Source organism: Fringilla coelebs (genome assembly GCF_963513975.1).
Source record: "Fringilla coelebs genome assembly, chromosome: 2".
In the NCBI taxonomy this organism is placed as follows: Eukaryota; Metazoa; Chordata; class Aves; order Passeriformes; family Fringillidae; genus Fringilla; species Fringilla coelebs.
The window spans coordinates 112,597,760-112,849,799 of NC_140029.1; the positions used below are offsets into that span (position 1 = coordinate 112,597,760).

Here is a 252,040-nt window from a genome sequence, read left to right on the forward strand (position 1 = left end):
CTGGGATTCTTTCTTTCTTTTTAAAGAGACAGCATGTTCTTTTGTTTTCCCCACTGACCTGAGGTTCTTTCTCAGTGCAAAGGGGGTTTCACTGTTTTTAAGGGGTGGGCCAAAGAGGAAGTAGCTTAAATTTTGTTTTAAGAACGTATTTACAGTGTTAGTTTGAAAACTACCCTTTTGTATGAAGAATTGGGAGTAGAAAACCAAGCCCTTTCTTCTAATTCTGATCATAATTTTCAAAGAAATGAGGATTTGTGAATGTCTGTAGTGTCTGGGCAGTCCCCTTTTGCTTTCTTTTCTAAATAAGACAAGTTTTTGGTCCTAATGGTTTCACTGCTCTGTGCAACTGCCTGCTTACACTGGCTGGGAGGTTTTTTTTTCCCTTGGCCTTCCTCATACACTGCATTTATACACTTGAGGTCAGCAGAACACTTGAAATCAAGGGCCATTGTGGGAGTACCCTACCCAAACGCAACCCAAGCTTTTCTGGAGACTGAAATGTGAGAGTCCCACACATTTCAAAACCTTGCTGATCACACTAAGGGTGAGGAGGAAGGCGAAATGCTGTCTCTTTAAAGATGTTCTTTATTATTATTATTATATTATTATTATTATTTTCCCAGTGGTTGCCTACAGATAGCTGTAGGCATTGAGAGATTGTGTAGATTACAGTAAATCAGAATGAAAAGGTAGATTTTGTGTAGATGCATTTGTCTGCTGTAATTTTTTATATATATTAAACTTACTGTAATTGTACAGTTCATTTCTGTTGTAAACATCATTAAACCATTTTCCAAGTGTTTTAACATGTATGCACTTGTTTGTAGTTTTTAAATGTGTCAGGGGAGGCTGATTCCCCTTTCCCTGTGCATCAAACTGGGCCAGAAGATTGATCTGGTGCCCTTTGTCTTGTCAAACTGGAGGAGAGCCCAGGTTTTATGCACTCTGCTTGAAGCTTTTGTTGTAATTCTGTATTTATCAGCTCCTCTCCCCAAAGCAGAAACAGCTTCAGTCACTTCCTGAAGGCAAAGAGGAGACTCAGCTCAACCCCACTGTGAGTGGCCCCAAAACCAGCGTTGGATGCTTTTTGAAATCAAGGTATCCATTGATATATAAAGAGCATAAAGGTGTTTCCTCCCCCCCAAAGAATTTAATTTCTGTTGTTTGGTGGTTGGTATTTCACGCTGCCAAAGCTTGTGATTTCTACATCTTGCAGATACAGTTATGGGGATTTAAAAAGATAAAGCTGTTTTCAGCACTCTTTGTTCTTGCATCAAGTGCTTTGCAGCATAACTTTACTGTAATTTTCAGCTCAGCTGTCTCAGTTATCACCCAGTTCTCTCAATTTTTCTTGTCATTGCAGAGAACAGTAAAGGATCTAGGAATTTTTTTTTTTTTGTGAGAAGCATTCATTACTATGTCTCAGTTTTCTTTTTTTTTTTTGCTTTAATTTATTGCAAATATTCTTTAAAAGCTACAAGCACCTACTGCAGGTACAGTTTTACTGCTTAAAGAAGTAAAACTGCCTTGGAACTTGCATAGCACCCATTTCAGCAAGTTTTTCTGCTGCTAACCCACCCAGTCCCTGGAAAAAAGACATAACCTCATTTGGCCAGCACCCAGAGCAGCAGCTCTTGTTTCCACAGCCTTGCTTTAGCTCTGCTTCTTCTGTGAGGACTGGTGAGATGGCTTGGTCAGCTCCTGAGTCGAGGTGAAACACCCCTGATGTTGCTGGGCTGGATTTGTCCTTGCTGAATTCCTGCAGGCTTCCCTGTGCAGCCTTGCGAGGCACGGGCAAAACTGAGGCTGCAGCAGCAGGAGGTGAGTGTCCCTTTGATACCTGGGTTTGGGGCATTTTCCCAACAGCCCATCCCAGCTTCTGGGATGTGTGTAGGAGCTCCTGTTGAATCCTGTCCTCCTCAGCTTCTCTGGGAGATGGTGCTGCAGGGTGTAGGCTGGTGCAGACAGGCTGAATGCCTCAGGTAAGGAGCTCGTGCCATTCCCACTGCTGCTCCCTACACGCACACGGGACTGTGGCACACATGACATTATTGAGCTGGTACCTCCTTGGAATGATACCTGCACCTTTTAGAGGCAGCCTCATGAGAGACTGGGTTGGAAACTGCATTTATGTTAGCTTTTGTACGGTTTGTTGTCTGGAAGTGATAATAAGGGAACCCATCTCCTTGTTTTCTTTGTTTTTCTGCCTTCAGAGAAGTCTCTCACTCAGCTTACCTGGCTCATATTTATGGATGAGTGGCAGTGCCATTGCTTGATCTTTTTTTGGATATTGGTGCTCATTTTCTCCCTGCTGGAAAGTTGGCATTCAGCCTCTCTGCTTCACTACTGTAACATCATGTCACTCTTTATAATTAAAGAAAAAAAGTTGCCCTCCACTGAAGCAGTTTTTTAAAGGCAAATTCAAAGCAAAAAGGGTGGACTAGTCTTAAGATAAATACTACAGGAAGTAAATACAGTAAATACTGTACATCTTAGCAAATTGTTTAAATGCAATAAAAGCATAATTCCGTGTCTTAATACACTGGAAGACAAAGAAGACCTATGGAAATAGCTGTGTTTGTTAGAAGGTGTGGTCTGGTCCCCACAACACAAACCTGACCAAAAAGAAAAAAAATCAGCCTAATACCCACTATAATTGGAAACAACTTTACAGATATGTACATTCTAATAGCAGAAGCAGTTACTTAATTCAGGAGGAGAGAGAGAAGGAAAAAGCCAGGTCCAGGAGGTTCTTGCACACAGAAAACACACGGTGCTTGTGTTGGATGAAAAAGGCTTTCCCCCCTCTCCTCCCCAAAGCAGGTGGGCATCTCTCACTGTTGCCCATCCCCTCTGAGACTCCCACTTAGCGAGGGGGCAAAGGCTGCATTTGGAGAGCATCATAAGTGTCCTTGGTTGCTGCACTGAGCCCCTGAAAAATAGAAAACCAGAAAAAGGTGAGGGTGAGGGATGAGTGTGAATGCTTACTTCTGGCTGACTGGCAGCAGCAGGATGGCAGGGGCTCAGTCAGGAGCGTGAGTCTGATTTTTTTCCCCCTACAGAGGTTTTTACTCCTGAGTGATTCTTTGGTGTTTGTGTGGTGCAAATAGCTATTACTTGAAGGCAAGGTACTTTCTGAATAATGATTATGAAAATATGACTACAGCAAATCATCCTAACTAGTTCTGCAGATCTACATTTTATTTGTGTATTATTAAGAGCTAACTGATGCTAGAATGAGCATCCATAATTAAAGGAACAGACATAAAATCATGAACTCTGTTCTCTGGACTTCTATTTGGAAGGGAGGTCAGGTGCAGCTCTGTGTAAGTAAGTTGGCAGTGGGACCTGAGGTGGTTTTGAATCCTGAGAAGCGTCCCCTGAGAGCCCTTCCAGTGATGCCCAGTCCTTTCCCTGACAGCCTGCTCGGTAAGGCAGCTGTGCCCTGTGTTGGGGATCCCAGAGCAGGGGTAGCTGAGGCATCCAACAATGAGGAGTTAGTGAGACACCTGGTACCTGCTTGGGAAACTTCCAGCTGCCTTTCACTTCTCTGTGCCTCCCTGACAGTGCCATTGGATATCCAACCACATGTGAGGGGAGCAGCTGTGGGAGATGCTTACCTGGTAGAGACCTTCATTGCCTTTGCCTCGCCGCCTCTGCTGCTTTGGGAAAATAAAACAAGCGTAGACTGATTAATGGGTGCTTTCCTGATTATGCAAAAAGAAAGAAGCCCCTGAGTTCCCTCCCCCATGCTGTGCTGAGGGTGTACAGGATGTACCAGCTGTGCATGGGCTGGACTCTGCTCTGCACAGGAAAGCACCTGGTAAGTCTGGACCAGCCCAGACATGCTACAAGGGCTGTTAAGGAGAAAATAGAGAGGATAGGAAGTAAAACCAAATTGGTTTCATTTGCTGACCTATTTTTCCTGTCATACTGTTAGAATGTTGCTATTTCTTTGATTCACTGTATGTATAGAGATTTGGCAGCATTTCAGTAGACACTGATTATTTAGTATTAGATTGTATCACAAATGTGTCAAGGAGTAGTGCTTGTTACAGTTAGAATTGCAGCAAGCTATTAAATGATCATATATTTGGAATGGGACAAGGGCTTTGGTGTTTGTTCTGGTCCCTCCAGAAACATTCAAAAAACATGGTGCAACTTTATAACCCCATAGCTCATAGACACAGCTTAACTCTGGCAGAGGAGCATTAGAATAAAAAAGGGGAAGATATTAAATGTTGGTGTTGCTTCAGCATTTCTCGACACTAAACTTTGTTTTGAAATGCCCCTTTTTTCATGTGTCAGAAGGAAATGAAAGGTTATATATATATATGACACTTTGACATAAAATAGAACCTGTGTAGGTCAGAGCAATTTTTCATTTTGCCATAAACAAGTGTCCCCAGATGGTTTGTTTTTGACACAAGCCCTCATCCCCCAGCAGTTTGTGCACAGAGCTAAAAACTCTCTCTCAGCTGTGACTGATGTGTGCCTTCTTAAACATTTGAGAGCAGAGCCGTGGGAAGGAGGATGTTTCCCCTATTCCTTGTCTGAAGTCAGGCACAAGGAGGGGCTGGCACTTGCTCTCCTGATCCTGGAACACCAGCCAGCCTCAGCAGCCTGTGGAGGGGAAACCATAAACCTGCAGCTCTGAACTGCTCTGTAGAAACATGCCCCAAAATCTTCCAGTGCTGCTGGACCATTGCAGCACTTGACACCAGACCTTCCTTCAGCTGTTCCTCACCCATCTCACACCCTCAGCACCCCCAGCCAGGGCAGTCATCAGGGGTTTTCTGGCCAAAAGCTGAAATGTTTTCTGTTGCCATGTTTTCACTAGGAAGGAAAATAAGACTCACCTCTCCCTTCATTCCGATCTCACTGTATGCCTCACCCATCTTGTCCTTCTGCAGCGACTGCGGGCAGAGAGGGGGAAAGAGTCAGTGTGACAATAGAAAAGCCAAGGCACCCCTTGGGTAGGCACATGTAAGACCAGCTGAATTCAGACTGTCTCATTCAATAGCAGTAAAGGTCTTGGAAACAAGCTCATTCCTCAAGTACCAAAGACCCAGCAAGACCCAAGTTAAGACATGAGAATCAACATTCCTTTATCTGCTTTGGAGCACAGGCCACCACGTTTAGCCAGAGTCAGATCAATTCCATCAAGAGGTTCCTAAGCAGCCTCACTTAAATGCACTGGTATTTGGCCTTTGCCAGAGAGCAGGCACAGAGGCCATGCACAGGAAATACTGCAGCAGCAATCACATGGGATCAAGGTTTGTTAGTCACTAGCATTAGGCATTAGCAGGTATCTTGCTCCACATTTTTTTCCACATCTCCCCAATGTGCAGCTGTTAAGTTTTGAACCAGAGCTGAAATTGGGTAGAAGGGGGGAAAGTCTCCTATGAAACAGAACCTCCTCTTCCCAGCCATCCCTCCTTCTCTGCTCCCTCCAGAGTGCTCTACTCACAGTGTAGACAGTGTCCTGAGGGTTCTTTCTCCTCTGCTGTAAAACAGAATAAAAAAGTTGCCCATACATTGCATTACCAGCATTTCCCACCACCTTGTATGTGCTTATGCCTTTGCTCCATGGCACAGCTGTGGCTCTATGGACTTTCCCTGCCCATTCCAGTCCATCCTGCCTCCACCCCTAAGGCTCTGTTCAGACAACTTGTTCTGGGGAAAATTAATTTCACTTTAGCAGTTGGTAAAACTTAGTTCTTCTCTGCTCACCCCCTACAGCTGTCACCTGCTGATGCAGGAGGTTTTCCCTCTCTTTTCTTTTGAAAGTGATGGGCTGTGCAGCACAAAGAGTTGTTTTGGCTGCTGCTCTGCTTTGTGGGTGCTTGTTTGATGGCATCAGACGCAGCGAGCTCTGTGAAACACCCACCGCTGCCGGGCCTCCTCCGCATCCGCCCCGAGCCTGGGTGTCACTTCCCACCCCGAGTGGCTGCGAGCTCCCAGCCCAGCGAGGGGGGCAGAGATCAAAGGGGAGGGGGAGCTTTGCTCCTGCCCCCTGCGCCGCCCGGGTTACGACACAAATCGCGTCGTTCCCTCCCCAGGAAGGCGCTGGGGTGGCTGCCTGTGTGAGCAGCGCTGTGACACGGCGTGGGAGGCACCAGATCAAAGGACAGAGGTGCACATGTGCCTGGAGGTTACCTGGTGTCTCCCGCCCAGCTCGGGGTCTGCTCCTCGCTTTCCTCCCAGAACATCGTAATCGTCTCTGTGCCCGCGGGAGAGTTTCTGAAACGGGAGAGCAAAAGCACTGGATGGACACCATGATAATGAGATTAGAAGAGATCTTAGAAAAGAAAGGGAACCCAGCTCAACTCACAAGGACTATCACTGAACTAGAAATTCTTTTTATGCCCTAATGCAACTGTCAACAAAAATGTCTACATTTAAGCCATGGAAATGACACAAAGCTGCAAACTGTTGCATCAAGAACCTTTCTTAACTGGAAATGAGTTGAAAACTAGAGAGCATGAGGGGGAGGGACTCTGACTTTCATGCTTTCTCTCCCACTGGAGAGCAAAGAGCCAAGAGCTTCATTTTTCTTGCAGAGCTGCTCATCTAAATTTGCATCAAGGAGTTACAGAAATTCTATGCCCAGTACAATTCTTAGCTGGAAAAGGTTACCTTGGACAAAGGCAAAGGAGAGATTACAGGTCAAAATAACACAGCTGACAGAGTGCTGCTTGAAAGGTGATGGGCTACACTTACGCTGAAAAGAAATTGCATTAGTGTTCAGGTATTACAGAGTTAAACAGAACTCATCACAGGATGTGGCTATGGTCAAAAGCGTGAGAAAAAAAAATTAAAAGACAGCTAGACATAGCAAAAATAGCTAGAGTTTAATGCTGCCATGAGTGAGCAATTTAGTGAGGATCTTGTCTCTGTCCTCTTTCACCGCCTAAAGATGGTCAGGGCCCAGGACAAGGCACTTCTCTGGTATGATCTGGTACAAGAGGGCTTGCTGTGGAGCAACAGGAAAGCTTGGGAATGGAGGCACAGGGGCTGTGGTGGCTCAGGCTCCACACACTTGAGAGTGGACGAGCTGCAGGTGCAAAGGCAGCTCCACAGCATTCCTTGGCATTTGCCCTTTGCCCAGCTCGCATCAAACAGCAGCAGCAATAGGGGCAGTGCCTGCACACACACCCAGAGCTCTCACAAACCTATTAGTTCCATGGGGCAGCACAGCAAACAGCCTGAGCTCCTGCCAACCTAGGGCTCAGTGGGCCAAATCAGGAACCAACAGCCCAAAGAGCTCTCCAGCATCTGGCCAGAGTGGTGATGCCAGTAGCTGTCCCTGTGAGGTTTTATCTTTCCTCCTTCCAGCTGCCATGCTGCACACATGTATGGCCTTACTCATTAGCTGGCTCATCCAAAGCTTTTCTGACCAGCAGCCAGTTCACTGTCTCTGTGCCCCAAAAGGTCTGTCTGGATGATGGATTAGAGAACAAAGACCAGCAGTTACTCACGTTGTACACATCATCCTGGCCTGCCCGCAGCTGTGGTCCAGAGGCCTGGCTGAGCTGGAAGAGAGACCATAGAGACCATTCCATGAGCAGAGACACAGTGGCTCCCTCAGTCCTTTCATTCCCTCTCTCCTACCCTCATCAGAAACAGAGCAACCCAGAAGCAGCTCCCTGTGTGGCTACAGGCAATCAAACCCCTGCTGCAGCAGCACTTTTATCCACACAGCAGCCTGCCCTCAGCAGCCAAGTCATTTTATTTCACATAACATCAGTTCACAAACATCTGATTTTGTTCCCTACACACCTGGCCTCCTCAGATTTTGTCTTTCCATTCTCTTCCTGTCATAATCTTGTGCCTCCCTGGGACTTTGGTTCTCCAGCTGCCTGCAAAGTGGTTTGGCTTCCTGCAGGGAATCCCTGCACCCCTCAGGAGCAGCACTTGGCTTGCAGTGCTCTGGTACCGCCCCAATAAGTTAATGTGAGTGGCAGATAACAAAGAGGTAAAGGATTATCCCTTCTGTAGCTGCTCTTTGGCTCAGCTGCTCACAATACTTATGAGAAATCAATTGCTAAGCCAAAATTTTGGGTAAAGAGGGGCAGCTTTGGATCAATGAGAGCAGCTGCTTTGTGTTGTAGTGTTTAAACAAAAACCTGTCAAACTACAGTCTGTATTGATTTACTCTTTTTGAGTTATTATCACATTCAATTCTTTATTAAAAGTAACCTTCTAGCTCAGTCTATATTTAGGCATAGAATCACCTTTGTAGCAATTACACAAGTCCTCTCTTGTGGTTGTTTGGGTTGTTGCATCATCACACTCACAGTATCAAAGATGTCTGAATTGTGGAGACATTTTAATACATCCTTCATAACCTTGCCATTTTCCCTGTATTTTCTGTGTATCCCCCCCTCTCTTTCCAATGACAAAGCAGGAGAAAAAAATCCACATTACTCTTGATCATTTTCTTCCCATCTACAAAATCCAGAATCTCTGATGTATCCATAAGTGTAACATCAAAACACTCTTATATACTCTTCCCCCCTCCATTCATGAACCTTTGGAAAGAACTGCTATAGGTTGCTCAAGTGGACACCAGAAACAGAGGGGGAGAAAAGAAAAAGAGAGAGAGAGAAAGAAAGCAAAAGAATAGAAAAGTCTCATTCTAAGAGATGGTTCCCCTCCACTCCCACTTTCCAGCCCAGGCCAACTACCTTACACCACTAAATCCAAATGGATCTGTGTTGGGTTTGACTGACCTTTGCCTTCACAAAAAGGGCTGTCATGACCACTGCATAAATGAAGAGGAATCCATCCAGCACGTAGCAGAGCCTGGGATCTGTGAGGCCAAGAACTGATGCAGCATCTGCATAAAAATATCAGATACATCAGCAAAGTCATTTTTGTCACTGGGTGCTTGGTAGCATAAATGTGGCAGTGCTGCATAGCACTTCATGGAAAAATAATAGCCAGTGTGAGGGAAACACTGCCCCTTGGCAAAGGAGATGAAATTCTGAATAGAAGAATCATAGGATTAATCTGGTCAAAGAGGACCATGGCAGTCCTTCCCTCTAAACAGGTACAGTTAAACCAGACTGTCCAGGACATCAGCTAGCTGAGAGTACCTCCATGGACAGAAATGTTTGCAAGCTTCCCCAACCAACAGGACCAGTTTATTTTCTGGGAAAACCCAGCAGCATCTCCTGGAGGGATTCATGACTGGGCCTGGTTAAGGCTTCCTTCATCAAGTGTGCGTGAGAAAATAAATTGTTTGGGCAAAATTTTAGGGGAGGTGTTCTCAATTCTGCACTAAAGAAAAAGAAAGATTGACACCATCACATTCAATCCTCCAAGAATAACTTGAACCCATTGCCCCTCATGTTTTCTATGTGGAGTCTCCATTTTTCAGACACCATTTAAATATTTATACCCTGACCACATCCAGCAGGACATGTTAATATTGTTGGGTTTCAGCAGATAAACTTTATAAAACTGCCCCTGTAGCAGTTAAAAAAGATGTAGAAAGTTCACAAAGTATAGCTAAAAAAATCAAAGGCTAAGTAACTATAGATCCAATATACAGCTCCATGTCCATCCCCCAAGGAAAAGCTGTATTGCACAGTTATATAAAAAACCAAACAAATGCCTTAATATTAATCTGAGTTGTGCTTTGTGCAGATTTGGAGGGAGTTCAAAAGAGAAAGACAAAAATTATCAATAACCTGAAAAGCCCTTTGATGAAGATAAACAATCACTGTTCCCTCTGACAGCCTCACACACCCAGAAAAAATACCACAGAGTAGATTTGTTTGTTTGTCTGAACTAGGAGCTTGCATTCATTTTTCCCTAAATCATGCATTTAGAAACAAATCCATTGAAATAAATTGAGATCTTAGATGGTTTTCCTTCTTCCCTCTCTTTTTCTGTCATTTAAAAAATATGGTTCAAGCACTTTATGAAAAATACCCTTCACCACATTTCCTCAGGACTATAAAATTTCATATATATGGGGTAAACAGAGACAGAGAGATTACATTATTTTCCTAACATTGTATATAAAACCAACAAACGAGCTGAGATTACCTTCCTAGAGATTTTCTTCTAAACAGTTCACAGCACAATATTTTACACCAGCCTGGAGGCATCTGAGATGCTGCTGAAGGCAGCATTTTTGGGTCCACTTTGGGTGTCCTGGCCCTGAATTCTCTCTTCTTGTACCAAAGCCAGGCACATTCATAAAATCATCTCAAGTCCAATATTTCTCCAGCGCTAATAAAATCCCCAGACCAGGAGGGGACAAAGCAGGAGACATAGAGGACTGTGGAGATGTCATGAGTGCAGGGGATTTAGCTGTGGCTCTGTGCCAACCACTGTCAACCTTGACTGACTCCGCAGAGCCAACCAAGTGCCCACATGGTGCTTGTGTGGGGCAGCCTGGCCTCCAGCATCCCAGGTAATGCATTAAAGCTGTTCAGTGGGGGAAGACCTGCTGCTCTGGCTGTGACTGTCCCTGGAAAAGCATATTTTGAGACTATGACAGAGTCCAATGTTTAGGGAAAAAACCCAATAAAATGAATAGAATTATTAGAGTGGGAAAAGACGTCAGATATCATCATGTTGAACCTTCAGCCAAATACCACCATGCACACTAAACCATATTGTGAAGTGTCACATCTATTGATTTTTTGAACACTTCCAGGGATGGTGACTCCACCATTTCCCTGGGGAACCTGTTGCAATGCTTAACCACTTTTTCAGTGCAGAAAATTTTCCTCATATCCAACCTTCAAGCTGGTGCAGCTTGAAGCTACTTCCCCTTGTTCTATCTGTTAGTTCGTGTTATTTCCTTTCTTTATACGTTCGATTTCTGTATTCTTAAACAAAGCAAAATGTACAGAGCACTTTCTAAAAAATAACCTTTGAAACGGGGTTCTGGATTAGAAAGTGAGAGAGAAAACAAGACAGAAGGTACAAAACCCATTGAAAGAAAGGTCAAAGAGATAGGAAGCACAATGAACAAGTGGCAGTTGAAACAGTTACCATCCATTCAGGTGAACAGGACCCGTTTGGGTTTTTAAATCGCCAGAGGAGGGGTTACTGCCTCTTCAAAACAGAAGGCCTGTCCCTTAGGCGTCACCAAAATGTGCTTTCTGGCCCTCATCAGCCATGGTCTTGGGGCTGAGGCCCAGGTCGCAGCAGATGAGCTGCTGATGGGAGTTGGGCAGAGCAAAGTGTGCCAGGCCTGAGGGAGCAGCCACACTGAGCTGCCTCACACAGAGCAAAGCACAAACAGTAAACAAATAGCAAAGCACAAATAGCAAATATTTCACTGATGATTCCCACTCTGTTAACCTCACAGGTCACCCAGTGCCTACTGGGAATTGCACAGTGCCTTTCCAATATTCACATACCAGAACTGAGAGGAGACAGTCACTGAGTGGAGCACTGCTCAGGTTTCCAGCCCTCCTCAATCCTAATTGCCTACACCTGGAGCTCTGCCAACAGCTGTGCTTCTGCTCCTGAGACGTTTCTTCCCAGCACCTCCTCCTTCCAAAGCCTGGACTTTTGTCCCCCCTTTCCTCTGCTCCCACCCAGCAATGCAGCCCTGCTCTCCTCTGTGCCCGGGCACTCTCTCCTGCTGCTGCAGGTCCCTGTACTCCACTCCCTGAACACGAGGCTGGCATCTCCCCAAAGCAGCTCTGCCAGCACCTCTGTAACAACCCCCGTGGCCTTTTACTTTCTGAAGCATGGGTGAAGAAAAAAAAAAAAGAAAGAAAGAAAGAAAAAAAGCAATTCAGAAGTGCTGCGGACAAGCAAGTGAGAAAAAGACAGTGGTGAGAGGCTGAGAGCAGCCCCAGGAGCCAGGTAGAGGAAGCCTGGGGCCGGGAGGGAGGCTGCACTGCAGGCGCCCGCCTCAAGAGCCCTGCGTGGTTTCACAGGTTCAAGCCCCTGGCTCAGGCCCAGCACCAGCTCTCCTGCACAGGGCAGCAAACTCAGCTTCAGGCTCCTGCCCACACTGCCTGCTGCTCCAGCCCTGGAGAGACACAGGGAGTCCCAGAACCCACATCCAGTCACCCTGCTCCAAAACATGACATGAGGGGGGATGCTGCACCCCAAAGCTGGCTGGGGTCCAATCCACAGGGCTGGCCCAATCCAGCCAGTACCAATGGGGACCAGCTGAACTGAATCACTGGAACATGGCCTGGACCCTTGAAGCATGCCAGAACATTTCTTTCTAATAGGATTTTCCTCCTCCAATGCTTTTAGTGTGCATCTGGATTGGGTTAGACCATGATTCCTGATAATAGTTTGAGAAATACAGACCGTAAAAGCTGAATTACTTGTAAATCCAGATCACATCTGTCTACCATAAATTTTTTTCTCTCCCATGGGCCTTATTAAGTGATTCATTTAAGGGTTTTACTTTTAGGGGTTACCAAAATTCAGTAACGCAGCTATAAATGAAGCGTTTTATCTTCCTGGAAACAGAGTTTTTCAGTGGAGCCCTGAAAAACCAATCCCATCACAAGAGATTTATTGATGCAACTGTGGTTAAATACAAAGGTGTTTAAAGGCAGATCCTGCAGGGCCTTCTCCCAACAGCCCAGAGCTGCCAGAGCTGCTTGCTGGGCAGCTTTTTTCAGGCACCACCACCTTCTACCAGCAGTGATCCCTGTGACTGGATCGTGGTAGGTGTGATGGGTCTTGCCTCACGGCTGCTGTCTGAGAGCAAAATTCTGAACCCAAGGGAGCTCCCTGGGCTCAGGGAAGAATGAGGGGAGAGCTGAGTACCCTGCACGGTGCTTCACTTCAAGTGTACACAGGCTTGCAGCTGAAAGGACAGCCCAGACTAAATACCTACAAGTTAGCCAGCTAAAATTATTACAGATAATCCTGTTCATAAAGAATGTGTCTATCATGGTGCTTGTTTATATTTATATTTTTCTATGGGTTTTACTCATAGATAGAAACAACAAACAAACCTGTGACCCTTCAGGGATGAAGAAGCAGAGGCCAAATTCTCCTTCACTTGCAGAAGGCAGAGGCTCAAATAATTTGTCATCAATATTCCATCACATATTTGTGAAACACAGCATGGCCCAAAGCAAAGCTGTGCCCTTGAAGTTCAGCATTAGAGTTCATTGTTGTCAGAGGAAACTGCTGATACAATTGAGATTCAGGTTACAAGACCAAATGTTGGGCAGCCCAAATAATTACATTTTAAAAAGGAAAGTATTTTAGGCCATTAGCTTCCAATTTTTTACACCAATGAATGTTAGTCCTATGAAAAGTCAAGGTAAAGTGCTTTAGGATTCCTGTGAGCCCTTCATACTCCTTTTAGGATCCCTTTCAGGGAGGCACTAACACAAAGTTCAAATAATTCAAGTTTCCCTCCGATTTATTTGGAAGAAATAGAGTCAAAAGAAGGAAAATATTATAATGCCACAAGGGATTAAACATTGGTGTTCCTGCCCATGGCAAGGGGTTTGGAACTAGATGATCTTTAAGGCCCTTTGCAAGCCCATTTTTTCTATGATTTTATGATCTTCTAGCACATCACGGAATAAAGACTCTAATAAAAAAGTCCAGGGTACCGTAACAGGAGCAAGACAAGTAGATCTCCAGCTGCTGTTTGATATGTGGGAAGAGGAAATATATCTTCCTTTTCAGTCTGAAGGTGGAGAAGATTAACTTTGAATATATAATTAAATAAGGCAGCCTTTCACCCTCCAAATCCTTCCAGAGCCTCGTCAGAAACAGAAAGGAGGGGAGTGCCTTGCTCATCTCTGGAAGGGGACTCCTTGCTTCATCAAAACAGTCAGTCATTCTCAGAAAAAGCAACTGCTTTCACTTCTCAGTTTAGCAAGGACTCGGTGCAAAGGGCTTTCCTGAAGCAAGCCTGGTGTTGCCTCCTAGAGACAGCAAACCATGCACAGGGCAACTGCAGATGTGGATATCCAACAAGCTGGGCTGACAGCTGCAAGCTGCGCAGCTCTTTCACTTTTGTAGGGGGTTTAGATTAGGCACAAGTGCTTTTACTAGACCCATCTTCATCAGGGACAGCAAAAGTTTAATCCAGTTAATGCAAACGGTGTTCCCCACTGTAAATTTTCTAGTGTCTAATTCAATCTGGTGTTAAGTGTACAAAGAGGCAAGAATTATTATTCAAATGCTTCTAGGTCACTTAGCCTTTTCCTTGCCCTACCAACTCTGCCCCACAGCAGTAACTCACCCCAGAGTGATTTACTATCAGGTGGCCTTTTCATTCCAGCTCCTACAACCCCGTGCACATGACGGAGGACCACATAAAAGAATTGAGCCTCCTTGTCTCCCTGGGAATCCCAAAGAGACTTCACAGCTGCAAGGCTGAAGGAAGAGACACCGAGTCAGGCACAAGATGCTGCTGATCACAATCAGATGTGTTTCTCTGATCAGTGACCGCTTCTCAGAGTGGCAGACATTTCCCTAAGTACTTTAAATTAGCATTTTTAAGTTACACTTTACAGCTAGCTCATGGGTTTTGTAATCAAATCTACTGATAACGAGTAGAACAATTCCCAACCAGAAGATTTATAACGCATTCCCACTCGCTTTTATCCTATTTCAAACTTCCAAAAGTCATTAAGCCCAGGTGGGCTGTCCCACTTGGTGGGAAATGGTGGGATCTGAACGCAGAGATGCACAGGCCCAGCAAGAGCCTCACCAGGGCTGGTGTCCCAGCCTGAGCTTGACTGCAACTGCCTTGATTTGCTGCAAGCAGAGCAGTAAAAAATCTCTCACAAGAACACAAGCTAAGGGTGGAGGTGCTGGAGGGAGAATTGCAGCGATAAGGCCATTTACAGAGAGCAGTCAGCCCATGAGCAATTCCTTCCCCTGCAGCCAACATGCACCAAAGTTAGGAAAGTGACAGGAGCCATCCCTGATGTATGCTCAAAACCATGCCTGGACACTCAACATTGCTAATCCTACTGGAGTCGAATCAGGGGGTTTTTATTTCCTTTTTCTGGGATCAATTTCCACCTGAACTCACCAATAGCACCAGGTCTAACCAGTGCCAAAAGAGCCAGAGTAAGGAAGGACAGCAAACTCCCAGCAATGAAAACAATCCACTTTCCTAGGTTAAGTTCATAGCAGCACTTTTTAAAACCCAGGTAGCTGTCACTCAAGACTTTCAAAACATTTCTCATACAACGTTTTTCAGCAGATAAATGAACCACAGGGAAGGCAGACATACGAGATAGAAGAGTGGTGGGAAGGCTGCAAGATTTACTTTAGCAGGACAACTAGGAGCAGACTGTTTTAAGGCTAGCAAAGCCTCAAGATATTTTCAGTGCAACATCCACTTGCAACGAGGCTTCTGAGGGTGAAGAAATTCCTAGTGAAGCTTGGTGTCAAGGAGGGAAATAGTTAAATCATCTGCAGATGCAGTGGGCAGGAAGGAGGTTACACCAACGGCTGCGGCTCTAAACCCTGCAGTAGCTGCACACACCGGGAGGGAGAGGTTTCAGAGCAGTGCCCTGCCGCTGACCCACTTAGTGGGGAGATGTGTGTGTCATGTCCTGCCCCTACCAGAGGATGCACAGGGCAATAAAACCTCTCCTGTGCAACAGCAAGTTATGTACAGAGTAGAGAGAAAGGGTGATTAAGGATATGGTTAATATTAATTCCCTGCATATTTTTCCTGCAGCATTGCTCAACAAAACTTAGCAATAATAAGACTGAGACCACTGAGGAATATTCCACTCTGAAAGGAGCACATGAAGCATTTCACAGGCCTCATATAAAAAGAGCCAATGGATGAGCTCTCACAAAATGGAAATATCACAACAAACTTTGCCTGGGTCCTCGACGGACTCCTTCAGCAAAGGGTCTCAGAACAAACCCTAATTCCTTGGAATCACACATTCCACTGGAAAAAAAAAAAAAAAAGGAATTGCTTCTTCCACCTCTGAAATGCCCTTCCTCTGATTTGGGAGCATCCACATTTCCATAGCATCTGGCAACTATGCAGCTAAGATTTTATGGCAGAGCAAAGCACTGCTGAGGAGAAAGGGCTTTGTCATGCATCTGCAAGTGGGACAGGGATTTATTTATCCCTGTTAACACCTCACTGCTGAGGCTGTGCTCCTCTGTCCAGTGACAAACTATGGCTGGTACATCTCCATTGCTGCATTTTGTTAAGAGCCACCTGAGGAACTACACCCAACTTTAGAAAACCTTATCTCAGAGGGCATTACAGGATAAGGGGAGAAAAAAAAGCTGTATTTTGAAACACACCTTCTCACACATAGGTAGGAAATGGCAAGAATGAAGAGCTTATATATAAATTTTGACTGGAATAAAGACAGTTAGAAAGCAATACATTCTGGTGCGGGGTGGGAGAAATAGGAAGAAAGAATTTCCTTATCATTAATGACTTTATGTAATACCTTTATTTCACCAACTATAAGATAAAACCAATACATTAACTGTCAAAAATACTGAAGTGCTCTCAAAAGCTCAGGCACTGGAAGCTGGTATCTTCTTAATTGCTTCTCTATGGAAACACACTTGTAGGAAAAAAAATCCAAAAACCCAAGGAAAAGGACCCCAATCTCTCATCACAAAGAAAATTTCCTGTTTATTTACACTATGAGTTCAAACCATTCTATGGCAGTATTTGGAACTCAGATGAAGTAATTGTGATTTACCCATTGCGTGCAACTAATATTAAAATTTGTAAAGTTAATTCCAATAATCACTTGGGAATACATTGAAAATCTGGAAAGATTAGCTACCATGAATAATTTAAATTAATTTTGTCCACATCACTAAATTTACCCAACTGGTTTTTCTTCAAGATTTTTTGTTAAAAGATTTTCCAGAAATTTAGCCAAGAGAAATCCTATTCTGTTGCTTATGACTAGATTTAGTTTAGTTTTGTTTTCCTGGAGGAGTGGCACAGCTGTTTCAGAGGATTTAGATCCCTTGTGTTTATTTTTTCCATCTTAACATAGACAAGCAGCTCTCAGCCACTTACCAGATATATTTTACAGAACAATTCTGTTCATACCTTCAAGTTTCAGAGCACCTATTTGAAGCAGCCACTTGAGATGGGATATTATGTTGTCTCTGATTTTTCTCACTCCAACTAATTTTGTAAGTGTAGAATCACGCACTTGTACTGCCACTGCATTCATCTAATTGCTTGTCAGCCTCATAAAACATGTTCCTTTTAAGATCTTTAATGCTGCTTCAAAAATGGATGAAAATTTTGAAATTATGTTTACTTTAAACCGCCCCTCTCTCCCACAAAAAGCCAGATTGGGAAGCCTCTGGGATGTGGAGAGAGATAAAAAGGCTGTGTAGATACTGTATTTGTTTGCTTTCTGTGTGCAGCTGAGATGGATTTAGAATGCAAAGGAAATTTATATGAGCACCATTTTTCATAGCACTGGGAGCTTAGGTCAGCTTTATTGAAAGCACAGTTTGGGAAAGTGCAGTCACAGAACTGCTGGATGGAGTGAAAAATTGCTAAGTGATCAAATGCCCACAGAAAATAAATTTTCTTCTAAAAGGATCCTTAGTGTTTAATTTACTTTTTGTACTCTGTGAGAAAAATCTTTCTTCTACTTCTATCCATTACAAGTTTTTCTTGCCATGGAACCCTTTATTGTCTATCGTACTATCTAAAGTACCTAACAAAAAACTGGGTAGCCAGAAAATGCATGGGCTTGTACAGGACAAAACACTCTCCTCCCTTAATACAAATGCTTTTCTGAGATTAGTTGTGATGAATCCATTATTCATTCACATCTGGACTTGGTGTGTATTCCTAATAGGGCAGAGGGGAAGAGGGAAGGTACCAGGGACCCTATTCAAGGTGCTTTGCAGTGGCCTCATCTGTGCTGCCAGGAGTTTCTGGCAAGCCTGGAATTAAACCCATTAAGCAAAGTGTTATCCCACAGAATTAGCCATTAGATGTGCATTAATTATTTCAACCTATCCCCTGAAATCCATTTGGAGAAGCTGCCCTGTTCTTCAGACAAAAAAAGTGAAGCTGTGGGAGCTGATAGCACTCACGAGGATTGTGCTGGGGTTTATCGCATCCAAACGGAGGAAGAAACTCAAGTGAATGTAAAATGTCCTGGTTTTCTTCCCAGTAAAGAGCAAATTCCAAAATGGGTGTATTCATTCCCCACACTATTGATTTGAGATTAGCAAAGGCCATTTAATTCAATGAGAACAGGTTTAGCCACAGAGCAGACATGCACACCTTCAAAGATACACAAGAAACGGGAGTGTGCATACATAATTCAAATATAAATGCAAATGTTTTTTCTAACACACTACATTTCATTATACAAAAAATATTTACTCAATCTAACATTTAAATTTGGAGAGTATACTCTACACATTTTTTTTCTGGAAAATTAATTTTTTAAATACTCTTTAAATTTGCTGTATTCTACCCTGCTTACAGAGCAACCTGACACCTGTTCTTCTGCAATTCATTTTCACATGCCTACACATTAGAAGTTGGAGGAAAAGAAAAGAAAAAAAAATTGTGTCTGAATCCTTTAATTTAAAAAGTATTCTTTCTATAGAAATATATCCTAAAGCTGTATTTCTGTTTTCTCAACAAAAATTATCAGTGGTTTGCTCCAAGTCCATTGCAAGAGCTACATTAGAATTATTTACTACAAGGCACAAGAGCAGGAAGGACTGAATGGTTCAGCTCATTGCACAGCACCAAATATATATATTTAACTCTCCAAACATTTCTGCATTTCCACTGAAAAAGAGCGCAGCACATGCACAAAATACAAAGTCCGTGCACACAAAGCAAAAGAAGTCTGGCTTTGTAACCTGCTCTACCTAATACTGTTTAGGATATCAAACTGGTTCACCAAAAATGATGGAAAATAAAATCACTATGTATTTCTGCTCTCAGTCGATTTTCTGCTTGGACAGGACAAAAAAAGTAATTTCCTAACAGATTCCATGCACCTGAAATTTATTGAACACGACGGCATCCACTGTCATATAGCGAGTTTTTATCTAAATTAAATTATATAGGGATGTAGATACAGCTACAGAGCAAACATTATCTTAATTAATTCATTTCATAAAGACGCATTTAATTACATACGCTGGGAAAAAAGAATGAAACCCAAACAGCGAAATCATAAGCAATTCTGCATAGATCTTAGACAATATTACTTTACCAAACTAGTGCCACAAGCCCCCTGAAGACAAGTTTCCCTGCTAGCAACACCCATCCTCCTCCAGTGTCCCACTGTTAAATATCTCACTCTTGTAAGTTTATGACCAGAAAAACATCCCTAAAAGAGAAGTCTGACCAGCTGGGACAGAGAAAATCTGTTCAGTTATTTTATTATCATGCTAACAATTGGTGATCCAAACAACAATTTTCAGATATAGCTTACAACAATAAAAACAATTTCTTCTCTTTTCCCTGTAACATTTCTAAACACTGTCAAAATGGTGGCAGCATAAAAAGTGAAAAAATACTTGTAAAATCCTATGCAAAATTATTACGTACTCTTTAGAAGCAGCAATTGAGTTGCAGTTTTATGCCGCTATTTATAATCTAGGTAAGGCTAAATAAAGGATAACACTGAACATAATGCTTCACTTAAAATTCTCAGCTGACTATGACACAGAAATACCCTCCTGGTGGGCTGTTCAGAGATTAGAATTTCTGCAGCTTTTAAGAGATTAAATTCTGCAGCTGGTTATGCTGTCTGCAGAATAACCCCATATCAGATATTGGGCATAGTTAGAATTAATGCACAACCAATTTGGAATTCAAGACACACCTGTATAATTAAGATTTTAAAAAAATCATATTTCAAAATTAGTTGTACTTTCAGTTTTTTGGGAAGTGTCAGTAAATCATGTTTTAAAAACAAAAACTCTGCCATTTGAATTTCTCTTAGCAGAATACTGCAATTGGAGTGAAGAGGGTACATTTGTCTGTTTGCATACAGACTTGCTTCCAGTCAGAAACTTCAATCTTTTGCAATCTCAGAAAGATCAAGCTCTACTGGCAGATGGACAGCTTAAATTTTACCGTCCAGAAAGGTACCCAGCAGTGCTGAAATCAATCATAAAAACTCTCAATAATGTTATTAACACATGTGGATCAACTTGTGAACTCTTGACTCCCAGAAACCCTGACTGACTACTGATTTCCACAGAAATGTTTTGTGTTTATTCTGTTGTGGTGGAGTCTGATGGCACCAGCATTTTCATGGAAATAAGGCATAGTCATTTTGCTCAATGACTACTCACTTTACAACTGAAGAAGCAAAATTGATATCCTTTTCTTCAGTGAAGAATTGTATTTTATTTTCATTACTGACCAGAAGTGTAAAAGTGAAAAAGCCAGTTCCACATACTGCTTGTAATATTACAGAGAATTTAGCATTACACTCCCAGTTGTTTTTGTTCAAGTTCCTCAATTCACAAATGCATCACTAGGTCAAAAGAGAACCCGAACGGTTTCTGCAAAACTATGTCTGGCTTTATTTTAAAATATCCTTTTTAACCTTATTAGGTCACGTAGGAATCAAATCTAGAGCACAAGCATGGAGATAATTATAAGGTGTTGAATTCGAATGATCCCACTCAAACAACTGCTGCACAAACTTCCTGAGTACTTGTCAAAAGGCCAAGAAAGTGCATTTTATGCAGGCAATCTTAATGGTGGGAAATGACAGAAAACAAAGTGATGTCATCAAATTATTTTCTATAGTTACCAGAGTGTTCCATGCTGTCTTATTTGTAAAATCACTCTGTGCTGTAAAAAGTTAGACAAAATAGGACTTAGAGCACGAACAAGTACTTGCAGTGTAATGGTGTTCTCAATGCTTGTCAGGAAAGCTCAGGGAGGAACAGAAAACCCAGAACCATGACATCAGCCAAGGACACTCTTTCATGTTTGCTGCCCCCCTGGGCATTGCACACCAGACACTCTCCAGGCTGGTTTTAATAATAGCTTTATAGCCATAGTTAAGAAGAGAATGACTGCTTTATTATCCTTCACAGACAGATAAATCACATTTCTTACACCTACCCAACTGGCTCACCTCTGTGTTACAGCTTTCCATCCTGACCGCTAATTGTCCTTTAATCAGGTTTTGTTAATGATGCATTCCTCTGGGTACAGACCATACCAGAGATACCGTATGACTTACCTTTGCCTTTCTTTTACATTCTGGATGTGCAGTACTTTGGTCAGAAGAGATCAGGTCTGTGTTTCAGCATGGACCATACAAATTAGGGTTTGATCCCACGCTCTCAGAAAAACAAATCCATTTTCTTGCTCCAACACCTTGCTGCTGCATCCTGGTGCAGCCCCAGAAAATCCCCCATCATTTACCACAGAGCAGCTGCACAAAACCAGCCAGGCCATTTCAGGAACTGTTCAGGAGCTGTTTGCCCAGCAGATCACCTGTGATTTTTCTGGTTTATTCTGGCCTGCCAAGGGGCAGGACATGAGCTCAGTGGTGGAGGAAGCCTTCTCCCTGTATGCTTCCCTCCAGCACTGCACAAGCTGGCTCTGGGCCCCATTGCCACAACACAAGGTAGGTTCTTCTGTCAGAAATCTCCATCCTTTTTGTTTCTTCGGTCAGGTTAACATCACTAATTGTGTTTATTTTTTTCCTATTCCTTTCCTTCAACCTTTCTTCCTTGTTCAAAATACCTGATTTCTGGGAAGACCTTTGAGTATTTTGAAGATCTGGCTACGAAGCTGATTATGAAATGGCTTGAACACTTCACACAGGTTTTTCCCCTGCTGAGACACTCTTGGGGGCCATGCTCGCCTGCCTGACAGCAACCACAAGATCCATGCCCACGGAGTCCCTTTCACTTATAAACTGTGACAACAAAGCCAAGCTCCTGGTCCCTCACTCATGCACACCCTGGCCCCCTCAAACCTCAAAGCGCAGCGTGACGCTTCCCTTCGACAGATACAGATCTACCCCCCACACACCGCCCTGGCAAAAACACATCTGAGACTCTCCTGAGCTCAGACAGCCAACGCCAGGTGTGTCTGGGAAAGCACTTGCTAAGAGCAGCTGAAAACTCCTCTAACTGAGATAGAAATTGTTACCTCAAAATAAAGTAAGTGTAGGAGCAGGCTTTATAATTTCAGGGCTCTTCAACCTCTCTTTTTTTTGCAGCAGGAATAAAAAAAGCCAACAATACGAACAAAAAAATGGCAGCACCTTAAGTCTGGGTCACAGGTATTGTTTTCCCAAACTTGGGACCTTAAGCAAGCAATCCTCTGAGAAACACATGAGCAGCCCTGGAGATGGGTGACCCCACAGAGGCAAGAAGCAGCAGCAACATCTGGGATCAGTGTCCCAGCTCTGCTCCGTGGCAGGCCCTGCAGAAAGACTGCACAGGCTTTCAGCCCACCAAAGAGGCGTCACACCTACCCCACTACACAGCATGAGCAGGGACTGCTTTTCCTTTGAAGTACCTGGCTCCAAAGAAAGCCCTTTTGACACCCTCCAGGCAATATGTGTATGACACCATCTTACACAGCAACACTTTTTTTTTTTTAAGTTAAAGGGTGGTGGAAAAGATTGTTTGTTTGTTTTCAAAACATGACTGTCTTTGTGGGAGTTACTGCATTCATCCATGAAATAGGACATGTCTGCAGAGCTCAGCAGAGAGGACCTAATGCCTCGACACAGAATGTCCTGCATCTCTGCTGCCTGAGCTGGGAAATTTGGCTCTCAGCATGTCCTGGGAGCTTGGAGAAAAAAGAAAAAGACAACATTAAATGATCTTGTGTTGTAGTGCCAGACTAAGGCTGCAGTAAGGCAGTGTGAGTCCAAACGCTGCCAGACAGGCTCAGGCAGAAAGAGAAGGTGGCAAGTTGTTTTTCCTTCTTCTGTTTTTTCTTCTTCCATTTTTTTAAAAGGCAAAAGAATTTTTTTTTTTTTCCAGAAGACAACTTTGACTCTGAATTCAAAATTGCCAGACACAAAACTAAATTCACATCCATATGGAATAGCCACTGATACATAAACTCTTCTTGTTTATGCACAGGACCATGAATTGCAGCATGAATTTTCTGAATATTTCTTGACAACTCCCACTCCTTCATAATGAGCAATTGGAAAGTTTCAATCTGAATAATTGACTTTATAGATTTAGGGAAAAACAAGTCAGTTTACTATGACAAAGAGCAAAAAAAGCCCTGTTTGTGCTCTCTGGAGTATGCTATATTGGTTTCTGTGAGCAGGCAACAAAACAGTTTGTCATTCAGAAGTTTAAACCCAAATCTTATGATGTTAGACTATATCCTTCTCACAAGAAATAGAAATTTTAGGTAATCACAAAATACAGTGCTGCTCAGAGGTATGGTATTTTAGAACTCCTGATATTAGCTGCTGCCAGAGATGCAAAAGCATCAAAAAAATCTGTATTTGAAGGTTTACTTCTTATTCAAGAACATTTCGCCCCTTCATTCCAAACACGTGCTGAAGTTGAAATAATCAAAATAAAAATCTATACTGAACTTTCGATAAACATCTTCAATTTGACAACACTGGTATTGCCTTTGCCCCATTATTTTGCATTTATGTAGCCTCAGAGCATTCTCCTCCTGAAGTGACTATTCATAAGCCAGTGACAGATACACTGAAAGAAATACAGAGATATAAGAGGATTCCCTTCCTGCCACCTTCCAGAGCTGCAGGACTTGGCTAAATCAGTGATGCTCTTCAGTTTAAGTGAGCACCTCAAACATTTGGGTTCACCCATTGCCATTTTCTCTCACTTAGGTGCAACGTGTTCACTGCCTTTCCCTTCCACATAAACATAGGTGCAATACCATAGACCAAGGGTTTGTGTACATATATTCATGGATACACCACATAACCCTCACACATATTTTTATATGTGTGTCTATATCTACATACACTCACCCAAGCCATTTCTTCTGTCTGTGGAAAAGAAGAGTAAGCAGCTTCGAATGGATTCATAAAAACAGACAATAACATATTTTCCACTTGAGCAGAGAGGAACTACAGATTCATTTATAATTTAACTCCTCTATTTAAAGGAAGAGACCTAAACAATACAGACAAAACAGTGGAAAATTAAAGCATTTTGTCTGTTCAGCATTTTCTGTCCTGTTCTTGCTCGTGGTAAACAGTCCTACCAGTGGGCAAGCCCCGCTTCAGCTCATCCCTGAACACACTGGTATAGCCAGGGAACATCTGATGCCCGAGGCAGACAGCAAGGAAATGTCTTGCCAAGAGAGCCAGGCCTGTTCTCCCTGGCCAAAATCTGTTGTTCTGGATGGGAGTGTGATGTTTTCCTGCATACAGTCTGGGCTTTGCCAGCACTAATAAGGTGCCAACTCACCTACATCGGGGACGGTGCTGAAGCTCAAAACAACATGCACTTGTTAGTACTCACATCCACATGCTAGCTCTGCCTAAGTCACTATCATCTATTTCAACAACCTGAGACATCTGTTATCACAGGCAATCAAAAAGGCTGTAGACTACATTCATTCACACCTCACATATCCCAAGATCATGACAAAAGAGCTGCATCCTCTGTTTTCTTTCTAATCAGTTTCTTTGCCATAAGCACTTCCACATTTTTCTATCATTGAGAAGTTAAAAAAGGGGTATATTTTTGAAGAAAAATCCCTAAAGACCTGGTCAAACACATGAATCCCAGCAGCTAAAGTTTGAAGAAAAATTATCACTTTTTTGAGACAGATGAGAAATTAAGGACAGGTCAGAGATGTGATCTTTGGAGGATAAAAAAATCAGGGTAATAAATGAATGCAGCACATGGTATCTTAGGTTATTGGGGAGTTTGTGTGGCACTATACAGTGCGTCCTTAACTGCATGGACAAAAGAGCCATGAAATCAGATGTTTGCTTCTTTCTCTGTTTATATACAGTGTTCCTAGCTACTGAGTACTTGTCACAGCCCAGCCACCAGTCACAGAAGCTAAACAGTTAATCAGTAAGCTGAAAGAAAAGAAAAGTCTGTGGGAGAGCATGCTGCATCTCTCCTTCAAAATACTGCACTAGTAAAGCCTAAAAGATAGCAGAGCCTCAAATACCAGAAGTTACAGGGCACCAGAAAGCAAGATGATAAAGTACACAAACTACATTAAGTAGAGCCTGCTAATGTTTGTAATAAAAAGGACTAAATTGTTAATTGTTAGAGAGAGAAAAGACTTCAAAATAATAGTATTTTTTAAAAATTAACACATTATTTCTCGCCTGCTTTTGACCATAAAGTCTTCTATTGTGAGCACATATGTTGCATTTGGTATTTAGACCATGTTACAAGAACATTTTTCTTTGCAAAGGAAGAACACATTAAATTTCATGCTCGATGTGTTCATTTGTGCTAAAGGAGAAGTAACTGCCCAGGGCCCAGATTACATCCGCCTCAAAGCAGCAAACCAAAGCTTCAAGTTAAACTGGTAGGTTAATTGCCTGCTTGAACATCCTTTTCAACCTTGAGATGAACATGATAACTCACCCAAAAAAGCTGAAAAGCTCAATTAATTTTTGTCCCAGTGCAGAAATTGGTATGTGTGCTCTAAGACACTCCAGTGATGGAAATTCATATCTTCTGGTGCCCCAGACTGTTAGCTGAGTTTGCATGCTAAAAAGTTCAAGTTACGTCTATCAATTTGCTATAAATAAAAATGGTGTTTTCATTGCAAACACTCCTGTTGTTTTTCTTCTAAAAAAACCGAGATCTTTTCACAGTAAAGAGTGGCAAAAATGCAGTTTTTAATACTTTGTGCTGCTGGCTTGCATCCATCGTAATATTAAAAAAGAATGAACGCTCTGTCTTTGCTGAAAGGCCCATAATGGAGCACAATGGCTCAGAGCACCTCTTTGGAGGAAATTATAATTTGCAAGCATTTTCTTTCTGAAAATTGGCACTCTGAATTTTTGGGGTTGTTTTTCTAAAATATCAAAGGAAAGATAAAACCATGTACACTTCCATGCAATACTTCATTTTTAATTCTCATGAAGTCTCATTTTTAAATATCAAACAATACATCTTTTCTAAATCAAAGAATCTTCTGGTTGTTATGAGAAAACTCTTAAAAAACCCCACAATTATACAGATAAAAGGTTTCCACTTGGCTCTGGAAAAGTGTTTTTAAGTCTCTCTATTTTGGGATCTAAGTTCTGGTATGATTTAGTAACATTCCTTTGTTATGCTGGTATTGGAAGATCATAACTTATCTATTTAACTTACTACAATTATACAAGAAACCTTGTAGCATTCCAAATTTAATTTAGTCTACACCATTTCAGATGGAGAAAATTCAACAACTGAATGGCAGAAACCCATTTATTTAAAACATTCCCTTTTTTCGTGCCCCAGGATCTCCTCTGGGATATTTCCCACCTTCATCTCTAGTGCACAGACCTATATCCCCAGCCTGCAACCCAAAGGGCAGGTGGCACAGGCCCCCCAGAGTGCAATTTGACCCGGCTGGTTCAGCACAAAGTCGGCAGAGAGCTGCGTGGCTCAGCTCTGCCGGGCAAGCCCCAGCCCAGCTGCTCGCTGCTGTTTACGATAAAAGGTGACCCCACGGGAGGCAGCCTCACCCACAGAAACACCCCAGTTCACAGAAGTCATCCCTTTCTCACTCTCCGTGGGGTTTTCTGCTGCTTGTTTCAGTCCCCACAGGGCAAGGACGATTTTCCAGCTGTGCCTCAGAGTCACAGCTGGGGATGCTCTGGCTCTTGGGGGAATTTACAGAACCTTCTCCCACCCAAGTCCACCTCCTTGCCACTACACCCCTTCCCACTGCAGAAACCTTTCCAGTTCATCTCCACACCTGCAAATTTCAGACCGATATCCACGAGGTACAGTGAGGTCAAAAATTTGAGATAGACCACTGAGAAGCATCCAGCAGCTCCCAAAGCTACAAACACAGCAAGGGCTCCTGAGCCAACCACAGAAGGACAGCGAAAAATGCGTAGAGGCAGGCAAGCACATTACTACTGAAAAGGTAACAGCAAATTTAGATAGGATGTGGTGGAAACAGCAGAGGCACTGAACTGCCAACCCTACACGCTTTAAAAAAAAAACCCAGAAAAAAAAAAGGCCAGGGTTCTATAAATAATTAGTTTGCATTCAAAAGTAAATGAAAACCAAAGCACATGATACTTGAGAAAACTATGACATGTTGGCAGCTCTGTAACAGACAGAGCCAAACAAATATTTCATGGGGCTGTTTAGTTATGCAGCAAGTTAGGGATTAATGCCCATTTTGATACTTTCAAAAAAGCCAAGCCACCATCTTGGATCTACCACCTTCCTCTCAAGAGCCACATTTCCCTGCAAACTTGGTATGCTTTCAGCATTGACTAAAAATACAGAAAAAAAAATTGAATTAGACTAAGTTTCTCATCCTGCTCCCTCTAGATTTCACAGTACACTCAAGGAACAGGGTCCAATGTTGATATATTAATGACCATTAAGTATTTAATATTTGATACTGAGTTTCTTTTGATAGGCACTGAAACACTTTAAAGGTAAATGCATGTGTGATACACCCAATAAAAATCACTAGAGGGAACACTGAGCAGGGCACGGAAATCCAGGTTAAACTGGCAACTGGCTTGAAGCGGGGGAAACACTACAAGACACTTCTTTGTTTTTCTTTTAAAGAGGAAACAGTTTACTGTTTCCTCTTGTTTACTGAGGCAGAAGGCAGCACAGAAGCAAACATGAAATCTCTGACATATCTGAATTATACTGACGCCTTGTTATTGAGTAAAACATAGCTAAGGATACAAAGCACTGCAATACCTGTATTCAATTTTTTTAAAAAGTTAAAGAACTATGTAATTCACACAGCAGTCAGTGAATTCTAACATCATTAAAGCTGGGGCAAACTTTGGCTGAACTTCAGATACAAACTTACATCTAATTTTTTTCTTGTGTTTCTGACAGGAGGGAAGGGAACCCATGTGCTAAGCAGTTTACCACTTTCTGCACATCATACTGGACCAATATTACAATATTACAGGACCAATATTCCATCAGGTACAATACCTCCCTCCTCTCTGTTCTGTGTAGCACCAGGAAAAATTATTCAGATAAATCCATCATCCATTCCTTTGTGGAGATAATTAATAACAATTTACCAAGTAATCAGTTTAGTTATCCTCATAATCTTTGGAAAGCCACTTTGCATTTTATCTTTCTTTCTACATTCCTCTCTTGTGTATTTCCCAAAGAATTTCTCCTGAAACATTTCAGCCCATTGAGGTGCAGCGTGAACAGATTTGTAACTGATGCCTGCTCTTCTTGTTCCTGGGAAATTAGCAGCACATTTCTGGTTTTGTGTCATGCACAGAACTGACCCTTCATTGGTCCAATCCCAATCTTACCAGCCAGTGAAGGAACAGTAAGGATTACTTATGTGCAAACATTGAATAACTGAAATACCTGAGGACACAAAGTGTTAAAAGGTAGGAAAACAAACTCTGGTGTGCACAGTTCTGATGGACAACTTATATGCTTATCCAAACCTATGTACTCACCTGCAAGGAAGGTACCACTATCACAGCTTCATGCTGTATGAGATTCAACCCCACAACCCTCATGAGATGAATCCAGAGCTCTCTCTGGGATTCTGTGCTCGTCCTCATCTGTGTAAGCAAAACTTTAGGAAGGTCATCTCTACCTTTGCCTTAGGGGTCACCATCAAAGCAGTGTTTGAATCTCATCTTGCCTCTGAACCACAGCTTGGCTTCCTAGGATCATTTCTAACATGAAAAGGGTGATATAAAGGTAAGTTACTGGGCTATCATCCCTACAATTCTCCCCTTAACCCTATGCTTTGCTGCTTACCCTCTGATGCTTCCCCTTTTGTTCTCACCTTGGCTGTCTCTGCAAGAAGCCTAACCCTGACAGAACATTTGCCTCATTCTCTCCTCCCCTCCTTTTAATCTTACCCTTTCTCCCCACTCCACATACATCCCACAGCTCCAATTTTAAATCACCCAGTAAAAAATTCCAACCAAGCTCAAACCATCTGCAGCCACATAATCCCAGGTAACAGCAGAGGGCCTGACTCTGTGCAAGCTTTGAGGTCCCACTTATCCATCCCAAAGGGAAGGTCTAGGACCGTTTCCCTCAATGTGTCAGGCCAAAAGATTCACCTGCTCTGCCTTATAAACAAAGGACTGAATAAATCAGGTACTTGACTGAAAAATTTTAGGAAGTTCTTAAAAACTACCCCGGTCTACTTTTGCAGCATTTTAGCCAGCAGAGAGAAACTTTGCTGATAAAAATCCCTTTTGTTCAGAGTGCTGAGGGAAAGATGCAGGTCAGATGACTGATGCTGCTTTTCTGTATGAAAAAAACTCCCTATTTTAATGGCCATACTAATAAAATCTTGCCCCAGAGCCCAACTTGGGACACAAGTTGTATATTCTCTTGGACAGCCTCAGCATTATTAGAATACACTTATTTTTAGCATGGAGCATATTGAGGTACTTTGTATATCAATGCTGTATTAAAAATTAGGTAAAATAGATGTAACACATAATTATATGTATTTATCTTAAATGCTTCTTTATCTATATTGAGTTGATCAAGCCAGGAGGATATAAGAAAACAGACTGTAATAGGTTACATTGGTTTAAAGCTTGAGTTACTGAAATTGCTTAGGATATTCGGGTCAGTTATCCAGTAGCAATGAATAGTTGTAGTATTGCCAGAATTCAGGTAGTTTAAGTTATTAAAAAAATACACACGCACTATTCCAAGTAGTAGAACATACTGTGAAAATTAAATCAAAGTTTTAATGCACCTGTAAATGTTATCATATAAAAAGTCTATCATAGAATATTTACTCAAAATAACTCAAATGCAGACATTTTCTTTCCTGGGACAAAAATAAATCCAAAAAATTTTCCTGGCTGGGAGAAAAATAAATCTAAATCTAATTATTCTATTTTCCCTCAGCTATTCAGGGAGTAGCTGTCTCCCAGGAGTCCAGGTTGGCTTTTTACAAATAATAGTACAGTACATAATGAAAAATTTAAAAATATTCTTTATTTCCACTTAGCTGTAGTAAGTGGTAGGCAAAGCCTGCCAATATCAGACTTGAAGCAAGATTCCCACTTGTGAGAGATAAGGCACTGAACCGTATCGCCCTAACACTGCAGGGCCAAGATGAAGAAAAAGAAGTTTATCATCCAGAGACATAACATGACAAAAACAAAACCAAACCTACTTGGACTTATACTGTTCCAGTGTGAAATAGGTTACAGTAGCTGAGTCCATATCACCTCTTCTTATATATTTACCTTTTTTAACCAAAAGTCTGGAATACGAATTCGTAACAAATTTTGTTGAATATATACGCCAATTAAAACATCAAGGACTCTTAACAAAAACAAACAAACAAAAATAGAAAATAAAACAAAACCCCAGCAATACTAAAAAGCAGTTTCATGTGAGAGAAGGATACACAAAAGAAAACCAAAGTTTCCAGACAAGTCCAAAATTAGGGTATACAGGAAGCAGAAGGAGATAACTGCTGTATAATTTCATTTAAACAAACACTTAGTTTGACAAAATACATTATTCCCTGTGAACTGCAGACCTACTAATTTGTGTCCCCATTTGTTTTCTCTTTCAGCTGAGTCTGCAGCTCCCAGAATAAAGCTGTCACTTGAGCCAGCAGGTGCCTCCATCCCCGCCTCCAACCTACAGCAGTTATGACACGAGATTAAGAAAAACAGCCACCCTTGGCAGCCGGGCTGGCACGTAATGAACAGTTTAACCCTGGATAAACCTAATGACAAGTGTGGGTGGCTTTGATTGAAATGACAAGGCAGTTTGTCACCCGTTGCTCTGTCACAGAGATCAGCAGTGCTAGCTGAGTTTTCTGCTGAGTTGAGGGGAAAGCAGCCCGGCACTTGCACATTTCAGAAGGAGTGCGCAAAAACATTGAAAACAAAAAGGAGTCATGGTCTTGGTGTTGAAGCAACTCTCTGACCCTAAAGAAGTCAGCAGTGGAAGAGATGCAGCCTTTAAGACGCTCTTGTGAGAAAACAGCACTGTCTCTGGAGACTGATGGAAAATTTTAACAAAAAACCCAAACCAAACCCACAAAGCTCTTAGTTTAAATTACCCAGAGGCTTTTGACAGAGGTACTCAGCTATCCAGTTGACCTCCACGTGAAACTCCCGACAGCAACCTGCTTTGCTGTAAGGCTTGTATTTCTCATTGATGAATGTTCAGTGCCCATAAAACGATAACAGCAAGAGTTGATTGCCTTTGTAAATCATTAAATAGTCTTGAGGCCCAGCCATCAATCTCTGCAGTTTTAGATGATACTATTTATGGTGTTACACATACACCTGCTTAAATACAGCAGCTGTCCTCAAAAGACTGCATGTGCCTCAGCCCTGCAAAGACTTGTGTTTCCGGTTAACCCTAGCTTCAATTAGTGCATTAATAAATACACTACAAGGTACAACACAATCAGAACCCAAGTGAACAAGTAGCAAAGGGATATGGCACAGAAACAGGCAATGGCCATTTGACGTTCATGTGGCAGATCAGTGACAGTCCTGGATCGAAAAGGACCACAAATGGGAAAGGCATGTGCCAGCATCAAGTGACAACCAGCACTGTGAGAGGCACCATGGTTTTCCTGTACAAGAGGAAAATGAATATCACAACCTCAGACCCTGTGACATTATTGAACTTATTCTCTGTATTAATTTGAAGACCGTAGCCTTACCATGCTTTCATTTTCTACACCCACACATGGCTTTCCTGAAAGCCCTTCTGATTCTGGTCCTCAACTTAAGGCAAGTCCGAAGGGGAAGAATTCAAAACATTTTCAGCCTCTGTATCTGAAGAAAATTTATGATGGCTCTTCCGCCACCTACTCTCCCCATTCCTTTTCAACACCTTAGAAAACCCCTGCTGTTTTAAATTTAGAAACCTTTCCAGTTACAGATGCCAGCATTTTGAGGCAGTCAAATGTTCGTCATCCTGCTGCTCTGCTAAGAGCAGTAGCAGCCCACCTGAGGGTTGGCTACCCAGCAGTAATCCTAGGACAGACGTCTGGGTTGATGCAGACACACAATCCAGTCTCACAGCGATCCCCTGGGAACTCAAGATTTTATTCCTGCTTTCCATGCATATTTTGCTTGGAAACAACAAAGTACTTCTCTATTTACATGTTGCTAGAAATAAGAAACAAATCAAGAAGGTTGATGGATGCACTTTCTCCACTGAAGCCTCTAATTTAATGCAGCAGTTGCAGTATTGCCTTTTCAAGAGAAAAACACTCATAGCAAGATTTCCCTCCTGGCCATAACACCCTTCTGTCAGTTCACTGCAGAACAACACATCCATGGTGGTTTTTTTGGAGGTTGTTTTCATCTTGATCCCCTTCAAATGTCAGCTGTTGACGTCCAGCTCCTTCAAGGTAAAGCCAACTTCACTGTTTCCATCCAACAGATGGTTGCTTAAGCTAAATCCTCCTGCCTTGTGGTTTTCAGCACATCTTTAGCATTGCCAGTAACAAGGATAGTATCAGAGAGAGTACCACTTTAACAACCACACTCAAACCTTGTATCTAATACCAGTTACGGCTTTTCCAATGCCCTTTCTATCTTAACCTAAATCCTCACTGAAGTATCTCATTTACTCCTTATCTTCTTTGCACATGTCCTTTTGGACTCTACTATTTAGTAAAATTTCAGCATTCCCAGCATCCTGTTATGAGTCACCAAATGGATTTTAATCATATTCTGTAGCATACTGCTATTTCTGGGCTTTTCCATGCTGGACATGACACTTAGATATATCTAAGTGCTGTCAATCAGGTTGGCTTTGATGATGATTTTAAAATTTCTTTCAATTTGGTGGTTGTAAAGGTATGCAGAGTATCTTCCAACTCACCTACTACATCTTCCAGCACCGCATTTATCTTCCATTCCTTTTCATTCTTGCTGCAACAGCTTGTGTGGAGATACTTTTCTTATCTTAATATGCATTTCTACTTTTATAGCAGTTTTTGTGCAAAACCAGTAACATGAAACAACTTCCCCTTGCTTTAGCTGAAAGCTCACGAGCAAAGATCCTGAGATATACTTTTATAAAAAAAGTTTCTTTCCTGCTTAGTCTAGTTTTCCAGTCTATTAGTTCATCATAAATTCAAGCATGTAAAGATTAAATATGGTTATTTAATGGATAAAGCAATTGGGAGTTCTGTTGCTGACTTTGACAGAGACTTTCTGAAAAACAATTAACCGTTCTGCAGTTTGATTTACCCATTAGAATAAAAATTACAAGACCATACTACTTCAGGAGAGGAAGGTGAGGACCTATTATGGGTTATGAAGTACTTCCAATTCCTAAGAAATCCTTAGATTAATGAAAGCAATGAGATGAGTAGCAAGTGCTGATTCATTAAAAGATTAAAAATAGTCTTCAGTGCAGGAGGATAAGGTACTCATCAGATAATTGCTCAGACATGCTGGGATCATCATTTATTCTGCAGCGTAGATGGTGTCAAGCCACATTCCCAAATCACGTTACAGCCCAGCCAAGACCAAAGGCTATCACATAATTCAGGGATGAGGTAAAGACACAAATCATAGTCCTGTCTGCCTTGCAAGACCAAAACGTGTTAGACTCACTGTAATGCCAACTACCAAGAAGCTAATTTTAGCATAGCTTGACTAATTTGCACCATGGCTTCTCCCTGTCTGCTTTCACAAGAGTCCATTTGTGGTGATGCTTTTAAAAGACGTTCCATTTATACTGCAACACTGATACCTGCTGAGGTGCTGATAAAGGCCAAAAGTCTGCTGTAGCCAACCTAGACTACCTTCAGCACTTGCACAGCTACTTTTTGATGCACAATGCTGGGCATGGAGGTGACATCTGACATATTGAACAGGGCACTGAGGCCTCTGTCCTTCCATGAGTCCACACACCCCACCCACCAGCAGTGGCTCTCTTGGAGAAGAAGGAATACAACCATGACAATGACCTACATCTTGGGATAAACAACATGAGCAGGCCTCTCTCACCAAAAAAGACACAGCAAAGGTGTATTTCCTTATAGCAGAGCATCACCCCTACCCTTCCCTTATGAGTGGGCACAGACACCTAGACTTGTTTGCTCCTTACACTCCAGTATGTCTCACTCTCATACACACAGCCACCTAGATGTATGATGCTGGTTTAGTGGTTTGCTCTCTTGACTTATTTCTCCCCTAACAGAACAAGCCATCAATACCTTTCTGGAGCTGACAGAACTGCCATGGCTATGATCAGCTCTCTAGGTATCTGCTGTCATGAACTCAGACATTTGATTGAAGAAGAATCTAAATAAAACATTATGTTATTTCTTAAATTTCGAGTTCAACAGGCAAGCTGTCTGTATTTAATGGTAACTGCACAGGCAGTTACTGCCACGCCAGAAGCTTCAGACCCGTTGTTCAGAAAACTGGGGCTTGATGTAAATTTTAGAACCTGCATGTCACAGAACTGCATTATGTTCATACCTGTAAGCTGGCTATGAAGGTCATCAGCAACAAAAATTCAGGAATTAAACATATTCATGTCCATCATTTTTTGATGAACCCAAGCAAGAGGGCTGCTGAAAAGTCCTTTCTTTAAACTTAGTTGCAACAACCATTGCTCTTCCCGCACTGCTGACAGTTCAGAGACCCTCTACATGAAAGGATTATACAGGGGGAAAAAAAACCAACTTGCATCTCATAATTCCATTAAAAGGATCTCTACTATTCCTTTTTCCACTCACAGTTTTAAATTCTCTTGAAGCAGCAGGAGTTTTAACCAAATCTTTCTTGCAGCAGGGAGGTTATACATCTCTCAAATAATATCAAAGGTGTTACTCCTGTCATTCAACAAATTCAGTCTTTTAAAGACAGGAAATTTGCCAGCCCTAAAGTTCCAATAATGTAATTCTAAAAGATGACAGGCACACACACAGAGCTTTTTTTTCTTATACAGGGAATGTGTGTGTAGGAGAACATCGAGGGATATACATGTAATATGGTCAGAGAAAGACAGAGAATAAAAGTTAAAAAGATATTAATGAATTCCCATTTCTGGATTTCTCAAGTTCTGTTTGCATTTTTCCAACCATTTACTATTACAGAAATGATAATAAATTTCAGATGGTGGGGAGGTAAATAACTAGGAAGACATACCCACACCATTTGACTACAGAACACAAAATCCAAGTAGTAAAAAGGAAAGAATTAGGAGAAAAACAGAGGAGGTTCCAGCAGCAATAGCCCTCACTGCCTTTGAAACAGTAATGCAAAGCTTAAAAAAAAAGAACTATTCCATTATTCCTGGCACCTGCTGAGAAAACATTATTCCCTCCACCTTGGGCTGCATGTATCTAATAGAAGAACTTCACTTACTCACAGAAATCTGCTGTTTATCTGATAAAAGATGAAAGGTAATCAATAGATTTTGTAATTTTAATACGTCTGCAGGCTGCAGTAAACAAACGCTAAAGATCATCTTTGATCCTTGTGAAATCTACATTTAAAAATGGTTTAGACACGAACACATTTTCAGGCTGATATGCCAAAGAGCACATGTGAATTTAACCATTTAATTAACATAAATGTCTTTAATGGGATTGATCAAACATTGCTCTTCTTATGCACCTCTCAAATGCGTAAATTAGAACAAATTAGGACTGAGGAAGGTCTCTCTGGTAAACTTTGGCTCCTACAGCCAGCCTGAAAGTCCATTCCATAAACTCAGCCAATGGTTCCCAAGTAAGGATTTGAGTTCTTATCCCCTTTGCCCTATGCCAAAGCTATTTGGATAGTGTCAATCCTTCTTCTGGCCCTCCTGAAGTAATTCAGCAATCAGTTTATAGCTTATTTTTTTTTAATAACACATATTCTCATTTCCATTTCATCTTCTCTCCCCCAGTGTATTCTAGGCAGCAATCATCCCTTGCATGAATACTTAAGTGGATATTCTTTTACATGCTACATACAGATATGTTGAAGAGGCAATGTTTTGACTAATTATATGTCAATCCACTCAAAATGCCACTTGGCTTAAGGGCTCTATCACCCAATATTTCACACTTTTTCTTCTCAGCTCAAGACACCAAGTCTTGGGGAAAAAAAAAAAGCCTGAAGTAGCTTTCAGTCAAACTTGTGCCTGTCTGGTTCACACACATGAGACAGAAAACAGGGAAAAGCCAAGTGCAGAGCATTTTCCCAGCCCCGTTACAGGTATTACCCTGGATAAGCCAAAGCAGGCAGAACAAGAGCTCTGCTGAAATACAGCTCCCCTCAGGCGACTTCACTCCTCAGCAGCCCCAGACCAGCGAGTTCAAGACCAAGGTGCTCTGTTTGGTGCCTGAGGCAACAGAGCTCTACACACTGAGCAAATAAACTGCGGCCAATCCCCAAAGGAGGGCCTTGCCTTGATGCCTGGTTAATAGTTAATGCATAGGGCAAAGCCTCGGCAGCCAGGGGCTACCTGGGGAGAAAGCAGCATGCAGGGGGAGGCAGGCAGACAGCTGAGAGCCAAGCTTCAACATCCACTGCAACAGCAAGAACTACTCCCATCCAACAGATCACATTTTAATCATCCTAAATGAGATATTTAGGCATTACAATCGTCTGATTTCAGCACAGATGCTCCTGCAGGAGTAAGCAGTAGGTAGCTAGAATAATTGGTTTTGTATTTCTGTGATCCCAGAAAGGCTGTCTCTAAACAACAACACTTGGTTGCCAACCAGGCTAAACACCATCACTTTAAGAGCTGTGACAGATGCATGTGTTGTGTGGAGAGCAATAAACGTTCTTCAGCTCTCAAGCACATTTCCTAAAGAGCTCCAGCTTCTTTGAATCTGTGAAACAAGACACAGACATTATTTTTTCCTCTCTATGCCCACTTGAGGAAGACTAACAGCACAATAACTAATCTTTACTTCATCTTTATTTTACTTTTTACTCTCATCAGTTCAATTGAGTTTTAACTTACAAAGGCTTCTTAAAGAGTGGGAAGGGAAGAAGTTGGCTGTTTTCCCAAGGCAACTAAAGGCTGTCCTGTAAGCAGGACATGTCATTCTGTGTGTGAATGAAGCAGCAAATTAGATGCAGGTACTATTTAAATTTCCTATATAAAATGTTCTTATTTCATTTCCTATATATATAGCACATTGCTCTGGAGGATCCAAAGGCTGATTGACAGATCTCAGCTTTCATAACACCATCATGAAATAGAAAAATAAACCTCTGTGTTGATTAATCAAATTCTAAAGTACCATATAGTCTTCAGGACCACATGTGTTAACACTTTCTAAGTGTTCTTTGTGTATTGTCAACCAGATAAGTAACGTATAGTTAACAAAAAAAGCCAACAGTGTGGCCCATTTTGATTAGGCTGGAATTTATTGTTCCAGTTTATTGGAAAGCCTACACACATTCCAGTGGATTTCTAAAGTTTGCAGAGTAAATCATCAACCACAAGTACAAAACCTGCAATCCCATTATTCTATTTTGTTGCCTTATCTAAAAACCAGCGCTGTTTCTTTAAGGGGAGAAAGACCATTGGGCATGATTGGAATTGACAGAGTTATCTACAAATCCTTCAAAAAAGATTTCAAAGTTCAAACTGCTCGATTTAAAAATGTTACATTTCATTCATATTGATTTTTCTTAGTATCTTAATAGATATCTTCCTAATCAGATGGATTAAAAAGAACCAGAAGATACTTTCAAAAGAATCAGAACTACAACAAAACAAGATAATGAGGAGTTAAAGATGAAAACCTCAAAACAAAACTGCTTCAGGAATTATACCTTTTTTTAACTGCAGATCTCATTAAACTGCTTTGTATCATTTATACATGCAAATTGACAATAAATGCTAGATAATATAACTACTTATAGGCACTCATTTCCTTGTGCATAAGATACCTTCTAACTCTGGATGAGGCTGAGCACTATCCTGTTTTTATTGTAGTGTGACCCTAAAGCTTCAAAACAGGTGAAGACCCCACTGAAGCCAAGGGCACAGAATGAGAAACTTTCTCCTTTCCAAGTGGTTGGCATATACTTCAGTCTTTATGGAGGTGGCAGCAGCTCACAAAAACACCACTAAATTGGTTTCCAGCTATCTGATAACAGCACCTTTCCTTCAGCACAGATCGTTGTGTGAGCTGCAAAAGTCTGGCTGAGCAGCTGGGTAAATGCCCAAGCAGTTTGTCTGAAGTAAAACTCCTGTTAACAGCATTGGGCAGCTGCCTAAGCAAGATAGCCAAATTAGTTTTAAATTAGCTATGCTTAAATAAGTGGCACTTACTAAAACACTGACATGAACTAATTAGAAGGGGAAAGTTTGACAGAAATTAATTACCATCCCCACATTACAGTCACAGCACATCTAGAGGTGATACTACTTGCCAGATCTTTTTAAATACCTGAAGCCCTCCAGATAATCCTTCTGTTCAGGAAAGGTCAGCACATGTGCTGAGCTTTCTCAGACTGCCTCTGCTGATCAAATTTCATGTTGCTGAATCCCTGAGATCCCTACATGTCTTTAAGATTTGCTAGCCACCTTCTAAATCTTTCAGTCCTGTATCATTTCATGCGGTTTCAGCAGTGGCAGAACCATCCATATATAAGCATATACTATCAGTCCTCATAATAATGCTATTTTTATATAACCAGGCATGAGGAACAGCCCTACCTCTGCGCACCATTTTGCAGAGTCTCTCACAAAGGAACCTGCTCAGTGATCCTCGTTGTGCTGCAATACAGATGCCACTAAAGAGAGCACGACAGTTTTTGCCAGTGTGGATGGGAAAACTCTTAGAGACACATACCCCGTTCATCAAACTGATTCTGTAAAATACTACAGCTGAGGTTGAGATTGTTTTAGTAGGTTTGTCAATTTCTTCAGGAGCAAAAAATGACCCATTAACTAAGAAATTTTTCTGGACTCCGTTAGAGTTTCTCACCAAAATCAGCAAGAGTCTCTCAAATGGCTTAGCATGTGGGAGCCCCATTCAAGCTCCTGCTCCAAATCATTCACAATAAAGACCTGAATCTGCATCTCCCTCTTCCCAATGCAGAACACAAATTTCTCACTGACTTTTTGGTGTCTGACAAAAATACTTTGGAAGGGTTCTAATTAACCTAATAGAAAATGGGGGGGGGGGGGGGGTGTTAAGGTATTTTGAAGTTTTGCAGAAATTGCTTCCCTTTAAGCTCTGTTTTAAATCTGATATTTGTTCTACTACAACCATTATGTCTAACAAATAAACATTTGGCTCAGGATGTAAAAAGAAGAGCAGGAGAGAAACGGGGCAAACTTGTTAGCTACTTCTTTGCAGCTGAGGAAGATAAAATCAGAGAAAAACACTTTGGAAAAGATGTTACCACAAGATAGGGCTGAAGGTTCGTATCTGTAACTTCTTTAAGAGAGTTATAAGAAAAAAAGTTGTCTCAAACCAGAAAATAAGCAGTTCTCCTTTTCCATCAGGAGAGACATAACTAACAGCAGAAACAAATGCAACGTAGTGCAGCTGGGTTTTGAGTCAAGCAGTGAAATAACATCTGAGTTATTAGGAAAAACTAGATTAATTTAATTGCATGAATAGGAGAGGGAAAATAATACTTCTGCCTAGTTCACATTAATACTAGAGACACCTGAAATTTAGGAGAGAATTCAAAACAAGATAAATTAAAACTGCTTCTTCTAGAAAGAAGTAATTTTGTGGGAGAATTTTGGGGTTTTTAAACATTTGAGTCAAGGAGAAACCCTTGGAGATGTGATCAGAATGGATCACATTGTGGAAATTTTGTAAAAAGTCAATTAATTACTCCAGTTGGCACAACATTGAATATTTCGTTATGTTTTAGGTAAACCACTTTGGAAAAAGAAAAGTAAAACTCTTGAAGATTTGTAGTTCTTTCCAAACTTTTGGGAGCAGACCATAATTCTGAAGTTACAAACATTCTTCATCAGAATTTTAGATCACATCAAGACAGACTCAAAAAAATTACTCTCTCTTGCAAACTAGCTGTATTAAAAAGAACGCAAAAAAAAAAAAAACCAACGGACAATGTTTTGCTACTTCCAATTAAATTAGGAATACTTTTCTGGAGAAAAAGAAATATAGACTGTCAACAAACTGTACTGAGCCTGATGCAGAAAACAAGAGCCATCTGCCAAAACTGGGGGTGGTTTGGGTTTTCAGATGAGGGCATTTTACAGCTCATCGGCAGTGAACAGCCACCCATCTGTGCCTGACCCAGATGGAGCAGGATGCAGCTCTGTGCCATGGGAATCAGCACTCCCTGCACCACTCTGCTCATCTGGAACACGGGGTGTGGGTAGGCAAAGCTTCCACCACCTCCTTGCTCCAATAAAAATGAGAATGGGTCCAACTGAAAGCATAATTAAAACTAATTTTATCCAAGAGATTTTAGAGATTTTTTTTTTTTCCTTTTTAGATGGATATTTGGAGAGGGTAAATTTTAGAAAACCTTTCTGGCATATATTAGAAGCTCGTTTTTTAAAGTAACTGGAATGGTGTTTGACCTTCTGCTTGAAATCCAGATGGGTTAACCTTGTTTATCTTCTCTGGCTTGCTGGCTGTAGTTATGCTCATAATACATGAATGCTCAGCTTTACATTTAAAAGATCAATAGTTTCAAGAAGTTAAAAATTAGGCAACAAGTGATGGGGTATAGAGATTCCTGTTCCCTTCTCTGAAAGGTTTTCTTATTTGCTTTCACTAATTCTCTTTGAGATTACCACCTGAAAATATTTCATTCTTCCACATCACTCATCAGAGAAACCCCTCAGAAAAATTCAGGTAGGGAATTTATATGTCCTGAAAGAGACTGAAAGAACCAGGAGCCCCTTAGTAATGAATATGTGACTGATAAATAAGCAGGAAAAAAATGCAGGTAACAAACAAGGATGAAGTCAAATCCTTCCCTAGCATAAGCCTCCAGTTAATTATCACATGGATAACTTTGAAGAGATACAAATGCAACACAACCAAACATTCCAACAGACTATTAAGTGCTGAACCAATATTAATAGCAAGAATTTTTTCATTTCCTGAAAAATATGAAAATTAAAAGTCGCAACAAAAAAATCAAACAGAAAAATGTACACTTACATTACTTCATACAGCACTGCCTCCACATACTTTTCTTGAAAAAATTTTTATTACCAATTTCCTTAAGAGTTTCTAGCCTATAATAATTTAGACTTTCAGAATGAGTTCCCCTCTGGACACTAACTCAGGTATTTTACCTCTAGGCAACAAATCATAAAATAACATAAAACAACAAATGAATCATAAACATTAGCAGCAAGTTGTTAGAAAGAAAAACATAGAATTTAAACAGCATTCTTTCAAAAATTACCCAAAGATACTAATTTGCTACATGGATGACATTTTATGAACAGAGCAACTATTCTCATAGTAATTCATAAGAATTATTTGCTTGTCTCTTAGAAACTGTCTTTAGGTAGAGGTTTTTTACAAGATACCAACAATATAGTACTCCTCTCAGTCTGTATCCCATCTTCTTTCCCTTAGAGGATGATTATTAAACCAACTTGTAAGACTTATTCTATTTTTGCCATCTCCAGAAATGCACCTACACACGTGCACAAAGTGCTGCTGAAATTACTTTACTTACATTAAAGCCCAAAGTTATGACGTTGTGCAAATCTGCATCATGGAGAGAAAAAGGTCCATGAGAGAGAGAAAGAGAGAGAGAGGACTCCAAATTCCAGTAACAGTTTCTTTCCTGGAGCTGGCTTCACATGGCTGGATGGAAAACTATATAAATGGCAACAACCCAGAGTGGATAAAAAGAGGAATAATTTTTGCTCCCAAAGACTTGATGTGGTATTCCCTGACTGAAGCTTGTTGGTATGCAACTGAAGAAATGACCAAATGTTGTAGCAATCTTATTTTACAACTCAATATAATACGATACGCACTACAATTTTTCTTTGCAAAGAAAGGTTTAAAATTCTGCTATATTAATTGCGAGCTGCAAGATCCCAGCTTGGGAATCCAATTTATAGATATATTTTTTTAAGGAATAATTAAAATTTTCAGCTATTTCTGAGTGACAAAATGAACATTTGATACCTAGAAATGCACAATATCCACCATTAGGAAGTTGAGTTTGCTGAGAGTATTTAAAAAGTAACATTGTCAGCTTATACCAAACTCTTCCTTCAGATTGATTGGCTCAGAAGTAAAACACTGGATGTTCAATTTTAGTTTGAGCTGGATTTTTACATTAACTAATTCAAAATAAAGGTTTTGAAAACAAAGTACCTCATTAGTTTGAGTCCTGCTCCAAAATCCACATGCTCACACAAGGAGCCTTGATTTGCTCCCACCCATCCAGTGGACATCACCTGGAGATTTTTCTGTTCTGTTTCCCCCAAGCCTCAGTTTGCTTCGGAGAAGATGCACACCATGGCGAATTGGAATGAATTTACAACACACACTGATGTGTTAAATATCTGGGAAGTGTTTTTATAAATATTTGGTTCTGTTTATTTCATGTTTGGCTGTCACACAGATGACAGCAACACTTTAAGTGAAATGAATGCAAAACACCCATGCTCTTGTCTGGAACGAACTCATTCTGAAATTTGGATGAACAACCAGGAAAAGGGGTTTTTAGTTACATAGGTCTTTGTTCAATGGCCAGCGTACACTTACTTGAAGTAAAACGCCACCCAAATTAGTATTCCCTCATTAATTTCCTGGTTAGAAAAGTGTTTCAGACCATTACTCTGATGTAAATAATAAAATCTATGAATATATTTTTATTATACAAACTTGGAGAAGTCTTAGGAAAGCTTCTCTAAGTGTTCTCTGGGTCAAAATGGTTCATGTACTTTTCTTTTTGACGAGGAAACTGTTTTTAGTGTTTGCAGCCATGAGCATTGCAGCATGCTCTTGGCTTCAAACCCCCCCAAAAACAGCAATTACCTAAAAACAAACTTATAAGTGACAAGTTCTATAGCTAGTTTTCTCTTTTATTTTTTCTGGAGTCATGCAGGCTTGCATTTCAAGGTTAACTTACAAGCTAGAAAACATTACCAGGAAACTAGAAAAGTTTATTTGTGGTGAAAGTTAAGATTTTCACCTAAGACAGCAGCTTGAACTGTAGATAAATTATATACTGTGAGATTTCCTAAGAAAACCAAACAAAACAAAATAGCCCACAAGTATTGACAACTGGCCACCCTCTAGACTTATTCAGTATGTTCAGCTGCTGTTTATTCTATCATTTGTTGAAAATTTTCCAATCTTTTTCCCCTATCAGCTTCCATTGAATTCTAATTCAATATTGATTTCACCTCCACATTAGCTGAGTTTTCAGAGAGTTGTGTTATCATTATGGCCTCTCTTTCACTTAAAAAATGCAACAAACTGAAAAGAATGGTCTGCTACTCAGAAAGAGTCACCATAGAGGTGAAGTTTTCACTACAGATACATCTCACAAAAGAAATAGGCCTGATAGTAGAAGCATTTCATCAGGCTCCGCAAGAACACATTTAGCATACTGCCACATACCAAAAGCACAGAATGATGCAAAACTCCAGAGCTGCTGTTCTTGTAAGACTTAACAGATATATAACAAAGGATTAAAAACAAAATACACAATGGGCTTCCAAAGGTTGATGGTTTATTCCTAGGAAACTTGTAGGACTTAAAATATTTCCAACCTACATGGCTCAAAAATTGACTTAGCTTCTATCACTTAAGCAGAACTTGAACATACCAGTGCTAGTGACCTCTGAGGCTGAGGAACTAGTTGGTTTCTATTTTTATTTTTTATAGTTATATTGGCAAAGGACTGAAAAAAGTCTAACTTCCACAAAGATGGATGCACCCGCTGTTTGGGGCTGAATACAAGCATTTTGCTGTTTTCCAAGGCTTGTGTGTTTGGGTGAATGGATCGAAGAACTGCAAACCAAGATTTTCATTTGCCTGCACATTTTATCTGTTATATTTGAAGTTATAAATCAAAGGACAGAATGGAGATAAATGTTTTCATTGCTTTCCTGAAAAAAACCCCTGCTTTGGACTCTTATACTTTAAAAGCTAAAAAGACTATATTCTTCCTAAAGGACCAGCACTTAAGTTAATTAAGAAAACAACATTCAGTCCCAGTCTCAAAATATTACCTTAGACAACATCACCAATCAGAAAAATCTGCAAAATTTCATCTTCTCACAGACTCTAGAATAGCATAAATTGCTCTCTTAACACTAAAAAAAAAAAAAAAAACCAGCAGTGAAACTTGAATTTATCTGTTGACCAAAGTCAGCAGAAGAGTGAAAAGTCAACAATACGCTTACAAGTTTAACACGCACACAGAGAAAGTAAGTACTTTTAGAAGAATAAACATTTTAAGTATCTTTAAAAAGCTGCATCTTCCATTCATGCCATCTAAAAATATCCTGTTTGCTTGCCAGAATAGCTGATGCATCTTACATTTCTGCGTAAAATATAGACACTCAAATAGATGATTAGTTGGAAAAGGGGAGGAGGAGTCGATGGTTGTCTGCAATTGTGCAAACAAAGTATTTTTTTTTTTTTTTTTGAAAGGGAGTTTAGTTAGAATTTGGAAGGAGTTAGGAAATAACAATATTTCCTAATGGAAATATGCAAGGAAAAAAAAATGTAAAAATTTATTTCTCATGCTAGTCACCATTCAAAGTCTGTGTGAACAAAATTCCACTTCAGCTTTTTATCCACATGGTCTTACTTAAGAAGTACACACAGAGGAAAAATATAAATATTTTTTGCAGATACACTTCTGTATTTTGCATATCCTTCCCATCTAGTGCACAAAAAAAACCAAAAGGAATGTGATCATTAATTTGTTACTTCACTGATTAGGAATTCTGATTGGAAGGGTTAAGCTAGAAAGCACTTGCTCTGTAACAAGCATTACAGAATTGAACGTAGCACTGCAAGGGCTCAACAAATGTCTCTTTACAAAGAAAGGCTACATTGCCTACATTTTGTTCCATTCTGCCAGTTCATAGGGTTTTTTCCATGAATTATTAATGAATCATTGTGAACAGGCAGGAGAAATGAAAGAAATAAAACAAGTAAAATTAAGCCTTTAAATTTTTTTCCCCCTAGGTGTAACAAGAACGCAGCTCAGAGAACTTAAGACAGCGCATTAGGACACGGGGACGGTATTAAAAAAAAAATATGAATTTACTTGTTTGTCCTCAGACAAGCTTGTAAACCACTCCTAGTTTACAAATCTTATCATTTGCAGAGCAACTAAATAATCTGATGAGAGGGAAGAAAAGAAGGAATGGTAAGACCTATTACCTGTCCCTGAACTGACTAAAAAAAGGCTGATGGCATCATGGGCAACCCAATAGGCCAGAGATAGATCTATGCAGAGCAGAAAAACAGTGTGGAAATGAGTCGTGCAAGTAACATCTGGTAAAGACCAACATTGCTGTAGTTTCCACAGAGTTAGCTGAAAACAGGGCACTGTCCAGTTCCATTTAACAGACAATTCTGAGAAAAGTGGCTCTGTAAAGAAGTGCAGAACAGGGGAGAGCTGTTCTTAAATTCTTGCACGTACATTTATATACACGTATGTGGCGTGCGTTTGTATAAATCAAATCACCATCTCATCAGCCTTAAAAAAAATAGGGGGGCAACTCTACAGTATTGCTCTCAGGATTATTTTATTGCTGTCAAAGCCTATCATACTTCAGAACAAAAGTTGTGCCAACTGTATGAAAGTTTTTGCCATTTTAGTTGTGATATTCAGGTACAAATCTTCTAATATTCTTGTCTCAACAAACAACATGACTAACAAAGTCAACTGCTCTTAATTAAAATTATTACTTTTCATGGAATTTTTAACAGAGGGGTTATAGGAGGACCTCAGCTAGATTTCCAGATGTACACTTCTGTGCCTTTGAAGAAAGAAAATAAAGAAAATTAAACCTATATATATAAAAATATGCATTTGAAAATGCAAGATGCCTTCCCTTTGTAATTGCTCAAAGGACAAATTTGAGCATTCTGAAATTTATAGTCTGGTGTCAATAAAGTCAAAGTTGGCATCAGAATTCACGGCCCATCTCTAGAATTATTTAAAAACATTTTTTTCCATATGCCTGATGTATTTACTTCAGAACTCAAAGATCAAAAAGAAAAGCTTTGCAAGTTCCTCAATGCTAATCTTGGGGGCATCTTTCAGCTGCCCTTGTAAAGATTAAGCACAAACACTTTATAGTGAAGTGGAATTAACTCACTGTGAGGGGGTATGCAGCTTACTGAATCTGTACTGAATCCATCTGAGCTTGTTTCATGAAAAAATTAAAAGTTCATTTCCCTAGAAGTCCTTCTAGAAGTGAATTCTGAGAAGCTTGAAAACACTCCAGGCAGCAGAAAATCTTTCTGCTCACAGCTCTGAGCTGAAAACCCAACTGCTTGGTCTCATCATTGAACTAAATTCATGACAGATCTTACATTTTCATTTTTGCCTATTCTGTATCCATAATGTGGCAACAAAAGTTTTGATCTATATTTCTTCTATTTTACCTACACTCTTTGGCTAAATGCTGCTACACTTCAAACTATTATAAGTATCCAATAAAAAATACTTCCCCTGAAATCAACAGGCAGACACCTCCAAATCAGTGACAACAGTATCCCGTTCAAAACTTGAACCATTTATTCTTTGTGAGTGTGAATACCCCAAGAGCTTTGCACCAGAGACCTCTGCAAGATGCATTACGTATTTTTCAAAGTTTTCTGCTGAAAATGCACAAATAGGAGCCTGAACCACAGACACTATGTGACAGGTTAAAAGGCAGGAAATGTAAAAAGATGGCTTTGCAGACGGATTTTGACCTAAAAGTAACTTCCATACTTTTGTAGCCTTATGCACATCTGTGGATACAGAGCAGGGCACAAAATCTGAGAAGTATACAAAGGCACAGGATCATATTTGGGCATCAGAAAGGGACAGAGGCCCCTGAGGTTGAAGGGAGGACAAACACAAATCATGGCCTGCCACAGAGTGTAAAACCCCCTCAAAACCCTCCTGAAAGGAAAACCCCACAAATCACCAGGGCTGGTTCCACAGCATTAGAAAGCAGCTGCAAAACCCTCCTCTCATCCCCAGAAAACTTTCCAATAAAATACCTGTGGCAGTCACCCAAGCCCCTGAGGATGCTGGGTTTAAGTACAGCCAGTGTGTACATTGAGGGGGGAAATCTTCCAGAGGATTTGGCTCTAATGCATGCTCAGATGCGGCCTATGGCACATTCAGACCTCACCTGAAGCCTTCTCCAGATGTAAATTTTGTTGCCCTGTTCATCTACTGTGCTCCTAAAAAGTAAATCCCTCTTTCTCAGGTGACTTTGGAAGATCTGTGCACACCGGAGCTGCTCTGCTCGGTGCCCAGGCGGGGCCAGCCTGGGCCCCACACGAATAAACAACACCAAGGAAGAAATGGCTTCATTTTGTGCTGTGTCTGGCGGAGAGGAGCAGGAGGCAGGGACGTGAGGGGAAGGGCCCTCCCTTTTGCCACCACCATTTCCCTCCTGCCGGCTCTGCTGGGGCCACAGACCCGCAGCCCAGCTCCACGAGAAGCCTCTCCATGCAGCTTCCTTCGAGTGACAGCTTCTCCATCCCTGCCTCAAACCTCCCCTTTGGAATCGCAGGGAAAGCAGCCCAGGTGAGGCCTGGCAGCTTTGTTTAGTTCCTGTCCAGCTGTGGCGTCGCTCCAGCAGGCAAAGGGCCCCTCATCCCGGCCTTCCAGAGGGGCTCTTTATCCCAGGCCATTTCAACAGAGCAGATCCCTCTCCTCCTTCACAAGGGAGCAGACGTGGCTGAGGCGCTCACACTGACACCTCCTGCTACCAAAATGGTGGTGAATCCACCACAGAAACCTCGCACCCTTTCCTCAAAAGAGCTTTACGGGATCCCCTGGCAAACCCAAACCCGCCTTTACCTGTGGCCGGGAGCTGGGCCTGCAGGGTGGCAAGGATGGCGATCCTCCTCCACTTCTTCATCTTGTCAGGCTGGACAGTCCTGGCGATGGGAGAGAAGAGGAAGAAGAAGAGGCTCCTCCACGGGCTGTGCTGGCGTGTGGCTGCCACAGGAAGAGGCTCACCTCCTATGAGGGCGTTCGGAGTCCACCTGCCGGCTTCCTCTGCCTTCACAGCCTCCGAGTGAGGGCTGGGGTTTGCCTTCTTGGTACTGATGTTTGGGGTTTCCTTTGTTATTCATCCTTTTCCTCACTGCAAGAGGGTTTTTTCTGTGAGTTGGGGTTTTTTCCACTTTGTCTGATGGTTCCTAGATCATCCCCACTCAGCGGCTGCTGGTCTCTGTTTCTGGTATCGAATTTGACCTGACTTCAAAAAGGGGTTTATGCAACTATTCCCAGTGGACTATTGCAATTAATGCAACTATTTCCATTTATGCACAGGGCAAAAATAGAAATTTAAAACTAAGTTATAGTCACTTTTGAACAATGTAGTTGTCTAAACTCACAATGACATAAAACTAATTTCTAAACTCCCACTTTGTAAGACATCTCAGATTATTGTGCTCTTTTAGAATGCGGGCAAATAAAAATTGCCACTTTTTCATTAATAAAGGAAAGTTCATTTTAGACAACTGTGAATTAGAAAAGCTTGAAAACATAGCTTAGATAAACCTAATGGCTTAAAGCTCAGCCTCACTCCCATCAAAATACATATGGCTCAGCAGATTACTGATTGTTTAATGTTTACAACAGTAATACTAATAATGCACTTGAGGATCAGAGCTTAGGCTAGGAGGAAGTACAAGCATCTCAATGCATATTTTTTTTTCTCCTGTCCCTAATTCCTAGAAAAGAAAGAGGAATGTGCATCCCCAGGAGGTTCAGAAACTGGTGATAAAAATTTCCCTAAAGTATGGTGGGATGAGAGTTATTGTGCACACAAAAAGTAAGGCTTTTGAAGGCAAAGTAAATTGAAGTTCTTGGAAGAAATTCATCACCTTCCTGTCTGGAGTAATAAAGGCTAATACATGGATAAAGCAGTCTCTTCCTTTAATTGAATAATTATATATTGTGCCAGTCAATACCAAAAGTACAAGACCCTAGCAGTAGTCTAGCACCAGGTGTAACAGTGCAGCATATCCTTCTGTGATGCAGAGTCTCTGCTCTCTCCCAGCCCTGGGGAAGGTTTTCTCTGTGGCTCTTCTACCCCAAAAGCTCCAGCAAAAGGCTGGAGATGGGCTCTGGCACCACCAGGCAGAAAGCAGAGCACAGCCCAGGAGAGCTGCCGTGCACTGAACCTGAACGAGGTGTCATTAGCCCCAGAAATGACTGTGCTCAGGTACATGTTCTATATTCCAGTGCAAGCTGGATAAAGCCCTTTCTGTCCACATCTCTGTGTGACAGAAGATTGGCTGAAACAAGGAATTAGTGAGCAGAAAAAAGACCCCTGCTCTCACTGCTGGCTGCCTCAATCTCACTGATGCCTTATCCAAAAGCTGAAATATCATCCTAGTTATTGATATTTTTGGGTAACGGTGTTTCCAGAGAAGCAGATGGCACTGCTCATCACTATTCCACTGACCTCTGTCTCCTCCTGTTATTGATCATAGCTTCTCCCTCCGGCAGAAAGCCAGCAAATTATCACTTTGAATAAAGAGCTGAGGCCAAAGGTAAGGAAAAGAAATGAAGAGCTGTGTAAGAAAGAGAGATTAATAGCAACAGTAGGCACACTGGGAGAACAGCAGTTGGGCCAGTGTGTTTTGATGTCTAGATAGGGAAAGGTCAGAGAAATTGAGTATATGGACTTCACTTGGAAGTGTGGATAGAGTCGGAATAAGGCTTTGCATGACAGTGCCCCTAGAAATTTCCACCTCCCCATCCCTCAGCTTTTGAACTAAGGCAAGCTTATCATTATCCAAATATAATCCAAGCATACAGAAGAGCACTCATGCTTGTATTATGAATTATTCTCACAACAAGCATGGTGTGGGAAAGATGCAAATCGCATGCAGACAAGCAGTAGAGGAAAAGATAAAGGGGAAGTGGTCTCCTCTCTAGGAAAAAGTTTTTCAGTGTTCATAAGGCTTGCAATTCTGCCATGAGGAATGGTTTGCTTAGAGTGACACCTTCTTTTCAGCCTTTCTAGTCTTTGCATCTCCAGGAGCTACACAGCGCTGCAAAAACTTCAGCACCTCCTGCCCACATTGTGCATTGGCCAGTCTTGCAAATGCACTTCTACCAACAGTTTAAACCATACTGATGTTTCAGTTTACTCACTTCAGTCAGATTGTAAGGACTTTGTTAACCCTGGACTAGAAATGAATGCCAACCCTCATTCAGCTGAACCAGCAGCAATTTTTCTCAATACAGACAAGGCCACAGCAGAAATATAAAACCCTTCCTGCTGTGTTAAGAAAAGCTCTCAGCTAAACTTGACTCTTCATCTAAACATATGGGTGGAGGGAAGTACATTTTTAAGAATTACCTGCACTGGGAAGACTGCAATATTTGATCTGTGGTTCCTGAAACAGAATGGGTCAGGGAACTGAAGTGGTCCCCAAGTACAACTCAGTGTGTTTAATGCTGGTTAAGGTGCAGCTCATTATCCGTAAGGATAAGATCTTTCATAAAGTAGTCAAGGCATACATTCAACTGGTTCTGTGCATCCATATGCCATCCTTTCTCTGGACACAAAAAATCCTGGAACAGCTGTAATGCAAGGGGCTGATTCATTCCCAGAAGCATTCCCTTTTCACGCTTACTGGTTATGCTTTGACTGTACTATAAAAAAAAGCAGCAGGGTTTGCAGTTTGAACAGGAAATAAATGAAAACTCAAAAAAACAAACCCACACCACAGTCAAGCTGAGGATTTAAAAAATATATATAACTACACACTGCCCTCTGGCTCCTGTATTGCTACCACAGAGATACGCCTGTAATCATCACTGCAGACTGCTGGGATTGAGAACAGGTCGGTTATCAGGAGCTCTCCTAAGCCTATTTGATACAGCTAACACTTGCAGGCAAAATTAATTCCTACATCACCTGATGGAGGAGCTGGCCGACTTCAGAGGTGTGAGAATCCAGACAGACTGCAGCGCCTTGCCCCTGGTCCAGCAGGGAGTGATACTCGCAGTGCCATAATTAACTCAACAAGTATTAAAAACGTTTCTGAGACGTTCACACAAAGACAATGGGTGTTAAAAAAAGCAACAATTTTCACTGGTGAGCAGGCTGTAGCTTCCAGCCAGGCATGCCACTCAGACTAAGACAGTGAAAAGAAATGGTCTGCTGTTTATAGTGTATAAGCCCACAATTTTTATTGATAAAATGTTGGAGACTGACAGTCCTACACTGCTTCACTGCATCTCAATGCACTGTAGTGCCTTACAGTGCAGCTTCGATTTGCTATAATTGGGTTCAACTGTGCTAATCCCCTTGGAATGCAGCAATTAATACTTATTTAGTAGTAATGGCTGCATTCCAAGAGGATTAGTCCCTGCCCTGCACTTTTGCCAGCAAATGGAGAGCTGGAAAGAAGACAGTGTCTAACTACAGGTCTTCCTTTGCAGCTCCCAACAGGAAGACAGAAGGAGTTGCTCTTGTTACAACTGCTCCCCTTTTTGTATGAAAATACTGCTTTTCCAAGGAAAACCCACCTGACTGTCACTACTCCTTGCAGCTGCATCGAGCAAATAGAAACCCTGACACGTGCAACAAGAAAAAGAAAAAAAACAAACCCCTCCAAACATAAAAAGGAACACCTGTGCAGGACCACAAAGACAAATATGGCCAGGAGTGCATGTTTCCTATGGGAGATTATAAACAGGCCCTGTTGCAATGCAAAAACATATCTCTATTTATTATTTCAAGGATTTTTGTGACTGGCAGTTTCCTTTTTCCTGCTATGGTCTTAAAATCTTCAGTGCAAAAGGGTTTGTGAAACCTATAAAGGAGTTGTTAGGAGAAACTTAAAATGCACCCTCTTTGAATGCTCAATTTTGAGACTACTGAATCTGTAATATCCAATTTTTCCCTCCCCAGTGACACCTTTATGATCTGCTCTGGATTTTGTTGTTGTTAATGCACTCAAGAGACCACTGCTTATGTCATATTTTAAGGAGGAGGAACAGTGCTTCTTTTCTTTTCAGTTACCCAAGCTACTCTCTCTGGCATCATCAACAACCCTGTTAATTGCAGGTGAATTTCCCCAATAACATTGCAACATATGTAGAAAAATTTGGTGACTTTATCACTACACACATTCTCAAAACACTCTTTTTAATTATAGAATATCTTCAGTATTTCCTTGCACGGCTGTACAGAATATGACTTATCAGGCTATGCCTTTTATAAAAATATTGTGAAGCCAAATTTTAAGGTCTGTGGCAAGTATCTCCTTCTTTATTCTCTTCCCCTCTTTACCCCTAACACACACCTCTCCTGCACGTTTCAAATGCTTACCTGAGGAAAAACTTAATTAAATCAATTGAAATTCATTTAAGCTTTTAAAACTAATAAAAAATCCAATTCATGCTTGATTAGGCAACTGTTTTTTGGCTAAAAGACAACAGGAAATTAGCGTGCATTGTTCCTATAATCATACAATGCAGGGTTTGTGCAACTATTTCTCTGTCTTATCTCTAAAAAATCGCCATCTTTCAATCTAGGAACAGTTACTTGTTAACACTTGAAGATGTTTAACAGGTTCCATTGGCAAAACAGTGTAGAAACAAATTATCTTCAATGTTTTCACATAAATATACATGCTTAGATATGCAATTGCACACTATTTCTTGACACTGTCTCTTTCTCCCCCTTTGTACACACACCCCCTCTGTTTGGTTTTGTCAAGTTACTCTGTGCTTGTAGAAATCACAGGTTTATTTTAAAAAGCCTTAAAATTAATTATTCACAGATCAAAACCAAGTCATCTTATTCTTCAAATAAAGCATTCCTGTCATCTAAAGGTACCAAGATGGTTACAAATATTTTACACGAGTGCTACAAACTGGTATCTACATTTTTATAGATAAGGGGAAGGGAAAAGTAATCATGCAAAGTAAATTTACAATCTGAGTCAGTGACAGTAGCAAAAATAACATGAAGTGGTTCTAGACCTGTGTGGATACACTGACAATACTACTAAGGTCAAGGGAGAGACTCTCCTCTTTTCACAAGACTCACAGCAGCTGTTGGGCCCACCACCAGAAATGTGGCATCTCTTTTGTTTAAACTGGAAAAATGCTATGCAAAACTAAGTCTATCAGCTGCAGGAATCAGAAGCAAATAGTAATGGGGAATTTTTGAGGCTTTTTAATGTAGGACATTAAGAGCTAGAGGAAGAAAATAACTCAGAGTCATCATCACAGCTATCAGGTTCTTTGATTAAAGCCTAATTTCCCCTGAACAATACAGAATTGCACCCTTTTTGGTACTAACTTCATACCCAGTCACACTCAATCCAGCTCTACAATTAGCACAATTAATGAAACTCAAATTTTCAAAATATGACTTTTTAACCTTTAACATATGTGAACTAGGGTTTGTTTCCTCTCCCCAGCTCACAGTTGCCATGATATTTATAGGAGCTTGCTAGCTTTGAGGTCAGACTTCCCATTTCAAATCTGAATCCAACAAAGTCAAAACAAATCTGACAAGGACAAGTACCCAGAAATGTCACCTAAGCTTTGTTTCCACAGAAAACCAATCTGTGAAGAACATTAACCCCTACACCCAGAATTAATACAGCCTAATCTTTTTACACACCAATTGAAACTCTGCGGAAGCCTCTAGACTAAGAAGTTCTTAAGTCAAAAAGCCCTGAGAGTAACTGCAAGAGGCTTGCATGAAAAACTCAAGGGCTGAGCTCCCCAGCAGAGAAAATACAATTATTAGAGAGAGCCAAGAATGCTCCACCCAGGCAGAGGAGCTGGCAAGGAGGGCACGGCAGTGATCTCAACCCCAAAAGAAGCAGTCCCACAGTACCTGGAGAAGAGCAGAAGTTGGATGACAGCAACCAGGGTCAGCCACACTCAAGTCAGACTTAAGGCCAAGACAGCAGGACTCAGCAAACAACAAGAGCCTGAGCTCTAACACGACCCTCATGGAGAAAGGGGAAGCTTCGGGCTTTTCCCAGCTCTGCCTCATCACCCAAACACCTGCACATCATCAGGGCAGCCCAAAGCACCTGAGAGCAGCCTGGGGGCACTTGAAGAACCCAAGATTAATTAGCTGTTGGAAATTACAAATCAGAGTCAAGTGGTTTAATTCAGCTCATAATAAGCCTAAGCCAAAGCACGGTCACACTAATGAACCCCCTCTCTCTGGATTTGACAGAAATAAACATTGTAGAGTCTGGAGCCGGCTGCTCCCAGTCGATGTTCCGAGGCATTCTATACCTGCCTCCATTTCCTTTACTAGAGTTACTTAATTTAAAAACCTTTAAATCATTTTCATGGATATTACTTCTGAGCTCTCCGTAGCACAAAATGATTACAAAACACAAAAAAATGATGAATGCTCCTTTTTTTTTTGCAGCCAGCAGGCTGCTGTGTTTATGGAGGGAAGCATTCATAATGTAAAGCACTGTAGAAAAAGAATTTGTTCATATTATGCCCCTGCCGTTTGCTTTTCCAGCATCTTTGAGTTATGATGAATTCAATAACCACTTTTAAGTATTAAACATTTAACACTCCAGCCGAATGTAAGTCTGTGGCACCCTCTTGTGTTCAACAACAATATATCACTTTATTGGATTTTAATTCAATGTTTTTCCTCAGGAAAAACCTTTGGCGAACAAACTAATCCATTAAGTCACGAGTAACACTTTTTGTGTAGTCTGATACTCTGCTTGACCTATCTCTATTTAATTGTGAAGATCACAGGCACAATATTAAACAGCTAAGAAATTAATTCCAGAGAGAACTGAATAAAGGATTAAATGAATGCTTGATATATTTACGATCTATTGTGTAATGGTGTTGCATGTTGCAAGAGCCTACTGGGCACAAGTCCTCCATTTAAAATACAAGAAACAAATTGAAAATCAAGAAGTAGAAACATAAACATGTCAATAAGCAGGATCAATAGAAGGAAGAACATGTAGTAGGAAGTAGAACATGACAGGTTGTGATTAGCCTTATTAGATTCCCAGCTAAAAAACATCCTGTGGCTTAGTGAGGCACCTGCAGTTATCCTGTGTCAGATTCCCGTGAGTGCAGGTGCCTCCCAGGTGGGGAGGCTGACTTCATTGCTGTTGAAGATATGCTCAGGTACTCCAAGCATGCCCTGGCAGAGGATACACACAGAAATCAAAACACTGATTCATTTCTTACAGCTGTATCAATTGATTATACTCAGCCTCTTCTGTTCTAAGCCACAGTATTACTCTTGGATGGCAGGAAAAAAGGAAACATGCTCACAAACAAATTCCTGAATGAGCTGAACAGAATGAAGGTGAGCACAGGGAAAAAAGGTGAGGGAAAACAGGACCAGCTGATGACTTTCTTGAGCTGGTGATATAAACATTTACACACCTATTACTAAGGGAGGAGATTGATAACCTGAACTGCTTTATATTCCACTACTACATATAAAACACACCAAAAAGTATCCAGTGACATGCACAGATACAGCTCCAGAGTTCTTCGCTAATTGACCCTCAAATCCAGGTCTGTACATGTAGCTTAACCAGTCTGCTGTTCACCATTTTCCCAAAGAAATATCTGTTTGAGGTCTTCCCAGATTTCAAAGGTGAAGAGATTTGGACGATCTACAGTGGTTGCAGTAGCATTACAAAACTGTTTTAAGATCTTACTGTTACCAAAAAGGCCCTTCCACTTCCAAAGAGAAAATACTTGGGAATTGATCGTAAAAGGAGAAGAAAACCACAAACAAAGCCAGCCTCATTCTACACCAAACCCTCAAGTGAAAGCAATACTTTTGAAAGTGGTGTACTGGTTTTGGCTGGGATGGAGATTTGGGTTTTGTGGTTGGGGTTTTTTTTTCTTAGTATGCTTGGGGCTATGTTTTGAATTTGTGCTTAAAACAACCTTGATAACACACCAATGTTTTATTGTTTATGCAATGTCAGGACCTTTCCTGCTTCTCACCCTGCCTTACCAGCCATGGAATCTGGGGGTGCAGAAGCAGCTGGTGGAAGAATGAAGTTGAGGATGTGTGGAATGATGGCATTTGCCTTTGCAATTTTTCATTTCACAGCATTAAGTGCAGGAAAGCATGTGAAGTACAAAGACACAGATTTAATCCAAGGAGAGGAAAGCAGGCCTAAGTAGGGACATTCCCCATTAATCCTGGCAAGAATGAAAGACATCAGAGAAACAGTAAAACAAGAACACTGAAAAGAGAATGCATGTATGAAAGAGAGCAGGAGGGAGAGAATAATTCTGGGACATGCAATAAATAAAGCTTGACACCAAATGTCAAAAAAATATTTTAATTTTAACAAAAGCCCAGCATCATCAGTCTCACACATCAGAAATTACAGGGTTACACGTAATGCATTAATGTGTCCTCACAGAAAGTATTGAGTCCATGACAGAGATTCATTTGAGTTTTCACAACTGTCATACCTTATGTAAGTTTTTTTTTCAATTCACATCAAATATCAGTGTTACCTATTCAACAGAAATGGTTTCTATATTGTAAGTTTTTTTATCCTAAATTAGTTTTAAAATAGTAGAACAGACCAGTAGAACAGTACCAAGTAGCTTCCTTTCCTCTGTGAAGAAAGAAGTCTTAATAAGTTACATAAAAAATACTTTCACAAATCATCCCAGTATCTGAGAAAAGGAGTGATATAACAACAACATTAAGATACAGGGATCTTAAATGACAAATCCCACTGTTCTATATATCAGCCTCCTCGAAGGAGTCTAAATTCATTACTCTAGGTCAACTAGGTAATTGTTTGTTCATAAATATTTGTTTGTTCATAAGTACTTTTTAGTGCTGGTGAACTCGGCACACGGCAAATTGGAGAGGATGTTAAAAAGATGGTTTTTGTGGGTGGGTGTAACTTACTTTAACACAGAATTAATTAAGCACACCTTTCATTAATTTTCATTCTCTACAAATCATGAATCATGAATCATTTGTGTCAAACTGTATTGCTTCTTTTTCATTTCTGAGTTACTAATCCAAAATTGCTGTCTAAGGCTTCCAGACCCCAAAATCTGCTCAGTTCTGCTGTTGAGAGGAACAAAAGCTGATGAATTGCCATTTGATCAAATTAACAAAGCTGAGTATTTCAGAATCTCAATCAGAAAACATTTATCCTTCACAACATTCTCACTGAATTTACAAGACACTACTCTTCTTGAGTCAGATATTTCAGGTACTACTGGTCTGCTTCTATTACAGAGTCAGGGCACATAATCAGCTGAGGAATTACCAAGAACTCATCCTGAGGTATAAGTACAGCTGGCATGAACACAACTGCATTATACAGCACATTCAATAAAACAGAAAAATGGCTCAAAAAAGTGAGTTTATCAGCGTGCAGAGAAAATTCTTAACAGGATTTGGAAACTCAGCACGTAATTTGCCACTGTAATACAGACAATGCTTTCCATTCTATCAGCTGAGCCATCCTGTAGAACTTCACCATAAAATTCTAAACTAAACTGGTATTAAAAATAAAATAATATTGGAAAGTGCTCAGAAATATTACTTAACTAAGGCACTTTAGAACTGGACTAATCCTTTAGATTACAGTAAACACAACATTTCTGAATGCACACTGTCAGACACCTTTCCAAATTCACATCCAATGAATAAAATTCAGTTATTGCTTATGCACAAAAGTTTTTCATTGTGACATGATTCAAGTTAGTGAGAATTTAAATCTGCTTCATAAGGGTAATACATGCTCATTAACAATGCAAGGTGTTTGATTTATTATATTATTAATTCAGCTCTAAACTACATAGAAAAAATAAATCTTTCATGAAACAGCCAAAGTCATTCATTTCCATATCAGCATCACCAAGGATCTTCTTCCACCTACAAGGAGTAAGAATAAGAGTTAAATGAATGCATAATTCATGTTGACTGTGCTAAAATATATTTAAAGTTTTGAAGACTTGGTTTTATGTAGACAATAGAAGACAATTTCTCTATACTTCAAAATCATAAGGATAGATTCAACAGCAATTTTCTTTTGGAAGTATCAGCAATATTACTGCAATCCCATTAATAAAGCTTCAGAAATACTGAAGAGTCTCACTACTATTAATTATTAAACCAAAACATCATCAGTCTTGCAATTGATTCAAACAGAGGACAGTGACTGTGACAATTCTACAGGAGTCACTCCTCCCTGTAAACAAGAGGAAGTTACACAGGTGTGAAATATTATGAGACTTAGCCATGAAAAACTTCAGTACTTACTAAGGCTTGACACTGTAGTACTCTTCTGGTGTCACTATTTTCAATCCACCAAAGTAGTCCAGGACCCAAATATTGGTGATGTTGAATTTGGCAAAGAACCAATTGTGATCCTTGGGCCAACTTTCCATTTCAGGGTGGCGAGTGAATAATGCTTTTTTGGCTAAGTCTGCTTCTGAATCATTCACCTAAACAAAAGCCAGGATAATAGCACAATAAGATAGTCACGTAAAGATGAATTTTAGCTAAAAACCACTGCTGACTGCAGTGTGCTTTTTTTACTCCAGCCTTGTCTTGTCCCAAGGGGCTCATTACTGTGGCTGAGTCTGCTCATCTTCAGTGTGGTGTGCAACTGTGTGAGACAGACAACACTTAAAAATCCAAGTAGTGGATTTCAACATTAAATCAAAATGCTGCTTTTAGAGTTAGCATGAGCAAGAGAGTATTTCATCAACATAAGAATAAATCTTTAAACAAACCACAAAACAGAGAAGTATGGATGCTAGGTGAATTATTATAATGTGATGTTTTAGGTGTAATTTCACCTCCTCTGCACCAGCTCATTCAAACTGACAGAAACAGATACAACTGTGCTCAGACATCTGCAAACACACAAACACAAATGGGATGGCATAACAGAATCTACAGAGAGGGGAAGCTAAAAAGTGTGATGGCACTTAACATCTACACAATGTGCAGATATTTAAAGGGTGAAATCAACAATTTAGAGCTCTGGGTATAGTACAAGAAAAAACACCTAAATCAAATCAACTCCATTATTAATGAGAAACTCAGGAAAGCAACTACAAGACTGCTGAGTGCAATGTGCAAATATGAGAGGTGTAAAAACACCAAATAAGAATAGAGACAAGTAATAGAGAGCAGTGATGACTAGTTCTCATCCTCAATCCTCACCCCAATAACAGGATTAGGATCCTCAATAAATAACACATGCAGTTCTCAATTCCTCCTACAAGACACCAAAGTACTGGTGCACAAAAGAACACTGCCCTGGCAGCAATGCCACCAGATCACACAACGCACACTTTTTGTCTATATCATCTGCTACTGTGTAGCTGAGGTTAGTATTTACTTCAACAGAGTTTCAGAAGAAGGCATGTCACACTGCTTGAACCCAATAATTTAACTGAGCAAGAGAGATGTGAATGAAATAGAAAGGTTTTTCCAAAATAATGGCCTCAGACTTAGTTTCAGAACACATTGACAGGAATGAGGGAGATTTCCTGCATTATTGTCTCCCCAAATTCCTTGCTAAAGGCATGTCAACAGCACTCCTGCAATAATCAAGGGTTAACTTTTTTTTCCTCCCACAAACTACAAGCTTTGGGTATCACAGCAAAGAACAACTCAGCATATGCTTCTGCACAAAATTTCTCACCTTTCTCCTCTCCCTGCACTAAACAAATCTATATTTGATGCACACAACCCTGCCCAGCGTCAGCTTTCAGCTGCTTACCTTTACAATGCTCCCAACGAAGATGATGTGGGCACAGAGGGGGTTCTGGGGATCATATCTGTGCTTCCTGCAGTAAGGAGTCTGTGCCAAAGACACAGTCAAGGAAGCATTTGAATTGACCTGAAATGCAAGAAGTAAGACAAAAGGTTTATGCTTACTTTTCTTGTGTGAAAAAAATGTCATACCCACCACATTTTCAGCTCTTGGCTTTTTATTCAGCTCTTGGTACTTTATTCAGCTCAATAATACTGGCAAAAAGAGCAGAGCTGTCACCACCTTTTCCTAACTACATCTGAAAGGCTCCTTGGGCGAGCTCTGAATCTGAAATAAAGCCCAGTTCAGAGGTGTGCTGAAGCTTGTTAACATAAAATGCACAGAACAAGACTCCTTAAAACTCTGAATTCAGCCCACCTATTTCACATGCAAATGATGATATATTACAATTTACATACACAAAGGACAGTACAAAAGACAAGGAATTTCATCAGGTAAATTCTGGTGGAAGGGCAAAGTGTTACTGAGAAGGCAACCAACTGAGCTTCACAACTGTTGGTAAAATTACTTAGAACAAAAACAAACATCTCTTCATACCAGCCTCCTGGCTCTCCCAAACAGCTCTTTTGGCATTTAAAGCAAAATTTAGAAGTCAGGTTTAAAAATAAAATTCAGAGTATTTAAGTGAAACACCCAACTTGAAGGATTAAAGAACCCATATCTGATTGTTTTTCTAAAAACTGATTTGGTGACCATGGCTTGAAAAGCACTGGGGCCAAACAGGATTGCAGAATGCCATGTACTAAGGGTCATTATCTCCCAGTAAGGGAAGCTCCCCTGCTTTGAGAAGTTTCATTAGAAGGGCTCATGTCCAAGGAAACCCTCCACAGTCACTTGAACACTATGGAGAGCACCGGTGACCTCATGAAACAGAAGCAGCCACTTGAGAGATAGGAAGTTGCTTAACTCCCAAAAAGCTGAGTCATGATTACTCGGCACCTTCTCCTTGCCTGTGACTATCACGTGTTGAGAGTTTCTGCCCTGAAGCAGCAAAATAAGGACCTCTTGAGGAGCCTTCTGAAGGAAATATTCATTCCTAGTTTATACCGTGGGTTTTATGTTATTCTGAAAGCAAACAGCTGTATTTGGGATGGAAAGAAAGGTATTGGGCAAAATGAATTAGACTCTCTACAGCACTCAGACATATAATTAAACTATTTTAAGGTAACAAACTAAAACCTGACAGGGAACAAACAAAAAATGATAAAACAGTCCAAAAAATTACCACTCTTTTGTGTTGACTAATATTGTAAGTCATGAAAACAAACAAACAAACCCAATAAAGGAGGCGTACAACTGCTATTTCATTAAGTTTTTAGCAAACTCTTGGCCACAAAAAATCTGGGACAAGGCCAATTACACACTCAGAGTCTCAGCATGCCAAAGCTGCCTTTCCATGTGTGCTTCCCTTTACGGTAAGCACCAGAGATTTAATAACTATTCCTTCAGCTGGCTCTATAAGAATTCTCTTTGCTTAGGTCCCACACTGACAAGTTCCAATCCTTTTCACTTTGTTGTGCGTGAAATTTTCTCTGTTCATATATTCCGTGGTGCCTCATTTCTTTGCTCAGTGCTTCTGGCAGCTGCAGACACTTCCTCTGCCTGGCGCTGCCTTTTGTTTCTCAAGACCACGATCAGCAGGAACTTCTCAGGAGCCCTCCTGGCTGTCACCACAGTCAGCACTGCTCAAGGGCTAATAATTGTCCCCAGGGCTGACAAACGGGGCGACATCCGTGGAAGAGCCATAAACAAAAACACAGATGGGGAAGAATTTTATGCTGAGGGTGGCATAGCACTGGAACAGCTGCCCACGGAGGTGGCGGAGTCTCCCTCTCTGGAGATCCCTACCTGGACACGTTCCTGTGTCACCTGCCCGAGGTCACCCTGCCGTGGCAGGGGGTTGGGCTGAAGGATTTCCAGAGGTCCCTTCCAGCCCCAGCAGTTCCGTGGCTCTGTGAACCAGCACTGTCACAGTGCCTTGCAATCACCACCTGCTGCTGAGCGCCGGCCTGAATACCCTGGGTGCTTCTCCGAGCGTCCTCCCCGGGGTCACTTCGCACCCGCGGCGTCACCGCCCTCCCAGGCCCCGCTCACCTCCAGGTCCTGCACGGAGATCTCCATGTCGGTCAGGTACAGGTAGGGGACGCCGCTGCCGCCGCAGGGCCCGGGCGGGCCGTCGCTGAGGGAGAAGATGTTGGCGAAGGGGCGGCCGCGCAGCCCCTCCTGCGCCGACAGCGTGGCCAACGCGCCCCAGTCGCAGCTGTGCAGGACGTAGCGTGCCATGCGCGCCGCCTCCTCGGGCGGCGGGATGGCCGCCACGGCCGCCAGCAGCAATCCCGATGCGGCGCACAGGAGCAGCAGCCGCGCCATCGCTGAGGACACGGACATCGCTCCCCGTACAGCCGCGGACCGAGACATCCCAGCCCGCACGGTGCCGGCCACCGACTGCCGGGCCCGCCCGTACCGCCCACCCACCCGCCGGGAGGGGCGGAGCCTCCCCCTGTCTCACCAATGGGAGCAGCGCTGCCCGCCCGCTCGAGCCAATGAGCGAAAACCTCGGGAGCGAAGAGCCACCACCCCCGCTGCGAGCCAATAGACTTGCGAGGTCGGCGGTCCTCAGCCAATGAGAGCCGCTGGAGGCGGGTCAATGCGCGCGGACGAGGTAAACAAACGCGGGCGCGCGGCCCGGGAGGAGGCGGAGTCACCGGCAGCTAATGGATGGAAAAGGCTCCAAAATTGCCGAGTCCAGGCTGGGACCTAACACCGCCGAGTACCCCGGAGCATGGCACCGAGCCCTTCCCTGAACACCTCCGGGGCGGTGACTCCAACGCCTCCCCGGGCAGCCCATTCCAATCTCCAATCACCCTTTCTGTGAAGAAATTCTTCCTGGTGTCCAGCCTGAACCTCCCCGGCGCAGCTGGAGGCCGTGTCCTCCCATCCTGTCCCTCGTTCCCTGGGAGCAGAGGCCAGGCCCCACCTGGGCACACCGTCCTCTCGGGTGCTTGTAGAGCAGTAAGGTCCGCCCTGAGCCTCCTTCTCTCCACACTCAGCACCCCCGGCCCCCTCACTGCCTTCTCACAACACTCGCGCTCCAGACCCTTCCCCTGACTCGCTCCAGCCCCTCAAGGCCCTTTCCGAAGTGAGAGGCCAGAACTGGACACAGCGTTCGAGGTGTGGCCGGGTACAGAGGGACAATCCCTGCCCTGCTCCTGCTGGCCACGCTATTCCTGCTCCAGGCCAGGATGCCACTGTTGGCCAGCTCGGATCTCACCGCGCTGGCGCCGTCCCACAGAATTCCCGGACAACCCCGTTTCCCTGGAGCACCAGCGCGGCAAGAAGGGAAGGTGGTGGCAGCGCTCCCGCTGGCCTGTGGGGGGCGCTGGCGGGACGCGGCTCCCGGCGATGTCCCGGGGATGTCACGGAGATGTCCCGGCGGCTCCCGCCTGTGCCGAGCCAGTTCACCGCCGCCCCCTCAGGCTCGGAGCCGGCCCGTTCTGCGGGGTCAGAGTGATCCGGGATAGGCCATGGCAGCAGCCGACCTCTGGCATCGCCCCTGCTTTGTGTGCCTGGGGAAGTCTGTCACATCCTGGAAGTGTCCAGAAACCGCGTGGATATGGCGCTTGAGGACATGCTTTAATGGTGAGCACGGGGCGCTGGGTTAACAGGCGGACTCGGGGATCCTGAAGTTCTTTCCCAACAACAATGATTCTGTCATTCCACAATCCAAGGGGTGGCACCATCGGCCCCACTATCCCTGCCCACTGCTAAATCAGCCTCAAAGGCCGGTTCTGTGCCACCACAGGCCCAGCCTTCCCTTGGGAAAACCTTATCCTTTAATCAGAGAAGCAGGGACTAGCTGTTTTGGGCCACAAAGCCCACAGAATGATTTGCCGCTAGGCAGAGTTCTGGCATTACCTCTTGCACAGTGCAGGGTGTATGTCAGAGCCCTTGCCTCTGCAAGGCTTGGTTTTGTCAATTGAACACCATTCCACCTTCCACTGAAGGCTCCTCCAAGCATTACTTACCCAAATAAACAGCTTATTTTATCCATCACTTTGTGCTCAGTAACCTTATAAAGGTTTGTATAAAAAGATGCTTTAAACTGGGGTAATACTGAGACTTGATTCAACTTATTCTAAAAGATGGTGATTTTTCCACCTGGATCCAAGTATGTCCACACTATGCAAACAGCAATGTAGCACTGAGAAAGCCAAATTAACTTGCCCTGTGACCACCATCTGCCCCAGGTGCCCCACAGCACCCACAGCTCCTAGCAGGCCAGATGGATCATCCTGTTGGGCTGAACTCAGCAAGGAAAATACACCTCCCATCCATTCTCTACTATTTATCTGCTGTCCTGTACAAGTAGAACAAAGTAATTTTTCCTCCAGTATGCTCCTTGCCTGCAGAGCATGGTTAGAGATCCCTGTCTCCTCTCCAGGACACATGGTGCCTCCTGCTGCTGCCTTTTCCTGGAGATGCTCAGGAGAAACCGAAATTTTCATAGGAAAAAAAAAAAAAAGAAAAAAAGGATGCTCTAAACCCCTGATGTGCTCTCTCACTTCCTCAGTTAGATCTCAGAGAAAGGAGAAGGATTCTCTCTGTTGTGCTGCAATATTGTCTAGGGGCTCTCAGCATCCTTGCATAACAGGGTCAAGAAAGTATTGGTAGGCACTACTAGTTCTCCTTTCCAAATCATGTGCTTACTGCATTTAAAAGCCAGTAAATAGACAGTAATATCTCACCATAAATGGAGCCAAGCTTACTTCCTCCAGGTTGAGTTCACGGAATTATCTTAATTTCAGTGTGTTTTAGATGTGATGGGCTTCAGGCTGTGTCCCTGGAGAAGATGTATTTTAGTCAGAAAGTGGGCAAGGTTTCCCTCCTGGCTTGTGCCGTGTTTTGTCTGCCCTCTTCAGAGCTGGTTTTCCCTGAGCCAGCTCTCTCTGCAGCCAGCCTGGTTGCTGCATGGGCTGGGCACGGTTTCTCCTCAGACACAACCTAGCTGTGCTCTGGTCCAGGCTTCCTGTCTAGGTCATGCAGTCTGTCCGTGAACAGAAACCTTTCTGTGTCCAGATAACACTCGGGGGCTGTGCAGTCTCACTGTGTGCAGCGCTTGATTCCTGAGCCAGGGCGGCTCTCCGCATCCAAGTGACAGCCAGGGTGATTAAAATCACTTGCTGCTGCCTGTGACAGAAGAGACTGACCTGTGAGTCAGCTCTGGCAAAAGCTGAAGTGCTCAGTGCTTTGAAGTGCCAATGCTTGCTGCCACATGAGATCCACCATGCAAATTGTTTCTAAAAATGTTGGTTAAATTCTCTCCTGAGGAGGCATCAGCTCTGCTGCTGCTACAAGTGGCACACAGTGCAGACCTTTGCTGATCAGAGAGGTGTTGCATGCTCGTGCACAAGACATATATTTGTTCTTGCCCTCAAACTTCCTGAATTACCTTGGTTGGGAATTTAGCTTGTGACTCTTTCTTTGGTGTATTTTTTAGAAGATAGGCAAAGTTATTATAGCGCTGGCCTGGTGTTCAGCCAGAAGTCCTTTTCCTTTTTGACAGCCACCACACAGGCAGTGGCAAGGCAAGCTTCCTCTGTGCACAACCTGTTAAGGACAGAAATATTGTTCCATTTTCAGTCAGAAAATCCTGTTCAGTCAGAGCTTGGGCTGCATGCTGAAGAAGCTGCTGGTGAGGGCCACTGCTTGTGATGCTGCTTTCTAGGACACTGAGAGATGGGCAGTAGGACTGGCCTGAGAACAGTGTCATGAAAACCAGCACATATACCCAGAATTGTGTCAGCAGCCATGTTCTGGCTGGTTTTGTTGGTTTATATTAAGTCTGGTGTACTAAAACTAGTAACCATAGAGGAATTGCTAAGTCTGGAAGCAAGCTGTCAGTGGCTCATGGTGATAATATTTGTCCAACCACTACATGAGTACAATAGGATGCAGCCATGCCTCTTAACACCCCAGCTCAGTTTGTTCTCTGAGGTTAAGCAGAGAAAAAAGAGCTCTCCAAAAACATTCAGGTGCTGCAAGAGATGACACCAGTTATCTGAACACCACCCACCAGCCCCTGGTGGGACCAAGGTGATCCACCTTGCTGTGATCTCATTATTACGAGGTGAAATGCTCCTTGTGCCACAAAACATTTTTTAACTTTACTCTGCTTAGGGACAGGCTTTTGCCCAGAACCTGGCAATTAGGAAGCCCTAATTAAGAAGCCTGGTTAATCTGAACCACGATGTTAGTACTCAGGCACCAGCTGACAGTCAGGAACATGTCAAATTATTCCGTTTTTCAGTTAGTCTCTACTCACCTACTTTTTTAGGTGACCAGCATGAAAAACACACAAACTCACATTCCAATTCAGCTTAGTGAGTGCCACTTTAAACCACATCCTTCCACTTAACTCCCTTTGGTAAGGGGACTTTCCCACTGACATTAGTTCACAGAGGTGCAGAGAGCCTGGCACACGTGTGTCCGTGTGTCCGTGTGTCCGTTGGCACGTGTTTTGTCTGTGCTCTCAGAAGTGCTCTGCTGCAGCTGCAGGACCCGAGCACAAAAATGTCAATGGTACGAAGCGTTCCAGCTGAGTTCATTTCCTGCTGATAAGTCCCCAAAGAAGAGGGTGAGGCTCAGTGTCCACGGCGTTGGTTTTGTGCTGAGGGCCACGGGCAGGCAGCTCAGGGCAGGCTTAGCAAAGGGTGGGCTCAAAAACTGAGTTTCCCATAGAAAAATGCTGCTCACGTTCGCTTCCTGTTGGGCTGCCAAGTGACAGACTGATGTGTAAAGGCAACCAGAAACAGGATGTCGTATTTTCGAGTTGATTGATCTTTTAAATGCAAATGTTGTTTCTTTGGAGGTTACCTTATCCCCTCCTTTTTTTTTAAGTTGAGAATTGAGCTGCTTGAGCGGGAACAGAAAGGGTTGAAACCCCATTTTCAGGAGGTCAAAAGCCCAATATAGTAACAGCTGATGGTTAGTGGTGTGAATTCCAGGAAAGGATGTGGGTAACAGCAGCCAAGGCCAGGCAGAGAGGTGGACAGAACGACCTCAGATACTGGCACTGACAGGTGAGCTGTACTAAAACCCTCAACAAATGTCTTAACAAAGCACAGAATTGCAATCTGTCTTGCAGGAACCCACAGCTACCTCCACCCTTCGCTCTCCCACCACGATGACAAACATACCTTCCCAGATTTGGCAGCTAAGCAGACACGCCCAAACTGCACGGACACAAACACCAGAGACAAAATTTCAGATGCCCTCCAATGCACTTTTAACTAACTGGTTTTTAAGTAAAGCATAGCTGTGTCTCTGCATTTCCTTTTTGTTGCTCCCTCTGAGCACCCTGCAGAGGCTCCATTCCCCATCCTTCATAATGCAAGGAGCCAGCAAATGTTGCCCATGGTGTTTCCAAGCATGGCAGAACCCCTTACACCACCTGTTTTGAAGGAATGCCAGGATGAAGGAGTTCCTTGCACCTCTCCCCCACGTGCTGCCTGTAGCAGGAGTGCCAGTCATTTCTTCTGAAGCAAACTTGCTGTGTTGGCCTCACATATCCTGAAAAGAATCAGACAGGAAGCTGCAAAATCCAGGGGGCCACAACTGAAGCATTTTCTCAGTCAAATGAAATTTCCCCCCAGAGCCTGTTTTAATGGCACTAGTGATGACTATATTTTTTTTTCCTGCAGAGCACAACAGATGTAGAACTTTTTTTTTGATGTAAGACAAGTTAGTCTCATAGACACTGCTACATCCCAGCTTTGTAAGCAGGGATATACAGAAGGATGCAAAGAGTCATCCTCAAAGATACCTCCAAATACTTGCAAATGCACATCATGTGAAACACCCAGTTTCTCTGTAGAACCTCCCTTAATAAGGTTTGTTTCAGAGGTCTTGCAGCTAAAGCATGTGGGTTATTTGTTTAGAGTTTCTAGTGGTTTTCAATCCAGAAACAAGAGAGAGAAGAACAAATCCACACCTCATGTCTTCCTGTCTGGAGAAAAACAGACACCATATTTCTTTTTGCCTCTTGCTCCTTTAGGAAGGAAGATTTAGCATTGAAAAGTGTCAAAATTACAGACAAAATGATAAAAATGCTCCGAGTACTGCGTACCATGCCCAGAGCAATGGCATTTCTGAATCCAGCAGGCAGAAAAGGTTTGCTTTGTGGCAAGATACTTGGAGGCAGAAATAAATGGAGTGAAGAATTGTGGTGGGGCAGCTGCAACAGCTTTTGCTTTACTAATATGGGAGAAGTAATACTGCCTCTCCCTAGCAGTTTCCTTTTCTGTATACCTAAGCAAATGGTTTCCTCTGCACAGCAGAAAGAAAATACTGAAACAGTCCCTGAGCAGCAGGAAACAGTTATGGGAGGTGTGACTTTGACGGTGTGTTACATGGCAGATATCTAGAAAACAACACTTGCAACCCATGTCCAGTGAAATCCCTCAGCTTGAAATCCTCCTGCTGTCCCCACAGCAGGCAAAGCATGAGCAGTAGAAGAATCCTGCCCCCCCTGCCTCAACCCTATTTCTCAGTTCAGTTTCTATTCCCTGTCCTAATGTACCATTGTCAGGACTTGAAGAAATCACTAGGATTTCCAAACAAGTGGTAGTTCCATTTTCATATTTATTTGAGATTTTATTTTCTTATATCTACAGTTGCAGCATCTTTTGGTTGCTTACAGCTGAGGGGTTTCATCTAATCCATCTAATCCAGTGTTTCAACAACAGAAGATTAATTAGTCCTCTTGCCCAATCTCCAGATTGCAGCAACTCAGCCTATCATTCTTTTGGTTAAGGACAGAGTGACTATTGTATATTGAATCTGGGAGATAATTGGATCACTATTTAAATCTGCAAATTCCACAGAAGTCCTGCAGCATGCAGGACAGCAACAGTTAACTACACTGGAAGAGCCACTATCAGTAACAGGGAGCTGGGATATCATGATGCTCACATTTAAATCCATGCTGGAGCGTTTTCAGCCACAGCCAGCAGGGACTTGTGAAACGCTGCAAAGGAGAAATATGCATCCCTTCTAGAAAACATGCTTTAACTCTCTTCTGCCCCCAAGGTATCGAGCCAAAATGACGATATGACATTGTGTCACTTTGCAGCTGCACTCAAAGCGAGGAAGCCAGCACAAGACAAAGGGAGCGTTTCCAAATTCCTCTGCACCACCCTGCTCTCGAGAGGTGGGGACTGAAATGCTTTGGGAAGGAGCATATGCAAACAGTTGCTAAAAGAGACGTCCGGTTTACAACACTGTGATCGGCGTGGAAAGGGAAACTGAAGCAAAAACATTCCGGAAAAACATTCAGATGTTTTTCCCCATCTGAATTTCTCTACCACCACGGAAGCTTCTCACTTCAGTGCACAAGTCTGTCCATCCCTGCGAAGGGAGGGGAGAACAACCCGCACCTTCTGACCCGACGGTGTGAGACACAAATTCAAGGTGGAAAGAGCTGGTCCTGCTTTACGGCTGGACAGTGACAACCTTGCATGGGGACTCTGTGCTAGTGCCCACAATTAAGCCCCGTCTTCTCCCTGCGGGATCACCCAGTAGATATTTGTCCTTCCTGGCAGTCCCAGCCGCGCACCAGGACAACGCCTTAAATTCTGCTCAAGCCAAATAATCACCCTCGCTCTCCTCCTATTCTGCCTTTCTAAAGACAGTTCATTGCCGAGTGAAATTACCGAAACGAAGGAAGAGAAAGGAAAGCTGCAGTTAGAAGGAAAGGGATTCTCTCCTCACAAACAAACAAGCAAGAGACCCTGCAGCTTGGGAGAGGGAAGTGTGGACAGCGGAGAGAGATCGAAGCAGAGATAGCAAGGCAGGAACTGCCAGAATTGGAGAGAAGTAGAGACTAAACGGAGGGGTGGGAGGGGAATAAAGATAAGGTGATAGAAAATAGGAAGGAGGAGAGAGAAAAAGGGAGAGGAAATGCACATGCGGTGTCCCCAAGTTTGGGCGCAGAGGCAGAGCTTGTTGCTTGTTGTCTCACGAGCTCAGCGCTCCGGGAAGGACAGTATCTGTTTAGATTTGTGTCTAAATTTAAACCCTGATTGCCTTGCCTCCCCCTCCTCTCCCCTCCCTCCCTCCCTTCCTCTCACCCACCCGCCCTTCTTCCTTGTTCGTAGCGAAGGGCCACTCTCCGGGCTCTGTCAGCTCGGGCTGAACAGCAGCTGGGATCTCCCAGCCCTCCACGGCGGCACGGCTCTGCTCTGGCTCGGCTGAACTTTTCCCACAGATAACAGGGAAAGGGGTGGGGAAGAAAGATTGCCCCGAGGACACCTCTCTTCTTGCAGGACATGGAGGTAAAGAAAACTTTTTTATTTCCACTAGCTTGTGACTGGCTCCGCGATCTGTTTTAGCTCCACCTTGCAAAGCAATTTCTCCCTGAAGGCAGCTTCAAAATATCTTTTAGCTGGGGTTCAGATAAAGGTCTCTTTCCTCCCACCCCAACTCCTGTCGTGCACCTCAGACTCTTTTGCAGGTTTTAGTCCAGATTTGGAAAGCAGGGGGATGGTTTGGGAAGAAATTACCTCTGTGAAAGGGGAACGAGGAAGAACTGCCATTTACTTATTAGTCTCCGAGGTGTGGTTTGTGTGTTAGATTTTAAAAGGTATCATTTCGAAAGGAGGTTTTAAGGAGTCATTAAGAGTGGCGACATAAGAGAACAAGCCTTCCAAGCTCCTTGGGGTTGGTTCCTTCCCAACCCGTGCGGCAGCTCTTGTGATTCACACCCGCAACTGTGTGTAGCTCCTGTCCCATGTGGATTGGGAGGTCTCATTTTCCTTATCAATAGAACATTTTGGGTCAGGGAAGGGGACCTGAGAACCTGTGTTTGAGCGAGGTAGAAGAGTAGCACATCCCCCGAGGGTTTTCTGTCTCTTTTTCTCTGTGTACCCTGTGCTCCAGGAGAGTTGGATCTCATGTCTCAGGGTGGGCACATGGCTGGTGGACAGGAGTCTGGCTTCCCTGGACTTTATGTTCAAGCCTTCTCCTGTGTAACACTCTATTGGGCAAGGCATTTCACCTCCCTCTGCCTCCTGTCCCATTCATTTAAAATGGGGATGGTGGTGTTTACTTTGGTCATGTCAGGCTGGATTTGTGAGCTTTTCAGTTTTTTAAAGTGGCAAGGGAAAAGGAATATTTATTTTTAGGAGGGGCACAGGAAATAGAAAGGTGATTACAACATTGGCAAAACATCAAATTATGAAAGAGGACATTTGGTATTTCTCTCTGCTAAACAGAGACCTTACTAAACACTTTATATTATCTTCCCAGATAAGCCTTTTTCTGCGTGGATGCAGCCCCAGTAGCAGGGGACACTCAGCAGAGCCAGGGAACAGTGCTTCAAGCACCACTTCAGTTTTCTTTGAAGAATTCCAGTGCATAACTCAGCTGGGCAATTGTGATAACACCCAGGGGCTAACATCACCATCCTTGTTATCTGTGCTGACCTGCCCCACAGACAAGGGTTAAAGATTTGGCCTGTTCAGGTGCGTTTGTTACAAAAAATGTCCTTAACTGAATTATCTAAATAGATTTTGGGGTGGAGAAGGATCAAGCAGTGGTGGAACCAGCTCAGCACAGACTACTTACGTGACATGAAAAATGTTTGGCTTTACAAGGGTTTTCAGGTTTGACAGAGCCTAGGTCAGTCACTGTTAACATTTATTTTATTCTTTTTCACTGTAGTATCCTCTAATGTTTCAGAGGGGAGGGGGAATTGAGCTCCTAATTTGTTATAATTTAGGGCTGAAACAGGTATTTTGGCATGTTGAAGACACTCTCCCTCATCCCCTCTCCTCTCTACACACAAAGGATTGTGCCCCTCGAGTATTTTCTGTTGTCTCTGTAGAGTAGAAAGGAACACACCTGCCATTTCCTTTTTGGAGACACATGTGGAAGGTCAGGTGGCCAGGAAGCTTCTCTGAAGTATCTGACCTAAGAGCTCCCTGCTCTTGTTTCTGTTCCTTTACCTCTATTTCCCACCTTTTCCTGGGTGTGTTACCTGGTTTTTTTTTTTTTGGTCATCTTAAATTGCTGAATCCATTCTTATTTTTAAAACATCTCAATGTCCAAAATATTTTATAAGTAGTGTGCTTGGTCTTTCCCCAAGCCTCAAAAAAAGTGCTTAATGTCCCAAAGTTAAGAAGATATTAGACTAAAATAGAGCCAAGAGCAAGAGCTTGATTTCTCACGAGCTGATTCTCTTCTCTGTTTCTTCCCAAGGGCTTTTCACAGGCAGGACACAAAGGGTCACCAGAGACTTTTTTCTTTAAAACCAGGTTTAATGATCCTGTGCAGCAGGAACGAGAGGAGTCCTGTCATTCCCCTGTTTGCTTCATCAGTGGCAGGCAGAGCTGCTCCCTGCTTTCCTGCTGGCATAACTGGCAAGCTCTTTGCTCTAATGGGACACATGAGGATTACCAGCATTAGGAGGAAAAGGGCAGAGGGCTGACCTAGCCAGCTGATTTCCATCACGTCCCTGGCAGGAAGACCCTAGTTTTGAAAAACCCACAGAAGAAAGATAGTTGGGATCTCTTTCTTAAAGGGGTTAGTTTCAGTTGCTGCTACTTAGGGACTAGTACCTATGGTGTTAGCCATCCTGCTGTCAGGAATGTGCCACATTAAAAGCAGTAACGAAAACTATTTAAGATCCTAAAGAGGGAGAAAAAGGCAGCAACACCCCGCCCTTGCAGTTGACATGATTTTGTGATCTTCAGTGTTTTGTTTTGTTGTTTGAGGGGTTTTTTTGGCCCATCTTCTTGATGCAAAATAGATTTGACAATCAGTTTGCTTTCCGGAGTTACGGCAAATTAAAAGAAATAATGAAGTTTATACCACAGATTGTTAACATGAGTTCATATCAAAAATGTAAAAAACTGCACTGGGTAAAGCTAAGCCACTTGTAAAGAAAAGCAGCCACTAAACATTCTTTGCACTTATGGTACAGAAAGTATTAGAAATTTTTGTGTTGGTTTGTTAGTTTACATCTTCAGATTTGGCCCAAGCTGTCTAATTCCCATGGCTTGTGGGTTCCCAAACCTTGCTGCAGATGTTGTGAGTTAAGGCATCCACTGAAAGTGCTTGTGGCTTTCTGCAGCCTATATTCCACAGCAGTCATGGCATTCCTCTTCCCAGCCTCTCTGTAGGGGCTTGGGAGCATAGAGACACTTGAACTTTACTTGCAGAGCAAAGGGAAACAATCCAAGACTGAATTTTACTTGAGTGGCTCCCTATAGTGTAATGGGTTCTGTAAGCTGCAGGCGTGCAGAGGTGCAGCAGCCAGGTGTATTTTGGGAAGGCTCCCCCCTTCTTTGTGCCTGCCAACAGATGTCATTTAATTTGTGACATCTCCATTGCCATGTCGCTTTTCTGCAACTACTCCTGCTAGATCTCCATTTTTCCTGTTGGTGCACTGACCCAGCAGAGGCAAAGCTTTCCCAGGGCTGAGGGCAGTTCTCTGCTCACTTCACCCTTCTGGGCAACCTCCTGGGCAGCACTCACCCTGTCCTTAGGAAAACTGCACTGAGGAGACAACACCCAAGGGGACTGCATTGGAGGTGATATAGGAATGGGTACTTTGCAGATGAGGGGGGCTGAAATCTGTGACCATCCTGATCCTCAGAGCAGCAGGACAGGAGGTGAGCTGGGCTGAGAGAGGACTCTGCCCACCCTGGCAGCTGTGGAGATTACGAACGTGCATTATACCATGGTTAGCTCTGCCAGGAAGCAGAGCTTTCTCAGGAAGCTCTGATGATTGGTTTTCATTCTAAAAGTTAGCGTTGTTTTTCCCCTATTCTTTTTTTCTTTTTGCTTAGCAGAGTGGTTCAATGTCAAGTACACTTGTTTTTGGTATTTCCTCTCAAACCCATCAAAATTACACATTCATGCAGTGTGTCCGTGAAAAAAAAGGGAAGAGTATTTAAGTAAACTGGGAGAGGTACTATATGACCCCATTTTACCCCTCAGGTCTGGGCGGTTTTGGGACCTGCTTGAGAGTAAATAGCATGTCTGCAGCAAAGAGTCCTGGAAAGGATCTGGCTTGCCAGACTTCCACATCCCTGTGACTGGAGGCCTCCCTCTCGAAGGACAGGAAACAGCAAAACCAAGCCCCATGGCTGTGCCGCAGCCCTTTCTTCCACCTAGCAGAGACCTCAGAATAAATGGAATTAAGGCTTTTTCTGTGTCACCAGAGAGGGAGAATTCTTCTGAACCTCTCCTTACTCCCCAGTTTGGTTGTCTGAGTTTCCCAAGCCGTGGTGACAGCATTTTGGAAACGCCTTTTGTCCTATGCTCCACAGTCTAATTGGCAGGATGCTTTGCAGTTGGGCAGCATATCATGCATACCTTCTCATACATTCCCAGGAGCTGCTTATCTGAAGAACAGGGGAAAACATCAGCACTGCTTTATCAATAGATGCTGCTTGGAAACTTGCTGGTTTTTATCATGGAAATGAACCAGCCCACACAAACTGGGGTTGGTTTTCCATTCTGTTTCCACTTTGGTCTGTTAACAGAGGTGTTTTAGAGACGCAGATGCTCCTTTTCTAAAACAACAGCTCTGCAGCCCGAATTTGTGAATCCGGGGCCTGAGCTGGCAGCTGAACCCAGCTGCAAGGAAACCACTTTGGAGGACCTTGTTTGGTGCTTTGCAAACAGCGGCCTTGAGTGTGGTCTAGGGAGGGCAGAGCTGTTGTGCAAGGAGAAGTTGTTATTACACACTCACTGCAGAGTTGCTTCACGCCTTGTTGTGACAGAGGCTCAGGGCACCTTTTCCCTACAGAATCTCACCTAGGGATGGATTTAAGTCACACTTAATGCAGGTCACAATGTATCCAGCTATGTAGTGTCATGCCAGAAATGCTTTTACATAAAATCTGAGTTGTATCTTTGTATCTTACCACCAGTATCTGGGTCCCGGTAATGTACTGGTGAGGATAAGCCTTATCTGCCCCATTAGTGCCACTTTTCAGAAAGACAAGAAAAGAGGCTGCACCCAATTTTTGTCAGATTCAAGCACATCACTTGCTGAAGGTGTTTCTGGAAGTCTTCTGCAAACAATGTCCCACACCTCCCTTGCGAGATTTACAGCATATTTACATGTATGGCTTTTTCTTCATTATTCATCACCAGATTTTAAAAGAGCTCAAACACTATATGTAGTAGTTTGCCCTAAGTTCCCACACCTATAGAACAGGTAGCAAACTTGTAAGCTGGTTTTTTTGCATATGCAAATACACCTGCTTACCCTTTCTAATGAGATGCACACAGAGTTTTGGTCAGTGTGGATGACTGGTGGCTAATCTGCAGAGGATATTGGTTTACCACTGCCAGCTTCAACAAAGCTCTTGTTCATCCCAGGCTTCTCAAATGCACAGAGAATTAACGTGTGTGGTTTGGAAAGCCTGGATATCTAAAGAGTCCAGACCAGTGACTTCTTGTGCACAGAAAGGCACAAAAATGCGAAGGAGAGGGAATTCTGCCTCCCTCAGAAGATTGGAGTTTAACAAGTCAGTGTGGCTTTGCAGGGAGTCTGAGGACAGTACTGTAAAACTGTTTTAGAAAAAAGAGGAAACAGAATTTGTTAGTGCATGGGAAAAAGCAGTATGCCTGGGAATAATGGGATCCAATTAAAGGAAAGATTTATATCTCACCAAATAGCGGGAAAGATTTCTACCAGTGAGGTCTGGCATGGTTTGGAGTAGTGTAGTGGAAACCAAATGTAGTAGAAAATCTTTTTCCCATGAATGATTCAAAAATAGACTGGACTGAGTGGTAGAAAGATAAGAAGCAGTCTTCAGTTGTATTCAGGTTAGTGGTACTGATAGGGCCACCAGAGAGGCAGCACCATGCTGCTTCTGCAGTTCTTCCACATGTGGGCTGCTAGGAGAAACCAGTGGCTATTCAGCATCAGGCCCAAAAAGTGTTTATGATTCCTCCCTGCTGCAGTGCATTGTTCAAGCACAGCAAACTTCTGCCTGTGGGAAGCTCAGGTCAAAATAAATTGACATCACATCTGCAAGAGTCTGGGAATGGTAATTTTATAGCATGTGTAAAACACAAAACCAATTTATTTTTATTCTTTCTTCCTGTTTTTAGAATGGATTTCTTTATCCTTTAAAACTGCATACTGCAGCAGCAGTCATGGCTTACTCAAGTCAATCATCTTGAAATACCTTTCTGCTGAGTGCCATGTTCCTCCTGATGTAAGTTCAGATGAAACATGCCCTGTTTTCATAGACACACACTTGAGCTGGTGTGCCAGGCTTCCCTTGGGCCTTGCAGAGAGGGCATGTTAAATTTGTGAAATGTGTACAGTCTAATTTGGTTTCCCATTTAGTCTTTACAAGGTGCATGGAGTTGTCAACCCTGTCCCTCCATGAGAACCCAGGGTTGCCATTCCCAGTTTGAAGGTGTTCATTCCCAGTTAGAGGCAGAGAGGCTCTGTGCAAACAAACATGGTGCTCCAGACAGCAGTGGCCTGTGAAGAGCACAGAGTGGAAGAAAAGGGATGTATTCCTGGACACACTGATTACTCCTACAAAAAAGAAACAATCTTAGCACTGTGTCTTTCCTCTCCCAGCTCAATGCAAAGTTGCCTTTTCCACTCGCATCAGGACTTCATTCTCACATTTTACATCACCCTGTCATAGCCAACTAAGGTACTGAAAAATCACTGGATCGTTCCAGTGATTCCAGAGATCAAAAGTTGAATTTAATTTTTCTTCTCAGCACCTGTGAATTCAGGGCCTTGCTGGCCAGAGCTTCCTAGTGCTGATTCACTCACTGAGCTAGTGTTGTGCAGGCACTGAGCCCACACTTCCTGGACACCTGGTTCCGGTGGCCCAGCTTGAACCTGGGGAAACTGTGCCTGAGGCTGAAGGAACTTTAGTTCCTCTTCTTGCCAGAGAAAAAGAATATGTAAATGAGGTCCAATCAGCCAGCAGGTAAAAGAAATGAAGCTCTGAAGTAGAGGTAGAGTGTTTCAAAGCACTTACGAACACTGGGTTTCTCTGTTAAAGCATTTTGGGAGAATTTTATGAGCAGTTTTACTCAGAAACAGAGATCATTATCTTTTTCACTTCACCAAAAAATAATCTATGTCAAAGGCCAAGCTGCAGCTCAGGAGTTGCTTGTGTGCATTTTCCTTAGGGTATATAGGTGAGTTGTTTACCTGTGGAAAAGACTAAATTTCCAATGCATCATTATGGCCGATCCAGACTGGGCTGAAAACTCAGGCATTTTCAAACATAACAGCAAATTACAGCTGCCTGGCTACATTTTCCCAGTGTTTGGCCCAGTTTTCAGGAGTCTTGCAGGCTGGAGACTCTGGATGAAGCCAAAGGGCGGGAAAACAGCTTTGCAGACCCAGGTCCTGAGTGCTACTGGGGCCACTGAGCCCTCCAGGGTCCAGCTAACAAGACATCTCTGTGGGTATAGCTCAGCATTCACACCTCAAGCTGACTGCCAGCAGAGTGCTTGCTATCACTTTTCTCCACTCCATATCTGTGTACCTTTTTAGACTAAATTCCTAGCTTAGATAAATATGAACCTCCTTCTCTGTCCTGCCTGTATCCAGTGTAGACCTAATTTAATAGCAATGTGTTACAAAGATAGCGCAGTTCTAACTGATGAGTCTGGAAGCCTCTGTAGTTGGAAGCTCTGTGGAGGCTCATTTACCCTTCTGATTTTCTGTTCCCAGCCTGATAAATTAAGAGGAGTTTGAATCCCTGTGCTGCTCCAACTAGGCTGTTTCTGAGTTTAAATGGGGAGGTACCACAGTCTACTTACAGCATTTATCAGAAGTATTTTGAGCTGTCCCTGCATCTTGCATTCTCTGTTCACTTTCTTTGACAGTTCAATGATTTCAGTTTCTAATTTAACCTTCTGAATAGCTTCAGATTAGATAATTTATGCCTTTTGTATATGCACTTGCCTAAAGTTTTTCCTCTTTAACCACTCATTAGGCCAAGAGCAATCCCTTCCTCATCCCACCTGAAGCATCTTGAGTCTGAGCCTCCTCATGTTGAAATTCATCTTTTTTTTTTCAGGCTCTGCTAAAAGCAGGGCTTTTTTCCTGAACCACTGTGAGGCAACCAAGGGAGAAGATCCATTGGGTTGTGACCTTTTCTGCTGCAGGGGCTGTTCCATTGGCTCAGCTCATTTCTTACAGAGCAACTTCCCAAGGGTCTCCAAAAGGTCTGCAGGTGAGAGCAGGGTAGAGCCTCCCATCGTGTCTGAAGCTACAGCAAGTGGCTTAAAGGAGCACTGTGGCTGAGATGGCATAAAATAATGATTTATTTCAAGACACAATATGATAAACATGGTTTATACCTTTCTTTCCCCACTGAAGTAATACACATGCAGGTCCAGCCTTCCTGGCCATCTCTCCACTCTGTGTCTTAGTCTTGAATTCCTTGCTCATGTGAGAGCAGAGCACTTGCCCTACAGACTGCACTATTTCCTGTCTCCTGTCCTGTGGGCAGCCTGGGAGGTTTTGCTGGTTGTTCCTCCATTAGCTCACCGCTTACTCTCCTAGAGCAGCAAGAGCTCCCCAGAAGAAGGCCTGGAAGTACACACAGAGAGGCACCAATTAATTTGGGGGAGCTTGACAAGCTGTGTACAGTTCCCAGACCATTAAGAAAAACAGATGTCTGGAAGGGAAACACTGGGAAGCTGAGAAGGATACTGAGGGAAGCCCTGGCCAGGAGCAGAGCTCTATACAAGCAGCTGATGGAGGCAGCTCACCAGGAAAGCAGCTACATCTTACAGTGGCCATCACTGCTCTTCATCAGAGCTGCCACCACACCCCTCCAGCCGTGGAGCCTTTGGAAGCAGCCTTTGGAAGTCTCGAGGGCACATCCCAGAGGCTGCCTGGACAAGCTGCTGAAGACACACGGGAAGCAATGCTCTCCAGGCCAGCCAGACCAACATCTTGCTAACAGCTGTTGTCAGCTGTAAATCAGGACATCAGCATCACCCTGCCAGGGTACAGATCAGCCCTTGGCTCCAACGGAGCAATTCCACATTGGGAGTGTCTGTGGATTCTTAAAACAACACAACCTCATCAACTTATTTATTCAATGGATAATTTCTGAGAAATAACCCATTCCCGCCCCTTCAAGCATATTATCTGCAGTTTAGATATCTGCTATAGCTCATGTCTGTTGTATCACCAGGCTTTCAGACAGTATTTATTGCTACAGGGCTCCCATCAGATGGAGAGAAGGAGTTCATGACAGGACTTTATATCCATATCCTGCCTGACATACCAGAAAACCCAGATGTCTTCCTGAACTAAGCTGAAAACTGTGTAGGTGTCTTCCTAATTTAATTTTGGAGAAATGAAAAGTAGTGCTGCTTGAAGGAGAGTGGGGATCTTCAATTACTTAAGAAAGTGGTGCATTAGCTCTCAGATGACCCTGAAATCCTGCTGCCAAGTTAATCACAGAATCATCTATATTGGAAAAGACCTGTAAGATCATCAAGTCTGACCATTAACCTAGCCCTGCCAAGCCCACCACTAAAACAACCCCCTAAGTGCTACATATCCATGTCCTTAGGGATGGTGGCTCCATCACTTCCCTGGGAACCTTTTCCAGTGCTTGAACAACTTTTTCAGTGAAGAAATTTTTCATAATATCCTATCTAAACCTCTCCTGGGGGGCAACTTGAGGCCATTTTCTCTTGTTGTATTCCCACTGGCCTCTTTCATTGTGACCTTCTTTAAATGAGGAGCTGAGGGCTGTATTTGACAGTCCATTCCAGAGCAAGGGACTTTATTTTCAGCATCCCAATCTGAATTTTCATAACCTTCAATAATAGGAATGCTCAGTGTATCTGCTGCAAGGTTCTGGCTTACTGATAGCACTCCCATTTAAGCAGCACAAACTATTTCCCCCAAGAGACTTAGAGATATGGTAAACTTGATGGACAGTTGCTTCAAATGTGTCCCTGGTGTTCACTTGGAGCAAGGGAAGAGCTCTGCAGCATCAACACCATTCTTTTAAGGCCAAATGAGAAAAAAAAACCCACCTCTTTTTTTTAGAAATTTTGTTCCAGATAAATACAGCCAGTATTTTTAAAACAAGTGTGTTAAATTAAAGGAAATAGCAAGACACTAAGTTTCCAGGACTTCATAAAGGGAAGAGGTGTATTAATTTGGTCTCCTAGTGTAGTCAGACTTAGTAGTTGTAGAGGTCTGTGTTCAACTGCTTGGTTTTTGTGTGTCAGTGCTTAAGGTTGTTGATGGCTGAGCTCCAGTTTGCAGTGGTAGGGCTGTAGTCAGATGGTTTGCAATACACTTCCACCTACAGAAGCCACGCAATAAACTACCAGCTTTTCAGTCGTTCTGTACTTCTTTTTTATTCCTTGATGCAGCATCATCTTAAATACCTCAGCCTCTGAACAGAGGTAACAGTGCACCCCAGAGAGTCAAAGGGAGAACCCTGTGTGGTGTGTCTGGGCTCGAAACCCAGTAAGAGTGTGTTTCTGAAGCTGTGCTGCTTCAGGTGGCAGGAGAACCCCCCTTGCATGGAGCCTCTCAGGGAAAGGCTGCCATGCAGCCTGTGTGGGCACAGCCTCTCTGCTTTTTCCTCTTTTTTCCACTTGTGTGGCTGGGTATGACTGCATCCAGCCACATATCAACTTTATCCACCATCCTTTTCCTGCTGCCTGGAATTATTTCCATGTTGGCTCGGCCTGACTGTGAGCAGCTGTGCTGGGCTTGTTGTGAGGCAATTGCAGACGCAAGGCCCTGCTACAGGAAAGGCAGAGGCCGTTTCTCCTTGAATTCATTGGACTCCTTAATGAAGCTTCTATGTTTTCCCTGCTCTCTTGGACACCCTGGTCACCTTGTCTGTAGGCAGCTGGCCTGGCTGGCAATGTGTCTCTGCTTAGCCCTCATGTTTTTCCTTGTCACTGTCTGCAGTCAAATGTTATGTATCTTACAAACCAAATAATTCTGATGATCGCGATCTCTTTTTACTGTGTGTCCCACAGCCTCTCCCCCTCAGGTCTCACTGGTATTTAATAGCCTTTTCTTCCACCCTCCTACCTCCCATCCCAACCTCCTGTCTTCTCCATGTAATAGGAGCCACTTTGTCCTTTCTTGAGTACCTTTTGTGTCTTTCCTCTTGAGCATTCTGGCTTCTGGTACCAAATCTCATTTTAGCTGTTGGACTAAAATTCTTTCCTGGATTTTTGAGTAGTTGAGGGGAATTGTCATGTTGTAGATCAACTGCAGGACTAATGCAGAATGGAAAGGCTGCAATCCACATCTTCCAGTCCCTCCCTGACTCTGTAGGTTCCTCCGTTCACTGGGCACCTGCCTGCTCTATATTAAAATTTAACCAGTGCCTGGGATGCTGCTTCTGCACAGGCCTGGATTTGCTCTGCTTGACCAGTCCTTGGGTCCCTATTACATTCCCGCTGTCCCACATCCTCGTCTCTTCCCAGCACTCTTTTTCTCATTAGAATACTCTGAGCATGGCAAACAGGATCAGGCATCTCACAAAAAGCACTTATTGCAGAAAAGGAAACAGTGACAGCCATGCTTTGCTGGAGGTTTCTGTCATCACCTCAGTCATGGATTCCCAAACCACTAGGAACACACACAAAAGAATTTATTTAAATTTTTGATTTTAACTGGTTTGCCATCCCTGCACAGAGAGTCATAGCTGAACAGCCTTTTCCTGCTCAGGGCACAGCAGAGCCAAGAGCTGCCTGTGTCTCTGTAGGGTACAGACTGAGGTTTCATACATGCTGCCCCTGCACAGGCACCCTGCCCGCTAGGGACCAGGTGCTGCAGTTCACTGCCTCTTTTGGTAATGGTGGTGCTGGATCAAACCACTCTTGGCAGCCTTTGCCAGAAGCAATAAGACACTTTCTCAGGAAGCCTGGGCTCTGTTCTTTTCTCTGAGGGTGTGGGCTTCAAACCCCTTGGTCTACCCAGGAAGGGATGGGTTTTAATCCAGAGTTTTGGGCAAGCACTTGCCAGCCTGCTTGTTAAAGCCGTGACAACATGTAGCAAAGAATTCAAGGTTTGCTGGGGCAGAGGAGACCTCACACGCCTGCCTGATCACCTGAGTGCTCTCGTGACAGGTGAAACCCTAGCTTGTTTCAGGACCATTTCTGGAGGGTATGCAGCAGTAGCTATACAGGCATTAAAGTGCACAAGCCCATACATTGCCCTCTCAGCACATGCTCCTGACAGTGATTTGAGGTAATGCTGCTGAGATTAATCAGCCCTTGCAGTGTTGGGAACATGCAGGCACCAGGCAATTGCCAAATATTTTCATTGTCAAAAGGGAGGCTCAAGATCTCACTTGTGCCTTTCACAGTGACTCTTGTTGCCTTTGCTAATCTCTCCAGATGGATCTTGGCAAGCACAGGCCAGGCACTCCTGAGAGCGACGTACCATGGCACAAAGGAACTAACAACTTGCTTAAAATAATGATTATCTCATTTTATTTTCATTGTAGTCCCTCTCTGAAACAGAAGGTAGATAGTTTATGCACCACATCAAATTTCCCGATGTCTACAGATGTTTCCTATAATTCTGTTGTGAGGGACACAGCTCCTCTCCTGTGTGTCTAGCACTGGCTGCTCTCCTCTGCCTGTCTCCTCCTGCCTGGCATTGCCTGGCTCTGCTGACACCACAGCATCTCACTCCAGCCAGCCCCCAGTGGTCCCCGTGGCCCAGCACACTTGGGCTATTGGTATCTCATAGGGACAAATAGACCTGAGTACCTCAAACCACTAAAGGATGAAAAGCCATCAGGAGTTTCCCCTCTACTTTTAGCAAGCAAGGCTGAGAGTATACAAACCATTTATTTACAGTGTAGTGGATGAGTTCAACACAGTGCTTCTTCCTTTGAGAAACATCTGTCCCTTTACTAGTTTTGGGCTACTTACCGGCCTCTACGCAATTCCTGAATCTTGCTTGGGTTAGCCTTTAAATATGGAAGATCCAACCCTCGGTAGTTTTCAAGAGGCATTGAGAGATTTTCTTGTAGTCTTCTGGACAAAAGCTGCTGAGCTGGAATATCCTCACATTACCCTTTGGGCAGTGCTTGACCCGAGTGCCAAGATGGCAGCACTTCACAAGGGAACTCTCAGAATGAGAAAATCAAGACCAGATCACTGCAAGTCTTGAGAAGAATGTTGCCCTAAAGCAAACTCTTTCCAAACTCAGGGAAGTGTTACATATTTTTACATATTTTATGTAAAGTGGAATTTTTCTGCCCTTTCTCTTAAAAACAAACAATCCCTTGTAGTCCATGTTCCTCATACTATTCCGCCTTGGGATAGAGTCAGACCTTCTTCCTCATTATCACCCTCATTATAGCTGTGCAATAGCCTTGCAGTTGAGGCCAGGCACACACTCATTCTGTATTCACCTCTCTGGGGTGGGATAAGCATTGACCTGGGTGCCACTCTGAGAAGGAATGTCATACTTCTGTGTTGTTCTTGTGGCTAACTTATTCAATAGACTCTAAGAGAAAGGCCAGCAGTGATTTACCCTCAGGAAAGAAGCTTGCTCTCCACTGAAAATACTTTAAAAAGAAAGAGTTTAAGAGAAGACCTGATGTGTTTTCCTGCCATTTGCATTTCAGGAGTTTTAGTTGAGTCTTTGTTAGGGCTGCTGTGAGAGGTCCTGTTTTCAGAGGGAACTCAGGAGAGCTGTTAGGGATCTCTGCATTCCAACATTGAAGGCAGCCCATGTAAGACTCCTTACCTTCTCCTGACAGCCTCCAAAACTTCCATGTCCAATATTTCTTTACTTTTTTGATATTTCTCGATTAACGAGCACTCCCTTGTCTCAAGGAAACCACAATCTCCAGTTATGTAGAGATATGGACAGAAGAGATGTGTGACTGGGTCAGAGCAGTCTAAAACCTATCTTTGGGGCCAGCAGCTCAGACTGGTCCCAAACCTAATCTGAGGTCCTGTTGTCTTTGCAGAGTATTCAGAAATCTGGAGCCCAAACTCCAGCATTCACAATATAATTCACAGATTGCTTTCCCCAAAGCAAGAATGAATCTGTTGCGTGTGACATCAATTTCCCCAAAGCAAGAATGAATCTGTTGCGTGTGACATCAACCAGATGTGAAGGCTTCCTCTGCCCTGGCTGAGGCTTCACAATGTAGGTGAAGCTTTATCTTGGACATGGAATGGTTCTGCACAGTTGTGTACTGTCTCATATAAGACATTAACTCCTTTTGTTGCAAGTCCAACTAGAAATCTGTTTGCACAACCTTCAAAATGCCAGTCCTACCACCCAAGGATTCTGCAGAGCATGCTGGGGTCATCATTATACTCCTCAAAAAACCCTTACCCTCTTTCATAACCAGATTTTATGGCCAGGTATCAGCTCCTGAATTATTCTTGTATCTTTGAAGTGGAAATCTTACTTTCTTTGCTCAGTTTTCTATTACATTTCACTCCTGCATTCTAGCAGTGAGGGGCCTATGGCACACTGAGACCAGTTATTCCTTTTTGCTCAGCCATCTGATGGCAGCTTGGGGGGAAAAGGATGAGGACTCTGCATGCTGCCATTCATAAAGCTCACAAAATTCTCATTGGGATTGTGAAATGGCTCTGCATCTGGTAAAGGCTGATCAAAGAAAATATTGCAGAGAAATAGAAGTAGAAAAGTTTTGTTTTTTTTGGTTTTTTTTGTTTTTTTTTTTTTTTTTGTAGTGTTTAGGATACATTTGAAAGGCCTGCAAGATATTCTTGTCTTGTCCTCTCCTGGAAGTTAACTGTGGTAATGCTCTAAATGCTCACAAAGTTCTCAGGGCTAGCCTAGCCCCACCAGAGGAAGTTGCAGAGATGTCTCACAGGGTAGCTTTTGCTCTGGCGGAGCAGAGCACAGTAAATATCACCCCTGATGTACAGTAAATGGTAGGAAAGGCAGGTAGGAGCCTTGGCCTTGCTTCCCAAGGTGCTACAGGCTACACTGACACAATGATGGACAGGACTAGCTAGGAGGTATCACAGAGCCACAGCTGCAGCCACTTCCAGCTGGGGCTTCTGCCAATAATTAAAATTTACTACAATGAGACAAGAAGCAGCTTCCTTGCCAGATAAAACGCCAAGTGAGTAAATAAATCACACAAATCCCTCTTGAAACAGAGAGCTGGAAGGTCTCCAGTGAGAATGATTTGTGAAGAAGAGTAAAGAGAGAGATGCAAAGAAGGATGCTTTGCTGGGCTGAAGAGGGGTCAGAGTAGCAAGAAGAGTTTTGTTTATTCAGGGCTTACATCTTGGGATGTATTGCTCCTTGAGCCAGGGGCCCAGCGTGGTGCTGAGCTCCAGTCGGAACAAGCATCATGAGATTTCCTTCTAGGGATGTGGAACATGGGCCAAGGCCAGTGAGCCCACCTACTTCCTGGGCAATCTGTGTTCAGCCTGTGTTTGTGCATTTGTGGGTCACAGGGAGAACAGGGAGGCTCAGCTCCTGGGTAGCAGCATCTCCTGCTTTGTGCTGCCTGATTCCTCATGCTGTGATTCAGGTGTTTTCCCACCCTCTCGTCTTTCAGCTTGCTCTTTTGGGGGAGTTTGTTTTAAACATACCCTGCTTACTTGCCCCTCCCTTCCCAGTCCAAACAATGTTTCCCTTTCAGTATGATCCCAATGCCACTGATGTACTCACATGGGTACAGATAAACAAATCAGTTCAGGTTATGTTGGCAGGAGGGTGCAGGCTGGGATTCATCTAAATGTCAGAGACAGAGAAATTACTTTGAATGAAACTCCAAATTACAGAGGTTTTTCCATTCAGTAGCAGGGGTCCAATCCTGATTAAAAACCACTCTTTAGCTTTTTTAGTTGATTTAAAGAGGAGTTCCTTATGAGCTGCCCATCTAATCTTATCTGCACTTAAAAAATGCTAGAGCCAAAATAACTGAGATGCATTTGTGGTGCATTTTCCAGAGCATAAGTTCATGTCCTCTGCAGATAAACAGGAAGCGTACCTTAGATCGAGCCCTGTGTGACTACTCAGTGACCTTTTGCCTCCAGCTGGCCTCTGTGGTTGAAGAAAAGATGGGTCAGGGAGAAGGGATTGGCTCTTGCCAATGGAAATCGTCGCCCCAAATTGGAGCTGTACTGTCATCACTTCTTCATTTCTTGGTCTGAGATGTGCAGGTCCATCAAACCCAGCTCTGCAGGGGAACCTTTCTGGGGAGGAGGCAGCGCCTCAGTGCAGGAGTAGGAGACATTCACCCCCTCCAACCCCTGGGGAGCCCTGAAAGGAGCCATATTCCCTGATGCAGCTTATGGTTTCATTCCCAAAATGCTGCTTTCTGTGTCAGAATCAGGTACTTGTGAGCTTGAGAACAGCTCCTTTCAGCCAAGCTGATTGCAAATGAGTTCAGTTAGGCAGAAAAGCAGCACCTCGATCAGATTAAGGCTGTGTTTTGCCCTGCAAGCTGGGAGAGTTAGCTCAGTTTGGTATAAGCTTTCCTGTGCAGACAAGGGCTGTGGCTGGCTGGCTCCTCAAATCCTGCAGCTACCTCACTGAAAAATGAGAAGGGTGAGTCCTGGGAAGGCTTTGTGCAGAATGCTTTGCCTTGGGAGAGCTGAGCCAGGCAGGGAAGCAAGGGTCTGCAAGAGGCTCTGTTCCCTCCTGAAGTCCAGCCTTGGTTGGGATTGATGCTTTAATCCCAACGAAACCACAGCACTGCTTCCCAATTACTGGCCTCCAGGCAGAGTGTGGTGATGGTTTATTTTGACTTCAGGAGTTTCCTCCCCACAGATGCATTCCCCATCCCTTCCTTAGCTGAGCAGGTCCTACAGGTGTAGAGCTTGGCCTCTGCCATGCAACAAAGAGAACCTGCTTACACTTTGTGGCTGCTGTTTTTTGAAGCAGAGCTGCTGGGGATGGCTGACACAGTATTTATGGGTGTTTTGTGGATGCTTAATGGCAACTTCTTACCTGTGATGTGCTCCCTGTGGTGGCTCAGAGGTCATGGCCTGGACTTGGCTGCACCTCGGGTGGGTGGCAACAGACTGCAGGGTGAAACACCAGTGCTCCAGACCAGTGCAGCCTCTACCAGCAGACATGCTAAAATATGATTTTTCTGTTTTATCAGAACAGGAGGACATATAGGGATGTAATTTCCTCAGGCTCTGGCTGGAGCAGTTAAAGGGGAGCCCTCTCCTCTGTGCTTTAGGCTGCCCCTGCCACCTCTCCCTCCCTTTCCACTACAGCAGGGCAAACACGTGGTGGGCCATGCTGTGAACTCTAAGGCTGAAATGATCCGGGTTAAAAATAACCCTGTAAAGAGTTAAGGGTGTATTTTAAGCCCAGATCATTTCAGTGATCCAGTTTACAGCACAGCCCCACAAACTCACACAGGTGCAGGGGAGGGGGGAAGGGAGAAAGGAAAGGTCAGGGGAGAATGAGTGCTTGGAAACATAAGCTGTCTGAAACCCAGGGCTTATGAAACTGTGCCCCAAAACTACTGACATCTTCTTGTTTTCCTCTAGCATACTGACTACTCCCTTCTCATGGTGCAGCATTGGGTGCTGAATATCACCCTTTCTGGATCTGTAATCAAGACGCTAGCCCTGAGCCTTGGATGCCTTATTGTATCTGCCTCTGAGACACTGTATTTAGAGTTATTTTTGCTGTATTTGCTGTTGCTGAGGTAGATTGTGTGTGCAGCAATGAAAAGATCCCTATGAGAGTCACGGGGGAGTTTTGCAGCGCTTGTGTGAGCACAGGATCTGGCATGATGGGCTGGTGTGAGATCAAGCTGCAGAGAATCATTCCTGCGAAGCTTTTCTGAAAACAGGATGTTTTCAAAACGTGGAGATCAGGGACTGGCCTCAAAACCATGTCTAGATGCAGCTGCATGAGAATTGGGCTGATAGTTGCACAGGACCAGTACCAAAAATTGTGTAGCCATCACTGATTTCATAGCTGCTGAATACTCCAGCCTTGCAAGGTGCTGTGGAGGTGTTGCTTCTCAGATAAAAGGTGACCCTTCTGTCCAAAATGTCCTACCTGCAAAAGCAGATGAGTCAGAGGATTGGTAGGGGAGGAAAGGAGATTAGGGAAGTATAGATCTCTGCTGTTACTCAGCTGGTATTTAGCCAAAACTGTGCACTGAACGACAGCCAGTAGAACTTTCCTCTTTTCAGCAATCAAACCAGGTACATGATGGGACATTTCTGTGGGGATCCAGTGGACCCAGGTAACCTGTGAGAGGAGCAGGATCTGTGCCAAAAAGCCTCCCTTCACACAATCTGCAGAGCCAGGGGTCGGTGGGCAGTTCTGCTCTCACAATAGAGGCAAGAACTCTGATGCATAAGGAAGGAGAGGTTTGGGGGGCTCAAACTGGCACATTTGTACCTCAGACACAGATAAAGGCAGAACTTTCTTCCCCAGTGCTAACAGGGACTAGGCTCAGTTTTAAAAGCAGATGAAGAAACATGGTTTTGAAAACCATTTTCAAGTTTACTCAATTTTATAAATTTATTTGGAAGAGAAAAGTGAAACAAGCCCCTTACAGAGAACTTGGTAGTTGCACTTCCTTTTTTTGCAGACAGTGCCATGCTTACATTGATGGTATAATTAAATTCCCGTTTACAGCTCTGTCTGACATTTTTCGGAATATACAATGCTTATTTTTATGGAACAGTAAAAGATCTCAGAGTATCGGTCACCAAATTACTGATGGACTAAGCCTTTAACCTTAGCTCAGTGGTTTTAGCTCAAGCAGGCTGACCATGCTTTTCTTCTGAAGAGGAAAAAGAATCAGCAGTTGACTGCAAAAAGCACAAAAATAATGTCTGAGTAATTTCACTGTTATAGAAAAAGAAAAAGAGAAAGAGAGAGAAAAGGAACAGAGCTACTTCTCATAACCATTTAGAAAAGTAGTGGTGGGTTATTTCACCAAGGTGGGCAGCATGACCAGGAATGGGAAAGATTGCATAATTAATATTGTGGGGCAGGAGAGAGGCAGCACTGAGCTCTGGGGTGAGAGAAGCAGATGTCTTAGTCTTAGGTGTGGAAGAGGCTGAGGGCTGGTACACGCTTTGGGTTGCAAGTGATAAAATGAGGCTTCCCACCTTCCTCACAGTGGTGGGAAGGAGGAGAGGGAGACTGCCAGCCCATCTCCTGGGAGTCAAAGGAATTATGTTCTCCTTGCAGTTCAAGGAAGGGAACTTTTTGCACCCAAATATAACACCTTCCCTTGACCAGAAGACACAGAGCCTGGCAGATCACCTGGGGCAGAAAAAAACTTGTAAAAAAGGCTGAATACAGCACAGCAGTGTAACTGCAGAAGGGATCTGAGTAAGGATCCTTTCCTGTTCTTTATTTTCCGTAATGGGAGAGTCTGCAGCTGGCAGTTTCTGGAGGACACAGCCCCGTGGCTACTGGTGCTAATCTTAGAATGGCATGTTCAGAGCTTCCTGCGCCCCGGCCCCGCGCCCCGCGCCCGCAGGAGCTGCCAGCACAAGACACCCATGGAACCGTGCTGGCCTCCCAGCTCTGATCAAAGAAAGGCAGCTGTGTTTTCAGACTGAAGTGAAAAGAAAAAGAAAGAAAGGAAAAATTCACCCCAAAAACAAGAGGTCAGAGAGGCCAAGAGGAAGTTCAGTGTCTTTTCTGGGAAAAGGCAAAAGGGCTGTGAAAGAAGCTCTTGGAGAAAAATGGACTACGAGGGAGGCAGCCTTTCTGCCACTGACAGAGCACTTGCAGCTGCTCAGTTTCAATCGAGTCCTTACTTCAGGTGTCCATTCTGCCATGCCCAGGTATCCTGGGAGCTGGTATGATGAGCCTCCCAGTTCATCCTGTATTCTCCAAGTTCATTCTTTGTTCCTTCCTCTTTCCAGCCTGCCCCCCCTTCACAGCAGGGAGACACAGCCTGCATCTTGGAACTGGTGTCCCTCCCCACTCAGCCCAGCCATCATTTTTCATGTGCAGCAGGTCGCCCTGCTGATCTGCTTACCTCACTCTTGCTTCCACTCCATTTTCTGCCACTTTCCCTGCCTGTAATTACTCCAGTGAAAGGTGAAAAGGTGAGGGGAAGGTGCGTGAAGGTCACTGGGACGAGACAGCTTGATATGACTTCCTTGGATTCAGGAAAGCTATTCCAAAGTGTATGTGAAATCTAACAGGGAATGGGAAACACCTACAGGGGCTTGTGGACCTGGGAAAAAGAAGATAACATTTATTGGGAGTATTTATTTACAGCTCTGTGAGAAAGGGAAAGGCTTTTCTCCACGATGCAAACAAAACTGAGAAACAGAAAGGGCACTGAGGCAGTGGGGTGAGAAGTGTGGTGCTGGTCATGGGTTCATGGTGGTAGTACAGGAAGCTGTGAGGTATGAGGTTCCTTACAGATGGTTTGTAGCCTCCTTTCTTGTTATGAGCTCTCCACCTCTAACAGGATCAGGCTTGTTATTCCTGGTTGGAATAACAATTGTTGGTTAGTTATTCTCAGTTCCTCTGGTTTGGTTTCCCCGGCATCAGATACTAGAGATGAAGAACAAAGGTTTCCTTTAACAGCTTTGATTTCAAGGCTTTCTATTCACACTGCTCAATAGACACATAGCAAAGAAAACAAGGTGAATGTGGGATGACACCAGGACAGTGTGGTGTGGGAAGAGCTGCATCATCCAGACTCCAGCACAAGCCTTCTGCTTCTCAGCCTGCTGTCGACCCAGGGGAGGGGAGGCTTCTCTCAGCCATGGTATTTCCTCCTTCCCCCCCACCCGCCTCAGTATTTCACTGAGAAAAAAGCAGAACAGCAAGGGACACATCTCCAAGCAGATGTTGGCTTGCTGTGAGGACTGGGAATGGCTTCTCACAGCAGAACCACTGGAAAAGCAAGGCTGATGGTGACCAGGGCAGTAACAAGGGTATGAGAAGGCGGAGGATGTACATTACTGCCTGCTCCATCTGCTCACTGCAAGGATAAAAGGAGCAGACACTTGGCCTGAGACACCTGGTTTGTTTCCATTGAAAAGTACTGAGTGTAGGCTCTTCAGCTGGAGCTGAAAAGCTCTGCAGAAATTACTGATTTTCTGGGATATTTGAAAATGCTGCTAAATCCTGTCTTCCAAAATGTCTTGCTCTCAGGCTGGCTGATTGATACCAGATGTGAGAAACTCTGCTTCAAGTCCTTGCTTACTCTTGAACTTTGAAACACATACACAAGCTTGCTTTTCCCAACCTTCACTCACAACTTCTTGTTCCTGGTTTGTCAGAACAGGCCAGCAGAGACCAACTCAGAGGTGGACAAGTCAGCATCACCCTCAGTGGCTCAGCTAGCCGGGAAGTTCAAAGAGCAAGCAGCCAATATCCCTGGAAAAGAGGTAAGGTGCTCTGCAGCCACCAGCAGGAAATGAATGGGAAGGTTCCTGCTGGAACATCAGTGATCTGAGCATGAACCCACCTTGATTTTGGATCTGCACAAAGGATTCATCTCCTCGAGCAATGCAAGCTGTGGCTGTATCTCCCATGCATTGCTGATTGGTGGATGAGTGTTTTGCTAGAGCCATGTCTTGGGAGAGACACTAACAAAGACATTGCAGAGCTTGGTAAGGTGCACAGATTTACCCAATAGCAGCAGACAGGAGTGCATGCATGTCCTATTTGGGCTGGCTTTTGTGAGCAGACAGCAGCAGTGAATAATGAAATAGCCAATATTGATGGGAAAAGAAACAAACAACAGATGATGCAGTGTAGCAGCCAGTGGCATGTCATCAGCACCTCGTTCACAAAAGGAAGTTTCCTCCAGGTTCTTACTTCTGTGTAAGTCTGAGAGAAAGCTGCTTCTTTACTCACCTTCACTGCCTCTTCCCAATGATATTTCAGACTCTGTGCCTATCTCTATCATGCTGAACTCTATTTTAATGAAATCCCACTATGCCAAGCACTGCCTCACACGCTGACTTTCTCCAGCTAAGCAGAACACTAGAATACATCTCTTAGGAAGAAAGGAAAAGTCAGGGTTATTTATGAAAGGAGGACATTTTCAGAGAGCCTCCTATATCATTATGCCTTTTTCTTTTAGAAGCATAAATGTTTGCTGGTGGCCCTTTTCAGGCATCTTTTGAAACTGAACTGCTCCCTTCTGCCCCTCAGCTCCGGATCCCAGCCTGGACTAAGGGTATCCTCCCTGTCACCCCTCCTGTCTTTGGCTGGATGCAGTGGTGACCTCTGCCCTGCAGGGCTGGCATGCCATCATCTATGAGAGGTTAGCACTCCCAGGATGGGAATAGCCAGTCTTTTCCCAAGCTCTATTTTTTCCCCCTGCAGTTGCCAGCACACCACTCCATCCGTCCCATTACAGTAATTTCCTCTTTTGAAGGTATGGGATTTAATTGCACTAAGTCCCTCACCCTTCAGAAGGCAGAAAGTTCCCAGACCTCTCCTGTGTTATCTACAGACCTCTGCTGCTCCCAAGCCAGGGCAGCGTGGAGGGGCCTCGCAGTGCAGAGAAACTCATTTTCTCCAGAGACAGAGGAGGACAAAGTTTCCTGTCTTTTCTCTCCAAGCCATCTGTCACTTCCCCACCAGCTTTCTCAAGCTAGCTTCAGATTAATGACCCAAGGGATGGTCTTTAACCCTTGCTTGGCCCATACCAGCAGAGGGGAATCCTGTCAGCAGGGAACCTCTGACACATCCGCTGTGGCACAGCGCAGTATTTCATGGTTGCAGAATGGTGGGGTTTCCACAAGACACATTATTGCTTCCTGACATGACACAAGGATAAGGGCAGGGCTGCCCTGGGCTGCTTAGAGATGTAGCACTGCCATGGCTGGGTGCAGCACCTCCAGAATTTAAGTGACATCAGGTCCACAGGTCCTCCAAGACAGCCGACTGCAGAGAGGGCAAAGATGCCACAATCCAACTTTTCACATGCCAGCCTATGAGAAGGAAACAAAATTATGCAAATACTTTATTGTGGATATTATCCAAGATTCCGGATATTAGCCAGTTATTTTGGATTATTTTTTTTAACACATGTAAATGTGTTAACAGTTTGGCAGGAGACTACAAACATGACATAAAAATAGAGACAGCTTGGCTGCAAGACCAGAGCAATAGTTATGTGCTATGCATCCCTTCCTTCCTAGGGAGCTCTCTCTTAGTTCTGAGAGTCCAAGGACATTCAGAAGGAATCAGTGTCCCTGCCATTAAGTTGCCTCGCTCCTTCTCCTCTGGAGAATTTGTTTCTTAGTCAAATTTAAGGTTGAAGCTGAGGCCCTGTCCCTGTGCACTGCTTTATGTCATTCAAGAGAAATGAATGGGGCTGAAATTCTGAAAGAGTCAGAATTCTCCTTTTTGTCCCAAAAATAAATCAGACATAAAGAAGGAAATCTTGAACCAGGCAGCTGAGACTCATTGAGAGGAAGTCCTGGTAATGCTGGGAAAGAGAACAGTAACAACCTCTCCCGTGTGAAGGAGTTTCCAGGAGGATGCTTTGCAGGCAAAGTTTCTGGGAAGGCTTTTTCACCCTCCACAGCTTAGAAGAGTGTCTGTTGCACAAAGAAAGAGATACAAACTACTCTTCCAACACTAGGACTGGCTCTACATGCCACAAGCACAGCCATGTGCTAATACCATCTTTCGCTGCCTTTGGATGACTCATTTGGGCAGGCTGAGCCCTGCCTCATGAGCAGGTCACTCACACAGCATGCCCTTTGGTGTTTTAATTTCACTTCCTTTTTAAGAAACCTGATTTCCCTGCTGCTGAGTTGGTTGTTTTCTTCTCTTAGGTACCACCACATAAGCCAACTCGGAGGAAACCACCCTGCTCCCTTCCCTTGTATTCCCACAAAACTGAGACAAGTGACAATGATGAGCAAGTGAGTATCAATTTAATCGGGGGCCAAGGTCTTTCCTCTCTGCAGCCTGTTCTCTCCTGAGACATGAGTTTGGAGGTGGCAGAGAGGTCAGGCTGTGCAGTCAAAGCCATCAATCAGGCAGCAGCAAACCTGCCCCTGCTCTCACACATGTAATGACCCAGAGTCAGCTCCATGCTGTTCCCTGCTCCTGCAGCATGGATGCACAGCCCATTTCTACGGCTTTTGTTTTCACCCTTGGCACACTGATGGATCCATCCAGTTACCACTGTTGAGGAACCACTGGTATTTATTAGATTTGAACAGGGAGCACCCATGCTGTTTGTTGAGCATAATGGGGTAATAGTTGTGCTCATGAGATTTTTCCATCTTTGAAAAAAGGGAATAATTAATCCAGAGTGAAGAGAGGGCTTATTGGCAGTACCCACAGCATATTTCTTTAGGACCCTTGAATGAGCAAGTCCCAGTAAGCTGGCTGCTACTTGTGAAATTTTACACTCGGCCCCTCTTTGGTCACTTCTGTCCTTCAGTATTTCAGGGTATGAGGTCTACCCACCAAATTTCACATTGTCACCTGCTCTTAACAAGCAGGTTGTTCTTTGTCCTTTTTATCTGTGAGCTACAGGCTCTTGCTGCCTCCATGCCAAAGGAACATTATGTTTTAAAATGTTAGATTCCTTCCTTTTCTGAAAAAAGCAATATGCCCCTTCTCAAAGCAATGCTCCCTCTTTCTCAAACTGCTTCCAGCCTTTTCATAACTCTACTTTTCCTGCCATTTAGGCCCTTCCTGCTTATACTAATTGGATATCCTTTAACTTGGTTACTCAAGTGGTGGCAGAAAGTCTTTCCCGTTACAGAAAGTTCACAATATTTGCTAACATTAAGGGTTTAAGAGGTAGAATTTTAATCTTCCTGGTCCTGAAATAATACCAGGAGAAACTCTGCCACAGGCTAGATACCTTAATGAAGGTAATGTAGGAGCAGAGCCTTCACACATCACTTAACTCAGTCACTTCAGACAGCAGCCCTTTTTGCCCAGAGGAGAGGTACATGTACCTAGCCCTAGGATGGCTAGATAGCAAAAGGAGAACGGGGTCAGGAATGGAGAAAAAGAAACTTTTGTGTTGGAGCACTATATGAAGCATTATATGCTTCCCTACAAGCAGTTTCTGCTTATCTCTTCCAAGTTTTCAGCCTTTATTGTATTTCCTCTTTTCCACATGCTACACTGTGATGTTCTCCTGTTTCATTCTGTTTTGCAGAAGCGGTCGCCAAATACTTGCCCCATTCCCAAGGTCAAGGTGAAAAGTTCACCCATGATTGAAAAGCTGCAGGTAGGTCCTGGAAGAGCCCACATGGCTTCCCCAGCAAATTAAAACTGATTGGCATTGGTCACAGCTACTTCCCTTGCAGAGCAGCCAGAGCAGGAGGGGATGCAGGAGCCAGGGGTGACAGCCAGGTAAACAGGGCCTCACTGGGGAGGAACCAACCCCACCACACACAAAGAGGAAGGCAGAGCAGGTCTGGTAGTGGTAATGGGCACCAGAAGCAATCCAGTGACCCCCAGGTGTGCCCATAAGCATGTCAGGGCATGGATCAGGATCATTTGGATCTGTGGAGTACATGGCTGGGCATGGGCATGGCAGCAAAGCTACCTGAGCAGGGGTAGGAGCCTCAGTTTAAGTGCAGCTCTTGAGAGAAAGTGAGGGAAGCCCTGACTGAGACTTACTCCAGCTCTTTCCTCACAGCAGTGTCACTCACTTGAGTCCCCTGCTCTCCACTGGGGAGCTGGCCTTGAGCACAGGCAGTGACAATCCTGGCAGTGGGGTGTGTGCTCCAGGCTCTGGCTGTCCCGTGTGTGTGCCTGGAAGCTCTGCACTGCACTTCCCTCATCTGGATTCCTGCAGCTACACACAACACACCCAGCACTTCCTGCCCTTCTTGTGCTTCTGTTGTGCCTGATCTGTGCTGCTGAGGGCAGCTCAGCATTCGATGGCCTGAAGACAGAGTGCCCTGCCCCTGCCAGCCGCCTGTCCCAGCAGCACGTGTCTCTCCAGAGCCTCCTGGCCACCCTGACACAACCTGAGCCTATTCATAGCACTGTCCCTCCTGATGCACCCAAGGACATTTGCCTAGGAGTGCTTCCCAATGAGCAGCCAGCAGGAAATGTTTTACCACAGTTAATCACAAGCTTGCTGCTTTCCATGGTCTTCTCACAGCCTCACAGGTCAGTCTGCAAGATCAGGTTGGAAAATGCAAGCTCCAGTTAGGCACACATGGGAGGGTTTAAATCTTGAACCATTGCTGGCTGCTTGTTCAGATTTTCTGCCAGCTCAGCCACTGCAGACTGTGGTGTATTGGCTGGGTCACTGGAAAATCCCAAAAGGACTCAGGATGACAAAAGAACATGTCCTGAGTTCCAGCTGCCAGGGAAAGACAAATGTCCAGTCATAACTTCTCTGCCCAGACTTGTTTGTTGACAGTGTCACCAGGAGGAACCCACAACCAGGAGGTTTGTGGCTTGTGACAGCTGAGAGATGTGGCAGGGCAGGGGTTCCCCTGTGTGGCTGTCGTGTGTAGCACACGCTGCTGTCCCGCATGCCCCTAATGGGTGTTTTTCATTGCAGGCCAATCTGGCTTTTGCTCCAGCTGCTCTGCTGCCGGGAGTGTCCCCCAAAAGCCCTGGGATGAAAGTCCTGGTTTCTCCGTTCAGCACACCTCCCTCAACACCCACCAGCCCAGGGACTCAGTCCCAGCCCAGCGAGACACCAGTCAGCTTTGATCAGCCCCCAGAGAGCACTCAGCTGCAGTTCTACAACAAGGTAGGGTATATGTGCTAGGATTTCTCCATTCCAAAAGGCTTGCTTATTTCTTGGGGATGAGGAGAAAGAGGAGGCTGAGCCCTCAGTCCTGCTGTAAGAGTGTGTTTTTGTGGCCAACAGAGAAGATTTCTGCAGCAGGTTCCAAACAGCCTTTCAGTGTAGCTGTGTGGAGTCTCCTCTCTGCCTGCCAAGCAGCCTTCCCAGCCCAGTGTGTGTGAGGGAAGGGATGGAGGGGCAGGACCCAGTCACCTCAGCTCAGCAATAACGGGGTGGCTGGTGCCAGGGGGTGCTGTGAGCAGGTGGTGCCACACGCCAGCAAATGTCTGAGGTGGCTGAGGCTCAGTTTGGGGAGCCACACAGTTTCACAGGTGTCACCAGAGTGCTCAGCACTTAAGTGAGGAGCTATAACCTGCATTCACCATCACCAGCTGGAGTACAGACTCCTTCCTCAACCTGCCAAGAGCAGAAAAGGCTGGTACATCCAGTGGCATTTTCCTCTGTTGTGCTTTCCTGCTTTCCATTACCACTCTCTTGACTGCTTTGATGTCTGCTTTTCCTGCCTCCCAGGTGCGGACGCGAGGATCGATAAAGCGCCGGCCTCCCTCCCGGAGGTTCCGAAGATCTCTGTCCGAGTATGGAGACGGGGAAGATCTAGGGGTCAACTTGTCCTCTCCAGAAAATGGTTCCAGGGAAGATGAGGTCTTTGGGCCCAATGGCAAGACAGAGGAGGTGGAAACAGGGAGCAAAGAGCAAAAGAAACGGGCAGGGTCTGATGAGAAGCCAGCATCAAGGACAGGATCCAGCAGATCAGAGGATGAAGAAAAAGGGAGCAAAGAGCAGAAGAAACAGGCAGAGTTTGATGAGAAGCCCCCATCAAGGAGAGGATCCAGTAGATCAGAAGATGAGGAAAAAGGGGAAAAACAGACAGAGGAAATTGCTCCTTGCAAGAATAACACAGGGAATACAAAGGAGGAGGAAGTGTGTCATGATGGCCCAGGAGAGGAGAACTCTCCTCAGCCTCCCTCTGGAAACAATAAGATGTGTGACAGTCCCCAGGGAGAAGAGCAGCAAAGCACTGCCTGTGAACAAGGAAAGGGAGACAAGGAAAGGGAGGAAGCTGAAGCTGAAACAAAGGAGAGCAGTGAGAGCACAGACACACAGAGAACATCAGACACTGAAGAAACAGTGCTGGCACCTGAACCACTGCAGGATGCAGTGGGATTAGGGACTGCCAGTGAGCCTTCAGTGTCAGTCACGCAGGACCAGGGCACAGCATAGCTGTGACACACAGGTAAGATGGGACAGTGTGATGATGGCTCTTGAGGCACCTGAGGGTTTTGCTGTTAGCAAAAATGGCCAGTGTGACAGAACACAACAACAAATTTGCTGCTCCCCATATGTCAGAAGCCTCAAATCTCAGGCCTGCAGAGACTGTGAAGCAGGGTACTCAAAACAAGCAGCCCTCCTGGGTGGTGTTACAGAGAGGATGGAAAAGAAGCAAAGCTGATTGTAGATTCAATATAATGGAGAGGCTCACCAGGCACCCTCCCGCATTGCTGTTTTGAAAGCAATCTCAAAGTACTTGCAGTAACATGCACATTTCCCCAGCAGTAACCATGTATACACTATATCAATATGACTCCTTACATATAAATATTTATATGTGTGCACACGTATGTATACATGTGTACATATATATATATATATATATATTTCCTATGTGTTTAGCTTGTTAGCTTTGCCAGCAAACCTAGGGCACACCAGTTTCACGATCAGCTCTGAAAGCATGCAAGCATGGGCCTTTGCCACTGAAATAAAGGAGGATTTCCACTGGCTGAAGCAGGCCTTTTTCCATGCACCTTCTTGTGTGTTCTGTAACCACTGATGACATAGCCACAGATGCCTGAGGATGTGTCTTGTCCCACCTCAGCCTCCTCCTCTTCAAATGCTTCCTTGGTTTGACAAGGAGCAGCTGAAGGAGGGATTCCCATGGTCAGGCTGCAGCTCACCTTTGCCTCCTAGCACTGAAACCACCAAAGTACCCCTAGGACTTCCCAGCACTGTCTTTGCTTAGACCCATGATTATTTTTCATTATTTCCTTACTTATTTTCCCCTCTCAAAAGGACACACCCAATCAGGGCAGAGGAGACTTAACATGTGGATAAGAGCCACCTAACCCAATCGAGATGGAAGGTACTGGAAAACCTTCAGTGGCAGGAGAGGAGCAGAATGCAGAAATCCCCTGAGGTCGAGACTCATCACAGAGCTGAGTGGCCACTTGTTGGCTCTCTGCTTTGCACCATCATGGTTTTGGACAGCTGGAACATGAGACTGCTTGCAGTCTCTTCAGGATTCAAAACTCAGGGGTTGGCTGGTGTTCCTTGGTGATATTTGGGGACTGAAAGACCTGATACCCACTGTCCTGGAGCCAACAGCCACTCATAATCCTTCTGCTTCTTCATCCTGCTCCAAAATGTCTTTTTCTTCTCCCCTGCATTGGTCTTAGATGAAGTTCATCAGTTACATACATACATGTATGGTGCTTTTTTGGTATCTTCTTTTGAAGGACTTTAGGTTTTAAAAGTTCAGTAAATAATGTTTTAGCAATAGGAAACTGTTGTTTTCTCCGTATGTTCTGTATGGGAGACAATGTGAACCCTGAACACGGGGAAAACTCCTAGAACATTGATCATAAAAATATATGAATATTAATGATATAAATATAAAAATAAAATCCTTTTGAAGTGGGGCAGATCTGTGAAACAGCCACCTGTGGTAGGCTGATAGGTTCTGTGTGCTTCAGCTTTGGGGTGCTTTTAGTGTGGTGGAAAATGACAACAACGCAGATTGTATGCAAAGAAAAGATGTGCTGAGTAGGTCAATAGGGCAGGTTCTCTTATCTGGTTCTGGGCTCCAGTCCAGATTTAGAAGGGCTGCTTGTCCATCAATCTTTCTCACTTCCAAAACCTACCCAGTCTGTTTTGAAACTTCTGGTGCGTGGCCACCAAGAGCCACTCATTATAGAAAGCATCCCAGCTTCCTGGAAACATCCAGTTAATTTTGTGCAGGTCAAAGAAGAAGTCTTAGCTGGCTGAATTTCCAGTGGCATTGCCTGGCTGAATTGGTGAAGCTCAGGCAGCCAGTCCCTCCAAAGTACTTATGCCCTGTGCTAGATTTGCATTCACTCTTGGGCTACTGAAAGTCATGGGCTAGCAGTCGTTACAGGTTAAATCTGGGGGACATTTGGGGGAAGGTGGATGTCAGACCCTCGCTTGACCAGTTTTCCTGACAGCAGTGCCTGAAGCTGTGTTGGCCACACAGAACAAAATGTCCATACTGTGACATGGTCTGCGGTCACACTTGCTGAGAGCCAGCAGCACTTTCCCTTCCGAATTATCATGGGCTTGTTGGCAGACACGACCTCCACACCCTTTTGAGCCATGCTGTGGAGCACTGTTGCCTTTGAATCCATTTTAATCTGCTTGCTCTAGCTTGTATTCCAGGACAGGCTGCAATCGCTGGCTGCCCCCTGTTTCTTCTCTCAGCACAGTGTCCCATCTGGATGTGAGTGGTTGTGCCTTATTGTACATGCAGATATATGTGTGCCTGTGTAGAGAACGTGTATGTGTGTCCCGAGCACGGGAATGGAAAAATGAGGGAGAAACAGAATAAATAAATGGTGGAGTAAAACCAAAGCAAAACAAAAATCTTTGTCTTTTATTTCCTCCTGGAGAAATGAAGAAGCCTGAGGAAGAATGGGCAGAACTGATAGCAGCAGGCAAAAAAAAAAAAAAAGGTGAGAATTCCACTGGCATTAGGACTTCAAAATTTAAATTTAATATGACAGAGCAACTACTGAAGAACAGGGAGGAGTAGGACTTTTTGACAAAAGTCTGGGATGCAGAGGCGTGGAAACATGAAGATGTCATGAAGCATTAGCAGGACAGAGCACATCAGGGACAAGCGGGATTCCAACCAGGAGGATGCTGTGGGCTCAGAACTCCAGGGCGATGCCTGTGGCTCCGGTGGGCGCTTGTCCTGCCCGCGGATCAGGCCCGGGGGGTCCGAGCGCGCCCGGGACAGGCGAGGGGGATCCGGTGCGACCCCTCCGCACCGCCAGGGGGCGTAGCGCACGGCGCGGCCCGGGACGAACCAAACCCTTTGGGGGGGGGGGGGGCCGTTGGGTTGTCCCATTCGTCCGCCTCCCCATCCCCTGGGAAGGAGCTCGCCCGGCTTCCAGCGCCACCGCGCGCGCGGAGAGGGAGTGGGAATGGGAGAGGGAATGGGATTGGAAATGGGAAAGCTGGGTTGTTCCTGCGCCCCTCGGATGAGCGCGGGAGCGCAGTCCGCGCGGGGGAAAGCAGCGGAGCGCCGCGCGGGCCGCTGCCCCCCCGCGGACACGCGGAGACGTCGCTAACGAGCGGAACCGTAGGGTCGGAGGAAGGGCGATGCCAGGGATTATCCTGGGAAAGGTGACAGAGAGGGCGAGCAGGGAGAAATGGCCGCAGCCCCCGCAGCTCGGAAGAGCAGCGATGTGTTCCGGAGCGCTGGGCAAAGCCGGTGGCGGTGGTCGGCAAGGACAGACCCACACATACACCAATGTGGGCGGCCTGGGCGGGAGGAGCCGGGACGACAATGAAGTTCTGAGCTGGGAAAGCGTTAGGAGAGCGGCTCGTTGGTCTAGGGGTATGATTCTCGCTTCGGGTGCGAGAGGTCCCGGGTTCAAATCCCGGACGAGCCCGCCGGGAAGGGGACGAAAAGTTCCATTCCTACATTTTGCTGCCGCGGGGGCCCTCCTGCGCTTTTGCGCCTCAGGGACGGCACGAGCGGGACCGGGGGCGCGGGGACGGCGCTCGAGCCCGTACGGTGTGCCGCGGCTCAGCCGCTCGCAAGGGCGAGGAGCGGCCCCGCAGCACTGTCTCGGTGAGGAGGAAGACGGGGGTCTGCCTGGGAAAAATGGGAGTAGCGACGCCCGGTGCCAGACGAAGAGGAGCGGCACGTCCTTGGTGAGTTCTTAAAGCTTTTTCTTGCACTAAAAACGAACGAGTGGGTCTCGTTGTCAGTCCACCGCGCTGTGCGCGGGAGCCGCCGCTGGTGCGGAGAAGGAAAAAGAAATAAGAAAAGCTGGGCTCGTCCGGGATTTGAACCCGGGACCTCTCGCACCCTAAGCGAGAATCATACCCCTAGACCAACGAGCCGCCATGAGTACAGGATCCTCTGCCCTGTAGAGGAATGCTGCGATGGCGCCGCGCAGTCCCTGCCCAGGACGCCTCTGGCCTGTCCCAATTCCCTGCTGCTCCCGGTTCCTGAGGGGGCACAGGCGCTTCCCTGTGGCTGCCGGCGCTCCCCGGGCTCCTGACGGGCACCGCGGCAGGCCTGTCTCCCTGTGGGTGTGAAAGCTGCTCGTGCGCGGCGAGCCACCGTCCGCGGCAGCCAGGCCACAAACCCCAGCGCGGTGAGGGGAAATTCGTGGTTCATTTCCATAATTTCAAGCTGTACCACAGCCGAGTAGAGGTAATGTTACTTTCCTAAGTTACAGATGATGATTTTATGCAGACTTGCTTAAACAGAGACAAATTGCTTTCATTTTATGTGCTTTCTTATGTATCAGGGTTATCAGGAAAGGTTATCATGACTGAAATTGTTCCTTAGCATCCATTCAGCACCGGAATAGCTCATCATTCCCGTCCTTTTCTGTCCTAAGTTTTCCTGAGAACACTTATCCTTGCATAGTGGGTGATCCAAGACATTCTTCTGAATCAAATGATGAAAAAGCCAAGTTGTTGAAGACAAGACTGAGAGGGGATCTCATCAATATGTATAAATACCTCAAGGGTGGGTGGCAAGAGGATGGTGCCAGGCTCTTTTCAGTGGTGCCCAGTGCCAGGATGAGGAGCAGTGGCCACAAACTAAATCACAAAACCTTCCACTCAACATAGGTAGAACTTCTTTGTGCTAATGGGCCAGAGCACTGGAACAGCTGCCCAGGGAGGTCATGGATTCTCCCTCTCTGGAGACATTCAAACCCCACCTGGACATTTCCTTGTGTAATCTGCTCAAGGTGACCATGCCTTGGCAGAGGGGTTGGGCTGGGTGATCTCCAAAGTCCCTTCCATCCTCAACAACACTGACTCTGTGAAAAATAGTTCCCAAACTCTTCAAAGTCTGTATGCAATTACTGTGCTGCTGCCGGCTCTTGAGTTTTGAAAAATACCCTGCATTTTTATTTAACCAAAGTAAACATGAATGCGGTGTTATCTGCTAGTCACAGTTTCTCCCAACTTGCAGAAGAAAGAATATTGCTGTTAGGGACACACAATGCTTTCTTGTGCAAATAGAGCCTGTTTTTTCCCTTTTCCTCTCATGATCTTCTATTACTAATTCAAAATGAGTGTGTTGGGTGAGATATTTTTAGCAGGAGTGCATATCTTTGCACACTAAACAGTGTATACTGTACAATTCCTCTAGGACTACAGAGACACAGGCTAAAGAGAAAGCAACCAAGACCATTAAAAATGTAAAATCAGTCTAAATTTTTTTCCCCTCCTCATAGAAGTTATTACCCCCCCTTTTTTTTTTCTTACACCAAAATGTTGCTTGCTTTCTGTGGCAAGCTACTAGAGACCTCCAAAACAAAGGATAACAAGGAAAACAAAGGTCTGAATTTCTAACATACACAGCAAGAAGAAGATTCAATATATGTTCCTTGGGACAAATTAAGCTGTTCCAGCACCCTGTTTCCTCTCTGAAAGTAGCAGAAGAGAATAATTTTATCATATCTATCTGGATAAAGAATTTTCTGCCGTAAGCAGACCTGATATTGTCCCAGGTGTTCTCTGTACTGAACACCTGTGTCACTACACAACAAACAGGGAAGTCAGGGCTGTTCCTGTGGCAATGTGATCTCAGCTCTGTCAGGGAAGGGACAGTGTAGGTAAGGGCTGTGTGTGGCCAAATCAGATTTAGTACACAAAAAGAGAACGTGGGTTCTGTGAAGGACAGTCAATTTGAGAATGAGAACAATTCAATTAAAAAAAAAATGTTTAGGTTTACTATCTTGCAAAATTACCCAGAAGGGTGAAGCTTGGTCTCTTCAGAGGATTGAACGGTTTTAAACTGTGCAGTACTGAAGGACCTGGAGGTGAACAGTGATCTCTGAGTACTGAGGTGCTTCCATGCTGGTAAGAGCACTTCCAGCCACCCAGGAGAGCAGTAAGGTTGGGTGGAGCTTCCATGGAAAGGAAGAGCTCTGAGGAAGTATTGAGGAAAAAGGGCTTGAAATGAAAGTCTTATCAGTTTCTGCCTATCAGTTTCTGCTCCATTTGGAAAGCAGGGGTATTGATGAATTGGCTAAAGACCCACTCACAAGGGAAGTCAAATGAGGTGCCAACCAAACAAGGTGATATTTCTCTGTAAAACAAAGAGTTGTCTGTGCTGTTGATATTTATTCCCAAGAGGTGCCTGGATTTCTGCTAGGCTGGGTTTCTAGAAAACAAGTACAACAGTTAGATGAGGAGTGTGCTCCAGAGCTTTCCCTTAGGGTATAAATAATGGATGCACAAGCTGTTACATTTAAAATCCCATAAGAATTTTAAGGTGGTGTCTGTCATCACAGCTGGAAAGAAAATAATCTGCCTGTGTTTTTGCAGGCTTGCTTTGTCACAGCCCTCCTCAGCATGGCGCACGGTGGTCTTTCCTGTGGCCTCTTTCACCTGCAGATGTGATGAGGTGTCCAGGGAGTGGCAGAGAAACTGGTGGCACAGGGATCTGGGTGAGGAGCAGCATCCATGGAGCACTGGGCATGAGCAGAGCACCCCCCAGGCTTCTGGAGGCTCAGGGATGCAGTGAGCAATAGCCTTGAGATATGACTCAGCTTGTGCAACTTCTTTAAAATGCATGGTTGGGAAAACACGGCACAACAAAGAAGTTCTCAGAAGCAAGAAGGAAGAGGGAAGGATGAAAGCTTGGTCTCAGGGGGCGTGTAGCAGCTGGGAGTCCAGTCAGCAAGCCGAGGGAAATTCCAAGCAGGTATTTTCAGGCGAAAGGCAAAGGCGGTTGTGCGATTGGTGCAGCAGGAGAGCTTCTGAGGGAGCTTGTGCTTACAGGCAGTGCACGCCAAAACAGGCTCTCTGAGACTGCAGGCAGGATGTCTGGGGAAGCAGGAGGAGCTACCACTGCCTGTGCTCGGAGCTTGCTTGGGACAGACCGGCGCCGTAATGTGCGCCCGGGGGAACCCTAGGCTGGCAGAGGGCTTGGGGCACTCCATGAGCACCGGGATCTGCTCCTGCTGCCCCTTCCCTGCTGGAAACTGGGCCGAGTGATGCACGCCAGGAGACTGCCATAGCTGGGAGTGCTGGGACACCACGCTACAGTGATGAAACCGCTGTGGTCCTTACGGGCCACAGTCACCCCACAGCTCCTGGGTGTTCTTGGCTACGGGAAGCACAACTCCACTGGAGCGACTGTCAGTTTTGTGGCCCTCAGTGATTGTCCAGACAGGTTCAGTGCCAGCTGGAATGGTTGGTACCATGTCTCCACAGGCACTTGGATAAGCTTCCCGCACTGCAGGGTAACTGTTGGACAGCGCCAGAGGAGTGGCTGAGGGAGCTGGGAATGTTCAGCCTGGAGAAAAGGAGGCTCAGGGATGACCTTGTTACCCTCTACAACCATCTGAAAGGAGCCAGGTGGGGTTTGGCCTCTTCTCCCAGGGAACCAACACCAGGACAAGGAGAGCATGGCCTCAAGCTGCACTAGGGGAGGTTCAGGTTGGACATTTGGAGGAATTTCTTCACAGAAAGGCTGATGAGACATTGGAATGAGCCATTCAGGGAGGTGCTGGAAGAGGTGCTTAAGGAAAGGCGGGACGTGGCAGTCAGTGCCGTGGTCAAGCTGACATGGTGGCGTTGGGTCATAGGTTGTGCTCGATGCTCTCATAGGTCTTTTCCAGCCTCACTGACTCGGCAATTCTGTGATTCAGGGTTTCTGCGACCCCCGGGATGCACCGGCCAGGAACGGCCCCGCAGCGCCCGCGCCCTCCGCAGCGCCGCCGGCCGGCCGCGGGGGGGCGCCAGCGACGCCCCCGGCTGAGGGGCGGGACAGCGCGTTCCCTGCGTCCATAGGCCATCTGGACTTGACTGATGGCTCTGTTGTCCAATCCTCGTGGATCAGCGGGGCAGGGCGTGGGCGGGGCGAGCGGGGCGCGGGGGGTGTGTGTGAATGACAGCAGCCGCAGCCAATAGGCGGGCGGGGCAGGGGGCGGGGGGCGGGCCCGCGGGGCCGGGGGCGGACAATGAGGGCGCCGCGGGGAGGCGGCGGCGGCTGGAAGATGGCGGCGGGCGGAGGCAGCGCGGGGCGGCCCTGCGCGGCGTGGCTGCTGATCGCCGCCGCCGCCCTCACCGCCGGTGAGTCAGGACCGAGGGAGGGCCGGCCGCCGGTTCGCCCTTCAACGCCGCTCTCGGGGCTGAGGGCGGTTCCGCGGGCAGGGCACGGCTCTGCCGCTCGCTGCCCATCCGGTTCGGAGCCGGGTCGGCGGCGGCCGAGGACCCCCGCCCTCACCGGGGGAAGGGTCGGTGTGCCGGGGACAAAGCCCCCGGGAGCCGACGTGGGCAGGGCAGGGGTGCCGCGGTGCTAGGGCAGTGATGCGCGGCGGCCCCGTGTCAGCGCTGGTTCCACAGAATCCATTAGCTTGGGAAAGATCCCCGAGAGCATCGAGCCCGGCCGGGGAGCGAGCACCGCCGTGGGTTCTTCGCTCTGGGGACGCGGGTGGCGTTTGCTGGGAGAGCCACGGGGTGACCGAGGAATGGGGACACTGGGGCTGTGGTAAATGACTTGATTCGGTCAGCGGTGAAGTATTTGGGTGGAGGGGGAATTGTGTCAGTCGGATGAGGCACTTATGACTCGTATAGGTGGAGAGTAAGTGCAGAATCGCTGAACGGGTCGGGTTGGAAGGGACCACAGTGGGGTCATCTGGTCCAACCTCCCTGCTCGGGCAGGGTCATCTCAGAGCACATGGAACAGGATTGCATCCAGATGGTTCTGGAATATTTCCAGTGAGGAGTACAAGGCTATGGAGCGGTAGGAATAGCAAGAGTGATGCTTCACTCCGCTGTGGCTTATGTTCTCAGAGGGTTCCATGCATCGCTTGGACTCGACAAGTTACACACATTTCCCATGCCAGCTCACTGTGTGTAGATGCTGGGCATAGGCAGTGAGGAAATAGGCAGTATTATATGTCCCAAAATATCCAGTAATTGGGTTGGCAGTATTTGCTTAGTGGGTAAAACTTTGTAAAGTACCAGTAGGAGACATGAAGAAGCCTGATGCCTCCTCAGTTCTTCTGTCTGGAAAACTGTGTAAAACCATAAGTCTGTCTGAGAAGAGGTTTATTAAGGTTCCTTACCACTGTGCTGACTGGTAAGGAACTTAAAATTTATTTCATAGAATTTTAGAATGGTTTGGGTTGGAACAAATCTTAAAGATAATCTTGTTCCAATCCCACTGCCGTGGGCAGGGACATTGTCCACTAGACCGGATTGCTCAGAGCCCCATCCAGCCTGCCCTTGAACACTTCCAGGGATGGAGCATCCACAAGTTCTCTGGTCAACCTGTTCCAGTGCTTCCCTACCCTCACAGCGAAGAGCTTCCTCCTTATATCTAATTGCTATTATTATTCCTCTTCCTAAATCTATTCCCAAAGGGCATTGTTTGTGTTTCTTTAAGATGAGTGCATTTTGTGATAGAGAAATAGAGATTGCTAAGGCTTCCTGTGTATCTTCAGAGACAGACTTAGTATTTAGGATTAAGTAGGTAGATGTGAAATACATATATATTACAGTAAAACTGCGACCTTTGGAAATACATATGGAGGCAAGAGAAGAAGGAAGCATATTTTCCCCTGACCACAACAAAAGGTACAGCTATAGTAATGCTATGGGTAGGTGGGAATAGTAGATCATTGTAGAAGGTCTGAATTTATTCCTGTGTCGGCTTCTTCTCTCCCTGCACATGCCTTACTTGTCCTGTCTGCTGTGAAAAGTAAGGTTTACATCTCTGCATGGAATAAGCGATCCTCTGATCAGGCAGACTCTTCACCTCTTTTGTATACCCAGAAGAATTTGGTGAACAGATGACCTTCCCCTAAGTTTGGGGTGCTAAGGAGTCCTGAGTAATCAGTGCTGTGCATTTCTTCTTGCCCGTGTCATTCAGGCTCCTGATGTTTTTTCAAGGCCGTCTTCCCATTCCCTTTCCTCATGCTGGATTTTCCAGTTGTGAGAGGTTCAGAAATCAAAACCTGCCTTGTTTGGCAGGGGCAGGAGTGGTGTTTGCAGAGGGCTGTGCTGCTCCCTCGCTCAGGTGTGGCATGTGGCTGGGTGATGTGCTGCACACGTGGCTGCTGTGCCTTGTGCCTGCTCTTCTGTCTCTTCATATGCTCCGTGACAGGCCTGGTCCTGTGGCCAATAACCTGCAGTGAGACAGAAATATTGCTTAGGGTGCTTTGCTGTGCAGGCCCCATTAAACAGCCCAGCCTGCTCTGCCAAGCCCGGTTGCTTCACAGCTAAGCGCAGATAACACAGTTCTAGGCTTATTTTCTTATGTGCCCCTGCATGTGTGGGTTAAGAGTTCATCTTGCTTCTTTATGCTCGGTTGTCTAAAAACCCCGTTGCTTCATTTTTTGTAAGAGTGAAGGATCATTGTCAAATGTGCTGTCTGTGATTCTGAGGACATTTTGTAGCATAAGTTGTTAATCTAGGTATAATCTCTTGTGTGCATGAGTGAGGCTGGAGCAAACAGCCAAGAGTATCAAGAAAATGGAGTATTTTGCAATTGTGCGTTTGTAAGCCATGTAATTATGACTTAAAGTGGTATCCTGCCTGTATTTGACTTGAGGGTGGTGCCTGATTACTCCTGATAATCTCAAAAAATGTCTAGATATTACTGGAAAGAATAATTATGATATTTTTTATTATTCTTTTTGGTACCAACAAAGCTTGATCATTTTTGAAATTAATTTTCTCCTACTACCCCTTTTATACACACTCATACAAGTGCACGTGGGCACATACACATGGGTCAGTAACAAGCAGAGCATTGAGATGTTAAATAGCTCAAGTGCCTGTTACTGCTTTGAGCTCACCAGCCCATTTCAGTTGCTGCCTGAAATGTTTCCTGAAAATAACAGTGTAAGTCAGGGTTGCAATGCTCACTTGGTGGCTGTGCCAGGTTTAGTCAGAATTCCTGTAGTCACCCCCGTCAGAAGCTGTTAGTCCTTTTAAGCTCAGCCCACTGATGCTGCAGGTGGGAGAACTGCCTTGCCTGCTCTGCTCAGTGGGTTCTGCAAAGGCAAAAGCTGGATAGACTCTCAGCTCACCTTGCTTGCAGCAGCAGAAAAAAGTTCTTGAATATGTTGGAAAGTCTGTACCTTAATGTTTGGGTGATAAAATGAGGCAAAATGGACAGATGCTCCTTGGCCCCAGCTATCCAACAGTCTCAGTCTCTGACAATTACTTGTGCAACTAATAGCATGCATAGCTGTGTTGCTTGTTATCTGAATAAAAATTAATTGTATTATACAGCAATTCCACTGCCTGTCTGTGGACCCATCTTGTCCTGACTAGTGCTGGATATCCTGTGTCCCCTGCAGACTTGAGATGGAAGACCAAAAAAATGAAACCTGGTATTGTCCTGTGCTGTTTGTCTTGAAAGATTTTAGTCTCAGTAATTTCTAAAGACTTACTGTTTTTCTGGAGAAGTGCCATATAGATCATCATCAGGTCATCTATCCAAAGCTCATTATTAGCACCTGTAGTGGGAGTTCTCCAAGTGTGGTGTGATGTGATGTGGTTTGGTCATGTATGGCATACATTGCCCCACTGCATTGCCTGCACATAGTTAACAAAATAAACAGGCTGATATGCAAGAAAATACATTTTTTTGAACTATTGAATGCTAACTCAGGATATCCTAGGAATACATCAGAAAGCTGGAAGCTCTGTGTGTGAAAACATTAACATCCTTATGACATATATCCTTTTGTATTTTGTTTTGTTTTGTTGTGTGTGGTTTGTTTGTCTGTATTATTTTAGTGGTCTGGGTTTGTGGCACCCCACAAGAAGTGATTAGCACAATGGAGAGGACGTGAATATCTTGTGTAAGAGAAGGCTGTGCCAGAAGAGGACAAGAAGTTTTGAACTGGCTTTATTGCCAGCAGAGACTTGGGGAACTCTAACTGCAGTGATTCACTGTTATCTCTAACAGCAGTCATGTGAAAAAGCAAGTGTTTGCTCAGATTAGGGTTTAACAGTAAGCAGTACCCATAGCACAGAAGATGTGGCAATGCATCCTAAGGCAAGGTTAACATCAGCATTTTTCGCTGAGCAGGTTAAAAGAAAGTTTTTTCCTCACAATCTCTGTTATCTTTAAAGGGCTATTCTGTTACTTGTCCTGAATAAGCTTTGAAAATGTTTATATCAAATAAATGTATTGGTACTAATCTGGGACAGAATTAATTTTGCTCTTAGCTTGGATGGTGCTAAGTTTTGGACATCTGGTGAAAAGAGCCTCGATAACAATGTTTTGCATTGGTTACTTGTTTTGCATTGGCTTACACACCCCAAGGCCTTTTTTGTTTGTCACCCCTCCCTGACAGCAGATGGGCTGGGAGTGCATGAGGAGTTGGGAGGGCACCACAGAAGTCATGGTCAGCAGTAAAAACTGGGAAAAGGAGGAGGAAGGGGGCTGTTTGGAATTACAGCGTTTGTCTTTCAAGTCACTGTTATGCCTGACAGAGCCCTTCTTTCCTGGGGATGGTGAACACCTGCCTGCTGATGGAAGCAGTGGGTGATGGCTTGTGCTTTCCCTGTTACACTGTTTTAATCTCAACCCTTGAGTTTTTTCACTTTTACACTTCCAGTTCTCTCCCTGATCTCACTGGGGGTGCGAGCGAGGGGCTGTCCAGGGCTGAGCTGTCTGCTGGGGTTAGCCCACAGTCCTTGTATATTGTTCCCTTTGGCTGCTGTGCCTTTCAACTTCTGCATTTTTATGTATCTGTTGAGTTGGCACTTTCCACTCGGTGCTGCTGCTAGGTTTTGGCTTAAAGTGCATGAGGAAAACTGGAAGGCTGTGGTTGTTCTTGTGTGCTCTCTTTTCTCCAACCCTGCAGAAAAAGATGCTTTGTGGTACATTTACTGATGCTTTACATACTGGTGTTAAGGGGCACAAAGGGAGCTTGCCTGGAAACACTGTTTATACCCTACCTTCAGTGTTTCAAAGCAGATTGAGATTCTGATCCTTAAAGGAGGGTTAAATTCTGGGCAGTGTAGCAGTTTCCAGTGGTTGGTGGCACTTTCAATTCATGAGGTGGAAGTAAATCAGGGCAGGTCATCTCCAGGTGGGTGAAATGGCCATTGCTGGAGGCGTTTACAGTTGGCTGCAAGCCACCTGTTATTCACTAACTTGTTTTTGTAAAGTGTGCAAGTGAAAGGTGGTGAACAGGGCTCCCACTTGGTAATAAATTCCATAAGGCTGTATGTACAGCAGGAGTTTTGAAATCTGACTGGTTTCTGTGTCTTGAGGTGTTCAGATCAAGGTCTGGCAGGATCTTGCTTGATGGAAAGCGTTGCTCCAATCCAACAGATAGCTGTAGAAGTCGCCACACGTGTAAACTGGGAAAGTGATGTAGTGTGCTACAACGAAGGCCAGAAATTCTTCACAAAATAAGTATTCCTGAGAAAAAAACAGCTGAATAAGCTCCTACTTGGTGCTTCCTAACCTTCCTCAGTTGTACAAAACAGTATACAGTGGACTGGGCTAGGGTGTTGGTCTGGTTTGAAAGAAAACAATGGTGAAAGGGCTGTTTTGAACACAGATTAGTTCCTGATCAGATTCATCTCATTCTGAGTGTGCATGTGAGCTATTTAAATTGGCACCACCACTGACAAATTCTTGTGGAACAATGCTTTGAAATATTTAGCATGGGCTTTTCCTTTTGGGTTTGTGGTTGTGCTGCTGCAGGTTATAGCTGGTTATGAGTTTGCTCAGCAGTTCGGTTAGCAAGTGTGAGATTGCTGCAAGCTTGGTGCCAGAGCTGGCTGCAGATGTTCAGCAGTCCATGGATCAGTAAGGAATCTGGTCCTCCAAGGGCTTTGGATTGGGTTGAACTGCTGAAGTAAGCCTCTAGTTATATCAGAACAGATTGGCTGCATGAATACCCTGTCAGCTGAGGAGAGCGATCACTTCAGTGATGTAATTTAATTTATCTTCTTGCTCAGTTAAATGGTAGGATTTTATTTAACAGGTTTTAATTGAGTCTCTCTGTATACAGGAAAAAAATCCTGTGCTCGCTTTTCAGGCTGGTGGAAATACCAATACTTGGCAAGAGATGGACATGATTCTGGTTCAGGAATGATGACAGGTGGGAGTGAGTGTTCATGGAATGCTTCTAGCTCCTTGGATGGTTCAAAGTGCCACTTTTGCAGATGTTTCTGGGTGTGTATAGACTGAGTTGGTTGCAGCTTTGTGAATTGGTTACTGTAAAAGGGTCAGGAAAAGTGCAGCTTCCTATGTCTGATATGTAGTCTTTGCACTGTATGTCCTCATGGACATACAGTGTATCCACATCCTTTGTGTATCCACTGCCTAGTTTGTTTTGGAAATTGGTAGTTCCCATGCTGCTAATGATGAATTTTGTCAAAAAGATGCTTCATGCCATCAGCAGTTGGCAACATGACTGGTATTTTTAACATAGTTTCACTTGAGATAGTATTAATAACCAAAAAAAGAAAAAAGCCTGGAGGGAAGCTTTTGTCCCAGCCAGCAATATGTCAGTCACTACTGTCCACTCCATGGATTTGGGTTTTGCTGTTGTTTGGTTGTGGTTTTTTAGTCTACAACTTCTGATCCTTAATACTCTCATTTCCTTAGTAGTTGTGACAGTTTTAGTGGATTGCTATAGCAATTTTAGGAAATGCTTGTGATGGTGGGATGCTTTTTTTATTCTCTCTGCCATGTGTTGAGATGTTTACCCAGCTTCTCTCAGATCTTTAGTTAAGTAAGCTTCATTCCCTATTTGTGCAGAAAAATCTGGTGTATTTCAAGGAGACTTTTCTGTCTTTTCTGGCTTTCTGTGTTCCCATTTTCTGGCATCTTTCCTTGTGCCCAGAAAATAATGTGCTATGTTTGTTAGTGACTCTGTTGGTATTGCAGGATTAAAGGTAGAACAGCTGCCATCAGCTGTTCAGTTACCCTTTGCACTTTGAACAGCTTTGCTTAACTTGCCCCCTTTGGGTTCTCCACTCTTTCGGTTTGGCTTTGTCAACAAGAACTGTTTACTTGGTTTTGAGCACTTGTAAACTTACTTGGGCATGGAAGGAAAACCACTTCAGGGCTGTTGAGCAGAAAAATGCGATGTGTGGTTTGGAAAGTACCTGAGTTGCTGGTTGGTGTCACAGCCTGCAGCATAGGCAGGGAACTGTTGCTTTGTGATCCCCAGGGAAAAGTACTAGAAGTAACTAGAAGTTACTTGCCTCAAGACTAAGTATCTGCCCAAACCTGACATGTGACTGATGCTGTAATAGGAGCATGAAGCTGTGCAGCTACGCTGATTACTTGTTCATAGTTCTGAGCACCTTTACAAGCGTCTCTGTTTTATGAGATGAGAGAGTTGAGAGAGTGATGTAGCAGCGAAATTATTTCCTCAGGGTTGAACAAGAAATCTGTTGCCTGGCAAGGAAGCTCAGGCATTTTTTGCTGTTTCTCATGCTTCTTCTTAATTTCTGGTTAAAACATGGGCTTTGAAAGTAAATCTCAGCATAGGTTCTTTTTGCTACTCCTTGGAAGAACGATGAGCAGCTCTGCGTCACATGGATGAGAACACACATGGATGAGAACACACCAAAAGCTGACCTGAGGTGTGGGAGGAGAAGGAAGTACCAAAGTTTGGTGACTCTGGAGGGAGACTTAATACAAGTCCTGTCAGAGTAGGTGCATGGAGGTATGGAGGACTGAGATACATGGATGTTATCGTCTGCTTTGACAGCTTAGCCACAGCCTGCTCAAGACTTCTCAGTGAAACTGCTTTCCTTTCACTTGGGGTGACAAGATGCTATTTTTTCCCTTATTGTCTAGTCAGGCAGAGCTTTGCTGAATTTGCAAAGAGGCAAGGAGAAAGTGAATGTTTCTTTAGCAGATGCTTGTCTCTGCTTGGGGGATGAAGGTTTCCAGCAGCATGGTGACAGGAGGTGGTAGGTGTTCATGGGCTGGGTGTCACAGCTGTGCTTTCTGATTCCTGGAGCTGCAGGGTGCTGCAGGACTGGCTGTGTTACTGGAGACAGGAAGCTCTCTTTCCTCCAGCAGCCTGGGTTACTTGACAAGATTGGCAACCTGGGTAGATGCTGTGGCAGCAGCTAAAAGCTGTTCTGGGGAATTGGAATTTGAGAGTGAAATTTAATTCTTCTGGCCTCCTTCGAGGCAATGGAATTTAGTTTTTGTTGCTTTGAAACTTAGATGTCAAGATTGGTTGGTGTGACTGCCTAGTCACGGTTTCTGTGGTTGGTGTTGCTTTGTGTCCTGTTTAAATGTATGTAGTGCAGACATAAAGGCTGTGGTGACAGGGGGCTGCAGGGACAGTCTCAATAAGGAGGGGCTGGACACATGTGGCTTCTTCTTACCTGTGTGGTGTTGTCCTTATGAAGTACACCATGGTTTGCTCCTGGGTGGAACTGCTGGCGTGGGTTCTACTTTTCTGTTAAGGCTAAATGATGTGAAGGAACTCTTTGTGTGAAAATTCTCTCCAGCCTCTGGGTGCTTTAACAAATCCTGTGCAGTTTCACAGGAACAATTTTGGTATGTCTACTGTCTATTAAGTCAGGAAAGCTAAGGTTTCTCCACCAGGTGTTTTATCCACAGTGAAGAAATGTGGTCTGTGGGGATGTAAGTGCCTGTGGTTGCAGTTGGGAACTGTAACTTTGTTCTGGCTTTCTGAGGTGTTTTGTAGGGGTCTGGCTGCTATTGTTTCATGCTGACTGCGCAGGGCATCTGCTTTGTGGGAGAAAGGACTAAATGCCATGTAACCCTAGTTGAGAATGCTGTCAACCAGAGATGTTTCACAAGACACTTGACATTGAGTAAGAGTATTTGTTAATGAAAGCACCGATTCTCAAGTGTATATTGTTTTTGTGACTTTAGATTCTTAGTTATTAGAAAAAACCACATCCTCCTGTCTGATGAAACTTCTGGGCTCCTGGGGAGACCAGAGTGAAGATAATGAAACACTGAATTTTCTATCATGTTGTCAAGACCTTGCATCCATAAGCAACTTGATTTATAAATTGTATACATGACTGTACTACAAGGTGCCTTTAGGATAAACAGAGCAAGTTGCTTGTGTTAATTAATAAACTGATGATTAGCCATTTCAAGAAGAGGGGAGTAACATTCTTCCTGGAGTAGGATGGGAACGGTAGCAGCCATAAGCATCCAGTATTTAGCAGTGTGATGAAAGTTGCCATGTGGGCTGTGTTTGTGCTGGTGGAAATAAGATGCCTGTGATTACAGTGTTAGCTGTTTGCGTTCTTGGTTTGTTAGGTCTCCTAGTGATCAAATTGAGTTGAATCCAGGGGAATTGAGTTTATTTTGGTGTGTTCACAGTCTTAATTAACAGAACGTTTTCATTGGATCCAAGATCTCAGTAGAAACAGTGGTCTGCAAAGAAATCTTAATTATCTATTTGTTAGTTGTAAAACTCTAGTGCACAGAAGGATTTCTTTGTGATATGCTACCAAATCAAATGGTCAGCTATATTTCTACATAAAAAATGTAGAATAAAAACAATTTTTGCCTAAAATATTTTTTTAAAGAATCACTGAGGCAAGTGTTGCCAACCAGGGAGTACAAGTAAAAGTAGGAAAAGATGACTTCAGTTTTAAAAGGTGTTGATCTCCAAGCACTGGCAGCTTAGGCACTGTTGAATTCATACAGATGCACTTACTGCATGCTTTGGAGGGCTCAAAGGAAGTGAAAGGATTTTGCAGGTTTTGAGCAGATCCTCCCAAGCCCGCGGGACAGTATTTAGGAGGAGGTGCTACAGTTTGGATTTGAAAAGTTTTGGATGAGACCAATACTATAATGTGGTTGGGGACAAGATTCTTTTCATATTGGAACAGGGATATGTGCTTGGTGTCATTTCCACTTCAGGGAAGGAAGCAGTGGTCTTGCATATGTGATGTCCCCCTCTTTCTAGTGTCACCCTTGGAGCAGCTTGGTTACCAGGAATTGCAGTACTTACTGGTCTGTCACTGTCTGTTGGGGCAGAGAGTATTTTGGACCTGATTAGCATAAGCGATCTGACAATCAGAATGCCTTGGCAAGAACAGAGCTTTGAAGACTGAATCAAGACTGGCTGACAGGAAAGAAGATTGAATCAACTTCTGCAAGCAGGAGATGTTGCAAAATGTATAAGTTTGTTTATGTGATGATTAACCCAATCATTGTAGTAAGAAATTGCTAGCCTTCCTAGAATAGTGCATAAGCATATAGTGCATAATAGTGCATATAGTCCATAATAAATTAGTATTCTGATCACCAGTCAGTCTTTCCTGTCTCTCATCATCACCGATAACTGTCCATCTGTCCAGTGCAAAAAGGACATCACAATAATGAAGGCCAAGGTACAGACGGGAGGTTTTAGTCTGGTATTAGCTGAACAGGTGACTGGAAATTCTGAAAGACTCTGCCTTGACCTGGGAAGAGCTCAGAGTCAGAGGTGCTGCACAGGTGTTAATTGCCACAGTGGTAAAAGCAGTTGTGGAGGGCTCTGAGTTCTGCTTTAGTCCCATTTAGTGTGAGCTGACAACTTAGCATTGACAAAGATGTCAGACCAAGAATGTTCTTATAACATAAGGAGACAGATCCTGAGCAGAGACACAGATCTGAGCAGCCAGTGCAATAATGGGAGCTTGAACTTTTTTTGCAGATGAGAGCTGAGGTGAGATACCGTGGAAAGAGAGACCTGAGAATAGAGAGAGCATTGATGAAGAATGAAGATCTGTGATGGAAAATAAAAAAAAGATTAGTAAGTGAGGTTAGTAAGTTAGTAAGAATGAGTGTCTTATCCTATTTCAAGAGCAGGAGGATTGTCTGGAAAGGAAGATGCAGATGGAGAGTTTTAGTTGCAGTGTGGAGGTTGAAAATGGAGCTGGAGAAGGTTATTGTAGTTGGAGTAAAACTGCTTGAACAACACTAGAAATTGAAAAGAAATGGCTGAAGAGGCACAGGTGGGTTTTTTCAAATTATTTTGATGATAGGTGAGAAAATGAGAACCATTTTTCTGTTGAAAAGAATAAAAGCAGCTGAAGGTTAGATGAGATGTTCAGAAGGAAATACTGGAGCTATGGGCAGTTGGACAGGGTGATGGGATCAAGGCGGATGCATGGGAGAAAAGCAAATATTTATTTTTGCCCTATGTACCTTGCTGACCTTTCCTTCCTAAAGCACTCTTCTCTCTCAGACAGTTTCCTGTGATCATTTTTTCCTCTTGAGAGGAACTAAGGCTGAGTAAGCTTGAGGAATAGAGCAGTGTGTAAGTGTGACTGAAATATGACTCAAAATTCAACTTTCTCCAGCTGGAATATTTAAATAGGTGTAGGAGCTGGAAGGTGGATGTAATCCTGGTAAATGTGGAAAGAGGGGGAAAAGAGCTAGAGCTGGAGATGATCCATGTAGATTTTATTATGACAGAGGAGGCCAAAGAGTTCAAGGTAGTGGGAACAGCCACCATATCAGTAAAAGTATGGGATTAGAGGGCTGAGGGTGAACAACTGACAAATCTTGTGGTCTCTCTACCAAATAGTCAGGTTATGATTTAAGGAGCCTGTGTCTCACGCTGTAAGGCAACAGAAGCAGGAAGAATTTTTTTGAAGCAGTGAAAGAGGCATAGGGGAGAAAATCAGCAAAGAACAACATTAAATTGAGCCAGCAATAGGACAGATGAAAATTAAAGTTGATAATTTGATAGAAATATCTCTACAGGATTACATAGTTCCTTCCTTCCCAGACTAGGGAAGAAGTAGGGAGAAGTAATTTTTTTTTTTTTTTTTGCTTCACTACAGTTCTAGTGAGAACAGTGACTTCTTTAGATTAGGCAGATCTGTGCTACCCACTGCCTGTGTGTGGCGTTCTCTGTACCATGTACAAGCAGACAATGTCTGTGCAGACTCTTTTCTTCCTACACAAATACTGAGGGCATCTTGCTTATTTTATGCTTGAAAGGAAGGTTTGTTCTGTGGTTTGGACTTAGTACAATGGATTTTATTTTATTTTTCTTTTCTACACCATTAGCTGGAAAAAATACATAAAGCACAGCAGCTCTCAGTTCATTTAATTTGATTGCTAGAAGTCTTTGTATGTTCCAAATAAATATTTGGTAGTTGTTTTACAAAAGAATATTTTTTGGCCCATAGTCAGAGTATGTACAAGAGAAAGAAAGCTCTGAAAAAACCTCATGATAAAAATTCACCAGCCCTACTCCCCACTCCCCTTGGGGTGCTTTTTCTCTTGGAAATGACAGCAGTGATGACAGGAGAATCTTGAGGTATCAAGAGATAACCTGATGGGACAGAGGAGTTAGTGAATTTTGGAAGTGAACAGTGTGGACTCTGAACAGCAGAATTAATGAATGTTGGTTTCTTCTGGTTTTGGTTATTGCAATTACTGTGATGTGCTCCTCCCACCCCTGCTTGCATGCCCATTTTGTCAGATGTTTGCTGTCCAACTTCTGAAGGCTGCAGAGCTTGGTGCTCTCACTGACTAAAAACTCAAACTTTGTGATTTAAGGACTAAGGTAGGTGAGTGTTGGTGAGGATGAGAGACGGGGAGACTGAGTGGTGATCAGAATCCGAATTTATTATGGACTACATATGCTTATGCACTATTCTAGGAAGGCTAATGATTTTTTTACTACAATGATTGGGTTAATCATCACATAAACTAACTTATACATTTTGCAACATTTCTTGCTTGCAGAAGTTGATTCAATTTTCCTGTCGGCCAGTCTTGATTCTGGTAGTCTTCAAAGCTCTGTTTGTTCTTGCCATGGCATCTTGATTATCAAATCTTTTATGCTAATAAGGTCCAAAGTACAACAGGTGGGTTTTTATTTTCTTTCTTTTTAGCTAAACAGTCTTTGACTTGTATCTTTCTGTTTGGTCTCCCTACTTTGAGCTACTTTATTCAAAACTGAGAAGCGAATCAACTGAGGTACTGATGGAGCAGGAAGGTTTGTTCCCCTGTTCTAACAAGGGGATTTAAGGTACTGGAGCCCAGAAACACAGAATCCTATGAACAGAAGTAGATTGCTGTTACCATCTCTATGCTGAAAATCATGGTTTAATAAAAATCAAAACTTCTATTTCAGGTACCAGGAACACACGTTACATGTGCACCCACTCACACTGACTAGACAAGATTTTTGCTTTCACGTGGATGTGACATGAACACTGACATTCTCTTGTGATGTCACAGGATCATGCTTTGTTTTTCTACATAAATCTGCATGAATGTAGAGATGTATCTGCTTAAATCTGCATCGGGATAGTGCATTGGCAGTTTCGAAGGTGCCAGATAAAGCATATCTTCAACATGTTTTCCAAATCATGATGAATAGTACTTGTTAGGAAAACTACCAGTACAAGCGCAATATCAACATTGATTGCTTTAAATTTGGGGGATGGTTGTGGTCTGCTTGCTATTTTCACTGTGCATAAGGTAGAAAAAAAATATAACTACTCTCATGCTTTAAACTATTACAGAGTGATTATTTCTGAGGCCTTGCACATACAGACCTGGGAGCATGGCAGAGAGCAGGAGTAGATGGCATAGCTGTAAGTAAGAGAAGTTTGCTCCTCAGCTTTCTGGAGGTGAGCCTTTGTTTTACCTACAGCTAGGAAAATCTGGAGATATGAAATGACATGTGTGCCAGAAAGGAAACTTAGTAATAGCTGGGCCAGGCTGTTAGTTCCTCTGATGAGGCTTAATTATTACAATGCCTGCTGTCAGCTGGTACGAAAAAGTATCAAACTCATCCTTTGCACCATAGAATTGACTTCCACAAAGTGTTGTAGAGGAAACATCTGTGAGTGGAAAACATCCTGTCACAGATAATACAAGGAAGGAGAAGTGAATCTACTTGGCCTGCTCTATAGTTGTTTGATTGCAGGTATAATGCAATGTCTGTGCAATCACCCGATGCAGGAGTTATTGGTGCCTCTTCTCTTCTGCCCTTCTAGGCAGTGTGATGTGAACTTCCTCATTCTCAAAGCAGCACTGATGTGTCTTCTTCTCCTCGTTTCTTCTCTTTGCCTTTCCCATGCAGTCCAAGTATCAGCAGTAGAGGTCAACACCCCGGAGGAGATGTTTGTGGAGAACGGGACGGACGCAAAGCTCCCATGCACGTTCACATCCGTAGAAGTGATCAGCAGTGCAGCATCTGTCTCCTGGAGCTTTCAACCAGAGGGAGCAGCCACTCGTATCTCAGTAAGCAACGGCTGGGAGGGGAGGCTGGCATAGTTGAGCTGTGGTCTTCTAGTTGGTTCTAAAGAGCAAGCAGATATGGATTGGACCCCCCCTTTGTGTGCCTTATCACTCTGATTTTAGGGGGCTTTTTCAGCGTTGTATGAAAATATTGCTAGATCTCTGCCAGGACTGGAGTGGGCAGTGACCACAGAATATACTAGTTACTCTCTTAGTCTTAGAAGAGGGATATTGGCATGGAAGCTGTATGTATGAAGTAGATGAACATCTAGGAATCTGGTAAATCCTCTATCCTTTTGCATTTGACTGAATATAGCAGTCAGAGAATTTGAATTACCACTGTAATTGCATGTTGTTTATTTTGCTTGTGTACTGTATAGCCTCTCTTTGAAAGGGTTTAGAGTAAGACCAGTCTCCCTGGTTTCAGAACAGAATTGAATAGCTCAAATCAGGAAGCAGTTACATCCTCATATTATAGTTACTTGACAAGCGAAAAATCAGGCTAGCAAGGAACTTAGGCAAATAATATTTGTCATGGCTCAGTTCCTCTATGTTGGGCTCAAGGGGGCTCAGATCCTTTGGATGTAAGTCTTCAAAGAAATGGCTTTGGTAGGTTGATAGCTGTCATCTTCCTCTTCTTCTTCAGGCACTTCTGCTTCTTTCTTGTTCCTTGTACCGAATGAGAATTTAGGGGAAGCAGAACAAGGAACTCTGGGACACCTTTGAAGATGTGGGGACAGCAGGTTGCTCAGCCTGTTTGTGTTTGTCTCCTTCCCTCTGCTACAGACATGAGCTCATTTAAACTCTAGGAGCTCTTCAATGCTCAGAGCAGAGATGGTCAAAACCAGTGTGTGAGCATCTTGCTCATGTATAGTGTTCTGAAGAACAAGCTTCTGAATTCTCAGTGAAATAAATACTTAGTTTTGAAGAGGGAGCTCTTCCCATGGGGAATTCAAAGCAGGAGTTGGGGAGAAGTAAGGGAAGTAGGGCATATTTCCTGCCAGTGCTGAACAGGATGGGTGAAGGGAAGCCATCTGTTGGTGTGTTTTCCGCTCCCCATATATCCTGTTTTGCCATTCCCTTTCTGCATCACTGTTCAGTTGTAGGAATACAGCTTCAGCCCATAACATTGTTTTTGGAATTGGAGTCAGTTCTGGTTTTCCACCTGGATGTAGCTATCAGCACAATTGAAAGAAAAGTAATTTTTCTTTGAGCAGCAGGGACCTAGCATAATTTGATGTTAATTCCCTTTTTCTTTTGAGGGTCCGGGGAAAGTGTAGAGGGGATGTTTGTTTATGAGCCTGAGTCACGGCATTGCATAGCTTGGTGGGTGTGAATTTGAAAGACCAATGTCATGATCAGCTTATGTCTGAGGTAAGCCCATGCTTCTCTTTACAAGGATGGTCCTGTGTTGCTTTAGAATCACATTGGCAATCTTGTGGCCATGTGGTGAAGCTGACTCGACTGGGAGCTTCCCCTGCTTGTCCCCTTCTGTCTCTACGTGTTCCAAAGTCTCATCTCACTCCACCACTGGCAAGGGATTGCTTGAGACACTTAACTTGTGTTTCAGGACATATTTTACTTTGTGATTTCTCCTCCCCCAGGTCAGGACATCTAGAGAGCTGAGGAATCTGCCTCTGGCCTTCTAGACTTCAGTGGGATGACTTCCCCTGTGCACAGGGGTGTGGTAATGCAGTGCTGCTGTGTTAAAGGTTACAATCCAGCTGGAAAAGCTGCAGACTGATTCAGAGTCCCTCCAAAATGTTGACAGCTGGCTGTGTGCTTGCCAGCTTTCTACCACGTGAAATACTTCATTGAATTTATGTTAATCTGTAGACAACAAATAAGATTGACTGTAGCAGGACAGATGGCCATGATGTGCACATACCTGATCTGGACAAGATTTGTGCTGCCAAGTGATAAGGCCTGATATTCAGACTGCAGGTGTGATAAGAGAGGGTGTTGGAATAGCAAATCTGAGATCAAGGGCAGGAAAAAGGATAGGAGGTGACTTGAATGGAAATATGGGGCAGTAGTCAGGCAGTTCTGTGGCAGAGCCACTGCTTTGTAAATAAGGCAGGAGGAAGAGGAAGCTGGAATATTGTCCTAAATATCTTTCATTGTTCTCTGGAGACTCAACTGAAGGGAATTCAGCTTGATTCCTGATTAGATTTATTCAGCTTGATTCCTGATTAGACCCTGACTTATCTTGCTGTCCTGCAGAATATCCAATTAAGAAAGAATGTGCTCTTGCAATTCTCCTGCAGCCTTGATGCCTCTCTTAAGGTATCCCATGTGTTTGAAAGCAGAGTTGTCCTGTACAAGTCTATGCACTTCTACTGTTGTAAATTCCAGTTTTGAGCAGGTATAGTTAGGAAATACTCAGTTTCTCCTTAGTCTGTATTAAGGAGGTTTATTCTTCAAAGACTTTTGGTCATGTAAAGGGAATGCAGAGCCAATGTGCAGTTTAGTCACTTAAAAACTGGGAAACAGTTATATTTAGTTACCTGAAGGTTTCTGGAAAACAGCTAGATATACTCTAAATTGGTCATGGGATTTTCTGAGGGGGTGGAAGGAAGGGAGAGTATTGCATGTTAATTTAGCTGTGCTTTAGTTGCAAGTAACACACAGTAAAACACAAGATGGGAAGCTTGGTATCCTTTTTCTGCTAGGATGCAGGCGGCTTCCTGTGCATGAAAGACAGATGGCTGTGTTCCAGGAGTGTTCTGTCCTTTAATTATTATCAGGTTACCAGGTTTTTTCTTTCCCCCACCTCCTTGTCTGCAAAACTCTGTCCCCTGCAAAAGAGAAAAAAGCCTCAGCCAATCCAACCACAAAATAAATCAAAACCAACAGAAAACTGAAACTTGCAGTCTCTTATCCTGGTGTGGTTGAGGTACAAGCATGGTTATGTTATCAAGAGGCAACAAGGCAGACTTGATAGACCACAGAAGGGGTGAGGCAGGAAGAGAAAAGCCTCAGCTACTGGCTCTGGGAGTGTGCTGTAATAGTGGGAGAAGCATGGTGGCTCCGTACTTGCTAATTGGGTTGTTCTTATATCCTCTTTTCCTTGACTGCAGTTTTTCTATTACTCTAATGGGAAGTCATACCCTGGAAAAGACATACCATTTAAAGACAGGATCACTTGGGCTGGAGATCTTAACAAGAAAGATGCTTCTATCACAATATCAAACATGCAGTTCCGGGACAACGGCACGTACATTTGTGATGTCAAGAACCCACCTGACATTGTTGTCAAACCAGGAGAAATCCGAGTTAGAGTTGTGGAGAAAGGTATTCATTCACCCTATATGATTGTTTTTCTTCTCACTTGTTTTTTTTCCCCCTCCATTCCTTGTCTATAATCACTTTTATCGGGGGTGGGGGAGTGGCCTGAAGGGAACAACTTTTTTTAATTCTCTTCTTCCAGGTCCTAATGGAACCAGTATCTGTTAGCTGTTTAAAAAGAGTATGTCATACCCTTTTCCTCTATACCCACTAATTCCTGTGGTTTAAACAATTATTAAGAAAAGCTAATGGAAGGCTTAATGAAAACACATCTTCTCATTTTTAAGTCCTGTGAATATATTCTTGCATTATGCTGCATCAAGGGTTAGGGTGACTTATGAAGTCTGGTGAGCAAGTAGAAAAAATAGCAGACTGTTCTTTCTGAAATCCTTCTGGTGTAGTTAATAGAATACAAAATTATAAATCTGGTCCAAACAGAAAGTGAAATGCTACTGTGTTCCATGCAAAGGTGTTTGTGTCAAATGTGCATTCAGTCTCTTTTACTCAGGTGTTCTTAAAGAATCCGTGGTGGCTCTTACAAACTTGAAACTGGCTACTTGCAGTCGCACTAAGATTCTATTTGTCAGTTTGGCTCTTTATTTGCCTTTATCATCCAAAACATTTGATTGTTCAGCTGGAGGTCAGCCAAAATGTGATGTTTTGTGCAGTGAAATGATTGTTACAGTAATTGCATTTTCAAATTTATGATTCAGGAAGGAGAAGAATAAATGTTGAATTCATAAATGGCAGTGCTGATGCAGCTATTCTATTAGTTTTGAGATGTTAGGGAAGATACCTATCTGTGTGTCCTAATTTTACTCCGTGCTCAGGAGGTCATTCCATGTTCTTATGTAAGCAAGGTCTCTATCTAATTTTTCTCTTCATGGAACAGTTTGGGTTGAGCAGGACCTCTGGAGGTTCAACTATCACTTCGAACTTTCTATTTCTTGGAAGTTTGAAGCCTATATAAAATAGGATCCGTTTATTTTCTCACTGATGGTCACTATGAAGAAGCAGTAAAGCAGCTGCTGGTTTGGCAAAGTCAGGCTGTCTTGGAAAAGCCTTCTCAGATTTTAGTTCAGGTTAAGCAACTAAAGACTGACCTCAGTACTCTAATTCAGCTGATATTTTTCAACAGACTTGCATGCTGGCTTCCCCATGGGTGGAGCACCTGGAAGAGAATCTGATTCTGAATGGAGCCCTGTATTTGAAACACTTCTTACCATTGGAGAAAAGGCTGCAACAGTTCTCTTAACATTTTTAGACTGAAAATGGGTTTTCAAGCTCTTGTGATAGGTTGTAACTCATCCTGAACTGAACTGGAGCAATTTTTTCAATTGGAATAAATACATGATGACATTTGTGCACGTTGATTTTTTACTATGTATGCATCTAATGGTTCTGAATTGTACGTCTGGTGGTATAAACTGTTCAAAGCCATATTCATTCTTTGCACATTTAAATGATTTGATAGATGATAGGTTAGCTTTAGGTTTTGGATTAAACATTTAATAAGTTCCATGGTGGCCTCATTTTTAAAAATTGCCAAACTAACTGAGCTGATTTTCACTGCCATACCTACATGGTGTTTGCACAAACAGCTCTATCAAGTGCTTTGGAACAATTCTACTGGCAGGGATGAAAAGCAAGACTGGTTTTTTTAATGGACTATCTGAATCAGGGAAGCACTACCGTTTAAAGACTAAACAACAGAAATTCATAGGAATTCCAAGTTCTTACATTAGGTTGATCCTGCTTGTAGCACGAAGCTGTTTAACACTGTGTTCAAGACAGCTTGTGTTACCTGGAGGTGGTTGATCTTTGATCGGAACACACAGGGGGGAAAAAGAACAGAATGGTATGAAGATCTTTACACTTAGGAGCAATGGAAGCTTCACTTTCCTGCCTCTTTCATAAAACTAATACTGACATGCTCTCAGTGAAATAGAAATTGCTCTGAATTTCAGTAATAATCAGTGAGTGAAAAGTATTCTCTGAATGGCTGGATTTTTGTTTTGTGTTGAGCTGTTAGCTTAAATATTAGCTCTCAGAGCTGGTGTTTGGTTATGTAGCTGGGAGTGTCTTTCATAACGAAGTCATTGGCTGCTCTGGAAGTGCTTATGAAGAATTCTTATAACTGTGAAATGCTAGAAAATATAGGGACCATTTTCTGAAAAGCAATAAAGCCAGACTCTTAGTTTCACATGCAAACACTAGCATTTTCTTATACAGTCAAAAAAATGTTTGCTAACAGGATCTAACTGCTGTCCCTTACTCAGATTCAACCAACCAAAGAAACCTTCATGAGTCAAAGAAGTGACAAAATGATCAGAGTTCTAATATCATTCTTTCAGCAGATACTCTGCACTATGGTTTTGGATTGTCACTTGCTTCCTTGCTCCGACTAAATGTGTGTGTTTTCTGGTGTAAAAGGCAGCAGCAGGTCTGCTATCAGTAATGCATGTCTGTTTTGATGCTTTTGCAAACAGTTATTTCCTGCACTTTTGGGAAGGTGAAAAAGCACAGAAACTAGGTAACTCCTTATATGCCTCAAAATTAATGACTTCATTTTTGCATGGACCTCAAATCCAATTATATCTTACACATTATCACTTGTAGGACTCTTCCTTAAATAGCAGATGGATCCCTGGGCTGCTGAGAGGTGGCGCTCATATCTTCATTTTTCATTTCTTTCTAAGACTCTGAATTATCATATCTGTTAACTGGTACATGACACTGGAGAGCCAGGAAAGTTGCTGCTGTGACATTTGGCTGAATGATGTTATGGTCAGTGAAATAGTCAGAAGTCAGGTAACCCTTCTGCTGAAAGTCACTGAATTCCAAAGGAACAGGACTAAATGTAAGCCCTTTTTTCTCAGTATGATGCCCCTGCTTCAGGGTGCTGCTGGTCTGTTGTCACTGCTGGAATGAGTCCAGCAAAGGGCAACAAGGAGAAATGGAGACAGCTGGAATTGTCTGGCCTACAGAAGAGAAGGAGGGGTGATCTAGCCTGCAAAAAAGAAGAAAGACTCTGGAAAATCCTCTTGCCAGGTATTCATGTACATTGCTAGCACCTAAAGAAGACTGAGCCAGGCTCTTCAGTGGTGCCTAGTGGCAAGACAAGAGACAGTCTGCATAAGTTGAAACACAGGAAGTTCTATCTGCACTTAAACTCCCACATTTTTACTGTGATGGAACACTGGACTAGTGTATTGGTTTGGGACTGCCTGCTTCTATATGGCATGGGACTGCTAAGATATCTCCTGTGAGAAGCTGCTGGAAGCTTCCCACCACGTCTGGCAGAGGCAGTGGCTAATGGCCCAGAAGATGGACATGCTGCTGGCCAAAACTGGGCCAATGAGAGAGGCTGGTAATACCTCTGTGATGACATATTTAAGAAGAAAATCAAAATAAGGTCACAGGGCTTTTTGCTCCTAGACAGAGAAGTGGTGAGATTATTTGAGGGAAAACAATGTGGAGACACCAAGGACAGTGGAGAAGGACGGGAAGGATGTGCTCAGTTGCCAGAGCCAAGATTCCTCTGCAGGCCATGGTAAAGCAGGTGTGCCTCTGCAACCCATGAAGATCCACAGGGGAGGCAGAGATCCACCCACAGCCCCTGCAGGAGGTGCCCATGGCAGACTGGGTGGATGCCTGGAGAAGGCTGTGATCCAGTGGAAAACTGGGTGGAGAGAAAGGGCTCTGCTTGCAGGCTGGAGCAGCCTGTCCTTGGAGGACTGTACCCCATGGAAAGAGAGACCCATGTCACAGCAGTTTTGGGAGGACAATCTGCCCGTGGGGGAATTCATGTTGCAGCAGGTGTGGTTTGGCTGCTGCTTGTGAGAGTGGAGCGACTCTGGAGAAGTTCATGGAGATTTGTCTCCTGTGAGAGGGATCCCACAGCCTCACAGGAGAAGGACTCCTCTCCCTGAGCAGTGGAAGAAAATCTTGGTGATGGACTCACCAAAACCCCCATGCTGTCTCTCTGCCTCGTCAGTGGGAAGGAGGGAGGGGCTGGGGAGGAGAAGGTATTTCAAGGTCTTATTTTATTTCTCATTATCCTTCTCTGATTCTGTTAGTAATACAGTTCACTTTGCAGCTGAAGTTGAGCCTGTTTTGCCCTTGAAACGCTTCTCCCAGTCCTTATCTTAATCATGAAACCTTTGTTAACTTTTTTTCCTTTTCCCTCCTTTGCCCGCTGTGGCAGGGGAGGGTGAGCGTGTGACTCTGGTGGGTGCCTGGTGTTGGGCCACTGTCAAACCATGACAGCTAGGTTGCCTGAAGAGTCTCCCATCCTTGGAGATAGTCAAATCTGAGCAAACTGTGCTACTTGGTCCTGCTTAATTTAAGCAGGGGGTTTGGACTAGACAATCTCAAGACATCCCCTCCACGTCAGCAATTCTGTGATGATCAGATGGAAGTGTCTGAGACAGATTTTTCTGTATAGGTGTAGGTTTTGCTTGTTGGATTTTTTTGCTGATTCACTTGTATTTGGTATAAGTAGCTGGAGCAGCATGGAGTCTCGTAAGAAACCCTCTGGCCTGAGATGTTCCTTGTGTTAACCTAGACGTGGGGGGAAGGAAGGGACTTTGTTTCTCATTTGTAATGGTAGTCTGTGTATTCTTTGACTTGTAGGTATTTTGTACTCATTCTCTGATTGGCTTTTGTTTCTGGCTGCTCTTTTTTGGCCTACTCTCCCCCAAAATATTATTAGGGAAAACGTGAGTAAAGCAATACTGTGTTCTTCTACGTGTTTTCCTGGTATTGTACAATAATCCTGACTTAAGAAGGGAAAAAAATGAGTCTATAAAAATGTTCAGGGCTGTGTTTTGAGACACCAGAGTCATGTATAAACACTGCTAAGAGTGATTCTGGGTAGGAGCTCTGCTGTGTGCTGCATGCTCCCTGGAGAACACCCAGCATTCAGCACTCCTAGTGGGTTAACGATGTGCTGTGTCCAAATCCGCTTTCAAGCGTGCCTGCCTTTTCCTGTTGACCTCGCTGGGAATTGCCAGATGGCTGTAACCTGGTTTTTTTTCCCCCTTCAGATACGAGACAGGGTTGTCCTCATTGTCACTTGTGTTCCCTGACACATAAAAATTTTTGGTTCAACATGAACTCTCTCCTGAAGGACGGTGACACTAAGAACACTCCTGGTGTGTGCTCTGTTCATGTTACTCTGCTGGCTGCCTGCTGCCACTGCCACTTAGGCTGCATGCTGTAATTTCTGGGTATTACATTAGTGCCTCCTGCTCTAAACGAATCCAGGCTTAAGGGCATTTGTGGTTTGTACTTGTGTTGAGCAGGGAATGAGAAGAGTTGAATGTTTTCTCCCTTCTCTCTGCAGACAGCCTGCCTGCGTTCCCCATTGCCACCGTGGCAGGGATAGCCATCGGTACGGTTACAGGTCTCTCATCGCTCATCTCTATTGTCGTGTGTCTTGTCATCAGAAAGAACAACTCTAAAAAACGATACTCTGGGTAAGAGATCTCCCTCCTCACCCGTGGCTGATGTGAGGAACAGCAGCAGGATCAGAGGGAGGGCTTACAGGGGGGGTAGGAGTTGTTTCAGCCAAGCCTTGGCAATCAGAGTTAGAGATAGCTATGGTCATGTGGACCTGTCATCATCTGCATTTAGTGGTCATCTCTGTAACTTTAGTGGTTACCTCTGTAACTCTGTGCCATGAGTTGCACCTGAAAATCACTAGATGTTGAAGTTGATCCCCAGACACAAGGATACATGCCCTCAGAGCATTTAATCCAAGACACTCTAGCTCTGGTCTGTTCCCCTTCCCTTCAGCTCTCCTTTCTTTACCACCTCCAAAGGAAAAGCACCACACATGCACTTCTGAGGAATGCTGTGTGTTGAGATTAGGACTGGATTTTTCTGTTACCAATGTCTGCCTCCTAAGCCTGGACCAAAATACTTGCCAAATACTTGCCAAAACCTCCTTCATCACCACACTTGAAAGTAAGGAAGGAGTAGCAGCATCCGTTGTCATTCACTGTCTGTTTTTTGTTAACTGTTACCATACCTGCAGGGTTTTTAGTGTTAGGAGGATAACTCCAAAGTGAAGCACAGTTCTTTGAGTGGGCATATGAAAAAGCAACAAGAACTGACAAAGGCAGATGAGAGTGCTGTGGTGATGAAACTTGCTGCTGGTGGAGGAGGTGCTTCCTTTTTTCTCCTCTCTAATTAGCTGGTAATTTGCTTCTCTAAGAAAGAATGAAAATTATGTATGTAGTCTTAGAAACAACCCCAAAACATACAAGCTTCTTCTGTTCTTTGCCCAACAAATATTCCTGCTTATTGCAGGTTCTTTGGGTTGCCTGTGGGATAAAAGAAAATAACTCCAAAAATAAGCTTGTGGGGATTTCCAAATTAAACTTTGCCCTGTCCTTTTCCCAGTTGGAGAGCTTAGACAAAGTGAGTTGGCTATTGCCCAATGGTAAGGCTAAATACAGCAAGGGTGGCTGTGTGTGCTCAGAATTGTGTGGAAAGCCTGGTTTTCCCTTTCTGCATGTGTCCTTCCCCTAAGAACTGAAAAGAACCCTGCAGTGTCGTGCACCAGCAGTGTGCCTGAGGTGGCCTGCTTGCCCTGCTTCCCACTGACCTGCTCTCTGGTGTCTTCCTGCTGGAGGACACATGTTGGTGCTGAGCCTGGAGCAGTAGTCCATGCACTGTGGTTTCTTGTAGCAGATTAAACTACTCTCTTGGGAAAGTAATCTCTGAGGTTTAAATCCTGCTTTCACTGACCATGCCAGCTCTGCATGATGTGTAGAAAGAAACCAAGTGTGCTGTGACCCCCTCCAAACTTACGGACTGTCTTCTACATGATGCTAACCTGGTGTGTGGTGGTGGAGAGAAGCACTTACTCCTAGATAACCATTCTGCCTTGAACTGAGGTGGGCTGGGGCCCTGCGTGGCATCTGGAACCCCTGCATGGCCACAGTTTCCATTCATGCTCTGACTTTGGTGTTTTTTTTGTTTTGTTTTCTTTCTGCCCTGGTGTGCTGGGATCGGATCCTGCTTACCTTCCTCTCCTTACAGAGATCCTGATATAGACGCCAGATTGGGAATGTAACAGGGCTGGGTCTTCTCTTCCAGTCCCACTAGACACCATGGTAACTAATCAAGTTGGTGGTTGCTGTTAATACCTGTGTGTGCATACACATTTTCTCTTCCTTTGCTGACTAACCAGCTAGCTCTCTACTAACATCACTGTAATTTGTGCTGGAATCTGTTGGCAAAGAGATGATGCATTTCACTGGGTGCTTGGGTTTCATTGTCTCGTGTCTGACTGGGGTGGAGTTATTGTTTATCCCAGATGATGTCCCTCCATCTCTTCCAACAGTGAACTTGCCAGTGCATTGACTAAAGCACAGGAAATTCAGAGCTCTTTCTGTGTCAAAATAAAAGGAAATTCCCTGTAAGCGTTCCTCTGGCTCAGACAGCTTGGGTATTGGAGAACTTGCAGGGATCTAAGTACATTAGTTGCTTAAACCTGATTAATAACATTTAGATAGTGTAGATCTGAGGAGTTTTGTGAATAAAGCAATTAATGATTACATAATTTTGGTAACAGAAGGGATGCATTATTTTTGAGACAGTCACGACCCCTTGCCACAATGGCTGGGGTAGTATCTTTGTTCTAATTCTAACTGCTACATGTATGAGGAGCTAAATCTGCTATGGTAAGACCTACCAAAGAGTAAAAAATGCTTGCCCTGTGAGGAGGTGGTCTGCTTAATGTTACTATCCTCATTTGTTTCTGTACTCAATTTATACACCGTCTACAAAGATTGAGAAAAAAGGATGCCCAGTGGTTAGGGGGTTGTAGCAGAGGACACTCCTGTGACTGCTGCCAAGGAGGTGGCTACTTAACTCTCCTGGGTGCTTTGGTACAGGAAGGTAGACCTAGCACTGAGAGACCCATCACTGCATTGCCCAGAAGTCACCAACTTTAAGGGCATTTGCTCTGTGGTAGTCATTTTTCTATCATGGGCTTGTTTTCTTTTCAGTCCTGCTTTAAGTAGATGAAAAGAAGCAGTCAGAAGGTGAAAACCAGCAGCCTTCTTTTAGGGGTGTTGGTTCCCACCACAAGACTGTTCTTTTGTTTGAAAACCACAATTTGCCCGATTAGATACTCAAGTAGCTATATGAGAGCACACAGCATAAATGTCCTGTGTGACTCTTAAGGTAATTGCTCCACAGACTGGTGTTTGCTGGGAGAATTATTTTGGGCTCACAGCCTAACCATAAAAGCAAAGGAACTAATGCAGAGTTGGGTAGGAAGTACCTTGCTTGTGTAGAAAGAGCTAGTAGCTCTTGCAAGTGTTGGCTCTAACCCTAGCACTGGTACAACACTTGCCTCAGTGACTGGGATTGTTTATCTTCTAGTTAGAAGATAATTGCTGTTTACCACTGTTAACTGAGAAGAAAACACATGATTTTAGAGAAGCTGAGTTGAATGGGAGTATATAAGGACCAGGGGTTGTGGAGGAGCTGCTGTCCTATTTAATAACTGCTCCTTCCTGTTGCTTACCTCTGAAGCTCAGAGGAAGGACAGAGAAATGTCTCGGGAGAGATGGAGAATTGTGTGTGTTTATTTCAGAGTCCATTATGTTCATTTTTTTACTTTGGCGTAACCTGCCACATTTCATCTTGCCATCATTCGTCTTTTGTTTTTGTTTCTTTTTTCTTTTTTTCTTTTTGTTTTGTTCTTTTTTGTTTTGTTTTGTTTTGTTCTTCGTGTGCCTCTTGAACATTGTCGTGCAAACTCTGCTCTGCCACCTCGTCAGCTGCAGTACCTCTGAGAGCTTGATGTCTCCGGTTAAGCAAGCTCCACAGAAGGCGCCCTCCGACACAGAGGGCCTGGTAAACAGCGTGCCCGCCAGATCACACCAGGTAAACTGCTCCTGCTGCTCCCTGAGGCAGGATTCCCCCCAGCCTGGGGCAGCTGCTGTGGAGAACATCCAGGCAGGGTGGGATTCATGCATTAGGGGCTATCTGCTGGTGAAAGCGCGTGCGCTGCACAAAGGGTGCGCAGGAAGCTGGGACTGGTGAGCTCTGCTGTAGAAGGCTTGGTGCAGTTCAAAGAGCAGCAGCATCTTCGTATTAGCTGAGATGGAGTTTTATGCCCTTTTCATACTAAATTATAAAAACCATGGTTGTGATCTTGTGCTGTGAATACACAAGTGGTAGTGCAGGTCAGTGAGTGGCTGTTTTACACAGAGACAATCTATGTCTGTCAGATATGGATCACCCCATAAAGCTGCCTAGTCTGTTCTGGGATGGTAATGGGGAGGAATTTGCCTTGCACTCTCATGCTCCATGGAAAGTACTTCCTTCACAAGGGGAGGAGCTAAGTGCTGACCAGTTTGCAGATGATTTGTGCTGCTAAGAGCTCTCTTCTACTGAGACTCACAACTTTAGTGGGCTTGAAAGTGCCACTCTTTGTGCTTGCTGCATCTGGCAAAGTTCTGCTGACTTTGAAAGGAAAAAGTGGCCTGTATCCAGACTTAGCCTAGTATGGAAGGGGACAGAGCTTGAGTCAGGCAGGGATTCTAGGCAATGGATCATTACCTGTTAGTAGTACAGGATTTCCTTATTTGGAAACTGTTTCTTCCCTCTTGATTTGAGTGTTCCTGGCAATTTTCCTGTGAAGATACCGGTCCTGAGAAAGTTCAAGTTCAAAATAGACTTTTAATTAGCTACCTTTTAGCAAGTAGCTGCAGTGTAGTGTGTGGAAGTCAATACCTGGTTTGTTAATTTCTCCTGACAAAATAATGATGTATGTTAATGTATTAACACTACAGGAAAAAACCAAATGTGCTAACAGTCAGCTCAGTAAAATCAAAGCTCCTACTCTGCTGGGCTTCTGGTTTGGTTTTGAAATGCATTTTGTTCTGGGCCATGCAGTATTTCCAAAGTTTTAGCTTACAGGCCCACCCACAAAGCTGCCTTCAGAGATCAGTTATTCACAGAGGCTATATAATCAGGATTTAAAAATAGTCAGATTTTGACTGGAATAGGTCTTGTAGCAGCAGGCTGCCTATAAGGCCTGGATAAAACTTGCCTTTTCTAGATCATGGGAGATGCTTCTCGAATGCGTGAATGAGACAGATGATTCCCACCATTCCCCCTTCAAAAAAATTTTTTTGCAAAACCAGCACAGTGGGATTTATGATACAGTAGCTGTTGGAGTCAACATCCATAGGTCAAAAATGCAAAAAGTTTAAGCTAATTATTGTCATGGCATGAAGGAGCGCTTACAAGTGCCCTGAGAGCTACACACAGATGTTGTTCTGTGCTTGCATCCTCAAAGCAAAAATACTCCAATGTTTTGGTGTGCAAACTTGCAGTGCACCTTTCCATGTCCCCAGGGTTCTGAGTCTCAGTGTGCTGGAAGGAGCAGCAGAGTAGATCTAAGCTTTGTAATGTTAACTCAGAATCAGGGTGCTTTTGCCCTTCTGTAGTCACTCCAGTCTGTTTCTTCATTGACAGAGTTCTCCCTGCAGGTAGGTTGCTAAATGAAAACACAAAGTGTGAGCACTGCTGACCTCAACTGAAAAATACTGCAAATTGCTTTTGTTTCATTCAGTTTTAGTTTAGTTTTTAGATTTTTAATCTCTTTTGTCAGGCAAACAGTTTCTTTTTGTGGCAGACATTTGTAGCAGCAAGTAGTTCCTCTACCTCCTGTTGAGCATTTGCCCCATCTTTACAGAACAACTAAACATATTTACTTTTCTTTGCAAAGATCCACAGTGAAATCAGGGTAGATCAGATTTTGAACAGAATACTTAAACAAGTGAGGAAGCTAAATTTCAGTTAATTACACTTACATTACACTTACTAGCCATTGATTGGTTGTTTCTTTAAGGGTCATATCAGCATGCAAATCAACATATTTGAAATCTTTCATCACATACAAGTGTTTCTTGGTAATCAAGAAATAAGTTGTAGTATTCAAGCTTTTGAGATGTTGTGCAGGTGAAAGGCAGGTATTCATTCCTAGCAGTTTCCAGAGCTGTTGCAGGCTGTTTGCTGATTCAGGCACACTCTTGTCTCTTAGAATGCCTGGCAGTTTTAGACCAGTGGCTCCCACAGTCAGTGCTGTGGTCAAACAGCAGAGGCCTGTGGTCTTCCTTGTAGCTTTTTTACAAGGTAGGATGTGTAGGGAGTGAATTAATGCTTTGTACTTCCCTGGTGGAAAAGAACTGTGAATACAAACAAAACTGCCTCTGCAATTTAGAAACAGTAAGAGAGGTGTTCGCTCTTAAAGTGGCGTTTAAATGGATTAAGTTTATTAATTCTTAAATTTATGTATCAGTTCAAGAATCAGTGATGGAGTATTTGTCTGTGTCACATCTCAGCTGAAAGTGCGCTGAGTCTGCACTTCCTTTATGTTTTGAGGGCAAGTTACTCAGGTGGACCTTGTTTTCTGGAGTTTGCATCTCTGATTCTGTGAGTGTTCAGCTGCTTGAATCAGCTCTGCTTGTTTTCACTGTACCCTCCTTCTCAGCAGGTTTGTTCTGTCCTGTCAGATTTGTCTGTGGTGGTTCTTGTCCCTGCCATCATTCTCTAGTGACTGCTGTTCTACCAGGACTGTTGTTTGCATGGGTAAGAAATGATTTACAGTGAAGGCAAGAATGACGTGAATTTCCTACATGGATGTCCTTGTTTGGATCCCAGGACCCTGAGAAGGAGCAGTTTGTAATGCCAAGAATCTTGATTGAAATTTCAGATAACTTTCCCAGGGCCTGAATCTGTGGTAGTTGCAACATCATGCAGAATCTGAGAAATTTGAATGTTCTGTAGACTCCTGTTGGACCATGGAGGTCTAACTTCATAATTCCTTTTTCTTTTTTAAGGACTGCTGTCAAACCCTTAGCAGGTACACCTGCTGCTCTTTTCGCTTCAATTCTGAATGGAAAAACTGTAAGGCTTCAGGAAATGCTGGCTTTATATAGCAGTGCTGGTCTGTCTTCTGGTTCTGAAGAGTCAGGATGAGCTTACTTGGGATTAGATGAAAGTTCTGAATTGTTTAAACAATTTTAAAAATGGCCCAGGTGACGCTTACAGTCAGCTAGAGAATCAATTGGCAGCAAATCAAATAGATGAACACTGCAAAAAATCCTTGGTCCCTCCTTTTCTCTGTGTTGGGTATCTACCACTTTTTTTAGGTGACTGACAGTGAGACAGTGATAGCTGGGTTTGGATCAGCTGATCACAGCAGTCAGTCTCTCCACACTACTAACATGCTGCTTGCAGTACAGTGACTATACTTAAACTGGCAAAAATCCAGTACAGTGGTAACTGATACTGAGTGAACTCCACTGGTAGACAATTGACCCAGCAGAATTACTTGAACAAAGTTGGGAATGTCACAGTGAGTACTTTCTGCAGTAAGATTTATTATTTTTATATTTTTTTTAACTGATAGTGCTCTCAAGCTGAATTTATCATACCCTTGACCTCTGGCCTCAGACAGATGAGATTTCCAAAATTGCTTGCAATTAAACTTCAGGGTTACTTTGTCTTGAAGTTTATATAGACACTGTGATCTGATTGGAATTGTTAATCTCAATACAGTGTTGGAGACCAGAACAACATGAAAGCAAATAGCAGAGAAGTTTTTTTAAAAAGTAGCTATAATGAGATTTGAAATCCAGGGTCTTCTAGGACATTATGTCTTTTTTTTTCATTTTCTCAGTGTGTTGTTTATATTCAGGATTTTATACCTACTTGCAAGTTTTCACCCTGCAGTCACTCTTCTTCCTCTATTCTTTATTACTTTGGAAATACTTTACCCAGAAGGAATAAAATGTGGATTTAAATCACATCTCAAAGAGAGCAAGGTATTTATCAGGTCTGAGTTTTGCCACTGTACTGGGGGGGAAACAGCTGTGCAGGAAGGTATCAACAGCTTAATTTTCTGTATAGAAGGTCTGTTTTCATCTCTGGCTCATAATTTCTTTGAAAAATAGATGGAAAAATTTCTGTGTCAGGTCTATACAAATGTTTCCTAATTTGTCAGGATTCCAAAAGTACTGGCAGGAAGGGGGTAGAGAAGTGCCAGTGAAGGCTGCTTCTTCCTGGGACATAAGGGACACCAGAACAGTTAAATGGATGAAAGGTTTTGAAGGAAAAACTGCTGGAAAAGCCACAACTAAACTAAAAGCTCTCTATTTTTAATCCCCCCCCCAAGTCATCCTGAGATAACACAGTCCCTTTGCCTCCTGCATGGGGTGTGTGGTGGCAGCCCTGTGCTTGTCTCATCTGGGGGGTTCAGCATGGGAGCTGCAGCTCTCTTGCCATCAAGGTCCCACCTGTCTTGCTGGACCTCTGCTCCATGGAGGTTGCAGTCCTGTCCTCAGTAGCTTCAGCTGGCTTTCCCTGGGCTGTGTTTTAGAGGATGTGGTGTTTATGGAAGTGTTCACATATTCAGCTGAAAGACAGGGCTGTAATGTCTTCCCCTGCACCCCAGCAAATGTCACGAAGGTGTGAGGCCATGCCTGCCCAAGGTGTGAGCTGCTGTGGCCTGGGCTGGCTCAGAGGTCAGGTAAGAATTCTGTATTGCTGCACCATTTTAGCACTTCTCACTCACTGCTGTGTAAGTCTTGGCCCCATCACTGGCTTGGGCAGTGACTTGAGTCACAGGGTTGCTGCAGCTTCATTATCCAAGTGGCACAGCAGTAGCAGTTTGGGAAGTACACTCTGCTGTTGACTGGTAACCTCTAGGACAGTTTCTCTTGAACAATATTAAATCTGGCATGCATCTGTCTAAGCCACGTGTTTTTGCCACATAGCACACAAGAATTGCTGCTTTTCAGAGCAAGGGATCCTAGATTTTGCTTTCTGTGGCAGCAGGCAGGTTTGGAGGGAGGCAAGGGTGCTGTTTGGCATGCTCCTGAGAGGAGAAAGGTGGCAGACTAGAGCTCACGTGCAGCTGAGGGTTCATTCCACCTGCTTCAAGTGCCATTTGCAGTCATAAAAGCTCTGTGGTCTTGCTTTAGCTTCCATCTTGCTGCCGCCCCCGTGGAAGTGAGGGGCAGTGTGGGCAGCTCTGAAAAAGCCTGACTGTGCCTGTTCCTTGTGTCCCCAGGGCCCAGTCATTTACGCGCAGTTAGATCACTCCGGGGGACAGCACAGCGACAAGATCAACAAGTCAGAGTCTGTGGTCTACGCCGACATTCGGAAGAACTGAGATCCTCAGCTATCCAAAGGACAACACACATTCAGACTGGAATTGCTTGAGCAAGATTTGACCCAGAGAACTCACATGTGGCCTTTGATGCCTAGGCTAGGACCAATGCATGTGCATACAGAGGGAGAGATATATATGTATTGTGTGTAAATAGTCTATTTAATCGTACAGAAGTGAGACCAATGTTGCATGTTGAAATGCGGTAAGAATTTTGCTTATAAATTGCCAATATTCTTTTTTTTTTTGTATCTTGTGTGACGAGAGAGAAAGTGAAAACTCGCATCACAATTTTAAAATATTTTTATCTTGATTATTAATGGAGAAACTGGAAGACGCCTGAAGATTCTGGATTGACCTGGAGATTCTTTTTTCTTTGCTTATAGGGCCTAATTTCTTTTGTTAAGGTGACTATAAAGAAGACATTTTCTTTATATTCAGAATTCTTTATGTATACAGGGTATTTATCTTTCCTTGGTCAGATTCTCAGTACAGGCTGCCTTCTCGTTTAAACTAGACCCTCTCACTTGGTCTTGTAAGCCAAATTGTGACTCCTAGCTATCAGAAATGTATGTCTTAGCAGTGTGAGTGAAGGAAACCTTTAGGCCTACCTGACCTGTATAACGTGGGTCACAAAACCGTTTACTTCTCGATGAGCCCAGCTATTCAAGCTTAGTCCTTTAAGGGGCAGGGATAGTGTTGATCTAATTAATTTTGTGAAATGGTAGTTTACCTGTGAAAACGAAGGACATGGTGAGTTAAAGGCATAGGAAGCTGTAGGTGGTTACCTCAGACTCTGTTGAACCTTTCAGTTAAATATTTCTTCCTCAAAGCTCTGTCATTTCATGCAAGCATTAAAAAGGGCTCCAAGGGATCTGGAAGCTGTAGTACTCCCGTACCTCTCTCCCATGGCTCCATTATGCCACTGTCACCTCCTTGGAGGTGCTTTATCTGTTCTCAAAAGCCTGTAGTGGAGGCTGAATAACTTCTGGAGGAAATCTTGGGCTCTTTGGGTTTTTTGGTGTGTGGTTTTTTGGTGTGACCAGTATTTGCACAGAGGATGTGGATGGGCAGTTTATTTCCTTCATCTCTGCAAGTCTACTGCTTGAATGCAATTCTCCAGCCTCCTTTTGTTTCTAGGTTAAACTCCTCCTAGATTATTAAGGATCTCTGCTGATGAGGATTTCTTTTGCTGACCCATTGTATTCTGAAATTTGGTGCTCAAAACTAGAAGTGGCCTTCCAGCAGAGATCTTCTCAAAGTGGCTTATAGAAGAATGATTTCTGTTTTGTATATCCCAATGTGGTGGTTTTGGTTTGGGTTGGTTTTTTTTTTTTTTGGCAGCAAATAATTTTCAGTTTGGTCTATGGTAACCCCTTTTCTCTGATTCTTACCCATTTCCTAGTTCAGTATGTTTCAGAATCAGTCCCAGAATGGTTGAGGTTGGAGGAACCTCTGGAAATCATCCAGTCTTCCTCCAGCAGGGTCAGCCAGAGGAGGCTTCCCAGCACTGTGCCTGGTTTTGAGCATCTCCACAGGTGGGACCTCTACAGCATCTCTGGGCAACCTGTTCCAAACAAACTCAAGCCCACATTTGACTCTTAACACTAAGTATATAGAAAATAGTTACAGGCCCATGGCAGACCCTTTCACAACCACATTATATAATCCTTTGATTATGACAGTACAATTTTAATAACTATTTGGTGTACAGTGGAGGTTTTTTTCCCAAGAAAATTAGCTATGTCAACACTATATTCTTTCATCAGGATCAGACGTCTCTGTTTTCCTGACAACAGCTGCCTTTATTTTTGTACACATGCACTGGGTAGATCTTAGGACATTGTCCTCAAAGCCAGAACCAGCTTCTTAAAACCGGGGCTCAGAAGGAAACCATGGATTAATTTATTCTGCCATATGTCAGTTGCTAATCCTGCAATATCTGAATTTGTGTAATTCTTCTTCCAAGACTTGGCTGGTATCAAAAAGAGGCCATGTTTCAGTTTTAAAGCATCAGTTTTCAGGTATTTGCCAAGTCTTGTAGGGAACTGAGACACCGAGCTGTGGCTAACTAACAACTCTGTAAATATTTTAACATTTTATTTTTTGGCAATAACACATACCAGATGAAAAATGGACAAATTTCTTCTTCACAGGAGACCTTTAAATATCTTCTACTTCATGGATTAAGCAGGGGCTTTTTTTAACAGCACTCCACATGAAGGGCTATGGTACTTGCACCCAGTGCTGGCAGCTTACAGAGTGAGACCTACTCATCCCAGAAATGCTCAGGGGTAGTTTGTCCACTCAAGCTTCCATCTGTTGATAAGATCCACTGCCTTGGTTGCTGCAGTGCTGATGTTGGTGACTGTAGTCAGGAAGTTCTTTACTCAGAAGATAGTGAGGCACTGGTATAGGTTGCCCCGAGAAGCTGCGGATGCCCCATCCCTGGAAGTGTTAAGGGTCCAGTTGGATGGGGCTCTGAGCAACCTGGTCGGATGGAAGGTGTCCCTGCCCATGGTTGGGTGGATTGGAACCAGATGATCTTTAAGGTCCTTCCCAACCCAGTCCAGTCTGTGATTCTATAGGATCTTCTCATGTGCTGAATTCTGCACCTGGCAGCCAGAAGGGACATCCCTGTCCTGGGGGGCACCAGGCCCAGCATCACCAGCTGGGCAAGGGAGGGGATTGTCCCGCTCTGCTCTGGGCTGGGGCAGCCTCAGCTCCAGTCCTGGGGGAGTTTTGGGTGCCACAATATAAAAAAGACATGAAGCTGTTTGACAGTGTCCAAAGGAGGCCATGAGGATGGTGAAGGGACTGGAGGGGAAGTCTTCTGACAAATGGCTGAGGTCACTTGGTCTGTTCAGCCTGGAGAAGGGGAGACTGAGGGGAGACCTCACTGGGGTCTTCAAGACCCTGATGACAGAAGAGAAGGGGCAGGCACCGCTCTCTTCACTCTGACAGGATCCAAGGGAACGGCAGGAAGATGAATCTGGGGAGGTTTAGGTGGGATATCAGGAAAATGTTTTTCACCCAGGTGGTTGGACACTGAACAGGCTCCCCAGGGAAGTGGTCACAGCACCAGGCCTGACAGAGTTCAGGAAGTGTTTAGACACTGCTCTCAGGAACGTGGTGTGACTCCTGGGGTGTCCTGTGCAGCGCCAAGACCTAGGCTCGATGACCCTGATGGGTCCCTTCCAACCCAGTATAAATTATGATTAAGATCAGGATCCTGCTGCTGCTGCTGCTTTCCTTATCTATGAGTCTGTTACTTCCCAACATTTATTTTACACTTAATAAAACACTAATGCTTTGGATGTGGTTGATGGAGAAACTTGATTTTGATCTGCCTGTGTTCATCCCTGCGCATCACTGTCTTGCTCCCCCAACATTTTTGAATAAGAAGGAGAATTGTGATGAATGTGGCGATCAGAAACTTGCTGCTATGTGAAGATGGGGCTGGTCTTGCCTCTGAAGTCTGCTACTAATGTTTGCTTCTTTTCCTGCTGGAATGTACTGGAGAATCTGAGCACAATTCTGATGTGGTGCTAACTTGAGGAAGCACACGAATCCGGTGCTAACTTTCGGACTGATCTGGTGCTAACTTTAGGAAACACACTGGTCTGGCTGATTTTAATTGACTTAAGGAGACATCTCCTTGCATGGCTTTTGTCTAGCTACAGGTATGTTCATATTGCCTAGACTGAGGAGGCTCCCTGCAAGGCTTCTTGCATCCTCTTTATGAAGGCAGAATGAACTTGGAAGTATTTTTAAAAAACACTAAATATCCTTTTAGAAAGAAACAGAAGTCTTCCCCCAGGAATGGCAGAAATCTGTCTGAATCCCACTCCAGTGCCAAGGCTGTTGATTTTTTAATTATTTCTTTTTTCTCATGGAAAAGTGAGCAATATAATTATTAAATAATGTATTCATGCTGAAGTCAGAAGAACTTCAGGCACTGTGAGACAACACTTGTGAACTTTCTGTTCCTCAGGTTATCTGAGATGGTTTAATGGTATATTAACCTGTGCTGATGAAAGGGACTGATGCTGAGTTGGCTTACTTAGTAAAATCTCAGGAGACAAAGGACTTCTCTTTCTTGATGGGAAGAGCAAGCAGAGATTTAAGTCAGATGAGGTCATCATATCCTGTTGTTCTGGTGACCAGAAGTTTAACTCTGATTGCTCTGCTGCTGCTGTTCTCTTAATTCTCTGATACTGTTCCTTGCAGGAGGAAAAGAACTGCTTGGACTTTGAGGAACATGAAGGGTGTTGTACTTGTCCTGTTGTAGCACTGCTGCCAGCTCTTTTTAGGATCATCTATTTTCAAAGTAAGTGCTGCATGCCAGGCTTGCAGCAGCCCAGAGGAGGAGCAGGCACCTCTCTTGAGGCAGTAGCCAGTGACTAAAACAATTAGGGGGGTAGTGGACCTGGGAGGGCCTATGTGATGACAGACTTGCAATAAATTCTGTCTTATTTATCATGCAAACAAAACTGGGATCAGTCTGAAATCTTACTTAGTTTTGATTACCATTAATGAACTTCAAGAAGACTACAAATAAGGTATCAAGCTAAATAAATTGGTAGCTGTACTCAGTCCATCAGGTTTCCATGACCCCTTTTGTCTTCAGCAGTTGTTCTGTGAGGAAGATGCTCACCACGTTCACAAAACATCAAGAGCCTTTACAGGGGGGCAGATAGGTCCCTGCAACTCATTGCCTGATGTGTCATTTATAACTGGAGACCCGTAGGGTTTTGTTTTCTCTCAAAGCTTTAGTGGTATTTCATTGTGTGACAAGAGCTGTAATTAGGTTTTTAAACGTGTGAGAACTGTCTAGGTAACCATCTGCCTTGTAACTGCAGTAAAGGTGTGCATGCAACTTAAAAGCTGCATCGCTTTAGAGTGGATTCACTGAAGTCAGGTATGGAGTTTTTGATTTGTGACCAGAACACCTTCACTCTGTATTGGAATCCTGTCTTGGAATTCTACATTATTAGTGTATCTGCCAAGGACCTCAAATACAAAAAGTTGTTATTGTATCACAGGTGATGGAAATACTTCCTCAATAAAACCACCAAGAGAGAAGGTGGGTGGGACTTCTGGGCTATGGCCACACCTCTGCAGTGTAACATTTTATATGGGAGACTACAAAATTATATTAACGAGGCTCAGCAATTATTCTCTTCTTTGGGTTTCTCTTTCCTTTCTCTTCACTGCCCTAAAGCTAATAAGCCCTTTCATTTACAGGTATTTTTGCACTCTAAAATATAAGTTCAATGCCTTTGGAGATCAGTGTGCTGTGCAATGTTTTCTGTCTCCCTGCAATGCCAACTGTTCTTATGTGGTAAATGTAATTGAAAACATAGACTGGGTACTTTTCTTTTATAAACCTCTGTCCTGGAGGTGTGCAAGACAACAAACACCTGTAAGACAGGTGTATAATCTGTGTGAGGGAGCTAGATATGCATTGCATGGCTTGATTACATGAAGAGCCAGTGTACCAACTGTTAGTGCTTTTGCTTTTACAGACTCATCTGGAAACAGTTATCTTGGATATTTTTTCTTGAATGGACTTTAATGTTTTCTATTGTAATCTTGTGAATATTTTAATACACTTTTTTTTTCCCATTACTGGTTTGCTGGATGAGTCTTACCTGGTTGGGGACTGGGAAGGGAGGGGGACTGGAATATACCACTCTCTTCCTAAGAGTATTCTTCTTCAGTCACTGTGTCACTTGGTGACCAACACAGCTGGAGAACTTGCCACTTGAGACCCTGGGACCAAGGACCAAGCCACAAGGACCAAGACATGCAAGTGGAACTGTGGCAGAACAGAGAACTGACTTCATGGTGGGACAGTCTTTGAAAAAAGGGAGTTGACAGACTCATCAGAACCTACCTTGCCTCAGTTATCTATTCCCCTGCATGTGAATTCCTGAGTCTAAGTCCGGTGCTTCAACACCCCTATCTTCTGCCTGGAGTTGTGAAGGAAGCTAAAACACCCGTGGCACATTTGTTTGTTGTCAGTTTTTTCAGACAGTGGTGGTTGGGGAACAAATGAAGACACACACAGCTGAAGCTGGAACAAATATCCTTGTGCTACCAGGGAAGGAAGAGCATCAGGAAATGAAATGCAAATGCTACTGTTAGTTACTGAAATATGGCAAACCCCCACCAAGTCAGGTGGTTTTCTGACTGTGACAGGAAAGATCACTTCAGTCTGAGGCTCTGGCTGTCACCAGTACTGTGTCACTCCCCGCACTGTTCAGTGGAGTCAGATAAGGTGAGACTCAGCAACTCTTTTTAGGCAAAATACAGCCAGTTTCTTTAAAGAAACAATACAACACAAAAAATTCTGCCTTCATTTTAAAAGGTTGCCCTTTATTTGTGTGGAGATACTTGGTTATTTGCACTTAGAAAACATTTGCTCTCCTTTATTTTCCTCTTTTATTTTCTCAGAGAAAAAAACATTAAAATTAGTGAAGCTAGGTCCCATGGGGATGGGTTTGTGCGTTGCTAGATTTGACCTGTTGGGTTAAGCATCTCTTTATTGCACTTGCTGTTGTGCTTTTAGCTCCTGATTATACCTATAGGAATAAAACAGAAAGAGCACAGGCTAAGAATAGAACACCAGTTACAATAACAGTGTTTTCCTAGCAATCTGTTCACCAGAGGAGGTTTAAAATTACAATGGATTTGAGGGTGGAAACTTGGGATAGGATATCTTAATTCTTGTAGGAAGTACAAAGTAGCTAAGTTTGCCACATTCCTGGCCAGTACTGAAGCCAGAAAACTCCCAAAGTTTCCTTCAAGAAACAATTTTTTGAAAAATGCTGCTCTGCTTAAAAGCTCTTTGAGCCAGCTGGAGCTGACACGATTCAATGCTGCTCTAGCTAGACTGAAAATATTTACAGTTCCACTCTGACTAAAAACATTCTGTAATGTTTCATTAATGGTTCAGTTCCTCTTGCCTGTTGCACTGACAGAGAGGCTGGCAGCATTTATAAATTCCTTGTTAATGCTTAGCAGTACTTGTAACCTTATTAATGCATACCTCCATATTCGGAAAAGCTGGGAAGCACCAGCACAGCCCACAAAGAAGTTCACAGCAAACAGACTCCAGTTTTTAGGGATAATCACCAGAGAGTACCTTGACCAAATAAGGCCTGTTGAAAAAAATGGCAAGTTTAAAGATATTTCTGATTAAATATTCAGATATTTCCCTAAGTTTGGAGGCAGATTCATAGGCCAGTTGAAGTAAACAAATTTCATAACTTCATATTAGACAACTGCTTTGCTTATAACTACCTTTTTCTCACTGAAAAGTGCCAGTGGGATATCTACAGGTATGTACTGCATTTTTCTGAAATAGCTACAGTAAGGTCAATCATAGTCTGAATATCAAAGATACTCTGCAGTCTACAGCAGCCTAGACCGTAATTCTCCAGCAACGTTGCAGTGTAGTGGTATTTTGCTGTATATCCAGCTTGCTGCACTACATTGGAGATTATGCAAAACTTGTGCAAAATGCACAGGACTGCATCAGATATCAAAGTCTGGAGGACCATTTCAGACAGGAAAAGCATTGGAAAAAGCTGCCCAGGGAAGTGGTGCAGAACCATCCCTGGAGGTGTTTATAAGAAGTGTAGTTGTGTCACTTGGAGACGCATTTTAGTGGTGGACTTGGAAGTGCTGGGTTAATGGTTGGACTCTATGATCTTAAAACCTAAGTGATTCTAGAATTACAGACTATTGTTTCTGCCAGTGTGAGAATTCTTGGCAGACAGCAGTGGAGTAGTACATGTGCCACTGCTTCCAATTTCTTGTAACACTTGGAAATTCTTTCCACTTATTTTAGTGTAATTACCCTACCATTCTTAAATCCCTCAAAGTCTGTTCTAAAAAAGTCACTGTATCCTGGACTGATTTCAAAATTACTTGATCTGAAGGAAAAGAGGTCACTTACTGCCATGAATGGTATCATGGTAACTTAAGGGATGACACTCATGCCTAACTCGTAGCAACTTGTGCTGAACAATTCCAAATTAAGACAGGTATAGAAAACTGTTGCATAATTAGAGAATGCTTACGGATTTAATAACAAGTAGAGGTCTGGCCTAGAATCAGCATCCAACAGCAATAGTGACAGCTAGCGTGTTAAAATTAAGGCTTTCTGTAGAAATGTATTAGTAGTGATGTAAGATTCTGTGTGAAAACACAGAGTAAGTGTGGCTTTACCTGTGGCCATGAGTACTGCAGACTGTGCTGTGCTGAGCTTCTCTGCTGGTCTGGCCATGTCAGCCAGTCCAGCACCCACCAAGCCCTGCAAAGAGAAATTCAGTGAGCACCAGTCTGGAACTCCTGTAACAGATGAAGAGTTTTACAAGGGGAAGCTGCTTCACAGCTCAGTGCTTATCCGACTGCATTATGCAGGAGATGGGATGCATTCTATGAGCAGTTAGACTGGCAGACACCATCCATTTCCAGGTCTTTGTGGTAGGAAAAAGAACACAGTTATGGCAGCTACAACTGTGTGGCAATAAAATCCCAGGCACTGGCAGTTTTGTATTAACTCAAGTACAAGGTTAATTTGAACACAGCTTCTTAAGAAAGCAGCTGAAAAAAATCCACCCTTGTTTTCTTGCAACAAGTAGAGGCTTATCTAAATAAGGACCTTCTTTCCACAGGTCAGGCTAAGATACTGCTGGTAAACTTGACCCCTTCACTCAGCTTCATCTGAGCGGGTAAAAGTGCTTTTTTTAAAATATAATTTCAGTAATAGTAGAAAACGTGCAGCTGAATTGAGGAATAGCTTGGCTGATCTACTTAACATTAGCAGCAAACACTGCTTGCTTTGTTTGTTGTGTTATTGCCCTCTACTGGAAATACAATTTCATGTTCCTGTTACAGCAGTTCACAAAAACCCCCAAACAAAACCCCTAAGAAAGATAGTCCTAATGCTTTCACCCAGGACTCCTTGGGCACAGAAGAGCTGCTTGTGTGCTCTGGCTCAGGAGGGTGTTTCCAGGGAGAACCTCTGAGGAAGGGGAAGGTTAACCATGGTTCCTGCAGCTCCAGTCCAGACAACTGAACAAGAAACCAAGCTGCAGCTTAGAGCACAATGTTGCCTGTGGCCTGTAAAACGCTGGGGTTCACAATGGCAAAGTTACAAAGCAGCTGGCAATGGTAAGGGTAGGTTACATCCTTGTTATCAAACAAAATCAAACCCTCATGGGTTTGGAGATCTCTTGTTTTATCTGTATCAGTGCAACACCTCAGAAGAGCACAGTGAATTAGGAGGTGGCATTTGCATCACCTGGGCACAAACACAGCCCAGGGCTGTAGGCAGTGGGAAGCAGAACCTCACAGGAGGCAGAGAACTACTGACAACCACAATGGCAGCTGCCTTTGTCTTTTAGGTCAAGACCACCTTGCACTCTGACATTCTTCAGCCTGCCTTCAAGCTCTGAGCCTTAGGAATTGGCTTCCTTAAGATACTTCTCGAATTCCTCAATCTCAGAAGAAACACATGTTTTATGGGTTTTGCATCATGCCTACCTTGAGCAACAGGTGGTGTTTCACTAGAGAAAGCCTTTGTGAAACCCAGTGAAAAGCACAATTCTTCCACAAAGCATTTTCTCCATGCTGTATCCCCTTCATGCTACCTGTTATTAAGGCTAATTTTGTTCCTCCCCATATATTAAGAATTAGAGCCTCTAATCTTTCTGCAGGCTCAAGTATCTGCTGGGAAAGTTGCTTGCTCAGTGTGTTGCTGCAGATTGCCCTGGGCATGACACCCAGACACCAGCTGGCATCTTGTACTTACCCATTTCATAATAGGTGCCCAGAAAAACACTGTTTTGGGACCTGAGGGAGGATGGGAGAAAAGAAGTTAAATTACTTAGTAAATGCAGCTGTCTTAATACCCACAGTAAGTTTAACTTGGTTTATTTATTTTTTTTAATAATGAATTGTTTATTTTAGTATTTTTTACTGCTGTACATTAGCTCTGGCACCTAATACTCATAATTCATCAACCCAATGCATCACCCTTCAGTTGTGTAATCACTCCATACATTTCTGCAACAGCTGGATAGGATTTTGTATGTCCATGTTTAAGCAATTGAGGACACCAGAGCAGGCAAAATGCATTTATAACTGAAAGAGTTAGGAAAACACCCCAAAAATCTACCAGTAGGCAAAGGAGGATTATGGGGAAGAGGATGAAATCTCGAGAAGGAAGGGAAAACAATCCAATTGCATGGGACCTGGGGAAAAAATAACTCTCTTACAAATACACATAATTTCCAGTGGTGCTAAAATAGCAACTGGTTGGTTAAAACAAAGCCCTGCAAAGCCACACCTACAACTACGCCAGAAATCATTAATCTGGGACTTCTGCTCCAAGTCTTAAATGAGAGACCACAATCCAAAGTACCAACCCCCCTGTGAAACAGTCAGGACACTGTTCTAATTTTATCACAAAAAATTAATGTTTAGGTCACTGCTCAGCATTCCAATAACATGCAAGATGAAGCCAAGTTTTCAGTGTAATATATTACATAGGAGTAACTGCCAGGACTGGTTGCCTGCTTTTTATCAGAGCTGTTTCTTCACTAATAATTCAGCCTTTAAAAGACCTTGCACTAACTACTTGTACTTCCAGTTTTAACCACCCTCAAGTTTAAAACTGCGACTTAGGAAACAAAAACTGGCTTGGCAGCTTTGCATAAAGCCCTTTTTAACCCACCCTGCTTGTGATCAAGTTTCAAACTGCATTTAATAACTACAAGCACATTACCTTTTGTCTAATATTGTTGAATATTAGATAACAGCAGCTTAATGTTCTTCCTTTAAAGATACATTCTTCAGCTGCTGTTCTCTTAGGCACTTATTTGGTGTGTCAGCATCAGTCTGTAAATTCAGCTTGTTGTAAATAAATCAGTCTTACAGAGTAGCTTTAATTACTAACTATATCTTATTCTAAAACACAAATTCAGATTTGGAGTACTAGAGAATGTGGGGTGAATATAAATTATTAAACTGACATTCCCTAAACATCTAGTAGAGTTTTCAAGAAGACTGACATTAATTTTTATTAATAATAGAAAACTCAACCATTTCAAACTTCTGACTGCAGAACTAAGAAACAGTTGGAGACAGGGAAGGTATCAAGCCGAGTTTGTAATTAGGTAAGACTGTCAAACACCTCTCCTTGAAGGCACTCCAGCAAGCACCCTGCCTGGGTGAGTTCTTCGCAGCTCCTGACATCCAGATTTTTTTTGAGGATGAATATGACAGCAGCACAAGGAGACCAGACGCCAATTTGGATATCATGTGTGTGACCAGTTTATAGAATTTATGACTTCTATTAAATATAAGAAGTCTTAGTGCTGAAAACTTGATTTTAGTCAGGCAAAGTGAACCAGAGAGGCCAAAGGGGAGGGAGCACAAACTCAGCCCATGCTTTCCCATGGCAGCCTGGGGAGTTGGTGTGCCAGGCCCTCCACTGTCCTCCAGCAATGCCAGCCAAAGAAACAGTTTTTAACAGGCACCAATTATTTTGCTGGAAGCTTTCTTAATGCCAGGAAGTGCTTTATGCCTCACAAGTGATTTATAATTTCATGACAATGATGCTTATATTCCTGAATTAGACTAGAGATTTGTATGTCACTGGAGATAAAAGAAAGCCATTCATTTTTAACCCACTTTTTTTTTTCTGCAGTCAGAGTGACATCTATTGCATAACTTTCTCACAGACACACCTTCAAGGCTAAAATAGAAGTCGCAGAGGCTCAGTTTCTATACTTGCTTGTGCTGCGACTTTTTTCACTTATACCTTCAGTAATAGATTATGACAGATATGTGTGTGCATATATAACATACATATATACACAGAATCCTTTAAAATGGATTTATTAATTACATCATTATGGTGATGACTAAAAGCAGCCCACAGGCAGTTTTGTGAAGTGAAAAGCACTGCAAGAGAACCTGCAAAACCTTCTCCAATTCCCACTACAGCTCTGTTGAAGAAGGAACATGGATGTTCCCAGTACCTGCTGTGCCTTGCATCCACTAAGAGCATCTGGAAGCTGCCACATTTCCCACCAGTGGAATGTGTCTCTCAGTGTTGGACATATTGTCTCTTTATATATAAAAACAATACGTTAATGTTAAATACATTGGTCAAGTGAATTCAGTAGAAATCAAACATTTTGAGAAATACACTTTTCACTCTTTGTGATTTCTTTAGAGCAACGTTTTTCTTTCCAAGAAAGGGCCATTGTAAGAGGACAGAGCAACTGACTTCAAACCAAAGTCCATTTTCACAGTGCCTATTCCTGGTAGGTGAAGAGTCAAGGATGCCTGTGACACTGACACAGAGCAGTGGGGACAGAGCCTATGGAATGCCAGGATTTTATCGGGCACTCGTTTTAACAACCGACGCAATTTGTTTACATGACAAACACCACGTAGATGGCTCTGAATGAGATCATTTTACAGGAGGTTTCTCCCTAATAACAAACCCCCACGGAAAGGTAAACTGTAGGTCAGGTGAGGGGAGCTCATTCTTTACCCGCAGGAGGCCTCCAGCGAATTCACCAAGGGCACGAGTTGCCTTTGGTAGTATCATGGGATTCAGCAGAAAGCAAATAAAACCAAAGGCTGCCTGAGTTGACCAGGGCACATTCCAAGATCAGAAACCCTGGCAGCGTCCAGGGCCAGGCTGGATGGGGCTTTCAGTAGCCTGCTCTGGTGGAAGGTGTCCCTACCCGTAGCAGCGGGTGGAAGATCTTTAATATCCCTTCTAACCCAAACCATTCCACCATTCTATGATTTTTCCAGCACATCCCCTTGAAAGAAGCGGCTGCCGAGGCCTCCAGGCCCCTTTAAACCCACGACATCCCCTGGGCCAGGCTCTGGCAGCCCACGCGATCCCTGGATCCACGCCGCGGTACTGCGACAGCAGCGCATCCCTCCCGGAACCACCCGATTATCCCATTCTCCCTTCGCAGACACAATCAATTCCCCGTTACGGAGCAGGACTGCGCTCCAGGGCCGCTTTCCCGCGCCAGATGCACCCTAACCGCGTTACTGCGGCCCCGATCCCGCCCCGCTCCCGTGCGGAACACATCCCCTGCTCCGCCCTTCCCGCCGCTACAACCGGGAGCCAAGGTGACCCCCGCCTATTACCCGCTGGGTGATTGTAGAAGGGCCGGAACCGCGGCGGCAGCATGAGCTCGATGCGGTCGAGCATGCGGTGGTAGGAGGCGCGGAGTCCCGCGGCGGCGGCGGCCATGGCGAGGGACGGGGCGAGCGGGCTTCGAGCGGGGAGCGGGGGGCGAGCGGGGACTAAGCGGGGGCCGCGTCTCGTCCGTCCGTCCGTCCTTCCTCCGCCCAGGCCCCGCCCCCCGGACCTGCCCACCCGGCAGCCAGCGCTCTGATTGGTCACCACCGCAGGGAGCGGGGCGAGGCGGAGAGCTGCGCGCGTCGCTATTGGCTGAGGGCGCTGGCCCGGGCACCTGGGGAGAGCTGGCGCGCCCGCCGCCCTCGCAAGGGCACGGGCGCCCGGCTCAGAGATGGCCGCCTCCGCTTCGCTCTCCCCTCAAGATGGCCGCCGCGGGGGAACCCTGCGCTGCGAGTAATGCACCCAAAGCCAAGATGGCCGCTTTGCGGCTTCATTCCGCTTTACTGGACAGGGCGGGTTTGCTCCCGGCGGAGCCGAGCGCGCTGACGTCACCCTCCACGCCCACGACGAGCCCTCCCCTCAGTCGGGGCGGGGCGACCTCACCGGCTCGCGCGAGACGCCCATTAATCTCGGGCCCCCCCGCCGCTCGGTGGGCGTGGCCCTCCGGCAGCCGGGGTAGGCGTGGCCCCGCTCGCGGTGGGCGTGTCCCGGACCCGCCGCGCCTGAGGCTCGCGGTCGGTGCCTCGGCGCGAGGCGGGCGCGGGGCGCGCGCGCGGGGACCCGCTCGGCGGTTCCCATGGTGATCGCGCGCGCCCGGCCGGTCCCGGCGCATCCCCCCCGCTCGGCGCGCGCCGTTCCCGCCCGCGCGGGGCCATGTCCCGCGGGCGCTGCCCACACCTGCTCTGGGACGTGCGCAAGCGGACCCTGGGGCTGGAGGAGCCCGGATTGCTGCGCAGGCACTACCTCGGTAAGGACGGGCGCTCCGGGGGGCGGGGGGTGCGGACGGGCTCCGGCGGTCCTTGGCGCCCCACCAAGCGGGGAGGGGGCCCGGAGCTCCTTCCAGGCGCCGCCGCTCCCCCGCTCGGCCGCGCCGTCCCGTAGCTCCGAAGTTTCCTGTGCCCCGTGTGGGGCGGCGACGCCTTCTCCAAACCCGCTCCCGGCCCCCCGCGCCCTCAGGGGTGGTCCGGCGCACCGCTGCCCCATCCCTCCGCGCTGCCGGTGTGGCCCGGGGCCCGCCAGGACCCCCCGGTCCCTCGGTGCGCGGCTCCGCTCGCCCGCCGCCCTTGCTTCCCGAAGGAACTGTTGCACGCCGAGATCCAGCCGGGAAGTTGGGCGGCGGCTCAAAATAGCTCCGGTGTCGGCGTTCCGTGCCCGGCGCCCGGCAGGGTCCGGATTTATCGGCGCTGAGCTGCCGGAGGCTGGGAACAAAGCACGTAGACGCCTCCGGGATCATGGCGCGGCCGATGTCCCGGCGCCCTCGAGGTGTTCCCGGGGCTCTGGGGAAGCCGAGCCGCTGGAACGCGCTCGGTGCGGGCCGATCCGCCCGCCCTTTGTGTCCCCAAGTGCTCCGCGGCCACCGCGGGGTCCCCGCAGGCGCCCCAGCCCCGGGCTGCCCTCGCCTCCATGCCCTCGCCAGGAATTTTCACTTTCCAAGTTAAAGCCAGCGCCACTTTTAGTTCCCGAGGCCGCGGGGAGGTTTCCGTGGCGTGAAGGAGCTATCGATATTCTTTGTCGTGGCGCAGGTTCTGTTAAAAAAGCGTTACCAAAAATATTTTTAAATACTGGCATTTATTCACCTGTTTTCGGAGGTGTGGAGATCCATCGTAGTGGCACTGTGGATTTGGGAGGGTGTCTCTCCGGGGTAGATGGCTCGGTGAGTCGGGAACGCGTTCTTTTGTGCTCGTGTGGCAAAACAATTCCTGCCTTGGAGTGGAAACCTCGAGTACTCGAGATGGAGCTTGATTTACAGTGTTGTAAAACGAGTGTCGATCTGTGTCTCCCAGGCTTTCCCGGCTGTGCTCGTGGTAATGGTCTGTCGTTTGTTTTTTTCCTGGTGGAATTTAAGGTGAGATATCACATTACTGAACCTAACTCAGGAATTTTCTGTCTGTAGTCCCTGAGTGCTCAGTAATCCATAAAAGGTTAATCGAGGAAATCAAGGTTATTGCTGGTATGTTTCTACCGATTACAGAGAGGGGTGTGCGTGTATGTGCAGTGCACAAGTCCCTTGGAAAGAAATTTTGAGTCGTAAAAAAAAAAAAAGATTGAGAACTAACGATCTAGCTGCTTTTGATTTTGGTTATGTCTCAAGCTGTGCTTGGCCAAGCATTAGCTGAGGATTGTTCTAACTTTTAGTGATCAGTCCTTCTGACTGGATTTTTTTTTTCTTTTTGTCTGCTCCAGTTGGAGCAGAAAGGCTCAATGTTAAAATTAGGACTATAGTGTGCAGATTCTGAAGAAGTGCCATTTTTTTGAAGAAGATCTTTGTTGGTTTTTTCTTCTGGTTTTATGTGGCTGTGTCTCTGCAAGTTGAAGTACTAAGATTTCAACAGTAGAAATCATCTTCCCAGACTTACCAAGATGTCTTTTCTGGATGCTGCTCCAATAAAATTCACATAACTTTAGTTAAAAACAGAACTCTGGTGCCTTGGTTAAGGTCTCATATTTACTGTTCTTCTTTTCACCTAAACAAGTTCAATTGCTTGAGAGCCTTGAAAGAATAGGACCTGGCAAAGCCTTTCCACTGAATTGATGTTGAGATCTGCATTGGTGGTGGCAAGACATGCTCAGTCCTTACTGACTCCTGCTTTTCACCAGGGGGTTGGTACAGGGTGTGCTTGTCTTGTAGAGCCACTGCACTTTTACCCCAACTGGCATTTATGGCCTTAATAAACCCACTGATTGGGCTGCTAGTCAGGTGTGGTATTTCAAGTGCAGATTTCCCAGAGAAGACCTTGTTGTGCCTTTTTCTGTGCAGGGCAGTGTAGGTGTGGGTCTTTTCTCTTTCAGACTTCAGCAGCTCTGTGTAGGAGCTTTGTTCTCTGGCCTACTGGTCAAGACTGCAGTGGTCAGCTGGATGCCACTGGTTGTTGGTCACTGCTGGTCTGACCTGCATGGGAAGTAAGGCTTCCTATTTGTAATTTTTTTTTTTTTAGTAGTGTTTCAACAGTCTGGCAGACAGAAAAAATGGAGGGCAGGAATTTCATTGTAACTTAGGAGTAGTATTGGGAGACTTGAGGCATTGTCCATGTGCATTTTTTGGTTTTTTGTTTGGGCAAATTTTTTTTTTTGCAAATTTGTCTAAACAGTTATGGATTCAGGTACAAAATGAAGTAGTTTTCATATCTCTTCTTTGCTTGCTGCACTTTTTCAGCCACCAAATAAAAGAAAAAGTATTTTAGCAAGTCCATGACTAACAATGCAGTTGGGAGGAAGATGTGTCTGTGTGGATGGTACTTGCTTAATGAGCCCTTCACTGGGATGGATGTGTTGTGCTACAATGTAAAATATCAGAAATATCGACAGTGACCGTGTTTTGAAGTAAGACATCTGAGAACTAATTGCTGTTTCCTATTTACTCAGTGTTTTAGTTTCATGTGAACTGGCAATCAAGTGGCGCTCTATAAATAGCCTCTCCCAGCTTCTGAAAACAGCTGCTCCAGGAAGGATCTGTGTAACGTACCTTTCCATGCAGATAGCTCACCCCTGGAATTTATTTTGCCTTGCAAAATCTCTGTCTGATTTTGCTAGATCTCTAAATAATTGCTCTGAAGCCCAGCCAGTTCTGGACAGAGTTCCAGAGAAACAGCTCATGAAGATGGGGTCGTAGGTGCATCCCTGGGATGTGTCCTTCAGGTGTTATCCTTTGGTGAGAGCTCCTGCTGTGATGAAAGAGGGAAGATGTGGGTCTCAGCAATGTATCTGTTAGCTACGTTTCCTTCAGCATTTGTAGGCTAATTAGTCTCAATTTCAGACACCTCTTGTATTTGAGGTCTCCAGAGGAAGGCAGGCTGGGGGGGAGGCTGTCAGTAACTCTCTTTAATTCAGTTTAGGCGTCCTCTTAGCCCGCTGCTGGTGGGAGGAGCCCTGCTGCTGGATCACAGATGGAAACTGAGTTTCAGACGGCTTTCAGTAGCTCATGGTGGGGCTTTTACCCTGAAAAACATTGGTGCAAACTGTAGTATCCAAGTTAAATTCTGGCTTGAATCTGGCAAGTGTAATTACTCAGGATACTTTCACAGGAATCTCCAAATCTTGCAATTTTGTATCATTTTGGCAATGTTTCAGCTTTGAGCGAACAAATCTGTTCCGGTGGCAGGTAAAGTGTTCTGTGCCAGCGCAATAAAGGCCTCTATCTGGATTAAATATAGCATATAACAATTTGGCTAGAGAAATGGCAGCATGGGTTTCTTGCAAGAAAGAGGAATCCATAATTCCTCTGAAGTATTTAATTTGATAGGTTTATTTGCTTTTCTGTGAAGGGTCCTGCTGCCAAGAATGACTCTGTTTAGACAGCAGGAAGAATGAAGACTTTTCCTTTTTATTTTTATTTGTTTGTTTTGGGGTTTTTGTTTGAGTGGTTTATTTTTGCTGTCTGACATAGCATGTTATCCAGAGAAAGTCTCTCAGTTTAAAAGGAGAGGAGCTGATGCTGTATTTTAGCTCAGAGTGGCTGTTGGAAGCTGTGATGCTTCATACAATGGAAGCAAATATCAAAATAATCAGCTGTCCCCAATCTCTGATATCTTCATGCAGATACTATTTTCTGAAATCTTCATTCCTTCTTTTTCTTTTAAGTTTAGCATATATCTTAGAGATAGCATTGTGGTGCTTTCCCATGAGCTCTCACTCCTCCTTCCTGAAAGATTGTTTCATATCTTACTAAGTTTTTATCATCCTGGTTTTCAAGATATGGGAAAAGTTTGAAGTCTGTAAAAAACTCACTGCAAGGAAACCAGTAGTTAGATTCATTGTGATCGAATTTTGTAAAGCTTCAGCAGTTCTTAGTAAAAAGAGACCTGTGAATATTTGTATGTAGGGAGAACTCACTGAACTACTTAGCTTTCAATAGTTCCCCCTCTTTTTAGGGATGAACCACAGTAACCCCAGAGCTAATTACAGTTTTGAAGTTAGTTGATTGCCCTGCTCATAAGTAGAGTTGAAAGCCAGGCAAGAATAGCTAATATAACTGATTAGTTTGGATACTGACTGCCTTCCATTCATGTCGGTTTATAAAACTAGTAATGGCTGGTTGAATGAAGATAGAATTGGGTGTTGCTGTTGAACGTTTGGTATTTCCTAAAATACATTGCCCAGAGTGTGAGAGTGAATTAAAATACTTCCTTAAAATACTGTAAACTTTCATTCTCTCTTTTGCTTTTCTTGGTCAAACAAGCCAACCAAATCCAGCAGAAGGGAAACTTGAATGCTGGGGAGAACAAACAAAAAGAAAGATGTTATTTTCCCCAGTTTTTGCTCCAGCTATATTTTTACATGTGGTATCTTGGTCTTTGAAAATAATGCAGAGTAAGAAGGTTCAGAGAGCTTTAACATGATCAGCTTTGTAGCTGGTGCTCTTGCAAACTTGGAGATGGGCAGAGTATTTAATCAGCCTTTCTTCTTAAATTCTTTGTATTATACTTTTGATGTTTAGTTTTTGGTTTTTTGTTTTTGTGGGTTTTGCTTTGGTTTGGTTTGGGTTTTTTTGTACACTGTTATATTTCATGTCCTAAATCTCTGAAATTAATTTTCTTTTCCATCGTGTGTTAAAAACACTCATCTGTCACAGCTAAACTCCAGATCTGGTAGAGGTGTTTTATGTTATTTTTTTCTTCAAGTCTAACAGATTAACTGCTGCTTGAAAAAGAAGCATTATAAATGTACCTGATGGTCTGATTATGAGAGCACAGTTCTGTAGTGATGTATTCTATTACACTTCAAATACTTTGTGAAACATTACTAACTGAAGTGTATAGAAATATGTAAGTGAACTCCTCAGATTTTTTTTTTTTTGTTAGAAATTGTTTCTGAATAATAGAAATAGGCAGAGGCAGAATTGAAGTTCACTGTGTAATGAATGACTTGGAGGAAAACACATCTGTAGAACAATTTTTACATGCTCAGTCTAATATTGGAAGGAGGCAGGAAGCATTAGGAAAGCAGGAAATTTGGTGTAGTCATTGGATCTTCTCTGGTTGTGTAGAAAAGCTTAAGATGCCTAAGAGTATCACAGAAAAGAGATGTAACTCCCCTTGTTAATAAAATCAAGGCTTAGTGACTACAGTCCTTAAAAAATTACAGATGGGCTATTGAAAGAACAATGTGGCATTGAGACCTGTTGATAACAAATTGAATTTGGAGGAGTTTAATCAAGAGACTGTGTCTGAAATGAATTCCCTGATACTATCTCATTTTAATTGGTACCAAGGAGCAGAAAGGCACTATATGTATGTTAAAACAGCTTGTAGGAAAAGATATGAGGGGTGATCCTAGCATACAGGATTAATGATTTTTTTTCCTACTTCAAAGTAAATCAGCTCAGATAATAAAGACGCCCATTTTAAAGCCTTTAATGATGGTAAAGGATTATAAAAGCACAGTGTAACAGAATCATCTGGACAAAACAACAAAAAAATGCTGGCTGGTAATAATTTAGTAGATATCAGAAAACCAGAAAGAGATGTGAGCTGGGAGGAAGGATTAAGGTTAGATGAGTATTTCTGTGGCCTGAGTGCTGAATGCTTAGCTTTAATTTTAATCAGCCTTCTGTTATCTTTGGGCTTATTTCAAGGATAGACTAACTGAGCTATGGGAGTGGAAGACATGAGCCACTTGGACCTGCAAGGGGTACAGCCATGTAGCATTAATCTAGGTAATTTGACAGCTTGTTTTGCTGTTATCTTAGAAATCTTTGCACATGGTTGATATCATTGACCTTTTTTTCAGTTTCGTCTTCCTGTGTGTTTTGTGGTTTAATTGATATGGTTTGTTACTGCTCCTTTCCCCACAGTGTTGTCCCATTTTACTTCCATTCAGTGATGACTTGTTGATGATAATTTTTGGGTATTTTCTTTAAAAAAAAAAAAAAAAAAAGGAAAAATTACATGCAGGGTCTGGGATTACTTCATGCCTTCTGTCACTCTGTGCTAAAATAAGAGAATGATTTCCAATGGCTGTTTTTAGGATGCTGGGGATTCATAGTAGCACAGCTTCTGGTTTTTTATGTACAAACACCAGTTTGTGTAAAACTGTAGACCCTTACAGGTCACATTATTATGTTCTTTGGTGGGATTACTTTGCAGAAACCTGCTTTTTGGGTTTTGTTTTTTCTTTTTTTTCTTTTTAAAAAAATTATTATGCTACTGCCTAGATCCGAACTTAGCAATGAACCTACTTGCTGAGTTTTGATGTTTTAATTTTCTAAACCACCAACTGTTTTGCTGCTGTTGCATTTTGACATATGAATTAAAATGGAAAGTGGATTTCTGGCATTATATTTGGCCAGAAAGAAATGATGAAAAATTGGTATAACTGTTGATCATCTGTCCTTCAGAAATTTAGAAGGCCTTTCCCGTTGTCTGCAGATTTGTCATAATTTCTTCAAATGGACAGAACTATGCAGATGTACTGTTTGATTTTAATGGATTAACCTTATGTGTAATATCTGTGATTAACAGAACATTAATCATATGTGTTAATGGCTCCCAGGTAGTAGGAGTGTGTGTAAGTGGGTTGTAGTCCCAAGGCTTTGCATGTATATAATTATATATATACATACATACATATACATACACACACACACACACACACACACACACATATATATATATATAAACATTCATTATAATATTTGAAATATACTCAGTTTCAGGATGCAAATGTATTTGCTTTATATCCTTTGGAGCCTCTGTGTTCTTCTGCAGACAGCTGGAGACTGAAGACATTTGTGTGCACTTCTAATATACGTTCATTTTTGATTGCAATATTTCATTACATTTGCATTGTGTGCTTTTAAAGACTGTGTTTGTACAGGAAATGTGTTTGCTTTGTAAATAACTGCCTGCCTTGATGCTGAGTGTTTCAGACTGCTTCGTAGTTAAGTTGTACCTTGATCTTCTAATAATGAGCTTTGATACATGAAAGCTGTCTCTCGCTGCAAAAACAAGTCGTGTACAGCATGTACTGGATTTGTATTTCAGGATGAGGCAGTGATGAGAGAGATCCTTTAGATCTCTTCCTTTATTTATTTTTTTTTTTTCCTCCCATAGCTTTCTTCCAGTTGGATTGCTTCCATTAACTGCATTAGGGCAGACCATTAAACCTGCCTGTGTTCAGTCACTTCCAAGATGTTGCACTGCAGCTCTGTGAGTTCTTGTGACTTTGCATGTGATTCCTGGTCTTCTATCTTTGAGTGTCCTCAGAATAGTTTAGTGGGATATAACTGATCATGTATCAAGAACCTGTTGACACTTGAGACCAGTCCTGTCCTGGCACTAAGGAAAGGGATCAATTCAGACACAAACTATGCCAGCCTTTGAACAAAGCTGGATTTTTCACTGGCTGAGTGCAAGTCTTGACTTTTTTGTGCCTTTGGAGCTTAGTGAGCTGCTGTTTCAGATGTGTCCCAAGTGCTCTAGTGTGTATTGAATCATTAAATATTGAATGTGAATATCGTGAGATGGAATCTGAGTCACATCAGTGAATTTTAATAACCTCTTATTTTCCTCATCTTGTTCTTCAAGGATTTGCAGGCTTTCCTCTGGGAAGATTGAGTGTGTCATTAACACTGACTGTTCTATAACAGATATCATGGGCAAGATGAGAATCTGTCCCTTCTCTTCCCTGTGAATACCATGTGTTCTGAACCATCAGTGCTTGTTCAACCCTTTTTGAACTGCTGAAACTTCACCAAAATAAAAAACTGTTGAAATTAAACTGTTAAATCCAACCCACCTCTGTATTTAGGTTGCATTGCTTTTTTACAGTTATTGTAGTCTGTTCCTGTTCTTTACCTTTCTAGGAAATGAGGAAAAAATCTGGTTCCTTTTTAATTTGGTTTTATTTTAAGAACACTGTTGTGTCCTAAGAACTCTCTTTAGTAAAAAGAGTCTTTGGAGTTAAACAGGTTGTTTTTTGTTGCCTAGGATGAATACATATAGTTTAATGCAACAGACAGTGTAATTTTTAAAGGTTTTTTTTCCCCATTTGTTTTTAAACAAAGGGGGTTTGAAAGGTTGGGGTTTTTTTCCCATTTATTTTTAAATACCCAGGTATAATTTAACCTATGTCAGTACACTGTTAATTTAACAGTCATCTACCACCAAGACTCAGCTTTCTACTTGAGCTCCACTTTTGATGTAATAGGTCTTCAATCCCTGGCAGTTTCCTGGTGTTTACATTTGCAATCTTATGGGGTTATGACCCATATCTGTTATGGTATCTATATATCTATTTCCCAGTTCCCCCAAACAAACCCAGCAGTGTACAACTCCTATACTACCCAGGATTAAATGGTATGTTAAATTAGGCAGGTGTGCAGAATGTTAAATGCCTTAATTCAGTTCCATGCTATCCAAGTTCTCAATTTCACTTGTGGGAAAGGCAGGCCCTGGGGTGTTTTTTGCTAGAAGACATGGCTATAGATATGCTGGTAATCTGTATAATCACTTCTTAATCTGTTTAAAGATGAGTATTGAGTTAGCTTAAACAACTTTAAATAGTAGGCTTTGATTTTGCCTGGAGCCTTTGTCTGGAGTCACTGGTGTTAGTCCTGCTGGCAGAGTGGGAGAAGCAGCAGCCTCTGGCAGGCACTGGAAGGTGATAGCAGGACTGGTGACATTGGGGACACAAACCTCCTCAGCAGGAAAGAGGACATTCCTCTATGAATGCTCTCTTAAAAGCAGATTCCACATTTTTTTTCCTTCTCCTAGCCATTCTGCATACTCCAGTGTTCATTTTGCCTGAGTGCTTGGAAGTGAGAGACCCTGGTTCTCCTAAAAGCAATTTTAACTTCTGCGCTGGGGTGGAGCAACACTGCATTTCAGATTCCATGCCATCTTTTCTTGCTGGGAAGTGGAGCTCCTAATGAACCTTGGGTGTCACCATGGTCAGTAGTACCTGAGAACATAAAGCAGAGTTCCTGACGTGTATTTCTCCAAGTGTTGTTGAGGATTGGCTGGGTTATTACATTGATGTCATTTTTAAAGGAAAGTATTCAACATTGCTGCCCACATAGTTTCAAATGAAGACTTTTAAAAGTCAAAGGAAAGCATTTCCAAAGATGTATTGAAACCTATAGTAATACTGTTTACTCCAACTTGCAACAATCTGCATAATATTTATTTTTGCCTTCAGTTCATAGAAGCCTCCTTTGGCTTTTCTTTGGAGAAGAAAGCAGGGCACAAGTGTATTTTTCTTGATCTGGTAACTATTGTTTTTGTGTTGGTATCTGTTTTAGAATTTGGAGGTGTTTCTTTGGGAAGCGTATTTTAGTGCTGGTGGAGAAAACAGTAAAAGCTTTTGCATGTAGTTAATCCTATGTCCAGTTAATCACTTAAGCTATGCCAGATAGTTTTCTGTTGAGAGGAGTAAGGTGGTGTGTGTTATCTTTTACATAGATAGAGCTTCTCTTAGTTTTGTCATGTGAATTTTCTCTTCTGCTCTATAGAAATTAGAAATATTTGTGGCACAATAGAAAAATTTCAAGTGCCTTTTTTCTCAGTGAGTAGTTGTATTTGATCATTGGACTACTTTAAAGGATTGAATAAATATCAAAATTGCTGAAAACTGGCATATTTTTCCTCCTGTCACAAAACCTCACTTGCAGTCTGTGGCAAGAACAATACAGGAGACTTAAATATGGGCAATGTAAGGGGAAGTGTAAGAATATCTGTCAGAATGTGGTGTACTTGTGAATGAAATCCACTTAGCACCAGTCGGTACAGCACAGATAATGTGCCTTCTCTGACAAAAGTACTTGTGCTTTATCCTACATTTTTTGTCACTGAGAACACCTTAAATACTTTGTATTAATGCAGCTGAATTTTATGAAATCTTTCAGGCATAAACCATGGTAAATATCAAACAGAAATCAAAGCCATTGGTTTAAAGCTCAAATGCTTGTAACCTTACCAATTATGGAGCTCAGTGGAGGCTTATATTTGGGAGTGTATACTTTCAGTATCCAAAACATGTTTCAAAATTAGTTACAGACATTGGTACTAACCAAACACATCTTATCTGTGCTCTTACCTACAGTAACCTATTTTTGCAGATTCTGTCGAAGCAAACCTAAGCAGAAGTATTTTCCAAAATGCTTATTTAGTACCCTAAATGTATAACATTGCTGAACTACTTTTTTATTTTTTTCAAAACTTCAGCAAAACTTTTTTTGTTTTTTGGTGGGTTTTTTTGTTTGCTTTGTTTGTTTTGTTCTGTTTGGTTTTTTCTTTTTTTTTTCTTTTTTTTTGTTTTTATTGTTGTTGTTTGTGGGGGTTTTGAGATCAGATTTTGTATTAATATACTCACCATGAGATATTATAGTTGCTGATTTATAATTTAGGGCATAGTGTCCTGTCTTCTGTAGTTTCTGTCTTGGTGTTATAATATCTGAAAGTTTTGTGTTTCTTAATACCTAAAACTCATTACTTGAGCCTGTCTTAGGATTTGAGTACAGGCTTGATTAGCACCACGTTGTTTGATGCTGGCTGGTTAGCGGCAAAACTCTGACATATTAAAATGGCAAAGAAGTCTCTTTGTAGACAATAAAAAATATTTTGTGTTTTCTTCGTATCATTTATTCTTTCAGGCTTTGTGATGTATCATTAAGAACAAAGAATAATTTGAGTTATCTGCTTTGAACTTAAACCATACTGAAATAGTTGATCATAGTCTCTTGAAAGGTAGTCTTTTAAACATTGACAGAGCCAAGAGTTATATTTTTTTTGGCATTTTTGCAGTTGTGCAGAAGAGTGAAGAAATATAACACAGAGCCTTGTTCAAAGGATTGGAAGTCACACCCATGGATTTGGTTTCTGGCAGTACTGCGGGTTCACTCTTTTCCTTTGATAAATTGCTTGAGCCTTTGTCACAATGGCTATAAAATAGGGCCAGTGTTGGCCTACATAGCTAACAAGTGATTTTTAAGGTTGTCATTAATCTTCATGAATTTTAATTTACCTTGGTGGAAGTTTATTCAGTGCTTATTATGTGTAGTCCTGTTTGCTTTATGGTATATGGAGAATTCTGGTTGCTGGAAAAATTGTGTTTTGATGTGGATCAGAAGAGTTTGAGGTAGTTAATCCAGCAAAATAAGGTATATACAAATGGGGTTACTTCAGAAATGCCTAAACTGTATCCTGAAAAACCAAGAGAAGTTTTGAAATGCACTCAGAGTGCAGGATAACATGTGCTCTGCATTGGGAACAGATGCTGGCTCCATTTCAGCTTTAAACTAGGGCATTCCAAATGTCACAGCGAGCCAGCGCTGAGGGACTTGGCCTTGCAAAAAGCCAGCTTGATATAAATGAGTGTTCATTTGATAAATGGGGTCTATTACTGAGTAAGGGTTGTCTTTTAACATCTTATACTGTGCTGGTGCTGCTTTGGATCAAAGTTTAGTTAAATTTCTGCGGAGCACAAGTGTGCTTTCAAGGTAAACCTTCATCATTAAATGATCTGTACTTTTTCAAGGGGAAACTTTGGAGCCCAGTTTTAAATATATTAAGGTTTTGCATGCTCAAAGCATCTAACTTGTCTGCTGTCATCAGTTCTGAAGCAGCTTTGCCTAAGTTACTTACAAAAGAAAGGTATGTGTCTCTCTGCCAAAACAGGCACATAGGAAGCACCTGATCAGCAATTCTTAAACTGAGGATTGTGACTTAAATGGTGTCATAAGGACTGTGAGTGGGGAGTACAAGGGGATGCTGTTTTATTTTGGTATTGCTCCCTGAAGTGAGATTAGAGCACTGCCCAGACACCCAGGCTGGGTAATTCTCCAGGTGGGAGTTGCAAGGCAGCATTTGGTTTGACCTTGCACGCAGTGGATGTTTTGAACAAATAAAGTTACAAAGAAGCAGTTGCAGCTTCTCTTTCACCTGCTTTCTTATGTTTAAATTTGATCATGAATGACTCAAGGTGGGGCTTCTTACATACAAAGAATGGTCCCTAAGTCTCCAGCTTAATATAAACTAAAAACATTATAGATCACTGCACTGTGTGTTTCACTATACCTTGAGGCTTCAGTAGTGCATAATGTTTGGTGAGAATAGGTGGATGGCTAAAAATGAGAATATTATTGATCATTATACTGAGAATAGCACTGAACCTTGAGGCTTCATTTGGTGCATAACTAGTGAAAATGGGTGGGTGGAGCATTAGTTTGACAGCTTTCCAAATTTCAGCTATGTAAACAGTGGGAGGTCATCATAGCCATTTGAAATTTAACAGGGTGCTTTTTTTTGTTTTGCTTTATCATGTTATTGTTAGTAAATTCACCTTAGCAGTGTTGAACAAAACCCATATGTCCAGTGAGATAATCTTGGTGATGACAGCTTGATCACTTGATCCATGTCCTAGGCCTTATTTGAATATAGGAAGCAGTATCTTGAAGCACCTTCACAAAATTAAATGATTGCCTTTCTAGGGGTACTACGTAGTTAAGGGGAAAAAGAAATAGTTTCTGGCTTGAGAGCCTCTTCTAAGTATTGGGGTGGGAAAAATCTAAACATGGCAGAGGTCTTGATGCTGATATTGTAAGAGGAAAGTACTTTTGGGGTTTTGTTGGAAGGTTGGGTTTCATCCATCATTGTAGCTGAAAGGGGGGCCAGGAGGGCTGCCTTTGTAGGAAGGTGGAGGGAACAGGCAGTCTTTGGCTTAGGTGAATGGGAATTAAGGATTGTGAAGATTCTTGTCACTTGGGAGAGCAGAGCCCTTGACATGGAGGATCTGACTGTTAGGAAGTCCAGCAATAAGAGCTGAGATGCTGAAGAGTAAGTACAAAACAAACCAAGAGGTATTGCTTCTTAATTCTTTTCAATGTCATAAAAGTGGATCAGTGACAAAAATATTCAAGTGACAAATTCTAATACTTACTGCAGCATTTTTTATTAAACCAAGTGAACATGTGGGAGTCATTGCTAAAGTACAAGGAACACAGATTCACTGACTTTGCTCAGCTTTTAATAACAAAAACAGAGGCAGTATTTTCTTCAGTTTATTAATGTAGTTCAGGTTTTTATTTAAGAGTAAAAGCACCACTTAGGATCTGGTTCTAGTTTTGAATGGTCAGATAAACTACAAACAATAATTCAGTTGCCTTACTGCATTTAGTACTTAGTCAAATAAGAGGGGGTTTGGAGGCAAAACATTTTAACTGCTTTCACCCTTGCTCCCGTTTTCTTTAGGGGAATATAGAAACTATTTAAGTTGTAATTTTGTTTGCATTTAATTCCTTTCTCAAATATATAGATAAAAAATGATCAAAGGATAAATAACTAAACACATATATAACAAATCATACATGTGATCCTAACAATTTTAAAAAATGTTTTAAGTGGCCAGGTGTTGAGTATGTGAGACACCTTATGCCTGCATCTCAGGTTTACCAAAACTTGTATAGATACTGTGTTCTTATTAAGACCAAAAATCCTAATCTAACAACAACAAATTGCTCATATCTTATTTTGTCAACAGATTTCTGTAAGGAAATAGAAATTTAAACTGCAAATGTGATTAGAACACAGTTATTGTTCTTTACTTGCTGGTTTAAGTGATTTGGACTAAAACCAATGCATACAGGAAGGAGAAAAATCTGTTGCTCTGTTTGTCTCTAAAAATTAGTTTGAATCATCTTTGGTGTTTGTGTGTACAGGGGATTCTCAGCAAGCACCTGCCTGTTGCTCTGCAGACATCACCTCATTCCACATGTATTTTCTGCGCATGGTGCAGTGCCAACAATCATCCACTGCTATCAGATTTTTTCCGTTCATCAATGAAAGTGTGATGGGTCTGGCAAACACTGTATTTTTGTGTTGGTCTATGGAGTATACAATTCTTAATGAAGTTATCCTATTGGAGGTAGTGCATTAGTGCTCTGTATTTTGCAATACAGGAGCACCCCTGAAGCAAATTTTAAAGCTTCTGTTATGCAAAGTGATACCCAAGCATGCAGCAGGTGATATTTCCCACCTCAGCATTCACATTTACTTACAAGCAATTGAAGAAATGAGGTTAACCTGAAAGTAGGAATCTTCATGGAAAACACAGAAATAATTTTATTTGAAAAAATAAGGGGATTTCACAGAAAGGTACAATAAACCAGCCATTAAGAATCTAAAGTCAAAGTGTGTTCCTGGAGGGTGAAAAAATGGGTAAGGAGAAGTGGTAAAGAAAGCCTAGTTAACTAGGTAGATGTGTATTCCTTGATGTGTATATCAAAGAATGCATACATTCTTGCTAGTAGAGCATGGTGCATAAGATGTCATTATTTTAATCTTTCTCTAATTATGCTTATTCCTGGTTAACAGAAATTGTGGCACCTGAGATGTCACAACTTCAGTGTTTATAAAATGGGGCATGAGGGAAGTCTGGCTTTTATCTTTTTAAAGCTGGCTCAGGCATGCTTTAAGTGCAAGCACTTTATAACCATTTCACCCACTAAGTACCTCCTCTTGAAATAGAAAAAATATTTTGCCGTAGTATGATCTTCATCTAATGTGGTACTTAAGCAGTGTTATGAGAAATTTTGAATTTTGGAGGTGGCTTCTACTTCCAGCAAAACTGAGGTATCTAGCCCAGACATTTTGATGGAAGGAAGGCTGTATGAGCATTGGATGGGGTGCAGGTGTTGGCGCTCTGGAAGGATGTCCTGGCCTTGGAGGAGGGAGTGGGGCAGGGATGCTCAATGCCTGCTTCCAGACAGGTGGTTGTGAGGGACCAGGTGTGGATATCAGGTGTTCTTTTGCAGGGCTGGAGAGTATATGGGAGAAATAAAAAGCATTCAGAAGAAGCAAGTGGAGAGAGGAGAAACTCCTTTTCCAAATATGTGCTACACTGCCAGAGGTAGCACTGAGCTCTGACATGGTTCTGCCTTGAGCTGAACCAAAGCAAGTTCACAAAAGTAGGATTTTCAGATGTGGATTCTCTTGCTGTTCTTTTCCTGATTCTATGTTTTTAAGGTTCATTTTGAGTGAATTTCACAGTTACATATTTGGAAACAGTGCAGCCTGGCATAAGTCTACACTCTGATGCTCTTACCTGGAATTTTGTTCTGAGAGATGCGCTAACACAGAATTTAAAAAGGGATAATGGTCCTTGAGTTTAGAAACTTTTGGGATTGAAGTTAAAAATATTACGTTTACCAGTATTTTTCTTTTCTGAGAGTGCTTTCTGGGGAATATTAGGTTCAGCATAATCTGAGAGTTGGAGCCATGTGTTGAAACACCTAGTTCAGGAAAAGACCACATTTTTGTCAATTACTCTGGTTTTCCTTCTTCATGCGTTTAGTACAGTAGTGTTTTTAGTGCAGTTTGTACATAGAGTATAAGGACACGAAAGTTCTTGGGGCTTTGTCTTCATATGCATTTAGATTTATAGATTTCACCTTTATCCTTCATCTCTTCACATACTTTGTATGAAATGGAATGTTACTGGTCTTAAATGTAAATTTTCCAAATGCAAGGGTTGTACTGCTTAAACTATGTTATTGTAGCTCCCTCTCAGCTAAGTGAAGCAAATAACCACAGGATTAATTTCTGTTTTCTTGCTATTAGTTTTAGAGGGATCATCAGCCTGTGAACCTGTCAAATGTTCATTTTGCCATTTCTGCACTCCTATTAAAGGTGGTGAAAGAACCAGCAAATGTCATGCTTATCTTAGGATTTGTAAAGCGAGAACCATATGAATTGTTTCAAGATTTAAATTTATATTCTGGTTCTTTACCGTTTAGGTTTTTACCTGTGAATTGTCATTAGCAGGCTCTTAACTACTTCAGTTTTTAAAAGTTATGTAATTGGTGTTTTTCTTCACAGGGAGAAGAGAATTTATCCAAAGATTAAAACTTGAAGCAACCTTGAATGTGCATGATGGATGTGTAAGTCACTTGTTGCTTTTTTGTTTGTTAAAAATTGTTAAATTGTGATTTTGTTGCCATGGTAATAGTTCCTCAACTTAAAAAGGCAAATATCTTATATTTGTACATTAAAGCTGTGCAGGACCACTCTGCTTGTTGAGATCTACATCTGAATTCTCTTGCTATTTGTTTCTTCTTGAATATCTGATGCTCTTACCGTTGAAGCAAAACAAAATACCATTCCCGTATCTTAATGTTGTGTCTATTGTTGATTGAATTAATCTCTCCTGCCATTTAAACACATTCATACCTTTTCAGTTAGGACTCCTCTTAAACATTGAAATGAAGTATTTTTTTTTTGTTTTGTTTTATTGTACTGTGTTGAATTAAAAATTTATTAGTGTTTCGAGTGATTTATTTTCCAATTTCAAAAAGCAAATCATCAGGTCCTACATACTGACTTGTAGGCAATGAAAACAAAAAATAAGCCTTCCTGAAAGGCTTATTTAAATATTAATATTAATTTTTGAAAGGGGTCCAGATATTTTAAAACATACCCTTTTAAATAAAGCTTTTACCTAAACTAGGTTCAGGACAAATAGGCTGCCATGTTACCTTTGAGGATTTGAGCAGAAATTTATGGTTTTTAAAGTATTTGTTGTACAAGATATCTGAAAAATGAAAGTATTGTATAAAAATGAAAATGTAAGTGAAGCTTTTGTACTTTAATGTGTATTTCTAAGACTGTACAAACATAATGATTATTTTAGCTTGAGTTGCTTGGACTTTTAATTGAGGAGCAATATAATTTTAAACTAGCACAGCAGTAGTTTTAAGGGACAAGTGTTGTTAACATCCAGCCTTCTCGAGATCAGAAGTATGATTTTGATGTGCCTGTGTTTTTGTGAGCTTGGAAAGTCTGGGAAAGGCCAAGATTAGAACTGCTGTGTATAAATGTGAACTACCTGACTGCCTGACTACCTTGTAAGTTTAATGTTCTAGTACAGATGGTGTTAGTGTAATGACACAAATATATACATTTTTCTTTTTTTTTCCCAATAAATGTTACAAGAATGATCATGTAAGGTCTCTTCCAACCCAGACAATTATATGATACTGTGTGTATTTATTAATTTTCGTATTAAAGATTGTAACAGTGATACTTTGCTTCCAAATTTCTTCTCGAAGTAATTTTTCATCTCCTCAAATACTTAAGATTAAAATTTTCAATTTCTTTTCCTGAAGTTGATTAGGGCTTTTTATTTATTTTTCTTTATTTCCTTATAAAAAGAAGTAATTGTTTCCTATTAAAATAGAATATAGGAAAATAATATTTCTTCACTACTTTTTAAATGTTAAGTGACTGATCTCTATTCAATTATCTGCTTCTATGTCATGTAATAGAAGTTGCAGATTTGGTGCTGGCTGTTGATGTTGCTTTAATCTACTTGATGGATATTTATTTGAAAACTAATTTTGATGTGACTGTGTTAGCTTTGAAAGTATGCTTTTACATATGGCCTAATTGTTTCAGTGGGTGGAAAATACTTGTAAGCTTACAGCATTATTTGCAAGTGTTTAAAATACTACAGTATTTAAATACAGTATTAAAATACTACAGTTTGAAAAAATGTCTTTAGAAGTTGAATTTGCTCAGAACTCTCCAGCTTTAAGGAATGGGCTATTGGGAGTTCTTACCTCATTTACTGTGTGGTTTGTTTTTTTTTTTTTTTGCAAGGAATAATCTTTTAAGGCTAACAACCACTCAGTATAATTTCTTACTATTTGTTTTTTAAAAATCTGTGACATAGAAATCAATAAAATGACAATGCTTGTACTGATTAAACTCCTTATCTCTTTATTACCATCAATGGTAATTAGGCCTTTTTTTTTTCTTCTTCTTCTTTCCACAACTGTTGACTCAGCATGCATTTCAAATGTAGGGAATGAATGCTGTATTGTCCTATTAAAAAGTGTTTCTGGGTTTGGTTTTTGGGTGGTTGGGTTTTTTAATGAAGGTTGGGTGGGCAGAGATTTGGGGGTTTTCTTTGGTTGCTGTTTGGTTGATTGCTGTTTTTAAGAAGTTTTTCGTTGTTCTGTTGAATAAGTTTATATTTTCTATGTAAAGCATGCTGTGTAATTGGACACAGTGGACAACTTACTTAAGGCAAGAAATTTTTTTACTAATTTAGGATAAAAGTAAAGTCCAAGTTCTTGCCTGTTACACAGAAGAGAGATCCTGTGGGAGATACAACTGTGTGTATAATCATACCCAGGCAGGATATCTGTGAAAAAGGGAATATTCCATTAATTACTTCCCATATCCACCCTGTTGTAACAGTAATATTACCATAACACCTTTTGCTTGAAATCTGAGTATTTTCACCTCGGAGTTCAGGGGCAATTCTCTTTGAAACAGTCCCATTTTCTCCTTGGTTTGAAGACACAGTTTCTAGCAGCAGTGTGTGAAGTAATTGAATTGGTTCTACAGAATTATTGATGTCTGACAGCAGCCTTATCATCCTTCCAGGGCAGGATTTGCCTCTTTCAGCAAGGTTCACATGGTCAAATTCAGTAAGATCATTTGTATGCCAGAACTTGCCATTTTCTGTGTTAGCTGTAAAGGGAGCTTAAGAAGAGGAAATGTACAGAGGTGGGTGAGCTGTTCTGTATGAAGTGATTAAATCCAAAGGAGAAATGTTGAAAGAGAAGCAATCTGGACCAGCAGCAATGAAGTGTGAGGAAAGTAGAGGTTAAAGAAACCCTAAACCATATTGAATTGCAGTAAAAATATGGATTATTTTCTTCCTGGTTGGGTCCTGTAAAAGCTGAGGAAGGATAAAATGCAGGATGTAGATGAAGCATTTGACATGAGTAAATACTACATTTTGAGATATAGAATATTACCTGAAGGAGTAACTTCTCATTTCTTTGTACAGGCATTCAGATCAATAACAAACCAGCATCCTTCATGGTATTCATTTCCTTCAGGATGGCACTTGGGAACAAGTCCTTTTCAGATGTACTCCTCAAAGCCAGGCTTAAACCAGTACATGGAGTTTGTATTTTGTTAGAAACAATTTTCCCCTTGTACTCCACAGAGGAAAAGCACTGCCTTTTTTTACCCCCTTCTTTGCTTGGGGGATATTCCTGATATTCTGGATATCTACAGCCATTTTTTTTTCTTCTAATTTTGTATTCTGTTAATCTCTTCTGTTCACAATAGAGTTGATTCTGAGGTCACTTTGCATGGAAGTGAAGACTTTACTTTTTTGTTTTTTTAAGAATTGCCTGCACTGCCTTCTGCATCATCTTTGAGGAAAACATGGAGATAGTAAATTTATATCTGACTAATTGACTAATCAAAAGTGCCCGGTGACTCCTTACAAGGCTAGATGAGTGACAAATAAAATTAGATACAATTAATAATAAACTGGAGTACTTAATAGAAAAAAGCTAATTTCACACCCTTTGGATTTTCTTACGTTGTTAGTAATGTCTGTCATTTATGTTTGATGTATCCTTTCTTCTGGGTCCAACACCATTTCCCAAGGTTTCCAAATTCTCAGAATAGTAACTGTTTCATTATACTTTAGTTGGGTGTTGAGTGGCAGGGCAGGTAGTACAATATGTAACTTTTTCAAAATAAAAGCAATTTTCTACCCCATTCTTGTTTTACATTATATTTTAGTAATTTACTACCATGGAATGAAAAGAGAACATTTTTAAATTCTTGGTTTTTAGTGATCCATATGCAAATTTATTTGGGTTCAGTGTTGGTCAGTAGGTTGTACTGAACACTGTGTATATTGACTGGAAAGTCTCTGAAAAAAAACCCAAACAAGCCGAGGTCACTGAAAAACTTTGTTACTTTTGAGTTATTTGTTGCCAGTAATGCTGAGAAGGTGATTTAGTACAGAATAAAAAAGCCTGTTTAGTTACAAACCTCTAGTAATTTGGTTATGTCACTCTGGATTATTTTTGAACCAACTTTGGTCTGGGCAGGGTATATTGAGGTTGCTTAACTGAGGCAATCATAGCAATGAAATTGGGATTTTGGAGGAGAATCATTGGTGTCTTGTGATGCTGCAATTTAGATAATCTAGTCTCTCCTTTGCATCTTCAATGTTTCTCTGCTTTGCTGTTATTCAGATTTTGGGTTTGTATATAAATATACACATCCACCCCCTCAATTTGTTTAATTTTTTGTGCTAACTTTTCTTTCTTATGATTTTAAAATTTTTGGTAGCTTCCTTGTTTTTTCAGTGTTTCATTCTTGTTTCTATTCCTGTATTCTTACATTAGCATTTTGGTTTCTTTAGGGCAATGATAATAATACTTTTCTGCCTGAGAGGAAATGTAGATGAAAATAAACATTGCTGGGTTGTGTGTTTGCCCTCACTGTAGTGCTGTGCAATGTTTGACAACATTTTAGATTACAGCCATTGTCAGGACAGGTTATTTCAATGATAGATGGTTCTGGGGGCTAGTTGAAATTGTGGTTCTTGGAGATTGACAGCCAGCGTTATAAAATCATAAGAGTAGCCATGCAAGGTCATACCAAAGCTCAGTGGAGCCTGATAACTTGGCCCTGAAAGTGGCCAGCCCATATTTTTAAAGGAAGTTGAGACAGGGCAAGCAGACAGTATTTGATGGGTATTCTGGAGAACACATCATGCTTTAATTGGTAGATAGAGGTGGAAGCTGCACCTTTATTTCTGGTTATTTTTCATTTCTCTTTGATGAATATGTATATCCTTCCACTTCTGGTGTTTAGGGTGTTCCATAACAGTGATTTCCAGTTTCATTAAAAAGCCATGTGTCATTGGATTGTTTCATTTAAGGCCTTCCATTTCTTGTACTGTGAAGATCCACAAAAAATTATTTTTTACTTCTTCCATGTCATTCATGCTCTCATAAGCGTCTGTCATTTCCCTTCCCTAGAGCAGTACAAATTATTTGCTCCTTGCAATAAAAAGTGTTAGATATCTATAAGCACCCCAGTAATTCCTTGTCATAATTTCTCTTTCCAAGTGGGCAGTAATAGAAATGGAGAATACAGGAGCGGGATATGAACCAAACTGCATAGCGTGGGACACGTGGGATTGCCATGCATGGATGTATATCCTGCTCTTCTGTGCATTTCCTAATAAATCCTGACAATATCTGATTGCTTCTGAGCACTGAGCTACCCTGGCATAGGCATGTTTGTTTAACACCAAGATCTCTCTTCAAGTTCCTCCACCTGAGAATATCAAGGTGCTGTTGTCCCTGTGATCCACCTGAAACTGCTAACTCTGATTTTGCAACTAACCCCCACTCAACTTGCCATTAAAACAGCAACTAGAATGGGTGTATTTATTTTAAATAAAAATTATTTTTATTGGGGTGGGTGGCTCAGACTGAAACATTTGAATTTAAAAAAAAGGCATAAGAAAATAATTCAGAACAAAGTGGGGTTTTTACCAATTCTGTTATCCAGTCTGGTACATCACACTAAGGCAGCTGTTCTGCCAACAGAATCTAGCCAGCAGAAAATGGTGATGGCTGCAGTTTGACACTTGAAGGTATTTTAGAGGCTTAGTTGAAATAATAATGGTCTTGCATGCAGTCTTTGATGCTTGTGCATGAGCTGCTGCTTGGAGGATATCTTTTGAGCTTCCTGGATTTTGAGTGCTTTCACAGCTTTGTTTCACTGACACATTATTAAGCACAGTCTTGTGAAAAGGAGAATTGATAAGGAAATGTATTGTAAAGCTCTCCCAGTACAATTCTGTACCTCACTGTAGGATTCTTCTTTCCCAGCCTACTCACACTTTTCAAAAGCGATCTGGGATGGATTCTGCAGTGCTTTTCCCTGGGAAGGTGTGGTCACTGAAAAGTGTGCAAAGCAATGGACAGTCAGAATTTGGATATGGTAAAGATGCAGTTATGAGAGCACTGTGATGCCCTCCAGTTCAAATTCAGAGAACTCCCTGTGGAGTAGATTTGGTACATTAAAGCACCTGAGTGGCTACTGTGGGAAGCTTAATTTACCTGATGAACTCTTGAGCAGAGGGAGTAATTGGGATGCCATAGGTAAAGCAGGTGATTCCCTTATCAATTTGTTTTAAAAACACAATTTTTTTTTTAAATGCTAGCTGCTTAGAAATGACATCATTTCAGTTGAATTTGTTGACTCCTATTTCTGTAGTGTTGGATGAGTATTGATGTTTTAATATGGTGAAAATTGAGTTAATATAAATCTAAACAATTTTTTTTTGATTCATGCAGGTGAATACAATTTGCTGGAATGATACAGGAGAATATATCTTATCTGGTTCAGATGACACCAACCTGGTCATTACTAATCCCTACAGCAGAAAGGTAGGTTTGTTTCTGGCTGCTTGTTAATTTTCAAATAGGATGCAAGTTATTATTTTTCAAGGTATTAAAAGGTATTTTAAAATATATTCATTTTCAGATATTAATTATTATGTGAAAAAGATAATATCATGCACTTCCTAGTGTATATAAATTGGAATAAAATCTCACAGTGCTTTAAAACTTGAGAGTTCTAATCCTTTGTGTCATTGGTATTATCCCATTTTACGGTACATGGCCAGGCACAAAGGGAACATGGTCTCACCACAGATTAGTGTCAGAACCAGCAATAGGATTCAGTAATTCTCATGAAATCTTGTAGTCACATAAACTGTTTTCCTCTCACTTTTAAAATACTGTATTTTTTGCTCTGTGTAATCTACTGTATGTAATGTCCTTCCGTGTAATGTTGTTGGGGTGTCAATCTTGATTGAAATAGTTCACTCCAATGTAAAATTACATTGCTTTGTGTGTGCCTCAAGTGGATGGAGAATAATTTGTACTGAAATAAGGGTTGCAATGCAGCTGAAAGACTCTCAGTAGTGCCAGCTGGCATCCATCAGGTAGTGGCAGTGTCCCACACCTTTCTCTTGAAGGAACTGCTGATAGTTTGGTAGAACAGATGCTCTGAGCTGTGTCCTCTCAGAGGATGACATCTAAACCCCGAGGATGTGCTCAAAAACTAAATGTGTGGGAGAAACAGAAGATATGGTGGAAGAGAATTTGAGTAGAAAATAATAGTTTGCTTTCCTTGAAGGTTTGTGGTGGTTTGGAGTGTTGTCTGTGCCTATAGGTAAGGCTCTTTTGCTCACCTCTCCAAGTAAGCCAGAGCTTCCAAACTTCATCTCTTTCTTATAATTTTGGTGCCAGCCTGACAAAGTTCAGTTCAGTATCACTAGGTAGGGTTTCTCTTGGACTGGGAGTTCTGCTGGAAAAGTGCTATCCAAGACAGTTGTGAAGTGGATGATGGATATATTCCAAAGTGAGTGTTGGTGGAGTGATTTGCAGAGTAAGAATTTTTCATGCAAATAAAGGATGTTCAATGTTATCTATTGTGCAGAGTTGATTTTAATATCCTGCTATGGGATAGTTGCTCATTATATAACTTTTACATTAAAATATTGTAATATTTTAAGAGGTGCTGCAATTTAAAGCTTTATGCTTTCATGGGACAGTGTTCTCCCCCTGTTGTGTACTGCTTCTCTACTTAAACCTAATGAGGAATGCAGGAGTTTTTTGGTTTTTTTTTTTACTTTTCACCGTTAGCTGAGCTATTTATTCTTTTGTAACAGCAGAGGAGAAGATGATTTTTGGTTGTTTTTTTTTTCCCCAATACATGCAAATGCAATTATAAAACAGCAGGTATCAGCAAGAAGACTCAGTGATCACTGTTATTCCTGAAATGTACTAGAGATGTGATTTTTAATGAGTGCTACAATTATGTTAGCTTAGTTTTTTCTGGTGTAAGGAAGAGGATCTATACAGAAAAAGGCAGCAAATTGGTATAAGAACTGTGTTGTAATTCTGTCATCTTTGCAAATATCCTTATTGCCATATTTTCTGTTATTATCTAGATAGATAAGCAGAAATAGACTTCAGTCAATATTTTGTATCTTTCATTATATGCAGATACATTTAAACTTTTTTAGTGGGAATTATTTAAAAGGTGTGAAATAGGACTTCTGAACTGTTAGGCATGAGCTGCTACTGACAGTGAAACTTCATTTGCAAAATAGTTCCTTTGATTAAATTAATTGAGTGGAAATTTGGAAGTAATTTTCATACTGTAAACAACTTGTTTTTTCTTTCCTAATGGGGGTGGTGAAAATGCAGTTTGGTTTAAGTGCTGCAGAATGGGAGAAATAAGAATATAATGTTTACTTGTTCACAGGAAAGCATGTGGAGGTTTTTTCAGTTTTGGTAAACTAAATATGTGGGGAAGGATAAAGAGTCACCACAAAGTCTTTAAAATCAGCTGTGATGGTAAAGTAAATCATATGTTTCTCTGCTTTAATGTAGATGAATGAGAGTCTAAGTCAAGTCCTGGTTTATTTCCCTGTATAATCCAGTTCCTAAATGTTTATTTATTTTTGGCTAGTTTCAAAACATTCTTCCTTATAAACATCAATTCTTCTTTTTAGAGTGAGTTTAAAAGTAACATCAAATTTTAAAGTCAATGAAGTTGGCTTGGATTACAGTGCCTTATTCTTGATTTACAATATCCCAGATCTTCTAAGTCTCTCCTCACTGATGTGCTGAGTGGCTGTGCCATTACCCTAATGTATCACTTTGAGAAACCTGTTGTGCTCTGGAACCAGCATTGCAAAAACAAAGGTGGCAGCTGAATTCCAGCCCTTGTGTTTTGCAGACTGCTTCGTGCAAGTGCCTGATCAAAGCTCTCTTGTAGAACCGCATTGTTCTTAGAAGAAATTTGGTGTAAAGGCAGCTTCTCTGTTCTGTTGTACTGAACTGTAGGTCCCTGGCAGCCTGTCCATAACTTGTATTTCACAGTGAGTTTTTGCCATCCTTTATTTGCTTGGAAAACATTGGCCTACTGCAGCCTCCTTTTTTTCTTTGTTCTTCAGGTTCTCACAACGATTCACTCAGGACACAGAGCCAATATATTCAGTGCAAAGTTCCTACCATGCACCAATGACAAACAGATTGTTTCTTGTTCCGGAGACGGAGTCATTTTCTACACGAATGTTGAACAGGATGCAGAGACCAACAGGCAATGCCAGTACACCTGCCACTATGGGACTACCTATGAGGTACCTCCTGAAATAAATCATAAGTTTAAGATGGGTGAAATACATATTTTATTGTATTGTTGCCCAAGATTTTAACCAGACTCCTGATAACTTTGTTGCAGTGAGAGTTACAAATTTTCTTCTGTCTTTTTTCAGTTACTTTTTTTTCCTTTTAAAAAGTAGCCTTGAGCAGAGAAATGTGCTGGCTAACTTAAATTGAGAACTTTGCAAAAAGTGGTACTATTAAAACGACTTTGCAGATATGAATGCACCTTCGCTGAAGGAATATTCTGCAGGGCAAAGCAGTTTAAAATTGACCTCTGAATTTCTTCCTGAAGTAGGCTGGGAGGTGGGGGAAGTGACTGTTTTGCATTTTTATTTTTATTCTTCCCCCCTGCCCCTCCCCTCCCTGAACTTTTCAGAAGTTTCATGCCTTTTTCACAATTTAGATTCTTCTAAGAAATGCTTAGCTCAGCATGTGTGAACAACTTATATCTGAAAAATGTGTTTACAGTTGTAGATAATTTTTCTGTTGCATATTCTAGTTAACTCTTTAGGTGTAAATTTAGCCACAGTTTTTTCAGTCCTCCCTTGGAAGTTTTGTTCATATAAATTAGGCAAGTGAGGAAGCAAAGTATTACTTAAGTTGGGAAAATAGAAAGATTTATTGTTCTATCAGCTTCTTTTAAATAACAGCAAAAGCTGCTGCTTGCAAAACTTACTATGCTTAAAATAGAAAAAAATTGTAATATTTTTGGTAGGTTATAAATGTTCCTGTTTCTTTCACTGTTTGTTTGTTGGGGCTTTTTTAATGCTACTGCAGTACACACACAGGGGAAAAAAATCCCAAATCCATTGTTTTTTTATGTATTCAGCTCAGATTTCATAGCAAGCTTTTAGATCACTTTCTTTCCATGTAAAGTGAACAAAATCTTTTAAAACTTCTCATAAAAAGAATTGGAGTGTGTGAAAAAAAGAAAGTGGCTGAAGTTACTGCCAGAGTTAATTTTTCCTGTAGTAAAAGTGTTCTTATGGTTGTAATTATACCAATTACATTTCCCTGCTATATTGCACCATCAAAATGGTCTTATTTGGCATGATTTTTATTCAGCAATAACATTAACAAGAGGGCATTATTGTTGTTTTGAATGACAGTTTTGGTTGGTTTTGCTGCTTTTAAACACTGTTAATGGGAGGTATATCAAAATTTCTATATGACATTGACTGTTTTAACAACTTTGTCTCTTTATGAAGTTATTTTTCTTATCCTGTTTTTGCACTGAGGTTAGGAGGTTCCTGGAGTGGGGAGATAATTTCTAAATATTGTGATGGTACTGCCCAGCTGTATGTAACCACATCATCATGTTAAATATAGAACTTTGACTCACTGGGTTCTCTAAATAACAAAAGCTAAAAGCTGCCCCTGAGGTACCAATTCTAAATTTGAATGTGGATTTATGCAGCCCTTGGAATTTGTGGCAGTTCAAGATGTTACAAAAACATGAAACAGAGGAATGTGGAAATTGGTGTAGATTATTGTAAACTGTGAGATATCTGTACAATTGTTTTCACTTCTAAGTGAGAATACAATAAGAGAGGGAGAGGCTCTTGAGACATGTTTCTGAAGAATTTATTGTTTGTACGAGACTTTGACAAGTTTGTTTTTTCTCAGCCAAATCTTTTCTTTATTGCCCTTCATGTGAATTGCATTTCAGAAAGGGAAAGTGCTTTTATGAACACCTCTTACTTTCTTGTTTTAAATACAGTGAAGTGATCATATAGCTATACACTTTCAAAGTTAAGTAACAAACAAGTTATTAGTTAGTAAAAAACCAATTTTATATATATATTTATAATGTGTACTTGTTGAACTTAATGTACTTAAATGTACTTAATGAACTTAAATGTAGTAATAGTGACTCAATTATTGGAGCTTGCACTTCTCCATTTCTCTGGTTTAGTGCTTATAAAGTACTTAGAATGTTTGTGAACACTGGACATAAAAATTGCCATGTGCAAGTTATATTACATGGATAGGGTGAAATTGCATCAGTGTGAACAAAAATAAAACAAGATTGTGTCACATTCAGCAACATTATTGGAGCAAAGTGTTTTCACAGAAAGCTCTGCTAAATGCTTGAAGAATTTAGTGGATTGCTAACTTTTACAACTATGCAAATAAAGTTAATTTGAATGAAATATGTAGTGAAAAACAGTCTTCAATATGTTACACTGATATATTGAAGAATAGTGGTCATAGCTCAGCAGTTCTATTGGTATTCAAACCTTGCCTTTGTTCTGCAAGTTATGCTTCTTATTTGGCACAGCAAGCATTGTCTCAGTTACTGTGCTGAGCCTTAGAAGAGAGGCTGAAGCCTTCAACTGTTACCTTTGCAACCCCATTTCAGGTAGAGAGATTTGCAGATATCCATAAGTTACTTTTATTAAGAATTTTGGGAGGTGGGGGTGATAAATATCTCATTTAAAATGTTAAAGGATCACTCGTGCTCTGTGTTCCATGAATGTATTACACTATTAACCATTGTTGTTGCTTTATAAATTTCTACTGATAGTAGCAGGAGTGTAGGAAAACAAAAATAGTGCCACAACATTCTCTGTTTTCTGTTCTGAGAGACAGAGTGTAAATAAACTGACATTTCCTGTGCATTCACTGACCGATGGAATTCAGGTCATATTTAACATTATGGTCACTTGCCTTTTTATTTTGTCTTGAGGAGGCTTTGAGTGAAGCCATTCATGTGAGACTCGATCTGAGTTGTCCCGAGCTGGAGAAGGGCTGAGCTTAGGAAAATTGTTCAGTACAGTGCTCTCAAAAAAAAAAAAAAAAAAAAAAAAAAAAAAAAAAAAAAAAAAAAAAAAAAAAATTGCAGTGAGGAAGTAGCTGGGTAGCAGCCTTTAATGCAGACTTGCTGCAGGGAACTACCTAGGATGTAAAGGAATAGCCCAATGGGAATAAAAGTCATTTAGTATTTTCAAGGCATTCAGACTTCTAAGGACTTAGTAATTGTCTCCTATTACTTGATAGAGAATAAACAGAGCTTTTGTTGATTGTCGTAGCAAACTGATAACTTATCTGAAAAGTGATTGCAATAAATTTATGTTGTGCATTAAAGATAATAGAAACAACTGTAAGCCTTGACCTATGGATATTTAATCTTATGTGACATTTAAAAGTTTCCTTTGACTTCAACAGTTCAAACCTTTTCTTGAAAATGAAGAAACATCATCAGTTTTTCAATTTTTCTCATTACTTCACTGGAAAGCTTGACTTGAGTCCTAACTGCCTTACTGCTGCTCCAAATATTGATGCTTTTATTTTTTAATTAGTGCTATTTCTGGAGGCATTAATAATATTTTTTTTGTTTTGAGCAGATTATGACAGTACCAAATGATCCCTACACTTTCCTGTCTTGTGGTGAGGATGGCACTGTGAGATGGTTTGATACTCGCATCAAAACAAGTTGCACAAAGGAAGATTGTAAAGATGTAAGAATGAAACCTTTTAATAAATATTTCAATAATAATAATAATAATAAATAAGTCCAATAAAATAGTAATAAAAATCTTTTAATAAACATTACCTAAATGTAGAGCTGTGCATCACACAAACACATGGTATGAATTCCGGTAAAGCTTTTAGAAATAATAGATTTCAGGGTCACTGGTGGAGATGACAGTATATTTCCCATGAAACAATGAAGTTTGGGGAGTCTTTTTTCATTTTTATTTTTTAATTTTAATATCTCCTTTGGCATTATTTATTTTATAAAAAATATTTGGTGTGAGGCTTCAGATATGGTAGAAAAAAATTGTCTGTTGAAATTGAATCTTTTAGTCTGGTTTACACTAATAATGTAGAGTGCAAAACTGGAGGCAAAAAATGAGCCTTGAGAATCACCTGCAGCCTTGTACTCTTGAGCATCCTTCGTCCCTCTGTAAGAAAAGATTTAGTAATGAATTAGATTACTGGTATTTCCAGTAATTGTCCACTGTGTTTGAATTTTAGAAACAATTTTAATATTGAATTGGAACAAAATTACAAAGTATGTATTGCTAGTCTTGATTAATTTTGTTCAGCCTTGTACACATTTACCAGTTCTAGGGGTTTCTTTCTTTTTTTTTCCCTTTACCCAGTTATCTGTCTGTAAATGGGAGCTATTCTGATACTTTAATTGATCTAAACTGTTTCTGCATATTTAGTACTCTTCCACCTCCACAGTTACTGTGTTTCCAAAAGAAAATCCAAGGTGCGAGATAGTTTATAAGTCTGTAGGTTTTATCTATTTTTAAATGTTCCTGTGGTTTTTTGTTGGTTTTTTTTTTGGTTTGGTTTCTTTTTCAGTTGTTCTGGTACCAGCTCTCTTTCTCTGATAGTTTTCCTTCGGTGCAGTGCTTTTCTGATAACACATTTATGATCTGTCTTCACAGGCCAGACCTGTTTTCTCAAAATCTCCTTGACTAAGGGAGGGGCACGTGTAGTGAAACAAAACAAAGAATTATACTTCAAATGTTCAGAGCTATTATTTAAATGCTGCATTTTTGTGTGTTTCAGGATATTTTAATAAACTGTCGTCGTGCTGCCACCTCTGTTGCTATCTGTCCACCCATCCCCTACTACCTGGCTGTAGGCTGTTCTGACAGCTCAGTGAGGATTTATGACAGGAGAATGCTTGGCACAAGGGCAACAGGTAGGAGCCACATTGTGCAATGAGCATTTCTACCCACTGGCAGTGCCAAATTCAGGCTATTTTCAAAATAGGTGGTAAATTACTCAAGTGTAACACTGCAGAAGTGTAGCTTCCTTCTCTGGGAACTATGGTTTGTAATAGTAGAGTCATTTCACTCTAATATTTGCTAATGCAGAAATCTTCAAAGAAGTAATCCTAATCTCTTCATGCATCTCAGAATGCATTGTGCACTGAATGCAGAAAAAGGCATTTTGTAATGTCTCATATTTTGTCTTGAAATGTGTGATTCCAGGATTCCAAAAAGCCAGGGATTGCAGCCTCCAGTGATCCACCTGAATTTTAATTAAATTATTGTCTTGTACTCTACCATGCTGGAACTTGATGCTTCTTTCAGGAAGCGATCTTATGAACTCCATAATATCCTGTACTGTGCTTGCCTTTGTAGTGCAAAGGCACTAAATTCCTTTCTCATTTGTGTGTAGATATGGATTTGCATCATTATTTTGTGGTTTTTGGTTCTAAAAGTTCCATTTGTGCCCCATTTGACAGATAGCTTCCGTACAACATCATGTGGTGGGTGTGTGAGACATTTATATGAGGATGTTTTCATCTTTTATTTTTTTGTAATGTATTTTTTGTAATTGTAATTTTTTGTAATGTAATGTCGATTTTTTTAAAACAAAAATAATAAAGATTGTAAAATCTGATATGTAATTCTCCAGATCAAAATAATTGCAGAAACTGCAGGATACATGGCTTTTCCATGATTCTCTTTTGTTGGATCCTAAATAAGGGGTTTTTTGAAGCTGTTAAAAATTCGCAATAGTAAATGTGTAATTCTTTTCTTTCTCCTCTCTTTCCCCTCTCTTTTTTTTCTTTCCTTTTGTTTGTTTGTTTGTTTGTTTGTTTTTTAATAAAGGGAATTATGCTGGCAGGGGCACTGTTGGAATGGTGGCACGTTTTGTCCCTCCTCATCTCAACAACAAATCCTGCAGAGTAACATCCCTGTGTTACAGTGAAGATGGCCAAGAGATCCTTGTGAGCTACTCCTCAGATTACATTTACTTGTTTGATCCCAAGGATGACACAGCACGAGAACTTAAAGTCCCTTCTGCAGAAGAGAGAAGGGAAGAGGCAAGTGGTTAAGATGACCTCCTTTCGTCTTTTCTGTTTTACGGCTTGCAACACACAAGAAATACCATCAGTTGTCTTCCCCTTTAACCTGAAAATAATGTTGCTTGTCGTAGACTGAGGTGTGACAAGTAGATTGTCACAAAAATGGTGTATTTTTAATACATATTTATTCACAATATTTTGTTACTCTGGTTTCCCCTCTCATCTGGTTTTCCTCTCTTGGAGATGAGAAGGTGTCTGCCTGAACCTTGGAGCATAAAACCAGCAAGGCTGGCAGGTCACTCTGTCTTATCTTACTTTTCATGCCATGAGAAGCATATTCCTTGAAATCAAATATTCATACTCCTTGGTAAAAGTTGTCATTTCCTGGCAGATATGAGGGAGTACAAGATGTTTAGATCAAGGAGGTGAGCCACTGTTACTGAGCAGTATTAAAATTTTCAGAATTGAAGCAGTTGTTAATTATCAGCTCAGTTACAATGATGCTGACCCTTCCAATCTAAATTTTCTGATCAATATTAAAAAAATGCCTTTAACTGCAATGAAGTAGTTTCTGTCTCTCCCTGCACTCTCCCAGCAATCAACTGCTTTTTTACTCTGGTGTTTTGCTCACCCTTTCACAAACTCTGTGTCTCAAGTTCCACATCTTTAGTCTGAGGCCACAAGAGAGTTCTCAATGAGTTGTCAGCATCCTGCTGTCCTCACCTGCAGGATCAGTGTGATGACAATGATGATGATTTCTTTTTCCTTTTTGCTGTAAGAAGTGTGATGTTGACATTTCCTTCCTCCTTTTTCTTAGAATCTGTTTGGAACCATCTTTAAATGTTTTCAAACACATTTTATGTTATGTGTTTTCTTAGTCAGGAATAGTCAGGAATTTTGCTTTTAAATGCTTATTCTTTGTCCTTGTTATCCCTAAAAATGTTATAGCTTGAGTATTTTTATTTCAGCCTGGCTTAAAGTTGTATAGAGTAGAAGAAATGTAAAGACTTCTTCCAAAATCTGCTAGTGGAGTAATGAAAGTTAAAACTTTGATGTGCTTTCACCACAAGGCATTTAGTTTAAAATTGTCAGCAGTTTCTGGGTTGGCTTGTTGATTTTGTTTGGCTTGGTTTCTTTATTTTTGTTAAGGCCAGAAATATCCAGCCAATACACTTGACTTCAAACTCTGACCTGCCTTTTCTAAATGAGCAAAGCATTCCCTGTTTCTCTTGAAGTTGCTGAAAATAACACCACCCATTAAGTGATTGTTTTAAACTTCCTGCTGTAAAAAAAGTGTTATAAAAGCTAAAAGAAATTAGGTTGAAAAATAAACCAGAGTTTATTTGCATAAACTGTTCTCTTTTTTTATGGTCTGATTTTTTTTTTCCTTTTGCTTAATTATAAATCCACATTTTGTTAAGCTGAAACTCTTATTTGGTTTTAATGTGAATAGGTAAATATTTCTGCAGAATTGAGGCTGAATTTAAGAAAATCTTAATTATTATTGGTCACTATAGAAAGATTCAATTAACATTATGAAGCTAGTTTAAAATAAAAGCTGCATGAGTCCTGGGAGTCATTTATCCAGACTGTTAAAGCTAAAACTTGTGCATTTTGTTGATAAATGTTGTGCTTATTCATGGGTAGTCTGAACATAAGGCTGACGTTTTGTGTTTTGGTGACAGATATGAATTTAGGTGACTTAAGAAAATAGAGCTTTATCTTTAGGCTTAGAATCCTGTACTGTAGAACATAAATAGCTGTGTGATGCTTTTCTCTCTTTTTTCCTCTCCCCCAGTTACGTCAGCCTCCCGTTAAACGTCTGCGGCTCAGAGGGGATTGGTCAGATACTGGGCCAAGAGCAAGGCCTGAAAGTGAGAGAGAGAGAGATGGTAAAAGCATTTGCATTTGAAAGGGGGTTGTCTTTGCTGCTGTGTTTTGTTGGGATTTTGTTTTGGTTTGGGTTTTTTTCTTGCTTTGGGTTTTATTTTCCAGTTTTTCTGAAGTGTTCCCAAAATACATGCTTCAGATTGTCCTTGTGTTAACAATCAGCCAAGCCTAAAGATGGTTTTCTTGGAGTCTAGCACAGAGCTGCTATTGTACAATGGTTTTAAAAATTGAAAATATTCTTACCAGGAAAATTATATTGTTTCATTTAGGCTGATGTAAGTAAAGGAGAGCTTTTTTTTCATTGTCATTGCTCAGGAACTTACACCAGCACTTATTTCTTTTTTTCCCCAGTCACACCTCATATGCAATCACAATTACAAATGAAATACTCTTTAATGGTTACATTAGGGGACTGAAATTCAAAACAATAGGATTCTTATATTATACTTTTCATCTTTATAATGTCATTTAGTGACACAGGGTGGCTAATTTTATTTATTTATTTTCACGTTTATAACACATGACTCAATTGCTTGAGATTTTAGTAAATAAAGCATTTCCAAAGCGATGCTTGTGTATCAAAAATTGGGATACCAACGCAGGGCTGAGCCCTGTGTTTTTCTTTTTAAATCTGGCAAGCTGTGGGATTCCAAGTATTTGACTCTAGTTCCCTTAAATCTTCCTCCCTTTTCTGCTTACAGTTTCCCTTTCCAGATTATCTGTGCTGTTGTTATTTTCCTGCTTCCCCAAACTGGAAGTGTCTAGGATTCTGTACCTGACACAGGCAGTGGGAGATGCTGTTTAGGGAGAGAACATGAGCCTGTCCTCTTACCTCTGTCTTTTTGTTCCTCCTGTATTTGGAATTACTGGATTAGAAACTCTGGGGGGTGTGATCCCATCTGCTCCTTTACAATCTGCATGTGGTTCTGTTGCCTTTTTTTGTGGGCTTCTGAAACCCTTTTTAAAAATATATTGTTAATATTCCCGATGGCATCTTTAACCACCTTTAGTCTGTTTTCTTTGGTAGTTGCAATTCTATTTTTTAAGATCAGAGCTGTACAGGAGGGGAATGAGGGATCCCAGCAAAGGGTCAGAGACCTGTACTGTGGAAATGAGGATAGACAGGGGCATTGGGAGCAGGCTGAAGGGAACTGTTTGTTGTGGGAGAAGGGGGTGAGGGGTGGTCTCCATTTTTAGAAGAAATGAGGGGGGAAAAAGGTACTTTTTGGTAAACTTGTAGATAAAACTTCTGCACCACTTGTTCTACAGGGGAGCAGAGTCCCAATGTCTCTCTGATGCAGAGGATGTCAGACATGCTGTCAAGGTGGTTTGAAGAAGCCAGTGAAGTTGCGCAGAGCAATCGAGGACGAGGGAGATCACGGTCCAGAGGTGATTTCCTTCTTGTCAACAACAGAAATTGTGTTTATAGTGGATGTTCAGGCTTGGAATATCGGCCTTTCCTAGGTGTAAATAAAATTTTAGTGCACTGAAGAACTGAGCACATTTATTTGCCTTAGGAATGATAGTGCGAAGGAATCTTTAGAGGCAGAGTAAGTTTACTTTTGAGCTCTTTTTCTTGCTTTTTTGTTTTATTTTTAATCAAAGGTGGGACTAATCGGACTGATGCTCCTTCTACTAATAACATGGCACCTAGTAGAGAATCAGAAACTGCAATGGAAGTAGATGGTTCTGAACAGCTTCCATCATCTTCCTCTTCTACCATGTCAGCTCAAGCTCCTTCAACATCATCTTCAACAGAAAGTCCCCCTTCAACTTCATTACTGTCCTCTCCTGATAATGAACAAAGGCCTTCTTTTGGGGCCTCAACTCAGCCTGTGCTGCATCAGTCTGGTGAGAAGAAATCCATCTTGTCATTGTTTGTGAAAAATAAGAAACAATTCTCTTTTAAGATATTTTGGGTAATTGATCTCCCTCTGTTTTCTTCCTTGCACATCCTTCATGAGACTTAGGTGTTTTATAGTTACCTAGTGGTTGCAGCTGTGATTTAAAGAAAGAGTAAAACCATCAACTCCATACCTTTGTCTGAAAAAGAAATTTGCAAGGGGATCACCAGTATTTTGAAGTAGAAATAAAAATCTTTTGCTTATTTTCTTCTAAACGTACTGTTGTCTTCATGGAGTATAGTGACATCTTGCCCTCTTTCACTGGGATTTGGCTGTAGCAGCACCAGTGCGATGAATAGCAGAACCTCTGCCTGTTAAAATCAGGGGAGGTGGGGGATTTGTCCTTCAGGAAGAACCTCCATCCTCAACATTTCAGAGTCAGTATCTACCATATTAATCATAATTGCTTCAAGCTATGTCATTGAAACTTTGTGGGTTTCAAAAAGATAATGCACCTGAGAGGATTTCTGGAATTGTGATGCATTTTCTGGCCTGCATTTTAAGGAATCTGTGCTGACCAGAAAAAGATTTTTCTCTGAATGTGATTGAATTTCTAAGCAAAAGTTTATTCTGCTAGCATGAAGCTGAAAATATTTTTTAGTCTAGCTCTTTTCTAAGAGTATTTCTTCTTTATCAGTGTTACTTTGGACTTCAGAATATATTTAGTTTTGAAAGGGGTAGTGATGTTTGGTGACAGACAATGGATACTTTCTAATTTGCTGTATAGTATTTGTTAGACTCTTTGCCTAAATCTAATCAGGGTGTCAGATTTGCAGCTTAAAATTGTCTAGAGGACTCATGCAGGCATTAATGTAGTAGTATAAGATGTTTGCACACCTAATAAGCATCCTGTTTCAGAAGCAATGCAAAAGAGACACTGGAGTGACCGTAGAACAAGTTTTTGGGTAACATGAGTGAGTTCAGGAAGAGGAAAAGCTCCTGGGCAGAGGGCTAGCACTGGTCTATGAATGAGCAGGCTGCATTGGGAATGTCCATTTTGCAACATTTATGTACCCTGGTATCCTGTGGCTGTGCTCAGTTGTGAGATTTTATTTACTCACAGTCTGTAGTTTATAAATCTATCTGCCATCTACATCAAGGACAGGATTCCCTGAGCTTGTTCACCTGCATTTAAAGGTGAATAAAACCTACTGCTTTTTTGCGGTGACAGGAAAGGGAAAGTGCTAATAGGAATCGTTTAAATACAGTGGGGCTGAGTGGGTGACTGGGAAAGCATTTTGGAAGGTGGAAGAAGGAAAAAAGATTTCCAACCACTATTTTGTCTAAAGTCTTGGCAGATAAAAGTTTGAATAGTAAAGAGTCAGCAAATGAAGAACTTGTTTTTAGGAAATGACTTCTTTAGAATCAGAGCATGAATTCCCAACCAGGCCTGTAAACAGCTTCCATAAATAATTTCTACACTCAACACAGGCACTCATGGTAATGCTGTGTTTTAAATCACAATACCTTTGCATAAGTATACGGTTCAAATTTATTGTTGGTTTGGTGTTCCAGAAAATGTGTCATGTGCTAATCATTCAAGCTTCTATATCTGAATTACTTTTTAAAATATTAAGAGATAAAGTGCCTGTTCAAAATAGAGTCAGTACAGTAATGGTTTGGTGCTGGGTCTGCTGGTAGCAGAGTACGTATTCTAGAAGTTCAAACATGTAAGTTACAATTAAACAACAAAATCAGTGCAAAATCTCAGTAGCCTGTTACTGCCAGAACATTTGAATAATTTTTTAATATATATATATATAATGAGAACAATTGCTGGAGATTGTCATGCTTGTCACTAAGGAAAAATATTACAAATTTATTTTCTTGCCCTTCTTGTGCCGTTCAGTGGAAATCTTTAATTTTTGTATATTAGTTTTAAGATGCTGATGTTTTAAACCACTAATAAACACTAGGTACAACAAACAGTAAAATATATAACCGTTTTTCTCATAAATAAAATTCCAGATACACACAGGGGTGGGGATGCAGGGTGCCAGCTGGATAATTAGTACAAAGCTTAACCCTAATATGTATTCTGATATAAGGTAACTGCTTTTAAATTTTGAATGGAAATGTGACAATAACTGGGGGGGTTTTATTTATTTTTATTTCTTCACTCCATTTGCTGGCAAAATAAACATTTGCTTAGATATTCTGGAATATATTAAAAGGTGTTGTCACTGAGCATATCCAGGATAGCAGCTTTTACATTTGGTATTGTAGTTCTTGTTGCATCTTAAATTGTGGCTGTCTCTTAACTCGGTGGAATTGAATCAGCAGCAAGTACTGAAAACTGCAATTTTAGGCATCATTGAAATTCCCATAAAAGTATTCCCTAGGCTATTTGGAGTTTTTATTTCCATAAATGGTTTTGGGACATGAAAATAATTCAGAGCAAATCTCCTTGATGCCATATTCCTTTTAGGAACGATATCTTTAGTTTTGTTATACCTTATAAACCATAAACTGAGAGTGTGCTTTTCCCAGAAATTATATTAGACTAATGGCTATTCAATAATAACTGCTGCTTGTCACTAATTTTCCAATTACTGGATTCTGGTTTTGGGTTTTTTTCTCTTTATAAAAGAAAATTTAAGATTTGTTTGTTTTACTGTGTGGATAAGGGTTACAGAATATTTAAGCTTTTGCCTGACTGGAAGGCCCCATGCCAATGTAATGCTCTCTACTATTTTAACATTATGCAATTCAAGCACTGCTATTAAAGACACAATCTGTGTTATTTCAAGAGGAGCACTTGCCACACAGCACTTGTGTGAGTGGAGGAAATCTGCGAAGAGCATGGAAAGAATGAAAAATTGCTTGGACACCTCATTTTATAGCAGTTTGCAAAAGTATTGGTAATCAGGCAACAAACTTAACATGCCAAAATAGTTTAACTGGAAAATGAATAAAGACAAAATTATGAAAACAGTGAAGCCTCTGAAGATGGGACTAAAAGAATAATCTATTAAGAGGATGCTAGTAAGAATTGCTTTTGATCCTATAAATTACTTTGTCTGTAGGACCACTTAACAGTGATTTTAGACTGTGAATCCTCAACCACAGGCAATGTCTGAAATTAAAAATGAGTTCACAGAGAAGTCTATTTTTTGGTTTAGCTGATGTTCTGACACTTTTTTTCCATAGTTCCAGTTTACTTTTTGCACTGGTTTGGTTCAAAATGTACCTGTTTTGTTTTTTTTTTTGAGCCATCAGGAAGGTATTACATTAATTTTGAAACATTATCTGTAGACCACAGTTGCATAGTTTTACACCAAATATTCTCATTTATTCTGTGTGTTAGGAACATAAAAATGAATATATCTATTGTGTGCTTTGTTTTGATTTAACCAGGCTGTATCTATTTTCCTGAAATAATTCTTTGTTTAATGGTTTCTTTGCTGGAGATGGGGAAGGGGCTGTATTGTATGGCACAAATCCTGGACATTTAAGTCCTGTGGTTCATGCCTTTAGGAAGAGAAAACCAATTTCAATATTTCTATTTTATGATTTCTGGCTGTTAGTAATTCTTTTTTCCACTGTGATGACACTTAGTACCTGTTGCTTGTCTCTTTGGTCAGTCCCTCACCCCTCCTCTCTGTTCTATATATTGATTGCTCAATGCTTCTCTCTTCCCCCCTTTGTCTGTCTCCCCTCCCTGTTTGTCAGAGTTAATGGGACCCGAGTTAGCAATAATCCGTAGGGGCCTGCAGCGACTGAGGCTTAAGAAGGCAGAGCAGCAGAGACAGCGAGAGCTGGCTGAGGGTTCTGCACCACAGCCCTCCTCTTCTGAGCAGGCCACCCCTAAGGGCTCCTCACAGGACCCTCAGGCAGCAGGTTGTCAATTGCCAAGGTTTCTCCAAGCAGATTATGTAGCTGTAGTTTGTGCTGCTGTTGTTTGCTGAGATGCTTCTCCTCCAGAACAAGGCATTTCCTGCATTTGCTGCTTGTCTTGCCTTGCATGTGGTGGTGTTTATCATCACATGGTCAGGGAAACAGTTGGATGGACAGGTTTATTGATCTAACATGTTTGGGTTGAGTGACACTATGTGGAAATGGTTTTCTAGATGCATGGTATCAGGCTTGTGCAATGGTCGTTAGAGCAGCTGAGCGAGAAATTGCTGTGTTCTGCGTAGAAGGAGAATTGCACACTGAAATTGCATTTTCATGCTACTTGTATCCTACAGTAACATTTACGACTTGGCTTTGGGTTAGCATGTGTTCTAAATCAGAGTAACAATTCAGTAAAACAGAGTTTTGGCACTCCTCAGTGCTATGGTTTTACAGTAAGTGTAGTGAAATTACTTGCACCTAGCCAAAGTCCCCAGATATGCGCTCCTTGTTTTGAGCAGAGCAACTTTTCATTTCACCATCCTCTTTTTCTCTTGTCTTACTAAACTAAAAATGATTACAAGAAAGCCTCAAATATGTTTGCAATAACATATTTGAGAAAGTTAGGGCAGAAGCATGCATATGAATAAAGAGGCAAATCCTAAAGCATAAACTTTAAGCAAACTTTGTCGTGGCACCATGTAAAAATTAGTGAGCTGCATGCTGTGTGAGAATTCAGTGTATTTTGTGTTGCAAAGTCATGTCTAGCAGTGTCTCTTCTGTAGATAAATCCTGTGACAGTTGAGATGTGGCTAAATTGCTTTTAAGGATTGTGTCACGCATTTACAGCTATCTTGCCATGGTTTAGTCTATTCCTTAATCTGGAGCTCCACAGAACAATTTAATGTAACAGTGGCTGATGCTCTAGTCACAATATGCAGTTACTGAATTTTGAATAACTTTCTACACTAGAAAACACTGCAGTGAGGTTTTAGTGTTTTGGAAACCAGTACATCCTGGGAGGGGGTATGCCTATCTTAGGGATGGCAACCATGGGTACTTTTTTACCTGTAGGAGAACAGGAACAGCAGTGGTAGTGGTGGCCTTGTAGGGGGCTGCGGTTTCCTGCCAGGACAAAAAAAGCAACCAACCAAAAAAAAAAAAAACCACCCCAAAAGTCTACCAATTTTGGTTTTGTCTTTCTTTTTTTTTTTTTTCAGCAAACTGAACATCAGAATTTATTAATTCAGATACAAGTATTGATAGAGGAAAGATTGTAACACAGTCAATAAATCTTGATCTACCGTTTCCTTTCCAGAATGGCTTAATTTTTAATTTCTTTTGCTAAATTGCTTCCCACTGAAGTGAAGTAGGGAATAAAGTTTGTTTACAGCCATGTCTGGAGGTTTATCTGTGGGAATTTTACTACCTCAGAAGGGTGTGTTGGTCTGGGTTTCACTTGGTACATCTCTCCCATCTCTTCCTTAGTGCTCCTTCAAGCATGCAATGTAATTTTTTTACTCCCCATTGCCTGTGGGGTTCCTACAGCACACTGTAGGATCCGTAGTGTCACAAAGGAAGGGTTTAAGCTGAGTAATTGCTTTAACTGGGAGGCAGAGGGGTCTTGTGCATAGTTTGGACCTCCCCAACACTGCCTCTTGGAGTTTTTTGAGTTCCCACATGGTTTAGAACTTTAAGGAAACTATTGGAAACATCCAATCCTTTTGTTTGGGATCACCAGGAGCCACAGCCTTGGAGGAAACTAATAGTCAAATATTTATCTCTTTCTGCATGTAAATGAATTTACACTTAGATTTTACATTGTCATATCATTAATTGCATGACAGTGACTTTGCAAATTTAACCATTTTACTTACTAAATAATTGCTTTGAAAGACAGATCCACGCAGTGCTGAGGAAACATTTATTTCTGGGGAGACAAAGGGGAAACCATTTCTCTCTGACTTCCAGCTCATTGGGATGTAACTTCTTGAGGTTTGGTCTGGTGAGGGGGGATTGTTGTCTTCAGCAGTATAGGCAATGGAAGTGATAAAATGGGAAATTTAAATTTGAAAATATTTAATGTTTCGCCAATTAGTTCTAAAGAAATTTGATAAAAGATTACATTGTCTTTTCCTTTCTATTTGTATGTGTAAAAATAATATATTCCTGTAGTGCTTCATCAGCTTCTTTCATTGCATTCCTCCTTCCCCTCCTCTGGGAGAGAACAAATGAAGCTCATTTCTTTTGACTGGGGATCTGCTTTGCACTTTTTATTTACTTCATAAGATTTCTGCACTCTGGACATGGAGATATTCTCTGTACTTGCTCATTTCTTTTTTTTGAAAGTTAATTTGTTTTGTTTTCCTTCTCTGACCTCCCAAGATTTATTTTTGCAAGTTGCTTATTCATAATCTATTCCTTTGGACAATCAGAGCTGCACATTTTTGCTCTCTAGCTTCTCCATAGACACAGTTGTTTTCTAACCTTGTGCTTAGCTGGCTACTCAGAAATATGTTAGGAGAAAAATAAGTGAGTAGTTTTGAATTGTTTGGAGTCTTTTAAAAGTAATGAATTCCTATACGGAGACAATCTCTATCTTTTTTTCCTGAAAGGTTGTCTTTGCTGCCCTGTCATGAGGCAGGTATTCTGTTTTCAGGCACATACTAGTTGTAAATTTTCAAACAAAAACAATTACACTACAAAATGTGCCTGCAAGTTCTCAATCCCTGCTCTGGTAAAACCTGTATAATTTGCACTTGCAATTTTGGAGGAATTCAGTGTGAGACTAAGGCCACTTCTTCTGATTTGTACTTTATTATTAATTCTTATCTTTGCAGGCACAGAAGCTTGAGTAGGAAGAGAAAAATATCCCAGCCATGTAAGAAATTACAAGTAGAAAATGTCAAGAGCTGAAAGCTTTTACAGATTTAATAGAAAATTAGACTGTGTGATAGTTATTTTGTCTCCCAATTACATGAGAATTTGTAAGATCAATCTGTAGTAGTTAACCTATTTAGAAAAATATAATCAAAAGTTTATATTTTTGAATGTGAAAGGGAGATGAATAATGATTCAATACTTGACTCTGAGACAAAAGGTCTCAGATGACAGAGATTTTGTTTAAGTGGATACCCCTTTTGAGTATTGTCTAAATTTGGAATTTGCCTGAATTTTAGAGGCAGTGTGTGCTTCATGGATCAGGTCTATTTTGTCTTCAAGCCTTTGCTTAGGTATTAAATAGATTCAGATATTTTTGGTTGCCTCTCTCCCTCAAAACGTAGTTTTTCCTTGCATTTTTGTTGCATTTCATAACATTTACATCCTGTGCAGTATTTAAACAACTGCATTTATGTGCTATACAACAAAGAAAGTAAACCTTTTTAACCTATTGTTATTGCTGCTATGCCACATATGCATCACCACTACTGCATCATTTCTCATTCTGAGAATTTCAGGGAGATGGAATTCAATTTGAAATGATCATGAAATGAACAAGAAAAAAACACCCTTATAGATCAAGGGTTCCTGTAGTGGTCATTGTACCTAATCTTACCCACAAAACGATGAATCAATATTAGCGTTTTTTTTTTTCTTCAGAGAAAAAAAAATGCTTTAGACTGCATTTGCTGTGGAATGCAGATATATACATGTGCATGCTAGCATTTTGCAGAACCTGTGCTGCAAATTGACTTTGTTTTTAAGCTTTTGGTTAATCTATACAGTGAGTCTTTAAACCAGAGCAAACTGGACCTTAATTTCTGTGTTAAAGCTTTTGGAGAAGAACGAAGGAATGGCAGCAGTTTTTATCATTAGATTCTTTGCTAACACTCAAATGTAGAAATTTTATTTGAAGATGCAGAAATAATATTAGAAGTGCACAATATATGTAAGTGAGAGCATATTCACTGAGCAAAGCAACTACTCATAGTTATTAAGTCAAGTATTTAATTTAGATTAATTTAGATTCCTCTACATGTATCATGTTTAGGACTTTAAAACAATTCTCACTCCTTTAGACCTCACCCTGAAGCTGGTGATACAAGGAAGATTTGTTTTCAACCAAAAGTGAGGTGGCATGCTAATATTTTGGTGAAGTCAGGTGCTAATTGCCCAAACTATAGGAAGATCCTTCAGCATATAACTGACCTTAAAATTATCTTCTATTTTCTGTTTGAGGTTCCCCAAATTTATGAATCTCCAGTTCCCTCTTTAAGTGGTGCTCCAGTTTAGAATGTACTGGTGACATTACAACCAGTGGTGAACTGCATTGGGATGTAGACCCAGCCTATGAAGGCTCAGGTAAGAGTTTGGATTTTTGTTTGTTTTTTTAACTATATGGCACAGTTTTGGTAATACTTTTTTTTCAAAAGCTTTATAACAAATTATGAAAGTATATTTTTCAGATTTTTTTACAAAACAAAGCCATATATTAAAAAAAGAGGCATTTACCTGAACTTCTCTAGGCTGGTTTCATGGTCATGCTGATTTCCCTGCCTGAGGCGGGGGTTCCAGACTGCAGAGCCACTTGAGGGGGTGCTGGTGATCTGTTGCTTCAGGGTACTTGGAAAAGGAAACAAGGGGGCTTCAAATTGCTACAAACAACTCTATTCTTAACCATGCTAATTCAGGTATTTATGATGTTTCCTACATGTCGGTTCAATATTCATTTATTCAAGTGAAATGCATTCACAAAGTCATATGGAGACTTGGGTGTAACAGTGAGATCTGGGAGGTTTAAGCCTCCTTTGGCGTGGGCTTCTACCTGGAAACCTTTTCATTTTCACTTACTGTGGTTGAATGATGCACATGGCAATACATACCTACTTTTTTACTTACTGCTGTATAGAGTGAGGTCTTAATAAAATTAGAAGTGCTGGTAAGGGTAGTAAATGGAATTTCTTAATGTTTCTAATTAATATATGTTAGTTCAGTCTTCTGATCATACAGGTCTGAATTACAAAGTTGACAAGATGAGCTTTTCCAGTCAAGTGAAATATTTGACAGCACAAAATAACTTTTAAACAAGGGCATATGAGCTTTTGGAAAGGATTGGAGTGCAGGAACAGAGCATAGCTGGGATCACTGTCATGCATTAGGTTTCTCAGCTTGCCGTCCAGGATCTGCCCTCCCATTAGCCCTTCTGATAAAAGTTAATCCCAGCCATGGACTTTGTGAGCTCGAGATTAAAGCAAGCCCTTGAAAGAGGCACAGATTCCTGTGCTGAGTCTGCTGGAACACAAGGAGATCATCTCATGACGTGGAGCATCTGTACACCAGCTTTTTGCTCTGATTTACCTTCTAAAAAGTGGCTTATTAGTCCATTGAAAAAACTCCCCTGTAAATCCTTCTCTTCTGATTTAGGTATTATCACACTTCACTTTTGGAAAGTAAAATATATTAATGCTACAAGTCTTCTACTTAATAGCTATGCGCCATAAATCTAGATGATAAATTCTGTGGTCTGACTTAGGTGTGCTTGGTGCAAGGCATGGGCATGGTTGAGCAAGGAAGACAAACCAGAACCAATTTAATGTTCCTCAGTTACAGAAATAAGCTGTGCAAGCCCAGTTCCCAAAACAAGGTACACTCCAGAACACACTGCCTCAGACTTTTCTGGTCTCTCTCCTTTGCTCCTCCTCCCCTTCTCTGATCCTGGATATCAGTGTGGCAAAGGATCATACTGTCATGCTTCCACCAATGGCTGGGAGTGAACAACTGCTTGAGAATATATGTATTTAAAGCAGCTTGGTCAATTTAGCAGGTCTAATGGCTGTACTACAAAACAGGTCTCACTGGTGATTCTGGCTCAAAGCTGGAAGAGAGCTTCCTGTTGGAGAGAGTATTATTTCATTGCTTTCCTCATATAGGATGTACATTTATGTTAAAATTCATTTAGCATGCTGTGATGTTGGCAGACTGTGACTCAGTTGGTCATACAGGATATTAAATTCTTTTCGTTTAGGATGAATTTGTTTATAATAGATGATTATCAAATGGAACCAAAATATATAATACTCTAGCCAATATCTTTGGAATATTGCATTAATTTATGTACATCAGCTCATCTTCAGATAATATAGAAGTAAGATCTGGTCTTCAGAAGTGACAAGGGAAATAGACTCACAGAAAATACTGAATATTACATCTTTTGTGTCTGTGCAATGAATGAGTGCTGGTGATAGTTATTAACTGGTAGTGTCTAGGGGAAAAAAGGCACCTACCTGCTGAGGGGGGTGATTATTCTATTTATTTGCTTATGTGATTGATGGGGATGCTTGTAAGACTGATGGGTATGGTACTGTGATAAACTCATCAAGACTTGTTCTCAGTCATCAGAGGTACAGCATCTAAGAATGCCGAACTACCGAAGTGTCATATAAGTGGGATGAATTTTGGTGCTTTGATGTTCTAAAACATTATTATTAACAGAGTATTTAATTATTGGAGGTACTGGTACGCCATGGAGTATTTTATGCTGAAGTATAAATATTCTGCAATTTACATTTTGCACATGGTGTGAAATACTGGTGTCATTTGGTAGCCGGAGCAAAGGCTTTAGGAGTCGTTACTCTTCTATGTTTTTCCTGACATGTCAGAAGTGTGAAGAACACAGTAAAATATTTGGTAATGGACAGGCATTTTCATTATCAACATGTCAGCAAGCTTCAGGCTGCTCAGTGAATAAATAATGGTTTGAAACAAGTGGCTTTGCTTCTGTCATGCCTAGAAAATGCAATATGGCTGGCTGCTCATTAAACAAACCCAAAGCTTCCTTATGTTGCTGCTTTTTTATTTTAAACTAACATATGATCGTGACATTGCTGTGCAGTTCTCTGCTGCTTATGTTTTAAGTTGAAATCTCGTTTTTGTTTCAGATTCTCCTTCTTCAGTGGTTAACAAACAGCTTGGATCCATGTCACTTGATGAGCCACAGGGTGCGTGTGACAGGAAATGCGCTATACCCAGCCATAGCTGATTGCAATGCTTCTTTTAAAGTTGCTTTTCATGATGAGAAACAGTCTAAAAATGCTGTTCATCCACATATAGTAGAATTCTGTAAGCAGATCTGCTAGAAACTCATATTTAATGATCAGTATGATTAACAGAGTGAGGTTAATGGTTGTTTATGAAAGCCATCCTAAACTCAATTCTTCATGCAATTACTATGGTTCAGTGTAGGTACATTAAATGTCTCATGTGTTCTACAGACAGTTAGAATATTTTTGTAAAATGTAAAGTAAAATTAATTTATTTGAACAGGTTAGGTTTTTTCCGAATGGTTCCTTTTGGATCAAAGGGAAAATATCAAGATTGCAATAACCTTTAATTTCATAATGCCATATTATTTCTCTTATCCATGAGTGATGTGCAGCTTTGAGATTCCTGCACAGTTTGAGTAACTCCAGAGCACCCATTGCACTGAGGTGCATCTTTCCTCTGTATCCCCTTGTCCTTCACTCCTCCTGCTGAACAGGTACTGGTATTTCTTGAAGGATCCCTACAGACTGGGGTGGACAGAATGCTTGGGAGCTTTCTCTGCGCCCATTATGTATCATTCTCCAAACTGTGAGCACTGAAGTGGGCCAGAGGTGACCCTATTCCAGCTGCATCAATGTCATCTGTAGGGAATATTCATGGCTGAATAATTAAGGAGTGATAGATGCTAATTTAAAAATAGATTGCCATACAGTCTGCATTATGCTTCCATATCAAAGTGTCTGTAGAGATTTAATAGCTCAAATCCCACAAAACAGCTTTGTCTTCTTTCACATTCCAAACTAGAAAGCCATTTTTGAAATCCCACTTCTGAAAAATAATCTGTTTGGCAACTCTTGAGATTATGGCTTACTTTAGGATGCCAGAATGTTGGAAAAAAAGATCAAACTACATAATAAATATGGCATATTTATTATTGGCATAATAAATTCTTTGTGGAAATACATTTTGTGATGAAATAACCTTAAACCTCGATGTGTAAATTTGCTAATTATTCATGGTTTAATAGTCTACATCATTCCAACAATCAGGTTTAGATGGAAACCTTGCTTATAACAAGTGGCCAAGTTATGCTCTCTGTTCTGAACTCAGAATAAAACATTATTTCATCAGAGTAGAATAACCTAGAACTAACATAGAAAGTCTGTAAGTTTCCTAAGATTCTTACAATTAAAAATTTAGGAAAACTGGTTTTTTTCTGCATTAAGTTACCTGAACTAGGAGATTCCCTCTTATAGAATCACTTCATGTTTTTTAATGTGCAAAAAAAAAAAACAACCCCAAAATAAATTTGCTTTTCAGTTCACCAGTTCTCCAATTGTTTTAAGGCAATGTTTTTCTGCTTTGTAAACGGACAGTGTTACTTCTAATTTGTAAAACTAGAAATTTGAAAAAGGACCAAATTTATTAGGAAATCTTTTGTTCAGATGATAACCAGAAAGAATAGTTTGCTGAGATCCAGTTGAATTTCTGAAGTTTAACTGCATTAGTTTCACTTCTATATGAAGTCTCAAAATAGTTTAAGTAGTTAATGAAGGCAGTCATAACAGTTCTTCTCATACAGAATTACCTTTCCTTCTTATTCCTGCCTTCTCTTAATTTAGTACTGAATCAGCTGTCATGTGTTGGACCTGTTTCTCTTATTGGCATTCATGTTTTAAGATTGGTTTTGGGTTTAAAGATCTTTTTATTCTTATTGCAATCCCATCCATTTATAATGCCAACATTCTGACAGTCCAGCAGAACCCAGAAGTCATTGCTGTGTGTACAAAATTATTTCAAATGGATCACAGTCATCTACACCTGGCTTTTTAAAAATGTTTTGGACTGTGATTGTCATAGTGGAGGGTTGGCCTTTAAATCTATTGTAGTGTTAGGATTTTAATGTACTGCCTGAGTTGGAATGAGTAAAGAGGTAACCTGAGGCCTGATTAAATTTCATGTGTTAAATTCTCACAGAATTCCTGTTTTTCTGAAATACACAACTTATTTTCTCCTCCTTGGATCAATTTTTCTCCCTTCCAGAAGTATCTCTCTTAGCTCTTCACATAGAATATAGTGTTGGATAGGAATTATTTTGGGTTTTTTTTAATGAAAAGTTATCTATCCTTCTTCTCATGAGGTTGCCAATAGATGAGTGAACAGGGCAGCATTTGAGATGTGGCAAACTGGCTTGAAGTTCCTTACAGTGTTAGTTTAATTAGGAAATGGAATCTGTAAACTTGTCCTTATGCACTTACCTCTTTATAGTTGAGAGCCCCAGTGTCTGTGAAGTTACACTTGCACAGGTTCATTTTCCAAGGGAAAAAGTGAATCTGAAGGTTGTTGATGTCAGTTGTGCAGTTTGGTTTGTGGATTTGTTTTCATGTCAGGTTATGAACAAAATTTTGTCTTCAGTTTTGAGAGTGGTAGTTTAAAAGTGTCTCCTTGCTGTAGGCACTTGGAGAACGGACCATTTAATGGGAGTGTGCTTTAGACAGTATTGTTTATGAAATAACTGTAAGTTGTTGATAATATCTTCAAAATATCTTGTGTTTGGCTGTAAAATTAAGTAAAGTTTCAAGGTGTTTTTGAGGAATTTAGAATAAAATTTGGTAAGGTGTTGACAAGCTACAGCTTTCTCTTGTAGCAGTGATTACTCTGCTAGAGTTGGCAACCAGACTAATAAACTGAATTACCTAGATCAGAATTTGGACCATTTTCCTCTCCTTCCCTTCATTATCAGTGTGAAGTAGATCTGCCCTGATGGGATGAACTTAGTAGAGGAAGAGAACAGAGCTTCATTTTAATCTGGGCAGTCTTTAGCCATCACATTTCTCCCAGAAAAGAGAATTCAAGATTTGTAGGGCTTATGTGGCTTCTCTGAAAGAATGTTCAGTTATGTAGGAGGCGAAGCATTTTCTTCAGAGATGCTCCCAGTCAACTTTCATTAGCAGTGTAAATTCAATATCAAATATTGAACTACAGAACTAATTCTCTGCAGTTTATTATCAGATTCTTCTCTCATCTGTCTTTTAAAAGGTTTCTTGTTCTCATTAGCGTGTCTGTTAGGCCCTAAAGCTACTTGAAAGAAGAAACCGCCGCATCCAAATTCTAATTGGTGTTATTGTAGATTTAGGAAAATGCTATTATCCACTATGGTTTAACAGCTATCTGTCCCCAGAAACTTGTAGAAATAATTTCTCAGTCAGTGCCCTCTTTAGTGAAATCTACAGCAATTCTTCCAAATTTTTGTGTGTGGACAAATATGAGCATTGCTTCCACGGTAAGTGTAGCCAATTCTTATGCGTCTTGGTTAAATTTTCAGACCCTGAGGTTTTAAGAAATGCAATCCTGGTATTCAGTTAGGCTTGTTGTAGATAGCCAGGTTTGGTTACTTTGATTGGCAGCATTAAGTGGTTTTGTCCTGAAGCCAACCTTGCACAGCAGTAGGAAGTCCATGAGTAAAGTCATTATCTGGGGGTTGTCTTGGATTATTCACAGCAGGAAATTGTCTGTCTTGAGCTGGGTTCCCAGCTCAAATATCTGTCTTGTCTGAGGCTGTTAAAAGGAAGCTGAAGAATTCTCCCACTCTCACTTTTGGCTTTCAGTGTCAGTTCCTGGTGACTTGTGCAGTATGTGGGATCAATCAATATTTCTACTTGCTGGGGAAGGGATGTTTGAAGTCTGAACAGACATTTATAAAAAGAGATTTTATAAATCATAGGTTGTCAAAAAATAGAGGAAGCACCCATTTAGTAAAGAAAGAATGTCACTTTTGTTCAAACTGTCTATATAGCATTATAAAATATTTCCTTACATTTCTTAGGTTTCCAGTTCCTTAAATAAACTTTCTTTCAATCAGTTTTATCCTTGGTCCACTCTAACAAGAGTGTAACTGGAACTTTAAATTTAAAGGGGCTATTAGCTTTTCTTCCCATGGAGTGGGGCCCATACTTTGTGCATTATTAGGGTCATGGTTGTAATTGGTTAATTCTCTTTCATTTAAGAAAAAGTATTCTAATTTGTTCTTTCAGGGGTTTTGTGGTATGTTTTGGGTTTTTATATTTCTCTTCAGAACATGTAGAAGTGCATATTTAAAGTTCTTTGGCACAGTTGATCACTACTCTGATCCTGTGAGTGGGCTTCTGCCTGTCAGCAGTTTAAAAATACGAGCATTGATTGTTAGCTTAAATTCTGATGTGCTATCTCATAGTTGCTATAATTTAATTGTATCTTTAAAATTCAGTATCCTGTGCCAGTATTGTAGCCATTACTGTTATGACAACAGCCTTTTTAGTGGGGAAATTTGTAGGCTCGTGTTTGAATGAAACATTAGGTTTTAACTGACTTCCAAAGATGATCTGCAGCTTTTCTGTTATTACACTTGTCAGTGTGCTGCCAATACTGCAAGGATATTTATAGTCCTATTTCTGTATTCTAGAAACTAAAGAAAGAACAGAAGGTTTTGTCCAAATAATCCTGAGATAAAAGGCTCAGTAGTCAGGAAAAGCAAGACTGCAGAGACTTTTAGTAGCCATTTGAATGCACTAAAGAAACCTTCCCTCTGAGTTTGGAGAGAATGGCACCTCTGTAGCAAGGCTCCACGTGATGCTGCTTTCCATGAACTTTTTAGCATTGCCCAACTTCAGGACTAATGGCAAACATGCCATTTGTGAATAGGAGGTGACCATGAACTTTACTCCAAGGTGATGGATGGATGGATGGATGGATGGATGGATGGATGGATGGATGGATGGATGGATGGATGGATGTCATTGAGCAGTTCTCTTCTGGAAGGAGCCCATTAACATCCTTAGAACCATCTCTGCAGCAGGAGTGACCAGTATGCTGTGGTTTTCAGTTCCATTCACTTCTGTTGCTTTTGGAAATTGTGAATGAGTCCATTTTAGAAGTGCTCCCTTCTGCTTGCAGTTATCATAATATAAAATAGGGTTTTAAGCATAAAACTCTTGAAACATGAATTTACAGTATTTTTATGACAACAGACTGACAATTTACAGCAGGCTAAGGGTACTGGTAGTTGTCTGGGTTCTAAGTAGGCAACCAAGTAGAGGATAGTGATTTTTCTAAGCTGATTATGTCTAGATCTCATAATCTTTTTTTAATGTGTATTTACTAAGGCAAAAAGACTGAATACCACTTAAAAAGAATCCTATTAATATATTTGCTATAAAATGGATCTGCTTATTAATGATTATATTGTGTGTACACATATCTATCTGAAATTTTATTTACTTGCATGTTGAAGGACAGCATCTCCTTTGTTTGCTCTTATAATTACATATAATGTTAGACCATTTTACAAGCATTGCAAATTTGGTGTGTTTACTCTGGAACTTTTTAACTTTTTGCTTGGGCTGTAAGTGACCTTAAACAGACATTATATATGTTACTGCCACATTTGATAATTAATTTATTCTTCAGAATTATAGCAACTTTATGTAAATTTCTAATGGCTGTTCAAACTTTATCAACCCCATATTTACAGAGAGTGATAAGCCACGAACAGGAACAGGTGAACCAGTTTTAAGTTTGCACTACAGTACCGAAGGAACGACTACAAGCACAATAAAACTGGACTTCACTGATGAGTGGTAAGAACAAGCTAATTTTGGTTTTGACTAGTTCATGATTAGCACATATCAATAACACTTGTCTAGCATAGCTATAAATTATTTTTCCTGTGGTTTATGCCTATTTTTAGGTGTATCTACACAATTTGAAATGGCTGTAGTCTTAATGCATTCAGAACATAAAATAGGCATACTTTAATGTGAAATTTATGCAAGAGACTTCTTTTTTGTGTATTTACTGTGAATCTCTATAATGCAAACATAATTATTCTGCAAGAGAGTCTTTCTGTGACTCAGTTCCTGAGTGGTAAACACTGAAATTGCCACATTTTTAGCCACTCTTAAGTGCTGTGGCTTTAGACACAACACATGCACCTTGCTCACAGTTTGAAAACTTAAAACACTGGTTTTTGCCTCCAATATCCAGCAAACTTTGAAAAAATTAGTTTTGCTATGATGCTTTTATGTAATTCTGCAGTAAGTCAGCAAATTCCATGGAGTTTGGTGGTGGGTAGTGTGGTGTGGGTAGTGAGAGGAAGAAGCATTTTCTGGTAGGACAAAGTTGCAAGTCATTGTCAGTTCAGAGGCTGACTAAAAACATTGCTGCTGAAGAGTGGAGCAACAGGAAGAGGATGTAATTCCATCTGACAAAATTATGCAATTGAGAACAAATAACAACTCACTAATCTGAGAATTGGAAGTTATGAAAATAAAATAGAAGAAGACATGTAAATCCTCCGAGTCAAAAAGATATTTTACTGTTTAGGCTGTGATTAGGTTTATAGAGAGATGAGACATAAAATAGCAAAGATCCTCCACCAGGTGTCTTGTAGTACCCTTCCTCTCTTGCCATTCAGAAGCCACCCTGAAAATTCTGGATTTAGAAGAAATACTGAAAGGACTAACAAAAACTTCCCTACAGCTTCCAAATCCAGTAGAGCAATGAATACACAGAATTTTGCTCATCAAGAGGAGTGAGAGCTCTGATTTAACATAAGACATAAAATTCCTGAAGTCTAGACTGCATTCTCAAGAATCTCAACTAAGCATGATCTGTGCTGCTTCTAGCAATGTAGCTTATTAAATATTTGCTAATAACAAGTCAGAAGATATTTCTAAAACGACACTCTAAATTATTGATAATCCTGCTTATAATTGCCTTTTTTTCTGCTTTTGTTATATGATTTGCCTGAGTTTTAGGCCACATCACATAAGAGAGCTCAGCAACAAGACCTCATTTACTGAAAGTTTTTGTTAGAGAGTCTAAAACCAGGAATTTCAATTACATTCAAGATACATTTTACCTATTTCCTGAGTATTCATTTTCCATATTGTAAAGAGAAATTGGTGTCCCACAATAATTTTCTAAACATGAATGAGGAGTAAATGTCAAATACCAGCTTATAGTGAATCTTGAGAAATAACAAAATTTTGAGAACTGAAAGTCCATACCTTGAAAGCTACAGGAATGATAATTAGTGGTGAAGGACCTGGAGGCTTTTATCTGAATCAAATTTTTAATTGAATGGGATAACATTATTTATTAGTGCTCAGTTGATAGCTTGTCATACCTCTAATAAGATGATCTCTGATTATTTATAAATCTAAAAAGTGTGTAAGTTGTGAAACAAAGCAAATCCTTTGGAGTTCTTACAATATTTGGAAAAGCAATGACAATATTCATTAAAGGTAAAAAAAAGATAGGAAGGAGAGAACAGGGTTCTGTGATGCAGAGGAATTGTGTGGGATGAGTGGCAATGGACACAATAAAAGAGAATTTTGAAATTGCTGAGAATTGGTTGTAACTGCTGCCAGGAGCTCTCTCTTTACTGCAGTGAGATAAGGCTGTGCTGTTGCAATGATCTTATTTATTTATGTATTTACATGATCCTAAATGTTTTTCTTTTTTTGTGTTATGTTGCCAGGAGTAGCATAAATTCAAGCTCTAGAGGGAGTGGAAGTCATTGCAAAACTGAAGGCCAAGAAGACTCTGTAAAAACAAAAGCTTTGGATGAATCAGGGCCTGATGGGGAAGAAACAAGTAAGATACATTAGGATTTCTAATGCTAAGGCAAGAATTCTGCCCTCCTATGTCCCTGACTCCCATTGCACACACTGGGAGACTCATAAGTGCACATGAAGGTGAAACAGAGCTATAATAAAGCATTAATTCTTTTAGGGAAAGAGGACACCAACCTGAGATAGCTGCAATAAATATAAACATTAACTTACCTTGTCTTTAGTTCTAAAAACATTATTCTTCTTAGGGGCATATTGTGCCCCAATTTGTATAGGAAAATAGAACAACTGCACTTTGCAGTCATAAGTGAGTGCTTGGAATTTTGTTACATTTCTTTGAAGCTTTCACTGTGTTTTATTAAATGTGTTTGTCTTGCTCAGTTCATTGCCAAAAGGACAGTCAAATCAAATGACTAGCTCCAGAGAAATATTAAAACTGATAACTTCAATTGTCTTCAGAAATAATAGTGTCTGTATTAAGAGTACAAATGCTACTTTTGCTGCTAAAGTTCTCATAGCATAGGCTTTTAAATACATTAAGGAACAAGAAATGACTAAATTTTTCTTAGTTAGTGTTGACCTGGTCAACTAGATAGGTTTATATATACTGATTTTTATGTGACTGATAGATGAGATTTCAGTAGAGACATTGACTTTGGAGTGGATTGCTTGGATTGGTTTCTTCTAGGAGTGCTGGTGTCATTTAGACTTGCTTACATTATAGATGTGCATCTAATTGCAATCATGTGGTTTACCATTAAATTGCTTAATTTAGGGGTTCCTGATGAATCTCTCAAGGAAGATGCAAGTGCTGAAGAGCTGAAAAATACAGATGAAGCTGCAGAGAAAACAGAAGCAAGTATGTATCTGTACTTTCCAAGTAGTTATAGGAAAGAGTAGAGAATGAAATATTAACTCAGTTTGCATAATTTAACTTTGCTGACCATTTCTAAATGTCATTAATGGTGCAACTTATTTTCCCCAATATTTCTTTTTTAGCAGTATCAGATAAAGCTGCTCCTGAGCACTCTGGAATTCAAGCAGAAAAAATCGGCCCCAATGCTGATGCTGTCTCTGGCAACGCAGAGGAAGAAGCCTCCTGTGAGCAGGGGGCACCCCAAGACATTTGCAGGCAGAGCACTGACCCCAGTGCCACCACGCCGCTGGCCAGCGAGGAGCCTCAGTCCCAGCCGGAATCCTCGGGGCTGGCGGCTCCGGACGAGGCCTCCACAAGGAGCTCGGCCCTGCAGGAAACCGACGACAGCGATGACGACCCTGTCCTCATCCCGGGGGCCAGGTACCGAGGAGGCCCTGGGCACAGGTGAGGCCAATACCTGTCTCTGCTTGGCAAAATGCTTCTTGCTTTTTTTTTTTCTTTCTCTTTTCTTGTTTATTTCTTTGAATGAAAGATCGAGAAAATCAGCCCTCATGTCCTTAATGTTGTTCTTTGACAACTGGCCAAGAGCTTGATGGCTGAGTGTAATTTACCTATATGTAAGATATGCACAGCAGCATTTTCCCTGCAAGCCAGGAAGGCTCTTGCAGATCTAATAAGCAGATCTAATACCTGCTTATGCTGATCTCTTGCTGAATACCTCGGTGCTAAATATTGGCAGTTTATTTGTTATTATTCTCCCTCTAGTCATAAGTATAGAAAGTTCATAAATTTGGGGACAGGGACCTACATTTTCTTTCAGTTGTACTTTAGGTGTTCTTATTCTGGCAAAGCAAGAGCTTTTAACTGCTCTTGTGCAGCAATGGTGTGTTTGTAGTACATATATTAAAACTGATATGTTCAATTTTTCATTCTTTTTCTCTGAAAGAGAAACTGTTATCCTTTTCCTTTCCTTGGTTATTAAATATTACTATGTATGTCAGTTTTAAAAAAAGGTAGACTGGCTGTTACCATGAATAAAAGATGCATTTAGTAAGCTTTGTGCTTTTTTTATATGAAGAGCTGTACATACTTGTTTGATCATTCCGTAAACTGAACCCTCAGTTTGCTATTGTTGGTTTAATTCCTTTGTTCACTAATTTCAAAACTATAAAATTATTTAAGCAACACTTCTGTTGTTAGACTTCATACAATACCATTTTACTACCTTTAGATGCAATTTAACCTCATGTCACATACCTTTGCTTTACTCCTGTTCAAAGACAGTGCTATTAATTTCTTATGCTAGCAATGAAGATTTTTCACAGGAATTTACAATATGTATTCATTAGGAAATGAGGAAGAATTTAATGGCTGTTTCTAGAGAAGGTTTTGAATAATTTGCAGTTAAAATAGAAATCATAAGCCAGCACATTGTCAGTAGTGGCAAAAAGAACAGTCAGTGGTTGTTTATTACAAAGCACAAGTAATTCTGCTCACGAAATGACAGTTTTTATGAAGAAGCCAATATACACAGATTCTGTCTTAACCCATTAACTTTCCATGCAGTACTAAGTATTTGTAGGCAGATATGGAATGGCAGAAATATTTTCCCCTGCAGAGCCAATGTTCATTATGATCCAGTGATGGAAGAGCAAGCTGTGAAAAGCCCTGCAATTTTAATCCCATCTCCATTTTCAAGCAGGATTCATAGCTTCTCTTCATGCAACATGTTGTCTCTACGATGTAATAGTTTCTGTAGCAATGTGATAAGAATTACACTTCCAGGTATCACACAGCTGTTACCATTTGCCACTAGTGGGGACATCCTAAATGAAGTTACAATTTATCTGACATGCTTTCTTTCCTCTCTGTGAAGTGAGATTTTTTCCTGTAACAGTTTAAATTTATCTCCTAGGAAAGATCATTCAGCTAAATGAATGATACCATTAAATTCCTTTATGCAGTCCCCTGCTCCCTTATTCTCCCCCCAAATAAAATCTCATGCTTCGTAGTCAGTGTTGGTTTAGGATTTCCTGCAGGCTTTCATTGCTCAGGTTTAATGCCTGACCAGATCATTTTGTTCTGCTGCTGTGTGTGTGCAAGCAGTGAAGTTTTCCAGTTTAGCTACTGAGCATTATATTCCCTCCTATTCTTCAAATTTCAGGAGTTTCCAAATGCACTCTGAGATACTAAGGAAAAGTAAGACATCCTTTATGTGCTGAAAGGAATTTGAATTTCCAGAAAGGAAGCAGACACTGATGGTCCTAAAAGCTATAGCTCTAAGCCCTCTTAGTATTTATCTCTCATATTAGAGTGAAAGGAACTGGAAGTTCTCTCTAGTAGTACTATGGCAGTAATTATAGCCTAAAATCTCTTTCACAAACTGATCAAATTTATATAAAATCCCCCATGTCCCTTACGGAGTAGGAAGCTAACTCAAAGCATTGCTTCTACCTTGGGTATACATGAACTAAAATTGGTCATTTTGTTCTGTGCTAACATTCTGTTTTGATTAAAATAATTTTTCATGCCCAGTGCTCATCATTGAATGATGTTCATCCTGTCCATTTTCAGGTTTTGTCTCCTTAGACTGAGTGTCAAATTTTTCTCACTCTTAGCAATAAAAATTCATGGGTTTCTGCCATCATGCTTGTTTCTTTCTCCTCTTCATGTTTCACTTTTTGCCTGAATGTGGTAGCCCAGCCCCCTGTACTGTTTGGGTTTTGCTGGAATAATTCTGTGGTTGTTACTCTTGGTTTAGAGAGGATTCTGTGAGCACAACGAGCTGGGGCTGAGTCCTCCTCCTCTCTTGCTTGCCACTGTTCCAGTGGGGGCTCATGGTCAGATGCAAGCCCTGCACCCTGCACTCTTCCCTACTTTGCCATTCCTAATTCATGAGTGTTCCCTTTCACTAGAAGGAAGCTTAGAGGTGTATAACTCAATTTCATACTGCTGATTTTCTTTTTCTCAAGGCCCTACAGTCCCCTCTTATTATAAGTTCCCCACCCTCAATGTGCTGCATGATTCCATTCCTACACCCTGCTCAAGGACCTGTAGCAATACATGGCACAAAATTGCCTGCTAGTCTGGGGCTCCACTCCTCCAGGATGCTTTCTGTAGGCTTTTTCTCTTTCCTCAGTAAATTGTGTTATCTAACAATTTCTTTACTAAATCTCATTTTTTCGAGTTTATCTAATACTTTACTTTCCAGTGTGTCATCTTATAAGATAATTAATTGCATTAATATCTGAGTAATAAAGTAGATTTTTTTTCTCTGTAGAATACTTAGGGGGAGCTGCTTTGGTCTTTTTTTTGTGGGTTTGCTTTTGCTGTGTTTTATTTTTTTTTCTGAAGAAGAAAGACTAGCCTACAATAATCTACCTTTTGTGAACATAGTTTTTGTAATGAAGAAAAGAATTTTCATTTTTCTATAGGAAAAAAAAAATTTAAAAAAGGCTGTTGTACCCTTCTGAGACAGAATGCAAAATAAAGTTTGACTAATAAGCCTTTTCCAATATGTAGCAGTACTGGCCTTGTCTACAATCAATTCGTTTTTCTTTAGGCTGTGTTTTCTTATAAACCAAATAGCTCTTGTTTCCATTGAGGAAAATACTGTACAGGTGGAGAAATTCAGATAAAGGAATCTGTCTGAGTCATTTTCCCACGCTGAAGTACAGTTTTCTCCACTGAAAAAGAAGGGTAGATTTCTGATTCTGTACTCTGAAATCATGATCTGTAGCTTCCTCTTAAGTAAAAAAAGTGGCAGAATTACCCTTCTAATAGCTCTGTTAAACAGAGTTCTAACTAAATGGAGAACTTCCTGTTGCATCTCACCTTATTTTTACTAAGATTCATGTAGATTTCAGATTTATTAATAAATATGGTTTATTTTTGCAAATTTAATTGTACAAGGCTTCCATTATTTGAATATTATTTGTAGTTGTAATGTTTTCAAGCTGAGGGTTTGATCTTTTTCTCAAATAATCTCATGTGGTAAATACTTATAAATCTCAAAACATAATGAGGATAGGTGGTTTCTCACCAACTAACCCAAAACTGAGCTATCAGAAAGAACTGGACAAAGTCTTCACTTACTTTAATATTTTGAAAAAGACTTTAAATAGTAGCAGCAAAATGTGGAGAAATGCCATGATCCTTTGATTGACTGGCTAAATCAGCTGCATGTTGACTAGGAGACAGCTAGGAAGTGTTTTGACATAGAAGGACGTTTCTTTAAAAGAAATAATTGAGAATGTGACATCTGACTTTTTTTCAGCAGCATTTCTTAGCCACTGAGTATCACTGTAGGAATGGTCTTCACAAGTGACTAGAAGAAGCTAAGCAGTTATTTCATTTTTTCATGTTGTTGGGCCAGTCAATGTATGCTCTTTTTAACAAAATGGATAAAGTAGTGCACAGAATATTCTAAAATGAAAAAAATTTAAAACCCTCTTCTGTATAGCAGAGCAGTTTAGCTAGACACTCATCAGAGTAAATAAACTTCTGTGCATTTTAGAGAATCCCCAGGAAAAGGTGCCTTCTCTGACAAATAAGACAACATATGCAGGTCTTTCAGTCTGGACATATGCAAGGGCATGTCTCCTTTAAAACTTTCTGGATCCAGTAAGTTTAGTTCAAACAGAGGGTGGTACCTTGTAATCAGTGGGAGGGGGGAAAAAAAGAAATCTGTGCAAAATGTTCTTCATGTACAGAGAGTGCAGTTTTTAATGGATTGATCTTAATTTTCACAAATTAGTCAAAACAGCTCTCTGAGGGCTGATTTCCTACTTAAATGACTGAATTAATTTTGTTTGGACTTTGAAGTCGATCCGAGGGCGGAGGCTAAGCCTGGAAAAAGCTACAACTAGCTTTAACTAGTAGGTTAAAATTAAAGAAATACAAATGTAAAATGGAAATGATGATACAGCTGCTGTGATCTATGAAGAGTTACTGCATTTTATAACTTTAATTTTTGTACTGTTATATAATCTGAATACTATTTTTGCTGAAATGCAAGTAGTCTCATATACTGACTCATACACTGGGAAGGAGCCTTCTCAGTTGGAATTCATAGAGCACATTTTGTAAGAGATGCTAACCTTTGAAAAACATGGTACCTAGCATTTGTGAATGACTTCAGTTGTTATTCCCTTTACTAGATATAATATCAGAGGAACAGCGATAGGTGATAGAATAATGAGGTAATTAATTATTTTATTCCTCCCCTCCTCCTTTTTATTGCCGTATATTGGATTTATCAGGTTCTGGTTTTTCATATCTAACTGGCATTTTAAGAATTGCTGTACTTCAAATGCTATGAATTACAGAGCATATTGCTTGAGTTATATTTAGCTGCATGTGTTGCATGGAAATGGAAAAGAAATGGCAGTGTATACATTTTACAACCTATTAACATTTTTATCGTGTGCCATAGAAATTAATGGAATTTGAAAAGTGTGTAGCTTGTGAAAAGAAATATTCCTTTCATTTTTTTTAATTCAGCTGCTGAGGAACGAGTTATATTTGCATGGGCTACTGCTGACTTGCTTTGTCTGGTAGTAGAGAACATCCAGTTCTGGACAAAAATATAAGACTACATGGATCAAAAACCATTTATATTTTTTGCCTGAACAAGGTTATGGAACTAAGCATAATTATTAGAGCTATATTGGGTAAAACACATTTAGAAAGATAGATGCTAAATTTTACACAATATTGCTTTTAATGAAGTTAAATGAAAAAAAAATCACATAATCTCATATTCTTCATTGAAAAACTTGAGGGAAGCAGTTGTAAGAACATATAAGGCAATTTGGGTAATTGTGTTTGGCCACATGCTGTAAGAGGGAGAAATTATCTGCTGTGATTTCAGCCAGAGGCCACCTAGAGGGGAAAGGGCCCAAAGTTGTTGCAATGATGAAAATTAACATCTTGGCTTCCTGTGGCTGAAAAGGCAAAGGTGCAGGATGAGGTTCCATAAAAGACTTAGCCTGAGTCCTCTATTTTAAATGCCTCCAGGAAAATGGTGCAGATCTGTATTTCTTTGTCTTATATTTTCATCTTAGCTGCAATTGGAATACCTGGATTTAACTTGTCAGCTTTCTTAGAGGTTTAGGAATCTTTGCTGTTTGTACTCAAAATTTTACAATAGGCATTCTTTCTATATTCAGCATGCTTACCAAGGAGTTCTTTAGCTCTTCAGCACAGCCCAGGGGAATATTAGTTTCATATTGCTATAAATTTAATATAAAATAAATTATGCATTCAGCATAGAATGTTTTATCAGTCTGTTTTTCTCTGCTTTTCATCATCATTCACCAGCATATCAGGTGAAAATTCTTAAATATTTTGTAACTGAGAATAGTTTAAACATTGATTGTGTTTGAAAGCTGGGAAATTAACTAGGAGGGCATTACAGTAAATGTTTGGTTTTGTATGATCAACAGAGAAATAACTTGGGCTTTAGGGGTAGTGTCAGTGTGCTGTCAACAGGATGGTTTTGCCTTTGGTGTTGAGCTGTCTTAATGCTTGAAATTTTACAGCAGCGGTAAATCTCTTCCACAGGTTCAGAGGCTCCTAAAGGAAGTCATCAATATCAGAAATATAATCAAATGTTGGCATTTAGTATTAATGTGATAGTATAATTCCAAAGACAAGCCTTTGGAATTCTCGGGCATCGGTGATAGCTGGCAAGGGGATTCCTTTACAGGTTCAATGAAGAAATGCCAGACCTGGATCAAGGTTTGCTGCAGTGGTTTAGATACACACACAAATAATATCAGGATCATGCAATGCCCTGAGTTGCAAGGGACCCACAACAGAGTCCAACTCAATTGGACACCCCCAGGAATCTCACCATGTGCCTGAGAGCATTGTCCAAATGACCATAAGGCACTTGAGAAATAAGATCTAAGTTAATGGTTATAAGCCTTAGGTTCTCTGCAATTGTTTTGGATAGAGATAACAATTCAAAGGAGAAGGTGACAACAGGAGTGGATAAAAAATTAGATGTTAACATCAGAGAGCTCAAGAGAAGGAATCAGGGTTTCTGGTCCTCAGCACTGGTCCAGTGGAAGATGTCTCTGCACCTGGCAGGGGCTTGGGGGACGATCTTTAAGGTTCCTTCCAGCCCAAAGCTGTCTACTGTGAAAAACAGACCATGTTTGTCTGTGTGTGAGTACATTTGGAAACTTGGGAAGTGAAAAAAATCCTCAGTACTGACGGAATCAATACTGAGCTCAATATAAGTGCAGAGCTGAGACAAGAGGGATGGAGCAAGGAAGCAGGGAGACGTGAGCTCTGCACCCAGCTGAGCTCAGGAGACTGACCATTATCAGCCTGGGATAATGGTGTTTGGAAGAAGCAGGGTTATCTCAGGTACCAGATGAGTTTTATGGCAGCCACTACATTACTGTCCTGTAACAAACAAACCAGGTATTTAATTGTGCAAATTGTACAGATTCTTGTTTTTAAAAAAATCTTCGTTATGCTTCCGAACTTCTAAATATACAGAAAACACCCTATGTGACAACTTATATATTTTAAGACTTAGCTTATGTGTATACATATTTTCCATTTCTCTCCATTTATAATATATAGCTGTGGATCAGTTTGCATCACAGGATTTTTGTGGGTTTGTTTTTTTTTTGCCTTGAACCTATGTTTAACTAAAAAAAATATGGCTTCACTTCTGAATCCCTACTCCATTAATCTTGGGCTTAATTTAAATGGACTTTTGATAATTAATTAGAACTATTAACTTTGAGAGCTTTAAACCTGGCTGATCATAAGGGGGAAAGCAGTGCTCTGTGAATACTTCCTAGAACTGTACCCATTGTTGGGGTTGCTTGAGGAGTGCCAACGCAATGTGCATAAATTCCATTGTCTGACATTTTGTCCTTGGAAGAGCAGTGTGGAAGGGAAGCAGCAGCTCTCAGCCAGGCTCAGCTCAGGCTGACCTCAGAACAGTTCAAGTGGCACAGCACACTTCTGTACCCACTGATGCTTCAAGTGATGAGGCTGCTTCTGTGTTTGTGTTGGCAAAGACAGGAATTGCTCATTACAAATACAAATGAAAACAGCTATGTCAGATTTTGAAATTCTTGCACCTATACTTAACTGCAGACTTTCTATAATTATTTTTATCAACAAGTAATATCTCTCAGAGAGAAGGCTTTTTCCTGTAATGTTCTTTGTTCTGAAATATCACTAAATTGGGCTCATATTTATGTTTTCTGGAACAGACTTGCCTCTGCCATGTTCTTGCTTTCTGCAAGGCTCAATCCCAGTATGACAGTTGTGTGTGCTTGGCTGCCTTCTCCCTGGTGAAGGTAATCATTGGCTTCCAAGACAATGAAATAGAAATCCACTCCTGCCTTTTAAAATGAGGCCCCAAATGAGGAGGTTAAATTCAGAGCTCCATTTAGTTGAAAGACAGTTTTAACCAAAAGTTGCTTCTGTGCTTCTGCTCTTATTTAAAAATGCATGATTCTGATTGCTGAGTAGTATTGAGGTTTTTTTGTAATGTCTGCATATTTCAGCCTAGGGAAATGGAGAGGAGGAGATCAATTTTCATAGAGATGTTTGGATGAAAAATTGTGCAAAAAACTACTTTGCTTTACCAATTAGCTACTTTAATATCATCTTGTATTCCCAAGACTTATTACTGTTGTCCAGCAAGTAACCCTTCTGAAACAGCAGGACAAGTCTACTGCTCTGTCAGTCCTAATGATGTTTAAATTCCCAGCCTCTTCACTGCACATCTTTAATAAATTAATGTGAATAAATGCACCAAAATTCTGAAAAGGAATCACAGTAAATCATAGATGCTTTTACTTTCTCATACAAACCCCATCTTTTTTTAAAAGCAAGTAAAACCCAAATCTGCACAAATAATGGTTTGAAGTTTCTGTAAGTGTTTGATGCAGCCTATCATGTGTCTGTCACCCTTTTTCCTTTATGTAGAAGCAAACTGGTGAGGAGAATAACTCAGTGATCTTTAAAGCACAGTAGATCAAGAAAATAGGCTTCTTTTTTTACCCCTCTGTTGTGTGAAGATGTTGTGAAGAACCCTCTTAAATATGTTGAAGATTAAAGTTGAAACTTGGCATATTATAAGGAATAACTAAAAACATACAGTGTATGTATTTACTGCAGTATAAAAAAGATGAACCAGGAAATTGTCTGAGGATTGAAAAGATAGAAAACTCTCACCAAGGAAGTGGTAGTAGTCTACTTTTTCTGGTGCTGTTTGCTAGGCAAGCATCTAAGAAACGTATTATAATAATAAAGAGCACACTGTTAAGTGGATCTATGGACTGGTGCTTTCAAAACTCTTCTGTTAAAAAATATTTTAAAAAATTAACATTTTTTTTTAAAGCTTAGCTGTATTAGGTGATCTGTCTTAGTAAAGCAGTGTGTAGTTTGTTGGTTTATTTGTTTTTATAGTAAATAAATTTGCATTAATGACTTACATTCCTTTTCCTTCTTTTGCTTAGCTGTAGCATAACATTTATTTCACCTTAACTTTTTGGTGCAACTTTCTCCTGTGGCAGAAAATGGACAAATATCTAAGCAGATCACTGGCTGAGAGAAGTAGTTATGGGATAGATCTGGTAGGGTTTTTTTCTGGAGTAGAGGACTTGTTGCTGGAGTCTTCAGGATCAGTGACTAAAACACTGGAAAACATTACTTAAAAACAAGTTCAGGTTACTTTCTACCAGCAGTGTAGTGAGATTCCTGGATCAGTTTAATTTTTAGGATCATATAAATTGCTGAAAAATTTCACTCCTTGCATTCTGCTAAAATCTGTACCTGCTTCTTCTTGAGAGGGACATTCCCCTTGGACTGTGTTCAGGACCTCAAAGCTAATAAGGACAAGGAATGACAGAAGAAAAAGAACTGACATGTGACTGGTCATAGCTGGAATTATGGGGATCTGCAAACTGAACAGCTAAACAGGAAAAATTTGACACCAAGGTCTTTTCACAGATTAATTAAAAAATTAAGTTCCTGGAATTAAACATCCACAAAACAAATTACATAATTTGGCTTTTGTTTTTTCCTCTGTTATTTTAGGAAATCTCCAGCTGTAAACCTTACTGCTACCATATGGGATAGGTGTTTCAATAATTGGTCTCAAATCACCTTTTCCTTAGTAGGAACTTCTTAAAAGCTGTGTAAATCTTGAATCTTGTCATAGAGAAATACTGACAAGAAATACATTGGACAAAATCTTATGAAAAACCAAATCACACTGAGAGGCACATTAGATCCTTAATGGCTTTTTAAAATTTAAAAACTTCTGTTCTGGCATAGATTTTTTTTTTTCACTTCAGAATTTTGCTACCTCAGTATGGGTGGAGGATGAAAATAAAATAGCATGTGAATTTTGCCAGCAGCTGAAGTTTGTTCTACAGAGGGGGAATAAAACCTGGCATCACTTGACATTCCACTGTCTTGCATGCTATTCTTGTTGTAAGCCAGGATGGAAAAAAACTCACGTCTGTAATTTTACAGTTGGGATTATGCTGATGTCTGTGTCAAACTCATGGAGAATGTGGTGGAGTGCCTAATGATGATGTTTGGGAGCCCCTTGCAGTGTTTGGGGAGGGGCTCTCAGTGCTTCTCTCTCTGGATTCACAGACGATCCGCTGTGGCCCGCATCCAGGAGCTCTTCAGGAGGAGGAAAGAGAGGAAGGAGATGGAGGAGCTGGAGACGCTGAATATCAGGCGCCCCTTGATAAAGATGGTTTACAAAGGTCACCGCAACTCCCGCACCATGGTACAGCCTCTGGGGCTTGGGGGCTGGGGGCTTCATGGGCTCACCCAGGGCAGCTGCCCCTGCTGGGCTTGCCAAAAAGGATCTGGGGATGCTCTCTTAGCACTTTGGATTCTGTGTTCACTTGGAAGGCACAGAATTTGCTCTAAATGAAAATTAAAATGAGTGTGGCTCGTGTCACTGTGAAAGGCATTTAAATACCCCTGAGTTTAAGACTCTCTCCCCTTAACATCCGTTAAAATTTGGGGTATTTTTCTTCTTTTTCATTTTCTCTCTCAGTTTATGTGGCAAAATGTGCCTACCTTCCAAATTATGATTTCACCCTCACTTTCTCTTCCAAGCTGTTCAAAATTATTTAATCTTTAAGTTTGAAGAGCTTGGAAGGGAAAGTAAGGATTAAATCAGAGTTTTGAAGAACCTTGACATCTCTGAATTAAAAAAGGAAGGAGTGCTAGTTATTGAATTATAATTTAGGTACTAGATGCCTCATCTTTTTCACACAAAAAAAAATCCTGTATTTTAAGAAAAATGCAGTTATTGTGTTTGTAAAGAAATGGTACATGAAAAACAGATGCTACTTTCCTTGCTATTTCTTCTTTTTTGTTTTTGCAATATTTTGAAGATGTGAAGTTCTGAGTTCTAGGTGGTATTTTGCAGAACTAGCTGGTGTGTTATTTTGCAGCTGATGTGAGGAGTAGTCCCTTTACCCCAAAAAAGCCATTTTCTAGGGTTTGTGTGAATAGCTTTGATTACACTGGGAAAAATGCTTGACTAAATACATATTTCAGTGTACATAAGCAACAGGGTTTAGAATACACTTTGATTAATGACAAGGAGTTTTGCACTGTATTTCAGAAATGGATTTGAATTGATCAAACCCTGATTAGTTTAAAAGTCCTGGCATCAGGCACTTTGTGGTTAAAAGATACTAAAAGTGAGTTCATCTAAGGCTTAATTCAGTCTCTGTCTGCATAGCTGTTATTATATAGATTATTTTACAGATTTTGTTGTTTGGTTTCTTGGGGATGTGGGTTGGTCTTTTTGCTTTTGTTTCACACAAGCACCTATGGCAAGGAATGCAGAGAATGAAAGAAATTGTAATTTTGTTTTCCCTGTTGGTCTCTATGGTTGCAAACTTCTTTTTGATCTGCTGGTTTGAGTAATGCCCTCATTCCTGCAAGGCAAGGGCTAATGATATTTCCCTTTGAAATTTTTATAGGAGACAGCTTAAAAAAGCTTTGTTTCCTACACACCTGAGCAGCCCAGGGATAAACTTGTGTTGTCAATTACAATTATATATATGTATACAATTTTTACATATACATTCATACACATGTGTGCATATATATGCATATATAGTGAATTGAGGTTATGCAAGCAATTGGAATCATTCTGGTTCTTCCTTACTTTTGAGAACATAATTTGGCAATCCTACATTTTTTATAGTCCTGCTTTTAAAACAGTGACTGTTATAAATGTTTGAAAAGCAAAATTTTTAAATGTGAATTTCAGTTCCGTTCATTTTTGTGGTACTAAAATAAGATTTTATGAGCATTGAGAAGTATGAGTAAGAGAATACACAGGACACAGGAAGAGATCATGATTGAAAATTAAAATAGAAAATTAATTTTTTTATTATTGGGGATAATCTAGATGTAACAGGATAATGAAAATATGTATTAAAAGGACCTATAAGACAAAAGCTGCTGAAAGATTAATACATTGGAATTCATTACAGGAATGCAGGTTCTCTTGTTTATTTTTAGACATTAGGATGACTTTATTGCACTGACTGCAGTCATTGGGACATATTCTATAGACAAAGATCTACCAAGCCTGAAATTTAAAACTGGGCATACTTACGCTGGAAATAAACCACATATTTCTATTAGCATAAGGGTTCAACTTAGCAGTGAATCTGTATCAAGGTAGCTGAGGCAAAGCACAGAGCAAGACAACGTCTCTCTCCTTCTCTTCAGGACATTTTCTGGGGGATGTCTGCCAAAAGAAAGATAAGGATCCAGGCATGGCCCTCTTTAGAGCCTTACCTGGAAAATAATTCATAGCAGGATTCTGTGTAAATTGTCTCAAACTCAAAATTCTGTCCCTTATGCTGGAGTTACTCCTAAATCCCAAACTGAACTTCCAGCATTGGAAAGGGTCTGTGTGAACTCCAAGCTGCTGCACAGGCAGCTCCTGCTTACACAGGTACCTCTGTTGCCCCTTGTATGTCAATTGGAAGAATTTGTAGGAGGTACTGCTGGCTCTCAAAATAACAATTCTACACACAAGACTACACTTCAGCCTTCCAGGCTTGTTCCTGCAGCACAAACCACCAGGGTGTTGTGGAGCTCTCAGCTCACATCTCGTGACTGAGTTTTCTGGCTGTTGTTGAAGCAATGCCCCTTCTCTCTCTGCCATCCCAAGCCTCTCACCTGTAGAGGACATGGGATAGCAAATTTATATCATTTCACAATGGTTATTTTGAGGTCCTATGCTGAGTAAAATCAGAAGGGATTTCTGAGGAAGGTATCACAAGCTTCTGTCTTGTCTCCTGTTTCTCTGTAGTGGAAAATCCCCCCCAGGGATTAGCCTTTCACAAACTTTAACTTGGCCAAACTTTTCCTAAAATCTCCTTTGCATACCCCTGTCTCCATATCATTTCTGTGACTTTAGAAAGTGACAGATCTGCTGACATTTATTTTCATACTGTTCAGTCTGCCCGAACTTCTCTCTTTCTTTATTTTTTTGCCTGTTTGCAGCTATTTTGCTCTGGAAATCTAAAACTTTTTGAACTCTCATTTTTTAAATCGCTCTTCTTTAAATATTTCCTTTAAAATTTCTTAAATCTCATTTCTGCATGGGCTGAGTTTTCCTTCAGCAGCATTGTTAGTGCAGACACAGGAGTGTGCTTTGGATGGGCTTTTCACTGGCTGGGTCTTACAAAGTTTTGTTTTTCTTGCAGATAAAGGAAGCCAACTTTTGGGGATCCAACTTTGTCATGAGTGGCTCAGACTGTGGCCACATTTTCATCTGGGACCGCCACACTGCTGAGCACCTCATGCTGCTGGAGGCTGACAACCACGTGGTGAACTGCCTGCAGCCTCACCCCTTTGACCCCAGTAAGGGCAGCATTCTCACACTCTGCACAACCAGCTTATCTGCACTAGAGCTTTTCAGTATTAAACTCTGTCTCAACAGAACAATGCAATGGTCAATGAGATGTTGTTCATATTTCCCTGTATAATTCAGATAATGGTGCTTTTAATTTTGCCTCTTACTAATGCCCTTACATCCCTCCTTACGCAAAAATTTATTGAAATCAAACTACTCCTGGCACAGAATTTATAGAAATACTGTCAGATGTAATAAGAAGAATCTCAATTTTTTGCTGCCCTCAACACATAAAATGTTTTCTATGACACTAATGAGGGAAATATGGGGTGGCTGAAATGCCAGCAATACTTGGAAATTATGCTGGAATCTGGTCTTTACTTGGCTCTATTAAAAACAATGCAGTAGAAGTGAGTGTCTCCCTCTCACTGGCATTGTGAGATTAGAATAATTAATAAAATTATTAGAAATCCTAATAATTTGTGGTTAGAGGAAATCCTTCATAGAAAAGATGGACCAAAGCAGTAGAAGGAATCACATGTAGCTGGAAAATCTGAACCATCCTCCAGCCTCTGACACAGTCAGAGATAGTATTTGTGTTTTTCTTTTTTCACAGCTTACCTGGCTGTATAGTAAGAGTCAGCTATTTGTAAATTAGCAAGTTAAGTTGTTACAACAATACTAGGAGAGGCTAGGGGTTTTTCAAACATTTTGCAGGAACATGGAATACCGTCCTACATAGGGTAAGCCTTGAACTTTAAACTTTCTTATTGAAATTGAGTTCTTGTAAATGTCCTGAATAGGATACTCCCTTTGGAAGCACTTTTCAAAGTGCCCTGTAGCTTTGCTGATGTCTTGTTGTAGTGTGTCACACTATGAAGGTGTCACTAAGAGAGCCCATCCTCCTTCTAGGACAGTTACTCTTGTTCAGCTTCCCAGTTACTGAGAGCTTTCTATGGAACTTTAATTCCTACAGTGGCTTTTGTGCAATGATCTAGAGAATGTTCTGCAACTTTTCATATTCTTCATACTTTATTTATAAGAGAATCCAGTTCATATTTATATTTAAATATCAAATAAATTTACATTAAATTCACTGAAATGATGAAAGGTACACTTGAAATTATCTTGGTTCTGCCTTTGTACTGGGTCTACAAATTCTAAAGCTTTGTTATTAAGGCATATACTTATCAGCAGAAATGCATCAGTAGTGGCTGGGTTTGCTCTTACTTTTTGCTTCTATCTTTTGTATATCTTGGTGATTTTTTCAAATTTAAAACAGGGGGCTCTTGATGTTTGCATTTGTTTTCTTCATATCTCTACAGATAGATTCAAAAACAAATAATCTATGGAGCAGACCTCATGTGGAGACTTAGTAATTACAAGCTCTGTTCAGCATGAGATCTGACATTTGCAAATAAATGCTTCAAGTGAAATATTTTTCTTACATTTAAGAGCAGAAAATACCAATAAACAAAATGCATTTAATTTAGAAATACTGTTATTTACTTCTAGTTCTGGCCTCTTCGGGTATTGATTATGACATAAAAATTTGGTCACCGCTGGAAGAATCCAAGATTTTTAACAGAAAACTTGCAGATGAGGTAAGAACCTTTCCTCCTTTTTCATGTTGTATCTCTAATTCTATAAAAGCCTTGGTACAAATTACTGATATTGAATTAGCAGAGTTATTTAATTCTCAACAAATGAGCTACAAATAAAAAGCTGCCCTTCAGAACAGCTGACTTTCATATCCTCACTCAGCTCTCCTAGAAATTATATAACATGATCTGCTAATATGTACATGAAAGGAGTTGAAAGAAGTGTGAATGCTCAGATATAGAAGGAAAACTGGTAGGAATTAATAAATGAACATAGTCCTGTCTCTAAACAATTAAATGAAGGGAAGATGAAGGAAATGAACTGAAGGTAATACAAGGATATACAGAACAACACAGAGTAGAAAAATCAATCCTATTAAATATTCAGTGGCATAAAAGGGACTTAAAGGTTAAGATTGCACATGGGGACTTCATGGAATAAAGCAAACATTGCAAGCCAAATCAGTTATAAAAGTCGAATGTGAAGTTATGTAACTCATTATTTCCATGTTGCCCTCAGAGCAATAACTGGATATAGCAACTGGCCTGGGGTGACCATATAGCTGACTGCTGAATAATCATATTTGAGTGATTTACATAACACAATGTATCAAAAGGTTATATGGTTTTCTATAAATAATATTATAGGACAGATTTAGTTATGGGGTGGTCAGGTTGGGGGCTTTTTTTGTGAAATCTCTTGGGCAGTACAAATAGAGAAGACTGGGGATTTTTTAAATAATTTATTCTACTCTGTAGTAGTGCTAAATATATTTTAAATGAACAGAAACACACAACCCTTAGCCGCCCCACATCCTTGAAAAAACCCAAAACCATCCTCTTGTGAGTTTTGAACCTTTCCCATTATTTTATCACTGAGTGAAGTGACACTTCCTTGCATATTGTGTGACAGCTTTAGTCATGACATGTTTTGGAGCCTTTGGACTTTAGAAGTATTGCTAAACATACATGTGTGCTAAAATTATTGTCCTTTAGTTCCTTCCCTTTATTTCTAATAATTGCAAATTATTTAGACATTTAAGTTATGGGTTTTTTATTAAAAATTTAGAACTTGCAGAAGAATTTACTGCAGTGCTATTTGTAATTTTACATGGTTTGTTTTTTTAATTTACTCCCTGTATTGACATACCTATGTAGGGGATGGGAGATGTTCATAGCAATAAAATAGTTTTCACTGTGTTAAGTTTGGCTGGAATAAGTGTCCAACATACCTGAACTGAATTTTCCAGAGGAGGGGGAAGGTCTGAGGAGAAAACACTGTGTTTGAGGAAAGTTCCATATAGATACAGAAATGTATTTAAACATTGAGAGGTCATGACCTTAGTGAATAGGAAAAGACAGTGGGGATAAGAACAAACCTCTGAATGGAGAAAAAGCCTCAGCACCAGGTTGTCAGGGGGATTATTGATGATGCATGCAGAAATATGGGGTGAAAGAGGAATAAAGAGCAGCCTGCTGCCTTCTCAGTTTGCTTCTGTTAGGGAGGGATCAGCTGTGCCAAGTGTATGGCAAACAGGTGAGAATGACAGAAAAGAGGTGCTTTGATTGGGAAGGGAGAAGAAACTGCAAACGTTTGCAAGAACATGTTCCTCACAAGAGGAACAGGCTTGAAGAGTCTCAGAGAGAACAAGAATTTCATTATTTTTATGTCTTACAGCAACTGATCTAGGAGCAAAGACTGAAAAATGGTCATAACTTGTCTCCACCTAAATAAATTTTTGTGCTTAATGATAACAAAAGAATATAGTCTTAAAGCTGAGACAACCTAAAGTGTGGGTTAAAATTTATGGAGGAAGAAAGAAGTATGGCAAGGACATACCATGAGGAAGGAATGAGAGAAGAGAAATAAAAGTATTCATTTGTAGATTTTTTTTTCCATAAAAATGAGACAGTAGGAACTGGCTCTTTCAAGTCATTTAGAGGCAAGCTGTAGCTCTGTTTACAAAGAATTATGGAGCTAAAGAATGTTCCTGAAGAGAGATAGAAATGGCTTGTGTTCCTTGGATTTTCTCCAAAAGTTTCAAGCAGCATGAAGGTAGGAGTTGAGGGTAACCTCATCTCTTTTCCTTCCCACATTCTTGGCCAGCACTGGTGCTAGAACTTTGTTCTCTACAACAGCTGCCATCTGGAAACAGCTCTTTCTATCATCAATCTGCTTTACTTCATGAAAGATTTCCAAAGTTTTTCTTAGTCACTCATCTTAGTATCTGCCATGCATGTGGACAATGGAACCATGATCTTACTAGAATATTCTTTAGACAGATAACTGGACACCTGCAGACAGAGTCCACTGGCTGACTTTTCTTACCCCAGACAACAGTATTCATTAGCAATTATTAAAATATTGCTTCCTTATGGTAATTTTGGACTCTGTAAAATGGCTTTTGCATAGAAACTTTGTATCTACAAAGCTCTATCAATGCAGTGTAATTCTGTGTTTATTTCTCATGCTGATCTTCTCCTTTCCCTGCCTTCAGGTTATAACTCGTAATGAATTAATGCTGGAAGAGACCAGAAACACCATCACTGTTCCAGCTTCCTTCATGCTCCGAATGTTGGCTTCATTGAATCACATAAGAGCAGGTGAGAGACTTCTGAAGAGCTTGTCCACAGCACTGGTCTGTGAAAGAGCAGGTTGGCTGGGAAATCATCAAGACCTTCAGCTGGCTGTGGCTGTACTTGGGGTTGGTGAGAAGATTCAAGGGTTATTCAAGGTTCTTTTAATAGAAGTACTTAGGAATTGCTTCTTCAGTGTGAGACTTGCAACATGTTTGAAGCTGTTATCTCAAAAAAAAGAGCAAAATATATTTTTAGATGTTGAAAAATAGTCTCTTCAGGAGTGATCTTTTCAGTGAGTATGATGGGAAAACTTTTGGGGAGGACTGGAATGAACTGTAAGATAAACTGGCTGTGATTGTGGGAGTTATCTAGGGGCAAGGGAAGGTGTGAAGATTCAGGACTGTGGGAGGTACTGCTGAGGCTGCTGGCAGCTGTTCCCAGGGCAGCAGGATGTCCCTCCAGTTCCCATGGGGCTGAAACTGGTGATAAGAGGGTTGCATGGAAGAATCATCACTGGGAACTGGATGTTGGTGCTGGAGAAGCTGAGTGCAGTGGATTGACCCTGAAGATGGAGGACAGTGGAGAAACATCACACACTGTGTAGGAAGCAAGGAGATGAAGTTTTGGGAGGCTGGCATGGTATATGGGGCAAAAACCTAACAGACCTGTAGATGAAGGTGAAAGTGATGGGAAATACTGAATATGGGGACTCTGGCTGAGCAGAGCAGTGCCTTGCAGTGGTGAGGTGTGAAGGAGGCTGTGCTGGGTGACAGCTGCTACTCATCTCTCACCTCTGGCTGCTCTGTGAGCCCTGGGAGCCAGGAGAGTGCAATGTGTCCAGCCCAGCGCTGCACCTCCATGCTCCTGTGTTTCCTTCAGTTGCCATTATCTCTTCTGAGTGAAATGCTAAAAGAACTGCCCAACACTTCAGTTACAACAATTTCAGCAAAAATCTGTTATGGCTGGGTGGAGTGTTTCTAAACCTGACTGCATGTTGCTTGAGAGATTGGTCTTGAGCAAGTCATGTTCCCTCACACATTCCTGTATTTGCTCTTATCTAAATATTTGCATGAAAAGGCACTTTTTCTGATGTATTGAAGTGACAGGCAGTGATCCCCCAGTTTCTGGATTATTCACATTTCTAACTGTAGCTATTGTAGTTTCAGCTCCCCAACACAGCACTTCTGTCCCTTGTAGTCACCATCTCATTTTAATGTTATACTTGCATTCATCTTTTCTGAGCTGACAGCCAGTCAGCAGCTACAAGGTTTTTCCTTTTGTACACAGATTTTGCTTTCATGCCTGGAAATCCTTAAAGGCATTTCTCCTTTTCTCCTTTCTTGTGGTAACATTTCTACCCACTCTCTGCTGTAAGTGCACACAGACTTTCTTCTACCCTAAAACCCACAGCCATATCCCATTGTGTAATAGTCCAGGGACACAGCATGTAATAAATATTTATCAGAAAAAGAAAATTTTGCAAGTTCTTTTTACTAAATCTGTGTTTTGCAGACCGATTGGAAGGCGACAGATCAGAAGGATCTGGCCAGGAGAATGAAAACGAAGATGAAGAGTAACCAACAGTTGTGTGTGAGCCCCTGGAAGTCAATGAAATTTGTATAAGACATTAATTATATTTTTCCTTACAGAGCTTTAGTGCAATTCTGAGGTATTGCTTTTGGATAACCTAACCTTTTGTTTTTTTTGAATGACTGTGTGCATGACTTGGGGAGAGTGTGCAAGTTAAAATAAACAAAAATGTTTTTAAAATGTTTTGCCATGTATGAGGGGTGCTAGAAGATGCCAAGTGCAATATTTTCCTTAAACAGCAAATGTGAGAGCTTGGATCAATGTTTTAAAGTAACTTTAATGATAGTAAAAACGTTGGTTCAAATAAATTTCTATACCTGCTGTTTGCATGTTTGTTGCTTTCTAATTAAAAGATTTGGTTGTTTTATGTAGTTTTCTGGTTTTTCTTTGTGCAGCGATTGGTTTATCACCTTGTAGCTACAACCACATTGCTGCCTTTGCAGTATTTCCATTCTTTCTTTCAGTGTTTATGAAGTGACAAATACAATTATTTCTTGCAGTGAGCACTGGGGACTTTTAAGACCCCGTGTCTCTTAATTCTTGCATTTCCCACACTTATGTAAGCAAAAATTATCTCTCCCTCAGTTGTATAATGTCACTTACCACTCCCTGTGCTTGGGTCTGTAATGCTGGTGAAATAGTTGTATTTTATGATAGATCTGTGAGTCTGCCTTTGCAACAGCAGCAGGTACATCTTAATTTCCACTGGATTTAGGGAACATTAATTTAAAAATTCCTTTGCACTGTTTCCTAGGAGTAGGAAGGCTGTTTGGGAAGGCTGTTCAGTCTGTTTTATGTGCTTTACTCTAACCTCTACAGATTTCTGGATGGCAATGGGGAAGAGAAAGTGAAGGAAGGAAGGTGGAGCAGTGGAAAGAGCTGTTTGCTCAATGGCAGTTCTTGCCAAGGATGGCAGATGCTGACAGGCTCCATTGGGGAATACAGAATGCTGGGAAGAATTCTAAATCAGGGGGATGAGGGTACTGGAATTTCATTACCCTGCAGACATTAAAATACACTTTCATCACATGAGCTGCACAAACTTTGCTGACATCAACAAAAGGAATTCCCGACACTAAATAAAAAAGAACATTAGCACATTCTGATGTCCTGATTCACAGTGCAGGCAGGCTGAAGGGATGCAGGGAAGGAATAAAAAGGGGAAACTAAAACAACTGAAAGAGATAAAGAGAAATTTGTGAGGGAGGAGAAATGGGAATTATATGGAACTCAGATGGCAGTAACAGTGAAGACATTCCCTTGGGCAAAGGAAAAATAACATATGGGGAGAAGAAAAGTGTGAGGAGATGGATAAGGGTGGCTGGGTGCTTTCCTTGTTTGTTTTAAAGGAGCAGTTAAAAAATCATTGAAAGTGATACAGTGAAGAGAATTTGGCAAAGGAGAAAATAACTGTTGGGGAAAGAGGTTGTTGGAGGGAGAGGGTGCTGAGAAGAATGGACACCTCAAACACTGGAGTGCTGTGAAACCCAGGAAACTTCACATCCTGAGGAGGTCAATGCAACAGAGAGGGCATGGAGATCTGCTAAGTGTTTGATATTTACCTAACATCAGAAAGGGAGAGGAGAAAATGTCATGGTAAGGAAATGGAGTGAGAGGAACAGCTAATATGGATATCTGTCTTTTCTGGTGGAATAAGTGGCCCTTCTGTGGGAGAAGGGAGCATAACTATTTTTTTCTCATGAGATAACATTTTAGTCAAGCATGTTCAGATCAGTAAGAAATGAAGGAATATTTTATGACTTGTGGTGGATCTGTTTGGAAAGGGGGAACACGTGCTAAAGGAGTTTAGCACGATTCAAACCTTGCTGCTCATAGCACTGCACTGAGCAGTGTTTTTCTATCACGTGTAAATTAAGCTTGAATTTTTATAACAGGGGTTCTGCTCTCATTAGATTAAAAAAAACTATACAGGATGTTCTAAGGTACAGGTATATCTAAGGTGTTTAGTGTATAGATAAAATAGGATTGTTTGCTCCACTGCTGGGGCTCCTGAGCAATTTTGTGAATGAAATAGAGTAATACACTGTTTGATGCAGTTGGGTTCTCGGTAGTTGATTTTTGAGGTAATTTCTTCCAAAATTACCCCTAGTGTTTCTACAGAAGCCTGACTCTTCTTATTTAGAAATTATTAGTTTTCTGCCTTGAAAATAAATTCTTCCTCAAGTAAGTATATGGAGAAGTTAGCTTTTGTCTTCCCCAGAGAGGTTTAATAAATCACTGTGTATGTCTTTCTAAAAATAAAAAAGCTGCTTCTGCCACTTTTGCTTTAGTTATAGCAATTGCCAGCAAAGAGCATACCAACAGCAATAATCTTGTCTTTTTTTCCCCACAGTTCCCCAGTAGGCACGTTATTCCCAAAATGGCCCTTATTTCTTCAAAGGCTATTATTATATTAGCTTTAATTCCTGATGCACAGCTGCGGGTTTACTGATTAAAAGTAGGATTTAATCTCAATAAGGAAAAGAAATGTAATATCTGGAGGGTTTTTCAAATTTCACTGACACTTTTCAGGCAGTTTTTCTAAAATGAAGATCTCTGGAGTGTTTGGGTTGGCTTTTTTTTAAATTAACATTTATATAATGGGCTGAATCTGAGTTCCTCGAAGCATACAATAATAGGAGCTGTCGGCAGAAATGGGGAATGCTGGCAATTCCAGAGTTTGCATCTGCAGAAGACTGTTGGAAAATGTTATTCAAATATGCAGAGAAGTTAATCAAAGCAATAAGCCCCCCCAAAGCCTCACAACTTGAGAAGGAAATCTCTGCTTGGGGTCTGGTTTCAGGCTGGGGCTCAGAGGTGGGTGGTGCTGCTGGAGCTCCCTCTAGTGCCCCGTTCCTGCTGCACTTGGACATATCCAAAACGTTTATTGTCTAATAGCAGCCCAAATTTAATGGACAGGATGGTGATAAGGATACAGGGAGCATCTTCTCCTGCTGTGACGATTGCACATGCACTTCAGCACTGTCATTGCTTGTGTGCTGGGAAGAGCAAGGGTTTGGGTGTCACTGTTCACTTCTAGGAAGGATATTCTTAACACCATTGCAAAGATCAAAAGGCACATCTCTGATAAGTCGCTACAATTCCTGGTAAATAATTTGGTGTCCTGAAGCTTGGGCAAATGGTCCCTGTAGGACACAATCTCCTTTAAATGACAAAGATGCTGAGCTTGTTCAAACCACTCTGAGTTCTGCTCTTTGTGCTTCCCCTGATGGAGGAAGGACAAGGTTCATTAAAGGCATTCTGCATCACTTGGATTGTGAATTTTTCTTACCTAAGCAGTAGATAAATGTTACAGTAGGCTACTTGTGTACACCTTTAGCTCTTTGAGAATATCCCAGATGATGTTTTTGAGGAAGAAATTGTGGAAGCAAATGTTCAATAGGGATTTCACTGGCCTTGCACCGACAAAATAACCACTGAGTGTGTGTGGTTGTGTGCAGGGGATGAATATGCGCAGAGGGGCTGCCTGGGAGAGCTGAGCCATTTTATGGAAAGCCAGTTTTTATGGGAAGATCCCACTGAGCCAGGCTCAGACCATCACTCACAATCGTTGGGAATAGTCCTGTTTTGTGGGCAGAACTGGCAGCAGTGTTAAGAAATGAGCTGCAACTAGCAGCAGTTGGATCCCAGCCCATATTCCTCCTGATCCAGTCACACACTCAACAACAGGCCACCCCAAAAGCCTCAGCTGAAGCACAAGGAATGACACAGGAGGCATCTGTGAGGTCACTGCCCTGCCTAAACTGAGATTGAACTAGTCTTTGAAATGTGGGGTGAAATAAATTTTAAACTTTTTCCATAATCATAATGTGCACAAATACCTTCATCTGTGTGAGCATCCAGTTTGTCTTCTCAGTGACATTCTGTACTGCTGAGCCTGAGTTATTTAAGGTAATAGAGATTTATTTTCCTCAGGTTTAAATGTTCCTTTTAGTATTTGCATTTGCTTTGTTCTCTTTGATGAAAAGGCACTATCCACCTTCTCAGTGCCTTTTAAGAACTTTCTGTCAATGCTCCCCTCTAGATTAATTTCCCTTTACTGGCAGAGCAAACTGAAGTTCAAAAAACAACAACTACTACAACCCACAGCAAGGTGTTTTGACAGGAAAAATAGGGATATGCTACTCTTCAAAGCAAGCTCCTTTTTTTCTGATTATGACTCTACCCATATTATCATGCCCTTTTTTTTTGCAGGAAGATGGCTGTACACTAGCATAGTCCATGGAATTTGACAGATTCACTATCCAAAAAAGAACTGATAGCTACTAATTTAGGAAAATCTCACTTAAATAGAAAACCCTCTAAATAGAGTTTGTTAATGAGCTTTGTAACTAATTGGAAGACAAATCCCAGGGGATCTGCAGCTGTTCACAAACAGCACTGCAGTTCTCCTTCCCCTCTGCAGGATGACTCCATGCTCAGACCCTGTTTCCATGATTTTCTCCTTCCTCACCTCACTTCTTAAGAAATTTGGTTAAAAACCACATACCTTTAAAACAAACCTGTAACAGTTAAGTCATCTAAAGGAATGATAATTAACACAAGGTACTTTTAATGGGGGGTTGAATGTGACACTTGCCAAGTTGCAAGATGGGGTTTCTATTCCTCAGAGATTGATGACCATTCAGTAGTTGTGCAAGGTGACTTGGGGTTCAATTCTTGCTGACTTAATGTCATAGTTGTCAGTAGACTGCTCTGAGGATGCTCATTCAGCACTTTATTCATGGGAGAAAGTGTTTGGGATTGTTACCTGTCTAATTCTATGACCATTCAAAGGGGAAATACTGTGCTTTAAAATAATTTTACCCAAGTTTATAAAGAGGTTATTTTACCCAGGATTATAAAGAGCAAGAAAGAGTTCTGTAAGTCTTTAAATGAACATAGCTTTAAAAATAGTATTAGGCACTGTGACAAAACTGTTTGGCTTGGACGCTGGTTGCACTACAGCAGCCTTCCAGGCACAAGGGCATAGAAGACCTACTTCAAAATTCTTTCCAATTTTTCTCAGGTGTTTTTTTTTTCTTTTTAGATATAATTATACTGTGCTACCATTGCATGTAAAAGTTGTGCAATGAGTACGCTGAAGCAGGGGAGTTTCTCTGTGGCAGGAGCTCTTGTTCACCCCAAGATCAGGGAGACTGGCACACGCCCAGAGTTACAGTCAGCACCTCCATCAGCATCCCCTCTCTCCATGGCAGGAGCAATTACCAGTCCCTCTCTCCTTCACAACCATGCTGTGTGAGCCTGCTCTGGGCCACTGAGGGTGACAGTCACACACTCCCCCACCACACTGAAATTCCACGTGATGGCTCAGAAACTCAGCTTCATTCAGAGCACTTAAATGCCAGATCACTGCGCTGAATGGATTTGATTGCAGTCTGGAGGCTCTAAATTTGGACTGTTACATACTTTTATAGAGGAGAGCTGGGCAAGAGATACAGAAATGAGAAACTGATCTAATTTCTGTCATCCTGCTTCTCATGCTGTCTTTCCCCTCTGCTTGCTGGCATTCTATGAAGCAGTTTGGAGAAGTGACTCAAAAGTTTAAGAGACTGAACCCAGGATGCAGTTTTGGCCCATCAGTGGACAGGCAGAGAGCAGACATGAGGGGCAGAAGAAAGGTCTCCACTTCCCTCTGCGTTTTCATTCCCTGGGAAGCAGAAAGCAGCTGAAAGCAAACAATGTGAGGATACATGAAAAGATGAGTTAGACACAAAGAAGGGGGAAAATTTTCAATGCAACAATGATATTGTGGTTTACTGAAAGACAGTCTAGAAGCAGAGGGATATTACAGAGAAGAGTGAAGTGGAGCTGGGCTGCAGGGAAATGCTCCAATGCCATGTGCCTGCAATATGGCAGGGCATATCCTGCATTAAAAGCTCTCAGAGGGATGTGACCTCCTGTGTTGCTGGGTAGTGGCAACATGACACAGCTCTAACAAAGTATTTCCAATTTGCACATCCATGCAGGATAACAAACTGCTGTGCTGCAGAAGAGAAATGGGCTTCTCCTTTCCATGAGAGGGTAGCTGACATCTCAGTGAAACTGCAGGTTGAAAAATAAGGGATATCCACCAGGATATATTCCTGAAGAAAAGGTAGATGGGAAATTGAAGCTGGGAATCTCCTCTGCCTGGCAGCAGAGCATGAGATTTGTGCTCACCAGGGTTTTGCGCCATATCACCAAGGCTTCTGGCAGCCAGAGAGCAAACAAGGGATGCTCAAGCATCAAGACATGAGGCTCTGAGTCAGATGTTGCCATCTTCCTCTGACAGTGCTCGGCAATCGCCTCAGTGCTGCTCTAAGTGCTTATCATATTTAGTTTTTACACAGCTTAGCTTTAAAATGGTGTTAGAGCCAGTTTACAGAGAGAGACAACATCAAAAGTCCTCTTCAAAAGACTGAGAAATTGGGCATGAATGAGAAAACAATTTGCCTATCATCCCTTATCAGCCTAATAATAAAAGCAGGGTTTGGAGCCTTAACATTTCTGAGGTGAGTCCCCTTCCACCAGCCTTTTAAAAATAGGACGTGACGCAGTTTCTAACAAGTTCCTCCACACTGGCAGCTTCACATTAACCTCTTGAGGAGAGGGAGCACATGTGTTTCTTGGTAAACCATTAGTGGCATTGCTGCTGCACTGCTTGGTGAGCTGTGTGATGGCAAAGCTGAGTGCTTCATGGGCTGTCTCAAAACAGTAAACAGGCTGGTGCAAAAAATGGAATTACTTGTCACTGATAGGGGAATAACAGCTCTGAATGGGGTGGGTTTGTGCAGGTGTGACCTGAGCTCTTTAATCACCTTAGGTCTTACAATAAAGACCATAAAATAGAGCTTTAGTGATTCAGCTGTCTCCTGACAGAAGTGGAGCTGCAGCAGGATCGGCATCTGCCAGTTGTCCCTCAGTTGCCATGGTAACCCCCTAGGATGGGGTGCACTTCGGAAAAATGCAACTTCTGGGCTAAATTGTAGGCTGGAGGGTGGCAGATGGATGGGATTCAGCTGCCTCAGAGGGTGGTACTCCACAGCCAGACATTCAGATTTAGGAATCTACCCAGGTGGTCCATTTGGCACATCAGAAGCAAAATTCAATTTAAACCATCAATTTGTTCCCAGATTTGCTCACTGAGCTGTGAAACATGCAGAGCTAGCTGAATTCCTGTGTAATCCAAGCCTCCTGAAAGCCTTGTGGATTGACCTGAGCAAGGGACTCGATGAAGCCACAGCCCTTTCTCATGAGCAGCCAGCAGAGACAGGGAGGGCTTCCCATTTTGCTGGGAAGTTGAGCTGTTTGGCAGCCTGACACATGCCCAGAGCCAAGGACTTGGGATCCAAATGCAGCTGCGAGCTGGAATTGATGTTGTTGGAGTCACTGCACCCCTCTCACAACACAGGCAGCGTATTTCCTTACAGAAATGTTTTGAAAACTGAATGTCCTTAGAATTTTCAGTTCACAAAACAATTTGAAATGAAGAAAGGAGAGAAGAAACATCCTGTTCCAACATGGCACAGGACCATGTTTTAACAAGAACATTTCTTGTAAGGGTTTGTCAGCCAGCTGGAGTGCACAGGACCTGAGGATCTGGGAAGTCTCTGGATTTAAAACCAGAGATCAAGAGAAAAACAAACAAACCAGCCAACCAACCAAAATAACCAGCACCACAGGTGTAGCAAAAGTCAACTTAGTTTTTAACAATTACTGCTGTGAGTTGGGGGATATTGTGAACTGCATTTATTGTGGTTCCTTTATCCTGTGTGCAATGGTAAGTCCACTATAATAGATGTGTTATATTAAGTTAATTTTCCAAGATTGTTTTCAGAAATATGATACGCCTTGGTATCCAAAATCTATGAACAGATTGTGTGTGCCACTTTTTCCTGCACTTCTCAGCTACCCTGCTGCTTTCTACATGCAACATTTCCTAAACTTTTCCTGATTTGCTGGTATCTCAGGTTAAGTTCATTGGATAACAGATTCATCATCATTCAAAGGTAAAGAATTCATATCTGGATATACTTTTGATGAACTAACTAGATTATGAACCATGCACTCCACACTTCCAAATCTGTAAATATATTTTAGGCTAAGAAAACAAACATTTATTGGAGATATTTCAATTCTCACTCATATTTTTATTTCCTAAGGAAGAAGAGGAAGGAAAAACTTTCCCATGCCTTTTTATTCTTTTCCTCCCCAAAGAAATTTGACATTTCTAATTAAGACAGAGCAAAGGGAAATGAAAATCTATTTCAAGAGATGATTCTTCCTGTAAACAGTGCCTGGGCACTTCTGCCTCATCTCATTGCATTTGGGCTGTCAGATGAGCACAATAAATAACGCGTCCTCTAACCTCCGTTTTGTTGTTCTTTTTTTCTGTAGAGATAATTGTCAGTTCTAGTCTTTGCCTGCATGTCACTGAAAGAGTTCCCAAATGACAAGTTATATGAGAGCTTTGGTTTAGCTAGAGATAATTTTAGCTTCTCTCTTCTGACAAAAATTGCATGGGCTAAATTGGGACACTATTTTCTTGTGGAAATATTATTTTATTTATCTGTTGTTTATTTTTAATTTGTTCAGCAGTCCCAGTTATTTACTTAAAAGTATTTATTCAAGAGAGACAATCTGTGTGGGGTTTCTTTTTAACCAAAGTATCTAACTATTCTACCCAGGAACATGATAAATGTTAGCAATTTCTAATACATTTTCCTGGCTTTACAAGAACTTTAAAAACCCATTGGATTCAATTCACTTGCTGAAAAATTTAGACTATGAAGAAATTAATTCACCCTTTAGGGAAAAAAAACCCTTTTTTGTTTACTTGCAAAAAAACATAATAAACTTCAGAAACCTTTGAGTTGACTCCTCTTCCTTATATTCCATATGCAGTAGATGGATGAACACTGGAATTGTATCAGCAGCTTCCAGCAGCGTCCTCTGGATTTGCCAAGTGTTACCTGAAATTTCTCATCTCCAAACTGGGGTTTTAAGAATGCCAGCTCCAAAATGGCACAACCAGGAAGGTCCCTTTGCTAATGGACAAAGCAGAGAGAACACAGAAGAGGGCAGAGAAGGGAAGAGGTAAATGCAGCTCTTCCTCCAGGTGAATGAACAAAAATGATTCCATAATAGCAGCAGCACAGGGAGGCTTCTTAGTTCTCAATTCACTGGGCATCACTTTGGGCTCTGCCATTGTGAACAACACAGGGTCTTGTTATGGCCAAAAAAATGCAGTTACCAGCTGAGAGATGCACTGCTTTTAAAGGCTGTGGGTTTGAGCTGTAATGGATGGTGGGTTTAGGATGCTTCCATTTGTTCTGGGCTCCATTTGATCTGTTTGTGCAGTACAACCTGAAAAGTCCAGGAAAATGTGCCAGGTTTTTCCATTTATCAACATCCTTGCTTGAGCGATGAGCATAGGGATCTTGTGTAGCTGAACCTGCAGATTCATTAATCTGCATTGAGTGTGTAGTCATCTAATTCTACACCTTTTTTATAAATTAATGTTCAATCCTATAACCAATATATACATTGAAGGCAGCTCTTAAAAAACCAGCAGTTGATATGAGGAGTCAGTATTTCCATGGAAAACACACCTGATTTCTTATTATATAACACAGAGGGGAAAAAAAAAATCCCCAAAAATACACATCTCACTGTTTGCATGAGATAAGGTTTTTTGCTCAGTTCCACTTGAGAGATCATCAGCAGTATTTTTCTAGCCAGTGGGAAATTATGCAGCTTGATGTTTTTGCTAAACTGCCGGCTTTTAAAGGCACAGGATAGAAATCCCACACCTAATCAAAACAACTTTGGATCCCCAATTTTTGGTTGCTTTTGGGAGGACGATTTGTTCATCTCCTGGGCCTAGTAGGAGATGTGCTACTCTCTTGCATGAAAGGATCACTTGCCTTTATACTCAGAGAACAGCATTTCAGTAAATCACTGAGAAACTGCATGTTTATTTTCATTTTTAATAATCTCTAACTTCTATTTGCTGCACGATGATTTGCATATACCTAGTGATTTATCATCTCATCACGGAAGATAAATTCCTAGACACCATTTTCTCACACACTTCTACATTTACTGAAACTCTTCTACCTCAGCGCTGAGCAAACTTGAATTTTAATCCAAAGGGGGGATTACACTTATCTGTCCATATTTTTATTTGTAAAGATGAATAATTATGGCCTTTTTCTACTAGGATATTTACAATAGCTGAATTTAGGGTTGTTTTTCCTCTTGTTCATGAGATGAGGCTGGTTGGTTCTTTCTGCTGTAAAATGCATGTTTATGGTACTGCATGCCTGTGTATTGTTTCTGGCCTGTTAAACATTGTCTGCACAGGAAAGACACTGTTAAATACCTGCACTGCTGATCTGCACCAAGATATTAATGTGGTACAAGACATTCAGCAGAGAGATGTTGATGTCAGCTGAGTTCCTAATGTATTTTGGCTGTTGGCCTCTTGCTGTTTTACCATCAGCTTGGGGCCATGGTAGTAGCAGAAGCAGCAGTAAGTGTCAGATTGGTGTCCAAATTTAGTCTCATAATGATTTCTTCTTGAAGGAAAAACCAACAAAACCCCCAACAAAGTCTGTGGAAATAACAATGGATAATTTGAGATACTGTTTCATGTTCCTTCTTAGGACTTTCTTCATCCACTCCCAAGCAGAGTTAATGCATTTTCTTTCACAGGGTTACATTCAGTCAGAAAGCACATCAGCCTTTATCTTTGGATCCTCATTCCCCTTGGTGAACAGCAATGCTTCTACTCACTTTCTTCTGCTGTCTCTGCAGTAGCTGCAAAGACAAGGCTTGCTGAGTGAAGACAGTTTCCAGGTCTGGTCTTTGATCAGACCCTCTGGAGCAATCCCACTGCTGCCATCTGAGGTAACGCCTGTGCCATGAAATGTGGTCAGTTGTGCACAAAAAAAATTACAAGTATGCAACCACTTGTGATTTGTTTCCTCTTCTCATTCTAGTTTCCTGTGGCTTGGAAGGAATGCTTGAAGAGATGTTAGTGTTTTCCTAACTTGGGTAGTGGTTTAAAGGATTTTAAAGCTTGAAGGTGCCAGGATAATCCTCCTGCTCCAGGCCACAGAATTTCTCTTCAGATTTTAGCCACTGGACCTTGCATGCATTTTTCACTCAGATACAGACCCATGATGAATGAAAATCACATCTGTGCAGGAATGGTCTCACTGTAACATTTGAATGTTTTTTTTTTTTTCTTCCAACACCTTATGAAAGGGAGACGTTGGTACTCTGAGGCTGGATGTGATACCCAGTGATGATGATCATGAATTGGCACACCAATGCAATAAGCTTCCTATTTCCAAGGAGTAAAGACTCAACTCTAGATTTTTATATAGACAATTAGCTTTCAGAACTGCTCTTTCATTACTTGGATTGGATAATGCATGTTTTCTTGGGACAGCTATAATAAGGTTTCAGAAGAAAATGGAACGAGACAATGCAATTATCACCCATGATTATTCCTTTTGTGCTTGTCTTAGTCAGCTCTTGGGGAGGGAGAGCTTCTTATTTAGTGTTTCATAAATTACCTCCTGTTGTAATGGTTTTAATTCATTTTATGAATCAAAGTGGTGGAGATATCAGCAAAAAATAATTGTATTCCTAAAACAATGTATCAAACATAGAGGACAGCTAATATGAAATGTATTGTGAGAGCCAAAGCTGGTACACCCTGATAGGTAAGGAAATGCACACTTTAAAATGATAATTATGTACTGATGGATGCAGATGAATACCAAGTTCACAGCAGGAGAAAAACAAGATGAAGCACACATTGTCTTTATAGATATGTACACATAATGACTTTGCATTTTATACATGGTGCTCTTGGGAGACTCTTCAGTGCCTGCAGCATTTGATTCAAGCTTTCAGCAACTGCCCTCTCAGATATGAAGAGTTTTACAGATGCTGCCAAAAAATTGGGAAATAGAAACACTGTGGTCATGGCTGGCAGTGAGAAAAGGAAACCAGATCACACCAAGACTTTTCAAGCTACTGCCACAATCAGCTACATCAAGAGCAGGGTTTTCTAAGCCTATTCAATGACTCTGAGCCAGCTGGTCACTCCCCATCTTTGCTTTCAGTAAAATGGGTCCCCGGAGACAACATACCGCTCTTTCAGTCACAAATGTTTTCTCCAGTAAAAATATTTTCATTCTTAAAAAACCCCAATGGACTTTACTTACTTACAATTCACAGAAATATTTTAACAGAAAAGTTTTATAATTGTTGGTTTCAAAATGCTATCCCTTGTGTGGCTTGTTGTAAATCCTAATATCCTAATATTATTTTCTGGAGACCTACTCGTCTTATTTCTCTCCAGATGACTGAAGCTAGCAAGAACTCATAAACCACAGGAAAGTAGACCTGAAAAACATTTAATAATATAAATTACCCTCTTCAAGAATAATTAGTGAGGAAAACATATTCTTCTTAGAAGCTTGCAAAGATACTGAACGGCTTTGAATGAATTGGCAGCCAGCTATGAGATTGGCTGTACAATAGAAGAAAATAAACAGAATAGAAAGAAAAACTTATCCAGTTAAGAATTACTTGGATCTGTTAATTACTGACAGGGCAAGTGCATTTAAAAAAAGCAAAAAAACCACAAAACAATACATTAAGGCAGCTTTTTCAAGTTATGTTAGTCCTTCCAAACCAAACACTGGGAAAAGTGAGGTGGTTATTTAGTTTGTTTTGATTTTTAATTTAAAGGAAAGAATTGATCCCCAGCATCTCTGCCTAGAAGATGTGAAACATTAAGGAATGTCAAGAAGGTCATGATTATCTAGCCTTTTACTCTTGTTTGCTTGCTAAGAAGTTAGCAAATTCTGTGTTATACTGAACTTCTGAGACAGTGAATCTGAAAATATTCTGTCAAGATTAAATCTGGGTAAAAGTAATACTGATTAACTTAGTAGTAAACAAGGTTTACTTCATTGTATTTAGTGTGATTCAATACAATGTACTTTAATATTTCATGTAATTAAGTACTTTTGAGAAAGAAACCTGTCTTGGTTAAACAAGAATTGCAAAATATTTGTAAACCTTGGTGCAAATGGAATAAAATTATTTCTGTGACTTTATTTTAATATAACATCTTAGCCACCAATGTACTTTGTATAATACAACCCTCAAATTCTGAAATCTTCTCTGTCTTTGCCTAAACAAGGAGAAATCAGTTGAGTTCTGGATGATTTTGGGGACTTAAATCTGGGAGAAATGTGGGGCTTGAGAGTGGGAGCTGGGAAAGAGGCATACAGGGTTGTGCAAAGAAAGTCTGGGCAGGCGAGACAGGAGTGCACAAGGGCTGTGCCTTTGTGAGAGGGAAGCTGTGTGGTTAAGAATAAGGCAGAAGGAATGCAAACGTATTTTTAGTTGAAATTAGAGCCACTTTCTAAGTCTATGGCCAAAATATCCAGGCTCCTCTTACGTGAGGCACCAGCTATCCTGAGGACTTAACCCCATGGTGACAAACAAGCTCAGCTCAAGAACTCAGTTATGTATTGTTGAATTTCAGTATAGCACATGCAGGAGTATTCTCTTGGTTTTACTATCTCTAGAACATTCACCTAAACTTGCAAAGATAATAGTAAAAGAGTGTGTTATTTCTAGATTTCCCAAACTGAGGAGCTGCACAGGAATACTGAGATTTCTGTGGGCTGGGAACGTCAGCTGGGAGCAGGGGAGATATTTCAAGCATGAAGAAGCTGATAGCTGCACAGTGAGTGGCAAGGAATTTGCAGGGTGGCTGTGGGTGAGAATTCCCGTGCGTGTGGAGCAGGCAGAATATTGCTAAGCTACTGCAAACAGAATTTTGAACAAGTTAAAGTCTTTTCAGAAGAAAGGACGTACTAAAACCACTGGTAAAGTTGGGGTTTTTTTTACTTCTCTGAGATTAGAGGATTTATTGTTCCATAGGGGGTGAAGAGACAGAACCTTGCTGGGTATGGCTCCTTTTCTAACTCTAATCAAAAGACTTTTTCAACCTGAATTTGCAGGAGTTGAGCATATCACTTCTGAGAAGACCTGATTGTTCTCTGGTCTACATGCAGATGGTACAAACTTTGTTATCCTTGTCTCCACCAAAGTATCCCTCATTTTATTCCAAGCTACTGACTTGACATTAATACTGGATTCCTGTTATCTGCAGAAATAGCAGCTATATCCCTGTGGGTCAAAAAGTGACAAGGCAATTAATGAAAGAGTTGATTAAATTTTGCAGGCCTCCCAAAGCCAAATAATTTCAGACTATATTCCACTCATACTGCAGGCAGCTTGGGCTAATTTGCCGGAATTTTGGTAGTCTGCTCACCTTCCTATTTTCTAGATCCCACTAGGTAAGAGTATCCAGGCTATGATAGTAACACTTTTTACAATCCTCTTAAAATACAGGTTTGGCTGAAGAGCTGAACTTTAGGAATGGCTGCTCTTCTACCCTTATTGCAGATCTGCAACCAGACACTTGCCTCTGTCATGGAACAGTTAATGGCTATAAATGCTCTTGGGAAATATGAGAAGCAAGTTGGAGCACTGATACTGGCTAAAAAAAAAATCAGAAAGTTGCAAAAGTTTAAATTTGTCAAGTTGTGAAGTGAATAGGATAAAAAACCATCATTGATAGCCAGGGAAGCAAATATTCGTTAAAGTGGCAGAACAATCAGGTAAAGCAGCACCAGAACTGTCTCCTTTCACTTAGCAGTCACTGTTGGAGGGTACTGCAGCAAAACAAGGACAGGAGCTGTCAGAGAAGACAAGGTCCCACGAACTTGCCTGAGACATATGGAGACAGCTTGAGGAGACATGATCAATTTTGTTGTCATGGAGTCAGCAGCTAATTTATAGCAAGTCAGAAAGGTAGAGTGTGAGGAAGGGCAATTTTTCCAAGATTAGAGATGTAGAGCACTTGTAAGCAAAGAAAATGAAGCAATTTAAAGTAATGGAGGGCAGATAAGGACATGGAAAGGTAGAGGTACAGTTTAAGTGCAAAATGGATTACCTTCCCCTAAGCTGTTGAAAAGACCAAGCTCTTAGCACAACTGACATCTTTGTAGAAAACTGAATCTCCTGAAAGCTGGGAACAACATCTACCAGATCACAAATTACTAGAAAATAACTGCTTTACGGGGTTTCAAGAATAATTAACAATCCTCTCATGTATAGACACCAGGATAGCCTGACTGTGAGATACTGAAACCTCCTCTGCTTTCCACAACACAGGAAAACAAAAACCTGTGGTTTTTCTCAGAAGGAATAAAAATTCTGCCTCATTTTCACAGTGATGCTGTGGCATAAGACCAGTCATTGATCAAATAAGAGCTACCAAGACTCCTTTCAGGAGTTAAGTACTCCTTAAAAAACAAACACTATCACCAACAGAGCTTGTACCGAGGATCTACTCCAAAGTGAACATCTTATTCTGTGATATCCTCCATAGTTTTATGGTACAGCTGTTTTATGTTACAGATGTCCCTTTCATCAGCTTTTCTCTGAGGAGCACCTCTTCGCCTCTTTTGCTTGTGACACAGAATTTCTTTAAGTTAAGCTCCTGTGGACATCCATGCCAGTAGGTAACCTGGACATTAAAAGTACATTTAAAAAGAAGGATAGCGATAAAACTGAAGCATTACCTTTAGGCTTCATTTCATTTCATTAGGCTAAGAATAATGGTGCTAATAGGATACAAGCTCTTAATTGAGGTTTAAAAGTCCTGTGATAGTTTAACAGAGAGAGGCAGTGGCAACTTTGGCTCTTCTTCGTCTCACCAGCTTTTCATCATTGAAAGGAACATCTTCCTCTCTAGAGTGAGTGGTGCTTCTGCAGCTGCTGAGGGGTTGTGTTACTTCCAGGAGTTGCGTCATCCTTCAGAGCTTAAGGCTGCTGCTGTCCCACACTTCCCCAGCCTATGAGTCTTGTCCCTTCTCCCTGCCTGCCTGAAAGCCCCCTTCTCCTCAATTGCAGTGCAGACCGCAGTTCCAGGAATGAGGTAGGAGTGGGGAGCAGCCACACCTCCCATGGACTTTCAAATGCTCAGAACAATTGGTAGCCCAATTTTATTTATTTATTTAGTGCAAAAAAACCACCTGACAGAAGCATATGGCCATCAATGAGCAACAGCCCACCATACTCACTCACATGGGAGCTGGCAGGTCTGCTGGATGCAATAATGCACAGAAGAAAGGAAGGGAGGAAGAGGAAGTAAATTTCTTTCAGACTAGGGAATTCGAGTGTTTTTAAAAGTGATCTGTGCAAAAACCTGCCAATTCCAACTGTTTGAGTACAATGTTTCTTTCCCTCTTGAATTCTGCCTCTCCTAGCCCCATTCAGTCTAATTATTGCAGGTACAAGCAGACACGGACTCAATTTCTCCATCCTCTTGTACTTGCATTTGAGCTGGTGATCCCTGTTCCACATTCTCTGGTGTTGGCTCATCACTTCTGACTGCCTGATGTCCAAAGCAGAGCATTCCTGTCATTCCTCTCCTGGGAGTTTTGTCCAAGCATCCTGGCTTTTCTCAGCCTTGCTGGGTTGATTATAGCATTTATTTTTATGAATACTAATGATCTTCTGTGGGACTAGGAGAGGGAACTGCTAAGATTCAAGCAAGAGCTGAAAGGCAGCTTTGTACCAGCAAGTCTGGTCACAGGATTGTCTCAGAGACTCCTGCAAGGTTCTGAGGAAGAGGAGATGCTGCTGGATGAAGTAAGTGGTCTTAGGTACCCCCAACCCACAGGGAAAGACATGTGGATCCAGGCAACATCCGTCATAAAAATTCCATTCCAGTTCAAAAACAGAATGGGTCTTTTAACTGATCTATAATCAGTGTGATTCCTACAGTGATGACAAGAACATCCCAGGGTTTTCACCCACACTTCCACCTCCTGAAATCCACTGGAACCAAAAGCTTGCAGTGGAAATTTAAGAGTTGTTTTGGTGTGTTTCCACGACCTGGTCTGAAGAATTCTAGGGAACTGTGGCCCAGATTTCGCAATGCTCATAAGGTGTGCTGTGATATTAACTGGCAGCAAATCTCATGAAGTTGGTGGAGAAATTGTGTCTTGGTTGCAGGCCAGACTAAATTTAGGAAAAAATCTGAATGAAACAGACTCCTCCGTTTATCAAAAGAACCATCAGAAGTTTAGCTTTTGAGATACATTCCTCGTGATTGGCCTCCACAGCTGAACAGATATCTGTGGGAGAACACCACTTTATTTCCTTTTTATTTTTTTTTAATCCCTACTGCCAAATAACTTTAGAAAAGGCGTTGTTATCTTGATGGGTGTTTATTTAACAACTCATTTCATGGTGGAAACCCTTTAATATCATATATTTTTGAGAGAACACCCTCTTCCATCAGCCCAGTTAAGTCTCCAGAAAGGCTTTTCCTTTTGATGAAAATTGTATTTTTTGTTTTTGATCTTGCTGCTGGTCCTTGACTACTCTTTTGAAACTTACCTATGTTCAGCAGACTAATTTTTATCAAGACTTTTAAGACAAAGGGGCTTTGAGGACATTAAGAAAATCACTTGCCTTCTACTCCAATAAAAATCATGAGCTATTGTGTTTTATCTCTAAAACTCAGTACTAAAGAAAATAGGAAATGGGTTTGGCCTGAAATACTTGAATCTTGGGCATGTATGTACCTCTTTAGTCAAAGTGTGTTTGCATTTGTTCTCTTCCCTTTCTCTTTACAAGTCTATTACTCAATCCACTGGGCTAAAGAAGATTTTTACATCTGTTGTGAAATGAAAGCCAGCAGCCAGAATGCTGTTCTGGCTCTTACAGGACGTTTTAAAGCCTCCCACCATCAGCAGAAAGGGTAAAATGAATTTTTGATGATCCCGTTTCTTCTCCTGAATTTTTACATGAATAACAGCTACTCTGTCTTCATTAAAAAAAAATAAAAGGGAGAGAGAGAGAAAGAAAATATGTTTTGTTTTGACACTGCAGAAGACACACTGACACACTGGAGATGATTCATGAGCTTTTACTTCAGCATGACTATTGTTGCATCTTGACCTATAGTGTCTATTTTAATTTAAAATCTCTTACCTGCGTGGTACAAATCATCCCTTTGTCTTTGTGTAAGATCTTAAAAAAGTAGGATATTCCAGTGTAATGAAAATGCATTATTTTCAACAATGACAAGGCAAATAATACCACCCCTACCTAATCCTTTTCTATACTTGGTAGAGTTTGCTGAGAGTTACAGCCTTTACTTGAGAACCTCTGTTCTGGGCAGGAGAAGATGAAAGTGAGAAATTGTCTCGTAAAAACACATGTCCCCAAGAGAAAATTTAAGGCAAAGAGGATTTTCAAAGTGTAAACAGAAATGTGAATCATTGCCAGTGGATGTTAAGCTTCATGACTGCTTTTTACTTCAATTTGCATAGCTGCACTTTCAGGCTGACTTGAGGTGATGTACAATCTTTCTAAACCCTTTTTTTTCCTCCCAGGGATAAGGATGCATGTCAAAGCACAACTGATCTAGAGTTTAGTAAAGAAAAGTATTTAGCAGTTGTGATACAGCTGCCTTCCTCACTCTCTCCATAGTATTAATATTTGTGTTAATACATGTCTTTTTTACACTGGTTTTGTACAGGCTGGAATTAAGATCCTACAGGATCAGGGAACTGACCACAGAAGGGCTGGAAACTCTATGGACACCAAACAGTGAATGTTTGCCCAATACTTGCAACTACAAATACCCTAAAACCCACAAATTATGCATTTTTACTTAATTCTGCAAGAGAGAAAGTAGCTTTTCAAACAGATTTCCTTACCCAGTGCTGAAAGCCCTGCAAGCTGCCCAATTTAATAACTGACCCTGTCTCTCTCTTGCGTTGAACTGTGAGATGCTGGACTCCACACTGCCCTTCTCTCTACTGCTGAACACCTTGATCTGCAGCCTGAAAAACAAAGAGATAGAAGCAGCATTATGAAAGGCAGAATACAGAGATTTTTTTTTTTTTTCCCCGTGAGACAATCAGAATCTATTTCTATTTTCTCTGACATTTCACAAATCGCAAACCGGAGTCCTGAGCTTCTTGTCTGCTGCTCAGGGCTCTCGGGGTGCAGCAGAGAGAGACTCAGATGAGATGCAGATGGGGATGCTGTCATCACACACATTTTCAGTGTGATTTTTTTTGGTCTTAAACACACCTATGAATAAAGCCCCTCGTTGTCACCACTGGTGGGAGGCACCCACACCCCCGGTAATCCATCAGTGCAAGGAGTGTGCTTGTGAGACGCCGGCAGGGCTGGGAGTCGCAGGGTGTGAATTGAAGCTGCTGATTTTAACTCTCTCTGTGTAGTCTATCTCCCAGCCCCAGGACTCTGCCTGCCCTGGGGTTGGGAGATATCTCCTGCTGCCTGGGGCTGATCAAGTGAGGTACACAGCGGTGGGCATTGATAACAGCTGCACGTTGTCCTCCGTGTGCTGAGAGAGATTACAGGAAGAAAAAATCCACTTCAGAAATACTGGAGAGGTTTCTTAGGTGCCGAATCCCTGAGCCTGTGAAACCTGGGGCTTTGCTACAGGTTTTAATCAGCTCAGTGTTTATTCAAAAAGCGGCATAGAGCCTTTAAAAATTACCCTTATTTGTCACTAGGACTCAAGGGCAAGTCTTCATTAGCTCAGACTTCTGGAAATGTCTCAGCCAGAGTTTGCACACGCATTCCTCCATGAGTATTAATCACACTCCTGCCATCTCAGGGTGCTGGAGTACCTCTGCATTCCTCAAGAATTTTTTCTTTTTCTTCATATTCTCCAAATCCACATACTAGGATGACTGCCACAGGAATGCCTAGCAAATTTACCATCTTCCTTTCTGAACACTGTGGGTCTAGAACAGGCTATAATGCAATACTTCACAGACCCACACTCTCTGTAAAACAAAACTTTGTTTACTCTTTTTTTTACTCTTACTTTTCCACTCTAGTGGAAAATCTTAAACATGACCACTCAGGACTAACAAAGTAGGAGGCAAGCAAAATAGCATTTCTTACCTGAAGAATTTTTGCACTTGATAACGTTTGAAATCTGGGGGCAAAATGTCAATTATGTTTGCCCTCAAATTACTTCCACATCAGCAAACCTGCAGTGTTTATTTCCACCAAATATATATCTTATATATCACTTATATATATCTTATATATCACTCCTGCTGGTCTTAGTGATAGACAAAGGCCATTGCTGAGTTGCAAGGGATGCCTTGTGCTAAAGTGATCAGATTAAAAGTAAAAAAAAAAACAACAAAAACTTGGGCTGTAAAGAGCCTCCTCCCCTTCTAACATGTGCTGTGGAGTGATGCCACCTGCAGCAGGTCACAGATGTCAGCGCAGATGGTGTGTCACCTTATGTAACCTGGCAGGGGCCATACGGTACTAGGACACCGTGTCTGGGTCAGGTTATACAATTGTGGAGGATGTGTTTGAGCCCGATGGCACAACCCAACATCTGGGCTGGGGCCTCGGTCACCCCATGTGCAACGTGAATTACAAAGACTCAAGAAACTGGGACCTCTTGCAGTCAGTAATTAAAATATGTAAGGTCTCCAATACAAGCAACCTCAAGTAAAGAAGGATGAAAACAAGGCACAAGGAATGGCATAAGAGGTGGTGGCAGCAGTGTGTTCAGGACAAGTACAAGGAGGGAGGTGCTGATCCCTGCACTGGGTAAGGAGGCTGTGGAGCTCCAGATGCAGGCTCCTATGGACGCTGCTGCTGCAGGCTGCGGCCAGGAGCACCATTCCTGAGCAGACTCCTCCTGTGTGCTAGGAACTAAAGCATTCCTACTGCACATAAAGTAAATAGGCTATTCCCAACACTGAATCATTTGGGGAGAGGGTATGCATGTGTGTGCTCATTTCTTACTAATTTCTTACCTTTTTCTAGAAGTTTCATTTCCCACAAGTCCAACTAAACTCCAATGGTTTCCCCTACCTTCTTGTCACTCTTTACAAAGCTGCTATCTTTATTTCAATTTTAAATGACTTCCAGTGGTCTCTCACACCACCAAATACAGCGAGCATTACTGAAGGAATTAATATCACAGCCACCAGAGCCTGTTTTATTCTGGTGCTGAGGGGCTGGAAGTCCGTCTCTGTAAGGAACATCAGGGAAGCTCCTGTGAAGAACAGCAGGCTGCAGGACACGGACTCGTCAAGTGGGAACCTCTTGGATCATCTTGGATGTTTGGCCAGCCTCACAATCACTTTCCTTTTTCCCCCTTCGCTTTTATAATCTCATACTTGCTGCTCGCCGGCCTTTCCCCCACACCGTCCTCCCTCAGGTGCGTGCTGGGCCGCGCTCCCCTGCAGCGGCCTCCCTGCGCTGCCACCACCGCCGGCCATGTTCTCTCCTTCTCCCCTTCCCCAGCCCTTCTCGCCCCTCACCGCCATCCCCACCGGAGCCCGGGCGGGACAGAGCCTCCCCTCCGCCCTCATCCTCCCCTCCGGAGGGCGCCCCGGGCCGCGGCTGCCGGCGGGGCCGGGGCTGGGGCGGCGGGCGCTGCCACCTCGCGGCCGCCGGCAGGGCACGGCCGCCATGGCGGCGCGGCCTGAGGGCGCTGCTGGGGCCGGGACGGCCGCGGTTCGGCCGCGTTTTAGGGGAAAAGTGTGGCTAAACGGGGAAGGTGTGCAAGTTTTCTTACGAGGGGATGCTCGTTGATGTTCGATCTTTGCACGCTTTCAAGCCTGCTCAGGAAGAAATGAGATTGAATCCGTGAAACAGAGCGGCCGACAAGCGCCTAGCGGTGCGCGGGTGTTCGGAAGACAAATGAATTGTCGGTAGGATTGCCTTGTTTAGGATTAGGGCTCGGCGTGTTTTAATGCTCTGAGGTGCAGGGGGAGGTTTACAGAGTTCGGGAAGAAGGATGTGCCGCTGATAGCGGCAGAGAATGCAGAATTTGCAGGCCACATGGACACTTGGCAGAGCCCACCAGATAAGGAAGAAACCAATAAATCCAACTCAGCAATTGTGCTGGAATCAGCTCCAGCTGATCCCCGCAGGGACCAACCATAACCACTGACTCTGGGACCACCGACCCAAAATAAGGGAAAGACTGACCATATGGACTAATTAGCATTGGAAGCAATGGAATCATTACCCAAGAGAAGACAGAATGCTAATTAATAAGAGAACTGTGTAACTTGTAGCCAGTGAACACTAATCCCTTTCATTCCCAATATGCATAAATACTGAAAAGTTTTGATAGTCTGGGTGCTGGATTTGTGGAATACCTGGTAGTAGCCAGGCTTGTCTAGCCCTGAGGCAAACACCAATGTCTCTCTCAGTGTGTAATCATTGGTGTGTTGCACACCCGGTAGTGAATTTGATTTTCGTGCGCAACAAAGGGGTTTGTGAACCAGTAGGCAGCCTTGGGGCTTTTTCCCCTCAAAAATAAAAGGGGGGCAAAAGGGGAGTTAGTCTGTCTGGAGTCCTTTGTTGGCACCCAAGGGTGACGAGGCAGAGCTGGAGCACCTGCCACTTTGGATTTCTCTGGGTGACTTTTTTTATCTTACAGAAATCCATGTTGACACATTCTAGAATCCCCATAAGCTTTTCCTGCATCTGAAGGCAATTACCAGATCAGGATTTCTGCACTGAATGCATCATAGCAGGGTGCTCTTGCAGGGCAGGTGCTCCATTTTGTTGGGGATCTCAGCTGTACTTTATTTATTTTTTAAGGATGGAATATGGCATAGCCAGCATACCTGTATTGTATCTCCCAGCCCAGACATTTGTAGGGCATTATCTTAACAGGGAAATGATGAACAGGAGCACAAGACTTTGGGCAAGTGCTGGAGCTTCAGGAAGAAATTCTTCCTGTGAGCATGGGGACCACAGTGGAACAGGTTGGTCAGAGAAGCTGGGCTGACACCCCATCCCTGGAAGTGCTCAAGGGCAGGTTGGATGGAGTTTTGAAAACCTGTTCTATTGGGAGGAGTCCCTGTCCATGGCAGGGGGTTGGAATGAGACTGTCTTTAAGGTCACTTTCAACCCAAACCATTCAGTGGTTCTTTGAGCGGACTTCTAACCAACCTTCTCTCCTGCTGTTCCATCACTTCACTTCTCTCTCCTTCAAGATTTTAACATGAGTTGTTCAGATGTTTATTGATTTAGAACTACATTATTTTGTCAGCCACTAGGAAAACAGAAGTTGTAAAGCCTTAGAAAACCCAAATACACTTACTTCCTCTTAAATCTCAAATATATGTAAACTTAAATATATATTTACTTAAGACTACAATTCACACAGTAAAAATTGGCTTCCCACTTTGAAATGAGCACCTGCTCTGTGATGTTAACATATGTTTCTCTGGAAGATATCAATGGGAAAGAAAAGCCTGGAAAACAGCCACTGAGAGTTGTGCCTGATGGCTTTTGAAGCTGTTCTGCGACCTGTAGAGATCAGACTTTAATCAATAAATCTGTCTCTATTTTCACTGTAAGGTGAAAAAAGTTTGCAGTGCCAAAGCTGAAAGGCACATTTTTTCCCCCCACTATTCAACAATTTTTTTTCTTCTTGTGTTCATTGGTGACAGAAAAGGAGCTTTGTAGAGATGCAGTACATTTCATAAATTAGTTCCCATCAGAGATATGTTGCTGATTCCTGGACAGCAAACAGGGATTGCTGGAGGAAACACTTAATACACATCAGCTTGGCAGCAAGAAAAGAGTCAACACACTTACTGAATCGTTTTGTTTTGGTCTGTGGGGTGAAATGAGCCAAAAGAACTTCAGGTAGCAGTTAGGATCCAACTGGTAAGCACTGATGAGAGACTGTGCTGTTGACCAGACTGCCAAGGAAATCAGGGAAAAAAAATAATCCCATGCAGTCTATATTGTTTTTGGGATTGAAGCACAGTGTTGAGGCCATACATATGGCAAAGTAGCCTTCTTCTTGGGGATACACTGGGCTGCTGCAAACACTTGCTTTCTGAGAATTGCTCAGGCTTAAGGGTCAGCCCCTTGATCCTCTCTGACTTGGGAAAGAGGCTAAAAGACTTTTTTTTTTAATCCTACAGAAATAAAGAAACAAACTCTAGAAACTGCTCCTGGGAAAAAAAATGGACGTGCATGCAGAAGTAGGGTAGCTGTATTCCATGCCTATGGTCAGCATGAGGTGGCAGAAAGGCAAAGTTTTCTGCCACTGAGGCTGTGACAAATGTAAATCTGGGTAAAATGTGGCTGCTTGTTTTGTCAGAGATCACCCTCAATATGCAGATGTTCCTTAAGCAGAGGCAGCAAAACTGATTGTTCTACTTTCAAGGTTGTTGCTGTAGAAGCTAAGTAAAGGGATTTAGGGATGAAATTAATTCAGTGATTGTTCTGTCCAGGGCAGAATGATGAAAGGGACAGAATCCCTGATTTAGAGGCTCTGGAAATGGGGAATGCAAAGAGTTAGGGGAAATGTGTGGTTTTTCTTTGTTTTTCTTGTCACTCTTTCAAACCAAATGTTTGATTGTACAAAAAAGTGTGTAGCCAGCACAGCTCCAGAGCAAACAGAAGCCTGAGTTTTGCAAATTGAAGGAAAAGCAGAAAAGACCCTTGTGCCAAACAGAGTCACCTGTTCAAGCCTGGTAATTGGAGGCTGTTTTATATGGGAAAATATATACCTGCCTTTGGTGGATTATGGTCTTGTGAGGATCCCACACTATAGTTTTAAAACACTCCTTTGGATGAATAGGCAGTGGACAGAGACAGTAAGAAACTGGACAAGACTCAGGAATGGAATTTGGTCTCCAGTCTTTGGCCATTTTAGTGGAAACTATCCAGCTCTGCTCTCAAAGCTGTATACTCTGTACAAGTCCCTTGCCCTGTTTGTGACTGGATTCTTGGACACCCAAGGAGACCTCATATCACACAACAGCTGTGTTCAGGAAATTGTTTAGATGACCTTTACTTTTTTAATGAACTGCCCTTTACCTTAGTGAAAAATAACAGCTGGCTGTTCTGTAATGAGAAGAAAAGGCACTTGCTCTGTTCTGAGATCTGCAAACTGGAATCATAATTCCCAGTCTCTGCTTCCTCCCACTTCACCCTGTTGGGAAATGTGAATGGATATCTTAATTCCTGAAACATGGCTTGTCATTTGTGTTAATATAAGCAGGACAAACTGTCTTTAATTCTAACATTAATTTTGTAAGTCACCATTATATAAATGGTGAGTGCTCTGCACTGAGTCTGTTACCATAGAAAAGCAAAATGCTGCCTATTCCCCTGCTGCATTCACACTCTCAGAGTCATGGATGTGGTTAATCTGCTTTCTATGATTTGCTGGTTGTTTGTAAGAAGTGAGTGCCTCTTAGGAGACTTATTAATGTTTTCTTCATTGTATTTCATTCTCTGATTAGGAGAGTAAAAAATACTTGCCATGTAAACCTATACTCCCCGTTCTACATTGCATCTCTTCTCACTGCAGGTAATTTATTTTTAATAGATTGACAAGTGCTAGTATGCTGTGGTCTTTCATCTCCATATGTTTAAAATGGCCTTTAGGTGAGATAAGATTTTCTGCAAAATTCGAGCCTCTGAAGCATATCTTTATCCCTGATACTCTTCTGTTCTTGTTTTTACAGTAGTAGTTGTCAATCTGCTTTGCTCTGTGATCTGTGGTGGAGAGGGGTCTGTAGCTCCAGATTGCAGTTACAGAAGGAATGCTTTATTTTGCTGACTAAAAGAAGGCATCTCATTTTTTGAAACCAGGTGGTGTGTTCACCTTTGCTTCTTTTCCTTGCTTGCTTGTTTGCAAACTGTTCAATGAGCTGATGCACTGTTACCATGTGCCAGGTTTATTCCCAGGAAGATAAGCATGGCAAACTTTTAATAGGCTACAGATAATTTTAAATAAATAATTTTACTGATAGCAAAGAGACAATGCTCTGTGTCTAAAACATGAACTGATCAGCAACTTGCCCAATACAAGCAACATGTGTTATCTTGTTTTTATTCTTCGCCAAAGAGAGATCTTTTTGGAATTTATTACTGACAAATGCTTAGGAGATTAACCTGTTTTCTTAATGGTAATTTATAGTGGTGGTATAATCTGCTCTGTGTAATGCTCCCTTCCCCAGAGGAAATGAAATCAGGTCCAGCATTAAGAAACCCTTTGCTGTGGGTTTGCCCTCATTGATATTTATCCCCATCAGTGGAAGTGTTTTTGATTCCCCTCTGCAGGAGAGGCACCCCTCCATATGTATGGGCTGGACTGTTCCTGGAAATGTGCCACAGGACAGAGGGGTAGTGCTTAGATTTTCAGTGTGCTCAGGCAAGGCC

At 41.8% G+C, this 252,040-nt stretch overlaps 6 protein-coding genes across 24 annotated transcripts; 3 read left to right on the plus strand and 3 right to left on the minus strand.

The window, feature by feature from the left end:
- Positions 1–2,866: 2,866 nt before the first annotated feature.
- On the minus strand, positions 2,867–48,123 carry CD247 (CD247 molecule; the record flags this gene model as incomplete). Its single annotated transcript, XM_084201072.1, has 8 exons — positions 2,867–2,932; positions 3,621–3,662; positions 4,860–4,916; positions 5,471–5,506; positions 6,160–6,243; positions 7,482–7,535; positions 8,736–8,842; positions 48,063–48,123. 8 exons carry the CDS (start codon positions 48,121–48,123, stop codon positions 2,867–2,869), a joined length of 507 nt encoding a protein of 168 aa, XP_084057198.1.
- Positions 48,124–56,541: 8,418 nt separating this feature from the next.
- On the minus strand, positions 56,542–62,495 carry CREG1 (cellular repressor of E1A stimulated genes 1; the record flags this gene model as incomplete). Of its 2 annotated transcripts, XM_084224160.1 has the most annotated exons (4): positions 62,135–62,495; positions 59,987–60,106; positions 58,513–58,697; positions 56,542–58,125 (listed from the first exon to the last, which is right to left on the minus strand). In XM_084224160.1, coding segments are annotated over exons 1-4 (630 nt in total). In that variant the 5' UTR covers positions 62,459–62,495. The 2 variants fall into 2 exon arrangements, with proteins under 2 accessions (XP_084080286.1, XP_084080287.1); XM_084224161.1 differs by lacking the exon at positions 56,542–58,125 and having other exon boundaries at positions 58,512–58,697.
- A 7,652-nt stretch (positions 62,496–70,147) lies between these two features.
- On the plus strand, positions 70,148–100,594 carry RCSD1 (RCSD domain containing 1). Of its 3 annotated transcripts, XM_084226157.1 has the most exons (7): positions 70,148–70,371; positions 91,298–91,405; positions 93,815–93,904; positions 95,164–95,235; positions 96,529–96,723; positions 97,291–98,014; positions 98,848–100,592. In XM_084226157.1, the coding sequence occupies exons 1-6, from the start codon at positions 70,366–70,368 to the stop codon at positions 97,999–98,001; spliced, it is 1,182 nt and encodes a 393-aa protein (XP_084082283.1). In that variant the 5' UTR covers positions 70,148–70,365; the 3' UTR covers positions 98,002–98,014; positions 98,848–100,592. The 3 variants fall into 3 exon arrangements, with proteins under 3 accessions (XP_084082283.1, XP_084082284.1, XP_084082282.1); XM_084226156.1 differs by having other exon boundaries at positions 70,176–70,371; positions 97,291–100,593; XM_084226158.1 differs by lacking the exon at positions 93,815–93,904 and having other exon boundaries at positions 97,291–100,594.
- Positions 100,595–106,000: 5,406 nt separating this feature from the next.
- On the plus strand, positions 106,001–143,369 carry MPZL1 (myelin protein zero like 1; the record flags this gene model as incomplete). Of its 11 annotated transcripts, XR_014616997.1 has the most annotated exons (8): positions 106,001–106,125; positions 120,087–120,247; positions 123,325–123,538; positions 128,168–128,253; positions 128,880–129,012; positions 129,941–129,958; positions 130,583–130,656; positions 132,334–143,369. XR_014616997.1 is itself a non-coding variant. In XM_084226231.1 (5 exons), 5 exons carry the CDS (start codon positions 106,014–106,016, stop codon positions 137,662–137,664), a joined length of 645 nt encoding a protein of 214 aa, XP_084082357.1. In that variant the 3' UTR covers positions 137,665–143,369. The 11 variants fall into 11 exon arrangements, 5 of the variants coding, with proteins under 5 accessions (XP_084082357.1, XP_084082355.1, XP_084082356.1 ...); XR_014617001.1 differs by lacking the exons at positions 106,001–106,125; positions 128,168–128,253 and having other exon boundaries at positions 119,936–120,247; positions 129,941–129,980; positions 132,334–137,096; positions 137,640–137,650; XR_014617002.1 differs by lacking the exons at positions 106,001–106,125; positions 128,168–128,253 and having other exon boundaries at positions 119,936–120,247; positions 129,941–129,980; positions 132,334–132,439; positions 137,022–137,045.
- A 722-nt stretch (positions 143,370–144,091) lies between these two features.
- Positions 144,092–151,169, minus strand: MPC2 (mitochondrial pyruvate carrier 2). The gene is made up of 5 exons (XM_084225152.1): positions 150,936–151,169; positions 147,565–147,605; positions 145,977–146,061; positions 144,793–144,904; positions 144,092–144,325 (listed from the first exon to the last, which is right to left on the minus strand). Exons 1-5 carry the CDS (start codon positions 151,039–151,041, stop codon positions 144,286–144,288), a joined length of 384 nt encoding a protein of 127 aa, XP_084081278.1. The 5' UTR covers positions 151,042–151,169; the 3' UTR covers positions 144,092–144,285.
- A 446-nt stretch (positions 151,170–151,615) lies between these two features.
- On the plus strand, positions 151,616–226,071 carry DCAF6 (DDB1 and CUL4 associated factor 6). Of its 6 annotated transcripts, none has more exons than XM_084223690.1 (21): positions 151,616–151,897; positions 167,958–168,019; positions 174,272–174,364; positions 176,947–177,132; positions 180,505–180,618; positions 181,685–181,820; positions 182,740–182,954; positions 184,735–184,828; positions 186,096–186,215; positions 186,432–186,677; positions 190,403–190,570; positions 197,443–197,502; positions 203,055–203,160; positions 205,065–205,180; positions 205,934–206,017; positions 206,161–206,479; positions 216,680–216,818; positions 219,781–219,937; positions 221,445–221,533; positions 224,029–224,134; positions 225,623–226,071. In XM_084223690.1, the coding sequence occupies exons 1-21, from the start codon at positions 151,804–151,806 to the stop codon at positions 225,685–225,687; spliced, it is 2,769 nt and encodes a 922-aa protein (XP_084079816.1). In that variant the 5' UTR covers positions 151,616–151,803; the 3' UTR covers positions 225,688–226,071. The 6 variants fall into 6 exon arrangements, with proteins under 6 accessions (XP_084079816.1, XP_084079815.1, XP_084079817.1 ...); XM_084223689.1 differs by having other exon boundaries at positions 151,617–151,897; positions 206,158–206,479; XM_084223691.1 differs by lacking the exon at positions 190,403–190,570 and having other exon boundaries at positions 151,617–151,897; positions 206,158–206,479.
- Positions 226,072–252,040: the final 25,969 nt, after the last annotated feature.

Bases quoted from the DNA above. Each gene is read 5' to 3' on its own strand.
- RCSD1 (XM_084226157.1), top strand. The intron at 93,905-95,163 runs GTGAGTATCAAT...TCTGTTTTGCAG, and splicing joins CAAGTGACAATGATGAGCAA to AAGCGGTCGCCAAATACTTG. The intron at 95,236-96,528 runs GTAGGTCCTGGA...TTTTCATTGCAG, and splicing joins CCATGATTGAAAAGCTGCAG to GCCAATCTGGCTTTTGCTCC.
- DCAF6 (XM_084223689.1), top strand. From the start codon at position 151,804: ATGTCCCGCGGGCGCTGCCCACACCTGCTCTGGGACGTGCGCAAGCGG. The intron at 184,829-186,095 runs GTAAAAGCATTT...CTTGTTCTACAG, and splicing joins AAGTGAGAGAGAGAGAGATG to GGGAGCAGAGTCCCAATGTC. The intron at 197,503-203,054 runs GTGCGTGTGACA...CCATATTTACAG, and splicing joins GTCACTTGATGAGCCACAGG to AGAGTGATAAGCCACGAACA.
- MPC2 (XM_084225152.1), bottom strand. From the start codon at position 151,041: ATGGCCGCCGCCGCCGCGGGACTCCGCGCCTCCTACCACCGCATGCTC. The intron at 146,062-147,564 runs GTAAGTACAAGA...TTCTCTTTGCAG, and splicing joins GGGCACCTATTATGAAATGG to GGCTTGGTGGGTGCTGGACT. The intron at 144,326-144,792 runs GTATGCATTAAT...TTATTCCTATAG, and splicing joins CAGCTTTTCCGAATATGGAG to GTATAATCAGGAGCTAAAAG.